Below are 278769 nucleotides of genomic sequence, written 5' to 3'. Positions count from 1 at the left end.
CAGTAGGGGAGGTGGTGCTGGAGTTTGCAGGGGAAGGGGGAAAATTAAAACACTGTTTTCTCTCCACCCAACTGAATTCCAACCAGTGCAGTTGTGGAATTCATTGCGTTAGAGGGGATGGTGCCCAGCAGTTTAGTCATTTACAAAGGGACTGTCACACCAGATGCCAGCATCTAGCTAAATGTGGCTGATCCCCCAAAGCTAAGCAGGCTAGGACCTGATTAGTACTTAGATAGGAGACTGTCAGGAAAACCCAAGGTAGCATGAGAAAAACATATCTTTGGGTGAATCTTTGGGTAAAAGAATCAAGTTTTTAGAGGCCTCAGATGAATGGGATCGCCTTAATAAAATTGAAACATAAAGGAATTGCAGCATCCTTGAAACTGGTATGAACTAGGCTGATTGTAAACCCCTTATCCCAAACATCCCCATAGCAACATAAGAGAGGATGTCTTCTTCTTGGCAGTTGGCACCTTGAACAATTTGTTTCTTTCCCTCTGACACTATTGCTTTCCTTATAGATAGCAGTTGTTCCATCCTTGTACACAGCAGCCAAGAACAGGGACAGAAAGTAACTTGAGAAGTATTGCTCATTTAGGCAGGCCTGCATCATCATATGAATATGTCTATGTACTGTATGTGTTCTTTTCCCTTCCCCTTCCTCTAGAAGTGTATAAATATCAGGGCATCCATTTTGCCTGCAGGGGAGGGTCTCCCATTAACCCTTGGTGGGGCCCCCCTCCAGTACGTACTGCCTAATAAACACTGCAGTGAAGCCTTGATTATTTTGCCTTTGTGTCCTGCGTTTTGATTTCACAGTAGTCAAAACAAAACAAAACAAAACAAAAAAACAAATCTTGGAAGAATACAATGACAAAGTCCATATTTCAAACAAGGAAACAACGTAGCAATGTCCAATAATTGAGTTGAATTGATGAAGCCTTTACCTTTATCTTATAAAGCGACTGGACATACATTCATCAAGGAGGCTTTATCAATGGCTACTACACTTGATGGCTATTTATTATCTTTAGAAGGCAGGAAACAGCTAGAATATACTAACTATCAGGGAGCTACAGCTATCCGTTTTTGCCTAACCTCATGAGCTTCCTGGCTGCATCCGATTGCCCACCATATGCCACAGGATGCTGGACTAGATGGGCCGTTTGTGGTCTCCAGCATGGTCCTTCTTACTCTGAATGGTACACCACTCAGGAAATGCAGCCACTGGTGGAAAAGAAGCAAGGCCCTGAACTTTTCACATTTTTCTCATTGTGGAGATGAGTCCTTGAAAGCTTCTGCTAAAATATATGCCTTAGTTTTTAATTTGCTTTCAGACTCTTGTTGGTTGTTTTTGCTAACCCACATTGAAAAACAATGTTTTTCAGATCAGCGTTGGCCCGATATAACAACTGTCACATCTGTTAAAAATTCCATAGGAATTAACATATTTCGTAACACAACACACAAGTCTTCTTTAAATCTGGACAATTAATGGAGAACGACACATTGAGGCTTTTCTAAGGAATCCTTCTGTGACTGGCTGTTTCATTCCAGAATGTCTCTGGGCAAACTGAACACCTTGCATTTGTTACTGTGCCAGGGTCTCCTGTGCTTTCCTTATCTGGTATTGTCTAATTGGAAAGTAGATCTCTTTGGGAAGAAATATTTTTATGGTTCGATTTTTGGGTTTAAGGAATGTTGGCCCTTCCTGCCAGGTCTTTAGTTATTTAATTTTGGGCTAGAGTGGAGGACTCTTGATTCTTTCTGTTACGTCTTAACTTTTTTAGGTGAGCCCATTCTTACTATAATTTAGCCATATGCTTTGATGGCTGTTTAAGATAGACAATGGTAGGGTGAGACAAATGGGAAGCTTTGACTTCCTGCTGACATGGTGGGGGGAGAAGAATTTGATTTCCTTCTCACAATCCCTCCTTTTTATTTTTGTGCAAAATAGATTATTTTATGCACAATCAGGGAATTTTGTAGTTACACATCATTATGTGACTCAAATTCGTATTTTTGGTCAAATCAAAGAAGCCCTGACTGTAGCCAATGTTGTAAATCAAAGTTTTAAAATCCTGTTATATTTCCTTCTGTTAACCTGGAATTAGCAACCAAATTAAAACAGAACGTGCCTTCAGGAGGGAGAAAGAAAATGGCTTAGGTGGTTGAATACAGGGCAATCCACCCTGCAAGCTATCTCTTATAGTCTTCTGCAGGATGCCCTGAGTTTCACTTGAGGGGTTTCACCTGCCCATTGTATGTACTGTAGACATATGGCATATCAACAATAAAAATACATTTAGAGTTTTAGTTGATTACAAAGTCAAAATAGTCACAAATTTTAGAGTCATTCAGTGGCTTTGTGTAGACAGGGAATCTTCCTTGCCAGTGATGAGGCATAGACGTGTAGACCCAATACAGTGGTACCTCGGGATACGAATGCCTCTACTAACAAACTTTTTGGGTTACGACCAGCTCCGGCCGCAAAAATTTACCTCGATGTGCGAACTCCGCCTCGGGGTACGGTCATTTTTCCACCCTGACACGTGGTCCGCGGCCATTTTTCCGCCCCTGACACGTGGTCCGCGGCCATTTTTGCGCCCCTGACATGTGGTCCGTGGCCATTTTTCCGCCGCGCCGCGTGGCACCCAGCCGTTTTCCTGCCGCGCCGCGCCGCGCCGCGCCCGGCCGTTTTCCCGCCCCTGACGTGTGGTCCGCGGACGCCAGAACAGATTAACGGTAATTACATTGAACCTTATGGGAAAATTTGCTTCGGGGTGCGACCAAATTCAGGCGGAGGGTGGAACGGATTAACCGGATTTACATTGAACCTTATGGGGAAATTTGCCTCGGGGTGTGACCAAATTCAGAGGGCGGAACGGATTAACCGGATTTACATTGAACCCTATGGGGAAATTTCCATCGGGTTACGACCAACTCGGGATATGCCCAGAGTCACGGAACGGATTAAGTTCGTATCCCGAGGTACCACTGTATTTATACTGCTGTTCAGTGATGGCAATCTGGTAGTTGAAATGTCAGTATATGCAGCGGTCGGTGAGAGGAAGAGGCAAGCATTTTCAGCCCACGTAGGCATCCTTGCTTTAAACAGATTCATGCCTCAACTCAAGAGCTTGGAAGACTCCTCCTGAGGTGACTGTTGAAGTCTACTGAACAAAAGGACAATCATTGGCCACTCTTGTAGGGGAGTTTTCTATGTGGAGATGTGAAGCGTTTTTTGTTCCCCACCAGGGCAGAATACTTTACTTGCTTTCAACCACTCAGTGCCTCCCTTCACCCACACTTTTGCTCCTGTGGCCTCAAATTGTCTTTCCCCCTTTCCTTCACTCTGCAGAGGGTTTCCCTTTGTCACATGAGGGAAGGTGATTTTGTGCAGGATCAGTTGCACCACTCTCCCCCCTTCTCTGAGCTATTGCTTCTCTGAGGTTGCTTAGGTCTTCTTGAGAGAAGTTACCACTTTTTCCTAACAGTAGCAGCTGGAAGAAAATAAATTTGCAAAAGAAAACGTTTGAAATGCAGATCTTTATTCTAAAAGAAACACTTAAAGTCCAGCCCATTTACTGCAATCACCTTTTTTACATTAGAGGGGGAAGCAAGCCCCCACATAGACTGGAAAGAAAAGATTGCTTCAGGACTTTTGTTTTCAGGGAACTAATGCTCCAAAACCATAAGAAGGATAAGAAACTTTTCATAACATTTTCCTGAAAAAACATCAGGTTTTTCCTGAAAAATATCAGGTTCCTCCCCTGATGTTTCTCAAATAAAACATGTGCCATGGAACTGGAGTTATTTTGTAACAGCATGTATAAACTACAAAATACTGGAGCATGTTGCAAAGATGTTTGCCATTACAGTAGTATCTGAGCCTTCAAACTTTTACCCTCACTTCTGGCCAGATGTTTTCCTGCACTAGGAAAAAGAAAAGAAAACAGATGAACATGCACTCCTTCACTTCTTCCTGGGCCAATTCTTGGTAGCGTTTCTGGTGGGCCGTTCAAATAGCTTGTAGCTGCTCTTCGCAACTCTGCATTTAGATCAACTGCCTTCCGACCTTGAGATAAGGCCCTCAAACCGAATTGCCAGTAAACAGACATCCATCTTTATCTTCCCCATTCCCAACGCACTAACCCCTCACAAACCCTCTTACAACAGAGGGTTTTTCAGAGTGCTTTTCTTTGCTTCCATCCACGCGCATCTTCTGATGCCTTTCAAAAGACCACCTTGTCCCTTGGCGCTCCATCTTCTGCAACCATGCCCAGCCCTTCCACCTTCACTGAGACCCACTCCCAGCAGTTCAAAGCAGATCAAAAGACTTTGGTCTTCTACTCAGGATTGCCACTTCCTGACCACTGGAGCTCTCCCGTGCCTTTACATGGAGAGGAGACTTCCTCTCCTCTGACCCAGAGCTCTATTAAAAGGTCCCAGAATCCCAGATCTGTTGGAGGGTGGGAACACAGCTATGTTTTCTACCCCCACACAACTCCAATAGCTCAAGTATGTAATGGCTTTGTTTCACCTGGTAACGTTCTGAATTGGCTTTAAGTATAGATAACAAACAATATACCAGCACACGTGCCTCAAGAAGAGAAATGAAAAGGAGGAAAGGTCAGTTCCAAAAAAGAAACACACAGAAATCAAAGTACAGGAGGAGGTCTCTACAAAAGTAATTTAAAAAAATTAAATATGTGGCATGTCAAAAATGCACACCACCAAGTATAGAATTCCAGTCATTATTCAGATTTTATTGCCCATTGCTATACTTACTGGTGCCCTTTCCTTTCATTTTTCCTAGCTTAGTTTCCTTAGCTTAGCGTAGGAATTTGTGGAGCAACAAGAGGCAGAGAGGAAGACATAAATCAGAAGGGCAAGGTTAAGAAAAAAGGAGTGGCCTTACATTCCTGAGAGCTGAGGAAAAGGGGAACGCACACACACGTGTGCAGAGACACACAAAGTTGGGAGTAGAAATGAGCAGGAGGCACACACAAGAACTTATCTAATTAGCCTCAAGAAATTCATGGTTCAGAAAGGCAAACAGACCAAACCCACGTGCACGCACACATACGCTTGATTAAAACACAAAACACAACAAGACCTAACTACTGGTAACTCTTGGTTCTCACAAGCCTGGGCTGTAGATATTTGTCCCAGATATTGTAGTCCTAGATGGGGCTGTTTGCTGGCCAGGCAAAACAGGCTGGGGCTACTCACAGCAGTTTTTTCAAAAGTTTTTTTGAAAAAAAAATTGTCTCTGGTAAGGAGGATATTCAACAGCTGCATCTTGTCTCCCCAAGATGGGTTATGGCTTTCAATAAAGTCCTAATGACCATCTGCAGGTCCTTTTGAAAGGGAGGAGCGTCTTTCTTCCAAATTACCAGATCAGATGGGTAGAAAGGCATGGGGGTAAAAACAAAATCTAAATGACCTTGTGCTTGGCCAGGTATAGGATCCTTTTGTAAAGGCGCCATTCAATTTCCTTCCAATGTTCTCGTCCAAGACGTCCACCTCAGGATGGGCTGGGAGGGCACTGGGCATGGCTGAATTAAAAGTTACGCTCCTGGCACTAGAAAGTCCTGCCCAACAGTACCAACAAGGCAGATGAGAAGGCTTTAGTTGTGGTCTTAAAGACTTTTTTTTAAAATACAGCATAGTCAAAAGTACCCATTTCAGGCCAGACAGTTCTCCCAGTTATGTCAGTAACCTTAGCCCATTCCAGTCATAAACCGCGTGCATGATTCCTTTTCATCCCCGCCTGTACGGGTAATAACCCCCGTCCCAGGTGATGAGAATTTGATCTCCTTCTCACACTTTTTCCCAGCCTTGTGTCACCAGCCTGTCCCAGCATCCCAGTGCCTATGCTGGAGGGATCCCAAGACTGAGATCTGTTGGGCAATATAATGAAAATGAAATCCTATGCTATTTCCTTGAGAATAGTCAGGTAGGAATTCAATGACATATAGAGTCACAGATTTGGAAGGGACCTCAGAAGTTATCTTACCCAACCCCCTGCTCAGTGTAAGATCTACTATGGCAGTGTTGCTCAACCTTGGGAACTTTATGATGGGTGGACCTCAACTCCCAGAATTCTGGGAGTTGCAGTCCACTCATCGTGACGTTCCCAAGGTTGAGCAACACTGTACTATGGGCTATCCAGCTGCTGTTTGAAGACCTCCACTGAAGGGGCAGCCTATCCCACTGGTTGATAGCTCCTACCATCAAGAAATTCCTTCTAACAGTTTGAGTCCACTGATTCCACTCTTGCCTTTTGAGGCAACAGAGACTTAAGTCCATTCTGTCTGAAGAATATTAGCATCTCTCCCCTCAGTCTTCTCTTCTATTGGCTAAACCTATCCAGTTCCTTTCATTATGTCTCAAATGATGTGGTTTCCAGTCCCTTCATCAACTTGGTAGCTCTTGTCTGAAGTCTCTGTGTCCTTTTTCAGACTATAGGATCCAGAACTGGCCCAGTACTTCAAGCAGGGCCTGACCAACGCAGGGTAGAATGGGACCTCCCATGATCTGAACCCTATGCTCATGTTAATATATCCCAAAGTAGCATTTAGTTTTTTAGCAGCTGCATCACACATTGGCTCATGTTCAGCTTGTGATCTACTAGAACACCCAGATACCTGAGATTCTTCTACATCTTAGGATGTTATCCATTTTATTTTAAAACTCTCTTTGGCCTTTTCTCTTCAGGTTTTCAGTGTCTCCAGGTGACCACACAATTCATTCTCTGCAATCCTATTCCGACATGGATTTGCCAGAACGTTTGACTCAGGGACTGTGTTACAGACATTGGAACCACTTCAGCTATCCAGATGGGTCAGAACAAGACATTTAAAGTCATGTTTAAAAACCTATTCTAAAATATTGTGGAGCATCTAATTTAAATCAGTAGGTCTGTCTGGTCCACTGTCTAGTTCTGGAGTTTGATGAAGAGAAGGGTTGCTCTTGTATTTAACCCGGGCACAACTTTCCTTGTCAACCTCTTTTTCTTGCTCCACCTGCATGATGTGGCCTTCCCCATGTCAAGCCCCATGTCCAGAGGAACACCCTGAAGTCATCCATAGCTGTATTAGTGCTGACACAGCCTTTTCCCTGTACCCTGACGCACACCTCAAGGTGTAAAACAGTGTCAAGCTTTCTCACCCATTTCCTTGGAAAAGAGTCAGAGATTGCAATCGCTTTAAAGAGAAGGAATGCATCAGGAGAGAGATTGGCAATAAGGACAGTGAGTTCATGCTTCTCTCCCCGTTCAAGGGTGTGTAGAAATCACTTCAATTCTGGCAAAGACCAACAGCACCACAAGGATTTACGTACAGCAGCGTTTCCTAAACTTTTCTCTCTCAGGCCCCCTTCCCACTTTTAAAAACTATGGAGGACCCCAAAAGAGCTTTTGTTGGTATAGGTTATGTTTATCAATATTGACTGTCTTAAAAATTAAAATGGACACATTCACAGAATATTTATTTATGGAATCATGTAAAAATAACAGGAGGAAACCCCTTTGATATTGACATAAATAAAATGTTAAACCTTGTGTTTCTGTAACAAATAAAAAATAATAATGAGAAGAATGACATTGTTTTAAGTTTTTGCAAATTATCTTCCGTATCTGGCAAATCCTTTTGATTTCACGGACCCCTGGGAGGGTCTTGGGGTCCTCGGACCGCACTTTAAGAAACGCTGATGCAGCGGGTCCACGCACGCAGCCGCTCTTGGCCGAAAACCCCCATTTCGCTTGAGGAATACGGGGTGGCAGGGCAGCCTCTGCGCGGTTTTTGTTATTTTTTAACCGGGAAGGAGGAGGGCGGGTTAGCCAGGTCACCACATTTCTCCCCCTTTTGCTCAGCAGGAAAGAACTCGGGTTTGGTTTGTGCAACATACACAGGACGTTGCTTTTTTTCCCGTAATCCCCAAAAGGTGACGCCTTGTAAAACGAAAGGAGGACGCCTCCAAATGACATGATGATTCGGAGCACGTACGCACATGAATTAGCACGGGAACAATTAGGAAGCCGCTTTAGAAAAGACGTCGCCCGAGAAGTCAGGATGGCCGAGTGGTCTAAGGCGCCAGACTCAAGGCTCGCTCCTTCCCTCCGATGGGTGTTCTGGTCTCCGAATGGAGGCGTGGGTTCAAATCCCACTTCTGACATGCTCCTTTTTGCAAACCTCCCCCTTAGGGTTCGCTATAAACTTCTGCTAGAAACGATCCGAGCCATTTCCCCCCTTCCGAGCGGGGATTTTTAAGACTAAAACCTCAACTCCCTCGCAAACGCCACTGCCTAGGGGTGGGGCGGGGCAGCCTTTGCGTTTCCCCAAAAATTGACTTTTTTATTTCCCGATCCTACCTGCCCAGCTGTGGCTCTCGTTCACTTAGCAAAAAGCTCGGACGGAAAAACCACCCTCGACTTAAGCCCGCAGACGCCGGGGCTGAACCGCCCGTTCCGACCAGGGTGGATTTATCCAGCTTGCAAATTGGCTCCCGTCCCAAATTGATCCCTGCAGCGCTTTCCGGGGGGGAAGTGACCCGAGGCAACTCTCTCGGGGTTTATGAGCTTTTGGAAACAAGTAATATAACTGACTCACTGCGCGATGTAAGAATTCAAGGATCGCCACAGTGTTTCTCAACCTTAGCAACTTTAAGACGCGTGGACTTCAACTCCCAGAATCCCCCAGCCATCATGGCTGGCTGGGGAATTCTGGGAGTTGAAGTCCACGTGTCTTAAAGTCGCCAAGGTTGAGAAACACTGCTCTAGCCTGTTCTGACTGCTAGAAAGTTGGGGCTTTTTCCCTAGGACTCCCTGAATCTGCCTCCTTGCGTTTCAAATCCATTCTTCCGCCATCCCAAAACTCTGGGACAAGAAAGTAACAGTCCATCTGCAGTGCCCCATCCTTGCAGAGAATGGAGACATGTAAATTTGCAGCTCCATCCATTCGTCTTGCCAGGATTTAGTTTCTGCTGGTTGGGGATGCTTCGGCTGGGAAGGGAAACGGCGCTCCGGATTCGAAGGGAGAGTTCGCACAGCCCTTCTCTGCTCTCCTGAAAGCAGCTGCCGATCTTCCCAGGACATATTTTACCCTTTATCGTAAGGAGTTCCCAACCTCCCCTTCCAAAGAACCATTTTCTTTTTTTTTTAATCCCACACCTAGTAGGGGGGTCCGCAAGGTGTGGTCAAAAACATCAAGCTTCCATAGCATCGCTATAGCCACCATCTTGACCTTTTTGACCTCACCTTGCAGGCACCCCGGAGCTCTACTTTCTAAGCCCCTGATAGTCCTTGTGGCTGTTTTTGGCATCTGTTCCCATTGTCTGAATCCTTCTTAAAGAAAGATGCCACAAACTGGACATAGGGCTTGAGGTGGGGTTTGACTAAAGAGAAGGAAGTTATTTTCCGAGGGGAGAAGCAGAAGAGAGGGAGGGGTAGCCAGTCAAACATAACCGATGCCTGTTGCTTCAGCCGTGAAGTTTCCAGGAACAACCTGGCCCACTAAGATTTGGAAAACAGTCACGGAAAGGCCTCTTGCTAAAGGACTGATGATGTTATCTAGTTGGGTAATGAAATGTCTGCAAGTCAACCACCAACTCAGAGAGCACCAAGCACTCCAAGGCCAAGTAGCTTATCAAGGGACAATAGTAATCATTTATTAAACGCTTGACTCCCAGTGACTCAGCTGTTCCTTGGGAAGTACAGTAAGGACACACAAAGGACTAGAGACATCATAGGAAATGAGTGGCACAACACAACACTTCTTTTGCAAATGATCATCTTGTTACACACCGATAGATGTATGCCTTAGATAAAGTTCATTGAGTTGATCTTGGCTTTTCTTCAAACAGCTAAGCATGTTACATCTGATGAGTATTGGATGGGAGGTTCCAAGACAGTCCCGGGGGGCAGCATCCTTAACCGTACTATGGTGATAATTAAATATCCCTAGGGCAAAGTATAGAATTTTGTAGAATGTAGAATGATTCTGACCTGATGCATCAGGATTCTGTAAGTGTTATACAGGTAGTCCTCAGTTTAAGAAAAAGTTCTGTTCCCAAGCTCTGTCCTTAAGTCGAATTTGTATGTAAGCCGGAACAGTATCATTGTATAATACTATATAAATAGTATTGTGTAATGAACTGGCCTCTTAAGTGCTATAAATCAAATGATATATTTAGCGTGGGTTTTTTGTTCCAATATTGTTGGAGTTTCATAATGATGCTCTTTTGTTTTCTAGTTTCCTTTATGATGCTTATATCTTTTTGGGGGGGGGGGTGACTTTGAGTCAGTTTCTGACTCCTGGAGATTGCCTGGACTAGTCCCTGCAGTTTTCTTGGCAAGGTTTTTCAGAAGTGGTTTGCGCTTGCCTGCCTCTTCTTCCTAGGGCAGAGAGAGGGGGACTGGCCCAAGGTCCCCCTGTTGGCTTCGGGCCTCAGGTGGGACTAGAACTCATAGCCTTCCGGTCTCTAGCCTGGTGCCTTCACCGCTACACCAAAGTGGCTCTCCTTTACGTGCATTACATAACTGTGATTTCAAAAGGCGATACTGTAGCGTTTCAGTGGCCTGATTTCTGGTTTCCCTCTAAAAGTGAACGCCAATGTTTGGGCAAGGCTTTCTTTTTTTCCCATCCTGTGAAGCCTATTTTCAAAAAGCATAACAAGCCTTGGTTAATAATAGAATATGAATTGATATTTTAGATCCCCGTTCAGAAAAAAAAATGGGTTTATCAGTGGTGGTCTTGTTGGATATAGTGAAATTTTCTGGAGCGAGTTTTAACCAAATATGGGGATCTTTCTTTTTTTGTTAATTGGATTAAAATATGTTACTCTAATCCTTCAACCAGGGTAATTTCCTCACCGATTAAGATGCCTCATGGAACTTTTCAACAGAACCCTTAATCTCCTCTTATGTTTAATTCAGTATTGCAACCACCAGTTTTGTCTGATCAGGCCATCAAAACATAAACGTGGCTGATCTGATCACAGATTGTTAATCTATGCCAATAATACATTAGGTATTACCAATAGAAGCGAATATATCTAGCTCAGGGTTGAACTGTGGAGTCCTTGGGGCTCTCTGAGCTTGGTTCTTTTCTTGCAAACGTTTCATTACCCGGCTAGGGAACATCTTCAGTGCTAGAATGGAGTGGGGTTCGCTCTCCGTTTATATACTGTGGCATGCCCTGCCAGTGTTGGTGAGGGTGTGGGTTTTGTTTTGTTTTATTTTTTCCCCTGGTAGTTCCTTGTTCTGGTCTTTTCTTTTCCTTTCTATTGTCTCTTGAATAGTGTGTAGATGCTGTTTATCTCTATGTGCCTGTTGATGGCTGCCTTGTCTGAATACCAAGCTTCCAGGAATTCCCTCGCATTTTTGGATTTAGCTTGGTCTAAGATGCTGACAGTTTCCCAGTTGAAAATATGGTTCAGTCTGTCCATATCCACAGTTTGTCCAGAACTTCTCCACACCAGCAATCATCACCTAGGTAAGCAGAGATTAACATCAAGATTATTGCCAGACACATAATCAAGCAGTAAACAATACCCTAATCAAGGAACTACCAGAGGAACAAAACCAACCCCCTCCCCAACACTGGCAGGGCACACCACAGTATATAAACGGAGAGCAAACCCCACTCCCTTCTAGCACTGAAGATGTTACCTAGCCAGGTAATGAAACATTTGTAAGAAAACAGCCAATCTCAAAGAACCCCAAGGACTCCACATTAAGTATTACATTAAGTATGCCAATAATACAATAACTATTATAAATGCTCTATACCAAAATAAATTGATATAGAACAAACAGCTTGGTATATTATTAGATTACTCAGATAATTAAATTTCCTCTAGTCTCTAACCTATCTATGCAAATCTAAAAATTGGGGCTTTAGTTGGTGTTTTAATTCTTGGAAACAATAGCTCAAGAAAATTGCCTTTATTTCAAATTGTTTGTCTCATATTAATATAAATATATCAATCAAATCTATATTACGGTCAAAGAGCAGCATAAGGAGGGTGGGCTACAGTCAATTAAAAAGCATTAAAAATATATCAAAGTCTCTCTCTCTCTCTCTCTCTCTCACTCTGTGTGTGTGTGTGTATATATAATTATAAAAAGCTAAAAATATAAAACAGGAAATATATCTAAAATGAATTTCAAAAGAAGGAGGGGTAGGAGAATTAGATGGATTTTAAGGGAGCATAAAGGTTAGTATGTGGCACAGTCTATCAACTTACAAATCACTCTAATATTGCAAACTAGATACTCATTAAGACTAGTTTACGGCACAGGTCATCATCTGATGAATTTTAATTGCTGCTGCACAGAACCTGGCAACATTATATGCTGTAGCAGGTTTGGTATCTGAAAGCAGCAGGGAGGTGTAGAATTGTCCTGTGCGCCCTGGGTATTTACGCAGTCATGGTGAGATGAGGCTGGTATGGATGCCTCCGTAACACAGGCCCTGGGGAGGCATCTGCTCTGTTGTTTCTGTGTCCAGAGTCACAGGGCATCCTCCCTCTGGGCAAGGGACCTTCCTGTACCGGCCTTCAAGGACAACTGAGAGGAGGGCATGGCATGGTGCCAGAGTAAAGCCCCTCCGGTGTTTAGGTCCCTTGAGTTAACTATGCCGTAGGGGAGGCAGAGTACCTGTTGGATTCACTGGCAGTAAAGTTTGGGGACCTGGCTAGATCCAGTTGGCGCTCTGTGTCTGCTGCACGCTGTTGGATGAGTGCTTTGGGCTGATCATATCCCATGCTGGGCAGAAGACCTGGATGAGATTTTAGTTGCCACAGCCTGTTTCCATGTGGACTGAAAATCATCCCTCAGAGTTAATGGGGCAGGGCCAAGGAGAAAAAAGGAGAGTCTGAGCCAGTAGTTGAGCATGGTCACCCACCCTCTAGCCTCCGCTTGCATGAGGCCTGTCTCTAGTCTCAGGGTGGCATTAGAAACACTTTGGGGATTTGAAGGGCCAATCTTAGAAATCTGGATTGTACAAATTCTAAAGGTAGCAAAAATGGAGAAGAAGCCTAAATAAATGGTTAAAAATCCTAGTGAGATTGTGGGAAAAGTTAAGTAGTAAAAATGAATATTCAAGATATATAGATATATAGATTTGGAGATTGATTGATTATGTGCCACCAACATAAAGGAAGGACAAACCATCAAATTTTCTTAATTATAGCAAGAACACAATGATAGGGTTTTTATCATTCCCAGCTTTCACTTTTATGACTGGGCATATATTTGATTTCTATTTCTCTAATGAATCCAAGCAATTAAGTCCAGAAACCACTGTGGACACAACTAGAAATGTATTGTGTGACCTCTCTGGAATCACGGCAGAATATAATCAAAATTCTTCTGTATTTCCAGTATTAAAGTTTGCAGAGCATACTTGGAAGATGTCAGTACAGATGTATAATTTTGACCCATATCAACATGTTAAATGTACACTTTCAGAGAATCCCAATCTGAAAATTGAGGGGGAAGTTTGGGGGAAATTCATGGGATATTAATTATTTAGACCAGCCTTTCTCAACTGGGATTCTACAGAAACTAGGGATTCCACAAGAGATCGTGCCCTGACTTAGCTGCTGCCCTGTGGCTAGACTGCTGTTGTAAATGTAGTAAAACATGTATTATCTAGATTAGAAATTATTGTGAAGTTTTTTGTTTTTGTTTTTTTGGGTGATTTTTATGCGGGGGTTCCCTGAGACCTGAAAATTATTATAAGGGTTCCTCTGGGAAAAAAAGGTTGAGAAAGGTTGCTTAATTGCTCAGTCGAGTTTTAAAACTATTTAGGTTATTATCGAGTTTTAAAGCTATTTAGGTTATTGCAAGAGGATGTGAAATGATGTGAAATATTTGGATGTGAAATGACAGGATAGTCAACTAGAGCATCTTCTGATTTTACAATTAGGTTCAGATGCATAAGCTGTATCTAAAATTCTTGAAAAACTCTCAGAACTGATATGTTCCTTTCATGTGGGTTCATCGTGGGTGTACATTCAAGGAAGTTGACTTCCTTGTTCCTTGTTTTATGTATAATTAGAATGGGAGGAGAAGATAAAAGTGTAGGCAAGAAGGTTAGGGTATAAAAGCGTTCTCAAATGCCATCCTCTCTGCATGTGAATTAACAAGTTTTGAGCACTTTGTATCGCATCAGTAGAATTTCTTCCAAGCATTGCCATCCACACTCTTAAAGCCAACAAGATGAACGTCTTCTGTAAGTATCTTTCTGCCTAAGAAGCACTAACTAAATTATGGCTTGAATGGGATTTTTTATTATTATTATTATTATTATTATTATTATTATTATTATTATTATTATTATTCCAAGATTAGATTTTAAGATTTCAAAAAGTTGATCATTTTAAATTTAGGGAATTGTTGATATTTAGGGAATTGTTATCATCACCATCATCAATCAATCAATCATCATCATTGTTTTAACTTGAACAGCTTCTTGGGCTTGTAAACTTTTGGAAGGCATGGCTAGAACCAATGGACCACAATTTGTGGTGAGGAAGGGAGGGAGAGAAACTACAAAGTCCAATGTAATTAAATTGTTACACTGACTTAATTACATTAAAAAGCCAATTTTAGCCAAGTGGTCAAATTCAAATGAATGAGATGGGTGATAGTCAATTGGCCTTGTTACATTTCTAAAATCTATAGTAATTGGGAAGAAAATACTAAAAATTAGTAGTTTGGGTTTGTCACGTAGCCTTTAGTGTTCATAAAAGGTACATACTAAACAGTTAAAAGGCCAATGGCTGACTAACCAAGCATTCTTTGATGGGCATCAATTGAACAAGGAGGCCTCTGAAAAGTAAAATGACCTAGCAACCTGTCCACAAATTACATTTCAGACAATTAATCAAATTTTTATGAGTAATGCATCAAGCTGAGTACCATTGTGCATTGTCACCCCTGAAGTAACATAGGAGACTCCCCCACTTCTTCAACCTACCACTCCCATTTTTTCAAAGGGGCTTATGCAAGAAAACTTTGTGGATGATTCCATCCATTTATTACGACATTCCCACAATGGGTATCTAAGACGGATGGTTACTCCTAATCCACTTTAGCCTATGCATCAATGTAAGGGCAACAGCAGGGCCATTGGTCCATTCAACATACAGGGTAAACGTGCAGGATCTTGCACCATGCAATACCTTCTGTTTTCAGATTCTGCTTCCCACACTTCCAGTTTTATGCTGAATAATCAAACCAGTCTTGCAGGAAGTTTTTTAATGCTCCCATAGCGTTACAATACTGCTTTATAGGGTAAGCAGGGCTTAAAGGATTTTATTTTTATTCATTCGTTGCCATTTGAAGTCAGTCATAGCAGTTGGCATATCCGTCCTCCAGTTTAACTATACATCTATTCTGTAAAGTAGATTATTTGGTGAAGGACAGCATGGCCTAAAAGCCATCCACTAAGCTTCATGATTGAGTGGCCTTTAACTCTAAGGAACAGTCACGGAAGTGTTAATTCTGCCTTTTCCTTTTCCTTTTCTCTTTCCTTTTCTTCTTTCCTCCTCCTCCTCCTCCTCCTCCTTTTGCCTGTGTTCTTGTACCCAAAATCTGGAACCAAGGTACCCCTGCAGGTCCTTTTCAAACACTGGATAGAAGTAGGGTCTTGTTTTTAAATGGGAATTTTTTTTAAAGGTTATATTTTTTTATAACACCATGTGCCTTCCTGTGAGTCAAATTCCGAATTCCATAATTAATTAATTTTTATTTATGGATGTAGAAACTGCTTCAGTCAGGGCAATTCTAAGCATTATACAAAAGCCACCCCTGCAGCCAACATAATAATAACAGCAATATGCAATAATTGGATATAATAAAATAAATATATATAATTACAGTTTAAACATTACAATTCATCTAATCCCTGAAGCTGGACAGCCTTCAAGTCCCAAAGATCTTCTGGAACAATAAAGTTTAGGCAAGCTTCTGGAAGGTCAAGCATGTGGAAGTTCTCTTGCTTCAGGAAATAAAGTATTGCAGAGGAGGAGAGCCCCCACAGACAATGCCCACTTTCGGGGGCCCTCCCATCACACCTCTCCATAGCTTCAGCAGGCCTTCTTGTGCCCTGGATTGGGTGGAGAGGATCCGTACGGGGCAGGTCATCTCAGAGGTACCCAGGCCCTGAGCCATATGATTAACTTGGCAACATCACCCATTTAGATAAGACCCAGCCCTGAGAAGGCTCACAGTGGCATTAAGGTGTCTTTATTGTAAATAGCTGTGAGATTCCAGTAGGTCATGTTCCAAAATTTAAAATAAAACAAAGTTAAAATGTGGTTGGTTTGCCTTTGTCTTCAGGTTTTTTTTAATTGTTTATGGGTTTTTTTATTTTTCTTGTGAGCCGCCCAGAGTCACCCGCTGGGGGAGATGGGTGGTATACAAATTTAATAATAAATAAATAAACAGACCCAGCCACTGCACCTTGAAAAACATGATTCATGATTTAGGGTAATACGTGAACCCAAACAGTTGTAGCTTACTCAACAAACCATTATTAAACCATAGCTTAGCATGATGTGTGTACCCAGTTTCTTCTTTTAATCACGTTCCAGGAAAGTTTCTGTGCTTTGTTGGGGGCAGTTAAAATGACACTTTATCCAGACTCAAGGTGCTTCTCACCGTGTCAGTGGATTTAGGACGTTGATCTCATGTGAGCTAATTTGATGATTAGTCAAAGATCAGGAAAGGAATTTAGGTAGCAGAACATGAGGAAACAGGGTGGGGAATGCACTTTAGAATTACAGGTTATAATGATTCTAGCCTGAAGAAAACAGAAGTCATAACCATCCTTTAAAGAAACATCTTCTTCAGGGCTTTTGATGTAACTTCTCCAGGTTTAACCAAGGTAACCCTGATGAAATTCTTTTAAGAAAGCAATTGGGTTCATCTGCATCAGCAGCAAGAAGCAACAGTCATCATTCCAAGTCATGCTGAGGTCACAAATTGGAACGTGCAGCAGGTTTCTGGGCAGAGTCCAAGACTTTCTAGCGTGGCCAAATGCCATGTAGTTTTGCATATAAAGGGGAGGTTTTTAGAAATGCAGAAGGGATCAGCAGTAGAGGAGAGGAGATGGGGTAATTCCCAGGACTGGAACAAGCATGGAGGAAGAATATAGTTATTTTCAGACTTGGAAGGCTTTGACGGAATTGACACAAACATAGAAGGAAATATTTCCGAGGAAACAATGCATTCGGCATTGGGCTGCTTTTGAAGAGTATTTGGAGCCAACAGCAAGTTCAGAATGCTGCAACTCTATTGGTTATCCCAAGATGCATATAGAATACCTTTAAGAGCGACATTAAAGAGGTGCTGCTTTAATGATGCAATTTATTAAAGCAGAGCTATCTTTTTTACACTCATGCAATAGGTTGAGAAAGTAATGTGTGCAGTTAAGTAACAGCAGAGAATGTTTGAAGTCCAGAGCTAGCAGACCCCTTTTATATGCATATATATATATATGTATGAAATGGATAATCTCAATAACTCCACTTCCCAAACAACTAGATAAGTGTCAGCTTTCCAACCATGGCATGTTGAGCAAGAGGCACCAAAGGTCCTCCTGTCCAGTGCACGGTACCCTGGGCACCTCTCTGGTTAGAGAATGAGCCCTGTCCTCCATTTCTTTACATTGCATCATGAGTGGTACTCAGTTAGGAACTCTGTGGGCCTCATTGTGGCTACATCCCAGCACCCCAAATCAATGCCTCATTCAGCAACATTTGGAAGGCCATTGGTGCTATCCTTCTATTTTAGATAGTACAGGTAGTCCTTGTTTAGCGACCACAATTGGGACCGGCAACTCAGTCATTAAGTCACTAAGTGAAGCAGTCACTAAATGAAACCGTGACTGTGTTTAAGATCTTAATTCAGGTTTCCTTTGCTTTACAGACCTGCGAAGGTCGTAAATGCAAGGATTGGTCACAAAGTTATTTTTTCATCACCATCATAACTGTGAATGGTCACTAAATGAGGCAGTCTCTAAATGATGACTACCTGTATATCAGCAGATTCTAATGGCACTCTCATTTCATTGCATCACCTTTCCATGATATCCTACACCTAGCAGTACATTTCTCCCCGTGTCTGTGTATCATGTTATAGCAAGATCATGCAGAATAAGGATATCGCCGGTTACTCATCATAATGGATAGATATTATCAGCCTCTGTGAGGCTTCAAAGGAAGGATCTGATTTGAAGGAAATTCAGTTGACTCACCCCTTGGAATGGAAGCTACAGATGGCCACAACCCTACGGGCTTTCAGAAAGGCAGCCAAAACCTGGCTCTTCTCCCAGGCCTTTGGGTCAGGATAAGCAGAATTTCCAACTGGAGAAGCTATACTGTAGTATGTTTTGATTGGTTTTTGATGGTGTGTGTTGTTGTTGTTTTTTGAGTTTGCCACTTGATGCTTTTTGTACATCTCCCAGAGTCTGTCTGAGTTGGACAGTCATCCATATCAATGCTTTAAACAAATAAATAAATAGCAGAGGCAATCTGAGGGATCACACCAAATCAGGTGCCTTTGAATGTTTCCTGAGAAATGTCAAGAAGTGTTCAGTGTAAGGAAGGGCTTTAAGCCAAACATTCCCCACTTTATTTGACCAGAAAAAGGAACTTGGGATCAGGATGAACAGCTCAATGGAAACATCAGCCCAGATAAATTCCATACACGGAAGGGAATTGAAAATACAACTGCCAATATAATAATGCCTTTATACAGATCTATGAAGAAACCACACTTGGCATGTTGTGTACAGTTCTGACTATGACTTTGTCTTCAAAAGGGTATCCTAGAGCTAGAAAATTGTTGTGTACAAAATCAATTAATGTCAATGCATGGGCAGTTTGAAAGACAATGCTGGAGGAGTGTCAGTGCAGCTGGATATCCACTTGGGAAAAAATACTTGAGTAGAATGATATTTTGAAATCATTGCAGAGATCTGGGAATCAGGACTCTCCCATCAATCAACATTCAAGCATTATACACTAGAAAGAAATAGATGGCACAGCACCATGAGACCTAGCCACTCAGAAACTCTCCAGATATGTTGGACTTCAGCTCCTTCTAACATCTCTGGAGGCACAAAGTTTGGGAAAGCTGGCACAGAAGTTTCTGCAGGCAGTTTCTTCATCCATACTGTGCTTTCCTCTACAAACAGCAACCCAGTAGCTTTATTCTACTCTTTCCTACAGCTAAAGAACCATTCATACCCCAATATATTGTAAGAGATCATTGGAGATCTATGACTTTCTTTTCCTTGGGAATGATATGACAGTATCAGTGGTGGTTCTTTGTTTTATATTAGCCTTCCTTCTCCAACTTGATGATCTCAAGATGGATTTAACTACAACTCCCATCATCCACTGTGGCTGACTGGGAGTTCTAGGAGATTCTGTCCCACACATCCTGAGGGCACTAGGTGATAGAAACTTGATTTAGATCAACAACATATTTGAAGTTTGTGCTTTTTCTCTGCATTATTCCTTAACATGGCTGAGGGAGCTGTTTACTGTAGTGTCCACACCAACCTTCTCCAACCTGGTTCCTTCCTCCATAAGGAAGATAGTAGCCTATCAGAGGCAAATGTCTGGTCCTACAGTGTCTGGACTGGATTTTGTTTCTGTGACCCAAAGATTAACAAAATATTGTGTCTTAAGATGGAGGGAAAGACCTTGGAAGCACATTTTTTTCTCAGTGCCTCTGTCATCTGCTACTAAAAGCCAGGAGAGATGAGAGAGGAGTTGTCCACATATGGAAGCATGTCCTGTGAAGGACTAATATCTAGCTACTCTACTTGAGCACCCTTTTTAGGTCAGATTAATTTCTTATTAGGTGTTTCACCAGCCACCTAGGGTGATCTCAAAAAACTAAGCAGGGTGAGAATTTAGATGAGAGTCCACCAAGAAAATCCTTGGGTGGTGGACTCAATTGGGAAGGCAAAAACCCTTCCAAGTAGCAAACCACTTTCATACTGCTGCCAAGAAAACAATATGGACATTGAAATCAAAAGGAGTTGAGGTTGAGTTGAAAAGGGCTTTACTTATTTCTTATGAGATCTTTTGTGTGACCAGAGAAGTAGAAGGAATGACTTTGTTCCCATTCTTGCTTGTTTTATTGCAGTTTAAATGTAGTGTAAGTGACTTCAGGAACTTTAGTTAGAAGGTGGGTCAGTGGCCCACATAAAGGAATGGAGCAAATGGAGAGAGCCAGAAGCAAGAAATCAAGACATGAAAAACCAGGAAAAGGCCATACTGATACTTATTCCTTTTTTGTATGTGTTTTATCCAGTTGTTTTCTCAGTGCTATTCTTTGCTGCCTTGGGAAGTTGTGATGATGATACAAGCCCCCTAGAAAAGTGCTTCCGGGACGCTGATTATGAAGAATATCTGGAGATAGCCAGGAATGGTCTGAAAAAGACATCACGCTCGAAACACATTGTGGTTGTCGGTGCGGGGATGGCTGGGCTTAGTGCAGCCTACACTCTTTCACAGGCTGGACACCAGGTAAGCTACTGACCTTTGTCTATCGCCACTTGACTTGGAGAAAATAACAGCACAATCCGGGGGAGTGAAAAAGTCAAGATGGCATCTATGATCGTGCAGTTGAAGCCACCTCCTTTTTATGTCCATCGTGATGCACAGTCATGGATGTCATCTTGACATTTTTGGCCCCCAGTACCACCAATGGACACCTCAGTGGAGAGGATATGTAGATAACATTTTATGGGGTCAGCAAACGTGGCATCTGCTCCCTCCATTCTATTCTTGGCAGCTAGTAGAATTCTCTAACCCTCACTCTTACCTGCTCTAACAGATCCTTCCTTGGTATACAATTTCCTAGGAATTTGACAGCATTCACACATAAGAGAAAATATATCCTGGGCCTTGGCAGAGATTCTAATGTAGTTTGAAAAACAGATCCTTGATTGTGGTGTAGAATATATTAGATGGACAGGCCAGCAGTTGTGATAGGGGACATACATATAGACGAATATATGTATAGACTTCTTCAGAATTTCAAAATGCAGAAAAGTAGTATGAAATAGTAAACCAAGAAAATCAAGACATAAGAAAGGAAAAAGAAATTTAGGTAAATCCAGTTTATTCCAACATTGTTCACTACACCTCTCCCTATGTTCCTGTCCTTACAAACTGTCCTTATTTTCATCCTGTCCATAGGCTGCTTCATACAGTGCCTTTTGTTATTTAAACTTCTCAAGTTCTCCTTTTGAGGACCTTTCCAATTCCACCTAGCCATAATTTTCTCAGTCTCCCCTTCCCTCTCAACCCATTCACTCTTTGCTCAAATATTGGTTTTGAAAGTCAGTCCTCATTTATTTTCTCTGTGTGATCAAACCATCTCAAAACACTTCTTCCATTCCAGTTATTCCCTTTTGAATACAATCCATATGCACTCATCAGTTATTCATCTTGACCCAATCCACCCACATTTTCTCTCTCATTCCTGCTTCATTTCAACTTTTGTGTCTCTCCTGTCATAGCCAACTCTCATTTCCATGTAACACAGTGGGCAGAACCACACTTCTGTACAGAGCCATGTTTCTTTCTTTTGAAAATGTTCATTCATTGCAATAGACGACTTGCTACAGACGATCTGTCTGCCAGCATTTGTGTATATACTGAAATTTCACAATCTGCCAAGGGCCACAAATTCATGCACTTATATTGTTTTTGTGATTTATGCATAATTTAAAATCATTCACTCCATTTTCCCTGTCAAACCCAAGTACCTGCATCTTTGATATGTTCGTTTTCAAATTCATTGTCCCTGTTGCATCATACAATCTAACAATTGGTTCTTAGCCAAGAGCACAGCATCATCTGCATACAAAAGAATACACATATTCACATCCCCAAACAACATACTTCAAACATTATCACACATGTTTTCCCAACATTCTGCACACGGCTGCAGCTTCCGAGCTGTCCTCAAAGGCAGGCCTATATAAAGTACATTGTGGAGCCCTTGGGATTCTCTGAGCTTGGTTGTTTTCTTGCAAACATTTCGTTACCAGGCAGGCAGAAAGCTAGCAGAGCGCATCCATGAACACCAACTAGCAGTCAGAAGACACGATGAAAACTCCTTAATCTCACAACACATGGACAGACTTAACCATAGTTTCAACTGGGAAACTGTCAGCATCTTAGACCAAGCTCAATCCAAAAATGTGAGGGAATTCCTGGAAGCTTGGTATTCAGACAAGGCAGCCATCAACAGGCACATAGAGATAAACAACATCTACACACTATTCAAGAGACAATAGAAAAGAAAACAAAAGACCAGAACATTTCCTCACCAGCAGTCATCACCCAGATAAGCAGAGATTAACACCAAGATTATCACCAGACATACAATCAAGCAGTAAACAATGCCCTAATCAAGGAACTACCAGAGGGAAAAAAATAAAACAAAACAAAACCCACACCCTCACCAACACTGGCAGGGCATGCCACAGTATATAAACGGAGAGCGAACCCCATTCCATTCTAGCAGCGAAGATGTTACCTAGCCAGGTAATGAAACGTTTGCAAGAAAACAACCAAGCTCAGAGAACCCCAAGGACTCCACAGTTCAACCCTGAGCTACACATATTCACTTCTATTGGTAAAGTACATTGTGGGTATATGTGCCTTCAAGTTATTGTTGATTTCTGGTGACTGCCTGGACTAGTCCCTGCAGTTTTCTTGGCAAGACTTGAGAAGTGGTTTGCCGTTGCCTGCTTCCTAGGGTGGAGAGAGAGTGACTGGCCCAAGGTCACCCAGCTGGCTTTGTGCCTAAAGCAGGACTAGAACTCACAGTATCCCAGTTTCTAGCCTGGTGCCTTCACCACTACACCAAACTGGCTCTTGAAAAAGCACATTGCAGTAGTCCAAACATGGTGATCACGGCATGAGTCCCTGTTGCAAGGGCTTTCTGGTCCAGTAAAACTATAACTGCTGTAGTAGCTGAAGCTGGGCAAAGGTTCTACTTGCTGTTATGGCAGGAACCACAAATCCAGGAGGAGCCCCAGATCATGGTTCACCTCTTTTGGGGAAACACAACCCCATCAGGTGAATCAACCATGATTAATATTCCTAGATGCGTATTAATGAACACCTATTCTGTCTTGATAAGGTTTAATTTGTCCTTGTTTCTCCCCATCCAGTCCCATCCAGTCTCCAAACTGGATTTCCACAGCATCTGAGAGGTCTAATAGGACTATGACAGCTACAATCTCCCTTCCAGATGCACTCTCCCCTTCCAACTCCCAAAGGTCATACTTTAGAGCAACCAAGTCTGTTTCTGCCCCTTGTCTGGGCCTGGACCCTGGTTGAAAGGGATCTAGATAATCCATTTCCTCTAGGATCCCATGTAACTGATCCCTCCCTCCTTTTCGACAACCTTCTGCACAATGGGAAGGTTGTAGACAGTGCAAAAGTCATCATATATAGTCAGATCAAAAGAGAACTGCTTCAGGAGAGAGCAAACCACCATCTCTTTCAAAGGCAATGGCATAACTGCAGGGACTAGTCCATGCAATCACCAGGAGTCAGAAATTGACTCAAAGGCAAGGAAGCATTGACTACCCCCTATATCCAGCCACTGAGGCCTACCTGGCTGCTCACAAGAGCCAGGAGGGACATGGATCTAGCTGAGAGATGGCAGAACTCATGCTACAGAGAACCCAATTCATTTCCTTGGGTTCCACAAGCTCAAAGGTATCCCAGATCGTAACACAAAATGCTGCCCTCCCTTGACCTTGTCCAGATGGCACCCAAGCCAGGACAAAAACAAGCAATTTTATCTGCAAGAAAACCTCCAAACTCATGTGTGCCATCTGCAGGTGCCCTGTTAAAACTGTCTTTTTCTATAAAGGACTAGGTCACCCTGAATGGGCTATCAGTCATAAAACTGCAGATACACTAAGCACGAAGAAGTATTAATGAGTTGCTGCTCTTACTGCCATTTAGTAAACTCAAGCGTGGGTTCATAAGCACTCTGTCATCTCCATGTTTAGTTTGATGCTCTTTATGTTCTAGGTGTCTTCAGTTGCTTCATCCCTGCAGGAACCTAGAAAACCAAGGAGCTGCTTGGACTCAGCAACTGGAGAGAGACTAGGGAAGGGCAATCTCATCATCCTGCCTAGCAGAAGTCCAGAAGTCTAAAATAATCCCCATTTTAACCAGAAAGTGATCTGACCACTGTACTTAGGACTGAATTTGGGGTCCTTGCATAGAACCTAGTTTTTGTGGTTGCAGTGGTCCAACCTGATATGGGCTATGAACTTCTCAAGAGGAGGCATCTCAGTTTCTATTGAGCAATGACTGCAAGCTGCTATCATGCTCTTTAGAATACTTTTGAATAAATAAAGAACAGGTTACTAAATCAAGTTGAAATAGATTAAAGCAATGAAGACAGGAAAAAAAAGACTGAGTCCTGCTGATTGCAAAAAATAGGTGAGATAACAAGCCACTCCTTAGACTCTGTGACATATACAGGTGAGACATCTGAAGATCAAGTGCTGTTTCACACAAAATATTCCCTGCACAAAAAAGGGTGGGAAGCAAATCCATGGGATAGAACTCCCAATAATTGTCAGGCATAACACATTTCAGTGTTGTAGTTCTGCTATTTCTACTGCTGGGACCCTATTGGGGGAAGGTGCCTCAAGGATCACTAGTGAGAAAGGGCTCAGAGCGTCAGAAGAAGGAGATGACAAATGTGGAGAAGAGCAGGTGCCACAGGAAAATGTCAACTTGTTGTAAGGAGCCTTAAGGAAGGAAAGAGGTGCCCACAGCCAAGCAATACTGATATCTAGATACCAAATAAATCATGTTACGAAGAAAAGTCTTCTCCCCAAAAATGATAGGCAACAAAGCAGCTGAGCAGAAAAGTTTGAATAAAAAACTATTGTCAGAATGATGCAACAGCTTTCCTGTTTGCCTTCAGGTGACAGTTCTTGAAGCCAGTGAACGTGTGGGAGGACGAGTGAACACTTATCGCAATGAGGCAGAAGGCTGGTATGCCAATCTGGGGCCCATGCGTTTGCCTGGGAGACACAGGTGAGATGTGAGATAATGTCAGTGTCTGCTTCCCTTTTCTCCTTGCATACAAAAAAGACTGGAGGGTTATGGAGGTATGTCCTGTAACAACACTGCTTGGTGTGCCAGGATGGCACAAGAGTAGATATTTTGGACTCTGGGAAGGCCAGCCAACACTAAATTCCACATATTTGTAAGTGTGGATTGGTAGCCATTTAAAACTTGGCAACAGAGCCTGCCACAATTTATGTTGAGTGAACAGGACGAACATGACAAGGAATGGAATGGAGTATGGAGCATTCATTGGGCTGGTTAAGCTAATTTCCTTTAGAATTAAGAGGACAAGTTAGGTGGAAACATCTAGCTGGCTTTGAAAAAGCCAAGCAGGCCCAGCCTGGTCCTGCTTAGTTCTTGGATGGGAAACTGCTAGGAAATCCCAAGACTATAGGCTCCAGTGGGAAGTTGAAAAACATCCTAGAAGCCAGGACAAATCACTGGGAAAGAAATAAAGCAAGTTTAATTTGGATAGAAATAATTCCGTTTTATCCTATCTTTCTTCCAGTGATCTCTCCCTTTTGTCCCACAACAGCCCTGTGAGAAAAATAAGCCTGAATGATTTTAATGAGACAATGGCTGAGAAGGGTTTATCAAGCAATTTTGCAAGAGTTGTTGCTGATTTTGCTCGTTTTTCCCCTATTCTCAATTGCTAGCCCTCCCTTTTCTTACAGAGGGAAAAACCTGTGTTTTTCCTTCTGTATGCAAAGCAAGATGAGAGAGAGAGAGTGATACTGCAGAAATGATTACAGAATAATTACAGTATTTCACCTTCACATTTGCACCGTAATTCTCTTGATAATCAGATACAATTTTTCAGGGCTGTCTTTTGCTCAGGACTTTGCATCACTCTAATTTTTCTTCTTTCATTATTTTCTCCTTTCCCTTCCCCAGGATTATCCGAGAATATGTCCGAAAGTTTGGTCTGACGCTAAACCAATTCCTTGTAGAACAGGATAATACCTGGTATTTTATGAAAAACATCAGGAAGAGAGTCTGGGAGGTCAAGAAAAACCCCGGCCTCTTGAAATATCCTGTGAAGCCCTCAGAAGAAGGCAAAACTGCTGCACAGCTATATAAAGAGGCTCTCGGAAAGGTTTGGATAAGTCCTAAAATTATTTTTAATCAGTTATGCTATGGCTTGTTTCAAACAGTGAATCACATAGGTGGAAGACCCCAAAAGCCCATTGAACCCCAGCATTCTCCAAAACTAGTTTCTCTATCATCCAGGGCTGTCCGCAGAGTATGGTCAAAAAAGTTAAAATGGAGGCCTCAGTGGGGTGATTGAAGTTCTGCCTTTTTTTTTAACGTGCTGGGAGGGCGTAGGAGGAGAACCCATCTTGAGAAAATGATAGCTGTTGGGTTCTTGGCTATTTTCCTGCAGGTGTTTTGTTACCAGCTTGGGTAGCCTGATCACCACACCGGAGAGTGGAGTTTGCTGACTGGTGAGAGACGGTAGTTTGTCCTGCCAGTCTTGGTTGGGGTGTGGTTTCTTCCTTGTTAGTTCCTTGATTAGGTTATTGTTTCTTCTTTAATACAAGTTTATCTGGTGCTGTTTCTACTTCTCTGGGCGTTAATTGTGGGAAGGGAGTGTTCTGGGCTGTTTGTTTCCCAGAACAAAAGATCAAAAGAGATAAGCAAAAGTCAAGGAAGGAACAACTCAACTGCATGACTTTGGGCCAGTCCCTCTCTCTCAGCCCAACCCACCTCACAGGGTTGTTGTGGGGAAAATAGGAGGGAGTGTTAGGTACACTGCCTTGAGTTGTACAAAATAAAGGTACAATATAAATATAACAATAAACAAAAACTAATAATAATTATTATTATAATAGATTGGCTCCAATTCAAAAATAGTTCACTTGCTAGAATGCTGGTATCAGTACTACTTCCTTTTTAATAAATCTTGCTCTGGATTGCTCTGAGAGATCCATGCTTAGGAATAAACAGTTTTATTTCAGAGCAATCCTGCAGACAGCTTTCGAATGTGGGACTAATCAAAATGGCATTCAGCAGCTAAGCCCTCAGCACTCTGGATTTCTGACATTATCCCTGGTGCCTCTCCTTACAGACGTTGTGGGAAGAGAGCCATGTTAGTCTATGGTAGCCCAAATCCAGGTAGCATCTTTTCAGACTAACCAACTTTATTAAAGGGCATAAGCTTTCATGAGGTACAGCTCACGTCATGAGATGCATGGAGTGTCTCACGTTTCACTTGCTTCTGCATAACCATCCAGTCTTCACCTCCCTTTCCTCCCATCCCAGTTTAAATCCTACCTCAGTCTCACCACTCCATGCATCTGATGAAGTGAGCTGTACCTCAAAAAAGCTTATGCCTTTTAATAAAATTTGTTAGTCTGAAAAGGTGGTATCAAACTCCTCCTGATTGTTAACATTATCCCTGGGTGTCTCTTGAAAACACAACCCCACCTACCAGTTGAAGGATTTTAGCATCCTAAATACACCCTGAGCGATGTTTAATTGCCCTTGTGAGCAATTAAAAGGCAACTCCTAGACTCACCTCCCTGTCCTGATCAGAATATTCCTGCAACTGCTGACCATGCCAACCTCCAAGACTCACAGATGGGGGTTGACAACAGCACCAGTCAATGCCCATACAATCTGCTATTTGTACCCTCAGCAGACTAAAAGATGATCTAATGTGGATAGGAGTTGTTGAATCACACATCGATGGGTTTTGCATAACATGCTCAACCCACTTGCTGAATTAACCCATTTTCTGAATGTGTTTGATACATTGAAAACCAATGTATCTTAATGTTCCATGCATTAACATTATCTTAATGTTTTCCATGTACATTTACACAAACATGGAAAAAACAAACCATGGTTTGAGAAGTATGCAGTGGCTTACCCACTGCCAGTGTATGTGAACAACACTTCCTTTAATGAATGGCCATTGTCAAAATAGACTTGTGTCACTGTGCTTCTCATTTCTCTTTGATTTCTTAAAGAGAGAGTAGGAAAGATTCCCTTGCTATTATAGCCCCTTTCAGGCATGATTCAGACCAGAATGCCTACCTTGTGAACATCCTAGTTAAACTCCAATTTCTGTGGTCAGTCAAATTGCTTAGGAAGGGCAGGGCGTAACCCAAATGGCAATACTATGAGAGCTGTGGTTTTCATAATAGCAGAGCAAGGATAATGCGCATGTAGGTGGACACTCATATACACATACACATGGCCCTAGAGCTCTAAGACTATAGTCATGATTAATTCAGTAGTCTTTAAGATGTATCTGTGATTATTGGCTGAAAGGACACCGCAGATGATTCAGTGAGTCTCCCTCACTTTCTGCTTCAGTGCGTGAAACTTGCCAACCAAATGTCTCATTTGGAAGAAGAGATTACACACGTAGCCTAAAGGGAAAGGGAGAGAACCAGCTTGTTGTAGTGGTTAAGATGTGAATTTGAAGCTGGGAGACTGTGAGTTCTAGTCCACCCTGAGGCAGAGAAGCTGCTGGTCACTTTGGGCAGACCCTGTCTGCGACGATACTTTTAACACCATCAAACAACATCTGCCTATCTCAGGTCCTTGGGAAGGACTCAATAGGTGGATAAAAATGCCAAATCCAGTCTAAACATCTGTCTGACTGTGCAATCAACCATAATAATAATACAGGTAGTCCTCACTTAACAACCGCAATTGGGACTGGCAACTCTGTTGCTAAGCAACACGGTCATTAAGTGAAATATGTGTCGGCGTTGACAAGTTCCGCTGCAGTTGTTAAGCCTCTGTCTGAAGGAGAGCTCAACTTTTTCATGTTCATTTCAAGCCTGTTCCACTGGCTAACAGGTTGTCTATTTGAAGACTCCTATTGTTTCTCCTATTGATTATTTTTACTGTAGGCTAAACATACTCAGATCTTTTAAGTCTGGTCTTCCTGAGGCTGGGTTCCAGATCCTTCAGCCCGATAGCCCTTCTCTGAATTTGTCACTGCCCCTTTTGAACTATGGTTCCCAGAGCTAGACACAGTAATCCAAATGGAGTCTGACCAACCATTTCCCATCACTGGGGCTCTCTGCTTCTGTTGATGCACCGCAAGATAGCTTTTGCCTTTATCACTGCTGCATCGTACCATTTGCTCATGTTTAATTTGTGTTTGAGAAGGATATCTAGGTCCTTTTCACATGGTCTCCCTTTCCCTCAATTATACCTTACATTTTTCATAGTTTCTCCCAGCTAAATTCCATCCTATTAATTTGAGCCCACTGCTCAAGTCGCTTTAGATGTTTTTGAATCTTCTCTTTCATCTAAAGTATGAGCCACCAGTTTTGTGCCATCTACAGATGTTATAAGTTTTCCCTCAACTCTCTCATCCAAGTCATTGATAAAAATGTTGAACGGAACAGGGCCCGGGACAGAGCGGTATAGCACTCCATTTGATGCTTCACTTCAAGCTGATGTGGAGCCATTAATAAGCTCTCTTTGGGTGCATTCACTCAGCCAACTGTGAGTCCATCTAACAATAATATCATCTATACCATATGATATGATTTAGTCAAGGAAAATATCACATTAAACTTTGTCAAATATTTCTTAAGCTTCTCTTTTGAGCTATGAACATCTGGTCTGAACATCATATTGTTTCTTAACACCATATTTTTCACAAACATGCGGAACAGGCACTCTTGATTCTGATTTTTCAACCAAGACTAACTTTTGCTGGATGTTCAGATTAACTCTTTTATCATCACCCTGTTGAAGCCATAATGCTTACAAAATATTTTTTTTTATTTATTTATTTATTTATTTATTTATTTATTTATTTATTTATTAAATTTATATGCCGCCCATCTCCCCCAGAGGGTGACTTTGTGACTATTTACAAATGCCACAAAGAATCTCTCTTCTAAGACCCCACAGGCAGATTAAATGTTCTGGTCTCCTGAATATGAAAGGGGCTGTTTCTGTTTGATTTACAGGGACTTATATTGTCTTACAACCTCAGCCAGCCCTTACTGTGGCAACTGATTGAGAATAAGGACTAGGTTTGTATCACCACAGGAATGGTTGCTTTGTGCTATAAAACACTGGTGTGGAAATGGCCTGGGCTGCTGTGTTGGCACTCCCGTGTCCTCAGAAATCTGCTTATGTAAAGATGAAAAAAATGGGACGATCAGTCACCTTGTCCTTTTCCCTGGAATTCACGGCCGATACATTGCCCCACTTCTGACATCTTAGTCAAATACGAATTTCATTGGCAGGAACAAAATTCCTCTTGGTGATAAAGAAAAATACCACCACCAAAAAACAGCAGTCATATAACAATGTGATTTTATTGTTCTAGGGTTCTTGCTGCGGTTTTTAATAGCTCGTGCTTCCCATCGCAATCCTACCTCACTGTAAGGTAGATGAGGCTGAGAGAGAGCAACTGGTCCAAAGTTACACTGTGAATTTTGTGGCTGAGTAGAGATGTGAACATGCCTCCCCGCCATCCTAGCTAACATCTGGACCAGGAGAATCTGCGGTCCAAAGGGCCAAGGTGGCAGCCAGAGCGGTGCCCTCAAAGTTGCGTCACACATAAAAAACAGGCGGAGCTTTGATCGCACCATTGTGGCTGCCACCTTGACTTTTTTGACCATATCCTGCAGATGCCCTACCTTGTTGAACCATTACACCATACTGGCTCTCATAATATTCCCATCTGTCATAAATCTAGTTCTCATCCATACACCATAATAATCAATCAATACTGATTACATATTTGTCTTATTTTGTGTGTGTGTCTTTCTTCTCTTGTTTGATGTAATGCGTTTTTAACTAAATGTTTCCTCTTCTTTCTCCTGTGTCTCTTCTCTTTTCTAATTTCTCAGGTTGTAGAAGAATTGAAAAGGACTAACTGCAGTTATATACTAAATAAATATGACACCTATTCAACCAAGGTATTTGGATTATGCCCTGAAACAATGTCTCCAAACTGTGCAAAGTAGTTTTTCGTTAAATCTTTAAAGTGCATTATCATGTTCTTGTTACAGTATTGTTAGACCATGAGACAAGTTTCATCCTTGATAGAACTTACCGATCCATCTGGGAGTTTCAAATACCGAAGTGGGGGGCAGTCCAAAAACAAGATGGCAGCCACAATGGTGTGGTTGAAGTGAAGCTCCACCTGTTTTTTAGGTGGTTTTTATGTGCACACGCAACACACCTGCACCGAAACATAGGTTGGATGGGGTCTCCTTGTCCTGCAGGGTGCAGGGCCATTGACTCCCCCGCAATGGCCTTCTTAAAATGTGGCATCCAAAACTGGCTCAGATATAGTCAGAGATATGGGAGGTTTGGCCTATCTTAACTTCCTTCTTGAAGTGATCAGTGAGAAGTTCACACTCCCTAAATCGGTCTGAATGCTAATGGAATCTGATGCTACTTGAGCCCAAACAGCTTGCCGTACAGCATGACTGTTGTTGAAAAATGCAATACAGTGCAGCAAAGAATGTCAGGCAGGGCATCACCTAAGTACCAGATTCTCTTCTTAGGACATACGGTAATTGCACTATGTGCTTAAATTGCTCCTTTTCAGTGTCCATGCTGGCTTGACTCTAAACTTTGGGGAGATAGATGGCATACAAATTTAACAAGCATTCTGTCTGGACTGAGACACTTTGACTACAGTTTGTAAAGTGTTTAGTCTATGCAGTGTTTCTCAACCTTGGGAACTTTAAGATGTGTGGACTTGAACTCCCAGAATTCCCCAGCCAGCCTTGCTGGCTGGGGAATTCTGGGAGTTGAAGTCCACACATCTTAAAGTTCCCAAGGTTGAGAAACACTGGTCTAATGGAATGGGTGGCCATAATACATTTAATGAATGGAATGAATGGAATTAGTCCAGACAGCAAGCTACCACATTCTCTTACTGAGCAATTCCCCTGCTGCTTTGCCCTTCCATCTTTCTGGCCCAGAAAAGCAACTGCCAATCACATTCTTTCTTTCCTTCCTATGGGCAGATCTTAATGGACACATACACTTTTATATGGGTATCATTAAATTGAATGTATACATGCAAAGTGAAAGCATCAAAATGCAGGCACAGACATGCAGGAACAACCACCAACTTTAAAACACAGAATCCCTTCCTATTCTCACCCTGCCTGAGATTTCCCCAGGCACTGCTCATATCATCTCAAGCTTTATCCCCAGACTCAACCTCTGATCATCTTAGAGTTAGAAGAAATTTGTCTTGTCTGCAGCCCATCGGTTTCAATCTAAAATCAAGCTCCTTGCTCTGTATAAAAGATCCTGAAAAATGGGAAGCTCAGGATGTTAGGTTGTGTACTACACTGCCAATGTGGGGCCTGCTTGCCAATATCATGTTCACGCTCCTACCACGCTGCTTTGGCCCCTACCATGCTGGAGGATGTTCTTGGACAATGTATTGGAGATGACGTTGAGAATTCTTCTCCCCAAACAGGAGTACCTAATTAAAGAAGGAAACTTGAGTCGTGGAGCTGTAGATATGATTGGAGACTTGCTGAATGAAGATTCTGGCTATTACCTGTCTTTTATTGAGAGCATGAGAGGTGATGATGTCTTCTCTTATGAAAAACGGTAAGGAAACCTATGTCACTTGCTCTCCTTTGGATTAGATGACTTCTTCACCATGGTCCAATTTTAAGGGTGAAATCCCTTGGTTTTCCATTGAAGGATCCATTGGAATCTGCAAGGGATGGGGGATAAAACTCTGCAAGAGGGTGGGCACAGAGTCACCCTGCCCCTTTGGTGTAGGAATGCAGAGCAACTCTTAACTCTTTGCTGCCAACTAAGGTCCTTTGGATTTTTGCAGCTGAGATCTGGCGCTGCTAGGCTGGCTATCTGTTAATGCAAACCACAGGCTGGCAACCGAAACCAAAGCTAACGTAATATCACCTGGCAATGGCAAGAAATGGCAGAGTTGCTGGGTTCTTTTTTAAACTGTACCCAATTAGATTGACCGAGAATCAAAAGATCGGCAAAAGCACTGCACCCTGGACAGGTGTCTGTTTGTATCTCCCTATAAGGGTTGGGGAGATGTTTTATTCTGAAAAAAAGAGAGATACAAAAGTGAAACATACAAATCTATATGTGAGTATTTCCTGTTGTCTCTATCTTATCCTGTACTCTATTTATTTTTATCGCTATTGCTACTATACAGTTGCAATTTTCTCTACCCTATATTCTACTACTATTACTTCTATACTATTAAGTCTTATTTCTATACTATTCCTATTAGGAGCAATGTTTCCCTCTTACAGAGCCTTTTCTGTCTTTCATTCCTCTCTCTGAGATTTCTTCTCCTTTTTTCTTCTCTGCTAATAGCCAGCACGTTGATCACTTGCACCTTCCCACGTTGTGCTTTTGCTTTGCTTTGCTTCGCTTCACTTTGCTTTGCCGTGCCTCTTCTTTTTCCTCTGGACCATCCACTCCCTTTGAAGGAAAAAAATGCCTCTTTCATTTGGCTGCTTTCCTGGGTTTGCTGCTGGACGCAGCGCTCCCAAACCACACACGTCTCCTCCCACACCTGTTTCAAGGCTGCAGCTTTATTGGCAACTCTGCCGTGGTGACGCTGGCGAGAAATTCAGATGGGAGGGGAAGAAGGCAGCCCAGGGGCCTGCAGTTTTTCTAAGCAGCCTGCTTTTCCACAATCATCAGTAATGGAATCATATTATCGGTACATTTTAATTTTTATACCAGCTCGAAATGGCATAGGAAGAAGATTCCCATTTGGGTGGACTCGCTCTGTATGCAACATCCCCTCTGCTTTAGTCATTAGGTTAACAGTTGCCAGATATTCTTTTTGAAGGGACTTTTTTTTTTTTGAAGGGACTAGTCTTTTGGGACTGTAAAGAGAGTGTTTCACGTTCAATCCTTCTATGAGGCACAAAGTGTATTACTTTCATTTTACTAAAACACAATTCCATTACGGGCTAAAATAGACCAAAAAGAAGTATCAGAATTTTGCAAACTTTGCTTAGCATTGCAAATATTCACAAAGACAATTAATATATCAAGGCTTGTATAGTGCTTCTCCTTCATGGATCACTGCCTTGTCGTGGCGAAGGGGCTTGCGTAACTCAGTGAAGCCATGAGCTATACCGTGCAGGGCCACCCAAGACGGACAGGTCATGACAGAGAGTTCTGACAAAATGTGGTCCACTGGAGAAGGAAATGGCAACCCACTCCAGTATCCTTGCCAAGAAAACCCCATGGACAATGTTAAAAGGCTAAAAGATATGGCACCGGAAGATGAGCCCTCAGGTCGGAAGGTGTCCAATATGCTACTGGGGAAGAGCGGAGGGCATTTCCAAGTAGCTCCAGAAAGAGTGAAGCGGCTGGGCCAAAGCCGAAAGGACGTTCAGCTGTGGATGTATCTGGAAGCGAAAAGAAGGTCCGATGCTGTAAAGAACAATATTGTATAGGTACCTGGAATGTAAGATCTATGAACCAAGGCAAGCTGGATGTGGTCAAACATGAGATGACAAGATTGAACATCGACATCTTGGGAATCAGCGAACTGAAATGGACGGGAATGGGTGAATTTAATTCAGGTGACCATTATATCTACTACTGTGGCCAATAAACCCTTAGAAGAAATGGAGTTGCACTCATAGTCAATAAGAGAGTGGGAAAGGCAGTAATGGGGTACAACCTCAAAAACAACAGAATGATCTCAGTGCGTATCCAAGGCAAACCATTCAATATCACAGTCATCCAAGTCTATGCCCCAACCACTGATGCTGAAGAAGCTGAAGTTGACCGCTTCTATGAAGACCTACAACGCCTTCTAGAACTAGCACCAAAAAAAGATGTCCTTTTCATCATAGGGGATTGGAATGCTAAAGTAGGAAGTCAAGGAGTAATCGGAATAACAGGCAAGTTTGGCCTTGGAGTACAAAATGAAGCAGGGCAAAGGCTAATAGAGTTCTGTCAAGAGAACAAGCTAGTCATAGCAAACACTCTTCTCCAACAACACAAGAGATGACTCTACACATGGACATCACCAGATGGTCAATACCGAAACCAGATTGATTATATACTTTGCAGCCAAAGATGGAGAAGCTCTATACAGACAGCAAAAACAAGACCAGGAGCTGACTGTGGCTCAGATCATGAGCTTCTTACTGCAAAATTTAGGCTTAAATTGAAGAATATAGGGAAAACCACTAGACCACTCAGGTATGACTTAGATCATATTCCTTGTGAGTACACAGTGAAGGTGATGAATAGATTTAGAGGATTAGATTTGGTAGACAGAGTGCCTGAAGAACTATGGACGGAGGTCCGTAACATTGTACAGGAGGCAGCAACTAAAACCATCCCAAAGAAAAAGAAATGCAAGAAAGCAAAATGGCTGTCTGATGAGGCTTTACAAATAGCTGTGGAAAGAAGGAATGCGAAAAGCAAGGGTGAAAGGGAAAGATATAAGCAACTGAATGCAGATTTCCAGAGAATAGCAAGGAGAGATAAGAAGGCCTTCTTAAATGAACAATGCAAAGAAATCGAGGAAAACAATAGAATGGGGAAGACTAGAGATCTCTACAAGAAAATTGGAGATATGAAAGGAACGTTTAGTGCAAAGATGGGCATGATAAAGGACAAAAAGGCAGGGACCTAACAGAAGCAGAAGAGATTAAGAAGAGGTGGCAAGAATACACAGAAGAACTATACAAGAAAGATCTTAATGTCCCTGATGTCCACGCTGGTCTGATCACTGACCTTGAGCCAGACATCCTAGAGAGTGAAGTCAAGTGGGCCTTAGGAAGCATTGCTAACAACAAAGCTAGTGGAGATGACAGTATTCCAGCTGAGTTATTTAAAATACTAAAAGATGATGGTGTTAAAGTGCTGCACTCAATATGCCAGCAAGTTTGGAAAACGCAACAGTGGCCACGGGATTGGAAAAGGTCAGTTTACGTTCCAATTCCAAAGAAGGGCAATGCCAAAGAATGCTCAAACTATCGCACAATTGCACTCATTTCACATGCTAGCAAGGTTATGCTCAAAATCCTACAAGCTAGGCTTCAGCCATACATGAACCGAGAACTACCGAACGTACAAGCTGGGTTTCGAAGAGGCAGAGGAACTAGAGATCAAATTGCCAACATTCGCTGGATCATGGAGAAAGCACGAGAGTTCCAGAAAAATATCTACTTCTGCTTCATTGACTATGCAAAAGCCTTTGATTGTGTGGATCACAACAAACTGTGGCAAATTCTTAAAGAGATGGGGGTACCAGACCACCTTACCTGTCTCCTGAGAAATCTGTATGCGGGCCAAGAAGCAACAGTTAGAACAGGTCATGGAACAACCGATTGGTTCAAAATAGGGAGAGGTGTACGACAAGGCTGTATACTGTCACCCTGCTTATTTAACCTATATGCAGAGTACATCATGAGAAATGCCAGGCTGGAAGAATCACAAGCCGGAATTAAGATTGCAGGGAGAATCATCAACAACCTCAGATATGCAGACGATACCACCCTAATGGCAGAAAGTGAAGAAGAACTAAAAAGCCTCTTGATGAGGGTGAAAGAGGAGAGTGCAAAAGCTGGCTTGAAACTCAACATTAAAAAAACTAAGATCATGGCATCTGGACCCATCAATTCCTGGCAAATAGAAGGGGTAGAAATGGAAGCAGTAACAGACTTCATTTATTTGGGCTCCAAGATCACCGCAGACGGAGACTGCAGCCATGAAATTAAAAGACGCTTGCTCCTTGGGAGGAAAGCTATGGCAAGCCTAGATAGCATATTAAAAAGCAGAGACATCACCTTGCCGACAAAGATCCGCATAGTCAAAGCTATGGTTTTTCCAGTAGTAATGTATGGCTGTGAGAGCTGGACCATAAAAAAGGCTGAGCACCGAAGAATTGATGCCTTTGAACTGTGGTGCTGGAGAAGACTCTTGAGAGTCCCCTGGACTGCTAGGAGGTCAAACCAGTCAATCTTAAAGGAAATCAACCCTGATTGCTCATTGGAAGGATCGATAATGAAGCTCAAGCTCAGATACTTTGGTCACCTAATGTGAAGAGAGATCTCTTTGGAGAAGACCCTGATGCTGGGAAAGATCGAAGTCAAAAGGAGAAGAGGACGGCAGAGGATGAGATGGTTAGATAGCATCACTGAAGCAATGAGCATGAAACTGAGCAAACTCAGGGAGGCAGTGAAGGACAGGAAGGCCTGGCGCAATATGGGGTCACGAAGAGTCGGACACGACTTAACGACTAAACAGCAACAACAATAGTGCTTGCTTATCTGAACTGTACACAGCCAGATAGGAACTAAGTTGTTCATTTCAACTGAGGCATAAATGTCCTTTTTTATATTCTTCCTAATCTCATATTTATTTAATCGTATTTGACAGATATTTATTAGTAAACAGCAACAACTTTATGGGATAATGTCATCTTCTCTCCCAAATGTAAAATCTTCTTTTACATAAAATAATATATGTAAAAAATGTAGAATGCCATTAACAATGTATATTTTCCTGGGATAAATTTACATAAATAAATATTGCCAATAACTGTGAAAGGTCTTCCTTAATCGCTCTTCTGTCATATGGCAGAGATCTGCTTATCTATTGAACAAAAAAATTATAATGGTAATTTCTTTTGTTTAATGGCCCTTCCTGGTGAGATCCTCTGATATGGTATCACTAGACAGTGAAATCAAAGTAAGAATAAAATATGTTGTTTGCTTTCTATCGAATCTGCTGCCAACTTCTTTCCAGAACTGTTTTTGTTTCAGTAGAATAGAGGACATGTAGCTCAGGATTGAAATGTAGAGTCCTTGGGGTTCTCTGAGCTTGGTTGTTTGATTGCAGATGTTTTGTTACCCAACTAGGTCACCTCTTCAGTGTTTTCATTTTATTGGCCTGTAACTAAATGTTTTTTTCTTGGACAATTTTCTATGTTTTATTCACTAATATCCTTATCCAATTTTAACAGAGCAGGTTTTTATTTCCTCTGTCCCATTTGGTCTTGCAGATTTGATGAAATTGTTGGTGGATTTGATCAACTGCCTAACGCCATATATCAGGACATTTCAAAAATGGTGCATGTCAATGCCCGCGTAACCAAGATACAGCAGAATGCTGAGAAAGTTACAGTGATATATCAAACACAAGCAAAGACCTCGTCATATGTGACAGCTGATTATGTCATTGTGGCCTCCACATCAAGGGCCACCCGTCGCATCAATTTTGAACCACCCCTTCCGCCTAAGAAAGCACATTCTTTGCGGTCTATCCACTTCAGAAGTGGCACCAAGATCTTCTTCACATGCTTTAAGAAGTTCTGGGAAGCTGAGGGCATTAGTGGTGGGAAGTCCACAACTGATCTTCCATCCCGATTCATCTACTACCCCAACCATAACTTTACTAGTGGCGTTGGGGTTATTCTGGCCTATGTCATTGCTGATGATGCCAATTTCTTTCAAGCCCTTGATCAAAAGGACATTGCTGATATTGTCATTAATGACCTCTCATCCATCCATCAGCTGCCCAAAAAAGAGATCCAGGCCTACTGTCACCCCTCTATTGTACAAAAATGGAGCCTGGATGAGTATGCTATGGGTAGTATAACTTCCTTCACTCCCTACCAGTTTCAAGATTATAGTGAACCTCTCACTACACCAGCAGGCAGAATTTACTTTGCAGGGGAGCACACTGTTAAACTTCATGGTTGGTTGGACAGCACAGTTATGTCAGGGCTGAGGGCAGCAAGAAATGTGAACCGTGCTTCTGAGAAGCCATAGGAATCCACCTGAGCAACGACAACAATTGAGAATTAAACAGAGATCTACAGCCACCTTCCCCATTCTGGCAACTTCCAGATGTTTCAGACTAAAATTCCCAGAACACCAGCTGGGAATTCTAGAAGCTGTAGTCCCAGAAGGTTGGAGCCAGGGTGGGGCAAGCTGATCTGGCCTGGCTAAGTTATCAAAAGTTATCTACATCAGCCAAAACACGTCAACCTATATAACAGCATTTTAGAGGAAACAAAAATAAACCACAGAATGAAATGGACTCCAGGCATTGCATGCCATCCCATTTCTGCAAGGAAGACCTCTCAGGACAATGTTGCAATAAAGATATTGCCTTCTGCTGCCCTTTCCAAAGAAGAAAAGAAAAGAAACAGGAAATTGTTGTTAAGTGGCTTTGTGAGTTTCAGGCACTACTTCATTTTGAAGGGACTCATATGCATTCGGTATGCCAAGCATCTACAGGCCCCTAACTATGATTCTGTATTCCCTGTGACCATCAAGAATGGCCAGTGCTGCAGTATCGGGAAGAAAACGCATATGGCATCAAGCAGGCCTGTAGGCAACCTGTGACTCATAATTCCCCAGTTTGCAGCCCTCCTCTGACTAAGGTTCCTGAAAACTGAGGGTACAGAAAATTATAATTTCTCCTGCCTCTTTTCCTTCAGTTCTTTTTGTTCCTGCTTTAACTCTGGTCTGGAGATGGAGAAATCCCTGGATCTCTCTAAACGGGCAATGTCCACTTTAACTAAAATGTTCAAATGCTTTGTATCTAGAACTGCTGGGGAACATAAAAGATTTTATGAGTGGGAAGAAATATTAAATGAATGAAGACTACACCCTCAGAGAGACACAACGATTTGGCTAGTAATGCATGTTGTCAACTTTCACAATCCAATTACGCGGACCAACTTTCAGAATTCCTAGGAGTACACAGCAACGAACAGCCAAAATAGGGGAAGCTACTGCCTTCTTGAAGTTTCTCCCCAGAACCATGTTTCTTCATGTTAACTGTCAACCATGTTAGCTTGTCTGATGAACAACTTTGAAACAAGCTGACGTGCTATTGTATTGGTGAGTCTTGCTAATAAAATTGTTGCCCAATTAGGATTTTTATATGGCCAGGGTGGCTACCTTTGCTCTATTAATAGATAGCTTGTATGACCTTCTTATATGAAGAATGGCAAGCAGCTATTCATAAAGCAATTCTTTTGTTTTGGAAGAACTCTCTTCTCAGTTGTTCATGTACTAAGCTTTGCGTGCCAATAAAGACAGTTGTTCCAATCATCATGATGATTCCGTGGTCCTTATCTGTGGCTCCCCTTGTCCACAGGGATGCAAATGTGATCCTATATTAGCAGTTTTTGATTCTTCATGTAACAATAAAGTCAAAGTTCCCTCAATTTAATCTCAACTCCTGATGACTACATGGACAAGTCCATGTAGTTTTCTTGGCAGCTTTATGAAAAGGTTTACCCCCTTTTTTTTCTGGGATTTTCAATAGTCTCCCAATCCAAACACTCATCAGGTCCAACCCTTCTTAGCCTGAGATTAGCCAAGATTGGCTAGGGGCTGCCATGTGCTATTTGACAAAGCAATCTTGATACATAATTTGCTGCCTGGACACTGGCTACTCCATTTAAAAAACCTCCCCCATGTTCTACTGTCTGTGAGTGGCTTGAGATCATCACATGTTAAAAAAGAAGTGGATGAACTTGGGACGCTAATAGCTTTCATTCTTTCATTCTTTCATTCATTGACTGCCAGTGCAAGGGGAAGCGATTTCTGTGGAATCAAAACCCAGGACTCAAATGCAAAATAATCGAGTCTCCACTGCAGTGTTTATTAGACAGTGGGCACTGGAGGGGGACCACCAAGGGTTAGTGGGAGACTGTCCCCTGCAGGCAAAAGAGATGCTCTGATATTTATACATTTCAAAAAAGGGGAAGAGAAAAGGATGCATATGCACACATATTCATATGATGATGCAGGCATCCATAAGTAAGCCATAGATCTCAAGTTACTTTCTGTCCCTCTGCTTATCTGCTATCTACAAGAAAAACAATAGTGTCACAGAGAAGAAGAAACAAATCAGTTCAGGGTGCCAAATGCCAGGAAGAACACATCCTCCTTCAAGACAGATGTCTTGGTTGCTATGGGGATGTTTGGGGTAAGGTTTTTACAACCGGGCTGGTTCATACTAGCTTCAAGGGTGCTGCACATTCTTGCCATGACTCAACCTCTAGAAATTCCACCTGGATGACTGAGAATCTTCATAAACATATTGCCATGTGCTTTGGGGAAGAAACCCTGACGTTGGTGCGGATGGGGTCCCCCTAACCAATTTTTTTAGACTGAAGAAGCTGCTTGGACAAGTAGCGAAATGTCACTAACCAAAAAGAAAAGAAATCCAGTTGCCATGACTCAACCTCCAGACAATTCCACCTGGATGACTGAGAATCTTCATAAACATAAGGTGCTCCCATTCATCTGAAGCCTCTAAAAACTTATTTTCCTCACAGTCTTCTAAAAACTAATTTTCCTCACACTTCAGTGTGCCCATGTAACACCTCTGCTTCGTGGTTGCCAATTTGCTTCCAGGTGCAATCCAAGGTGCTGATCACCTCCTATAAATCCCTACACGGCATGGGCCTCGTTCCTTGAAGGACTGCCTGTCTCCCATAGTATCTGCTCGGCCAGTCCAATCTGTTAGGGTTGGCACGCTCTGAGTTCCTTCAATTAAACAATGCCATCTCTCAGGACTGTAGCTATGCCTGCCCTCTGGAATTCCCCCGAGATCTGGACGGCCCCCAGCCTGCTGGTGTTTCAAAGGGCCCGGAAGACCTGGCTCTTCTCCCAGGCCTTTGGCGAGCATGATTGAAGCCCCCGTTTCTTCTTTTTCTTTGTCCCCATCTGAGTTTGTTATCTCTGCCATCTTTGTTCTTTTTCCTTGTTTTGTGTTATTTTCTTGTTTTAAGTGTTTTTAACAGTTTGTAAACTGCCCAGAGTCGCTGGGAGACAGGCAGCATATAAATTTAATATATCATTATCATTATCATTATCATTATCATTATCATTATCATTATCATTACTCATGTTTTGGGTGGCCAAGAGCTGGATAAACAAATGGCATGAAGATGACCAGCATATAGACCAGGCGAAGTCCTCGGGGGTCTCTGAGCTTGGCTGTTTGCTTGCAGACGTTTCGTTACCCGACTAGGTAACATCTTCAGTGCTAGAAGGGAGTGGGGTTTGCTCTCTGTTTATATACAGTAGCTTGCCCTGTCAGTGTCGTGGGGGAGCTGTTTTTTCCTTGGCAGTTCCTAGATTAGGCTGTTGTTTACTGCCTGATTGTTTGTCTGGTGTTAATCCCTGCTTATCTGGGTGTTGATTGTGAGGAGGGGTTCTGGCTTTTTTGTTTAGCTTTTTATTAGCTTTTTAATATAGACCAAGTATTTTAGAGGGTTTGAATTTACTTAAAACCTACTGCTACTCTCCTTGCTAGATAACAAGGTTGAGATGCCGCTAATGATATATAAAAGAAGAACTGAAGGATGATTCTCAAAAATCTGATGCTCTTACAAAATTGTGAAATGTTTATAGGTAAAAAGTAGAGATTTTAGCAATTTAATCCTTTTTTTTCATGCATATAGTAACGCAGAAAGGCTGGGACTACTGAACAAGGGGAGTTAGACTCTTGCAAGATCACCTGCTACAGGAAAAATACTGTGCAAGGCATGCAAACTTGGCCATTGGCCATTCTTTTAGCTGTCCTTCCTTTTTAGATATTGTTGATATTAAGTACCATTAAGTAGATATTGAGTACTATTGTTTTAAGTGTTTGATTCTTTACCTTGATGCCTCGTTTTGGGTGTGAGCTCTGGCAGGAAGGAGTGATAGAAATTTATTTAAAAAAAAAAATTCTGATGACTAAGAAAAAGTCAATCCACTAAGTAACCCAGCCCCAAAATAATGCTGAAACATTTTCACGCTGCGCAAAATGTACACATTTAACAAATTAACTCTTTAGAATGCTGTTGAAGTTCTTATTCTTTATTTGAACTGAAAATGAAAAGGCAATGCTTGCGTTTCTGTGAGCAGAATGAATATGCTGTGGATCCTGAGGGATTACCCCTATTTCATAAAACGTATAAAATTTCACGAAACTCCGGCTTTCCAAAACATGTTCCCTGACCGGGAATCGAACCCGGGCCGCGGCGGTGAGAGCGCCGAATCCTAACCACTAGACCACCAGGGAAGTTGTGAAATTGTTTTCTTAAAGCTCTTATTAGTCAATGCTGCAGTTTTTACCTGCCTTTTAGTAAATTGTTCCTCCCCTTCCTTTAGCAACATTCCCCTAAAATTCGCTACCCTCTAATTCAGTTCTTTTGTAGTACGAGAACCTAACGAGAGAAATCCCTAAACAAGGCATTGCCAGTTTAACAAACTCACCAAATTATCTATTAACTCTATGTCATTCGTTCGGGAAATGTTACCTTAATCTGCAAATGAATTTAAGGGAAAGAGGCGCCGTTTTCATCCATTCCCGCATGGATCGACTGATTTTTTTAAAAAATGCATCGGGCAAGGCGTGGAACGGGCTACCAGCCTTTTTAGGGAGGGCGATTAACATATCCAAATGTTACTCTATGAAGAGTAACATTTGGATATATTGGATGGAACCTGTCGAACGCCAGGTTCCAGACACGTTTCAAAAATAAATGTTTCTTAGTGCGAGGAAAATATACCTTTGGGTGAAAGAAGCAAGCTTTTAGAGGCCTCAGATGACTGGGGTCGCCTTAATAAAATTGAAACACAAAGGAATTGCAGCACCCTTGAAGCTGGTGGGAACCAGGCTGGTTGTAAACCCCTTATCACAAACATCCCCATAGCAACTTAAGGGAGGATGTCTTCTTCTTGGCAGTTGGCACCTTGAACTAATTTGTTTCTTCTCTGTGACACTGCTGTTTTCCTTGTAGACAGCAGATAACAGAGGGGCAGAAAGTAAGTTAAGAATTATTGCTCATTTGGGTATGTCTGCATCATGATATGAATATGTATGAGTATGCATTCCTTTTCCCTTCCCCTTTTTTGAAATGTATAAATATCATAGCATCTCTTTTGCCTGCAGGGGAGGGTCTCCCACTAATCTTTGGTGGGGTCCCCCCTCCAGTACATACCGCCTAATAAACACGGCAGTGAAGCCTCAATTATTTTGCACTTGCGTCCTGCATTTTGATTCCACATTAAAACACCCTTTTCTCACTATTATATGTTGAAAGGGTTTTGTGTCTTGTGTTTGTAATTCCCACTTCATGCCTCTTCTATATTTCCTATACTAATTTCCTTCTCCCCTTTTTTAAATTGCACTGTTTAGGCCTCAATAGGAGAAGGCAGAGGTCACCAAGAAGACTACCTGGACAGGTCCAATGCCGTCGAGGACCCCTTGAAGCAGACTTTTATTTTAATTAGAGTTAAAATTTTAGTCCTCTTGCTCCTCTTTATTATCAATCGGTGTCCGTCTTTGTCTTTCAGCATGAAGTATGGATTTCTAGTCATTAAGGGGAAAAAAAACACAAATACAATTAAGTAAAGCTGCTAAAAGCCTGATTTATTGGGAAGACATGAATAAAGCCACTAAAATCCTGTTGACCAGAAAAACATTTCTTTTCTGTTGGAAGCCCCCTCCCAAACATCTTTCACATCTGTTTGCCCACAGCTGTGCTATCTCAGCTCAGCTGCAGCTGATTCCATTCAACAATGGGGAGAATTGGCTGGCGGGTTGCCAAGGCATCACCTAAAGGTGGCGTTTGGTGGTCTATGAAGATGGTTGAAGATGGGCACCTTAGACAGTGATAGGTTACAGGATTCCATGGATTTCCTAAGGCAGCAAAATATGTTAAAGTCTCTTGGATATTTTTTAAGGTCTTTGATCTTCTCCCTTCGGGTCCCTGCGGGAGAAGGGAGGGAGGCTTCTCTAAACACATTCAGTGCTGGTGGGTTCGGCTGAGTGCTTGGCCAGCTCCTTCGTCATGGCTTCCTTCAAGGCAGCCTGCACATCCGTGCCGCTGATGTCGGACAGCTCGTTCTTCTGGCTCAAGGTCTCCACCTCCGTCGCCACGTGGTTGTAGACATCGGTCAGCAAGGTCTTCATCAGGCTCCTGGCCTTAGCCTCCATCCGCACCTTGGGCATCTGCCGAAGGACCTTGGAGGCAAAGAGCCGTGGGGAGCAGATCCTCTCTGGACCGCTGTTCTTCCACTTGGTGGCAGCAGACTGCTTGCCCCGGTGCTTAGGACGAACCTGGTGCTTCTTCTGTTTCCTGGGCTGCAGCTTCTTCTGCTTCCGCTTAGCCAGTTGGTACTTCTTCTGGATTTTCTTCCTCTTTGCATCTCTGGCTTTCTTTTTGCCTTGCTGTTTGGCAGCCATTGTTCTTTTCTCCTGAAGCCCCTGCCTGAAATGTCACCAGATTTTTGCCAGACAAAGTCACTTATAGACAATAACATGCAAATGAGAGATCTGCATGGAGTGTGCTGATTGGGTAACCTTACCTTCATTGTAGCCATGGAACCATTGTTACACGGGACATGATTATGACCTAATTTTTGTAATGTTCGAGAAATGAAGTTTAACTCTGCCACTGCTTCCTGTTTTTAAGGATTTCCTGGTCATATTTAAATTTTGCAATGAAAACTCATTTTTAGCATCCTCGCCCAATACCCTAGCCCCCAGATCTTTATCTTCAACTCCAAATCTTGCTATTATTCCCAAATCCTACCTGATCATTTATTTTTAAGCACAAAACAGTGTCTTGAGTTTATGGGCATCTTTACAACTTGTTAACCATATTCTTAGCTTGCTGCAGGTGATAATCTGCAGTAGCCTGATATTTGGAGTGAACGCCATTTTACCAAGTGCCTCTGCTACATTTAGCAATCAGTGAGCTGTTCCATAGACAAAGCATAGACAAAGAGATAAAATCTACAGAAAACCATTTTTCACACAGGGAAATTCCAAGAAAGGTATTTGTTCCTCCTTCATGGGGAACTGAAAACAAGGGATAGGAGCTGCTCTAATTATTCCAATACTTTTAAGATAACCATAAAAGGCATTAATAATTCCAAGATGGTACTGTATATATGCTAGCCTTTGAATAATTGCTGCCCTTATATGTTTGAGAACAGGTTTGAACCGCCTCCTGTTCTTCTTTCCAATTGTTAATTACTATGAACAGAAAGTTTCCCATACTTTATTTTTCCCCACTCAGCATTTGAGTTAACTAATTTGTAGATGGACAACAGCTGCAATGAGGCTGCAAATAACTACATCAAAGATCTGATCAAGCATTCCAGTCTCTACAGAAATTCCAAAATCACCAGGCAACGTACATGCAAAGTGCAGTTACAATGTTCATTATACCACCTACAAGGGCCAGATTTGTCACTACCTACTTGTTAGCTTCTTGGAGAATTTTGGAGATTTTTCTGACTCTGTCATTTTGAAATGTTGTACACCAAATGTGTACACCTAGCAAACCTACTCTGATGCCAGGATAGTAATGACCCCCAGTGCTTATCCCAGTTAGTATTGCTTGGGTGTGAATGTCCCTTTCCATTTTATGACAAAAGCAAAGGCAAATATGTGTAGCTCAGGGTTGAACTGTGGAGTCCTTGGGGTTCTCTGAGCTTGGTTCTTTTCTTGCAAACGTTTCATTACCCGGCTAGGTAACATCTCACTGAAGATGTTACCTAGCCGGGTAATGAAATGTTTGCAAGAAAAGAACCAAGTTCAGAGAACCCCAAGGACTCCACAAAAGCAAAGGAACTTCACCAAGCTTTCACATATCTTTAAAGCACCCCATTTTTCAGGTTATATACTTTGCTCTTCAGATAGCTGTACCTTCAGTGTGTGATATAAGTTTGTAACCACCATCTGCCTGCCCAAAATCCCTTAGATTCTATTGTTTTCATTTACTACTGTAATTGAATCTATGGCAATCACTTCAAGATTTCTAAACTGGAAATGGTGTACAAGACGTTAAATAAATACAATATGCACATGAGAGTGAATAAAGCTGCTAAAATCCTGATTTATTGGAAAAACAAGATACATGATATATGATGTTCCTTTTCCTTTCAGAAACCACTTCACAAATAATTGAAATCACGTTGGTTGTTCTGATTCTTCTTTATGGTATGGGATATCTCTAGTACAGACAGTGCACACAGTCCAACATTGGTTTCATAGTTTGGCTGATTGAGGATGCACGATGTTGTTTAGCACATCCCAGAAAGTGCATTTTTAAGCCACTGTTGGAAGTGAAGCTGGAAGTTTAGTAAATGGAAGATCACAGGGTTTCTTGGATATAATAAGGCAGCAAAATATTTTAATGTTTCTTGGGTATTTCTCAGCATGATCCTCTTTCTTCGTGTCCCTGCTGGGGCCCCTTCAAAGAAGAGGAGAGGGCTGTCGCTTCTAAGCACACTCACTGATGGGCTCAGCCGTATGGCTGGCCAGCTCCTTCGTCATGGCTTCCTTCAAGGCAGCCTGCACATCCGTGCAGCTGATGGTGGAGGGCTGGGTTTTCTGGCTCAGGCCCTCTACTTCCGTGGTCACGTGGTTGTAGACATCTGTTAGTAAGGTTTTGACCAGGGCCCTAGCTTTGGCTTCGATGTAGGCCTTGAGCACCTGTCGTACCATCTTGGAGGCAAATAGCTTAGGGGATCCGAATCTCACCACCTTGCTGCTGACAGTATTCATGGCGTACGCACGCTTGATCCCATGTTCTAGGTGAGAGTGGAGTTTCTTCTGTTTTCGAGTTCTTTGATTTTGCCGGGCATGCTGATATTTCTTCCGAAGCTGGTTTCTCTTCACAGTTCGGGCCTTTCTTTTCCCTTGGAGTTTAGCAGCCATTGTTCTCTTTTTGTCCTACTCTCATCAAGCCCCTGCCTTCAAATGTCACCAAGTTACAGCGGGTCGGGCCATTTATAGGCAACAGCATGCAAATAAAGGAATTATACCGAAAGAGCTGATTGGGTAGCCCTTGCCTTCTCTGTAACAAAGAAGGCATTATCACCCCAGGTGTGGTAATCATCTGGGCAGTTATGAGGTCTGATGATGTCACAGCAATAAATATTACAGTTCCAACCCTACTTAAAATTACCACCATAATCCTCAGCCTACTTGGAGGAGATAAGCATGCCCAGAGTCCTGGGAGTCAGGCAGCATATACATTTTATTATGGTTAGTCCACAATCAGCCAGATGTTTAGACTGGATTTGGCATTTTTGTCCATGCCAGATGTGATTTTGTCCATCCCAATGGGGTTCAAGTGATGCTCCAGATGTTTTGGAATTGCACCCAGGAGCACCACTTGAACTAATAATTATATTATTATTATTATTATTATTATTATTATTATTATTAATTATTATTCCTTTTCATCAGACTTAAACTTGACAATCATGCTCCATGTATGATTTTCATCCCCTCACTGAACAGTCCCCAAAAATCCCAGACTGATCTCTGTTGGCAGGATTATTCTGAATGAAATGGGGTTTGGGATGCATTTTCAGTCTGTTTCCACTTCTGAGTTTCATCAGCTTCGTGATGTGTAGCAGTTTGCAGGTGACTGTAGCCTGGGTGATACAGAGAAGCACGGTTCTTAAGGGGTGCAGAAAATTACGCTCCGACACTTTTAAATACTAATAAATTCTGTGCTTTCCCTGCTTGTAGCTGAATTCTAGTCAGATGACGTGTCCAAGGAGTAGATATACAGGTAAGGATATATTTCTTATGAAGACAAAATAAAATCATCCAGAAAGAATACTCTGGAAGAAGTTCATTAGCTTCTGCCAAACTGTACCAAGTCTATTCACCATTTTTAAAAAGCTGTAAACCAGCAGAATGCTGACTGGGGGCACATCCACGCAGAGTCTGGCCCCCATTCCATTCCAGGATCAGCTCACACCTGGAAGGCCTCGTGCCGGTGTCTCTTCAGCAGCTAAACTGATTGATCATTGATGAATTTGAAGCTATGGTAAAACTAATGTTTTTTAAAAAAAAAAAAAAATCTGCAGTCCTGTGTAGTCTGTTTCTGCATTTCCAGGGACTCTTGTCCTGCTTTATCTCTTCAGCTTGAATGGCCATATTAATTAATGTATTAATGTATTAATGTATTAATGTATTAATATTAATATGTATTTATTTGTGTGTCTGTCTGGTAGAAGTATAAGTAAATAGAGAAAACATGAACATAAGCAACAGAACTAATACACTGAAATAAATGGTTAAATCTCTTGAAATCATTTTTTAAATTTTATCTTAACCTACATCACACTGTTGTACAGTTTCCTTGTAATTTTTTACAGAAGCACTTACACGCATTTGCATACATTTTATATAAAACTCTTTCCCTATCTGAATAAAAGAAAATACACAATAATGTGGTAGTGAACTTATTCAATGTCAAGGGCTTGACACACGTTTTTCATTTTCCCAACTGGACATTTGACATAATTGAGAAGGAATTTGAAAGCACACCCAAATTTCGTTGGGCAGCAATATCTCAGAGTTTTTAATGTTACTTTAAATATTATATTAAATCTCTATATTAAATAGTTTATAGAGTTTTTACTTTTTTAATGATATTTAAAGGAGGATTTTCTTACTGAAACATCTATTTGCATCTATTTCCATCCTATACATCCTACGCAGAAATACACATACACATTCATTTCATATTAATGTTAATACTTTGTTTCATTTTAAAATATATATTTATTCCTGAGGTTTGAAATGTAAACACAGTTTTAAATACAAATTTTAAAATGAGGAATTTTCAAGCATTACTGTTATTCACTCCTGCTGGATGATGAAAAAAACCATTCCCTGACCGGGAATCGAACCCGGGCCGCGGCGGTGAGAGCGCCGAATCCTAACCACTAGACCACCAGGGAACTTAGAAACAACGTCCTCCTTAGCGTTGACAAAGTCAAAGTCGAAAATATTTTCCGGTGATTGCAGGGTTGTGGGGGAAATAGGAGGAGGAAGTAGTATGACGTATGCTTGCCGCCTTCAGTTATTTATAAAAATAATAAAGGCGAGATTAAAAAAATCTAAAAAAAGAGTTGGTGGTTTTCATTTCTAAAATTCAGCGAACAGAATCTTAAAGGGGAGAGGAAAGGGGAACGAGGCTCTTTCCTTTGCATCCAAGCCTTAAATTCTTTACCCCGCAAAAATACCTCTTCAGTAGCAAAGGGAAGTTGAAAGTGAAATAAAACGCGAATGCGTCCATAAAATAACCAGGAGGAAAAATGCTTAAAATACATCTTTCACTTGTTGATGCATTTTTATGGGACCGATACAGAGGGGAAAAAGGAGATGTGTCAGAAGTGGGATTTGAACCCACGCCTCCATTCGGAGACCAGAACACCCATCGGAGGGAAGGAGCGAGCCTTGAGTCTGGCGCCTTAGACCACTCGGCCATCCTGACACCCGCGGAAAGCAGGGCTGGGGGAAGGCCCTTTATGCTTCCCTTTCGTCCCACAAGCACCTGCCTACGACTTCATCTTGCAGCGTAAACTCCTTCCCGCAGCCCCAGGAAATTAATGCGCCGCGCTAAATATCTAAATGCTGAACTACCGTATCGGCAGTCACAAAGCATCACTGCATCGCAAACGGAAAGCTAAATCAAGCCGCCAGACGTTTGCACGAAGTTTATATTTCCTGGGGCCAACCAGTTTCAGCTGAATTCTTTTTTGCAAAACGAACTGACTCCTTTTTTAATAATCCTCAGTGCTGCCGCTTCCTAATTCACTGATATTTATTATTATTATTATTATTATTATTATTATTATTATTAATCATTACTACTACTACTACTACTATTTATCAGCCGCCCAACTCCAGTATATTTATTAAATGTCCAAGTTTATACATCAAAAATTTAATTTAAAATTGAAATTAAATGTCTTACGTCGTATTGTATTATCTATAATGGTGCAATAAAAATGGGGAAAAAAAAAAAAGAATGGCTTGATCAGAGTTATAGGATTTTTAATACCTTGTATTTTTCTTTCCATGAACTTCACCTTTGCTTCTTGTCTGCAGCCAAAATACACCCCACTTACCAAAACAAAACTTTTTTTGTTTTAAAAAAAATCCAATTTTCAAGAGGGTACTACCATGCTTGGTATACGACTGGCTACTTCTGCTCTTACGGCACATTTCTTGCCAATCTCATATGCTTTTCCTGGCTATAATCAAATAATTGGTGTTGGCCTCTCCAGAACACACAGTATGGTATTTTTTTTTATCAAAACTTATTAAGATATATAAAAAGTACAATTAAAATACAAATCAGAAAGTATAGAAGAGAGAGAAGATAGAACTAGAAGAAAAAGACAAAAACTAAAAAAGTGAGATCAAGTAGAAAGATGAAACAGAAAGTGACTTCCGACTATCTCCAATACAAATATAAATTTAAAAAATTAATCTCTTACCACTATTTTATCCTAATTCACATTATTTCTATCAACACAAACCATCTAATCATTAAATCCCACAATCAAAGCTTCATTTTTTCCCAACCCAAGCACGTAATCTAGGAAGGGTTGCCACGAGGAGACAAATTTAGAAACAGTATTATCTCTTATTAAGGCTGTTAGCTTTGCCATTTGAGCCAAGTCCATTAGTTTAATAATCCGCTCTTCCACTGTAGGTATTTGTAAGTCTTTCCATCTTCGTGCATATAACAGTCTTGCAGCTGTGATCATATATAAAAGCAAAGATCCATATTGTTTCTCCAATCCTTTCTCCATCAAACCCAGTAGAAACAATTCTGGGGTTTTTTGAATATTCACTTTAAGAATTTTTTGAATAGTAATGCATATCTGGTCCCAAAATTTTTTAGCTTTTTCACAAGTCCACCAAAGATGATAAAAGGTTCCTTCACCCTGTGAACATTTCCAACAAACATTTGTTATACCAGTATACATTTCTGATAACTTATCAGGAGTTAAATACCAGCGGTACATCATTTTATAAAAATTCTCTTTTAAGTTATAATTCAATGTAAATTTCAGACCTTTGTTCCACATATTTTCCCATTGTTCCAACGTGATATTGTATCCAAAGTTTTTAGCCCATTTAATCATACAATCCTTGATTTGTTCCTCTTCCAAGTTCATCTGTAACAACATCTTATACATTTTAGCAATAACATGCTCATCATTTATACAGAGTTGAGTCTCAAAATAAGTTATTTCATTAACAAATCTATAATTCTTTTTATCCAACTTAAAACGTTCAAACAATTGCATATGAGTAAACCAGTGACATGTAAAACCTTCTAATTCTAACTGTTCTCTTGTTTTAAAACTTGGTTCACCCTCCTCAAAATTTAATATATCTTTAAATTTTAACCACTTCATTTCTCCCACATTTTCTCTTCTAGCAAATGCTTCCTGAGGTGACAACCACAAAGGTACATTAGGAGACAGTCTTACCTTATATTTATTCCAGATCTGCAGTAAGGCATTCCTAATATAATGGTTCTTAAAATCCTTATTAACTTTAACTTTATCATACCAAAATAGGCATGCCACCCGAATCTTAATTCATGACCTTCAAGTAGTAATAATTCTTTATTCTCCAAGGTTATCCATGCCTTCATCCAAAGCAAACAAGAAGCATCAAAATGCAGTTTTAAATTAGGCAGACCCAAACCTCCTCGTTCCTTGGCATCTTGTAACAATTTATATTTAATTCTCGGTTTTTTGCCTTGCCAAATGAACTTAAATATATCTCTCTGCCACTGTTTAAATGGTAAATCTGTAGTCAAAATTGGTATAGTCTGAAAAAGAAGCAACATCCTACGCAAAACATTCATTTTAATCACTGAAATTCTCCCCATGAGAGACAACTGTAATTTTTCCCATCTTACCAAATCTTTTTTCACTTCATTCCAAATTTTGCCATAGTTATTCTGGAACAACACCCTATTTTTAGTAGATAGAATCATGCCCAAATATCTCACCTTTTTTTCAGTCCTGAAACCTGTCTTGCTAATCAGTGAATCTTGATCAGCCAGGGTTTCTTGAAATATTACAGTGCAAGAAATATTTATTGCAAAATGATTCTGCAGCCCTGGATTTGCAAATAGATGATCAATAAATTGTGTTTCTGACTAGTTTTCACCTTTGCCCATACAGTACTCTGGGCAAGTTCTCAATTCCTGAAAGATGCCATTAATCTCTCAAACTGTGTATTATATTAAATAACAAAGCAGAAATATGAAATGTTAAAAAGGGGAAAAAATGGCCTATGCCTCTTTCTATTGCTCTGAAACAGGGAGCAAGAGTCAACATCACAATAATCTTTGGAGGAAAGAATATTCTGAAACGTGGGGCTTTTCAGACAATATCCTCCACGCTGAAGTTATGTGATTGCAAAGTGTCAAAATGATGAATTTGGAACCTTTCTCTTCCATGCAATGTGGCATGTAAGTTGCATTCATTAAAAAAAACAGATATGCCCACTTATCTGAACTGAAATACTTTTTAATCAGTTGTTCCTCCCCTCCCCTCCCCTCCCCTCCCCCCCCCACAACCTGCAGATTTATGGATTTTAAAATATTTACAGAACAGCTAAGCAACAAAGAGTTAAAGCATTTTTCTGTTTTGTTAATCCACATATCCAACCTTTTCCCACTGGTTATAAATATTCAACTTGGGTTAATTATTCAACGTTTTTACCAGCTGGTACAGTGATAGCAGAGCACCAGTTTTCAGAATGGTTCAAGACAGGAACAATTTACATTTATCAGTTGATTAGATTACTTCTTTTTAACCTCCTAAAACAGCCTATCGGAAATCTTTTATATATTTATTTGGGCTGAGTTCTGCTGCAAACCTGCTGATTGCCAGGTTACGCCAAAGGACTGGCCTTTGCTGCCACCTGAAGGCCCTTGGAGTTTAACCCAGGTCTGCTAGCTCTACAGATGACATCAAGGCTGAGCAATCCTTGGTTGAGGCCTGCCCTGTCTCTTTTTCGACAGCTGGAGGGCTGCAACAAGGCCTTACGGTGACATTAGGCCTGGCAGGACTGAACCATTCCTACCCGTTTTCAATCTTTCAAGGGTGGGGAGAGGCTTTTAAGGCTGGAAATGGGTCACTTTTATCCTTAAAGAGATTTCAGGCACTCACTATAATCTTTATTTAAGCATTTTAAGATAAGCAGTAGGATGCAGAAGATTGATCGTTGTGCCACTACAGTTGGAGAGCATAATCTCAGAATGTGGGATGGGGGGGAGAGAGACATATCCTATAGGCCAGTGCTTCCCAAACATTTTCCTTCATTACCCAAAACTCAAGGGGGAAGGAGGGTGCAGTGCGTGTGAGCAAGCGAAGAAAGGCCAGGGTGGGTGGGGGAGACTCACCCAAGCGACTTGTGACCTCCCCTGCCGGCTTCCCCATTGACTTTGCTTGGGGGAAGCCAGCAGGGAAGGGCACAAATGGTGATCACGTGACCGCAGGATACTGCAACCAGTCATAAGTGCAAACTGGTTGCCAAGTGCCCAAATTTTGTTCACGTGACTGCAGGGGCACTGCAATGGCCAGAACTTCAAGGACCAGACATAAGTCCCTTCCTTCAGCACTGTCATAACTTTGAACGGTTGCTGAATGAATGGTCATAACTCAAGGACTACCTGTATTATAAAAACAATATCACTGAATGATCTTTATGTCACTTCAACAAATTACCGTTGGTAATTTCATTGATTTTCTTCTTAATAGAAATACTTTGAGAGATTTTCAAATATATTTTAGTATACGTGGCAATCTTTAAGTCAATTTAAATGTCCCTATTGTGAACGAGTTTGTGTGTTGTTACCCAAAGAAAAACCACTTTTACCCAGTTTTGGGTAATTGACCCAGGTTTGGGAAGCACCGCTATAGGCCATAGTTGACCTATTCCAACCTCGATGGCTATTTCTTGCCGTCTGAAGAATAAATCCAAGGACATTATCATCTTGATATGTGTAATGCACTGGCTTTGTAGGCATAGAAACTGGAGCAAATACAAGTAATTTCATCTACAGTGTTGATCAGCCAAGCAGTCACAACCTGCACTTGATACATCTTCCAGACCAAGGCATTCATAGATGTTTGGCTAATTTCTTGCTTTGTGACCTGAGTCCACAGATTGAGTTTCCATAAGCCCATGCAAGATGGCTGGTTCCTACTCATAAGCAGCATTGGCTGGCTCTCAACATTCCAGTGTGCTAATAAAAAGCGGGCAGATTTTGCTGCCAGATTTCATTCTCCCTGACCATGGACTTCAGAGCTTGCTTCAGTGCTTGCACAAATCTTTCTGCCAAAGCTTAGTGGCTGGGTGATATGGCACAGATGGAATGTACCAAGCTTCTAAAATTGTTCCAGAACAACTGCAGACCAATGTAAGAATCCATAGCAGGGTTGTGGCCACCGTGTTTTACTGGGTGGGTTTATTATCTTGTTATGCTTTGAATAACGGTTTTGCAATTTCCTGGTTTCACCCTGATTGTTTTACTTATGGATGCCCTCCAGAGTCTTCAGAAGGGGGCTCCAATATGATATACAAATCCTGTAAAATAAATTAGTAAATTATCATTCACAATTTGCTTAGGTACTCCTGTGCTAGCAAACCAGTTTCAATGAACCTCTATTCCCTGGAAGATGCTTGTGGATTTCATACAAAAAATCCTGGCCACCTTGAAAGGGCCTCAACAAGTATCAAGAACATCCATTCTCCAAATGGCCTTACAAAATCAGTGGGCACTTGTTGCCAAGGGGTAGATGGCCAGCCCCAGGAGTACAGGGGGCTGCTTAAAATTGATGTTATATGAGTTCGTACTCTGCATAGCCAATGCCTGCTTATTCTATTTGCTGATCTTCTTGGCTACCATGCAGAACTACTGACCAGCCCCTTATTTTTATTAATCTGAGGTGTCCTGAATGGACTCTTGGCAAGATTTGCACATTTCAGGGACATGGTGTGTATGTGTGTGTAAGATAACTTTGTGTGTGTGTGCGTGTGTGTGTGTGAGAGAGAGAGAGAGAGAGTTGTTGGACTGAATCTGCAGTTACCTTTCCCTTGTTAGCAGATTGTGATGAATCTACTAAATTATGTTATATACCTATTTTACTTGGTGCATAAGTTTGCAAATACAATAAAAAGCTCTGAGTCAAGAGCCAACTTGATGCAGCCCTCTTCTGAAATACTTCTGTTGTTTAGTTTGAAAGTCTTGTAAGTTCCTTAACTTATGGAGAAGAGTTTGACTTTATAGAATTCTACTTCCAGATTAGTTTCTTTACTCCTCTCACCTTCACATTGCCAGTCCTTGATTCCCAATAATACCCAAATCCAGGAAGCATTTTTTATTGTTATGTTCCACATCAACTTTTATCACCCCTATGGTCATTTTCTTTCCTCCCATCAACAAGAAAGGAGTCACGCATAGTTCGATATCTGAACATTTGTCTCTTGTCTAACTCCATCTTGAGCATTTTTCAAAATTTGCATTGCAATGTTGCAGCACAACCTCTCTGCCCCTTCTCTACTTGCATGTGATGGTGCAACGTAAGTATGAAAGGCCAACACTTATGTTGTGGCATCATGATGCATGTTTCATCATTTTGCCATCATTGTGGGTAGGAACAGGCACCTATGCTCCAGCAAGTGTGTTCTCCTGTTGTTGTCAAGTCCCAGTCTCATATCTGAAGCAGCCTTCACCCAGTCTACCCACCTGTCAAAACTCACTTCCTTCATAGCCCCAGCCCAGCCCCATCTCTCATTAAGGAGAGGGATTGGTGGCTATTTCTTGCTGGCTAGTGGCATTTGGTAGGAAGGGAAAGAAAACCACAGGACTCCACCATCCCCTTTCCTTAGCATGCTCCACCCCAAGTACTGTACTGTAAATAAGGACACCATCATTTGGCAGCAGTGCTGAAGAGGCAGGATAGCAATTGGCAGTGAAAGGAGGCAGCCATTGCTGGGCTGCGATATTTTATGCCAGTGCAAGGATGAGCGGAGACTGGCCATGAGAAAAAGCCAACAGACAAGATCATTAATGCAAAGAGATCTCTATCAAAGAGCAAAACAGTTAAACAGTTTTCCAGCATGAATGTACAGTACGGCTGGACAGAGAAAGAGAGAGAGAGAGAGAGAGAGAGAAAGAGAATACAGGTAGGTCGAGTTCAAATCCTGTAGTGCGAAATTCAATTTAATGTGATTTATAGATAGCAGGTCGCATTTAATGTGAGCCAAAATTCAATTAGTGTGTGATTAAGGCTAGCACATGCACAGTTGCCGTTGGGATTTTAGACACTAATTGTCATGTGTGCAAAATGGAGGAAAAAAAGGTTCCATTCGAAGAAAACTCAAAAAAGAAAAGGCTCATTTTGAAGAACTGCAGCAGAATATAGGAGGTGGCAGGTACACTTTGGATATGGCTTTATCCTCTTTTACTGTTATTTCATTACTAACCATCTAAAAAATTATGTTTAAAAAATTTAATTGCCTATTTCGGTTGAGCGGAAACCGATTACCCTATTTCCCATAGAAATATCACTTCGGATAATGGAAATTTGAATAATGCGGCCATTTCGTGGGATTCATTAACCGCACTAATCGAGACCTACCTGTGGATGCCTTTAAATTACAGAACTAGACAGTATTTGTAGACTACAAGAAAAGCCAGTTCTGGATCAAATAGATAGGCCTCTCTCTTGAGCATCAATGATCAGCAAGCAGCAACTCACATACTTTGGGCATGTGATGTGAACAGACACTGGTCTAGAAAAAATGACTATGCTTGGTCAGGCTGAGGGAAATAGAAGGGGAGACTATGGATAACATGGATGGATAGGGTAAAGGAGATCCCCACAGTGTCCTTAAAAGAGCTGCAGATTATTAACAGGCGTTTGTCTATACAATCACCAGGCTTCAGATGTGACTCAATGGCGCCTAAATAATTCAGGCCTGATCCACACAACCAGGTTGCTCCAGCATGAGTACTGGCCACTGTCTGTTTTCAAGGGCAAAGATGAAAAACATAGCCCTCTCCTTGCCCCCAGCTCACCAGTCAGGCAAGCCCTACCCACCTTGCATCAAAAGTAGAGTGTTACAGCTTGGACCACCCCATTTGGGCTATTGTACACCCAGGGCAGGAATATTCGCACCTTCTGGTCACTGGTCACTGCCCTCCAAGGCCATTTCATCCTGGGCTGCTGGACTTGTGAAATGCTGAATGGATCCATCCATCCATCCATCCATCCATCCATCCATCCATCCATCCATCCATCTATCTATCTATCTATCTATCTATCTATCTATCTATCTATCTATCTATCTATCTATCTATCATGTTGTTAGTACATTTATTTACAACCATAAGATTTAGATTTATTAGAGCCTCCCCATTCCAAAAGACCCTGGGTAGCTTACAACAAAATACAATGAAAAACAGCGAAAGCATAACAAGAAAGCAAATGAAGGAGAGCAGCACTGGGGAAAAACAATCACAGCAATCAAAAATATGATTAACCTCAAGCCTGGGAACAGAGCCAGGTCTTAAGGCAGGGTTCCTCAACCTTGGCAACTTTAACTGGCTGGGGAATTCTGGGAGTTGAAGTCCACCCGTCTTAAAGTTGCCAAGGTTGAGGAACCCTGTCTTAAGGGCCTTCTGGGACCCCAGAAGAGTGGGCGCCATCTGTATCTCGTGGGGGATGCTGTTCCAGAGGGCGGGGGCAGCGACAGAGAAGGCACGCTTCCTAAGCCCCACAAAATGACAGCATTTGCTTCTTGTTTCTTTTTTTTCTATATACGCATGTTTACCAGTCGTAAAAGGCTGAACACCAGGCCAAAGCAGAGGAAGAGGTTGAGATGCAGAAAGAGTTTGATTAACCCAACTTCATTTCTAGCCAGTTTAGGTGCAGGAGTTAAGCAGCTTAAGGCTGTAGTGCAGAAACGCACCAAAAGTGCTCCCAGTGAAAACTTAACGAAGTTCCCTAGAGTCTTGATCATTTCCACAACTCCAAACATAAATCATATACAGTATTCTCAGATTCTGGCCATTTTTACTTTTCACAAAATCCCAAATGCTAACTACCTGATAGAGAGCCAGTCTGCTATAGTGGTGAAGGCGCCAGGCTAGAAACAGCATCCCCCATGAGATACAGATGGCCCCCACTCTTCTGGGGTCCCAGAAGACCCTTAAGACAGGGTTCCTCAACCTTGGCAACTTTAAGACGGGTGGACTTCAACTCCCAGAATTCCCCAGCCAGTTAAAGTTGCCAAGGTTGAGGAACCCTGCCTTAAGACCTGGCTCTGTTCCCAGGCTTGAGGTTAATCATATTTTTCCAGTCCTGCCTGAGAAAAAGCCATTTTTCTCTAGTCCTGCCTGAGAAACAAAGCCCGCTGGGTGACCTCGGGCCAGTCCCTCTCGCTCAGCCCTAGGAAGGAGGCAATGGCAAACCACTTCTGAAAATCTTGCCAAGAAAACTGTAGGAACTGGTCCAGGCACCTGCCTAGAGACACACATATGCACAAAATTGCTTACTGTCCAGAGAAGAAATTCTGTACCTCTTCTGAGTCATCATCTATGAAGTTAAATTTGCAAAATCCAACTGCAATAGAGGTGCATCATTTATTTCAACTTTGGTAGAGAAGACACTTCTCCATGTTTTAATTTAATGAAATATTACACTCTTTCCTTTTTTGTTATCAGCACTGCAAGCCTTGGAGATAGGTATATTATGGATTTTTTTTAAATGGGCTTCAAGACATGGTCAAAAGGCACATGACCCAGAGATCTTGCTTATACTAAGTTTAGGTCTGCTCAGTTCTGCTGGCATTGAATCAGGCTGGGAATTCTTATATGCTGGCTTGAAGTCCATCATGGAACAAAATTATAGAAACAATTTAGGTTAATAGGTATTTTAACTGTCAGGTAGCAGATGCTTCAGCTCACCTGTCACTGTTCTAAATTTAGCATCTTAAGTAAAACACAGTAAGTTGGATCCAGACTGTCAGAGAAGATTTACTGAAGGCCATAGAATCTTAGCCATGATTAACAAGTCCTATCAATCTTATGTTATCTTCTTAAGACTTGGCTTACATATTATGCCAAGTCATAGTCTACTTCAACAAGGTTCACTGAATAGAATTGGCCAGGTTTGCACATCATGCTAAGCCATCAACCATGCTTTACAAACCCCAATTGCTTAGCATGACGTGTAAAGTTAGCCTAAGGATGAATAAGCCCGAACCCAAATCCTATATACAGTACTTTCGAGAGTTCACAGGCATTCAGCTCTGTCCTGTAGCTCTTCCCTTTGTGAGCTGTGTGCAGTTCAATGCTCGGGGCTGGCACTAACCTGGAGTTGTTTCCTAGGAAAGAGGACACTGGCATTTCTGAGACACACTGATCATTTTCATTCGCATACAGGCTGTGTTTGAAGGGTTCATAGCATTAATCACCTAGTAATCCTGTTCCTGTTTCTAAATAAACCCAGATATCCAGGTTATGTTGCAAGGATGAAATCTTCCATTTGGGTAACCGCCCCCATAAACTCACTCGGGACTACTTTAGAAATCATTCAGACTAAACCTCCAAATCTTATATCAGGTATGCTATTATTAGCCCCTGGAAATAAGCTACATGTCCTACATCCACCTTTCTCTCCCTGTCCTCTTATGTTCAGTGTAACAAGAGGGTTTGGTTTCAATTCACACTATAACAACCCCAACAGCTGACATAATTTAAAAAGAAAGAAAACCATATGAGAATTCAATGACCTGGTAAAACCCCATTTTATTATACTCCCAAGAATAAGATGTTTCTTTCCCAAAGTTTCTTTCCAGCGATGTGAAGAGTTTTCTGCAGGTCAGATTCCATGTTAGGCTCTTAAGGATGGAAGGTTGTTGGTTCCTGTGCTTACATGAGATGTTCCTTAAAACAGAAGAGATTCTCAGTATTTTAGGGTATCGCAGGACTTTTCATCAGGTGGAAGCTAGATTGGGGGGGTTGTTTCGAAGGCTGGCTCACTCTCCCCTTCTCTTACTTTTTGCAGATGTCACAAGTGCCAACCAAAGGAAATAGGGAGGAGCAGGTCTAATGGCGTCGTGGCACTTTCCGTACACTTTGGACCAAATCCATGGCTTGCTTCTTGCGCATCACTCTCTTTAGCGCATTTTGTAATTCCTTGGAGCCAATGGTGCAGCTCTGTCTGACTTTCTTGCTGGACTTGGCCTTCTCAGACACATTGTTGTAGAACCTCCTTATGAAGGAGATCATCTTTCCCTTTGCTTTGGTCGATATAGGTATTCTGTCCCGATGCAGCCGACGCAAGACTTTAGAAACAAACTCATCGTAAGGCCGCTTTGTATTTGGGTTTTGGGGCCCATTTTGCTTTCTCACCACCTTGGGTCCCTGCTTCCCTTTCTTTCTACGTTGCTTTCTGCACTTTGGCAACAGCTTCCGGTGGGCTCTTTTCCTACCTCTTGTCTGCTTCTTTCTCCTTGGAAACCGAGTCCTACGCCTTGATCTGCGAGCAGCAGCCATTGCCCAATCGTCTCCAAGTTATTTCAGCTTTTTCCACCTGAGAAAGCCACTGTGGCTTTGAGCTTTGCTTTTATTCAGTGTTCGGTGCTCCAGTGCTCTTCATCTCACTGATGGTCTGCTGGTACACTAAGTGATGCAAGTTCTGATGTAGGAAGCATATCCAATCAGATTCTAGTACCTCATAATGTACTCTCTGAGCCTTCTCGCTGCCATGTGCCAACAGATGAGACTGTGACACCTTCCTTGCTCATTGGCCACAGGGCAGGGTCCGGATAAAACTCAGGCAGGACTGTGGCAAACCATAATCACTGTTTACAACTGTGTGTCAACTTTCACACATTATTATCATAAAGACATGTTAACTGTTAATTTCCAGAGCTCTCCCCATCGCATTAGAGAAATCCAGGGACAAATAACCAAATTACTGTGGCACAATTTTGCACTTAAAAAAAAAAAGACATCCAAGTAGTAAAATGTAAGTGTTACATTTTTAAGAGGCTTATATTTTCTCCTTGAACTGAGAATGGTTTGCAAGCAGAACATGCATTTGATCACTGAACTATGTCTTTACACTACAGCCTTCTTTCAGAGTTCCTGCTGGAAAAACTTCACTCTACTTCAGAACTGGACTACAAATCCAAATCGCAGAATAATACTTGAAAATAGAAAAATAGAATAAAACATTCTTTGATTATTTTACTGAGAAACAATAATGCTTAATGCTGGTTCCCAGATTCTAAGACTTCCTGAACATATTTAATGAAAAAAAAGTGGAATACCTATAAATACCTCTAAAGTATGCACTTCTAAAAATGCAGCTCTAGAAAGAATGAGTAGAAAGAAGTTTCTGTGAAAGCAATGATAACATCCTTGCACACTATGTGAAGTTTTTACTTGAGCTAAAGTTTGTGTGAGCCCTCTAGAATGAGGCTCCCCACCCCCGAGATATGGATGTCCCCCCACCCCACCCCCGCTGCTGTTGTTTAGAAGAGCTGTGAAGACCTGGCTTTTCACCCAGGCTTTTGGCAAGGAGAGTGGGATCCCTCACTTCATCATGCTTGCCATCTCTTATCTTTATTTTTTATTGATTTTATTGTACAGTAATCTATTTTATTGTTGTGAACCACCCAGAATTATTGAGTTGGGCAGCATACATGTTTAATATATTGTTGTTGTTGTCACAGGAATGTATCCACACTTCCAAAAATTACAATGAGCACCAGAAATCATCATCTTTCCACATCTTGCTCATCGTCCAACTGAAATTATGGAACTTGAAAGGACATGGTTCTATGGCCAGAGAACAGATATCAAAACCATGAGAAACACCAGTCAATTGATACTAACAAGACCTCAACTTATACAACTAAAAAGAAACACAAGGCAGAAGAACTGATCAGAAGAAAGTTTTGGATTGCAGGAAAAGATATCTGGACATCCAGCACTGCATCCATTTCAAGTAACAAAGCCAGAATTCTTGAAACTGAGAACACCATCGGAAAAAAGTAACAAAAATCTCCTCAACATCAAACTGTGTAGGAAAAAAAAATCCTTTCCATCTAAAACAGTACTTTCACCACGCAGTGAGAGGCATCTAGGTAAGCTGAATATTTGTACACACCAACTCCATATGACTGAACCTCTCCAGTTTCTAAGACTAGATAGGATAATCATTTTGCTACAAATAACACTGTGCAGGATGATAAGAGCATACCCAAAGGATCCACTTGGTTAAGTGGTTGCTTCACTGATGAGTTTCTAGCTTCCAGTGAAATCTTGGGGAAATAACTCTGTCATGATGAAAAGGTTTTTCCCCTAAATTGCCACTTTTCACACCCGCCATCATGTATGAAAGGCTGTCTATACAGTGAACTACCCTTTGAAATGTGGGGTTCTGATCCAATTATTTAAACAAATAAAAGCAGAGATCAGTGGATATTGATAGTTACAATTTTTAAAAATAAGACCATCTTATATCTTGATTTCAAACATGGATTCAATGACTTTGTACTCCAAGACCATCAATGTTAGAATGATGGTTAGGCTTGTACACTGCCCAAAGTTGCCTGTGGTGAGATGGGAGGCTATATAAATGGATTTAATAAAATAAATAAATAAAAATACAACCATATTATTTGAAGTTTTTTTGTTTGTTTTGCACCAAGCAACGTACCAAACTAAGAAAGTCCTAATGATTGTGGCCTTTTCATATCTGATTGTATCTGGCAAGACATTACACTTCACCCAAAATGACATGGTCCTTGTCAGAGCATGGACTGCAGAAGAAAGAATGAAATACTGGGAGAAAATGTTTTTGAAAAGGAAGACAGAATCAGGCAATGTTTCTTCTATGAAGTGAACTAAGTTGCAAGATATCACTGTTTCCACTCTAGGTCCAGAAGTCTCAGAGAACATCTTTAGCTACTACTTTGATATTTTGCCTTCCTTGTTGGAGGGCCAGTGGTTCTTAGTGATTGAATGTGCTTTTCTGCTACTTCATTCATGAGACACTAAGGGGCATACAATCCTTGTATTCTTTCTTTAAGATTATCTTTTGAATGGCAGAGTTCCCATAAGGAAGCTTCAGGGCCACTGGAGCAGTAATATCTGCCCCTGCAGAAGAAGAATCTGCTTTGTATTTATAACCCATGGCTGATGGTGAAATCCACATTAACCAGCTAATTGTGTTATATCTCACTTGGAAACAGATCCAACTTCTCTCTCGCCTTCTGCTTGAAGAAATGAAAAATGAACTACTACCCCTCCCTCCCTTCTGCCCCACAATTACAAGCCTCTAAGGCCTCCAAGCTCCTGCCCCTCTTCCCTCTTTAGAGGGGAGCAATCCAAAGCACAGAGGATGGGCCAACTCACTACAGTCCCAAGAGTAGCTGGGTAGCGCTTTTATTACCCATATTTCTCTAGTAGACCAGAGCCATTAGCAACCACTTCTGTGATTATTGATGGTTACAAATGGGATCTGAATTTCACGGAGGCTTCGTACGGCCCCAGTGTACAAATCATGTGATCCCTATTTTTGTTCCATGGCTGATGGTTAGATCCCTGCTGGATCCACATAAACGTCCAATGAAATCAGGAAAATCTGCGTTTGGTTGCAAGGCTCCGACTTTTAGCCCCTTCCTCCTTTCTAAACCGTAACTTCGGGCGCGTGGCCGTCACTTTAGCTGCAGCACTCAAAGAATCCGAACTTAGTCCAGGATGCGGAAGTTCCCACTCCGGTCGGGCTCGCGGTTGAACGCTGCCATCAGACCCTCCAGTGGAAATGTACTTCGGAGACTGAGCTTCTCCGGGGGAATAAATCAACCCATAATTAAACACACGCACCCGCAAGTCAAGTTTCGGCGGGCCACCTTCTTCCTCTTGCCCCTTCTCCCCCCGCTCCACCCCGGATCTGCTCGTCCGATTCGCCCGCCGATGGAAGCCACGCACAGCCCCGACCGAGAGCTGATCCAGCCCCTTCCTGTGCCGTTGCCGTTTCCAAGCCGGGCGGCAACTATCTCCGCTTCGGCGGTGCAGCCGCTTCTCGAGTCTATCCGGGGTTTGCAACCTGATCCTTGAGGAGCTGGACGAACATCCTCGAGGATGCCGTAAGCGCGAACCTCGGATCGGTCCTGGGACGCTCGTCTCGCGCAGCGGCAAATGAGCCACGCGCCCGCCCGCCGGGCATTTTGAAACTCTCCCGGGCAGGGGAGCGACCGCACTGGCAAGCCCTGGAGAGTCTCTTCGCTAGTCGGCGCGTCGCCAAATCCCCCTGTGGGACAGCGTAGGATTGCCGCGTGTAAATTCATGGAAACGTGTGGAACGAGGTGGAAAGCGGAAGATCCTCGCTCGTCTCCGGCTTTGCCTTTGTAAAAACTGCCGCCTTTTCTCTCTCTTCCACCCCCCCCCCCCATCAGTTCTGCGCGCGCTCCAGATTCCCCTTGGAAGGCGAGAGGAGAGGACCCGAATGACCGACGTTTGATACGAACAAGCGCAGAGTGGATACTCATTTCTCCTGTTAGTAGCTCTTGATGCAAGTTAAAAATCTCTTCTCCTGATTAGGATCGCAGGTTTAACTACGCTGATCTAATTCCCGAGTTAAATATACCCCTGACGGTGCAAACCTAAAAGAATCACTGGGTTCAGTGGAACGTGGTCCTCGATAAATGAAAAACTCACGTCTCTAGTTATGTTAATATCATGCCTGCTTTATCTTAAGGCTATTAGAAACTGTAGACTCTGAGGCTTTTCCACTATGCCCTGGAGCATTCCTTTCATCCTCATCTTCTTGCCTCTTGTTCTGGAGACTCGCAGTCATGCCAGAGGCTGCTGATGATGATTATTAGGCATTTCTTGAAGATGCGTCTGCCTTGCAAAAAAAGGGGCAGATAAGTTTATGGAGGTGATACTGGTGACTTTGGACAAATATTCACTCTTGCTGCCCTGTCTGTCTAGCACCTGGACCCCAAAGGTTTCCATTTTGCTTGGAAAGGTCCAAATGAATTTTATAAATATATGTGCACCCAAGTAGGAACATGTTTTATAAAGTGATAGTATAAATAGTTCTCTTCCAGGAGCATGGGGTGCTCTTAAATCAGTTTACAAGAACTGTTACAGTGATAAAATCCTGTTTGGGTCTACAATATGGAACAGACATCTTGGTGTTTATGTGTGGCCAGGAACATGGGGTAACATCTTGTCCTCTTCCTCCGCTTAGCGCTGCCCATTGGTCCCCTCCTTCTAGGCAGTGGTGCCATCTACAGTCCTCTGATGCTGGAGAATGGAGGTTAGCTGGGATATCTACAACCCCTGAAGCAGAAGGCAGAGCCGTCCACGCTGGCCAGAGCCACCGGATCTTTCGACAATGGCTGGAGACAAATCTCACTTCGTTGGCATGTAATGTACTTATGATCCAGTTGCTGTTCTGTGCAGATTTCTAATCTGCCAGTCTGTCCGGTTCAGTGCGATGATGGAGCATGGGCGCCAGGGTCGCCAGCGGGCCTCCGAGATTATCCGCAAGCAGAAACGCAAAGAGTTGGATGCCCGACGCAGCAAGTGCCGTATCCGCATTGGAAGCCACCTGGAGCAGTGGTGTCAGCTCAAAGAGCAGCTGGGTTTTTCCCTGCATTCCCAGCTGGCCAAGTATCTGCTTGACAGGTGAGACTTTGTGCATGAAGACCATTTCTACCTCTGTTGTTTTTGTCCAAATATTAACTGAGCATCCAACGTTAAACTGCTATGAATTTAAGCTAATGGTTACATGACATGTCTCATGCCAATTTAATGAGAGGTCGAACTGGTTGGTTTTGGGCAAATGTTCTTGAGAGATGCAACTTTGCTGCTATTTTTGAGAAAGAGAGTATCAAGCTGAGATTTCACTGTGTAGAAAACGAAATGGCGTATTAATAAGCAGGCTGGCTTCCTTCTCACAGAGAATGTGTCACTCCCATCAGCCATGACATGGGATATTCTGACACCCTTCTCCCTGTTCTGATTCCGGCCTAATCTAGTCTCCTTTAATTGGCTGGGAGAAGCTTAAAAAAGAAGCTAGCAGAAAGAGTAGGAGAGGTTTGGTGTAATAGTGCAGTGTTTCTCGAACCGTCAGAGGGCAACTGTCAGATGTGTGGACTTCAACTCCCAGAATTCCACAGGTCATATAGCTACTGCTCAGAATTCTGACAACGGAAGTCCATACCCATGGAAGTTCCAAACTTGAGAAGCTCTGTTTGAAAGGTCTGGTGCTGCTTCTTTTTATTATTAAAATTACCTTGTACAGTATGCTGGATGTAGTTTAGATATTATTATTATTCATGTGTGGGCACATATGTTCCATCTGCTCACTCTACTACCTCTTCTCTTTCTTTTGCAGGTACAGTTCACATGCCTCAGTATTGAAAACAGGTAAACACCCTTATGGATTCTCCGTAGTCCATGAGAAGCCTTTTATTCATAGTTCCTGGGGACAGAATTTCAATTCCTACCTTTAAGATCAAAAATAAGGCTCAGAACTTGGAGTGAGGGATTTCACACGGAAGTTTTGCTTCCCCATTAAAGCTGGGCCTCTTTTCTTCTCTCCCTCTTTCTTCAGGATCAGACAGCTCCAGTGCTGGCCCTCTTCCTTCCGAGGCATTGCAGCGTCTGGTTGTCCTTTCTCACAATCACAGCCAGGAATGTGGCTTCATCCCTAATGTGAAGCCCGCGTTGCTGGAGCAGGAGAGAGTCTCCAACCAGCTGGTGTGGGAGTGTCTGGCTGGCCATACCTTCACCTGGAGTCCCCCTGCCCCAAAGATCGGCCTGCCATCCTTCTGCCAAGCAGCCTCTGGGGCCAGGCAAGAGCAGGAGGAGGAAGCAGTCAGTTCCAGACCCAGCCCTCCACCCTCCCCAGTCACCAGACGCCGGCGCTCCCTTCGCAGGGCAGCAGCGGCCCACGCCATTTCATTAGCACTTGCTGCCAGCTCGCCCTGTCCTGTGGACGAGGCAGAGCCCTCTTCCCAAGAGGACGAGGAGGGCGGTGAGGACAGAGAGAAGACCGCATGCATGTCTCCTGCTAGTGGCGCAGGTTTGGAGAAGGAGGCAGAATTGCTGAGCGGCGCAAACTCGGATGAGACAGGTGAGGGAAGGGGCTGAGGGAGGCCAGAGGTCCCACTTCGACAGAGCTGGGAGGCAGCAAGGCTAGACTTGTGTTGGGAAGGGGGCAGATTGGCAGGGTACCCAAAGCGGGAGGGGGGCTACGGGGCAGAAGTGGGCAAGGGTGGGGTTTTCCTTATGGGATATCTGGGCTGTGTGTAGAAGCTTACTTGAAGGTTTTGAGCCTAGATCAACATGTCAATAACACTTTTACTTCATGTCCAGCCCAAAACTACTAAGAAAGAGAAAACCCTGCAAAATACCAGTGAGGAAGGTGGATCTTTCTCCCCCTCCCTAAAATTAAGACACCAGTGTTCACAACAATGAAGGCAAGAAACATGCGTTTTGAAAAAGAAAGGCATCCTAAAGTTGGAAGTGTGGGATATATTGAGAGCGGAAGGGATGTCATTGCTCTTGAATAAAGAACCTAACAAATGCATTTATAGGGAATACTAATCTGTCAAAGCTCATTAGCCTTCACCCACCAAAACGTATATTCTGGAGGAATAAGAAAGAAAGGAAGTCATGTGCAGTTTTCAAAAGCATCTCTGCCTGATCCCCTAGAGGTGATTCTTACTCACCAGTGCTAACCAGGCAAGAGAGTATTGAAAACAAACCCAGTAGGTGCCTGTACTTTTTAGGAAGGGAGGGAGGGAGGGAAGGAAACAGGGAAATGGTCATGGGAGTGATTTTATGCCCACTGCTGAGCTTCAGCAGCCAAGTTCCTCTTAACTGACTGCTTTATAAAGACTGCAGTTTTGCTGATCCTGTTCTCTCAGTCTGACACTGCGGTGTTTTCTCTTCCAGCAGCTGCACCAGATGAGATTCCAGGTAGCACTGAACCTCCAGGGCCCGAAAGGTATATTTCTTCTCTCATACCATCACAGCAGGGTTCAAATGGACCTTGCTTGCTATATACCAAGGGCGAACAGCTTTCAGGTTTACAACATTGACATTGTCTTTTATAACACTGACATTTGCCAAAGAAACCTGGTGCAAAAGAGTATTGGAAAGACGTATTCAGGAAGAATAATGATCCCAGGAATTTGTTCTGAGCCTCAGTACTGAAGGGAGATCACCATCCTATACAAAAATCCATTCCTGGTTTTCCTCTGTGTGTGTGTGTGTGTGTGTGTGTGTGTGTGTAATTTAGCAGAATACCTGAAATTTTCTTACTGATGTCCTTAAATGATTGGGATCTGAGCATCTTTAATGATTGATTGATTGATTGATTGATTGATTGATTGATTGACTGATGATGTGCTATCTAGTTGGTGTCAACTTTTAGCAACCACATAAATACACCTTTCCAGGATGATCAGTCCTCAGTCTGGTCCTTCAGAAATTCCAATGGTGCATCATCACTACAGTAATTGGTCCATCCCCTTGCTGCTGGTCGTCCTCTTCTTCTCTTTCCTTCCACCCTCCCCAGCATTACAGCCTTTTCCAGAGAGCTGGGTCTTCACACAATGTGTCCAAAATATTAAAGAATATTGACTTCTTTTTCGTATTCTTTGGCTTTCTCAATTATCCAGCATGCATCACCAATAATGCCTCATGTTCCTCGGCCTTTTCTAAAGACAGGTTAAACATCTGGCCTTTCCCCTTTCCATGTAGGGCTCTAATCTGCATTGGATGTTCCTCAGCGTTATTTTGCTAGCGTTTGAAATTAAGGACACTGTACAATAGTTTGCACACTCTGTTAAGTCTCCTTTCTTTGGTATTGGTATGAAGACTGACCCCCTCCAATCTGTTGCCACTGTGTTGTTCTTCAGATTTGCTGGCATAGTTTGGAACTGATTCTTTTCTTGCATTCTATATTTCTATAGATACTCCATCACTTCCTGTAGCCTTCTAACTTGATAATGACTTGAGTGCTGATCTTTTATAATAAGGTATCTTGGATGTTCACATCTCTGCTGTACAAAATTTCAGTATACTTCTTCCATCTTAATTTGGTCTTTGAATCAGTTACTAATTGTCCATAGGTGTCCTTTAGTGTACCAGTTCAAGATTGGAACCTCCTCAGTTTGGAGATCTTTTGAAAGACTTTCCTTGTTTTCTGTGTCTGTTTCCATTTTCAACGTCTTACAGATTTGGAACCTCCTCAGTTTGGAGATATTTTGAAAGACTTCCCTTGTTTTTTTGTGTCTCTTTCCATTTTCAACGTCTTACAGATGTCATTGTAATATGGCTTCATGCCTCTTCTAACAGCAATCTAAAATTCTTTGTTAAATTCCTTCCTGAGATCTTTGTCTTTCCTGGTTTTGGCTTCTCTTCTCTTCTTGGCAATTTCCACCATTTGTTCTGACATTCAGTGATATTATTTGATCATTGACTGCACTGCACCCAAGTACTGTTCTTGCTATATCCTTCCTGACTCGGAAAGCCATATCAGGCCTTCTTTGTTTTTCACGTTCTGAGTGGTAAGCAGTGTAATCTTCTGACTGAAAGTGTCCAATTTCAGTTCATTTCAAATTGCTGATGTCAATGTGTAGTCAGTTTCTTTCATTGTTCACTTTATTGAGCTTTTCCATGTTCATGCTTCTTATGTTCCATGTTCTCACTGTAACTCTCTCTTTGCAACTTCAGATTTTCTTTTTCTGTATGGCAACATCAACAACTAGATGTCCTGAAGGCTTTAATGTAGCCGCATCATAAACACCATTAGTACTCAGAAAGATCGTCAGCTCTTTCTCAGTAATATATTGAGTGCCATCTGACCTGAGAGACCCACCATCAGTGACTTTATCTTGCTACCCATGTGATTTTTTTGGTAGAAGACAGGAGTAGTTCACCATTGCCTTCTCCCATGCAGTATGAAATTACGCCTTTGCCATTGTCACTAACGTGATCATCTGCCTTCAGCATCTTACCATATCGTTGCTGCCTAATATAAATGCCCGCTTGCTTTAGCAGGAAGCTAGCATGACCTTCATGTCACGGGTATCTATTGAGTATATATACTCTTGGCATATAGTTTCAGTGTTCTTGCTCATCCTTCCCAGGAACACACACAGACACACCACCCCTTGCCACAATGAGACAGTATAGCAGGACTTGAGTTCTACCAGACTCTCTGTCCCATTTACCACCCATGGGGGAAGGTAGGAGTGCAACTATCCTAATGATTGTTCTAATTGCCTCAAAAGCTAGTGCAAGAAATGAAAAACTAGTCCTCCAGGTATTGCTGAACTACAGCTCCCAGCATCTCTGACCAGCTGCACAGAAGGATTCCAGGTTTAGTCTTTAGCTCAGCCTTCCCCAACTTTGTGTTCTCCAGATGTGTGATTTCCCAGAATGTTCAGCAGTAGCCACATGCTGGCAGGGAAATTCTGAGAATTGAAGTCCACACATCTGGAGGATGACCACTAGGGGAAAGCTGCTTCAGATCTCTAGTTAAAACAGTGTGAGGAACTACACTGATTTACAACTCCTAGCATTTTTCACCACTAGCCACATCAGCTGAAAAGGAGGGAATGTACTAAACTAAACAAGCCGAGATTCATCCAGGATGAAGGATCTTTGTGACCTGAATCTCAGCCTTTCATTTTTTGTACTTTCTTCAGGACTTTAACTCCACCAGAGGAGACACCTGAATCAGTGTCTGACCCACCAGAGGAGGAGGAAGGAGAAGATTTCACAGAAGATAATATGATGTACATGGATGACCTGCAAGATGAAAATTATCAGCCTTCCTTGGATAGGTAAGGAATTTAGAAGATTTTAAATGCAGCAGAGTCCAGTTCAATGTGGATACATGAGAGTCCAACAACAAAGTCATTTCTTTATTTAATCATTTGTATACCACTTCATATGCAACTCCCACCAGGTAACTTATGGAATAGAACATCTCAAATGAACACTCAAGCTACGTGATTTTAAAAATACAGGCCAGTTAAAATTAAACAAATCAAGGCAGGAAGTGGTTTAGCACTCCGTATTCCTAGGATATTTCACAAACTTCCCATTCTATTAATAGTCCTGGAGTCTCTTGATAGTCTCCCATCCAAACACTAACAAGGTCTGACCTTGCTTAGCTTTTTCAAGAACAGACAAGTTCAACTAGGTGCTGTCATCCTATAGGGAAACCTTTGACTCCTATGTGGGATATAACAGGGTCACGATAAGACGCTGCATTATAAAAGGAAAATGTCATTCTCCTCATTTGGTTATCTGAAATGCCCCAGATCTGTGTCTTGTTAGTTATTAGGTACTAAAGATGTCATATAACCAGTCATTTTTATTTTATACTGCCCCTTTTTTTCAGACTGAGGACTCTGTGGCCCTTTGAAGCTTAACCACTACCCCAGACTGACTCTCAAAAATATAATTGCACTGAATTAATTCAACACAGTTAATATTATTACCTTTCACTTAGTTAATAATTTTCCCCATTATCATCTTAAGAATTAGAGTGTGGTATCAAGGAAGAGTCTGGACTATACCAAGGTATTCAGAGCCACATTCAACCCTGGGTTTCCAGGTTTTGCACCTCTGCCTTAAAGAATAGAGCACCATCAAAGCAGACGTGCAGGCTAGTCTACAGCATGAAGTTGGTTTGAACTATCCAAGGTCCTAGACAGGTTTACTCTGGTCCTTCATTTCTCTACCAGTTTTCCAGATAGTTGCTTTCCCGATATTTGTCAGCCCAAAGCTCTTGTGCAGAAATGTTTGTGCTTATTCTTGACTGATTTGAGTCATTGATTGATTCTATGTTTTTTATTGCCATTTTTAGCCCAGTTTTCACGAAAAGCAATCCCAATCTCTCTTTCTAGCTGTAAGAAGCAGGCACAGCCAGGAGATGAAGACATGTCCCAAATTGGTCCTAAGAGAATCAGGTAAGTTCAGGTTCATGGTTCTTCATGATATCCTCAGCCAACTTGGGCCAAAAGTAGAAAATCTAAGGAAGTTTAGATAGGTTGGTTAAAGCTGCAAGACTGGTTAAGATTGTTGGTCTGTCTGTCTGTCTATTCTACTTACAAACTACAGTTTATATGCTGTTCAGTCCAACAAGGCTCAAAGCAGCTTACAACAGCAACAAAAAGAATGCAACATTAAATAAAAAACATCATTGCCAACAAGACCAAGTAGCTGCACCCCAAGGAACAGTACAACATCCAAAGAAGGAGAACAGCAGATAAGAAGGCCCACCACAGCCTTTCAGGATTACTAGCAAAGCCAGAAGTTATTAAAGATTCATACACATGAAACCTTACCTAATAATATAAAAGTTATTAAAAACCTAATGGATTATTGTAATTGCCTTCTTTCGGTTGGAGTCATGGGGATTTCGGGGAGTTGCAGACTGAAAACATCTAGCGAAGTATTTTGGGAAAAGCTGGTTCCTAAAAACTGTTAATTAACCTGTTTTACCATCAAATCTATTTGATTAAGATTACATTGGTTGCTGTTAAGTAAAATGTAATATTTAGCTGTCTTTGTTCAAATTATTTTTGACCCATCTAAACAATCTAAACAATCCAGGCTTGTTTACTTTGGAGTGGGAGAGAGGTCTATAAAATACTTCTGTGCATTGGGCTAGAGCACACAAAAGTTGTATTAGATAGTTCTGCAGTTCTGTTGTGGATCTTCAGCCTGGAGATTTGACGTATTTCCTCTTCCTTTTTGGCTTCTCTCTCTCCCATCTTTGCCTTTCTTCATAGGAAGGCAGCCAAGCGAGAGATTCTCCTCTGCGACTACGATGGTTGTGGGAAAATTTTCTCCAATCGCCAATACTTGAATGTAAGTAATGGAGGAACAGCAGGAGTCGCTGATCTCTTTTTGTGGGGAGATGGAGTGGAGGTAGACGTGTTGTGACATCCAGCACTGAAAAGTGGGTGGGCTTTGATAATCTCCTAGAGGTCCCAAGGGCATCAATTCAGATCCCCAATTCAGGGTGCCATCTCATAATGATAATGGAGGTCATCCATCAGTTTGGCATGAACTATCACCAATATGCTGATAGCAGCCAATTATTGCCTGTTTTTGCCCAAATGCAGCTGGCGCACCAGTTGCAACCCTACCTGGACTAGGATGCCCCGGTGATGGTAGCTTATGCCTTGATCATCACATGTTGGACTCCTGCAGCACACTCTAAGGGGTAGGCAATAGAAATGACTCAGAAGCTGCACTTGGTCCAGAATGCAGTTGTCAAAGTGCTGATGGAACACTCCACCATTGCGCAATAACACTGATTCTGCAGTTGCGGCACCATTTACCAGTAAGCTTCTGCACCCAATTCAAAGTGCTGGCTATTACCTCCAAAGCTTATACATGTAGCACCAGGTTACATTAGCCATAATCTTTCCAAAATAAATTCTGTCCATCTGGTCCAAACATCACAAGGCTTGCTGAGAGTGCCCACCCCCATGGGACGCACATGGGACTTGTGCTAGATGGCACACCAAAATGCTTCTCCCAAAGGTATGTGCACATCCTTCCTCCTTGCATCCTGCAAAGAGATTAAAACTTTTTCATTTTACCATGCTTTTGCCCTAATTAATTGATTGTAGGTGTTTATCTTGGCGTGTACATATTGCTTTGTTTTAATCTGGTGTTCTTGTCATTTCAACTTTGTTGTACAGCATCTAGAGTCTCATGATGAAGCAGTGTATAATATTCTGCAAATATTATAGAAATAAATCCATAGCTAGTTAGTGACAACGTGTTTGAAGGGATCCTGTGAAATTCTGAACTGGACTGCTAGGATTACCAACAGAAGTAAAAACAGATGCAGCTGTTGGATAAAGGCAACATTAATGAGAGAAGACCAAACAGTTTAGCTGAAGAATGGTGTCTTCATATGGCTACCTATGAATGCATCTTCTAGTTTTCAACTGAACATTTCCATGAACATCTACTTACACATGCACATTCCCACTCAGTGGCTACACACCCATGAGAAACATAGAAGTTTGTTCTTGTGATTTGATGTGGGGTGCATACAAGTGACCAACAGAACTTCTATGTTTCATTTAAATTTCTGTGTCAGTATTTTAGAGTCAAGTGACACTTTCTATAATGCCCTGTTTGTTGGCATCTGGCTGGACCAGAAGGGCCGAAGTTAATAGAAAACCACAAATCTTAGCATTTGTACCAGGAGAAGGTTCCACCTTTACTTTAGAAGAATCATTCAGAGAAATAGGAGGTACACACGGTCCAGTTAGTCATCATTGTGTAGGCAATATACTACTAAAAAAAAACCCTCTTTGGATTATGTAAACTAAGGAGTGATGCAGATTTTAGAGCTTTATATTCTCTCTGCACTGTTTTTTTTCTTCCAGCACCATAAGAAATACCAGCATGTTCACCAAAAGACCTTTACCTGCTCTGATCCCAGCTGTGGCAAGTCCTTCAACTTCAAGAAACATCTCAAGGAGCACGAGAAACTGCACAGTGGTGAGCAGTCCAACAATGACTCTTTCATCCACCTGGTGCCCGCTAGATGTTTTGAACTACAGTTCTCATTGTTCTTGCAGCCTGTCTAACCAATGATCAGGGTATTCTGGGAGTTGTGCTCCAGAGCATCTGGAGGCCACCAGGTTGTCCATTCTCCAAGGGTAATTGTTGGACTTGGATAGGTTCTAATTCTTCCCCAGCCACAAAAGTTGTTTGGCGGCTTTTGACAGGTTGTTGTACCTTATAAAACAGTTTGATGGTACAAAAGGACAGTAGGTGGTAAAAAGGAATTACCCTGAGGATGTTCAGGAGACACAGTGGTTAAAGCAGGCCATAATTATGAGTCATCTGTCCTTCAGCATGTGGTGAGAAGCCAGGGGTTGTAGGAAGAAGACCATCATCAATCCCTTGTATAGCTGATTTTGGATGGTATAGCATATCATGTGGCCACAGTAATTGTGCTTTATTATCCTGATCCATGATTTAGCAAACTCTGCCAAAAAAAAATATCCAGCAATTCTATCTAGAGTCTCATGATGAAGCAGTGTATAATACACTTTCAAAATTAACATGGTATATTAATTTGGAGAGAATCCCCCTTTTATAGTCCAGATTTTAATTTTTTTTACTGTGGAAAGCTACAGGTACCTTTTCAAGGGCTGATCAGAGAAACACCCACAAAGGACATGGTGCCACATCAAAACAAGCAGTTAGATACATCAAATCACACCAACAAAGGCAAAACCCACACTATGAGCAGAGGCAGAACATCCCCTCTGGACCCACCTCACCCCACTGCCACTATTTCCTACGACTCCTTCCTTCTCTTTTCCTCTTTTCTGACTTGAACCCAACTTATTCTTCCATGGACAAAATCAACTTTGTCTGAGGGTTGGGGGGGTTGTTGGTGTGTTTTTGCATTGTTTTTTGCTTGCAAATTGTTAATTATTTGTTAATTAAGTTGCTTGTGAACTGTTTAGAAATAGATTTCATTAGGGCACTGCCCTATCACCAGCACAGAAATCAGATTCAGCAACCTGTCTAGTCACTTTTGAGCCTGGAATGGAGAAGGAGGAGCAAGGAGAAGGATCTTATTATTTGCTCTCAAGCATCAACATGTCTTGGACCAGCCCTGATTGTGGTATTGGGGGAAAGGATTTATAGGTTGCCTGTATCTATAATGGAGTTTATGCTTTTAGGATCAAGCTGGCCAATGACCTGCTTTGCCCTTACTTGCAGATAAAAGGGATTACATATGTGAGTTTTGTGCCCGCTCCTTCCGAACGAGCAGTAATTTGATAATCCACAGGCGGATCCACACTGGGGAAAAACCCCTACAGTGAGTATGCCCCACAATGCTTTCCTATGGCAGAGATGTCCTATGGAGTCCTGGGGGTTCTCTGAGCTTAGTTGTTTTCTTGCAAATGTTTTGTTACCCAGCTAAATAACATCTTCAGTGCTAGAATGGGATGAGGTTTGCTCTCCATTTATATACAGTGGCATGCCCTGCCAGTGTTGGTGTTTTTTGTTTTTCCTGGTAATTCCTTGATTAGGGTATTTTTTACTGCTTGATTATATGTCTGATGATTATCTTGGTGTTAATCTGGGTGATGATTGCTGGTGAGGAGATGTTCTGGTCTTTTCCTTTCTATTGTCTCTTGAATAGTGTGTAGATGCTGTTTATCTCTATGTGCCTGTTGATGGCTGCCTTGTCTGAATACCAAGCTTCCAGGAATTCCCTCACATTTTTGGATTGAGCTTGGTCTAAGATGCTGACATTTTCCCAGTTGAAGCTATGGTTAAGTCTGTCCATGTGTTGTGAGATTAAGGAGTTTTCATCATGTCTCCTGACTGCTAGTTGGTGTTCATGGATGCGCTCTGCCAGCCTTCTGCCTGTCTGTCCTACATAGTGGCATCAAGTCCAACCTCCTGCTTCTCACCGTCGCCAACCAAGAAGCCTTCCCAGTAAAGCATTAAGCAGACGGCTTTCCCAATCCCACTTTATAGGGTTCTCTTATGAATAGAAAGCAAACCCTCTTCCATGCTGACTGAAGTTCCAGACAGGGAATCGACATCTTTACTTCCCCAGTAAAACTTGCCTTGCAGCACATCTGCAAAGGCAGGTTAACCAAAGCCCCTCCATGGTCCCTCCAAAGCCCCTCACCAAAGAGAGACAAAATTTCTTTTTTTTTTTAAACCAAGCTTCAGGAGATGGAAGGGAAGGAGAAGCTTGCTTGGGCAAGCCACAAAGGACATTCTCCTGGCCCCTTCTTTGCTGGTTAGCATCAAGGAAATGGTAAAGGCAGGAAGATTGTGGGGAGTTTTGAGAATAGGCTGCAGGGAGTTCACCTGGAAAAGAGGACCAGAGCATTTCTTTGGAGAAGTGGAGGCAGCCTTGGAATGGGGGTTAGTAGAAAGTCCAGAGAATGTTCTCCCCTCTGGAAACAGTGAGTTGCACTCCAGGTTTATGGAGAGGAAAGGGCTCATTTTAAGGAGCAAGCTGGGAGGACTGCACCAAGGCGAAGGGAAATGGAGTGAAGGTAGAATTGCTTCAGTGTCTGATATAAGATTGCAGTATCCAAGAGGCAGGGAACGCCCACGTAATACAACCAGGACATTGTTTGCAGGAGCTAAGAAACTGCAGCGAGGTCTAGATTTACCTTAAGGTGTGTGCTATGTCTGTTGGATTGTCTCTGGTTAATTGTCTCTGATATTTTTTATCTCAGTTTCTTGGTACACAACTCAGTTCTTACATTTTGTTTCATCTTGGGCTGCTGGAGCCACAGAACACCTCTGAATGCCTAATTTCAGTCAGCCATAACTGGCTTTCCATTTGCTTACCTAAGGTTAAAAAGGAAGTTTTATATCTTCCTTATTATTATTATTATTATTTTTAATAAAGTTCACTTTTAAATAATACGTTATACTTTTGTTGCAACTGCTCCAGAGGAAAGGGGGTTAATTTCCCTAGTCAAATGCCTCCAGATTACAAGGGCCCAGAGATGGCATTATAGAGTTAGTTGTGTTGTTGGTGGTATTGTTTTCAACAGTCAGACACCAAAGCTGTGAGATCCCCTACTTGCCTCACATGGTGGTGCTAAGGGGGAGGATGCCGGATGAGGCCTCCCCCAAGAAGCGAGGTGGGGGTGGCAGAATGCCAAACAGCTATGCCAGAGAAGTGTCAGGATACCTCTCAGAAAAAGACAATTGATCAACCATCTTTGTTAAACCAGGCACAAGGCACAGTGAACAGAAGCCATCAGCTGGGATTTTCCTTTTTTTCCTTCTGAGTCTTTTTTTTTTTTTTTGGAGAATCTCTTTATCAATTTGTTTGTGTTTTAAATATTTTAAAGGGAGCCAGTTTGGTGTAGTGGTTAAGGCACTAGGCTAGAAACTGGAAGACTGTGAGTTTTAGTTCCACCTTAGGCCCGAAGCCAGTTGGGTGATCTTGGGCCAGTCCCTCTCTCCCTGCCCTAGGAAGAAGGAGGAGGCCAGGGCAAACCACAGCTGAAAATCTTGCCAAGAAAATTGCAGGGACCAGTCCAGGCAGTCACCAGGAGTCAGTATTGACTTGAAGGCACAAGTAAATAAAACTAAATATTTTAAGCCTGTGTAGGCTACAGTTTCTTTGTACTTAAGTCTCAAAATTAGGCTACCAGTTGTTAGCAGTTGTACCAACAACATTTATGGTGTGGGGTCAGAGAATGCTCTGAAGTTCCTAGAAAGAGTTCAGGTTGCCCACCTTGAATTGAATTGGCTGTTCCCAAGTTCTAGTACAGTATGCAAAGGGGGGAACCATAAAGGATAATAGAAAACTTTGAAAAGAGTGCAGAAAGATATTTCTTCCCAGGCACTGCTAATCCAAGACAAATAAGGTCCCTGCATAGCGGCTTTATAGCATTTGCATGACAGGTTTGTTGGGTCAAGAGTAGAGTTGCATGTTATGTAAATTCAGAAACCCAGTCAATCCTGGAGCAGCACAGAGTCAGCTTTAAAGAAACAGCCCTGGAATGTTGCATGAATGTGTTGTCTGAGAGAGCTAATATGAAATTGGTCCTGGTTTCAACCGCTGGACATAGAGATGAGAGCCTAGAACAGCCCAGCAAAAACAGGTTTTGTTTAGAGCAGTGTTTTTCAACCTTGGCAACTTTAAGATGTGTGGACTCCAACTCCCAGAATTCCCCAGCCAGCCATGCTGGCTGGGGAATTCTGGGAGTTGAAGTCCACACAACTTAAAGTTGCCAAGGTTGAGAAACACTGATATAGGCTATGCTGAGTTGGAGTTTCATCCCCAGCCAGCATGAAGTTGAAGTCCACACATCTTAAAATTGCCAAGGTTGAAAAACACTGCTTTAGAGAGACTTTCTGCACTTTTCTTTTCATCCCCTCTCCATGTAGGCACACAGAGGGATGAAACACTGCAGAGAGGGCATGGGGGAATTAAGTCCCACCCCAATGTATATATTTATGGTGGCTCAAGCTCTGATTTTCTCTTAACGGTTTTTAAAGACAGCCAACAATCTTCCACAGAAGGAGCAGAGATATTGGAACTGATGCAACCCAGGCAATCTTACGTTGTGTTGATTGTCTACTGTGCTTCACCAACTTAGTCCTTTAGCCAGAGTCAGCAAAAGAATTGCTCAACCCTGTCGTACAAAGACAACCCCTCTCTCTTGGGGGGAGGGTGATGGGGAGAGCCAAAGCTGACTTTATCACCTGTTTCTGGCAGCCCTCTTGGTGATCCCCTTTCCTTTTTGCCTAGGTGTGAGATCTGCGGTTTCACCTGCCGCCAAAAAGCGTCCTTGAACTGGCACATGAAAAAGCACGATGCTGACTCCTTCTACCAGTTCTCCTGTGACCTCTGTGGCAAGAAGTTTGAGAAGAAGGACAATGTCACTGCGCACAAGAGTAAGAGCCATCCTGAGGGAGCCCCTGGGCCTCCCCCACCAGCACAGGAGCCTCCCCCTCTGAGCTCCCCACTTGCAACAGAGCAGATGGCCAACCCAGTTCAGAGTCAGCCATGTGACATGGGGAAAAGGGTGGAGCCCCCAGCCCTTGCCATTACCGTCATCATTGAGTAACGGACTGAGCAGAACGAGAACAACAGCAGCAGAGAGAATTCCTGGCATTTCCTGCAGGCCAGCTGCATTACGTCAGCAAGGTTGCCATATCAGCAAAGACAGATGGGCCCTACCTCTAAAGCAAGGTCCCACCACTCACATTCTTTCAGCTCAGCTCCTCTGGGCTCACTTCTGGAATAAAAGGACAATCTTGGGTTCTGCCTTGCCTGGCTCCAGAACGTCTAGAGGCGGGGCACGTCCTGACAGCCAGTTTGATGTGTTTTCCTTCTGTCTATGGGGGGACAAAAGTACTCTGGCGTAATTTGCTCTGCCTACATAGCCGGTCTCTCCTATTTCGCGAATGAGGCCGGTGAGTGGTGTTGGGTGACCATTACAAGGCAGCTTACTTCATACTCTCAGGATTATATAAACATTGAAAAACAAAACATTTTGTGATAAGGACTTCAAGCTTATCCCCTGATCCAGATTCTCCTTTTTCAGGAGGCACAAAAGACACGTATACCTGGCTTAGGAAAGCTCATATGTCTAATATATTTCTCTTGACTCATTCCTAGGATGTTGAGAGAAATAAATGTATTGAAAGGCTGTTATTGCAGGGCTCTGAGCATTCCCTTGTAACGGTGCCATCTCTGCCACACGTACATCTCCTGCCATTAAAGGAATTCCTCCGCTACTGCTCTGTATGAGGTCCTGCTCTGAGTGCGCCTCATGTGGACTCTGAGCGAATGATTCCTCTCAGCCTCATTTTTTAAAAAAGTCTCAGCTTTCATAAGTTTGGGAAACATGCTCCAGTGTATCTAGTATATAAGTACATTATCTTTGCTTTCATTTCACAAGTTTTTGGAGAGTTATTCCCAGTTTTATGCCAAGCCTATACATGCCAAACCCATATATGCTGGAGTCCTAGAAATGTACAGGCATACCTCGGAGATATGGCGGGTTTGGTTCCAGACCGCTGCAATAAAGCAAATACCACAATAGAGCAAATCACACAAATTTTTTGGTTTCCCAGTACATATAAAAGTTATGTTTATGCTATCCTGTGGTCTATTAAGTGTCCAATAGCATTATGTCTAAAAAAAATGTACATACCTTAATTTAAAAACTCTTTATCGCTAAAAAATGCTAATCATCATCTGATTGACTTGCTCAATGCAGGGTTACCACAAACCTTCAATTTGTAAAAAAAAAAAAAAAAACCTGCCATATCTGCAAAGCGCAATAAAACGAGGTATGCCTGTCTAGATCTAAGACCAAGGAGGTTTTTACCAGACAGCAGTAGTGAGACTTCACACCAAGAGTTCTCAGCCCATACACCTGTGTTCATGTTTCTGGAAACAAATAAATGTTGATCAAAGGGTTAAAACCAAGTTGTGATGTCAAAAAAACAAATTTACTGAATCTATTTTATTTTGACAAGCACTTTGCCGTTTCGCCGAATTTATTTTACTTCTACTAATTCATGGAAGAGAAGGGGGAGGAGCTATGCAAAATAAGAGCTCCTACCTTTTGTAGCAGCTTCCCTTGAGATGGAGATGTCAGACATTGCGTAGGCACTATGCCTTGTAATCCTAGTGAAGATTAAAAAGTTGCGTTATCTTTGATAAGGAAGCTGAGGTTCTTAGGAAATTCAGTTTGCTACAAATACTAAAATTCTGAATTCCTAAATTTTGCAGTGCCAAAAGGTGATTGTTGCTGCTGCTTTTAATTTATTTTGGAGATGGGTGTGAAATCTTTAAATCTCTAAATTAGGTGGAAAGTTGGAAACAAATAAAAGGATCTTCCCCTATAAGAATCAAAACAGAGGGAGATATTTGCAAATAAACTAACGTTTGGGTCCATATTTAGTTACCGGCTTGTTTTAAGTGTCTAGTATTAAATCACTATATATTTATTTATGTTAAGAAGTTTTATAGAAGTACAAGAAAAAAATGAAAAAGAGGAAGATGAAAAATAAAACAACCAGTCACATGTCACGTGATAACCACATTTTAAGATCCAACTATTTTTTCATTGGCAGGAAAACTCTTCTGAGATATGACGGAATGCTCTTAAAAAGGGGCTCCTTTGCTGACTACAAGCCACCGTGACTGCATTATGCAGTGCTTAAGCTGGGTTCATACATTGTGCTAAGCCAAAATTTGGCTTGTTTGCTTCTGACATTTTCCTCCTTGAACCCAACCCTTTGGTTTATAAACCCACAGCTTGTTTTACTGTCTTTAAAGCCAGCCCCACGTAGAGCATGAGGTCCTCTAGAGTAGTCAGGTCCTCTTGTCCCAAATAAGGTGATAAGCTGGAGCTGGACAAAGGCATCTCTGGCCGTGACCTCCATCTGCTGACCCCACAGGACCCATAAGTACAGGAAGACCCTAAAGTCGCACACTTGCTTCGTCATGGGCAGTGCAATTCCATCCACAGGCAAAATAGGAGGTGTAGGGAAACTCCAGCGTATAAACAGTAGTTCCATCTTGCTGGAGTTGAGTTTAAGTCAGCTCTGCCATCCAGACCCCCACAACCTCCTGGCACCAGGACAGGACATTACCAGCGTCTTCAGCCCACCCTGGGTATCACAACGTATAGTTGGTTATCATCAGCATATTGATGATACTAGACCCCAAACTGTTGAATGACCTCCCCCAGCAGCTTCATGTAGAAGATGTACAAGGGGGAAAGAACCAGCCCCATAAGGGAGCAACCATGGTGCCAATCTCCCCCCACCACTACCACCACTGACTGGAACTGATGGCTGTGGAAGGAGCAGAACCATCATAAAACAGGGCCTCCGGTCCCCACAGCCAGTCCATAAAGATAACATGGTGCACTACCCTTGCCCAGGTACAGGTCATCGATCAAAGTGACCAATACCATCTCTGTCCCATGCCCAGGTCCAGCACCTGACATGGGTCCAAATTTTAATTGCATTTAATTGATTTAACTTAATTTTAATTCTTAATTAGGTTCCCCAAATAGGCAGAGCAAGGACAAAAACTAAACATTATTGAGTCTAACATACTTCACCTTCTATAATTCATCACTTCTGTATTTATAAAGAAACCAGCAAAAGTGACTCGGTTTCTACAAGACATTAGACTAGGCAAAAATGGGCTTGTGGCTCAGACCATCAGATTAAGATACAGTTATGCTTGGTTTGGACAGAGAATGGTTTGGACATTCATGGCCGCCCGCTCCAAAAGACACTGGGTGGCTTACAACAACAAAATTAAAACAGTTAAAAACATGACAACAAAACATAACAGCATGGACTAAAGGCAACCATCACACATACACACTAACGTGAGGCCTAGGAACATTTATTATTTTAAAAATATTATCCAGTTCCATTGGAAACTTCCTGCAGAAGATTGCGCAACATTCATTGTATAATTAATAAAAGAACATTTAACAAATATTTACTAGCCAATATCAAAGTTGCTCAAAGTAAGGTATACAATTCAACATCTTCCTATATCCCCTCACAACAACCCTGTGAAGTAAGTTAGGCTGGCAGAACAGTCAGTCCGAGAGTTTCATGCAGATCTTGTCTTCAGTTCATCTGAAATTATGTTGTTTTAGCTCCAGTTAATAAATGTCTGTGCCATTCCTTTAAATGATCGGACTTTTGTACAGTTGCAAGTTATATCTTCAGGGCAACTTCCTGGACAGAGGTGGGCCTCAGATCACTGTTTATCTCCAGGCACTGGTCTGCTTGACCCATTTTTCCACCTGTCCAGCTCTACTCTTGCCTTTGTGTTAGTGGACTCCAAAAAGTAGCAGCTGGCAGAACTACAGATCAATTGATTGATTATGTGCTATCAAGTTGGTAATCACATAGACCTTCTCCAGGATGATCTATCTCCTTCCTTTCTTTCCTTCCATCTATTAACTTCTTAGAAAAGCTAAGCCTTCATATAATGTGGTCATTTAAGCTTTGAGTGAGTACTCTAGATTGATTTGATTTCCATTTATTTTCTTGGGTCTCCCTGGTATTCCCAGGAGTCTTCCCCAACACTACTACAGTTCAAGGAAACGGATTTAAAAAACTGAGCATCTCAGGCATTCCCCCCTCTAAAACTCAGGATTCTGTAAAGATACAAAGGAAAGGTGCTAGAAAGTTATTTACACATTGCATTAGGCCCTATTGGTTTAATCAAGATTTATTTAATAAACCACAATCAGCTGATTTTGCACAACAATATAAGTCAAAAATTGTGGTTTACTAACCACAGTTGCTAAACCAAAACAAGCAAATCATCTTTTGGGTTTGGGTAATGTGTGATCCAAGTCATTTTGAAGCATTTGCTCTGCAAACTCTTTTCTGCCAGCAGCACATCTGATATTTGCCTGTAGCACACAATGCTGTGTATTACAGTGATGTTTTAATGCAGTGAATAGTATTACTGCACTTTTTGCAACGTGGGGATTGATTGGCTGAGATTCTACAAGAGTCAGCCTTTGTAGTTAACATTTTGATCCTTGGGTTTCAGTGGAATTTAGCCAGTATCAGTTAACTGGTTTGAGGCCAGGAAATGTATACTGTACTCTCAAGAGGTAGCAGATAGAAATCCAATAGATGGAATATCTATCACTGTATCTCCATGCTAACACAGCAATTTAATGTACACTTGTGAGGGTCATAGCCATTGGTGCCACATGATTCTTGCACCATGTACCCATTAATACAGATTTCTAAGACTTGTGCTACTTGTGATGCAATTTATATCAGTTACCAGATGCCTCAGAACCTCCCTAGGGTGGTAAAAGGAAAAAAAAGCTGTGTTAAAATTTCCTGCCAAGCTGCTGTACCAAGCATATAAGCTGTGTTTGGCTTGAAATATTAATTGCACAGGCTTGTTATGTGATGTGAGCCAACATACACAAGGGATTAATTTTGGAAATCATATATATGCAAGATACCATGTTCCTGATAAACAAAGTGTGTGTTACATAGTTGTGCATTATAAATGCAAATATTTTATTGAAACCCCATGTTCTCACATGGCATTGAAAAATATTTAAGATTGCAAAATGTCAATACATATATGCTCCCAAAATTGTGGAGACCACAAATAAGATAGGTTATATTTTACCTGGCAAATATGATAGCTGTGCAATAAATTCCATTATTAAGGGCAAATTTAGTCAGTTGTTTGCAAAGAATTCAAATCATATGGTATTAGTCAAAGGAGGCTTATGGCACAAGCCAATTTTAGCCTTCCCAAAATTGAAGACTTGGAGTTCAAAGGATCTACTCAAGAGCAGTGTTTCTCAACCTTGGCAACTTTAAGATATGTGGACTTCAACTCCCAGGATTCCCCAGCCAGCCATGCTGGTTCATGCTGGCTAGGGAATCCTGGGAGTTGAAGTCCACATATCTTAAAGTTGCCAAGGTTGAGAAACACTGACTCAGAGGTAAATGTGTACCGTGCAATTATAGGCTTTCCCCACTAGGGGGCTCTTTTAACTAAATATCCTGGCAAATTTTCCTTCGCAGAGGATTACTTCCAGTCGCGGATATACAGTACTCACGGCTGGATAGGCAACACCCTTTCTGATGGGACTTCCGCCTTTATTGCTTTAAAGTGGAAGGAGGCGTGGCTAAATAGGGCAGCTGCAGTTATTCAGCTAATTAAACTAAATTTCTTGCTGTCACTATCCTTATCGGACCGGAGTGAAAACTGTAGGAGCACCGCTAGCCGGTTCTAGGCTCTTCTTTTCCAAATAGCAATTAAAAGCGCTAGACTCATCAGATGAAGCAACGTCAGGGAGAAAAAGAACTGACACGTAACGAGGAAAACTGACACGTAACGTAGCTGCGTCGGAAGGTTGTGGCAACTTCTTTTGTGCTCTGGAAGAAGCAGGAGTCAATTAACAGGTCTGGTTCGGATCTCAATCTTAGGACCTGGGGAAAATGGGAGCAGCATGATTCACGTTGGCCTCTGAGACGGAAACCGGAAAAGCCAGAGCGGACCAGAAGGAAACCTTTTACTCTTCGGTAACTATTAAACAAATCTTTCCTGTCCTTTGAATTTTCCTCTCCGAAAAAGCCATTTGTGCACATCATTATAGCAAGAGCCTTCTTTCATTGCAAGCCTCGTTTCCTCTGTTTTACCTTTTACCTTGTAAAGCCATTGTCTCTGCTCCTCTACACATACACAGTGTAACTGTGAAGATGTCCCTGCAATATATCAAGGATCAAAAAGGTAAGGATCAGCTGCTTTATAAAGGATATCTGTATAAGAAAGTGCGTGCCAGCGGGAACAAAACGTTTTGGAAGTGTGCTGAATACCACAAGTACTGTTGTACCGGGAGGGCTCATACAAGCCATGACCAAGTTATAAAGTGTTTGCCACATCTTCACCCGCCCACGAGGACACCCATAGAAGCTGACCAAGTGCCATATGGCATGAAAGAAATTACCACTGGCCCAGAATCAATACCTAAAGTGACCACAGCAAGTTGTGATGCATTGTCAAAAGTTGGTACCAAGAAATGGTGTACAGACCACCCAAGTCAGACAATTCAGCGCTTGAGAGCATGTTTGAAGGCCACCCGCCAACCTTCACCTGATTTACAGGCATCAGTCACTGTGGTTGAAACAACTATTAAAGAGCCAAGTGTGTCATCCGCTCTAAAATCTCCTGGCTTTCATAAGTTCACAGACAGCTCCACAGACAGAACTTCCATGCCAAATCCTGCTCTTTGTAAAAAGAAACATGCTTTGGATTCAGCTTCAGCCCAGGCTAATCGGGAAGCCGGTCGGCAGAGATTCCGCCTGTCCACCATCCTGCCTGGAGAAACCCTCCAGGAGATTCTATCCGGGTTGAGCACAGCAGCTCTGCAGTGGCTCTGTCCTCAGGAGCACAGCAAGGACCAGATTGTGGACATGGTTATCCTGGAACAGTTCCTCAGTGTGCTCCCAGTGGACATGCAGACATGGCTGAAGGCCCAGGAGCCAGGCAGCAGCAAGGAGGCAGTTCAGCTCGCCATGGCCTATCATGAACAGGAACCTAACAAGCCTATTCAGGTGCCGGGGATGGGATATACTAAGGATGTATTTAATGCACTATCTTTAGAATGGAAAGCTGTCAGTGTAGCAGATGTTTAGAAGTGCTGGAGGTTCTGCTGGTGCCCTTGATGCTCCTGAATTCACAGGGAGCAGTGCAGGCAGTCATGACTGGGGACAAATGAGTTTGGCCTCTCTGGCCAGAGAGCTACTTCTGCCACAATCTTTTACTTACAGCTAGAACATCCATAAGGAAGTATTTTGTAAAGCAGGGGAGGGGTATGGTGAGTACAAGGGGTTTATTTAAGGTCTGCAGCTTGAGGGAGGAAAAAGCTTTATCTAGATAGAGTAAGGCATTTAGAAAAGCAAGGGATGACTCATCTCCTATCCCCTAAAGCAGGCAGCTTTATTTTGCTGGCAGATGCTGTGTGCTTTCCTCATTTAGAAGTCTGGGAGGGTGAAAGCTGTTCTAGTGTGCATATATTATAGGGGAAGATTTTTCTCCTGCTTCTCTTGCTGCTCTCAAAGGCCCACGTATTTTGGCAAAAGTAAATACTTCCTGCCCTTGTGTTGATACAGGCTAACTGGTACTTCATGGATTCATGCACAGATTGCCCATGCCTACTCATAATCTGGTTGCATAAATCAACCTGGATGCTATTGATTTGGCATCTTTACTGATACACAAAAGGTGGAGTCTTTTATCAAACAGACATGCAGTAAGAGTTTGCCCTTATTCCTCAGCCTTTCAGTAAATGTGTAGTTCCACAGTAACTGTCACCAAGCATTCAGTATCTTTGCAAAGAAATATGGATGTTGCTGCATGATGCTAAAATTTGGAATAGTGGAGAAACTAATGAAAGGCCTGGAGCTAAAATAAAATTAGAGCTCAGCAAAATAAGTATGGAAATAAATGGTATATTACTAGGCTGCTATAGGAAAGCTTTGGGACAGGGACAGAAAAAGAACTTCTAGTGTATTCTTAACAAATTATGAACGTGATAAAGTCAATAATCCTTGTGCAGAATTCTAAAGTCAGCCCTGCTGATTCTGGTCATTAGTGCATCTGATCCAGTACTTCCTTTGCCAAGTAGCACTGAGTCTCCAAGAACTTGGAGAAGTGGGATTTTCCTGCTTTGCTGCCTGGGATCCTTCAAGTGGAGATGCTTGTGGGGAGTGGGGAAGTGGGGAGCCTTCTCCATGCAAGCCACGTGCTCCACCTCAAAAGCAGTGTACTGACCTACCTGATTGTTCAAACAAATGAGATATTCAAAGCCACAGTGCCTCTAAAATTTAGAGGATCCATTTAGCTGTTATGGTCAATATCTGTTGCTAGAGTTGTAATCCATGAATGGTTAAATCCTTTCTTCAAGCCATCCAAACCAGTGGCTGATTGTGGCAAACTGTTCTGAAAAGAAACAGTGGCTGGAGAACAGTACTTATATATCAGCTATACCAATGAAGTGCATGATTGTCTAGATGGCTGTAGAATTAATTTGGGGGATATGAAAAGTTCACTTATTTTTTATAAATGGTCATTGCTTTATTATTTTCAGTTTGTATTCATATCTAGCCATCCAGTAATCATGAGTGGTGCATTGCTTATTCCCCTCTTACAAATTGGGAATAAGACTAGACTTGACCCAGGCAATGAAAAGAATTTTTATGTTTGTTTGTTTATCATATTTATATAGCCACCCATCTCACACAAAGTGACTCTGGGTGGCATACAACAATTTGGATAGCACTGATATTTGATCAGTAATCCCATCTCCAAGTCTTTGCAAAATACCATGTAATTAATAGACTATCCCCTCTGATTGTTTTAGGATCTGATAACCTTTGAAGATGTATCTGTTCATTTCACTGAGGAAGAATGGGCTCTACTGGGCCATAAAGAAAAAAACCTTTACTGGAATGTCATGCATCAGAATTATGATAATGTGTCCTGGCTGGGTAAGAATTCTGGGAAAATCCTGGTATAGAGGTCTTTCTGTAGCTTAGAAAACTAAGGCAACTTGGTAACTTTTAGATGTTTTGGTCTACTATTCCCATAGCCCCACCCATTAGCCTTGAAGGGTCGGAGTAATTGGAGCTGAAGACCAAAAGATCTGAAAGGCTCAGGTTAGCTCACCTTGGAACTAGGATATACTCTGAATGATATAAAAAGATATTGTCTGAGTTTATCCAAAATGTTTTGATTAGCAGATGGCTTCACACGGGGGTGGGGGATCATAGCTATGGTGGTCTGTACATCATTATGCTTTAATGCAGTACATATACGCAATCCACTGTGGCTCAACTAAGCAAACCATAGTGCAATTTGGGAACCAGGTCATTTATTGCCATCTTTCAAGTTCTGTGTCTACTGTTAATATGCCATTTCAAGAAGAAAGATGCTGCAGTTGTTGTTACTAGGTACGTCAGTGTCTTAGGTTGTACTGGAAAGAGTTCTGGGCTTTGGCTGAAGATGCAAATGTAAATGCCTGATTTGTTGTGCAATTCCCCAAGGGATATTAAGATACTGCAAATCTTTGCATACTGTCCTAAGCTCCTTGGATTAATGGCAGACTGTACAGCAAAATATTTAAAAAGTGAGCTGAAATATCAGTTGGGTTGCACACAAAGAGCAAGAATAACCACCCAGAACTACTGAGAGTCCGGTGGAATACAAATTTAATTTAATAAAATAAAAATAAAATAAAGTCTACCAATAGGTAGAATTATTTTTAATTCAGTTAGGATACAGAGCTTTATAAAGTTAAGATTATCATATTTAACATTGCGATTAATTTATTCAAACAGAGTTTTCACTGCAAACAAATCCTGATGGGTTTAAGGAGCGATTTGGTTGTTTCTTTCCTTCAGCAGGTGATCAGATCAAAGGCAAAAGCCAAGAAGAAGATCCTTTGCAGGAAGTCTTTGATCCAGTGGTGGAGTGGCTGGAAGAATCCAAGACGACAATTTTACAACATCCTGAACAAGACTTGAATAAGAACTGTCCAAAGAACCAGCAAAAGGGAAGCTCAGAGAGAGAAGAAATATTCATTCATTCTAAAAGAAGGGGACCAAGCAGGGACATTATTCTTCTAGGCACTGAAGTAGGGCTGCAGAGTCAATGCATTGATTATGAAGAATGTGGTACATTTGCAATACCTATCAGTGGTCAGAAAAGCCTGAATGAGGAAGGTCTTCCAGGCTCACATGAAATATTCAATAAGACAAATCCCCAGAAACTTAAGCAAAATTTAATCAGAGAGGATCAGAATGATGTAGAGAGGCAACAGTCAGAAGATAAGTCCGTTCTTTTTAGAAGCCATTGGAGGAATCCCATCCATCATGAAACTAGAACAAGTCAGGATGCCATGTGCGCAATTGTTGACGATACAGAACAAGCTGAGCCCTTAATACTTGACAATAATCCAAAAATCAGCAACGGGGGAGATTTCAAATATGTGGATAAGTCACTGGAAATGTTTGTGGAAAGAGTTTCTCAAAGTCCTGATCCTGATCCAATGCTCATTTGCTCAAAAATATGTTCTACTGAGTTGAATGTGACTGCAGATTTGACCAGTGAAAACCAGAACATTCTGGAAAGTTGCCATCCTAATAGCTCAGGAAATGAAGGAGGGCTGGAGAAACTCAGTTCTTTTGGAAGTGTTTTACAGGAACCAGGAACACACATTCTTCATTCAGACGCTCAGCAAGACTCAGGGGCCCAGTATAGATATACCAATCATGGTAATGAAGATGACGTCTCCAAAATCAGCCTTGGGGGTCAGTTGATTACATGTTCTAAGTGTAAACATTCAGATCCTTTCAAACAGTATGTCTGCTCTGATCCTGGGGAAAGCATCAGTAGCCTTTCAGCATTAATAAAACACAGAAGAGTTGACAGGAAATATTTCAGCGGGAGAAATTTGAAACTCAAATCTGGAGCACATCGTAGAAATCACACAAGAAATAATCTCCAGAAACGCTTGAATAGGGACAACTGGTGGTATTATAAACAAAACAAAAGCTGGCTTTTTGAATCAGGAATTGGTCTAAAGCAATCCCCAAAGATTGACCCCTTAACACTCAACACCCAAACCGGTGAAGTGTTGTACCTGGCTATGGAAATCATAAGGAGGTTTTCTACAACTGGATTTTTCTCTTCAAGTTCCCCCCAAATAGAACAACAGGAAAGATCTTTTTCTCTTCCCTTTCTAGACAAAATGGCTACTGAGCCCACCTTAAGCCAGTTAATGACTATGCTTCAGCAGGTGGCTGCTAATATTGCAGAAATCAAGGCAGCCGTCTCCAGCCTGCATTCCACTGTAACTGGCCTCCAGAATGACCTCAGGAATTTCTCTGGATGTACAGATGAAGCTGAAGGTGAGATTTCTGATTTGGAAGACCCCTTCCAAAACACCGAAGCTCAGCGTGTGCAGCCTTGTAATGATATTAAAGCCACTGAAGTCAAACAGGTGGGAAAGGCCATCCAGACCAATATTAGAGCTGGACTGTGGTCATCACTGAAAGTTGAAAAAGGTGCAAACTCTCCAGATCTGTCCCCCAACTCATGAGTCAGGAGGTTTTGTTTTGGCTTGGAGACAAGGTTAAATTCCAAAACTGGCAGAATATAGATCTATAGAGTTGGAAGGAGCCATTTCTGGAAGTAGCACTCATTTATAGTAACATTCATAGAAAACTTTTGAAAACTACAGAATGAAGCAGTGGTGATCATAGTAAAAATAAAATGTTTCTATAGGGATGATTATGAGATTGAGGGTGGAAAAAGAGGTTTAAACAGTTTGCTATAATCCCCATATCCAGAAACAAATAAGGTGGTGGTCTACTAGTCTTCTATCACCAAAAGTATAATATGGTGAGAAATAGCTCTCAGAAAGATAGCCATCTCCCTTTTCCTCTGGGAAAAGATTATGCAAGTAGAGAGAAGCAAAATAGTGGTTAAAAAGGTGGACCCTTTTTAGAAGGGAAGGAAGGGAAAGGAAGCTCTTTAAATATGAATTATGTATTGCGAGGGAGTTGTCTACCTTCTTAGCTTACCCAATGTAAGTTTCTTTTAAGCATAATGTTCTTGCAGCTTATGTGTTAACCAAAATACTTTTGAAAATAGGATACTGTCTCTGCATGTACATACAATCAGATACATCATTTTGAGTGGCAACTCTATGCACTCTTACTTGTGAATAAGCATTAGGTTTACTGGCACGTATTTTCTTGTAAACGTGCGTTATTATTCAATTTTTAAATTCCAACAGGAAATTTAAAAAAAGAGGCTCAGTGATTTGTGGAGGGCAGGAGGGGGAAATGCTTCTCATTTTCTCCATTGTGTATCTAATCCCTCAGCTTCTCCATCTCAGAGGTTTTACCATATATTATGAAGATTCCCCTGAGCTGAGCACAATTCCTGATTATAGGAATGTGCTTTTCTTGGGAATTGTACACAGTGGTTTGCTCCTGCCTTCTTCTGGGATATTTGTTCAACTTCCCCACCTAGAATATAGCCCTGGGGTTTGGGGTAGCCTTCCACCCAAGCACCATCAGCCAAGGTCAGCTCAAGGCTGCCATCTAGCTAAAAGGAAACTGTATGGACTAATTTGGTGTGTAGCCCAATTCTAGCAGTGGCCAGGCAAGTCCACCTGTTTACGGGCATCTTACAAGCAGGCCATGGCTTGAAGGAAAGAGTCCTCTCTCAGAATCTGTCTCCATGACTTTATAGACAGAAACTGCCTTTGACCACAATGGTTCCATTTAGGAAACAGGTTTTTATAGCTTTATCTTCATGAATGGGTCAAAACCCCTTTGAATTCCAGCTAAACAGCCTGGAAGCCAGCACCTCTGACAGCAGTTCTGCAACGTCTTCCTGAGCCTGGCTCTCGGATCAACATTTTTCATTTCATAATCTGAGCCCTTAGAGAAATTAAGAGGGACATTTTAGAGAGCGCCTTCCCACCCATGTGCCCACAGTGGCATGCTGCCTCCCAGAAATATGCCTGGCCCTGATTCTTTTCAGTGTCAGCCAGAGAAGGCTATATTACCCCAGGCATTTTGAACAATTAATGTGTTAATTTTAAACGTATTTGCTGCTCAGAAACTTTATTATTTGGGCTGCTGCTTTTATTGTATTACTATTTTATATCATTTTACTGTTATGCATTTTAGTTATTCCCTTTTTAATGTATATTTTGATGGCTCAGAGTTTAATTTGGTGATTTTAAGGTAAACAGTAAACAGTAAGGTATCCAAATTGACAGAACATGGCTGGCCAAATCTGAGTTTAAAAACTAAGCAGAATCTGCCCGGGTAGTACTTGGATGTGAGATCTCTAGGAAACAACAGGCTTGAATGGAAAGTCAAAAACTTCCCAGAAAAAAGCAGCAATGTTTTTGCTGCCAAAAAAAACCCCTGTATGAACATGTCCATGAACTCAAATGCCACCCTGGGAAAACTTGGTTTTCAACAGTGGGATATACATTTCAAATATGAAATTAAAAAAGAGAAGGGATTGTATCAATGTACTGACAGTCATTTTTCCCCCTGCCCCTCCAGTATTTGACACAACTTCTCTCCCATTCCATAAAAATCAGTCTAGGACAAGATGATACTGGTAGTCCTCGTTTAGTGACTGCCTCATTTAGCAATTGCTCGCAGTTATGATGGTGATGAAAAAGTAACTTTACGACCAATCCTCGCCTTTACAACCTTTGCAGGTCTGTAAAGCAAAGGAAAGCTGAAGTAAGATCGTAAGCACATGCATGGTTTCACTTAGCGACCGCTTTGGTTAACAGCCGAGTTGCCAGTCCCAATTGTGGTCGCTAAACGAGAACTACCTGTACTTAGCACTTTATTAAGAGTTGCTGCCTAGCAAATCCCAGGACTAACAGGTCAGATCTCTTCACTGAGATTCTTAGGAGTATCTGGGATGAATGCTGAGCCAAGTAGTGCTGCAGCAGCGCTGAATCTTATGTAGCTGTCATGGCGTCATTTAGATAGTAATTACTCTTACTTGGAAAAGCTGGATGCTCAGGAAACCATTTTTTATTTCCAACAAAATTACTCTGCATTTTTTTCTGCCTCTTTTAATCTTAATGATTTCTTACTTTCTTTGATTACTTTCTTTGCAACTACATTATCTTTTTCTCTCTTACACATTAAAAATATATTTCTCTCAACCTGATGGTCTGTCCCACACTCTCCTCACCTTTCAATAATTATCTGTCTTTCATCATAAACCATCAGATCAATCATGATTTTAGACTTATATTTATTCCTTTGCTACATGAATGCATGCATTGACTTATCTGAAATAAACAGACCTTTTTCTAAGAAATTCACCAATCATCATTCTCATTAATTTGGGGGTCTCTGAACAGCCCAATTGCTTTTTCTGTACTCTCATTTCATTCCCATCCATCCATTCATGTCACTTAACAAAATACTATTCCCAAACTCATTCTTGTTTTCATGCACATCCCCAACAACCATGATTGATTATGTGCCATCAGATCTCTGTCAGCTCTTAGTGACCACATAGATAGATGTTCTCCAGGAAGATCTGTCCCAACGTGAGCCTTCAGGTCCACCAATTCGTACCCCTCACATATATTTTAGCCTTTTCATCCATTCTTTCAAATCTATTTCATCCTTCCATGGGTAAACAACATAGCTATTTATCTTCCTTTCTTTCATTTGTTTAATTTCATTTGTTAATTGAGCCTCCTTATCCCTTTCTCCTCTTACATTCCAGGTCACAATCTTCCATATGCCGTGGTTGTCATTGGATCATATTGATCTCTACAACCCAGCATGGCTTTAGTCAATCAAGGCTTTCACATGATGTTTTTCTGAAGAGAGAAAAGTTGCAGACTAGGTTAGCAGCCTTAATCCCACCCCATTCCATATGCAGCATTCCCTGATGATGATAAGGACCATATCAGCCAGTTTAGACACACTGTGGCCAGACGACCACAAAGGCAACCAAAGCCCAGTTTTGTCCCACATGTGCTCATGCTACCCTAGGCCAGAAAGAATCTAGAGTGTTCTATGAAATATTAGGTTAAGGGTACCAATAATTTTATCCATGCCATTTTCATTTGTTTCATTATTTACAAGACTATGTTAAGTCATACATCAAAAGCAAAGTGTTTCCTCTATGAACTATGGAATAAAGAATGGTGGATACCATTTTATTGTGTCAGTTTGAAATTATTTCACGGCAAATTGGGATTCTTTGGGAAAAAGTGGAGGGGTACAAATGCTTTTGGCCGCATCCGTACCAGTATACCCTATGCCCAGGCTTTCCCTCCAGTTTAGGACAGACCTTCGACAGCCAGAATCCAGCAAGAAGCAGGAAGCGAATGTTCATCTGCAGATTTTGGGGAGTAAAGAAACAGAAAGTAACTTGTCAGGTAAGAGGTGGCAAGCTAATGTGGAGCACCAACTAATAAGGAATGGCAGCCTCTTTTTTCTTTTTTCTTTTGTAATAGAAGACTTCAAAGAAAATATATAAACAAGTATAAAAAAGAATATGATACAAATCAATAAACCAGGGATTTAAAATGTCATGGAGGTTATAACTTTCTAATATACCATTAATTGGTTGCAAATAGTTAAGTATATTGGATATATTATGTTAAAGGACTAAGAATCAAAAATAAATGGAAACTGAAAACAAACATCAAGAATCATGATTAACACAATATAAAATCACTGAATGAAACAGAACACCAGCCTTCAATCTGGTGTATTCCACTCAAATCTCACTGAATACTTTGGACCGCAACATCTCCAAAATTAGGGAGAGTGATTTACATAGGATAAGTTCCAACACACACACACACACACACACCTCCTTTTACTATCTGTTGTAAATTGGAGCAATTGGAGGAAAGGAAACTTGTCACCTAGCTTTCATGACACTGGTAGGCAGAAATTCAGCCGGGGAAGTTCTTCGTCCTCAACCCATCACAATGCTGTAAAAGAAATGCCTGCAATTGCCTCACTTCTGCTTGCCATGCCAAAGGGAAAATCTTTAAAAAATAATAGTAAGGCATAAGGTAAATATCAGTTTATCATAGCCTTGCTATAGATCCAAGACAAATGACAAAAGTTGCAAACTACTCTGTGGAAAGTGTTACTCTCAGCTTTACCCCTCCCGTTTCTTGTTGGCCGCTCCACCGAACTACGTCTACTTCATGGTATCTTTCTTACAACCAGATACTACTGTAGTTGATGAGAGAGATATAAGGAGGAGGACTGCTTTAAAGAGAAATCTGTATCCTTTGCCACATATTAGGTGGACTTTGAGGGATTCTCAACAACAACAACAAAACCCTTCACTGGGGAATCATGGAAGAAAATTATGAGAATAGATCCTCATATTCTTGATTACATTATTAGATACCTGCCATGAACATATTGCCATACCTATGGAGGAAAGACTATCCATTGCAGTCTTTGTTTCATGCCCTTTATACGCTTAAGTTGCCCCAAAACTTGGGCACCCAAGTTGGCGTGGAGCTGGAAAGAACCTAGTTCCTGAATTTGAGAGAGAAACACCCAATATCTTTGCAAAGTGGCTTTTTTGCTCCCCAACAATACAAATCACAAGTGTTTCAGGCAAAGCAAAAAAGCTTTATTAAGTGGGGGTCAAGCCTTTATATAAGGTACAGTCTATACATTCGATATATGATAGGCGTATCAGAAAGCGACAAATCAAACAATAAAAGTCATTGATGTGCAATAAAGGCTTTTTGTTAGACATGAGATCTTTAGATAAAATATGTTACATCTCCTCTTTTCCCATCCAGGTTTGTTTCTTTCATAACATGTATAGTTTTTGATCAAGGACTTCAGAATACAGTCCTATTGCTTGATTGCTCTCATCACTGTCCCTGAAAAGGCTACTTTTTGCACATCAAAGGAAATGGTTTTGGCTCAAAGGAAAAACATGGTTTTTCAAAAGGAGGCCTAGACACCATGCTAAAATGCTAGTAACACCTTTATTTAGCTGCTAGTAATAAACCCTAAAATCCTACGTAGCAAATACAACAACTTCATCATAGTTACTAGTGAACCTGATAATGAGGCAAGCATAGATTCTCCCATCACCATTCAGTCAAGAGATTTCTTGCTTCACTATTTTCCTTAATTGCTGAACAGAGAACTAGGTTATTTTTATTTATTTGATTTGAATTTATTAGCTGCCCAACTCCAAAGGATTTCTGACAGGCATTATCTAAAAGCGTCATTACTTACCTACTTACCTGAATTAAACAACCACCAGAGGGCTCTGCTACTACTAAAGCAGGGGACCGCCTGTTCCCTATCGGCTCAACCTCTGTTCTTTCCAACCAGGATATCAGGGGGCTGAGCTTCCTAGATCAGCCTGGCTCTTTGCCACCATGGGGTACTCGCGGCAACCTGGGAACAATGGCTACTTCCGCTGCGAAACTCTGCACCCGAAAGAGAGTATTTATTTATTTATTTATTCATTCATTCTCTAAGGACCCGACCGGAGTGAGAACTCTGACCTCACCTCCTGCCGCAAATACTACAGCTATGAACCCTTCAACAACCAGCAATCAATCAACCAACCAGAGCCACTGGGTAATTGGAAACGGTCTGAGCTCAACCGCTGGAAGCAAGCGGAGCTTTCGAAAGGCTCGGTTTTAGTCTGGATGCTAGAGCCCGCTCAGAGATGCTGATTTTAGAAGGACAGAGAGGCTTTCACTCCCGCACTCAAGGGACCCGGCTAGACTGAAGAGCAGACACATCGCGCACACACACACATATGTATTTATCTGCATTTTGTGAAGAGAGAAACCAATTAGCAAACATTCATTTCTTATACGATTTGCCCTCATAAACTATATTTCAAAATGGATTTGTTTTATTTGTGGCTTCCAAATACCAACCCCAGAGATGCAGGTGGAGGTGAGGGGACTAGTCATATGTGTCAGTGTTAACTGTACCAACTACACTATAAAGGGCTGCAGATCAACTGGAGAGGGAGAATCCAAAGTCCCTTTAGATCTGACAATTGCATTTCAGATGAGAACATTACACCCTTTTCCCCGACTGAGAGTTTGAAGGCTACCTGATAGGATTGCTGTCTTTATAGCAGGCAAACATTCAGTGGATCTCCCTCTTTAAGACCTGTCTCTTTCCAAGGAATGGAGGGCTGGGGGCAGAAATTCTAAATGACTTTCTGGATACCGTGTGGTTCTTAAATACATTAAGAGTTCGGGCAAGGAGGAGCCAGAAGAATGAGGACATTTTTAGCAGGTACAGCTTGGGGGGCGGGGGCTTTAACTGAAAAAAAAAGGAAGAGAAGGGATATTGACACCTGTGTCAGAAAGTAGAGTGGGAAAATGCACACGCAAGCTCCTTCACCTTTAAAGTTTATCACGTAACTCTGAGCTTGGCTGTTTTCTTGCAAACGCTTCGTTACCCGGCTAGGTGACATCTTCAGTGCTAGTATGGAATGGGGTTTGTTCTCCATTTATATACAGTGGCCTGCCCTGCCAGTGTTGGGGGGTTTATTTTATTTTTTCCCTCTGGTAGTTCCTTGATTAGGGTATTGTTTACTGCTTGATTGTATGTCTGGCGATAATCTTGGTGTTAATCTCTGCTTATCTGGGTGATGATTGCTGGTGAGATGTTCTGGTCTTTTGTTGTCCTTTTTACTGTCTCTTTTGAATAGTGTGTAGATGTTGTTTCTCTCTATGTGCCTGAGCTACACATATTCGCTGCTATTATCATGCAAGCCACATAGGCTGAAGGTGCAAGGACTCTGCCCCTTGTCGCTGGACACTGCTCAGGCCTTCCTTGCCTTGGAATTCACCCAATATGACCAGTGCTTGTTGATCCAGAAACTGTGACCTACAGCAGGGTTCCTCAACCTCAGCAACTTTAAGATGGGTGGACTTCAACTCCCAGAATTCCACAGCCAGCGTGGCTGGCTGTGGAATTCTGGGAGTTGAAGTCCACCCATCTTAAAGTTGCTGAGGTTGAGGAACCCTGACCTACAGAACAGTGGCTGCTGGTTCTGATGGAGTTATTCACTACAGAGTATCTTGCATATCGAGGAAAAGCTTCTAATTCAGAGTGCTGTTTCCAGAAGAAGAAAACCTCTTCTTCATATAAATTACTCACGGGGGATGAGAGACTACAAAAAAGATAAACATAGTTTGTCAAGCGAGAAATCCAATCCTACCTATCATAATAATATCCCATCACACATGTTTAATTTCTAAGAAAAAGCCATGGAACTATCATGAAGAACTATCATGGCTCAGGGGTAGGGACATATATTGAAAATAAAGTTTAAAAACAGAATACCTCTAGGGCACATGGTCCACTCAAGACTCTTTTTTTAGTATTTTTGATTTGATAGACCAGTTGAGGGAAGGGGCGACCATCATTGCAATTATTGATGCAGCTGGAGAGTATGTCATCTCTAGAGATGTCATTACAGTATGCAAGTGATGAAGATTACAACTTTTGTGACTTTGATGTCATTTGCACAGTGATACCATTACAATTTTTTCATATGTCATTTCTGTCATGTTATGTTTGCATAATAACCCCACGATGTAAAATGTCAAAAATACAACAGGAATTTTGTCTCTTGTATCCAAAGCTCATTGCATTGAGGTCCACCAAACTGAGATTTCACTGCACTAGAACTGAACTTCTATAAAAATAATTTTTCAGTTTTCTTTTAACCATCAGCAAGCAGAAAAAGGGTTTCTGTTAAACATTTGAACCTACACTGGTGTGTTAAGAGTTTTATTGTTTGTTTATTTATTCAGCAAATTTATTTGGTTGTCCATCTTAACCAAATAAATCTGGTTCTCCAAAAACTACTAACAGATATATAGGTGTAGACTGTTGCAGTTTTGATAATTTTTAATTTGTTTTTCATTTAGGTATATAAACTAAGTTGTTTTTCCATCCACCCTCTGTCTGAGAATGTTCATTATCCAGGCCTGATTTGTGATCTAGAGCAGCATAAGAACATGAAGCAGCTAGCTTTGACCTACAGGGCCAGGAGACATCTCTCCAGGTGGTTGATGGAGGTAGGTCTCAAATATTCAACTGAAGATCTCCAGTAAGGTAGTGCACACCTCAAAAATAATTTGGAGGAAGTGTAAAGATCTCCCACAAGTGAACAAAGAAACTCTTAATTAAAAAAAAATGGGGCTGCATTAAAAGTTACATTAATTTTAATGAGTAGATGAGTAGAGCAGATGAGTAGATAATGAAAAAAGTGCCTTTTTTCAGACTCAAGTTGAAGTCCAAAGAAAGTTTGAATGCTTCAGGGAAGAGCAAAGAGATGCCCCGGTAGTTATTTACTTCAGTGGAATGTAACTGAGGAGTTGCTTTGGGCATTTCCATCTAAGGAAGCTGGGGCAGAAACTTCCTCATTCTTGCTGGTTTTGTGCTATTCTCACCTCTAAATTTTTAGGTGCTTTCACCTGTGAGATATCAATTGGACTCTCTGTAACAGCCTACTGTTCACTTCTAGAGTGTTGTGTTGGAATCTCTGGTCAAAAGTAACTCAGGCGCAGGTCTGTATTTGTATCTTCATTCATCTCAGTGAATGACTCACAAGATACAGTAGCTAATAGATTCTGCTTTCTGAGAAAACATCTTTCACCTGGATCTAATTGATGGACCATGTAATTTGAGCTAAATAAAAAGCAAAGCAGATTTTGCAGTTTTGCAATCTGACCACCCATGCTTTATAGAACCATTTTTCAGTTTGTTAACTGGGAAGAAGGAAATTGCTTAAGAATGGGAATGTCACCAATTCAGCTGCATGTTTTCTGCTTGTGTAATTGCTTGTAGCTAATGCATCTTCCTGTCTCTGCAGTAATACATGAGAATATGGAGGAAGAGAACTCAGCAGGGAGATTCCAGAGTGACAGAACCTGCAACTGGAGCTTCCCAAAGTCCTGAAGGTGTAAATTATATTGGTGAGGTCCCATCTGGGAGCTCCCTGTTCCACACTCCTATATCACCACCACTTCCAGCAACCAACCCCAACATTTGTGACAATACATTCAGCCGTAGGTATGCCTTGGTGAAATACCAAAAGATCTAGAGGAAAGCCCTATGAGCATGACTAGTGTGGGAAGAGCTTCTTTCAGCAGTCAGACCTGGCCATCCACTAGAGGACTCAAACCATAGAGTGGTCATACTAGTGTCCTGACTATGGCAAGAGTTTCAGTGTCAGCTCCACTCTCTTGATTCACCAGTGAATCCATGACCCAGGACATGAAAAGCTCAGCCATTGAGTTTGAATGTGGGAAGTGCTTTAATGATCCGGCAGCCCTGGAGCAACATCGCAAAAGTCAACCAACTGCAGAGACAGGAAGATGCATTAGCCACAAGAAATTACACAAGCAGAAGACAACCATGATTGTGTGGGGAAAGTTTTGCTTGGAGATCTCACCTGGAGACAAACCATATATAGCTTCCAAGTGTGCCAGTTGTGGCAAGTGGGTATATCTGTAACACACATAACACCTTCCCACCATCTCAAGCATCAGGGGACTCAAATGCCTTTGGAGAATGAAGATGAGGAGGTGAGTGAAGAGAAGATAGAAAAGGTTGCCTATTAAAAGAAAACTCAAACAACTACTACCTTAAAGAATGGAAACCACTGATGGACTATTTGCAAAATGCAGGTGGGGTGAAGCTTACACGGGGATTTGAAGATTAGATTATAAATGTAATGGGATACATTTAGACAAAGAATTATTCCTATTTAATGTATTAAAAACTAGCACATGATTTCTTATGATTTCTTATGATTTCTTATTATTAGCCTTATTATTTCTAAGACCAGAGATAGTTTGGAAGTTATCTATTTTTCATATCTTTTCTTCTTTTACTTTACTTCACTTTTTCTTTTCTTTTTCTTTATATTTTGTATTTCAAATTTTCCTTTTCATTTCTAACTTTTAAATATGTATCTTTAAAATCTCAATAAAATATTACAAACTGAGAAGATAGAAAAGGAACAGCCTCTCCACCACTGCAGGCTGTCTGGGAAGGATTCAGCCAGAGCACTAACCTACTCAGACACCAGTGTGTCCACCCTGGAGTGGAACACTATCAAAACTTGGAATGTGGGAGGTGGTTTAGTGTGGCTTCACCCTCTCCAAGCACCAGCACACCCATAGCAAGGACAGGACTTATTCTCGCCCAGTCTCTGCCTGAGGCTTTGGGACTCAGCCTTTCCTGCAAAAGGTCAGCTCAATCCCACTGGCAGGAAGCAATATCTGTGCCCTGATTGTGACCAAAGCTTTGGCTGGAGTTCCCACTTAGAAAGACATCACTGAATCCATGCAGGCAAGAAACCCTTTGAGTATGGAAACTATGGCCAGAGCTTCACTGCAGGCACCTACTTGGAAAAGGCCCAGAAGATCCATATGGGAGCTCATCCTCATGGTTGCAAGGAGGGTGGGAAGATCTTTGTCTTGAGTACTTCATTGGCTGCCCACCACTATCTCCATAGTTCCAAGGCCAATCCTCATAAGTGTCTTGGAAAGGAAAAGGGCTTAGCACTGCAACTGTGCTGGAGCACCCCCAGTGGCTGCATTGCGGCAGGAAGCCCCATCAGGGTGAAGTTTGTGGGAGGGAATTTGCCAGGAGCTCTCACTTTGACCACCGTCAATCTCATACATTGCAGAGAAGCTTTTCCCTTGTGCCTACTGTAGTAAAAAGTTTGGTCACAGCTCCCACCACAACCAACACAAATGAGCTCATGTTGAGGGCCAAAAACAGCCCCAGAACACCCCAGAGGAGGGTGATAATAACTGTACACAACTGCGGGGAGGTAAATGGAAGAGAGTGGAGGCCTCCACAGGAGCAGCAGGCCAGATAGTCCAGATCCAGCCACCCTTTTCCACAGGCAGCCAAATTGCCTGGCGATGCTTGGAGGACTGAGGGGGAACAGCCTGGGACAGGAGGCCAAAAGTGTGACATACCCTGCCAAAAACTGGACCCAGTCCCCTCCTCAACTTTCCTCTATGATTTTCCCTTGATTGGCAAGGTGTAGATCTCATTCCCTTCCCGAAATGCCTAATCCAAAGCACAAGGACAAAAAAATGACAGAACATGGATCAGGATGTCACAGTACAAATCCTGCCGTTTTCTACTTGCATTCTGACATCATGTGGTTGTTTTAGTCATTTGCCACCCCTGCTGACTCCCACACCCACCCACCTCTGTTCTCTAGTTGTCCTGTCCCCTTTTTGGAAATGTCTGGTTTCCTCTCTTCTTTGCTCGTAGCTGGAAACTGTACCTTGAGAGAGGGATAACATCTCCTACAGAAGTCTCATGATCTCTGAAATGGTTTTGCTACTGCAGCTACAAAATGAGAGCTGTTCCCTGGCATCAGAACACTTTCCTTCTAGAACAGAACTCCAGGGCTTGAAGTTGCTTGAGGAGAGAGAGTTGCGCTCCAACACCAGAATGCATGCTTAGGAGTACTGCAAGAGCTACATGTGGGCAGGGAAGGAAGCAAATCATCTGGGGGCTGAAACAGCTGATGGAAGAAGGGGGTGGACAGATGGGAGCCACAAGGTTGGAGAGCTGAAAATTGGCTGGTTAACCACACTTAACCAGAATGTGGTTTGTTTGGTGGAGGTAGTTTAGCACCTTGTGTGACTCCAACCAGCGTGGTTTGTAAATCGTTTGTAAAATACAGCTTAATGCAGAGGTTTTTAACCTTCTTGTTCCCTGGATCCCTTTGAGAGTCTGATGAAACCTACAGACCCCTTCTCAGAAAAATGTATCTAAATTCATAAATAGGTATATAGATTGTATTACAAAGAAAGCCAATTATGTCAAATAGTAATATATGTGAAAATAACGTTGCAGTTTTTTTTCATGGACCTCCTGAAATCTATCCACAGACCCCCAAAGTTAAGAACCCTTGGATTAATGTGATGTATGAATTAACTGGGGTTAATTCAGTAAATTATAGCCTGTTATGTGACTATAATCACAGTTTCATATGGGAAATATTGTGATGGGGGCCACATCAGACTTAATGCTGTTATAGAATACCAAATTTGAAAGAAACTACAAATTAATTCAGCCATTGTGGTCTGCAAATCATGGATTATGTCTGTACTGTAGTTTATAAACTATGGTTTATAGATTGTATTGCAGCTTAGTATATGTGAGCCCAGCCACTCACAAAAAGCCTTGAAGATGTATGAGAGCAGAAAGGAAAAAGAGAACTAGAACCATGGGGTTAGAAGGCTCAGCTCAATCCTAGTTTACAGCCAGCCCAATTCCCCTCTCCTTTGCTACTTACAGTTCCCACTAGAAAAAAGATAACTGAAGATCCTGCATTGAGGCAGGCAAAAGTGATCAATCCAGTGAATGCTGAGATCTCCTCGGTTGCTCCACCACACAGAGCAGTAAGGTCAGCTGATATTATGGCCACCATACAGAACTGAGGCTGAGTGAACTCCACCCAACAAGCTGTATCCTCCAGAGCCTACATCCTGGTCCTTGGAACAAGAATCCACAAATCAAAGGAAGAGGATTCTCCTTCAAAGGACATTATGAGGTGAAATCACAGGGAGGCATTCCAGAAGAGGCATCTTGCAGCTTCTGTAGAGTGTTCCACGCAATACTGATCAATCATGAACTAAACCTTTATAACAAATGGAACATCCCCAGAATGAACGTGGACTGGTTTTATTGTTTTCCTGAGATAGCCAGACACGGAATGACTCCTGCATACAGATATATGTGTAATCATTCTGTATCCGTAAGTAATAACCAAAAACCAGACGAAGCAGCACGTTTGTCCTGCAGGGCTATTGGAGCGGTCTGGCGCAAAATGAGGCATCACAAAAAGCTCTGCTTCTAATTCAGGAGCAAATTTCTATTCTTCCTGATGTCAGTAAATTCTTCAGGGAAAGTGAACTAGAGTATTCTGGATATTGTAATCACGGGAAGAAAATCAGCATCATGGCCTTGAATCACTCTTGATTACCAGAGCTGCGTGTTTTCTGCTAAAGTGCCATTTGTTTTGTTCGACTGTAGAATGCTGAATCCTGGGCAACCTTTTATTTTAAAGCAGCTAAAAATCTAGTCCATACAATGGGATTGGCATGAAATCTTAGAAAAGTCAGAAGATTTCTCTACAAGTGGCAGAAGAAACATTACATGGAAGCCAAAACAGCATCAAGTTGAAGACACCATTACTCAGTTATAACAAAATTAATTTTTTCCTTTAAATAAATCTGCATAAACTGATTTACATATGAGAATAGTCTTAAAGGCACACTTTTCTTTTTTAGGGAATTCTTTAGATTGCATCAGGTATCCTTTTAGAAGAGTTATTCCTCTTCTGCAGCATGATGCTTGGCACAATTTTGTTCTAAAATTTTAGTTTTGATCTACTGACTGATTTGCCAGAACACTTTTTGAGTAGAGGCGTGCAACATTCATTCAGTCCCCAAATGATCTGAGTTCAAAATAGGCTGTCCAGACTGCAGAGGAAGTGTTCTGAAACATTTCAAATTCAACATTTTGCGCACCTCTAATTTTGATATAAATAAATTCCAATTTAAAATGGAGGCTGCAGGTCTATGGTGCCTAGAAGGGTGTTCTAGCATTCGCCCAGATTCCTCTGAGATTGGAGGAAGGGCACTCACCTCTACAATGGAAACCCAACTTCAAAAAGGGCTCCCTCCCAGGGCCCTGCTGACATCCAAGGACTGGTGTTTCCCAGGTGGGCCACCTGTCATCAGAAAAGTGAACAGAGGCTCCAGTTGTAATAGCTTGCAAAAAAGCTAAGGAGGACGTTGTAGCAGTCATTTCAGTCCTGCTGGTGGGACTTGGATATTGCAAACAGACACACACACACACCCCAGTCACCTCTCAAATTCTCTGCCCCTCCCCTAGCAGCAAATTGTGATCAGCTGAAAGTTGCACCCCTTAACAGGCCAACTTGCACCATTTACAAAGCTCCAATCTTTTCAGGATGAATGTGGGTGATGGAGACATAGACTCATTTTTAAAGTATAATCTTCTGTTTTTTTTAAAGATAGAGCATACACACTTCCTACCAGGTGCCTTTTTTTTTAAACTTTTCTGTCTCCTTCCTTGGTTCCTATCTTTTTTTAGTTCTCTGTTCCTGGTATTAAAAGCCTGAATCAGGGAAGCAGAATAGATTTAAATGCACACAGTGTGCTTGAGCTATAGGACTAGTTTTGATTGCAAACTCTCTGGCTGTCTAGAATGGAAATTTTCAAATTATTTCCTCCTTTTAGGATTCAGTACACATCACTCCACTATGACCTGTCACTTCTCATTCGAGTTTTTAAATGGCAAGTTTCCAAGTCTATTAACAAAGGATTAGCAACTGGTATCAGTTTTTCACACAAATGCTTCCTTGCTTGTATGTGTCTAAGAATAATTCCTCCTTGGCATCCATCAGCTCATGAGAGAAAGAAAACACATACAATATATGACCCAGGAAACTATAGCATTAAAGGAAAGGGAGGAATACAATTTATTGACTTCTGCATTTTTATGTATTTACCAACTCAGAATCATGTGGGAAGTGCTTCATACAGGGCAGCATTTTTGTGAGAACCTAACAAAAGTCCTGTTTTTTCTGTTGGCTTTTGGCCCAAGCAAAACACACCATATTTAGCTTCATGGGCAGATTTAGGACTGAATAAATAACCATACGATCTTCTCTGAACATCCATTTTGCAATGCTAGGTATTGGAAACTGATTGTGCATTCTCTCTCAAGTATCCTGCTTCCAGTTCACCTGCCTTATTTGCTGTAACTAAGTATTTCTGATATTCTGCCGGTTTTCTCTTTAGCCCTACTTATTTTATAAGCATACTTTCAATACTATTCCCCTTGAAAAATGCAAGAAGAATTTTCACAATGCTGTTTTATCTGGAACCTCAAATCAGGGGATTTTCCCACCTTTCTGCTCATGATCTTTCAGAAAGTACTTCCTTGAAGTCCTATTTCAAATTCTTGTGACCTGCAAAGTAACTGTCTTATTTGAACTTTTTCTAGGATTGTTCTTTTATTTCCAAAGGTTTGGTCACTCAGGCGTAGCATCTTGACACACACACACAAACACACACAGATCATCCATGGAATAGTTTAAAACAGCAGCCCAAATAAAGGTCAGAGTGCAACCTCCAATAGTGTATCACTTTTTCCTACACATGGATGCAGGTGACTTTCCTGAAGGAGCCAGCATTTCAGTGGGGACAGCCCCAAGCAACATCACTATTCTTTCCAGGAGCTGAGACAGCCGTATCCCAACAAATTGGGAGGGCTGGGGAAGGCTGCTTGATTGTGGCCCCAGCTCAAGCTTCTTTCACAACTTGATCTGATCCTCTCTGTTAGTACATGTGTTGATTTTTAATATGGCTCTTACAGACATCGGTCGTTCAAGATGTTTGTATATTTCTACTTTGTTTGGAAGATTGTAACCATCCCAGTTATCGAATGGAAAGGCAGGGCACAGAGATTATGTTTTGTAAGGAAAAAGTATTCAGGAACTTGACCATCCTTGGCATCTAAGTCACCATTTTTCTTTCCTTGAAAAGAAAATCAACCAATAAACAGGCTGTAACTGCTGTAATCCAGAATTTTAGCGTCTAACTTGCTGTGGTTCCTAACCTACCAATCAATAGGGTAAGGTAGTCTTCCTCAACCTGGTGGAGACTTCTAGGATAGCAGTCCCAGCCTACCTGGAGAGTGCCAGGCTGGGGAAGTGGCAGAAGGATAGATGAAGACTCATTTGGTTATGAAGCTTTCAGAGGATGCTCCAGTCAACCCCCTCAGCATAATTCAGAGTTCCCTTAAGAAATTGGTTCCTTTACGAAATGTATAGGGAGAGCTGGATTTTAAAATTTAATACTCTTTCCGCCATCCAGAGAGATTTAAGCAACACCACCTTTTTTAACACACACTAACCACAGAAGGTGTAGCTTAACCATAACAGACACCAAAGAGCTCTGAAGTTGAAGGAAGCAGGTTAGCTTTGAAAACCTCTAGTATCTCCCTTAAAATCCTAAAAACTGCCTGGGAACAGAATGTGGGTTAGCAAATAAGCTCAGCAGGGTCTGGACTTTGTAAATTAAATTCACTTTCCACCCTGTTGTCCTTTTTAGGGTTTGGGGTTTTTTTTAGTGCTTGCAATCTGATCCTGCAAACTTGGGAAGAAATTACTGTCTGGATGAGGAGCTGTCTACCCAAGCTTATTGTTTTAAGATTTTTTTCTGAGATCCTCCTCCCATGCAGTCTCAAAGGACTGACCCAGCCAAGCTCAATTCCCAGCACTGCTAAGAGCCCCAGGCTTACTTTTTTTTCCTCCAGGTATTTTTTCCAACCAGATTTTCTCACCAGGTTCAAAGGCTGAAGGGATGGCTGCCAATTTGGCTGGAAATGCACTTAAATCTCCCAACCCACCATGTGATTGAGCACAAGATCCCTGCTGGATCAGACCATCATTTTAGCTAGACCAATTCCCCATTCCCACAATGGATGTGCAGATGTTTCTGGGAAACCCTGACATGAGGTGCAAAGCAACACTACTCCATCGCCTGATTCCCTCCATAACTTTGGGATTCAGCAAGATAAATGCTACACCAAATGCCAAACACTAGACACCATCACACTGTATGGCAGCTGGTCTTGATTTTGCTGGTCTTGAATCTACAATCCACTGGTTTCACTGTGTAATGGCCGTATTGGCTGAATACCACAAGACTTGGTTTGGCGGGGCCAAAAGTCTGGGGAAGGGCACTTTCTCCCCACCCTGTCTGATCTTATAAATCTCTTTCCATCCCCCCAATTAATTGCTTTCCTTTTCAACTAAAAAGCCACAAATCTTTTAGCCCAGCTATTTGGGCCTGGTGCCTTCCGTAAATGTCAGGACAACTGCTCCACGAATAAGCCGGGCAACACATTCACTGGAATTTCTGGAAGTCATAATTCCAGAAAAAAAGTCCGATTTAGCCCAAGTGAGCATTCTGGAGCTGGCTAGAGAGGATAGTCAGGTAATACTATTCCTGTCCTGAATTTCCTCTGAAAACATCCAGCACAGCCTACTAAAATGATAGAAGTAAACCCCAGAGTATAGCACATAGTGGAAAAACCAGACTTACATAAGCTACAATTTTTTTTTTACTTGATTACTCCTAACCATCAACAAAGAAAATCAGATATTAGAAACTCTTTTATCTCTATTAGTCATTTGGGAAAAGAAGTCCTAAAACAGAAAGATGCTTGCTTTAGACAAAAACAAATAAGGTTTTGGGGAAGGGGACAAGAACAAAATCAGGAGAAGCATATGATGTCAAACAGGTACCCCAAAAGCAATAAAGCAAATAAACCTCTGAAGGAAACGTGATAGCATAACAAAGGAAATTGTTTGGGAAGCATAGACAGAAACAGACTGGGTTACAGAGACCTTATACTAAAACACCAGGGCTCATCCATCTACATTAATCCTCTGATTTGGTGTTTCAAAGAGTGTTGTGGAAGTGAGTGCCCCAACGTGCAGAATCGCAGCATGTTTACAGTAAACTGAACTCTCCCCAGGGTCAGGCTTCCATCCCACTTTGGGCATCTCTTCTGTCAGCATGCCACGGAGGGTGCAGGGCAAGATGGATTCTTCCAGCCTGTCATCTAGAACACGAATCTGAGGTAGGATCTGAGGAAAGTACAGCAGCTGGGTAAATAACAATTCACAACTTCAGCAACTGGGAAGACAACCCTCTCTCCATTTTCATCGTAGCCTTACAGACTTAGGGTAGCCTTCGCCAGCCATCAGAACTCAAGGGTGGATTTGGTTGAGAACCCTCCAATCCATCCTCCATGCCTATAGTCCTCCCTGATGCACAGAGTTCCACTTTCCATAGCCTCAGTGAGCAGTAAGCCCTCACCTATCTTCCCAAGCAAGTTCTCTCAAACTCCAAGCTACTTCATGTTTCAGCAAGGCCTTTTTCCATCTCTCCTCCCCAACCGCAGTGACATCATGCTTCAGTGGTAAATCCTAGAGCTTAACCCTGCACAGCTCTTCCCTCCCTCCCATTGAGTTTTGTGCCGCTTTCACTACACTTCTAGCCTGCTTTTCTCCAGATTAAACTCATCTTCTGCTTTCTTTTCCTCTTACACTTGCACAATCCAAGATTTCTGGGAATCCTTTTTCCTTTCCTTTTTATAGCACAAGGTGGTGTTTGTCAAGGTCTCCTGGATATGCCCTTCATAAATGTCACTCATAATTCTGAAACAAAAATTACACAGCTGACACAGGATCAGTGCCTGAAACCAGCTTCTAACCTTCTTGAAAAACAAAAGACTGGCACCTCTGAACTTCTTCCACCATCCGTAGACTATCCACAAATGTGTTCCTCATTCCCATATCTGGATCTTTTTGGAACCTATCTATTTCCTTCCTTCCATACGCTGCACCCTTTGGCATTCTCATCCCCAACTGTGCTGACTTCCCCCATGGTTCCCTTGGTTAACCCATCCCACTTCCCTGCATGTGAACCCCTGTGACCAATCTGTCAAGAACTCCCAAGGTTAAAGCACCAAAACCAAATGTATCCAGGTGGACTGGGGCTCATTAAGCCAACACTCCCAACTGCTAAAGAAGGGTCAAGTGTTTCCATTCTCTAGTTAATGTTGGAAAAGAAATCCAGGTATTTCTGGGTGTGGATGACATCTTCTCTCCAAACTAGTTAAGCAGAAACTAAACAGCTAGGATTCCAAGAACCAAGAAAAAATAAAATAGGGAGGGATTTGCCCATGTAGCCCCCCACAGTGTATCAAGAATGCAACAGTTTGATATTAAGTCTCTGGATATTCAGGTACTACAGTACCATCTAATCTTTATGATATTCACTAAAATACAACTGGCCAGCACAGGGCCTCAGATGTCTAGGTTCTTTAAGATAAGTCAATAAAGCTTTTTCTCCACATTCAAGAGGCTTAAAAATGTTCATTTTCAGCCCCCCATGCAGACTTCCACAGCATTTATTAAAGTCTCAGTCAGGCATATTAAGGTCTGGAGGTCAGTCTTCAGCATTTGTTAAAGCTTCATTATCCAGAGTTTCAAAATAAAAAGGATTGTGGGGGTAGAGAATTGGTCTATCCAAGGCAAGGCTTCCAATGTATAAGGTAAAGATGAACAGTAAATAAAGCTCTTTCCCCAAATTTGGGGCATATTTATATGTACAGTATCAACTAAATGTGAAATAAAGTCATCCACATGGACTCTACATCAGGATCCTCATTACCAATGGACATGGTTATTATTGTCACCTTGACAGATCTTCTTTCATGTGCTGGTGTCTGCCATACTTCTCCACCAAGACTTTTCTGTGAGCTTCCAACTGTCCTGGGTGATTCCTAAAACATTCCTCTCTCCTCCATGTTCATAGCACCTGGTCCTGTTGCAATTGCTGAGCAAGTACTGGAGTTTCCACCACCTCAGAACATTGCAACAGCCTTCTCTTGCATGGATTCTCGATTGTTAAATACCGGAGAACCTATCCCTTCACATTTCGGTTCAATTAAATGTTCCTTAGGGGACTCCTTAACATGACTCCTTTGATGCTTGAGCAGGTTGGCTCGACGGGTGAACCCCTTCCCACAGCTGGAGCACCGGAAGGGCTTGGCCCCAAAGTGGGTCCGCTGATGGATGATGACTTCCAGGGTGGTGCTGAAGCTGCGCCCACATTCACTGCACTTGTACGGCCTCTTGCCTAGGTGACTGCGCTGATGCTTGAAGAGCTGGGAAGTCTGGCTAAAGTGCTCAGGGCAATCGGGGCATTTGTAGGGTTTCTCTCCTGTGTGGATACGCTGATGCCTTTCCAAGTGGGAGCTCCAGGCAAAGCTTTTGGAGCAATACTGGCACTTGTGGTTCTTCTCCATGGCATGACCCCGCTGATGAGCTAGGAAAGCAGAACTGTCCCCAAAGCATTTGTCACAGTCCCCACATTTATATGGCCGGGCATGAGAGTGAGTCTTGTTGTGATGAAGGAGATGGACCTTCTGGGCAAACTTCTCCCCGCAGATGGGGCAGGGGAATGGGCGTTCCCCAGTGTGCACCCGACGGTGGCGCTCAAGGTGGGAGGCCCACACAAACCCTTTCCCACATTCTTCACAAAGATGGGTGCGTTCACGGTGGTGTCCCCGCTGGTGTCGCATCAGGGTCTGCCGACTCCGGTAGACCTTGCCACAGTCCTCACAGCCCAGATGGGTCTTCTTGTGTTCCTCCAGCTCAGAGATCTGAGCAAAGCTTCTCCAGCAGGCAGGGCAGTTGTAAGGGCGCTCGCCCATATGGTTACGCCGATGCTTGGCCAAATGTGCACTCTGGCTATACGACTCTCCGCACTCAGGGCACTTGAAAGGCCTCTCTCCGGTATGGACCCGCCGGTGCCGCTCGAGATGGGAAGCCCAGATGAAGCATTTCCCACAGTCAGAGCACTTGTGGGGCTTCTCTGCTGTATGGCCCTTCTGATGATTCTCCAGGGCTGAGCTCTGGGCAAAGCGTTTCCCACACTCAGGACACTTGAAGGGCTTTTCAATCAGCTGGGCACAGCTGTGCTGCAAGAGGTGAAAATTCTGGCTATAGGCTTCCCCGCAGTTGAGGCATTTGAAGGGCTTTTCCCCGGTGTGCATCCGCCTGTGGCGCTCCAGGTGGGAGCTCCATATGAAGCATTTCCCACAATCGGTGCACTGGAATGGCTTCTCCCGAGCAGCGTTCGCTTCACTCCGCTGGCGGCCTCTGCCACTGGAATGGAGGGTCCTCGTACAATCTGAGCAACGTCTCTCAAGACTCTTTTTCAGTGCGTGACCACGCTGGGTGGCTTTATCCTTCTTCACCACTGGAATGATCTTTGGCTGCTTGGGAGTTACCCGTCTCGTCAAGGGCTTGACCCTTCTGGGTGCGCTTTGAGACGTACCTGGCCGCAACTCTTCCGGGCCTTCAGACTCCTCTTCCTCCTCCTCCTCCTCCTCATCATCATGGTTATTGTTGTTCAGCAATTGATTAGCTGCTAAGACAAAGGCAAAATAAATTAAAATTCTGGCCAACATTTCATCCAGCCCATGTTATTCCATCTCTTCTAATTTGTTGTTTAATCATTCAGATATCCAAATTTCTGGCAAACGTAGTGTTGCTTTATTTTTTTAAAAGCTGTTTGTATTATCTTATTTGTTCCAGTGTCTTTATAAGCAGCTTCACTATTTCTGCAAGCAATGTATAAATCTAAAAATTAACAGGTCACAATATTTAAAATAAGACTATAGAAAAAGGTCCCTCCTTTGACTCCCCACCCACCCAGCAACCAACTGGAATTTACAAAGAGCAAAATGGTTTTATTTTCACTTTTGCTTATCATGTTTTGACTTAAAATATTTTAGGAGCAACATCAAAAAGGAAGACAGGCACATTTAGTAAATGCATACACTAATCTTCCCCAACCTGGTACCCTCCAGATGTGCTGGACTACAATTTCTATCACATACTTCACAGGTCTCCCAAACTGACTAGCAAATTATTGCCCAACACTACTAGAGGACATTAAACTGGAGATTACCATAAGAATGGAGCAACATACCAAATGCCACACTGGGCCAACTAGTCTAATCCCTAATTACAATGGCTACCATTATATTCCCCCCTCCCATACTTACACACTCACCAAACAGCCACTCTAGGCCAAACCTTCCCTTTTACCCTTCGTTTAACAAAAGAGAGCAGTATTGAATCTATATGGAGTAACTTTACTGGACCCACTGAGTAAAGTAAAATTCTACCACCTCCAAACCATTCCCACCAAGCAGCAGATACACCAACCAGACTAAAAGTCCAGAGCCAAGTTCTTGGGATACTCCAAAGGCCAAAGGAATTCAAAGGCTTGAAACAAGGTGATTGAAATGGGATTTGCAAGGAGAAAGAGGATCTGGAGTAATGGATTGAGAAGGAAATAGGGATGGGCAAACTCCAAGAATGAACTCCTAACATGGAGGGTAAAGGGGGGGGGAGCCAACCCAAAAGGCCCACTTAGGATGGTGGCAGAAAAAGAAAAGGGGTGCCTGGAGGAAGAAAAGGAAAAAATACAAGGGAGGATGATGGAAGGGGCAGGGCACAGGGAAGGTAATTTCAGGTTGCCCAAATGAGAGCCTCCTTCTTGGGGCAGATGTGTACCTAACATCACAGAGCTGGAGCAGCAAGCAGCTACTGGGGTGGAAGGAGTTAAGTTACAGGCAGAAAACCAAGGAGCAGCCTTTCCAAGGGAGGGGGGAACACCTCTAGTATAAGCTCTCCCACCTGTCCTACTTCTCATCCTCTTTTCTTTCTTTCTTTGACTGAAGGGATACTAACCAGGATCAGCGAGCAGCCGGAAAAGAGCTTCCTGGGCAGCTATTCTTGCTCTCCTGCTCTCTGCCATCAGATGAGGCTTCAGTCCCCGCTTCCCTGCAGGAAGGCAGCCACAAAAGACCGAAGGGCCTTTAGGACTGGAAATGGCTATTTGTCTAGTGGGCGGAGCCCCCCAAGACAGCCCCCTCCCTCGGAGGAAATGGGTGGAGTCCAAAACTCAGAGGTGGAGGGAGGATGCAGGGGTGGAATGGAAGAGCTTTCAAAGTTCCCTGTCCCACCCTACCACCACCCTCACCCCCTGCACATTTTCCAAAACCTCTGTGGTTTTTTTCAGAGTGCTTGAGAGGATCCCAAGAATTTAAAACTCTTCTGTTTTTCGGACCTCCAGAAAAAATCAGGACCTTTGCGCTGCACTGTCAAAAGGAAAACAAGTCCAATTTTCCAGAAATTAGCTCAGCCTTCAACGTGCTTTCATGCCATCATGAAAAGCTAATTGGCTCCAGGTGCAACAAGGTCCAACAAGACTTTCCCGTAAAGGGTTAAATGGCTTATCTTTTTTCCCCCAAGGAGCAGCTCTACCTCTCTGTGTAAAGGTAAGTAAAGAATGCCTAGTTTAGTGTATAGTTTACTCAAAAAGAAATTCTCTAAGCAATAAAACTCTTCCCAGCAGCTTGCATATGTAATCGGGATAAAAATCAACATTAAAGTGAGCGTGAAGGCTGGCATACTACAGAAGTTCAAATCTACCCCACTTCCAAATGAAGTTCTGGGCAAGACACAAAGACTCTTTAAATGGAAACTCTGGCTAGCTCACAACTAGCCAACCAGATTTCTGCCTAATGTGTTGTCAGAACTCAGCTTGTGGTTCAATGTTAATGGAGTAAATCATGGTTCATTTCACCATGAATGAATCTGCCATAAGGTCACAGTCACCAAGCGGGTCTAAGACTTTCTTAAAACTTGATCATGATGGGGCCTGCAAAGTCCTAGGGAAGGTGGCATGGTGACCATGACAGTAAAGCCCTTCTCTCTCTTGATTGTGGCAATTTAGCACCCTCAAAGGCAGGCAACAAAAAAGTACCTCTTTTCTAGATCTTAATAGGAAGGAGAATCTTTTTAAAGAAAACAAGCTCATGGCAACAGTTTTAGATAGTGGGCGTGTGTTGCCTTGATCTAAAAGCAAGTTCCTAAACCTATAACCATCTTTCATCCTCATTTCCCAACCTGCAGCCTCTCATCAGCCATGTTGGCTGGGGATGATGAAAGTTGTAATACAGATTATCTGGAGGGTGCCATGTTGAGAAAAGATTAGCCTCTAGGCCAGTGTTTCTCACCCTTGGCAACTTTTAAGATGTGTGGACTTCAACTCAACTCCCAGAATTCTGGGAGTTGAAGTCCACACATCTTAAAGTTGCTAAGGTTGAGAAACACTACTCTAGGCAGTATAAGTTTCCTAAGCCTAGCTTTTGCTCCCCTCATGTCAGGCTCACATTTTCCCCCTTCTAAAAAGGAGTTCTACCCTTTATTGTAAGATGTGCCTATAAAATGCTAAAGAAATTAGGCTTGAGAAAGTCTGGGTTAAAAATTAATGTAATTTTAATTTATGTTTTCTAAGATTTGTATTCAGTTTCTTAGCCCTCTTAGATGCTTGCCTGAGTAGAAAGGTGGGGTGTAAATCAAAAGATTAAATATAAAAATCAGCGGTATAGGAATTCAGTTCCATCTTTGTTTTGACCAAACATCAATTACAGCTGCTAGCCCATAAGTTGTTTGTCTGGAACTTACTTCCAAGTCAAGAAAGTGGCACCTGAACTGTAAAGGCAGGAGGAAACTTCACTTGCTTAGTTGCATGAGTTGTCTGAATCTATTTGATCCATAGGCTCCTTTTCTATGGAGCACCAACTTTCTGTATGGGGGCTAAATGTACAGACTGCCTGATAGATGGCCCTGCTTTCAGGAAAGTCCAACCTGGCCTCCTTTTCCACCCTATTTACTCAAGCAAGTAGAGAAATTAGTGTGGAGCAGAAACAGAGACCCTGGATACATTATAGCACCCAATTTGCATTTATGTAGATTTTGCAACAACTTTTTGTCCAGTCTGAAATTGCAATTAAGGGTTCCAGTATTTGCAAATGTGAATCCTGCACAGAACAGGATTAGAAGTTTAGGCGCCGAGAAACTGACAATCCAAGGCTAAACGGAAGGAGCTGATGTGACTGCGATCCAAAAACACAGCCTTGGTCTCGTAAAGGGGGATGGAGCAGAATGAAGGAAGCCAAGCTCCGTTTGGCTGTCTGCAAGAGCTCTGTCCCATCTCGGCTCTGGAACTAACCAGGCAAGGAATGGGCTGAAGTTCAGACAGTTAAGTTCCCCAACCTTCTTCCTCAGGAAGAACCTGGCCGTTGGAACTATAGGAGCTAGAACCTTGCACTGGGATGGAGGAACGCAACCACACGTAGCCAACATTACCTCCACAGGGAGAACACTTTGTATTTTACTGACCACAGATTATGCAGGGGAGACAGGATTATGAGGCAGGACTAGGAGCTGCTGATAAGATTCAGGGAAATTACTAAACTGTGCAGCTTAAAAAGAAAAATTAAAGTAGCATGTTCTGAGCCAATGAAATGGTCCACTTTTTCCCTACTTCACAATCATCTTTTCTATCCTGTCCTTGCCACCTTCTCATTGATATGAGCAAAGAGAAGTCAATATGGAGTTCCATATATAGACACACTCTGCTATCTCCAGTGCCACAGTCTCACACCACCTGCCTGCTACTGCTGAGGTCATTTGGCACATGGAGGTATTGGGTATCTCTTCCAACAAGGCATCTAAGAATGCTGGTACTCATAGGCACCTGATACAAACTAAAGCGACAAAACAGGCGTTGTGACATCATGATGCAAATTCTAACCTTTCCTACTTGCATCCTGATGTTCTACATAAGTACTGAAGTCCATGGCAGGTATCACAGCAAACATTTCATCAGTTGCCCACCCCATCCTCTGGAACCTATGTTGGTTTGCTGAAATGCCCTTAGATTTCAGGCTCTGCCACAATGTAAGTACAAAATCTGTCAAGTTTGGGGAAATCATCAGTGGGACAAGAAGCTCTGGGAAGCTGGCAAGAGGGTCCTTCTGAACATCTGGATCTGCTAGCAGGTGATGTCATCACTCCAGGTCTGAAAAGTACTCAAGGCCACTCCATTGGCTCCAGAGTCTTCTGCACAACTTTCTCTTATCCTGTGGAAATCAGCCCTTAAAATGCTTGTGACCTTTTGGATCTCTTTGCATGCATATGCAGATTTACCCTGTATTAGACCGGTTGCCTCATAATTTCAAACAAGCCCTCCAGAAATAGATCTATAACACGTCATGCTCAAAATATTCCAGTGCTGATGGTGGGAAAGTCTAAAACCTCTAGTTTGGACAGCAGAGGAATTTGGAGTCCTTGGTGCTCTCTGAGCTTGGTGGTTTGCTTGCAGACATTTCGTTACCCAACTAGGTAACGTCAGTGCCACTGATGATGTTACCTAGTTGGGTAATGAAACGTCTGCAGGCAAACCACCAAGCTCAGAGAGCACCAAGGACTCCACAGCTCAACACTGAGCTACAGATCTTCTCTTCTATTAGAGCAGAGGAATCTTGCAGCCAACTGCATTTACATTTTGAATGATGGAGGACATCTGAAAGGTTGGTAAATATTACACTGACTAACTCAGATTAAAGGTTAGTACAGTACATGAATCTCACTCAACCCATACCCATTTCATTAAAAGGTGCCTCTGCCTAATGCAGCTCAGCATCTTACCTTCCACCAGGAACCACTCATATCCTTAGGAAATGTCTGAAGGCCAATTTCTTTTCTTTGCAATGGACAATCTCTCCTCTCTGCTAGGGTTACCAGATCTAGGCTCAGAAATCCAGATAACCAGAGACGGCAGCAAAGAAGCACACAAAACCTAATGCTGCTATCTAATACCAACCTGGATTTCTGCAGCTCAGATCTAATAGCCCTACTTTCTGCTACTTATGTAGAAAAACCTTGAGTCCTCCAGATGTCTTAGAATTACAACACTTGGAATTCCTCAGCCAGCATGATCACATGGGAAGACCAACACATTGAGGAAGATGATCTAAGTAGGGGAAGGAAGCTGTTAGGGGTTTTCTTAATATGGTATATAGAAGATAATATGGTACTTAATATGGTATTAATAGAAGAGAAGGCAGACTATATTCACACAACACTATTTTATCGTACAAAATATGAACTATCTTATTCTATTATCTATGTTCTATTTCTATTTAATTATACATTTTCTATCTTTATATCCTATTTCTATGTTATTATTTCTGTGTGTATAATCCTATGTTTTCTTATCTTAACTATTTCTTAGCTCTTAGTTTCCTAAATCTTCCCCTTTTCCCCAGGTCTTCAGCTCTTGTAGCCAATCTCAGTCCACCTGAATGTGAAAACCCTTTTCACTTCTTTATAGACTTGCAAATGGGCTTTTTCTCTCCCCCGCAGCACTCACAGTCCTCTGTTCCTGGGGCAGGTTTGTGGAGCTCTGCACCTGGGCTGCTCCACAGAGTGGGCTTGGTTCAGCAGTGGGTTTTCAGACTCCAGTCAGGCTCTCTTCCTCCCCTGTCTCTCAGCTCTGCCTCTTAGCTCCAAGGGTCAACGTTTTTTCTCTTGCTGTCTGACAACTACTGCTAAGGTGCAGGCCTATGGGTTGGAGTCTCCTCTTTCCCAAATCTCTGCTGTCTTCCTGGTATAACTCCTTTCTTGACACACCCGTGCACGTGCTTGCTTCAGTTCTTTTTTATAGAACAGACTCTCCAATTAAGGAGAGGGTGGGGCTATTTGAACCCCCCTTCACAGGTAGCACCAAAACTCTGGATCCCAGGAGGGAAAAATATCCTTGCTCATTCCAGGTGGCAAGTTCACTCTTCCACAGAAGGACTACTAGAGCGGACGAACTCCAGTCTGAGTCATGAAAGGTATAAATTCTTTACCCTTCTCATGCTACCCCCAAGTAAACCAAACACACTGTGCAGAGGCAATGCATACATTTTGGGATCTAGGTTTCACTCAACAAATCTGAGAACTGCAGCCTGTTCAGCACGTGCATACTGAGATGCAATGGTGTACACAATGCTTTATGCGTGCAAAAGAAGTACCCTGGATTCTGGCCAGAGCCTCAAATAAGACTGGAAAAATTCTGGCCAAAAGCCACTCCAGGATGTAGATATTTGGTATTGCATTTGTCCAATGAAACTTTAGCTGTGCTGATGCTCAAGAAGTCTGACATTGATTCTTTTGGAAAGCATGCACGCTTGTTTCCTTTCAACCAGGCTCTCAACTGTTCAGGGACCTGGGAATGTACACGTTCCAACCAATGACTATACATAAGATTATGAGTATAAATGGTCATCCAGGACATAAATGGTTTACCTCTCTCCTCCTCATAAGTCCACTAAGTGGCCAGAGCACAACCCCCATCACCCAGCTCATTCCCATCTAGGATGTGGAGTTGAATAAAATAGTTCTACTTCTTAAACATCTCCAAGAAAGCTCATGAAGAACTTCAGTACAGAAATTTAATGCATGACTATGATGTCGGCTGTGTTTATCCATGGGATCAGCCACCACTTTTTTCAACTGCAAAAGAAATGGGGAAGAAGAGACTTCTTATGTCACACTCTCAATGCAGAAGCAGTATAAGAAGCTACACTTCCTTTTGCAGAATCCTGACACAAAGTAAAACAACATTCAGCCTGAAGCATTCTGAGATGCACAGAAGACTTGGAGAAATATCCATGGACCATTTGCTTGTTGGAAGCTATGCAGTCCTTCAATACAATATTAGGGCCTCTACCAAATCCCCCAAGTTTTCTGCCCATGCCTTTTATTCCTGTAACGTCCTTAAGAGGCTAAATTGAGAGATATGCAATATTACCCAGCTTGCTTTATACTGAGTAGAGATCTGAACCTGATTCTGTCCAGTCTAACAGAATTGGGGGGGGAGGGGGGTTGGGGGGAAGGTGAGAGAGATTGTTTCTTTAAATATTTTCCTTGGGAGATCGATACCACTTTTTGTCTTTTCTCAAGTACAGTGAAAAGACTCAGTCCTTTCCCTGCATGTCTTATCAGTTAAATGCTACTGATGGCAGATGAGAAAAGACTGCCTTTATTAGACCTAAGAAATCAAATACAAAAATGAGCAAACAGAACATTGACTCTGAAATAGAAGAAAAAGGAAGGCGTATTCTTACCAAGAGACATTAGGGTCTCATAGCTTTCTTGCATAACATCTCGATACAGAGCTTTCTGACGCTGGTCTAGATATACCCATGGCTCCATGATAGAGTGTCTTTTTGGAGGCTCACCAGCACCTGTCAACAACAAATTAAATGCATTTGATTTCACTGAAGTAGACTTCCCTTACCTGGAGCCCTCCCAGCATACTACAGAATCTCCAGTTAGCTGGATATAACTTATATGCCATGCTAAGTCTAAAGCAGCAACAGTACATTAAGGTCTACTGCTAGACTTCTAGATTATTTGCAGTAGATCAACAAAGATTTTTAATCCCAATTTTTTAATAGTAGCAGCAACCAACAAGTTCCCTTTCCTGACCCTCATAAAGGGCTTGGCTGCAGAAACAATAAAAAAAAATAATATAGAATTCATGTGAGAAACAACTACAAAGCCCCATTATAGTTCAATAAACCACTTTGAGATTTTTAAAATAGGAAGCAGTATGCAACTATTTGAAATAAGTCAGTAAAATAAATTTCTGAATGAGCATACAGTCAGAGGCATCCTTGTTCCATGTTTCCAAAGCTAAACTCAGAAACACATTACTGGGGACTTCCAAATAAATATCCCTAGGACTCTACTACAAAGATTCCATAGACAAGAAGCAGACTTGGGACAGGTAATAAAAGGAAGAGCAGATCCTGTTAACCCAAGCTGCTCTCAGTACAGGGCATGACTGGCTGGGAAATTCAGGGAGTTGAAGTCCACATATCTTAAAGTTCCCACGGTTGAGAAACACTGCTGTAGCCTGTATTAGAAGAACTGCACAGCTCATTAACAAAAATACAGTACTGTATATATCTTTCCAGCCTTCATCATCAGACTGGATTTAAGATGATATCATTCCCAGGCTAAACAAGATTTCCTACTATATGGGAAGATTCCTGTGTTTCCCCAAAATCAACATTTCTACATTGAGAGAAGCAGTTCATCAACTTTTTAATGTTATTAGATAATATACCCAATTTGTTTTGAACCCATTGATATTCGTATCTGGATGCCTCAGCAACTATAAGGAAACAAGGTCTCCTCTAACTGAAATCAGGAAATTATTAGCCAACAGTCATTTAATGGACAACTGAGAAACTTTGACACCATTCAACAGTACACTTTTTAACAGGATTTTCAGGGCCACAAACAAGGACAAACCATTCATTCCATCAGCGGTTTAGTTCTGCTGATAAAGGGACAGCAGGCTTGTCTTTTCAAATTGCACTTATCCATAGTCTAGTACAGTGTTTCTCAACCTTGACAACTTTAAGATGTGTGGACTTCAATTCCCAGAATTCCCAGCCAGCAAAGCTGGCTGGGGAATCCTGGGAATTGAAGTCCATACATCTTAAAGTTGCCAAGGTTAAGAAACACTGGTCTAGTAAATAAGCCTGAATTGGCTGAAAGCACACAACAGGCTAAACCAAATCAAACAAACTGCATTATAGCTTAGTGCAGTGTCTGAACCCAGCCATTCCCACAATCAAAGGCTTTACCATTGGATTTCTTATATAGGTTTGCAACTTCTGTGAATATGCTACAGTTTAATATGTTCCCTTCCTTCCTGAATTGTGGTCCATCTTGCCATGGTGGACATAGCTGCAAACAGCACAGCGTGTTCCAAGCAACTCATCAAAGAACCAAAACCACTAGGAATCTCCACAGTACGATAAAAATTGGCAAAATTGTTGCCAAGGTCTCTCTAATTTATGCATTTCTCAAAACTAAAATTTAAATATACATTAATTTTTCCAGTATTCCAGCACAGAAGCAAGCCAAATCGGAGATGTACATGAATTATAAGACCCAAACCTATGCAATATTTCTTCATTAAAAATTAACTTAATTTGGTGCTTTAGCGCTTTTAAATACATCATTATTGCTCAATACACAACACTGGGTTATTTGGCATAATTGCATTATTTTGTATATTCATTAAATTTACTCAGAAACATTTCTTCTGTCAAATGTATACCCAGGGAAGAATGAATCCATAAAAATATAACTGTCTTTATTTTATAAAGTGAATATACCCAATCTCAGACAGAGGAAGTGGTACATTGTAGTATATGTATGCTTATTAGATTTGAATTTTTTTACAACAATACACAGGTAATATGCCCTCTACCATTTTATTTTATTTTCGGTACATTTCACCTCATGCAAACAGAATACGATTTTGCATCCCAAATGCATTTTTTCACATCCTTGAACCAGCCTCTCATACTTGTAGTAATCATGGCATCTGATCTGATCAATTTTAACAGAATATTCACGAGCATGAAGAACATTTCATCTTAGGGTGTGAAAGCCTCCAGCTTCGCTGATTAAAAAAGCCAAAGGTGCAGTGGAGGAGTCACCTAGGACAGCGACAGCCGCCCTACCACAGAGGGATTTTAGGGCAGGACAGACGGAATAATTGCCTCTCCGTGCCGATAAAACTCATAACCATAAATACAGAGCGCTCCCCCTTACAACCAGTGCAGCATTTCCCTACAAAGGCCCCAGGGCCAAAGCCCATCTGAAGTGCTTTTTAAGCCCCAGCCTCTCGCAGGCATCTGGGGACCAAGCGGCGGCTCTCCGTTTCCATGGCTGCCAGTTTCAATACAGAAAAGGTTTCGCAGGCCTTTAAGGATGTTGACACTATGGGTTTACATTGATTCGATAACTGTGTCTCCTCTCTCAACAAGAGACCCTTGGAAGGATGTTGTCCTTCCAAGGGCATGCGGGGGGCGGGGGAGAGAAACTCCCAAGAACCCTCAGGATTTTTGCAAAAGCAGGATCTGCCAGACTTCTGCAAGAGGAGGGAAGCTGCGCCGATCCTCTCAATTTGCCCAGGCAGTTTAGTGTAGTGGTTAAGGCTTCAGGCTAGGAACCAGGAGACCGTGAGTTCTAGTTCCACCTCGGACACAAAACCAGCGGGGGGACCTTGGGCCAGTCCCTCTCTCTCCGCCCTAGGAGGAAGGCAAGGGCAACCCACTTCCAAAAAACCTTACCAAGAAAACTGCAGGGACTGGTCCAGGGGTCAAAAACTGACTCAAAGGCACAGAACCAACAGTCTGAAGCCAACTCATTTCACTAGGACTACTGCTGGTAATTTCTGCAGATTTTTTTTTTTAAAACATTCATCAACAGCTTTCCTTTTCCAGCTTGGCTTATTTCATCTCTCACCCCTCAGAGGCAGCTTAAGGAAATATTTTTAAAAATCTACCCAACCGTCCAGTAGCAGCAGAATCTGCACCTCCCTCCCCAAAGAAAAGGAGCCCTGCTAGCCATCTATGTGAACCTGACGGCTGCTGCGACCCGCCCTTCGTCCTTGCAGATTCATGCAGACCCCTGCAGCAGAGAAGCTGGCTTTGCGAGGCTTTTTCAGCAAACTGCCCGACCCGCTCGTGGGCTGCTGTCAGCAGGTTCTCCTGAGCAGCACCGTGCTCCGAACCTGAATTCTCCCATATCAAAGTTCATTCCCAGCACCGCAGCAAGTCATGAACTAATGCCAAATAATGGGTAAACTCAGCTTGCCCAGTCTGACACGCTCTGGATCAGGTTGGAAAGAGACAAAATTGCCAGCACTGTTCTGACTTTCAAATTGTACGTCTGGGCTTTTATAATCCTCTTGATACTGAACAGGTCTGTCTCTGTATCATAAGCCATTGTGAGAAAACTGTAGCTTGGCAAGGGGACTAAGAAATACATTTAAAAAGAAAGAAATTCATCCAGCCCTGGAAGGAAGCCTTATCTTTTTAAGCCATTCTGTATAATCTTATGCAGGTCTATTCAGAGATTAGTCCTGTTGAATACAGGGGTACTTAAGCTCCAGATCAATACACACAGAAACACAGCCTCTTTGCAAGGCTTGTTACATTATTTAAACACAATTTTTTTTTAATGACCACACCTTACTGTGGTCATCTGTCCCAATCAAAGCCTTTTACTAACATAAACAAAGCTTCAACACAGCAGGGTGACACTGTCATTTTTATAGGAGATCTGTAGTAATGGTACCATTTTGTCAACAACTGAAATGTACACAACAGTATTTGTAATCATTCCAGGTCAGTTTATTGATTTCATAAGCCACCCAGGAGACCTAAGTGGCAAGATGAAATATCTAAATACATGAGATGGGCATCTCCAGAAGCAGCAGAAGGGAGATAATGAGAGCGAAAATAAATGCAATATCTTTGCTCTTCTGAATGCTATTAGTTCAGAAACAGGCCAATTCTGTTCTTTTTTTAAATTTCACATTAAATAGCCCAAGATAAGAAGCTATGCTCTTGAATATACACCGAAATATATCCCCTTCTTCTTAATCAACAGGCGACTAGGATACCGACGCCTCGAAGATTAATTAGGGGGGCATGCGGCTGCAAGATATGACCCCATCCGGAAGCAGCAAATCGTGCCCCAAATCTGATCGGCCTATGCATACAGTAAAGGCTCTGAATCCGGCCCTTTAACTGGGGGGACAATTCGATGCCGCGATCGTCCCTTTTAAAAAAGAAAAGAAGAGAAATATCCCGTCTCCGTGCAGCTCTCCCTCCGCCCCCCGCCTCAAGGGCCATGGCACCCCCGCCCTCGTCCCCATCCCACCGCCCCCTGCAGCCCAAGGGCGCCCCACCGAGGCTCTCTTCCCTCCAACCACCCCGCCCCCGCCCGGCGTTGGTTGCATTTCGATCAATGGCTCCCCTCCTCCCCCCTCCCATTCAACAAAAAACGAGGCGGGGGGCATCAGGGCCAATTCATGCAAAAAACCCTCCAGGCCCGGATGCCGACGGCCCCTCCCTCTCCTCCAGGATTTGGCTTTAATCACCTACGATCAGCCCGCGGCGCGGCTCCAGCAACTTTGCAGCTGGGGGGCGGCGGGGAGTCCCTCCCTCGCGGGGATCGGCGGCGGCTACAGCAGCAGCCACTTAAGATTAATCCGGATGTTCAGCGGCGACTGACTCGGGAAACTCCGCCTCTGCACTCGGGGCTGCAGAGCGGCGGCCACGGCGGAGAAAGGAGCAGCTTCCCCTTCCAAACAGGAAGAGGAGCCCTCTGGCGGGCACAGCCCACATCGGGGCCCCCCGAAGGACGAGTCCCCCTCGGGGGTCCGGAAGGGGCGAAAGCCCGGGCCGGGTTGTGGGTTGGGATCAGGACCACGGCCAGATGCCCCGGACCCGCAGACCCACCATTCTGGATGCACCCTCCGCTGGCCACCCTAGTTAGGTTTTGCAGCGGGTTCCAGCCTCAGGTGGGGCTGCTTTGAGCTTTGAGCACGTCCGTTAAGGATGTGAACCTGCATCCCTTCTTGGCAGTAAATGAAACTGATGTCAGCCGAATTGCTTTTTAGGCGTACTGTACATGGAGAGGATCAGAAGATGCAACTATATATACATTTCACCCCTGAATGCATAAAAGCTAAGGGTGCACAGGGGTATCAGCCTCACACCCCTGTGTGCATCATGCCCACCCAAAGGATAGGGTCTACAAGGGTGTCCCTTTGGATTTACTTCAGCACAAGGAGTAGGGGAACTCCACGGGGAGGGAGCGGTGAACAAGATGGCCACAACAGTGCAGTTGAGGCCCTGCCCCTTTTTAAAATGTGTTGCCATCTTGCCTTTTTTGACCCTGAGACTCCTTTGCACAAGGTCTCTGTGGGACAAGGATCCTTATAAAGCAGAGTCCCTGATCATATAGAGTGGTGGTTCTTAAACTGGGAGCATCCAGTTGTGACTGCCACTGCCAAGGCATTGGTGTATAACAACAGAGTCTCGACTTTTTTGTGGGGGTAATGACATTATTCAAGATTGGAAAAAGAGGCAATTGGGACAGTTTAAGAACCACCGAAAAGAGAGAGAGAAGGCATTTCTATTCCCCACTTCCAGGTTTATACTTTGCTTATTTAGGGGTTGTGGATACTCTCTCTGGTTTAAGTATGTTGGAAGTTAACTATTTTCTTACCAGCAAATGTTTTGGCACTTGCAAGCTATTAAAAAAGATACATCCAATTCGTTAACTGCTTAAACATGGTGGCCCCTCTGAACAAGGAATGAATTTGATAATACAAGGGAGAGAAATTTCAGTCATAAAAAATATAGAGTCATCAATTTACAGACTTCTTTTGCTGCTTAATGGTGGACTCATTTCTTCATCTATCCGGAATCAGCCAGTGTAATAAAACTGGTTTAGGTGTTGCATTAGTTATATTAAACCCAAATTCAGTTGCTCACTTCACCATGGAAGTCACTGGGGACTCTCTCAGTCCAACCTACTTCACAGGGTTGTTGTGAGGACAAAAAGGGAAGAATCCCCCTCCTACGTGTAGTGCTGTCTTGAGCACCCAGAGGAAAGACATGATACTGTATGTAGCAAATTCTGGATACAAATGACTTTCTGTTAATAATGGTCTCTTTGTTTATGTTATTGACTGCATGTTTAAAAAAATTAAAACCTAATCTTAGTCCCGTAAGCCTTTATTTTCATGGCTCCTTCACCTTCTCATAACTTTTCTTTTATCGAGTTGGGGGTGGTCACATTATATCATTTTTCAGCCTTAAGTACTTTTTAGGAGATCTTTATCACTAATGAGGTGGTAGAAAAACATTCCTGGCAAATAGAAGGGGTAGAAATGGAAGCAGTAACAGACTTCATTTATTTGGGCTCCAAGATCACCGCAGACGGAGACTGCAGCCATGAAATTAAAAGACGCTTGCTCCTTGGGAGGAAAGCTATGGCAAACCTAGATAGCATATTAAAAAGCAGAGACGTCACCTTGCCAACAAAGATCCGCATAGTCAAAGCTATGGTTTTTCCGGTGGTAATGTATGGCTGTGAGAGCTGGACCATAAAGAAGGCTGAGCGCCGAAGAATTGATGCCTTTGAACTGTGGTGCTGGAGAAGACTCTTAAGAGTCCCCTGGACTGCTAGGAGGTCAAACCAGTCAATCTTAAAGGAAATCAACCCTGATTGCTCATTGGAAGGCTTGATAATGAAGCTCAAGCTCAGATACTTTGGTCACCTAATGCGAAGAGAGGACTCTTTGGAAAAGACCCTGATGCTGGGAAAGATGGAAGGCAAAAGGAGAAGAGGACGGCAGAGGATGAGATGGTTAGATAGCATCACTGAAGCAATGAGCATGAAACTGAGCAAACTCAGGGAGGCAGTGAAGGACAGGAAGGCCTGGCATGATAGGGTTCATGGGGTCACGAAGAGTCGGACACAACTTAACGACTGAACAACAACAAAGAAAAACATTATTACATACTGTAGTACGTATACAGAGAATACAAAATGCTTTTTCTGTCATTATGTTTTCCTTTCTGAAAACAGCCTTCTACTACCCTTCAGATTGGAAGGACAAGCCTTGGCTTCCAGTAGAATATTTCTACTCAGTCTGGAACATTTTATTTCAAAAAGTGAATTTCATCCTCCTGAAAACTACATCATTCCTTCAAACATCTAACTGATCTAACTGTCCTTGCAGTCTGCATTTGTAATGCAACTGAATAGAGGAAAAAGTGGAGACAATTTAGTCCAACATGCTTTTTTACACAAGTTTTATTGTTTAAAAAAACATGCTTTTTAAAACATACTTTGAGACTGAAGTCATCTTAAAACAGGATTACATTACTGTACAGTCAATTTCCTGATGAAAGTGTTTAAGAATAAGAACAGATAGGAGGAAACTTCCACTAACTTGCAAATGGCAGTTTCAGGTCATAAAGAAACTTGGTTGCTCTAACTCATGCTGGAATTCAGTGCCCAGTGTCCACATGAAATTTGGCAAAATGTAGGGGGGGAAAAACCAGCATTATTCCACCACTTTTAATCTCTATTTGGCAGCTGTTCTAGTTTTCTCAGAACTCTCACAAAAAATTCCAGCTTTTTTTTTATAACCTACTGAATTTTATTGCAGATCTATAAGGTGTACAAAGCAGGGTCAGAAGGATATGTGGTACTTTTTTATATTGATTAGCAACATGGGCTTCTTCATGCATACTGTACAGGCTTGCTTGAATGTGCAAAAAGTTAACAGCTTCCCCCCCTTCTTTGCAATTATTAACAGTTCAAACATGGTGGGGGTACTGCTGCTCCTTGCTATTCACCCCAGCCCCCACTGTGATTTTTTGCAACTTCAGTGGTGGTTGCAGCTCGGTGCACTTTTCTGCTAGTACATGATGGGCCAGGAGTAGTAGCCAAGAGAATGATCAAAGGCTTGGAACATTGGTGAAAAGAGGAAGGGAGGAAAGACGTCCATTGAGAGCAGTCAGATCGGAAATGGGGCTCCGTACATTTGACTTGCTGTCAGGAAAAGTCCCTTTGCAAAGACAGACCCTGAACCAGACACCTAAGCCGATGGTACTTCTGCCTCTCCAGCACAATCAGTAGTACAGAAGAAAAAAAAATCGAATGTCTCTGCCGACCCCACCCCTTTCTGGACTGAAGTAAAGACTTTGAAACCAAATCCTTGGGGTCATTTTTCTCTTACCTACCAAGGTAGCACAGCAAGATTTCAGTGATTAACCCCTCAGTCATCAGATGTTTCTAGGATAAGATTGGGTAGAAAATACATTTGTACAAATTCCCTTTTTCCCAAATGCTTTCCCTTCTCATCCATTTGTTGGGGGATCAGCTGACAAAATTCTCCTTTGCTTTTAATTGAACCACACCTATACAAAAGTTGTTTCCCACGCCCCTTCCAGAAAGGTATATACAGTATTAGGGTTGTTACCTAATTTTATTTTCGTAACAACTCTGTGATGTAGGTGAGGTAGATAGTGCATCACCAGCAAGATTTTAAAGGGGCTTCCAGGATAGACTTTTATTGTGCAATGATCCTGCTTCGTTTGTGGAATTTTACAAGGGTTCCACAGTGACATCTTTCATTTGTACTACTGTCCCATCACAACTTTTGCCTTTTTTCATAATATATAAGAGTCTTTTTCACCATGTTCTGTCCAGTGTATGGCTTCCTGACTTGTATACGGGTTTCACATGAGGACAATGAGATGTTCTGGGATTCCCATTTTCTTAAGGACATTCCACAGCTTGGCATGGTCAACACCATGTCAAAGGCCTTTCTGTAATCAAGGAAGCACACACTGACTTGTCTTTCCCAATTTTTCAGCATGCATAAGCAATAATGTCTTTTGTTGTCTAAAGCCAGCTTGAACATCTGGCATCTAATTTGTGTTGGATGTTCTTAAGCATTATGAGATAGGCTCTTTCAAAGAAGACACATCTGCAAATAGACCAAGTTTCTCCTCACTTCCAATCTTTATATGCAATAATGTGTTTTAATTTAGAGGTTAACATGTAATATACTACAGGAGCTGGCTTTACACAGCATGCAAAACCCTGACCCCAGTTGACAAAACTGAACTGCTGCATTCACATGATATGCTGTCCTCAATTAAACCATATTGTGTTTTAATGGGATGGTCCAGTTTGCACAATATTCCAGAACAATGTCAGAGTTCCTACAGCACACCAAACCACAAACAGCCCAACTCTGTTTTAATCTACTCAGCTTCTATATGCTGATTAAATGTTAATTCCTGTGCAACACTGCATAATAAATAATGCCCAAATGTGCAGACTTGTAAAACTTCAATCACATCTAAGGAGTGCCTACATGTGTGTGAAGGACCCCTTCCTTGAAGATGAAAGAAATAAGTTGGAGGAGGAATATTAGTCAGGATGGGAAATGAATGGCAAAAATGAAAAAAAAAATCCCCAGATTTACCTATATTACATTAGTTTTCTTACAGTTTAGTTTGTTTTCTACCTGAATAGTTTTCCTTCATTCAGTAAATGGTAACTGCCATGCTGATTCCAAGAGACATAAAATATAAAACAGATAGAATAATAGTTTTTTAAAAAAAATTAGAACTAGGTTGGTATGGAAGGATCCAGTATGCTTCTCTTCCCAATGAAGTGGCCTGTGAAATTCAAAGGGACGGTAAAAGGATCTTCAGTTTAAAAACACCAACATTACATTGTTTCCTTATGATTGGAGCAATAAACAGTGACAAGGAAATCATCTGCTTGGGATATTCTTGGAAAAGCCTCTTGATTCTGAGATTTCTAGCCAGCGGTCTCGAGGCTTTCACTCGAACTGCAATGCATTAGTAAAATGTTCATATATCCTCTCAGAAGATCTGACTGATCCTTTAAACTACAGGTAGTCCTTGCTTAGTCACTGCCTCATTTAGCAACCATTCGCAGATACAACAGTAATGAAAAAGTAACTTTATGACCAATCCTCACATTTACAACCTTCACAGGTCTGTAAAGTAAAGGAAAGCTGAAGTAAGATCATAAGCATATTTGCCATTTCACTTAGTGACCACTTCACTTAACAACAGAGTTGCTGGTCCCAATTGTGATCATTAAGTGAGGACCACCTGTAGAGATGAAGCTTCTGCCTGCAAAACATATAATATGCACCAGTGTTTCTTAAATTTTTTGCTTTCAGGACTCCTTCCCACTTTTAAAAAGTTATGCAGGACCCCAAAACAACTTTTTTTTTTTGGTATGGGTTATATTTATCAATATTTACTGTATTAAAAATTAAAATTGATGCATTTGTAGAATATGTATTGAATCATATAAAATGGCAATATTAAACCCATTAGATAATTACATACATAAAATATTTTTCATGAAAAAAACTATTTTTCTAACAAATAAAAAATAATAATAAGAGTGACATTGTTTTAAATTTTTGCAAATACCTTCAATATTTTGCAAATAACTTTGATTTCACAGACCTCTGAGAGGATCTTTGGGGACCCCCAAGGGTCCTCAAGCCACACTTTAAGAAACACTGATATACACCATCACTGTCAAATGGTCCGTGGGGAAGGGGATGAATATAGAACGCACTGCTTATTAGGAAAGAGAGTGACATGAATGGGCTGCATCTCTATTGAAATAACTTTACATCTTGTTTCTCTCAAGGTAACAGGTTGCCAAGAATCTACCACCAGATTTTGCCTCAACCACCCGTTCAAAGAGAGCGAAATATTACAGCCAAATCATGTCAAGTAGGTAGTAGACCTGAAATACAATATCTATACTGACATTAAGACAAATTAATCATTTGTGTTGTGCAATAGAAATAAGGTTTATTTAGAGAATGTAATATTTATAAAAAGTGCATTGACTGATGAAGGCCAATATTGCTTAAACGTTTAGTAAGATCTACATACATACTTAATATGCTATTCCCTTTGGGAAGAAGCAGTGTTATTAAAGCACAGGAAGGAAATAATATCCAGATATATCCAATTTATAAAGAGTTCCTGCAAAACCTTGGGACAGCCAACAGCAATACAGTCCATGATTGCATCAGTCTCGCCCAAATTTACTCCCTCCAGATGTTTGGGAAGACAATTCCCATCCTCCACCCCAGTCCTGTATTGTGCGCATCTATTAGGAATCATTACAATCCCGCACATCCGGAGGGCACATGCCGGGAGAGGCGGCGATTTAGCACCAGAACCAAATCCTTAAGGACAGCGTCCTCCTCTCTTCCGCAAGCAGAAATTAGTCGTGCTCCTAGAGAACTTCCCCAGGTAGAGCGGGCACGGCCGTCCCCCTTGCGGCTGTCTCCAAAAATTACTTGCGGGCGAAATCAACGGCGCTTGGATTCCTAGAAGAGTCCGGAAACTGGGAAGGAGATAGGCTGTCTTCCTGTCCTGCCCTTTTTTCGTTCCACAGCTCTCGATTTCACTGAGACATTAGTTCCGGGAGACTCAGCGGCCTTGCAAAGGGAGGGGGGCGGAGGGGCCTGAGGCGAAAATGGACGCTGGTTCCCAAGGCTCGTCTGCTTGTGCAAGAAGGAACATCTGGCTGAGTTGCAGGACTTCTGGAGGGGAGAGGCCGCCCTCCACAGCCTCGCTCTGCTCGGGAGCCAGGACGGGCTCGGCTTGTTCATACAACGCCCGGTCCCGGCTGCGGTTCAGAGAGGGGCGCAGGAAGAGAAGAACCCCCATCCTACAAGCCATCACGAGGTGCTTTATAAACTCAAGTTTAGCGCTTCTTGCAAAGGCATAGCTGTGTTACAGTATTACACAAACAGACTTGTGTAGCCCCGTCTGGTCCACTCGAATGAGGAGCGAGGCACCTCACCGTCCGCTGTTTGAACAGAAGCCGCCGGGGAGAAAGCTCCGGATTTACTGTATGCAGAACAGATAAGCAAACGAGGGGCCAACGTTGCAAGCTGGCTGTTGACCCGCTGAGCTGCTTTCAGATATCAAGAGGTGTGGTGTGCTGAGTCAACCCGTTGTTTCACCGGTCCCACTGTGGTGTGTTCAGATGCTGTGCTCAGGAGTGCACCCCCCAGCTTTCTTCAACCTGGTGGCTTCCCTGTGAGTCGGAACTAGAACACCCCGAATCCCCTGCCAGCATGGCCATGGCAGGGCTTTTTAAAGACCCTTAGAGCCCCAGGACAGAATGATCATTTGAGTGGCCTCCCCTTTCTTCATTTTGTACCCTCTGTCAGCCTAAATATCTACTTTGGGTTTTGTCCATTGAAGTCAGTGGCCCAGTAAATGAGAATGTGGGGATGGACATCAAAATACTGGGGGGGGGAAATGCTTGGAATTATATTTTAATATGCTCACTTGAAGCATTTGGGCGGGTTTCATTCTGCGTGAGCAGCCAGTGGTGACTGCCCTATCATCCCCTCCCATGTCCATTTTGACTGGGAATTCTGGAAGGCTGTTTCCCCATTAGTGACTTCACAACATCATCAATTGTGAGGTAATAGAAAACCTTGTTAATGTTATTTTGGCATCATGTTGGATGACTCCAAAAGATGCTATAATTTCCTGGTGAGGAATTATTATTGTTATTGTTACCCTTTGACTAAAACACATTACATAACAAAAAGACAATTATAAATGAATCCAGTAAAAAGTAACAGCAACCCAGGAAACAAATTTTAACCCTAAAGCAGCCACAAAACTATCAGGAGTTCTAGTTCCAGCATATCTGGAGGACACCAAGTTGGAGCACAGAGTCCTAAGTGTTCAGAAGCAGGACCGTCCTCTTTTTTTCCTGCATTGATGGGTTAGTCTTGATAGTATAAAGCAGGATAACCCACAGGATGAAAGGGGTTATTCAGCCTTAGTCCGATGCCTCCTTTTGACTCTACTTCCAAGTACAAGGAGCTCAGCCTCAGGCACAAGTTCTACCTCAACATTCTCATACAACCCAACTGACCTGATCTCACCACATTGAACAGAGGAGTCATATACTTCTGTGTATATTTGATAGTGAGATGCTTTGCACAGCTGAAAACTCTGAGAAAGCAAAATGATGCAGTGTTAAGAGCAAAGTAAGGATGTCAGGCATATAATCAGTCATGGAAATCTGGATTTAAGATGGAATTTTCCAGTGATGAGCCACCAAAAGGGAGGCATTTAATTACTGGAGTCACAGAACATACTAAGCTAAAACCAAACAAAGTGTGGCAATCCTTTATTGCAGTCGTATGTTTTAGCTAAACAAAGATACATAAATCATGAAAGAAGGGGTAAAAAGGGAGACTCAACCCTTTACCAGGCTCAGAAATAATTGTTCAGGTTGCCCAGTGAGCTTCATGTCTGAATACGGATATAAATCAAAACCATTCATTTATGCTCTTTTTGAGAGGATGAAAATTGTCAGTAGTAGTTAGGCATGAATGCTGCTGATTTAGAAACAACGTGGTTATTTGTACATCTTTCCCAGAACTCTGTGTGCCATTGTGGTCACAGCTATAGAGATATTTTGAAGAGAGAGTTCACATTTCTACCCAAAATCATGGCTATGTTTGTATGGTATATGCTTTTTTGTGCTAATTAAAAACTGGATTTTGCTGCCAGCTGCAGGAGAACAGATGGGAATAAAAATGCAAGAGCCAACAGAGCTCATCACAAATGGATGATATGGAAAAGGGTGAAAGGGACCATCCTGTTGTTCCAGCTGAGATAACTCAAGAGGCTAAGCAGAGCCTAGAACAGACCATTCCACAAAAGATTCGGCAGAGCCCTGGTGTCACTGTCCGAAAGAGACCAGGCAGAGAGATCACGAAGAGTTACAACAGCAGGGTTTTCATAAAGCAGCAAAGTCTTGGGAGATTTCCACTGCTTTCCTTCATGCTGGGAAAGAGAGTAGAGTGAAAACAGTTTTTTAGCCAGTACCCCCCACAGTAAAGCTGCCCTCGCCATGCATAAAGTGCCCCCTGCCTTGCCATGGGTAGCCAGTGAAGGGGAAGAAGAGTAGCACTGGACAGTAGCTCCTTTAGGGCCAATTTTCCAGTTCCATGGAGTGATCACAGCAGACCTGTTTCCCCTTTTCTTCCCTCCTATAAAACTGCCACCAGGATTAGACGCTGGGCATGTGTCAAAAAGTACACCCATCCAGCCCTGTAAGGCTGAGTGGACAGCTTTACTCTTGGTGGCAGCTGGAGAGCTGCTTTCTCCATCACACTTCCTTTCCCCAACAGTCCTCCAATCCCATGGAACACCTCAGTGAGACAGAATAACCCTGGGATAGGAGAATGGGTGCTTTCCCACACACACACACACACACACATTGATCTTGCCAAACTTCCAAGTTGGGATTAATTGATAGATGTGGTGAGATTGGCAAGAGAAGTGGGAGAGCAGCCTCAAATAGGTGACCCCTAACTTTCTTGCACCAAATGTGAATGACCCTGAAAAACTGGCCTGGGAACAGAGGGGGTGTACCCACAGCTGGCTTAGGGAGCCAATAGAAGCAGGGCAGGACTCTACCCTTAAATTTACCTTGCTAATAGAAACGGTGAACCATTCCAAACTGCAAGGCTTGTGTTGACTGAAGGTGGAAAACACCACTTGAAAACTGGATCAGGAAAAGAAGAATGCTTGTTGCCTTCACAGTGGGTCAGAGGTGAATTGAAGATAACATCACTTAATGGTATCTTCCTGGAACAGTTAACAAGGCATTTTCTTTCTATTGTTAGGCTTCATATAGGAATCTCAAATTGTCAAACTCTGGAGCTTTCACATCACTTGCATTCTGTATATTTTTGCATTAAACTGGCAAGCCTGCTTGGAAATGACTTGCAAAGAAAGCAGTGTTCGGTAACCCTCCATTCAGTCTCACGACACCCCACCCCCGCCCCTGAGTTTGCAGCCCCCATTTAAGAAACACTCTTAATGCAATAAAAAGAGTTGAGAAATAAATCAAGCTCAGTATAAGAGCAGATTAAATCTATATACTACTAAAACTCTTGTGTCTGTAACCTTCAGCTGGACAAAACAGTGCATCGTAGGGCAACAATTTTTGAACCAGGGTGCCTCAAATGGGCTAACCTACAGAATGTGTCCAAAATCCAGGACCCATTACTCCCATGGGATTGAAATTTGGCAAAGTTGTGGCTGCTTCAGTGCCGCTGCATTGCTGCAGTCAGACACAGTCATGTGATCGTCATTTCCAATGCTCTCTGATAACTTCCCACAAGCAAAGTCAGTGGGGAAGCCGGCAGGAAGTTGCAAGTCCAAGGCCAGCAGGCAGGTAAGTGGCTGCTGCTGGGTGGGGAGGGAGTGAGGAGGTGCATGAGAGGTGTGGCGAGGGTCGGGGAGGGTGCATGAGAAGCATAATGCGGGTCAGAGAAGGTGCAAGGGAGTGCGAGTGGGGGCCTGAGAGGTGCAATGAGGGTCAGGGAGGGTGCAGCGCAGGTCAGGGAGGGTGTACAAGGGTGCAGGTTGGGGAGGGTGCACGAGGGGGGGGTGAGGGCATGGTGCAGGTTGGGGAGGGAGGGAAGGAAGGAAGGAAGGAAGGAAGGCGCTCCCTGCCAGCTTCCTACAAGGAAACTCAATGGGGAAGCCAGCAGGAAGTCAGAAGTTGCTCCTGCTCCCACTGCTTTTTTGCCCATCCGTGGTTATTCTATTTTTTCTGTTTAGGTAAGGAGATCTATCTGAAACATGAACCCAACGGGTCACAGGTTGTCTAGTACTTTAAATGCTTCTACAATGTAACCGGCCAAGCTACTTGAAATATTTCAAAGTTATACTGTTGCGAACACCTCTTTCCTAAGGGGCCCGAATGTGAAACTTTTCTGCATAAAGCTTTGCAGAGATAACATATATGAAAGTATATTCAAGAAGCTAAAGTAGCAAATGTCATCAAAGACATTTATGGAGGAAAATATAGCTATATCTGTAAATGCTAGAAGCCAACAGGTAAAGTTCTTGATGCCAAATGTGAAAACTGGTGGAATAGAGAGATCAATGGCAAACTCTTATCCCTAATATAAATGCAAGACAGCACAAGGAACAGCACAGTTGTTAAGAAGTTGCCCTAGGACCAAGGAGACCCAGATTTAAGTCCACCCTCAACTGCAGAAGCTGCCTGGGTGACTTTGGGGCCAGTGACTTTCACCCAATCCCACTGGGTGATTATTATGAAGAATTACTGAAGAAGGGAATGCTGTGAATGTCACCTGGAGGCCCTAGGCTGCCTGAAGGTCACCTGCTGGGACACTAGTTGGCTTCCTTGTGCAGTTGTTTGGCCACTGTGAGAACAGACTAGCAGGACCCTACTTATGTTCTTAGAGAAAATGCAGGATATAACCCTAATAAATAAATAGTGGGTGTAATGCAACTATGGTACATAAGACAAATGAAACCATTCTGTTGCAATCCTTTAATACAGCTGGACGTGATTCTGACTAAATTCAGTGAAACTTACTTCTGAGTAGATATGCACAGGACTGTGCTGTAACAAGCTACTCCAAAGATTTGTGACATAAAAGTGCCAGAAATAATGAAAGCCACTGCAAACCTGCTCCTAGAAACCTTAAGCCTGCAATATTGTTTAAATAAAAATTATTCCCTAAAATGAAATTGGATTCTCCCATACATACATGCAAAGCAGAGGCAGGACAGTGTGTTGCCTCTTGTTCCTCTGCCCCTTCCCTAACAGGAAGGGACCCAAGAACTTCAATGGCACTGAGACCTTAGAGCAGGAGCAGGCATCATTTTCATAACAAAGGACACATTTAGACCGATCTAAGCTTTCCCCACTAGGTCTGCCCTATCCAACCAGATTGCCTGGGGGGGATGCAGTAATGATAGCCTTCAACTGGGATTTGTTGGCACCACCTTCTTTTCATCTCCTCAGTGTGAATTACAGGAGCGAGACTTACTTGCTGCTTTCCAGAGATGGTAGTCCTAATCTGAATATCTGAGGAAGAGAGTAATGGCTCAAGAGATGGCATCATGTAATCAGACTCTCTTGATAGTGCCAGGATTTTCTTACATTCATCAAGTTTGGGGGCATCACCAGCTGGAATGGGAGACAGAGATGGAAAAGAGGAATGGAGAAGATTCTTTTCTTGTTTTCCTGACTGATAAATTGAGGGATCTATTGCTTTTAAGTCATTCGTTAACTCATTTTATTTATTTATTTTTGGTTGAACAAGAAACTTATTAACATAAATCCATAATACATAAAAAGAGGGGAAAAGTCCTGTTAAAAATTAGAAGTATAGGAAAACAGATAATAAACATCTTCATATTTGCTATATATCAAGAATAGCACTGATAATAGATCTGTTATAGTTAGGATAATGCCCAGATTTGATAGAATTCTAAAAGTGATTCATTAAGTGATCTGGAAATCATTTTGCACAGATTATTAAAAGCACAAAAGAAAATATTGGAAATTACTGGAAGCTGCTTCATTACACAGAAGCCCTTCCAAATATTCATTCTCCAGGGGGGTCAATTTGCCCAAGATTCTTGGGAAATTAATAATTAGCTTCTTCAGGTAACCCATTCCAAATCTTAAAATTATGGAGTATCTCTTTCTACTGATTTTCCCTACAGCATGCAAAACTTTAAAAGCCTTTATAATTTCTATGCACCTCTAGAACTAAACACGGAAAGAACCATCACATTTCTACTCTGCTTTTGAACTTTCCAGAACGATCCTGAATGATGCTATTAGAAATGTTTGCATAGATAAAATTTAATTTGACTTGAGTCCAGTAATGTTTGCAAGAACAGGATTCCCTAATTTTTTTGGAATACTGGAAATTCTGAGAGTCTGCTCTAAGTATTTTCACATAATGATGAGTTAAGTTCTTCTCCCATCCAGGAAGTGGTGACGGGGGACCTGCAAGATGACAAGAAGAGTCCTCAACAGCAAATTCGAAATCGTATTATCCATGAAGAGAGAGAACTTGGCAATCCTTACAACGGAAGATAACTTGCCTCCTTTTTTTTTTACCTGATTCCACTACTGTACGCGTTTTAATGGCTGGGTTCATACATTGCGCTAAGGCTAAACATGGTTTGTCTTCGGCTCCATGTAGTATGTGAAGCCAGTCTTTGCTTAACAAACCATGATTTTAAAATGCATGTGAACCTTGCCTACTGTTGACACACATATGTCCGATGAAAGAATCTGCTGACACGTGAAGCGGAGATCTGTTTACGGCAACTCCAGGGCGCCCGTCCAGCTCCTTAAAATCAGCTGCTTTTCTCTCCCGGGAGACTCGAGGCGCAGTTTAGCTGCCAAAACGGAGACGGTTGCAGTCCGGCTCAGAAACGATAACGGCACAGGAAGGGGTTGGCTCAAGATCTCGGGGCTGTGCGTGGCCAGCAACGGCGGACGAATCCCGAGGAATAGATCCGGGGTGGGGAAGAGAGAGAACAAAAGGAGAGAGGCGGCCCGCTGTTCCCGGATCCACTCGTGCATTCATTTATGTATGCTCTAATTTATTCCCCTGAGTAACTTTAAGATCGAAAGTGCATCGCGAAGCACTTGCAGAATCGCGCCCCTTGAGATTTAGGCTGCCCAGCCCCGGATGGTCTGAGCGGGGGGCAAGCACTGATCGCAGCTTTCACCGGGAGCGCGACCGGAGTGAGGACTGCCGCAGCTTGGAATCGGTTGTCTTTCCCAGGGCGCTGCAGCCATTAACTCTTGAGCACCCGCAGGTAACGATTTGGAAATGATGTCGGGGAAGATTCAGTATTATGACGGTGGTTTTGTTGTATTAGAGGAGCAGAGAGGAAGGGATGGGAGTGCATTGTTCTTAACGAAGACTGCATCAACCCGCCAGGCCGCTTAGCCTAGATTTCGTCTGAGGCTGCAGTCCTGAAACGTTGTCTAAGGACAGTTCCCATTGAACGCAGGGAGACTTAGTTCCAATAAGCAGAACGAAGTGGCGGATGTGTTACCTTGGATGTCAGGGCTCAACCCTTGAATAGGAGCGAAAGAAAAAAAAATAGCCTAGGGAGAGAGAGAGAGCATCTTTCCTTCACCCTTGTGTAGTCAACAAATGAGTTGCATGAAATGCTTTCAATCTTCATAGACATTTGCTTGGAATCAAAGCCCTTTTGAAATAAGTAGAATGTCTATGCAAGTGAATCTAAATAGGACCCAAGGTGCAGAATGAGCTCATCATAAAAGTGGATGAATGAAAGTGCTCCTGACACCCTAAACCAGCCACCTCTGGTCCTCCAGGAGTTGTGGAACTGCAGTTCCCAGAATTCCCATCCAGAAGAGTCTGGCCATGTTAGGTGGGAACTGCAATAACATTTCTGAAGGGCACCAGATTGAAAAAGGTTATCCCATATTTGTATTTTAGAGGGAAAAAAATCCTCTGACGATGGTTCCATTTTAAGGAATGTTTTGAATCGCTCCTAAATAGTACAGTAATTGGAAAGTTCAAATAGGTTGGGATATATAATTTCCCTTTGATATGACGCACTTCTAGGAAATTTTGAAAGAAGCACTTCCATGAGATTTCTTTTAGATTCCTTTCAAGGTCAAAGGACTGAACCACATGACTTTCCTGCAAACGACCCTGTCACAAAATGAACAGCTAGATGTCTGATAGCAATATTTCCAAAGCATGTACTTTCAAAGCCAGAATAGGCAGCTTTGGAGATTGGGGGCCCAGACTCATTAGCCCAACCAGCTAAGGGGTCAAGGTGGCCTTTGACATCATTGGAAGGAATGGGGTGAACATTTTGGGACCATTTTTTCATCATGTTTGGCCTTTTGAGGGTTTTAGGAATGAGAATAGGAGTCTTTACCTTTCATAGGATGTGCCCTTCTATTTCCACCCCTATATTTGCATTTATTTTTAAGCCAAATGTCATGTCATGGAAATCAGATAATTTTGTTGCCAGATTTCAGCAGCACAATCTCAGTATGCTCTGAGTTGGGCGGTCAGGGCAGGTCCCTGGAGCAGCAGGGTTGATTACCCCAGCTGTAAGTTATAATTATAAATATACACTTATGATCATTATTGATCACTCTAACCTTAGAATAATCCTATAAATTTGTCAGGTATTTCCATACTCACCAGCATGTTATTTGGAACAGGAGGGTCTTGAGCATACCTAAGGTCAAATGTAATACAACCCTGAACATGCTTACTCAGAAGTAAGTCCTACTATATTTATGAAGCTTACAATCACATTTAAGTGTTTACAAGACTATGAGTTTATGGCTTGTTTAAATTTGACTCGGGAATTTCCCAGCTCATTCTGAAATGAGATTGCCTTAGTTAAATTTATTTTGATCAACCACTTGTCAGCCTGTAATACCACAAACACACTCTCAAGCTCGACAGAGTACAGCCAGCTTTTCTAATCAGATTGTGATCTTAGGCAAAATATTACCTGTCATTTGCAACAAAAGGCCCATCTTACAGGCCCATCTTACAGTTGCAACAAAAGGCCCATCTGAGATAATAGTTGTTCTCAAGGGCTATATAATGCTACTGAATCATGGGATTGAGTCATGGGATTTTGCTCATTCTTAGGAAGAACAAAATAGACCTGAACAGTGCCAAATCCTGCTTTAGATAGCATGTGTTTGGTTGAATAAAGCCTCACAGGAGTGTGATTTCCTTGATATAGGAAATCTGGTTCCTTTTGTTTAGTTTGATCTTTTGTTCGCCAGTTGTTTAATTTCCTTCCCACTTGTGCTCCTGATTTCCTAATGTCTACTTGCTGATGCACTGACTTGTATATTTCAGAAATCCTTTTGTTCGAGCAGGTTAAAGATGATGGGAGAAGAGGAGAACCTGGTGAAAGAGGAGGAAATTCTGTCAGAGGAGGAGGAAAACTTGGTAAAAGAGGAGGAAATATTCCCAGTTAAAGAGGATGAGAAAAACCTGGTGAAAGAAGAGAAAATATTTCAGGAAGTGAAGGAAGAGGAGATGGTGAAAATAGAGGTGATTCTCCCAGAGGAAGAAGAGAACCTAGTAAAAGAGGAGGAACTTCTTCCAGAAGAAAGTTCCCTTCTGGAAGAATATGAAATCAATGTTTTTCAGATTCAAGGGGATGAAGAGCCCTGTGACAGTGAACTTGGACCTGAGATCCCAGGTTATATCCCAAAAAAGAGACATTGTAAAACCGTGCCACGGGGGGGAACTGTTGTGGAACCCAACCAAACCACAGCCCGGAAGGGAGGAAGAATCTATAAGTGCCCTGACTGTGGAAAAATCTTTAAGCGGTGTTCACCTCTTATTAGACACCGAAGAACCCATACTGGAGAGAAACCTTACGTTTGCCGTGAGTGCTTGAAACGTTTCAGTGACAGCTCAGCCCTTGTGAAGCACCAAAGAATCCATGCAGGAGAGAAACCTTACACGTGTCCTGAGTGCGGTAAGAGCTTTTCTCAAAGCTCCACCCTGATCGCACATCAGAGAATACACACTGGAGAGAAACCATATAAGTGCCCTGATTGTGGGAAGAGTTTTAGTGTGAGCTCTAATCTTGTTGCTCATCAAAGAATTCACACAGGAGAAAAGCCTTTTGGGTGTCCTGTCTGTTTAAAAGGTTTTCTGGTCAGCTCCCATCTTATCAGACACTTGAGAATACATACTGCAGAGAAACCTTATATTTGCAGAGAATGTGGAGAATGCTTTACTCAAAGCTCTCACCTTGTTGTTCATAAGAGAATCCACACAGGAGAAAAACCCTATCTGTGTTCTGAGTGTGGGAAAAATTACCGTGGGATCTCCGATTTGATCCAGCATCAAAGGATTCACACAGGAGAGAAGCCCTACAAATGCTCAGAGTGTGGCAAATGCTTTAGCCAAAGTTCATGTCTCAAGAAGCATCAGCGAATCCACACAGGCGAGAAACCTTATATGTGCCTCAGGTGCGGGAAGAGATTTAACCGGAATTCACATCTGACTAGGCATCAGAAAACCCACATGGGGTAATTTCTAAAGAATACTTGTCTGGAAGTTCCTCTCTATTACAGCCACTGAAGAAGTAAAGATGGATGTCTCAAACATTGATCCATTCCCCATCTCCTGAAGGATCATTTTTCCAATCCTTTGAACTCAAATTGCAAGAGTATAAAAAGATTTTGGATATGTTACCAGGTTGCCTTTACAATGTTTTTTTCTGTGGCTCTGGTTAAGATCCCCTTTCCAAATTCCCTCCTCTCCATCCAAGATTCTAATAGGATCTTAGAATCTTCCCTGGATAATCCATACTTTTCCTTGTTATGATTTTGAAAATGACATCCCATTTCAAATACCTTCAGGCATGTCAGCCCTTTTTCCTGGATTTTGAGAATCTCCTAACGTTCAAGTACACCTCAGGTTTCCACAGTGAAAGAATTGGAAGCTGTGAAAGGTGGTGTTGTTGGCAGAGGTGGGGGGAAACAAACACCATAACCAGTCAGCACTGACGTCAGACTCTGTGATGACTCCAGCCTCTTCCCTTTTATTTTTAATGCGGTAGCACATGAAAATAGCATATATCACCACATGAAATTTATACACATCATCCAGTGGACTGCTTTATGGTTCCATGCTGCCACTGTCTAAAACCAATGGAAAACTGCATGTGAGAAAAATCTGCTTCACTTTGTCCATTATGGGGTTTGTCATAAGGCAGAGAAGGGGGCAGGATTTAGTGTACTTCCTTGCCTCTGTCCTTCCCCCTTTCTTTTTCTAATAGTAGACTATAGAAACTTCACTGCTTGGAATCTGAGTTATAAGCTTGATCACTCAGTGCTATGGTGACTCTTCACTGTAGATGTTCCCAAAGCTGATAGGTTGGGGGGGGGGGCTGTCATAAAATATTGGTTGAGAGCACATTCTTGTATGCAGCAGGTCCTGGATTTAATCCCTTGCTTTTCCAGCTTGAAACATCTTGAGTAACATGAGTGAGAAAGATTGTTGCTATAGAGCAGTACTGCTAATCAGAATAAATGTACTGGGTGAAGTAGCTAAATGATCTGGTATAAGCTCCAGTTCTTGGCATCTCTTTCCGCGGATGTCACATTATACCCTAAGAAGCAAGGAAAACAGATGGTCCTTCTTGGTATTAATGAAGGGCAATCTGGGATCTTACACGGCCTGGTTGCTGCCCCATGTAGTGACAATATCAGAGGTTTAAATTATCAATGCAAATATTTTCCTAATCCTTTTTTTTTTTTCACTTTTAGTGGAGTTTATTGAAAATTTTGGAGTAGATTTCTCTATTTCTCAAGTGACAATAGGATAGTGGCTAAAGGACCGAACTATGCATCGGAAAGACTTTGGTTTCAGTCTCACAACTGATATTCTTGCTTGGTGGCCTTCAGCAAGTATTTTCTTGGCATAAGTCTGCCCTGTGAAATTTGCGATAGGGGGATAATAGCCCTGACTTAACTTACAGAGCTGTTGTAAGGGTTATACAGCTTGGACAGTCTAAATGTGCTCCGTAGGTGCACTGGTATTGTGTTTCTCCTTGGGTTTGGGATAATCTACAGACCCCTTGATGGGAAAATGCAAGTGCATTCTACTAATATTCCTGTGCGTGTATTGCCCTATTTAGAAACGTCTTTCCACACATAAAGATGCCCCTAGATGATTAGAACCACATAAGGAAGGCAGCCTTCCACATATTAGAGGGATAACTTTGGCAGCAGAGAATCTTCTGTTTTCCATTCTTTTCCTGAAAGAAGCCTATTGGAATAAGAGAGGGCTTCCCACTATGGTAATCTTCCCTTGGTGCTTACAGAAGTATGGTAATAGGGGAGTGAGGAGTCAGGAAAGGGGATGGAGCTAATAGGCTTGTCCCCAATCTGTGTGAGGAAAATCACAGGGAAGGAGGAAAAAGCTTCAGAATAGTATCTGAATCTCTGCTGAACATGAGCAAAAGAAGTTCTTGCCTTCCCTTAAGGCAACTGTGAATGCTTTGAGATGGAGAAAAGAGCAGAACGAGTGGAATTCTTGGTCAAGGAAAACTGGAGAGGACTGGAAGTAGAGAAGCTGACCCTAGTTTCAGTTGAAGAGCAGATGGAAGGTTGTGAGATGCCTTCAAGCTCATTTTCTGAGGAACAAGGAGAACAAAGACTGATGCCTCAGTTTGGAGGGGTGCAGAATGCCTAACGTAGTATTTGAATGTGTCTCTCCTTTGTCCTTTAAAGCCCTGCTCCATTTTATGTCAGAATGATCTTCATCCCATTATGGTTAAGTATATCTTAAAGATCTGACTTTCCTGCTCGTTCTTTGCAAAAGAGTACCTGATAATTTTCTACTTCTGGTATAGAGAAGCGTGTTGTGGCTTTTGTTTTCTTTGGTTCTTGAACATCAAAATAAGATGATGTCTTACACTCCTAAAATATACACATGCCATATGCTTACTGGTGATTTGTACTGTGCAGTGCGTGCCCATTCATGCTTTCTCAGAAGTAAATTCAGCGTATTTGCAGAGGCTTTCTCCAAGGTATGTGTATACGGGAAGGCAGGCTACAATATTTCAAACCTAACAGATAGAATGGTTTTAGATTAAAAAAATAGTCAAAGCTTCCCAATCCTATATTTGTACTTCTGATGTATTGCAGAAAATGTTCCACAGTATAAAGAGTTAAAGTTTTCTTTTTTTAATTGAAAGGGAGAAATCATCTTAGTCCTGTTTGCCCTGCATTAATTAGGTCGATGTTGACAAAGGAAAGGAAAAATGGAGAGTGCATCATATAATAGTAACATAAAATAATGTGTATTTAATCGCTTGAGTAAATTGTACCAGGAATGGCCAAGGGACATGGTGAACTGTATGAAATATGTTGTATGGGTCAGGGTTCAAGCTATCTTCCTGTTGTCTTGTATTTCCTGCAACACAATCTTGAGTCTCGTTTCTTGAACACTCCAGTTCCCAACTTTCTCCAAAACGAAGTATGCTTTTAATGACAAATTCAAGCACTGGTTAGAAGAATACTGTAAAAGCATCATAAGGTGGATTTTATACTTAATGATCATTCAAGCACTTGAAATAACTAGTCAAGCACAGTGTTGGAAAGATTCACTTCAGATACTGTATTATAATCTATTTTTGCATTGTATGCCACCTCTACAGAATAACTAAAGGGTTCAAAAGGTATGTAAATTTAAATGGAGGCCTATGTGGTAAATGTACATAGTAAATTTCATTATCATGTCTGTACTATATAAGGAAAGTTATCACACTGTGCTGTACTTTATCTACCCTGGCTTAAAGCTGAGCACAGAAATCAAGCTAAGGTTTGAAATTTACACATACGCAACAATGCTTTAATTCTGATATTAGTTTTGACCACAAGTATCAAAGGACAGGATATCTTATTTTTCCTTCATTCTCTTTTGAAAATAGATGGAGGATGGAATACCCATTTAGTGTTAAAACTGGTCATACAGTGTAGTAAACTGAACGGCTGGGTCCATACAACGTTCTAGACTGTGCTACAATAGTTGAGGGGAATTTATGATTCAGCATCTTGCAGAAATCCAGACATAGTCTTAACTTCCTATGAACCATGCCACCACTTTAAACAATGTCTTTTTTTTTTTTTTTAAAGAAACTTGTTGGGCATAGTTTGTTATGTGAATGCAGCAACTGTATTTTTTAACCCAGGTTTAAAGTATTGCATCAAGCCATTGTATATACCAGATTTCATTCTGATAGCTCACTGGTCAAGATAATTCATCTACCCAAAACTGCTTAATCGAAGTGTTATAAAATGTTTAAATAAATAAAAAATTGATACAAACTAGCAGAATGCCAAATTAACTGTCCCCGAAGGCCCCTTCTTTCAACTAGCTTTCCGTAATGTTGTTTTTATCCTTTCAAGCACTATTTCTGTTCTGAATAGCAGACTGTAGGAAAGCCTTGCCAGAGGAGGTAGCATCTGCCAATTTCTAAATGAAATAGACTATTACTTCACTCCCCTAGAAGCAAATTCAAACAGTGAAGTCCAGAGAAGGAGGTGGGCTGTGGATACTGAGTGAAAAGATAAATTTGGGAACATTCAGTGCTCAGAAGTTGAGCCTTAGTATGGAAAACATTCAAAGTTTTAACAAAACATGCCTTAGAATAAACCTTGGTGGGTTCTGTAGGTATTTATCTTTCATTATTATCTCAAAAAATAGCTCAGGGCAGAATGCATAGCCCACCTCCTATTTTCTCTTCACAACTATCTTATAGTAGATTGAGAAATGGTAACTATCTCAGCATCCTCTAGTAAGCTTTGTAATGAAGAAGTAATTTGAATTTCTTGTTCACAAAACCTACTAAATCACTCAGACTGGTAACCAGGAAAATTCATACTACTATATCCCCTCATGCTTGTCTTGTCTCATGCAAGTCCTTAATTATGGTCAGTGGTTTCCGCAAAGCTATACGTGTTTTCTCAACCCAGAGCAGCTGACATTTCCAGTTAATACACACCTGAATTTGGAACTGACAGCTGACCTTGATTTCAGATGATGTGAACCAAAATTGGCAGCTGCCTTTTATTCTGATGTTACAGGTATGGGGAAACTACCAACCATGGTGAAGGGGCTGTGCAGGATGGAGATAGAGGGTAGCACATCCATTCCCATTAACCAAGCTAAGTGGCTTTGCATTTCATGTGAAGAACCATTACATCTCCTTAGTTCAAGCCTAATTGTCATAATTAATGCATCATATTGTCTGTCAGTTTAGCATGTATTCTGGTCTATATCTCTTGGCGAAGACTTGGCCCCAATGCTGCTCTGAGATGAAAACACTGACATGTAACACAGGGGTGGATAAATGTTGAGGGCTCTGGAGTGGAACAGCCTTCTGAGCTGCAGGAGACCATCCAGAGATATTGTCCAGAAGAGATGGTAGCATTTTGGAGGGAGAAATTTAGAGTGGAAATTGGAGCAGGAAGCTTCTAAGAGGCGCACCATTCCCATTCTCTGTTGAAGCTTCTGGAAAGCAGCCCCCAATCCCTGTATTTGCAGGCTAATTTAGGGGGATGAGGGGGTGGGATTAGGGATGGGAATGACTTGTCTTCCGGAGATGACCTGCAGTGCCCCACCCACCCACCCACCCACCCTTGTAATTTTGAAAAAAAATAGCAAAACAGCAATTCTAGGATGTTGTCATTTTGCTACCAAATTTGGCAGCAGAATCTCAGCACAAGAAATTGCCTCTAGCTTTTGGCTGTGGGTAGTCTATCCCTGAACTAGCTCCTCCTGACCACCCTTACCAGCCATAGCACTACTCGGTGTTTCTGCTGACAGTGGATGTGAGCAAGATAAAGATACCGCTGTATCCCAGTTCCTACCACATTGTTGCAAACTAGGGAAGAACAAGAGATCCCTTTCTATTCACTTTTTCCAGAAAAAAAGTCCCTTCCATTTTAAAACCTAGTATTTTCTGACCACAGGAAGAAAACAAACATTGACACCTTTTCCCCTGGGTATAGTATAGTAGTGAACATGATAGTATGGATGGCATAGTAACAAGCAGAAGTCAAAGAATTCAGAAAGATTGCTGCATTTGTACATGCTAAATTAATCTATTTTATTGATTCACACATCACATGGAACCATAAACTAATCAGAGAGGGTTTGCACAACTTACAAATCCTCTGTCCCCCAAATACATCATAAAAATAACTAATAAAGTGCAGTTGCTATCTCTTCGATTGACCCGGCTAAGTGCGTTGGGCAAATGAGAGCCAGTTTGATGTAGTGGCTAAGGTGCTGGACTAGAAACCAGGAGACTGAATTCTAGTCCACCCTTAGCCATGGAAGCCAGCTGAGGGACTTCAGGCCAGTTGCTCTCTCTCAGCCCAACCCATCTTTACAGGGTGGTTGTTGTGAGGAAAATAGAAGGTAGGGACATCAAGTATGTTTGCTGTTTTGAGCTGATCAAAAATAAAGATTGGATTAAAAAGTATAGTAAATAGGTAACACAACACAGCCAAAAGGTCACTTTTAACCTAATATTTCCTCTTGTTTACATTCGGATTGAAGATTGGATTCCCATGGACCTCTTGGCAAAGCAGATTTCTTCTTCACCCCAAATCTTCCCCTGTATACTGTAGACTATCAAAGTTACTCAAGACTCCAGTCCAGCATGGCATAGTAGGAATCATGCATCCGAAACCAGGCTGCTTCTCGGGCTCTCTGACCCTGACTGTAACAGTGACCTCTCTTGATCTTCTGCTTCAATGCTCTGTTCTTTCTTCCAAGTATTTTCTTGATCTTTCCCTGGTGCTTTACCAACACTGAATGCTGAATTCAATTTTCTCTCCAAATCAGCTGTCAGTCGGTCAGTAGTACAGTTCAATAGTAACATAGCTATTTAGTGGGCCCTTAGTACAGCAATTCATTAGTGCTTAAGTCCACTAAGAACCCAACACTCAAGTATTTGTAGTTTTCTGGGACATTTCCCCACTGACTGAAAATGACAGGTTCAGACCTCATTCATTCATTCATTCATTCATTCATTCATTCATTCATTCATTCATTCATTCCAATTTCTATATAATACACTGTATAAGATAATATATAATCTAAATATATATTCCATTATAATATATAACACATATAATTAATATAACTACCTTCCTGGCATGGGCTATGAAAGTCACAGAGTCAGAGTACTATTGCCAAAGAGAACAAGCACCGAGAGTGAAGATAGTAACAAGTTGCGGTCAATAGCAGCCTTGCTTGCTTTTATTAGATTTATATCCTGGCCTACTACCTGATGATGTTCAGGGTGGCTTCCACCAATAAAATCACAAAACAACAATAGAATGTTAAACATTAATAGTCCTTATATTTCAGGCCAAATTTAATTCAAGTTTAAGGGAATGCCAAGGTAAACAAGTAAGTCTTTAGCCTTTCTCTTAAAATCCAAGGTGAGGGGCCATCTGTCAGAGGTTCTTTCCAAAGGTCTAATGCTGCTGTTGAGAAGGCCCATTGATGGCCATATGCCTTACAGCCTCTTGCAGGATCGGACCATCAGCAAGCCGTCCATACCACAGTTCGGGTTGCCTCACCCAGTACTGACCACATGGCAATCTCCCAGATATTGATGTCCAGAACCAGTTAGGGCTGTATAGGTAGGTAACCAGCATTATAAGTTGGGCCTGTTATAGTAGTGACAATCTGTCCATATTCAGGATTTGGTTTCAGTCTATTAGCTACTTAATTTGCTGAGTTGCTTTTCTATAGCTACTGTAATATGCCAGCAGCTTCATATAGATATTAAACAGGATGGGTGACCAGATTAGACCCTGTGGAACTCCACTTTGATACTATGGCGATAGTATTGCCCAGCACCACTTTTGGGGAATGGCCCCACAGGTAGGAATGGAACCAATGCAACACAGTTCCACCTATTTCTAACTCATCAACTTGATAAAATACCATGGTCTATTGTATCAAAAGCTACTGAGAAGTCTGAAAACACTTATGTGTCTTCATCCCAATTACAATATTCTGAAACCCTTACAGGCTTTCAGGATATTTTCAAGCAGATGGAAAATGAAATACAGTGGTTGCCTTTCAAAATAAATAGTAGAATATGGAGCCCACAAAATAATGATTAGTTTTCCCAAATCAGACCAAAGTACTATAGTTGGTGAACTAATGGGAAAGCAAAGGCTGCTATAAAGAAATTTGTTGCTTAACTGATCACAGTATCTGATGCTTGAAGCAGCTGAAATATATATTCAGAAATGTTTCACAATCTGCAAAGGCCAAAGACCCGTATGTTCAATGCAGCAATAAAAATCCCAGTGGAACAAGAAGATCAGAGAACTTTAATGCTCAGTCTCTTGGTGATGTAAGCTGATGCAGAAAATGGAGGCAGATGGAAGGACACTGTATTAAAATAGCAGAGCAGAGGAAGATCAAGACTTTATAAAATCTCACACTCTTTTAGTATATCTTACAAAGTAGACAACCCACAAAAACAATTCTCTGAAATGCCACTTCCTTTTTTTGAAGCAATTAAAATATGTAAATGTTGAAGAAATCTAGAAAGGCCAACATTTAACAAAACAGAAATTGCATACATTCTAGTCTTTGCTATTTTTCCCTCTTGGTAGTTTAAACAGGAATACATGCTCCAATTGACCAACTGCAAGCAAATGGACAAGAAGCGGTTGAAATATTCAACTTTTGCAGACAATTTATCTTACAGTATTTCCACCCTTCAGTATCCTCATGTTCAGTCCTAAAACTGAAGCAGCATTATCTTCTAAGCAAGGACTGGCAGGATTTTAAAAACGCTTGAATTGCCTTTTGACATTTTTAAACTAATTCATGAGTAACTAATTGGTGACAAGCAGAATGAACAAATAATCAGTTCTGGTGTCATACTTTCAACTATCTAGCAGATTACCAGTATATGTTCTTAATTCACCACCTGCTTTTTAAGTTTGTTTTCCAGTTTGCCCAAGACTTCAGATGCTGTTGCACAACAACCATGAGCAGTTTCACCGAATAGCTTGCCAAATTAATGAAATCTTCCTTTACTGTGTGTGGTGACAGCTGAGCATATGACCAACCTGAGGAATCTCCGAAACCGTCATAACTATGTCCTATTACTTATACCACCCATTACATTTCCTTCTGCAACCCAAAAACCAGCATGAAGCGTCCAAGTGGCTGTTTGGTGTGCTTTTCCTGCGTATGTGAAGTGATGCAATGATTGCTTTTTATGGTAGCCTTCCCTCAGTAAGTCTTGCACAACTTAACTACCTCTCTGAAATTACGATACATTCTGTCCCCACGAGCGGTTCTTGGTTTTACAAAAGTTCCGCTGGGCTGACGGGAAATTCCGCTTTCCAGAAACAGCGCCAAGTCGCTGTCGAATTTTCCAGCCATACTTTGCGCAGGAGCGTAACTTCCAAATTCTCCTTTTAGCCCTTCTTCACGTGCTTTCCGAGTCCGGGCTAAGAGGATCTGCGCACGGTAGCCTCCCCTTTCCTCCCCCGAAGGGCTGCCGCGTGCGCGCTCCCCGCTCCTCCCTTACGCTCCCTCCCAGCCGCACGGGCCACCGATCTAGGGCGAATCCCACGGGCGCCTCCTCCCCCGCCCGGGTCACACCTGGGAGGGTGGAGCGAGGAGCGCCGCTGCCCGTCATTGGCTTGTTTCCGGTGGGGTGAGGGGGGCGGGCCTTGCCGCCAGGCTACGCGGGGAGGTGGGGAGCATCGCTGCTTTGCAGGACGGGAAATGGCAGGCAAGACGGTCTTCTTTGGACCGTCGGGTTACTACGCTTCCCTGCATGCCTCTGGGCCGCAGAACGCTGGGGGAAGGGGGTGGAATCGCTCGGTGGACTCTGGGAGTTGTAGGAGCGGCGGACGGGGCGGTGCTCGCTTCCCGTCGGCCCTTGCGCGGATCCCGTGCCTGCTGCCTGGGGCGGAGGCGGAGGAGGAGGCGGCGGCGCAGGGAGGAGGCGTTGCGGCATCCAGCGGCAGACCGTCGGCCGGGGTGACTCGGAGCCGCGGGTCTACTCAGCCGGAGGGTCTTCCCGCCGCCGTCGATGTGAGCCGGCGGCCCTGAGGGGAGGATAGAGCCGGCGGGTGGGCGGGCGGGGCCGTGTGTGGGTGGGGCCGGCTCGGTGGGGACCCTGCCTTCTTCCCCCTCGGCTCCAGAGGGACCCCGGAGCGAGGAGGCTGTGCCAACGGTACCCTGGCCTCTACCCAGCCTGGCCCGGCCTAGGCTGCCGCCGCCGCCGCCGCCTCCTCCTCCTCCTCCTCCTCCTCCCCCCTCCGGTCCCAGCGCCTCCCTTTGAGCGGTTGCTGTCAGGCCGGCGCGCGCGCGCCACCTCGGTCGCCTGCCGGCACGCGCCGAAACCGCAGGCGGCGAAGCCTCCCCGCCCGCCTGCCCGCCCGCCCCTTTAGTCTGAGCCTCAGCCTGAGCAGGCTCTTCGTCTCCTCTCCTCCTCCTGAGTAACATCGGAACACGAAAGCTTGTGCCCGAGCGAAGTTGCCCTCGCGAACGCAACTGCGGAGACATGAAGATCAAAGATGCCAAGAAGCCATGTAAGATCGCTTCTCTCGTTTGGGGAAGTTGCGCCTTGTATATTGCCTGTAAAAAGAAATCGGTGTCTGTGGTAAATACTGGGTGTTTCGATGTCAGTTCTGTTTAGGGCTTTCGCTTCTGTTGTCTTCTCTTAGAAATAACTGGGATTGTGAAAGTGCAAACGTATTTTTAAAAAACAATGCAAGTGACGTTATGGGCACCTCTAGTGGCTTCGTAGGCTTCTGAGGGGGTTTTAATGACATACAAGATTGTCATTGACCGTACTGTGGAAATTAGCATTAAGCTGTAACTCAGCAAGTAGCGTATTTACCTTTTCTCATCTAGTGATAGCAGCACAGACATTTACTAGTACTGAAGCAAAAGTGCATCCAGCTCATACATGCATTTCTGAAAGTAAGTCCCAGTGATTCCAGTGTGACTTAATAATGAAAAAAAGCTTTTTCATAGCCAAAGCGGAAGTAAGCAGTGCCCTCCAGTTATAATAGTGCATTTCCAGAAAAATCAGTATTGTATTCTTTTGACTGGTTGCATGGACATAAAAAACTAAATTCTGGATAGAGAGGAATGGATATCAGGCATCTTATAGGAGTTTATAATGCCAAAATAGCAAAGATGATCAAGGGGAAATACAATTTCCAAAATAAAAGTTTGCTTTGCAGAACATCTGTAAAGTGACATGTCTCTTGCTCTATGTCTTGGCAGGAAAATATTTATACAAGTCTGAAATCTAAGCTGAACTAAAACACCTTAAATTATTGTATTAAGTAACTTAATAAGAACATGCTGTATCTCTAAACAATTCCTTTTTTATATATATTGTTGCTGGCTAACCCAATATACATTAATTTGAAAACATACTGCTTGTACTTTTTCATTTCTATAGCTGGAATGTAGTATAATAACTGAAGTGCCAAAAAGAGAGAAGTGGTTAATTTACAGTAACCTTTTCAGTTGCTTCTTTTGAGAATTATTCCATTACCAAGCTGCTGCCCACATGTTAATATGAAAGTTTATGCTTGAAGTCATGCTTCAAGTTTATGCTTGAAGTCATGCTTCAAGTTTATGCTTGAAGTCATTTAATATAAAAAGACTTCACTATATAGAAAATATTTATAAATATTTAACATTTATAGAACATGTTATATTTGAAATTGTATTCCTCAGTTTTGGATGCAGTGCAGTATATTCCTGTGGTCATATTTCCATGGACAAAATACTGTCTGATTCAGTGGAACAATATGTACAAAATCACTGAAAAATTTGCTGTACGTGCATAATCTGCTAGTAAAAAGAAATGTTTTTAACAAGATAGCTTTTGTATTAAAATACATCTCACCATATTGTGGAATATTACTGCTTGGTTACCGTGTGCCTGCTCTATCTGAGATCTGGGAACAAAACACTGATGGCCAGCTTCAGGGTTACTGCTTTCCCTTCTTAACGATTAAAATAAAATTAACACAGGACCCCTTCACATCCAGGACTGTGAAAGAAAGAAATAATGCTTCCCTGAAATTGTATTAATGAAAATTCTACTTCATAAAAGCAAAAAGATACTGTGGAAAATTTGGGACCTTCAATTGAAAATGTACCTAATTTTTTTTTTCTAAAACTAGGACAGCTTACTTGCTTCTGTTAACCATATTTAGAGTCATTCAGACTTATGTTCCCCCAACAGGTCCATAAAAATCTAACTTCAAATAAGTGGCTGTTCATCTTTTAAGGCTGAATATTATTACTGTTCTGTTGGCAGAAAGAACGTTCAAAGTTTTCTTAGTTCACTTAACTTTGTTGCATGGTAATAAAGAGTTATAAACAAGTGACTTATGTTCCAGTATTTGCTTCAAGTATGGATTTTAACATAATAATTGCAACTTGTGGAGCAAGCTAGATAAAAAACTTAAAGCAGGGGTTCCTAAGCTTTTTGCCATCATACCTCCTCTTAGTAATGTACACACCTCCTCTAAAAATCCATACACCAAACTGAACACACATGAACTTGGGAAAAGGTGAATTTATTGTAACAATGTATGACTAAAAGGTTCTTCGCACCTCCCCTGGACTCTGTCTCCATCTCCCCAAGAGAGGTACACCTCACAGTTTAGGAAACCCTGTTCTACAACCTCTTCAAATGAAAAATATACATTGTCCTATTGCAAATATTTTAAAAACAATATCAAACCTATGCCCTAATGTTTTCATCTAATGTTTTCAAATGCTTAAACTATTCTGGAAGTATTATGGCTAGCCACAACTCACATTTCCTGTGTAATATTAATAATTGCTTTTGAAAAAAACAATGAAACACCCATAGGTGCTCTTGCTGTTAGAATTGTGCATATACACATACATATTTACACATGCATAATTGAACAAGCCATTGGAGATAACTCTGTTATTTAAACGAAGCTGTGACATGCTATACTATGTAACAAAATCCTTATGATACATGGTAACAAATGCAAATACATAGGAGTGAACTTGTCCTCTGCTCTTATGAAAGCCTTTAATAACACCAAACAATTTTCCTTAATCGTTTAATAAGAATAAAGAAGCCTGGCAAATAAAATAATATGTGGTATATCTTTCTAACAGTAAGGCTTTTTTCTCTCTCTCTCTCTCCACAGCTTTTCCGTGGTTTGGAATGGATATTGGTGGAACTCTAGTGAAACTTGCATATTTTGAACCTATAGATATTACTGCAGAAGAAGAGCAGGAAGAAGTTGAAAGTTTGAAGAGTATTCGCAAATATTTAACATCAAATGTGGCCTATGGGTCCACTGGTATTCGGGATGTTCACCTTGAACTTAAGGACTTGATACTCTTTGGGCGAAAGGGAAATTTGCACTTTATCAGATTCCCAACCCATGACTTGCCTACTTTTATTCAAATGGGAAGAAATAAAAACTTTTCCACGCTACATACGGTGCTTTGTGCCACCGGTGGTGGTGCTTATAAATTTGAAGAAGACTTTCGCACAGTAGGTAGTTTAGTTACATGTTCTTCCACTCTTATGATCTGTCAAAGTATGCTATTGTCTGGGGTGATAAAGTAATAAATCTGTGTGGTTATTGCCTCTTTTTCATAAGGCAAAGGTCTGATAAGGGCAAAGAGATCTCTGGATTTGTACTTTGGAATCCAACTCTGAAGAATCATTGTCCTCATGGCACTAATTGTATGTAGGGAGCAATATCTTTGCCTAAATAACACCTTGTTTTCTTTGCAATCCTGCACAAAAGCAAGGACTGGCAAGATTTCGCCTGATTGTTCTGTTAAGTCTTACAGCAAAAAATTGTGATTATGGTGACATAGATGGAATTTGTAACGTATGGGTGTATTGGACCTTGCCCTGTTTAGGCACCTTCCTTTTGTCTTTTCCTGTGTTTAGCAGCCAACCATTCCCAGTATTACATGCAGAGATGGAAGGCAGTCAAGCCAATTTCAGATACTTGCTGGGCATGTGGACTGAGTAGCACATGCTTATCTAACATATCTTACTGATTGCCATGAGTTGCATGTTACGGCTACAGCAACCCTCTTCTCCAGTCAGTTGCAATATAATAATTTCATCAGCTTCAGCAATCTGAGTCTTTTTTTTCTTTTAAAGAAATGGTAATAGCATCATTTTTATAAAAGGATTCAGTGTGGTCAAGATAGTGTTAGTGAAGCAGTGGAAATGAAACTTGACATCCATACTTCGATAGTGACTATATCATGAGGCTCTCCAGTATATCAATATATATCAATCAGGCTGTCCAGATATTGAACTACAGCTTCCAGTATTACTCACCTTTACCAGTGCTATGGTTGAAGCTACAAGGAATTGTAGTTCAACTTCTGGAAGATCACAAGAGCTCCTCATTTGGTGTAGATGGAGCCTTATAGCCGATGTAAAGTTTACAAAGTTACTAGAAGATAGTCTGGAATGAAAGATCAGATGTGTGTAGCCTGCTAAGTTTTGTTTAGGAATAAGTTATGCTAATAAATATCTCTCTTCTTTTTGGAGATTGGAGACCTCCAGCTGCACAAATTGGATGAACTTGATTGTCTCGTCAAAGGCTTGTTATATATAGATTCCGTCAGTTTTAATGGCCAGGCAGAATGCTACTATTTTGAAAATGCATCAGAACCTGAAAGATGCCAAAAGATGCCTTTTAACCTAGATGATCCCTACCCATTGCTGGTTGTAAACATCGGTTCAGGAGTCAGTATTTTAGCAGTTCATTCCAAAGACAACTACAAAAGAGTGACTGGAACAAGGTATAGATATGAATGCATGCCAAGTTTAGTAATGTGAGTCAATAATATTGTGCTTTCTCAACAGTCTTTCAAAGAGTATGTCAGTGCAGAACTTTGACTTTTTAAAATATCTTTTGGTTTCATAATATGAGTTTTTATGTTTATGAAATACATTGAATGGGCATCCTCAAGTTTATTTTTAAAAACATTATGGCCTGGTAGTTATTAGAAAAAGGATTTTTAAATCATAGGGCTTCTGGTTAAAATATGAGTAGTTATCAAAGGAAAATCTGGAAGTCCCAATTGCTGATGATCAGTCCTCTGGTAATAGCTTCAGTAATTTAACTGTGCTCTGAGTTGACAAGTTATTTGACTATCTTTAACCACTTCTCAGGCACAGAGAAGCATCTTAAGGGCTTGCAGTGAATTGGTTTCCAAACAGAAGTCTTAAGATGGGCCTGCTTGCAGTTGTGCCTGTACATTCAGAATAACGTCCATCAAATACTTTGTGAACTGGCGGACTGTAACGAACTAAAGCGTATATTATATCTTGGTTCATTAAATGTACTTCCTGCTTTATAACTTTACAAACATTTTTCTCAGCTCTCAGTTGATCTTATTAGATCTCTTATTTTAAATAGGCAAGAGATGATTATCGTTGCATTAGTTTAGAGGTATAATTTTACAAGTAGGTCACCTTTGTATTTCACATTCAGTCTAGGTGGTGGGACCTTTCTTGGTTTGTGCAGTTTACTGACCGGATGTGAAAGTTTTGAAGAAGCTCTAGAAATGGCATCCAAAGGCGACAGCACACAAGCGGACAAGCTAGTCCGGGATATTTATGGGGGAGACTATGAACGTTTTGGCTTGCCAGGATGGGCAGTGGCATCTAGGTAGGTGTTGCGGAGTAACACAGATCGTGAATTCCTGACGTGATGTATTTATATTATATTATATTATATTATATTATATTATATTATATTATATTATATTATATAAATATCTGAGAAGAAATATAGAACAGTAATAAGTTTTTGAAATGGAAAGACTAGCTTTAATAATATTCTCCACCCATTAGATTACATATAAACTTTTAGTATTTTCCTTTAATAAAAGATTTGTAGAGCAAAATTGAATAACGTTTCAGGTGAATTTTCTTCCTCATGCCCCCAGTTTCTGGGAAAGGCTTTAATGCTGGGAAAGGTGGAAGGAAAGAGAAGAAGAGGATGACCAGCAGAAAGGTGGATGGACTCAGTTACAGTGGGGGATGAGGGCACCATTGGCAGTCCTGAAAGACCAGGTTAGAGATGGATTGTCATGAAGAAAATCCATTTGTGGTCACAGGAGGAGTCAAAAATGACTTGATGGCACATAATCAAATCAAATCATGCCTCACAGAGTAATCTCATTATAATTCTGATTAACTGCCTAGAACCAATAGTTGCAATTAAACTCTTGTAAACAACTGTCTTCTACCACCAAGCCTGCAAATAGACCTTGCCCACTGAAATTTACTGTTTAGATATCTACTTCAGCTGAAGAGTCCTCAGAACAATGTCCATTAAACAATAAAATCTGTCTTGGTATCTTGAAATACCTTTGCAATCATGACCATTAAAATATGATTGGAGAGGTTTTTAGCTGTGTCTGCTTAGAAAACAGCAAGATTGATTTGTAGTTTTGGTGCTTAAGAGACTGAGGCGTCATTGCTCAGAAAAACTTCTTGTTCTTTTCCGTTGACAATTATGGTTAGCTTCCATTCCTAATCTCTAGTTTGTAAATCTACTTTTTCCTTGACAAAAATATTATAGAATTAACTCATTTATACTGTATTAGGTTTTACTTTAGACAACGATAACAGGCGACTGCTTGGCAGTAAATAGAAGAATCATACAGTTGAAAGGGACCTTTGAGCCTAACCCTTAGCTCGGTACAGGAATCCGAATTAAACCATTCTAAACAATTGGATTTCAGGCCTCTGCCTGAATGCATGCAAGTGAAGGGGATCTCACCACCTCTCTGTACTGGTCTTATTAGGACATTTTTTCTAACATTCAGTGAATCTGCATTTCAGTATCTAAAATCCAGGATTCTGTGTCTTGCATTTTGAAACAAGAGAGAACATCTACTCTCTAACATTCTTTCAGGTGCATGAAGAATGCTATCATATCTGCCCTCAGATATATTTTCTCAAGGTTAAACATACCAAATTCCTTCAGTCTCTCTTCACTAGTCTTAGTTTCTAGTCTGCAGATCATCTTAGCCTTTCTCCAAACCTATTCCAGTTTCTTTGAGTTTTTCTTAAAGCGTGATGCCCAAATTTGAGCTAAGTACTTAAGGAGAAGTCTGAGCAGAGCAGAATAAAGTAGAAGGATTACTACTTGTAAACTGGACATTATGCTTCTATTGAGACAGCCTAAAATTGCATTTTTTTTATTTGCAGCCACATCACACTGGCGGCTCATAGTTTTTAATTAACTACTATCCAAAAAATTTTCACAGATATCCAGTTGTTTATTCTCAATCTTAAACCTGTTTCAAGAGTGAAGAACATTTTGTCTCTGTTAAATATCATTCTGTTACTTGCATTTTTGATTATCTTGGAATCTATTACTGCCTTGCAGGGCATTAGATCTCCCACCATATTGTAGAGAATGTATTTGATAAGCATTCTCTTCATCTGTTCATCCAATTAAAATATTGAAGAGGAATAATTGTTGTGGGAACCCAGTCATTACTGGTCTCTAATTATTTGCTAAGAATCCTGAGCATAACATTACGTCCCCATAATTGTCATGCCATCCAGTACATACTTAACTAGATTGCTAACCTGCCTCTGATTGAATACTTTGCCAAATGCTTTGCTGAAGTCAGAGTACATTATGCCTACAAGATTCCCACAATTTATATTAAGGAAGTTACCTAAATAAAAGATTGGACTGACAAAACTTGTTCCTGACAAATCCATGCTGACTTCAGAGAATTACTGTATAGTTTTCATAGTTCATTCAGGTTGATCTCTATGTAATTTCCTTAGACTCTTCATATGTCGATTGATTAGTCTATAGGATTTTCCCCCTTTTTGAAGATAAGGATAAAATTTGCTTTCCTCCAGTCTTCTGATACTTTTACCAGTTTTCCAGGATTTCTCAGATATAGTTATAGGCATTTGGCCAGACCGTCATTTAATTGTTTCAGTGTCCCAGGATGCAATTAATCTGGCCCTGAAGAATTAAACTCAATTAAATTAAAGAACTATTTTCTGATCATGTTTCTACTACTCAAACTTCAGTATTGCATGATCAACCTGCCTTTCACAGTTTCCAAAACACAGGAGTTTTTGGTTTCAGAAGTCTCAAAATAGTAGCTCTTTCTTTATTTGATACATGGTGAAGAACATCTTTGTTCTTCACAGAGTAGTTAACAAAGTCTATATATTTGACTGCACTCAGTTGTTCTTTCCCTTAAGAATGTCAGTATACATTCACTGCCTCCCAATTTCCTGCTGCTTCCAGAAGGGAAAAGCAAAATTAGGTAGAAAATTAAATTGATTAATCAATGAGTGATTTGGACGCCTGGGCACAAGATCTGCTATCTTTACTTAAATATTATCAAACATTTACTGACCTTGGGAGGTTTCCAACCTTTCTCATCTTCAGATAGGCTAGATTTAGATCTTATCATTTTGACATAGCCATTGAATGTTCTTGATCTCCCAAAGGGTAAACCATTTCTACAACAGGTACATAGTTGTAACTAGAAGAATATAAATCAGCAGCAGTTCTCTCTAATTGAGGAATTTTGCAAGTTTCTTTGTTAAGTACATAAGAGCTTTCTCTGCCCTGTTGTATAATTGATTGATTGATCATGTGCTGACTCTTAGCGACCACATAGGTAGATTTACTCCATGACAATCTGTCCCTAACCTGGTCTTTCAGGTCTGCACAAAAACTTCCATCCGTTAAAAGAGATAATGATCTCTCCCAGTGCACCATCTAGCTTAACTGGATTGAGCCTCAAATTCCAAGGCTTGTTGAGCAATTGTTGCTTACTTATAGCTTGACAAGAGTCCTTACAAGCTTTGTAAGCAGCTTTTATAAGAGAGAGAACTATGTCTTATCACAGGTGGGAGATATTATATACTTTTTGATTAGTATTAACACTGTAAACTTTTTCTAGCTTTGGGAATATGATCTACAAAGAAAAACGGGAATCTGTCAGCAAAGAAGACCTGGCTAGAGCAACCTTGGTTACTATCACCAATAACATTGGATCTATAGCACGAATGTGTGCTGTAAATGAGGTAAGCATTGTTAGGGGAGGGATGTAGAATCATTGTGTTGCCTTAAATGCAGATTGTGACAATTCCTTTATTAAGAATAAGCAAGTTACTGCTTTCTCACTGGAATTTGGTGTTCAAGATTCGCCCTTTTTCTCTCTCTGAATTTAAAAACTCGAGAGCCATCCTGAAGTTGGGTCGCACCTAAATCAAATACGTTTTTTAATTTGTTTGTTTGTTTGTTTATAATGCAATTTAGAGGCTGCCCAACTCCCAATGACTCTGGGTGGCTTAACCAAAAAAAAAAAAAAATCCTAAAAAAATCACCAGTGTCAAGAAGGCAAACTCTCTGTAACAAAAATGTCCTACCACAACCCTGCTTCCTGGGAAAAACCCAAATTTTCAGTGACTTCCTGAATGTCATCAGAATGGAAGCCATACAGATAAGAGTAGGTGCTATGACAGAGAAGGTGTGCTTCCTAGTCCTGATAGATTACACTGTTTTATTGAAGGACCAGGAATGCCTCCACCCTGCCTTATCTCACCAGTGGGAAGAAACAACTGAGATAAGTGTTCGCTCAAACAGCCAGTCCCTATGCCATTAAGGGCTTTTAGGTGATAATCTAGACCTTGCTTCCAGAAGCTGACTGATAGCCAGTTCCAGTTCAGCGTGTGGAGCAGTGGTGCCACCATCGCCTGTGCCACCTCAATCTGGACTGCTGTAGCTTCCAGGTGGTTTTCAAGGGCAGCCCCATGTACAGCACATTGCCTTAGTCCATTCAGCTACATTAGCCAACTTATATCGATGTTTGGTCTGGCGCCTGGTGGGAAGGGTACCTTTGCTTTTAACTATATTTTATGGATTGCTGTGAGCTTCGTACAGTCATTGTATGAGATAGGCGGCCATGTAAGTCCTATAAACAAAGAAACAAATAAATAAACTTGATCCAGTATACCTTTGTTCCTCAGGAAGTTTATGTAGAGAACACATTTCTATCTTTGCTGCTTTCTGAAGCGCTGCATCTGTTTTTTATGCATGGAAAACTTAACCAGTTTTCTCCAATAGGAGAAAGAATTAGCTGCTCATCTGGAATATTTCTTGCTGTCTTCGGCTTCTTTACAGTGCTGCCTTGTTGCATATGGATCAAGCAGCATTGTACAGGGCTATGAGGACACCGAGTACTGCTTCCCTGTAAACAGGTTGGACTGTATTACACTAAATACATAAGAATTTGAGGAATGTCTCCAATAGCATTTCTGTGTATGCAAGATTAAGACTATAGTGAGATATAAAAATCATCTGTTTGCGGTCAGTGCTGTTTACCATTTGCCACTTCCTACTTGCAATGTCACTCCCTGAAGCTTACTTTGATTTCCCATGGTCGGTATAGTTACACTTAACAAAATGCAACCAAAATTTATAAAGCAATTTCAAATTAAAAACACCTAGATGAGTTAGTCAGAGACCTGAGCAAATTAAAATGTCTTTTCATTATGTGAGAAAGACATAAAATCTGGGCACTAGGTAAACTTGCCTGGGAATACTGTTCCACACAACCAGACCTTTTTTCTGGACAAATTCCAGAAGGATTTAAGTAGGAAGCAGAACGTTTTGCTGTAGTCATAATGATTCAGATTGGATCCAAACTGTGTTTTTACTAGGGGAAGCATCCCCTGAGCAGAGTTCTATTCAGAGAATACTTAAAGTGCCAAAAGTTTTGGATGGTTCAGCTTCCCTGCAGCCCATTATACCAACTACAGATCTATTGTAGAGATTTGGGAGAACCTCTCAAAGAGTGTAGGATGTGGTCTGGGAGTAGAGGGAGACGGAGAATTGGCAGAAATCTTCCTTTCTCTCCACTGGATCAGAAGACTTCTGAGAAGGAAATTATTGTTTTTATTCAAATAAGAGAATGTCTGGGTCCAATTCATTGACAGGTCTATATAAGTGCTTTAAATGCATGGTTATATGTATAAACTGATAAATGAGTATAGTTAAATAAAATGTAGGCTGTCCTGGAACAACACCTGGCAAAGCGCAGTTCATAATTATTTTAAGTAAAATAATACTACAGAACAGAACTTACTTAACTTACATAAACGTTGGGACCGTGATCCTATGCACATGTATCTAGGAATAAGTCCAGAGGGAATGACTTCTAAGAATTGTAGTTTTAATAGTTTTCTTCCATTTCAGAGAGGAAATCTGAATCGCTTTTGGTTATATCCAAATGTAGAAATATCTATTGCTTTTTTTTCCCTTTAGAAAATAAACCGAGTTGTCTTTGTTGGTAACTTTTTACGTGTGAATACTTTATCAATGAAGCTTTTGGCATATGCGCTGGATTACTGGTCCAAAGGCCAGTTGAAAGCTTTGTTCCTTGAACACGAGGTATGTATCAATCATATGTTTTTACAGACGTATCAGCGTTTAGCATCTTATGGTTATTTTCACTCCTGATTTGATACAAATATCTGTATAAAGGATGTGCTAGTACTTGAATTATCAGAGATAAATCTAAATGCTGGATTTTATGCATTACTATTATTAGGGGGGAAAAAGACACTTCTGAAGAGAACAGTAGGCTCCATTCCAGGGTTTTAGTAAACTTCCTACTAGCATTATGTTTGGGAACATATATTTATTTATTTGATAGATTTATATCCCACCTTTCCTTCAGGAGCTCAGGGCAGTGTACACAGCACTTTTTCTATTTTTCCCCCACGACTGCCATATTACATAGGTCGGGCCAAATGACTGGTCCAAAGATACCCAGTGAGCCTAGGATCTGGATCTCCCCAGTGCCAGTCTAACACCTTCACCACTGTACCACATTGGCTTTCTAGGACTGTGCCCTTCAAAATCCTGTTGGGTACAACCCAGTCACCATTGACCCCTTTTAAGTATCTCTTCTATCCATTTTAGGTGGAAGCCCAAATACAGTGATCTTAATGGTATTAAAAGTGACTGATTTCAATTGGCTTATATTCATCATGTTTCAGCTGCTTGGAAAAATACATGTTGAATTGTATCTTTTAACATACAGTGGGGCAAAAAAGTATTTAGTCAGCCACCAATTGTGCAAGTTCTCCCACTTAAAAAGATGAGAGAGGCCTGTAATTTTCATCATAGGTATACCTCAACTATGAGAGACAAAATGGGGGAAAAAATCCAGAAAATCACATTGTCTGATTTTTAAAGAATTTATTTGCAAATCATGGTGGAAAATAAGTATTTGGTCAATATCAAAAGTTCATCTCAATACTTTGTTATATATCCTTTGTTGGCAATGACAGAGGTCAAACGTTTTCTGTAAGTCTTCACAAGGTTTTCACACACTGTTGCTGGTATTTTGGCCCATTCCTCCATGCAGATCTCCTCTAGAGCAGTGATGTTTTGGGGCTGTCGCTGGGCAACACGGACTTTCAACTCCCTCCAAAGATTTTCCATGGGGTTGAGATCTGGAGACTGGCTAGGCCACTCCAGGACCTTGAAATGCTTCTTATGAAGCCACTCCTTCGTTGCCCGGGCGGTGTGTTTGGGATCATTGTCATGCTGAAAGACCCAGCCACGTTTCATCTTCAATGCCCTTGCTGATGGAAGGAGGTGTTCACTCAAAATCTCACGATACATGGCCCCATTCATTCTTTCCTTTACACGGATCAGTCGTCCTGGTCCCTTTGCAGAAAAACAGCCCCAAAGCATGATGTTTCCACCCTCATGCTTCACAGTAGGTATGGTGTTCTTTGGATGCAACTCAGCATTCTCTCTCCTCCAAACACGACAAGTTGAGTTTAGACTAAAACGTTCTACTTTGGTTTCATCTGACCATATGACATTCTCCCAATCCTCTTCTGGATCATCCAAATGCTCTCTAGCAAACTTCAGACGGGCCCGGACATGTACTGGCTTAAGCAGGGGGACACGTCTGGCACTGCAGGATTTGAGTCCCTGGCGGCATAGTGTGTTACTGATGGTAGCCTTTGTTACTTTGGCCCCAGCTCTCTGCAGGTCATTCACTAGGTCCCCCTGTGTGGTTCTGGGATTTTTGCTCACCGTCCTTGTGATCATTTTGACCCCACAGGGTGAGATCTTGCATGGAGCCCCAGATCAAGGGAGATTATCAGTGGTCTTGTATGTCTTCCACTTTCTAATTATTGCTCCCACAGTTGATTTCTTCACACCAAGCTGCTTGCCTATTGCAGATTCAGTCTTCCCAGCCTGGTGCAGGTCTACAATTTTGTTTCTGGTGTCCTTCGACAGCTCTTTGGTCTTGGGCATAGTGGAGTTGGGAGTGTGACTGTTTGAGGTTGTGGACAGGTGTCTTTTATACTGATAACAAGGTCAAACAGGTACCATTACCACAGGTAACGAGTGGAGGACAGAGGAGCCTCTTAAAGAAGTAGTTACAGGTCTGTGAGAGCCAGACATCTTGCTTGTTTGTAGGTGACCAAATACTTATTTTCCACCATGATTTGCAAATAAATTCTTTAAAAATCAGACAGTGTGATTTTCTGGATTTTTTTTCTCATTTTGTCTCTCATAGTTGAGGTATACCTATGATGAAAATTACAGGCCTCTCTCATCTTTTTAAGTGGGAAAACTTGTACAATTGGTGGCTGACTAAATACTTTTTTGCCCCATTGTAAGTAGCGTATAGTAAACAGAATGGCATTGCTGTAACTCTAAGTATCCGCATTACTGTTTTGGAAAAATTATAGATGAAGTAGCTGTTTCATTTGCTAAATGGCAAAGGAGAATGATATGAGAACCCATAGAACTCAAGTTTGTCCTTTCTGCGTAGAAACACCTGAAATCACTAGCACTTGAGAATTAGCAGTTGTCTGGAGAAGGAAACATCCCTTTGCCACAATAATTGTTGACAGGTTTACAGTGTCTATAGCATTACCCTTTTTGAGGCAGAAAAGGTTACAGGACTCAAGCATTGTCCTTCGGTGGTGACTTCTTTCGAAACTAGAGCAGAGAGTGGATGCAGCCTTATAAGCCTCCTCTAGCCCAACACAGCACAGGGAGATAGTGCACACGGATTTGGTTTCCATATAACCTTATGTGCAGCTTCTTAAGTTGATAGAGAAACTAACAGTATACTGGGCTCAGTCTCCATCATGATAGCCTGTGAGTTATATCCTAGCAGGCTGGAAAGGGCTTCAGAATGAACAGCATGGAGGTTTCCAGACAGAATCCCTTGCATGGCCCATCAGAGAAGTCCTGGGCAATTCTTTTGTATTTCTTTCCTTAACAGATTATCTCTGGTAGGAAAAAAGATAAGTAGCGGCCATGGAAATATACAAGAGAGTTCTTAATGGAAGATAATGTCCTTTGGAGCTCTCATACAGTTCTGAGAATCAGGCAGGTTGATTACAAATATTGGGTCTTAGAAGCATCTTAATCATGACAGAAAAGGCTGTGTGCAGAGGATAGAGAAGTCACAGCTGTCCCAAAATATTTGTACAAGGGGAAAGAAAAAGAGATTTTGTCACATACTTCTGTGTGTTTTTTCAAAACTGCCAAATGTAATATGTTACCAAAAACTGAATTGTGCAAAATCTTCTTTTAAATGCAGGGGTACTTTGGAGCAGTTGGTGCCCTCCTTGGATTGCCAAATTTCAGCTGAAGCTCAAAGCATCACAATACTGAATTATTCTCTATCTTTCTGGCATTATTACATATTGTTTTTATATCAACTGGAATCAAAGGGCGAAAGGGCTGCAATCTTTCTATAAATGTCTTTAATTGAAGGGTAAAACTATCTCATTGGGACTCTGTTGACGTCCAGGTGCTCCTATTAGAAGCACTTAGTAGGGGGGTTGGTATAGCATTCTCTAATCTGTTCAACCGATATTCCCCAACTTGGTGCCTCTCCTAATTTCTCAGCTGGTATAGCTGTTAGATATGCTGGTTGGATACAATGCCATACACAAACAAAGGGGACCAGGGTGGGGAATGCCGTAATAAACATTTAGTACTCAGCATATGTCTCAAACTCAGACATCATCTTAGCTGTCCAAACCCTTTAATACTAATCCTGTTTTGCTTCAAAACTATTCTTAAGCAACTGGATTGCTTCTAGTTGCACAAGGTTTGTTGTGGCCTTGTGCTCTCTGTTAATTTAGATTTCCAGTCCAGAACTGATTGTAGCCATGAATGAAAAAAGGATCTTTGATGCAAGGTATTGTCTTTCAGTGCAAGTGCAAGGAAGTTACAGCATGTTGAAATACTTATTCAGGCATCAGTGTTAAGCTTCCAAACATTAAACATAAAAACATCAGTAACGGTTTTGTACAATTGATTTAATGAATTAAGCAATCAAGTACACATGTATAACTACCAACAGTATCAGCCAGACATTACTTTCAACAGTTTCAGAAGACTGACAGTTTAAAAAAAAACTATCTCAGAATTACTCACTGCTATAAACAGTGCCAGAAAATATGACTGAGATCAAAGCAGCAGTGGTGTGGCAAAGGCTGGAAAGACAGGTCTAATAAGATGCCTGTAGTGTGACTTCCCAACTCTAGGAAAGTGAGTTGATCTCATGGAACCTCTACTGACTAAGAATATTAAGTTGGGATGAGGTTGGGTCCTTAGACCATTATGGCAGCTATAGAGGTTGAACTGCAGAGTCAACAGTTCCAGTGTTCATTGTGCCCTGATAAACTGTTCCAGATTGCAACAGTGTGGCCTTGAGATAAACTCCTATATTTTTACTGTCTGCCACTTCAGATATGACTGTAAAAGTTTACAATAGTGGCATATTTAATAGACTGCTGCAACAAAGTTTACCATAAGACCTCAGAAAAAAAGAATGATCTCAGAAAAGAAACTTTCTATGCACAGGGATGTAATCATTGTATCCTGAAGGAATATGCAGTTACCCAATCCATGAATTAAATTTTCTAGAAGGGAATCTACCACTGACTAGAATTCATTGAGTGTTAGGTACTGCCTCTTTTACTTGATCAAGGTGATACACTATTTTGGCACATTAATATTTCATACAGCAATATCTATATGAAAAATAACTCCAGCAATCTTGGAGGTTTGGTTAGTTTAGTTTCTTTTTTTAATTCAATTCTCCATAATTATATTTCAGTGCTTAGTAGTAGTAACTGGTTTGTAGCATGTAGCGATCACCTAAAAGTGTTTCCTGTTTTTAGAACTTGGAAATGAATTATCTCTTTATAGCACAGGGCAACATCCAGAGGTTTGTATGTACCTCACTGGTTTGAGGAAGTCAAAAAATACAACTTCAGTAAAAAGTCTCATCACAGAAACATTATACATGATTATTTTAACCCCAGCCCATTTTACAAAGTATAATGATTAATTTCTAACTCATGCCATGAAAGTAGCCTCTAAAAAATTATTGCTTCTCATCTTGAGTTTTGAAACAGCAAAAAGCGAACAGTTATTGTCTGCCTTTCCTTTCAGGAAGACACTTTTTTGGCATTACTAAAGCAAAGTGATTTATCATACAATGTATTTTACTTCAACAGGTTTACACGGTAACACCATAGGTTTGGAATAAACCCCATAAATGAGTGCATTGGCAATGTTTATGTTGGACAATGTCTATTTTTATTTTTGCATTATGTAATTGCATTTGTAAGAATAGTGCTTTTACAAAAATGCCATTGCAATGTTACAAAATTCTGCCACTGGTCATGTAAATTCACTCTGCTAGCAACTTCATTTAGCACTAAAAGCTCTCTTGGTTTGGGTGCAGCAGAGGTTTCTCCTGAAAAGATACAGAAATTGAGGAACACTCAGCTTTCCGGGGAGGGGAAAAAATGTCTGGTAAGCCGAAAGGAGGGACAGTTCTTTCTCCTTTCCTTGAGAAGTTCTGAATGTAGTGGCTCTTCAGTCCAACAGTCACATGAGTGCCTTAAAGTTCCTTTTGAAGTTTCAACTACATATTGGGCTAAGACTTTTCCTGGCTTTGGATATTGGCAGCTTTCATACAAAATTCACCCATGGGGTAGCTAGAAGATTTTTCTTTTTTTTCCCCATTTTATTGTCAGTTCTAACATAGTCCCAGTGTCCTTTCTGGTGGTTATAATGTTCTACCTGTAGCCTTAGGGGATGGATGGATAAGTTGATAAACAATTTCTCAAAATAAGAGACTGCTGACTTTTAAGGAGACAGTTTTATTTCTTAAGCCAGATCATGTTTGTAATGTGCTGTTGGAGTTAATAAAAATATTCAAGAACCATTCCATTAAGGTATGGTTGGAGAAGACTTCTCATATGACCATCCCTTCTTAACTACTGAATTAGGGCATTAAGGAACTAGATTTTTTCCCCCTACATTCCTTGAATTATTGCTCATTTTTATATTGCCTTTTATATTTTTAACCATCATTCCAGGAAAAAAGCAAGATTGTATAAAGACCAGATCATTCTTTTTAGCCATTTCAAAATATAACGCCAGTGGTCCTATCAATATGTTATAAGGCTGCAGTGTAAGTTGACTGCACAGTCTTGAATCTCACTGAGCAAGTGGATTAAGACTAGTGTGTTGGTCCTTTTCATTGTATTGCTCCTTATATCTTCAATAGCAAGATTGTATGGTGACTGTCTGCAAATTCTGTTTATTGTTTGGCCAACCTCAAACATTATAAAACCTTATACATTGACAAAATGCATATAAAACCCACCTGCGCATTTGATCAATGTTCCTTATGTATTTTGGAGTTGGTTTGTAGACTGCAACAGAAATGTTTCAGGTTTAGCATGATGAAATTTGAAGTGGGTGCTCACCACCTCCAAAACATGTACTGTTTCTTAGTATCAGCTGTGGCTTTTTTGCAATATGCTTTCATGGGTTAGATAGATTGGAAGGGAAAGTATCATGCCTATTTTAAGACTGAACCAGCGACATGCTAAAGTTTAATGTGTGTGCACTTCTGTTACACTGTGTGGTCTTTAAAGTTAAGTCTTTGGATTTTTTAAAAATGCTTTTAACTTAGAGCCAGTTGAATTATCAGTCTCCTAAATACTAATGACTTGTTTTGTAAATAGTATATTTATAATTAAAACCTGAATTCAGTATATGTTTTATTAGGTAGATTACATAATTTAGAATTTTGAGCCTTCTAAAAATTCAGCCTTCTTTGAGGACCCAGTATTTTTGTTCTTAAATGGAAATTAAATAATGCTGTATGGGTGGTAGAGATTTAAAAAATAGAGGATTCAGGGATAAGGAATACAAAGCAATGTGCCATTAAAAAAAGTACTGTAACACCTTTCACTACTATTCTGATGAGCTACAATAAATCTTGCTTTACTCTAAATATAGAATTTTGATATAACAGAATGAAGGTTGATACTTCGATCAATATCTCCCCTTCTCCCTCCTCCACTCCTGTCCTTGAAGTCCACATATTAAACAATAGCATCAACTTATTTATGCCTGTTGTAAATTAAAAGTAAAGCTTGTGCATTGCTAGACTTCTGTTTTCAGGAAACAAAGACGGTTCCTTAATTCAGAAGTGTCCTCCATTTAAGTGTTTTCAATAGTATGTTCTAGAATGCATTGCAATACAATATAAGTGTTCTTATTCCAAACACTATTCTTTATATTCTAAACTGTTATGGGAAATTGGTAGGAAGCCTGCAAGCAAGCATTCTTCTAGGTCAACACCTTAGTATTTTGTTCCTTAAAAATTAAAATTTTGGGACATGTTTGTGAGATGCAGAAAGTATGTCTCTTGGTCTATTAGTCACAAGACTCTGACCTGCGTTAGTTGATCTATTTGTAAAGGTTTTTCCAAATACATGTTGGACACAAGCCTTACTTCTACAAAAAGGTGACAATTCACATCTCTTACTAGCTCTACTGTATATTTTAGAGGACAAATAGGAACCTAGACAGCTGCCTTTTATTAATTCAGAATGTTCTCCATCTTGTTCAGTATTACCAACACTGACTGGCAGCTGTCCTTAGCAATGTTCCTGGAGACTCCAGGGAGTGAACCTGGGATGTTGGTGTATTGTATACAGCAGCTCCTCTGGGTTATTTGAAAATAAGCTATAAAGGGAGTGCCTCAATTACTTAACTGCACTAGAACATCTCATGAAACATAAGACTTAAGAACATCATAGCTTTGTGCTCCCATGCCATGGGAAGGCTAGATCAGTTTAGCCTTACAGTATTTTTATCCTCTGTATGATGGAGGCCAATTTGATACAGGACTGAACTAGCCTTAGCTGAATAGGAAAGCAGCAGCCTAGAACCCCGCTCTCGGCCACATCATTTGAAGTGTATTGGAGTGCTTTATGAAAAAGCAGAATTCAGCTTTGGATTGTGCACCATTTGCCTGAGCAGCTGCTTATAACACTGGGAGCTTGTTTTAATAGGAGTTTGGGAGAGAGATAAAGCTGTGGGAAGGAATTCTGGTTAGTTTAAAGCAGCATTTCACCTTCCACATGTGTTAGACTGCAACTTCCCTTAACTCCAAGGTTTGAACTCTGGGTTATAAACAGAGTATTAAAGGTACTCTACTATGCCCTGATTCAGACAATCTAGTCAGAGGAAGGATGTGTGCATGTGTGTGGTGTGTATGTGTAGGCACATGGGTCCTATTTCTTGTTTGCTTAGTGCTAAATCAGATTCAACTATTAAATGGAAAACTTGCAACAGTACTGGAATTGTTCCTTAGACCTGCTGAACAGTTAAGGATCCTTCACAATGAAATAACTATTATTTTGAAGTATTAGCCAATGACCCAGGGAGCAAAGGCACTGTAATTGGCAATCTCACCTCTTCCCTCTCTCCCCCTCACCTTTTCTGCTCCCTTTCCACTTTGTCAGCCTAGAAAGGGGAGGGAAGTGTGTATGCAAGATACGGCAGCAGAGCAGGAAGGATTAGGCCCAGGAGGCTTCCTGGAAGAAGTGCAAAAAACCACATCCATGTCTGCTCATGGCCTTGCCATCTCCCTTTGGTCAGGAGAAGATTCCTTGCAGAAGGGCAGTTCCCTCCTTGGCTGACCCAAATTCTCCCTTGCACTGCTTTCTGCACAGTGACCCAAAATCATCTGAGGGAAGCAGGTAAATGTGAGGAGGTAGCTACACTTAGGCAGACGCTGCTGCTGCTGCTCCTTCTTAATAGCTCACCTGCTGATACTTCCCAGGCTTTTGGCCATGCAGCAAGCCAGCCTTTGAGGGAATGGGGGAGGGAAAGGAGGAGAGTGGCCTGCTTATCCAGTCCGCCCCTCCCCAGTTGGGAGAAAGACTGACCTACTTGGGCCTGGTGACCATTGCCACTGCCAGGCCACTGAGTGAATGAGGAGATGATGTGGCTAATCCTCTGATGGTGAAATTTTTTTGCATATTCTGCACACACTCGGTCATCTTTGTTATCTGTGTCCTGAAGAGAGGTAGAAGTAAACTAAAAATGACATAAGCATGCTTTTTCAAATGCTTGTTTAAAGTCAGATGTAGGTAACACCCTTAGTGGCACTGGGTGAGGGGGAGTGGAGAGAAACTTTAAAACAATCATTAGTTTTAATATAAAACTAATTATTCCTCATGGTCTTACTTCAAGCTGTGTATCTTGTACTTAAGAGTTCGTCATAAAACACTGTAATTAGTACACACATAGTAAATACAGAATTTTATTTCAAAGTTTTCAAAAAGAGTTGTTCCTGAGTTCATCAATCATTGTAGCGGTGTGTTGGTGTAAAGGCCATGATTTAATCAATGTATCCTATGTTAATTGCATACGTTGCTATGTTCGCTATTATTTTTATTGTGAAAACAATTTTTAAAATTTCTGATGTATTTTGGTTAAATCACCATTTCGTAAGATTTACTAAAAATTGTAGACAGTTTTTCTGGAATCAGAATGAAATTTAACATTTCATTTCAGTAGTGGAAAGAAATGCATTTTAAGCAATAGTTAACATGCTGCAGCTTGTTAATGATAATTACTAAGTGATTTTTTTTAAAAAATAAGGTTTTATAGATGGCCAGGTTTCAATATTCAGGACACTTTAATATCCGTGTTATTAGCAAATAGAGAAGATAGCATTCATACTTTCCCAGCAAAGTTGGCATTTTAACTTTTTTTAAAAAAAGAAAAAAAACCCTAAATAACTCAAATTGTACCTAGAAACTCCGTGACAAGCTCTTATTTCCAAAATGTGTATATACTATACTGTGAGAACCATTTCTTACATATTGCCTTATTCTGTTGCAGTGAACTTACGGTCTTGGCTATTTACCATTCTGACAAAGGTGTAAAAATGTATGTTTTGCAAATTTAAATCATAGTTACTAAATTATTTAACATATCTTTTGTAAATTGTTTAATTTATTTTTAATGTCAATGCTTTTCTGTATTGTTTTCATGCAACCAAATGATGGAAACCGATGCTGCATTCATTCCCATCAGAATTGTATAAAAATTCCTGATAGCTTGCATGAGTAAATGTGAAATCTAATTTTGTTGTTTTGTGATGGGCTTTTGTGTGTGTTTTCCTAGCTTTAGTGTTCTGTAGACAGAATTTTGATTTATTTTCCCTAAATAAAGTCCAATGAATGGTTCCCTCTCCCATACTTGATTTAATTCTTTAAATATATCATAATAAAAGGGTGAGAAACTTAGCTTATGTTTACGAACAAAATAAACTGACTTTGATACATAAACTCAGCAACAAAGAAGAATCCCTGCTGAATGAAAGAATAATTAAGCAATCACTAACAAAGGATTGTTTGGGTCTGTAACATTTGCAGCATTTTTTTCTTACTTTGGTCATCCTTGAGTGGCTCTTGGAAAGAGTGAGTAGAAGCAGGTGATGAAAGCTGATGGAGGGATTACAACATTGGTTTGGTTTTGCTCCTTCAGATTTTGGAATATGACTTTTCGTTCCTTGCATTTGCAAGTTCCTGCAAACCCAACACTCTCTTGGCCCTTTCTGGTTCCAAAACTAAAAATTGGGTATGGTAACTAGGCTTTGCTATGCTTTTTTTTTTTTTTTTTTTTTAGCGTGTAGAAACACATCATGGCCAACCAGTGACCCTTACATTCCTGCAAGCAGGAAATCAGGTCAGTAATGGATAGTCATGGTCATTAACCTGCCTGCACCCTTAAATGTAACTAAGAATGTGCTCAAGGGCTGATCATGAAATTCAGTGAGGAAACTAGTAAGTATAGGCAGTCCTTGAGTTGAACATCAACTTTTATCTGCATTTTTACTTACCACAGGCTCTAACGCTGACCTCTCACAAGAAGCAGATCTGATTTTCTCATAGAATCAAAAGCATTTTTAAGAATAAAGTGGTCTGCTTCCTTCTGGCTGACTTAATTGGTGTCTTCTTTTGCGGGAATCTCTCCTGCTTCTGACTTTGTACTGGACGGGGGAAAAACCCTGTTGCTTTGGGAACATGGGGAACTAAGGTAATGCCCTTCCGTGGTGTGTAATCTGCTTAAGAGGACTTGGCCACCAGCATCTCTATTGTCAGTAGGCTTCAAGGATGCCCCTTTGAAGGGTCATCCTCAATCCCTGACTTCTCCATATAAGGCTGGAAAATTTTCTTACCTGAAATTGTGTTGAGCCACTGCCAGTGTTGGCAGTGTTGTGCTAAAAGGTCACACGTAGCCTAAATCTTCCTTTGCAAACATGGGTTGCAAACATGGGCGTTTGGGGATTAAGCAGGAACCAGCAAGATGAATTTCAACAGGGACAAATGCAAAGTCCAACATTTGGATAGGAAAAAGCAAAGCCAAGTGTAAAGGATGTGCATGGTGGGGTTGGGGTGGGGTGGGAAGGCATGCTGGTTCAACAGTACACACAAAAAGGATCTGGATATCTGGGTGGATCACAAACTAGACATGACATGAGCAAACAGTGGGATGCAGCAGCAAGAAAAGGGAAATGTGCAGTCGTGTGAAAAAGAAAGTACATTCTCTTTGAGTTCTATGGTTTTACGTATCAGGACATAATAAAAATTATCTGGTCCTTAGCAGTTCTCAAAAGTAGGTAAATACAACCTCAGATGAACAACATGTGACATATTACACCATGTCATTTATTTTACAAAAAGAAAGCCAAAATGGAGAAGCCATGTGTACACCCTTACTGCTTCCATAGGTATGAAGAGGCTAAGTAGCAGTCAGGTGCTGCTAATCAAATGCCCTTGATCAATTGATCATCAGCAAGTGTGACTACCTCTATAACAGCCAAAGTTTTAGGAGTTTGCTGGTCTTGAACAGTGAGGTGTGTGTTAACACAATGCCAAAGAGTAAAGACATCAGCAGTGATCTTAGAGAAGCAATTGTTACTGCTCATCAGTCTGGGAAGGGTTATAAGGCAATTTCCAAACAATTTAAAGTCCATCATTCTACAGTGAGGAAGATTATTCACAAGTGGAAAACATTCAAGACAGTTGCCAATCTTCCCAGGAGTGGACGTCCCAGCAAATTCACCCCAAGGTCAGACTGTGCAATGCTCAGAGAAATGGCAAAAAATCCAAGAGTCACATCTCAGACTCTACAGGCCTCAGTTAATATGTTAAATGTTAAAGTTCAGATAGTACAATTAGAAAAAGACTGATCAAGTATGGTTTGTTTGGAAGGGTTGCTAGGAGAAAGCCTCTTCTCTCTAAAAAGAACATGGCAGCACTGCTTAGGTTTGCAAAGTTGCTTCTGAACAAATCACAAGACTTCTGGAACATTGTCCTTTGGACAGAGGAGACCAAAGTGGAGAAGTTTGGCCATAATGCACAGTGCCACATTTGGTGAAAACCAAACACAACATATCAGCACAAACATCTCATACCAACCGTCAAGCACGGTGGTGGAGGGGTGATGATTTGGGCTTGTTTTGCAGCCACAGGACCTGGGCACCTTGCAGTCATTGAGTCGACCATGAACTCCTCTGTATACCAAAGTATTCTAGAGTCAAATGTGAGGCCATCTGTCCTACAGCTAAAGCTTGGCTGACATTGGATCATGCAACAGGACAATGATCCCAAGCACACCAGCAAATCTACAACAGAATGGCTGAAAAAGAAAAGAATCAAGGTATTGCAATGGCCCAGTCAAAGTCCAGACCTCAACCCGATTGAAATGCTGTGGTGGGACCTCAAGAGAGCTGTGCATAAACAAATGCCCACAAACCTCAATGAACTGAAGTAATGTTGTAAAGAAGAGTGGGCCAAAATTCCTCCACAACGATGTGAGGGACTGATAAAGTCATACAGAAAACGATTACTTCAAGTTATTGCTGCTAAGGATGGTTCTACAAGCTATTGAATCATAAGGTATACTTAGTTTTTCACACATGGCTTCTCCATTTTGGCTTTCTTTTTGTAAAATAAATGATGACATGGTGTAATATGTGTCGTTGTTCATGTGAGGTTGTATTTACCTACTTTTGAGAACTGCTAAGGACCAGATGGTTTTTATTATGTCCTGATACATAAAAGCATAGAACTCAAACGGGGTGTACTTATGCTCCCATATGTTAATATTTTTTCTACCAGCAGCACCTTGGAAGATATTATTATTTATGTACGTATTTGGTTTTTATTGTATTTTATACTATTTTATTGTATTTTAATTAATATTTGTTGTTTTTATTGTAAACCGCCCAGAGTCCCTTCCTCGTGAGATGAGCGGTGTCCAAATTTGAAATGTAAATAAATAAATAAATGCTTGGGGCACATGGGCATTGCAGGCCTCCTGTTTGTAATCACAGCTCTTAACATCTTTAGTACAAAGCATCACTGCAGTATAAAATCAGCTTTGAATCATTTGTTAACGTTTTCACTAAAAACTGTTCCTTAGAATTTGCATTTTCATTATTAAAATGTAAAATTTGAGAAGTATGTCTTAATGCTGACGAGAAACATGGTGATATTTTTCGCAACCATTTTTAAAGTTCATGTCAGGCTGTCTTTTCATTTCACTGCTTCATTTCATCTGTAACAGGGGAACACTTAAAACAATTTAAAAAGTGGACAGCAGTTCAATTTGATGTTGCCTGAGATACCTTGCATATAAAAAAATAAAAATGACTCCTCAGGACACTTGCATGACAAGTTGATTTACTACTTATTTCCTTGCATCATGAGTAATGCGACAGGCCCAGCGTAGAGCCAGATGAGTAAGGGAGGTAACTTTTATTGATGGGTCATGTCAGACAAAGGCATTATGTGCGGGCTCTTTCAGCTGTTCCTGTAGAGATCAGAGCCAATCTCGGTGTATGGCTTCTTAGCGGGGATGCTGCAAGATTCAGTTGAAGAGTCTTTTATGTCTAAAACAACAAGTATTTCATAAAACAATTAGCATGCAGATTTACGTCAAATTTATTCAGAATGCAGAGAAGCAAGCATTTTCTTCCTTTTGTAGTTCCAGGCAGAATGCTGGCTCTGTTGAAAAGCTTTGACCTTCTTTCAAACATTTCATGTTTAAAAAGTATTGTTGTGTCCACTTGTTTACAAAGTCAAAGCTTTTTACTCCTGTGACACTTGACTGTTGCAATATGTACGTGCATGCTTCTGTGTATGTGCATGTGTGCATGCATGCATGTGCTATGGAAAGTGATGGAGATGTAGAGGATTACATGGGACAAAGTGGGGAGAAAGGTCCTTCTACCTTTCTCATCACACCAGAAACTGCAGCACCCAGGGAAACATAAGAGGAAGATTCAGGAGAAAAGAAAGCACTTAACATAGAGCACATAGTTAAACTATGGTGCTCACTGCCACCTGAAGTAGTGATGGCCTACCAGTCCTTGGGGGAGATGTTGGCCTTAACTGGGAAATAGGAGGTGCTCTTATGCTGTACATATTCCATAGAAATAAGAAATGATTTAATTGTCTAAGTTCCATGGAAGAGGTGCAGAATAAATCAACTTCCAGCAGGCATATTTCTATAGTGGTGGTGGGTGCTATTTTTCAAAGGAACAGATGTTTCTGTAAACCCATGGATAAGATCTATTTGATTATTCCCAGGAGCCACTGCTTGCTTGCTTGCTTGCTTGCTTTTTCTTTCTTTCTTTCTTTCTTTCTTTCTTTTTCTTTCTTTCTTTCTTTCTTTCTTTCTTTCTTTCTTTCTTTCTTTCTTTCTTTCTTTCTTTCTTTCTTTCTTTCTCTTTCTTTCTTTCTTTCTTTCTTTCTTTCTTTCTTTCTTTCTTTCTTTCTTTCTTCGGCTTGTATGCCGCCCATCTCCCCCACGGGTGACTCTGGGCGGCTCACAATAAAAAAGAAGAAATACAATTCTCTCCAAGATGGCTAAAAACTATAAATAATTTAAAAACATATTAAAAATACCCTAAAAAATACCCTCCTCTAATTTTGGCCCTATAAAAACCTGTAAGATGCTGGGGGGGGGGCAACCCACCATCCCACCAGCCATCTCCACAGGTGCGGGCCCCCCTCTGGCCCCCAGGCCTTCTGGCAAAGCCAGGATTTAACCCCTTTCCTGAAGGCCATGAGGGAGGGGGCACACCAGACCTCAGGAGGCAGGATGTTCCATAGGGCGGGCGCTGCAGCAGAAAAGGCTCTCTGCCTAGACCCCACCAATCGAAATTCCCTGACCGGTGGGGTCTGCAACCTGCCCCTTCTGCTGGACCGAGTGGGACGGGCTGAAGAGACCAGGGCGAGGCGGTTCCTCAGATAACCTTTAAGACAGAATTAAATCTTAATTGACCAAATGGAGAAGACACACAGATCAAATTAGGTGACGACTGGAGGTTTCCCCATTACATGGGTTGAGGCACAGAAATTAAGGGGATGATCCAAAGGCTTTATGAAAAAGTCAAGTTTTAAAGAGAGATGGAAGGGCAACAGCATTCATGAGAGCTTTCTGGAAAGCAGTTCCAGCATGAAACCTGCTGAGGGACTCATCTTTGTCAGGCTTAACCATGATAAGATCTGGGCCTGCCACTGAAGACTGTTCAGAAACTTAAGCTAGCATAGAATGTAGCAGCAAGAATTTAACTACAACAGGGCAAAACATAAGCATTACTTGTCTTCACTTGTTTCAATCCATTTTTAGTCCTAGTTCAACATGCTTTCTTTACCTATAAATTCCTATGTGATCTGAAAAATAGCAGAAAACCTTCTCCTTTCTGTGCCTTAGGTTGGCTTATCCAAAAGCCATTCTTTCTGTATCTGTACCCATCTCTGCCATGCAAAAAGCAGTGGGTAGGTATGATTTAGAGGAAATCATCTTGACTAAAGCTGTGGTTGAGATATGTTGATCAATGCCCAGCACTCACAATCATCTTCTTTTAGAACCAGTCTAGGGTTTTTTAAAATTTTCCTGGTCCTTTTGAGGTCCATTTGCTGGACTGTCAGTATGCACACACACAGAAACATACAATCATTTGAAGACAATAAGCTCTCTGTTCACCAATGACAATATACTTACAATATAAGTAACCCCTACTGAGTTTATGGGGACTTGGATCCTAATAAGTATTTATAGAATTAGAGCCAAAAAATTAGTATCAAACTCTTTCTTGAAAACAAATATCTCCAGAGATAGAACCCCATTTTTTAAAATGTGACTGTAATTATTGCACGTGTCTGAAAAAGTGAGGAAGATGGGAAAAATTAACAATATTTTAATTTAATCCATAAATAAAATTAAACACAATCACATTTTAGTACATATTACAGTGACTGAAATCAATACAAATGTAAACGCAGTAAAAAATTATTTCATATAACAACTCTAGATACGTTAGACAACGTAAAAAATACATCTCAGTGTTTAAGTATTTTAAACAGTAGAGGAAAGTGCTTTTTAAAGATAATATTGCCATTTAATATTAACCCAGATCATTAAGTTTATTTAAATGAAAATCATTCCTAGCAAATTTGACTTCTTTCTATAACAACGTGCCTCCGGTTGAGAATTAGTATTAACTGAGTTCAAGTTGCTGTATTACATCATTTCTCAAGCAGTGCAAGATGTTTATTCTAACCACTGAAATATATTGACATTCTGTGACTGTGTTGTAAGCTAGCACTGTAACTGTGAGCCTGCACCTGGGTCCTTTGTGACCAAAGGATACCCTTCAGTTGCACATGTATGTTCATCATGATTTCTAGCTTCTAAAAACAGCGTTTTCTGCAAAACAGCTAATTTAGTGTAATGACACCTATAATAAAATGAATGCACTGGGATGTATTTGATTTTGTATTTCAGGAATAGCCCAATCTTTTCAGGCTAGTGGGTTTATTTGCAATTTCAAAAGCCTTGTGGGTGATTTCACAGAATGACTGCCCTGGGTACCAACTTCTTAGTCCCAAAATGCTTTCATGGTGGTGTGGCCAGTCACGGGACACATATCTGCTTCCCGCTACACACTCCAGCTTCAGGATGCTCCCTACCATCCCAGTAAATTTATGGCAAGTTGTTTTTTGAGTTTTTTGTAATGGGCAGGTGGGGACTTTTCTCATGGCACACTGGCATACTTAACTAAGTACCTAACTACCATAATTTTCATTTTCAAAGAATACCTATGTATGTAGCTTATCTGGAGCTTGGAATATGCTAGAATCTGCAGCATGCCAGCTTTCTACTGTATTTCAGTTTCGACGACGACGACGACGATGATGTACAGAATCTGGAGATTCCAAAGCTACTAGGAATTGACATCCTCTGGTACTCCACTGCCTTCCCTAGAATTTTTTTTCATTAATCTTACAGCATTAGTTTGTGTCCCACAGGAGAAGCCTTTAGTTCTGTAGGACCCACAGACATACCTACAAATCAATCCCTGTTGTTGCTCATTTATTTTCTGGCCATTAATCAATTGTCTCCAATAATAAAAGCTTCTGAGACTAGAAGCAAGTTTTCCCTTCTTAGGAACCACCTTTCAAAAAATATTCTTGAATAATACGCATTGCACCATTTAAAGAAAGCACTGAATGTTTACATAATAGAATTGCTTTCTGCAATTTAAAAAGAAACTATTGTATGTCCTATCCTTCTCAAAAAATCTGCACGCTTTCCAGAAACGTGAGTAAAAACCAAAAATTTTAAATTCTTACTTTACATGTATAGTTTTTTCCATGCTTCAGAATTCATATTATATATTGGTACCATTATAAAGAAATACAAATTACTGTCAGTGAGATCTATAATCAAGGATAGATGTTACTACATTCAACTTTGATTTTTTAAAAAAGAGTGTGCCTCAATCATGCAATTTTGATAGGCACCAGTTTAGAAGAAGTGTTAGGTATTGTTTTATTTTACCTTTTTGCTGTTAAAACTGGAGCAAATTACTTAGATGTTACTTCAGGATCTCCATAGGTTTCACTAGAATTTATGTTCTACTTAGCATTGCACTTTAGTTCGGTGATAAATTCTAACCCTTACATGTAATATTTTAGTGCATATAATCCTAAATTTTCAGTGGAAAATAGTAGGCAGACAGATAGCAGTATTCTGTTCTATAGTTCTGGGAAGAATGGGGAAAAACAAATAGATATGAATCTAGCAGGTGCCACAATATCCTTGCCTGTAGCTCTGAAATATAATCACATTTCAAATGAACAAAAAGAGACTCATATTAGTTTCCCTTTCTGATAAAGGAAAAATTAAAATCTTGCCATTTTCCCACTAGAATTCTATTTAGAAATAATTGGAAGACGTTACGACGCCACACACACGTATATATACACACTCAATTTTCTTAGCATTATGTTCATGTTTGCATTCTCTTGGCTGTCCTCCAGAAAATGATTCTGCTCTAGCTTTCAGAATGTTCCTTCAACCACTTGCAGAAAGGCTTGCCTCCCTTAAACAACACAAATCCTATTTGAAGAGCCAGATCATGTGAGGTAAGAAGATGTACTGCTCATTTCTTCACTGAGACCACAGCGAGTCTAACCCACTCTAGATGTTAGGCCAGTGTTAAATTCATAAAACAGCATTTAAAAGAACTGGAAGAAGTTGTGAGGACAACCCTCACAGGACTGTCACTGGAAAGCAAATAAGATACTAGTAAGTATCTGTCTCTATTAGTGTATATTAATTCTATGAGAACTTGGGATATTGCTCATCTCATGGTTTAAATATTAAACAATTATAATTGCCTATTATGCAGTGATCCCAAACTCTCCTCCTTTACTGGCATGTCAGCTGATCTTGCTTACGTTCCCTGCTCATTAGTTCTACCTTCGTGCTTCCAGCTTCCCGGGCTGCAAGCTCGTGGTCAATCAGCCCAAGACGGTGCAAATTGAGAAGAGAATCAGCAATAATCCGCGCAGTCCTCTTCTGATAGCCCCCAGACGTCACCATCAGGATAGGGATCCTGTGTTTTCGAGCAACTCGGAACACAATTTCGTCTCTTTCAATAATGCCCTGAGAATTTGCAACAGCAACAGTTGAAATAGCAAATGCTGGAGTTCCTAATACTTTATGAACTACACAGGTCATCATTTTACAATACTGTATGTATTTTACACCAAACTCTTTGAGAGTTATATATTATAGTAGTAGCTGTGACCACTGGTGATCCATTTACCATCAAAAAAAACTGGGTGCTGATCAACAGCCAACCAAGGAAATAGCTGAGAGTGAATTCTTGAACTGCTGCATTCGGTGCCCCAAAATAAGTCTTTCCAGCATCTACATGCAATGCTTTATTACCACAGTAAGGATGGATCACATCAGATGCCAGATCCAAACATTGAGCGTCATTTTTTTTTTAATTTTCTCTGTATCAAACAGACAGGATCTCATGTCCTTTTCAAAGACCCATGGAAGAAATGTTCTCTTCCCTTACAAATTTTTGTCTGAAGAAGGGTTTTCTTTCTCTTTTCAGATTACATACAAGAGAGCTAAACTGTACTTTATAGGTACTGCATTAAAAAAAATAAATGTACTAAATTAATGTTTTAATGTATTAAATTTAGATGTAAATCATTATTTACATCCAAGAGCTAGGAAAAAGAGCAGAATCAGGAATCAGGGGAAAGGGATGAAATCTGCCCTCGTCTCTGTTCTGACAAACGGCAACCCTCCTTTAAGGCCAGACCATGGCTTCCAGAACACAAGCAGCCCCAGTTTTGTTCTCTAAGGTCCCATCACTGTAATTCAGCCACAGAATGTCAATTTTAAGTGGCAAAATCTGGGGTCTTTAGTCTGTAGAAGGAAGACTCGGCTCAATGCATCCCTTTTCCAATAATCTTCCCAGTAGCCCAACTTTTTTTTTTTTTAGATGTTTTATCTCGTTTGTCTTGTTTTTTATAAATAACTCAAGGCAGCAAACATATCTAATACTCCTTCCTCCTCCTATTCTCCCAACAACAACCCTGTGAGGTGAGTTGGGCTGAGAGAGAGGGACTGGCCCAAAGTCTCCCAGCCGGCTTTCATGCCCAAGGCGGGACTAGAACTCACCATCTCCTGCTTTCTAGCCTGGAGCCTTCACCACTAGACCAAACTGGCTTTTCAGCCAAACTGGCTTTTCGGCACCCCTGTATCATGCTATACTCCCAACAACCCTCAAAAGCCAAAAGAAACACAAAACAATAGACCTGACCAGCAATCAGTCATCTGTACTCTTTTTTTCTATTTATACCAACAAAAGGAAGAGAAGTTCTCTATGCATCTGATATAACTGCTTTCCAGTTTGCAATGGTGTTTCCAGGCAAGGTTTTTATTGTGAATTGTCCTGTCCTACTTACAGGATCTTATGAGGGATCCAGACAACAACCTCCTAGTTTTCTACTGCTAGTTTTCTACTGCTGCTACTGTTTGCTTTTTTCTTCCTTCCATAAAATATCCATTAAAGGAAAAAGCTGTAATAGCTGCACAAAATATTGATTGATAATAAGTGCTAGCCAGGGGCAGTATGGTGAACTGAAGGCAGCTCTGCGAAAGGGGAGCCGACTGTGGCAAAGACCAAGGAACTGGTGAGTAGACCGGTCCCTCAGAAGCTCTTCAGCTAAGGAGATGATGGGAAATCATTCACAAGCACTCCAGATGGCTGCTCCTTGCAAGGAGACGGCAGGACAGCAGGTTTGAGTGCAGGAGATGATCGAATATATAAAGTTAGTTTACTTGATCAAAGTTAAAATAAGACATTTTGTTGCAATGTTCTGGCAACCTTTTATGGACCTTTTGCTGACACCAGGATTAAAAGTTGATGTTTTAAGGATTTGCTTATAGACAAGGGGTGGGATATGGGATGAAGAAATACCTGTTTAACCTTATAGGGGGTGAAGAGTTAAATTAAATCTGTTTATACTTGTTGTAATGAAGGTTGGAAATCACTTCTTCATATATTTTTTCTTTTTCTTTTTCTTGCACTTTTTATTCTTTCTTCCATTCTCTTCTCTTTCTCTAAGTTATTGTATTGTAATTATTATTGTATATAAAATTCTATATATTTGACAGATAATAAACACTAGCAGTGAGCCTCTTTTTTCCAGAACCAATGGAAAAGCAGCAGAAAATCACCTGAATTCTGAGAACTACATTCAAATTAAAACATGCAGGAACACAAACCTAGCCCCTGTCTGTAACCCCTTAAACCAATTGTACTTTTCCCCCAGATCATGCAGTAAGCACAAAGGACAGGTGTGGATCCTGGGGAAAGACACAGCTGCTTTAAAGAGTTGCAGAAAATGTACCTTCTCATTTCCACATGCTCTAAATAATATTTTTGGAATAAAAGCTGAGCACTACACAGCCCCAGAAAATAACTGAGGGGCCACATAGTACATACTCCAAGACAAAAACATACAGCAGTTGAGAGTACAAACAAAGAAAAGGAACTATAAAAAAATGAGATTAACTCAGAAGATAAAATAGGGCTGTGCAAGGATATCAGAATAAATAATGAGCTGGTCGCCATAGCTGGGATACTGACATCCTACAGTATCCTACTGTATTTTAGGAAAATAAATCTTTGTGCTCTACAAACCTCAGGTGAAATAGCTAAGCCTCCCAAAGGATCACCATCCAAAATATCAGTTCCAGCATTATAAATAATTATGTCTGATCTCATTTCATTCAGTGCACCTTCCACATGAGTTTTTACTTTCTGAAGGTATTCAGTGTCTTCTGTGCCCCAATCCAATTCAACTTTCCGCTTTATGGCTCCTAATAATACATACAAAGATTATATACAATTAAAAGTGATGGGAAGGGTGGGGAATAAGGATAGAAAAATCAGCTTTTGATATTTAGGATACACTTCTATTCAGATTTAGGAATAGGAGGAAACTGTTTTAAAATGATGTAAAGAACCCTCTTTCAACCTTAGAAGTAAATATTAATGGTTTATTTTTTGCATAGGATTTTGTTTTATTTGGCTTTATTCAAGTATATTCTGGTATAGGTTTCTGAACATTTACAGCACAATCCTTCAGAATTTACTTAGAAGTAAGCCCCACAGATTGCAATAAACTTCACTACCATATAGGCTTACAGTCTTAAATTATAATTTATTTTTATTTTTATTTATTTATTTGACTTGTCCCCACGCATCTCCCCACAACGGGGGACTCTGGGCGGCTTACAACAAACTAAAATCAGAAATACAATTAAAAGTTATAAAAACCAGACATTACAAAAATAAAAAAGCTAAAAAAATGCTGCCTTTCATTCCTCAGGGAACAATACTAAATTCTGAGTGTAATAATTCCATGATTACAAATTAGACTGTACTAATTAGATCAAATTAATTTCAAAAATACTCTCCACTTACGTTTAGCAAACCCATCTCCTGGATAAATATACCTGTTGTAAACATCCATAATATATACTCTTCTATCTTCCAAGAAGTCTCTTTCATGTCCATTTCCCTACAAGTTAAAATAATACAAACCAATTAATCAGGCCAAATCGTTTCTTCTTTGGTTCTTTTTTAATACAACTTTAATACAACTTGCAGGGCAGTTTATTGTGATATAACAGAATGTGATTGTGTGGGAATGTTACTGGTATCAAGATTAACTACAGTAAGGAGCTGCCACAGGATTCCTCTGAACTCCAGAATTCTTAACTCTAATAATTTTGAATTATTAGGCAATACTAGTTCAGCTCCTATGTACAGGCATATAGGCACATATAGGTCTGTTCCCAACTATGAATCTGGCAGGCATAGGAAAATACTGCTTCTCCATCTTGGATTTCTTCTTCCCATTCCTTAAGACACCCCTGTAAGACCATTCTTACTCAGTGTCTAAGCAAATTTTAAACTCCCTGGAAATGACAATTAATTACAGGTGGTCCTCATTTAACAACCATTCATTCAGCAACCATTCAAACTTGTGACATTGGAATTCTGGCCATTGCAGCATCCCGCGGTCACCATAGTCACCATTTGCAATCTTCTTTGCCGCCTTCCAACAAGCTAAGTTAATAGGGAAGCTGGCAGGAGGTTGCAAATGGTAATCACATGATGTCCTTGCTTAACGACCTGCAGTGATTTGCTTAATGACAGCAACTGGGAGTGTTGGAATTGCCATTGCTAAGGGGCTCAGTCACGTGATATCGCACTTTAGGACTGTGTTGCTTAGCAGCAGTAATTCTGGTCCCAATTGCCATAGTTAACTGGGGACTATCTGTATTGTATTAAAAGTCGCTTGTTAAGTTTTGCTTTTTAAAAATATACTGGAAAAAACTCCCAGTTGAGGAATTAATTTTCTTTATGGTAGTATGTCTCAGAACATTTTAATTTCATCACTCACCTGATGTGCATCCAAATCTATAATGGTTGCCTTAGAAACTCCTTCTACTCTTTCAAATAAAAACTGGAAAATAGAGCAAAAGAAATAAAAAAGAAATTGGAGAAAAGATAAGAAGTTTCAAAATTAAAACATCTGTTTTGCCCAGGCTATGCATCTTCAAAGAATTATGGCATATAAGGCATCTATAACGGGCTATTTATTTTAACATCATAATATAGAATATCCATTTGAAAACACTTTCCATAATTTAGTTTATGCTGAAATGTACTTCTTTTCATCCATGAAACCCACACCCAGGAAGAAAACAACATCCTAGTCATCCAATCAAGAGTCTAGTTCACACATCCTGCTAAGCCCTAATATGACTTGTTGATTAGCTGAGCTTGATGTGTTAACCTTTGAATTATGGTTTGTCAATCACAGTTCCTTTCTTTGCACATACTAAGTCCCAAACACTCCAAATACATGAAGAATGTTTTGTGTAAACTCTATAAATATATGTGTTTCTTCTCATCTCTTTATCCAATTCCCAATTCTTTATAAGAAGCTAAAGAGGCATGAGGTTTAGTCAATGAGGTTTACTCAATCATCCCAGCTGAGCTATTTTGGCTTCTGTGTTTACAGTACAAATTTGTTGGATTCTGTACTGGATTTGGAGGGCAGAATAATAAAATCATTCAGTCTTAATCATAACCACAAAGACTTAACTCACATTGCACCAACCAAAATTGGTTTCAACCCCATCTGTTGATTAAGTTATAGTGGCCTAGTGCATACATAATGCTAAACCAGAAAGCGGTTGCAGACTATAATTATTGGGTTCACGGTTATGCTAACCCAAAACAAGCCATGATCTGTGAACACAGTCAGATAATCATCTGATAATTGTATCAGATGATGTTGCAAGTAGAAATGAAGTATATAAAAGCTAATTTAATCCTTGGGGGAAAGGCACATCCTAAGAAGAGGATCATCTTATTTCCTGCTTCCTCTGGGAAGAAGAAACCAATTCCATACTCCATTTCCATTATCTGAACTACTAAGAACAAAATCAGTTATTGGTTTCTCAGATGTAAGATAAATATAATTTTGCAGTTTCTATAAAGAATCAAGTTGTTTGTTTACCTTTATAGCCAATGAAATATCAGCATATGCGCAAAAGCCTCCACCCTTATCACCTGAACAGTGATGGAAGCCACCACCTGGAAAAACAAGTAGCAGATTTGAAGAATATATAGAACTAAAATGCTAGGTGTTGCAGAAAAAGGGCTTCTAAGCTGTGCTCCATTAGCAAAATCGCACTTTGGGAGTAAGATACAGGAACTAAAGTGTTGTACCAGGCTCTTCCCAGAAAAGGTGGGTTTTGTGGAGATATTTGAAGGAAAATATCCAGAGGCAATGGAGCTGTGAGAGCAGAAATGACAAAAATAACGCTGGCTTCTTTCCACACACGAGTTGTGCCCCTGCACCCTCACGGACTATGTGGCTAATGTAGGGCTTCAGAAGCTCCTCAGTTCTGCTCCAAAAGATAGTTTAACACCAGTGTTTTTCAAACTTGGCAACTTTAAGATGTGTGGACTTCAGCTCCCAGAATTCCCCAGCTGGGAAGTCCACACATCTTAAAGTTGCCAAGTTTGAAAAACACTGTTTTGCACCATTTCTCCTAAACCTGCAGAACAGATAGCTTCCTATTCATGGAATTCCTGGCTCATCCCACCTTTCAGCTCCTGGGACATCCACCTCCCTCTGGTAGCCATGGTGCAATCTGCCTTGCCACCATCCCCTCCCCATCCTGCTGGCCTTTCTTCTTTCTTCCCCAATTCCTCTAAAAAAGGACAAGCGCAGCGGCTGCCTGGCTGCTCCTTGACAGGCTCTCCTGTTGGCCGGCTGGAGGGAGCGCTGGCTGGTTCCGTGGCAGGAGGAGCACAGCAGTGGCAGTGCTAAACTGCTAAAGAGGACATCAGGGCAGGGGTGGCAATGCCATGGAAATGCTCTTCAAGTACCAGAAAGACCAAAGGGAGGTGAGGCTCTGAAGACAAGGTCAAGAAGCAAATAGGAAGCTTCTGAAGAGGCTGAAGGAAGATCACCACGCGGGAAGAGTGAGGAGGGATTTTGGCAGCGGGATACCAATGGACTAGGAGTAGCAGCAAACCAGAGATTCTGGATGGCTGTAAGCAGGCAAGAGGCAATGAGGTTGTGGTGTAGAATTGGTTGTGATAAAGGAAGTAAATCTATTCCTACTTACCAACATTAACTGCCCACCCTCGCTCAATGGCCAGTTTCCCTGCCTTAAGACAAAGAGAGAAAAAAGGGATTGACTTGTGCAAAGTAGCTCACCAGGGATTCCACAAATGTCTCAGTTTAAGCACTGTTGTGAAATTAAACCCTTGCTACTTACTCAACTGGAGCACAAGGGGTTTTGAACTTTAAAGTGAAACTTCCATTAGCCTACTGTTTTGGGAGAAGCTGAGAGATTTTTAAGTGATTCAATGGGCACCTTAAGCTTTTACAAGATTTAAGGTGCCATTTCATTCCTTAAAACCGTCCCAAACTTCCCCACATACTAAAAAGGGGACTATTTTTGGCCCACCCCCTCTGGGGGAAGCTCTGAGGGCCATAAAAGGTGTTCTTTTCACACTTCTTTGATACCTTAATATTAAGTCTAATCCTGTACGTGCATGCCTTCAAGTCAGTATTGACTTCTGGCAACTGCCTAGAACGTCCCTGCAGTGTCTTGGCAAGATTTCAGAAGCGGTTTGCCCTTGCCGCCTTTTTCTTCCTAGGGCGGAGACAGAGGGACTGGCCCAAGGTTCCCCAGCTGGCTTTGTGCTTAAGGAGGACTAGAACTCAATATTTCCCGGTTTCTAGCCTGGTGCTTCACCACTACACCAAACTAGTTCTCTAATCCAAGTCCGATCCTATGATAGTCTCCTTGAGCTGAACTAAACTCTTCATGATTTATGGCTATGTCCATGCTGTTATCTTGGCAAGGTTACCAAAATGGCGTTTCTATCTTATTTAGAACTAGACAGCAATTTGGACTCTCACAATGTCAAAACTGCAGAAACTATTACAGAAACACCACTAGATAAAGTGACAAATTTAACAGCATGCTTCCACTAGGCTCTGGCGTCTGCTGTAAAACAAAAAAGATAAGGTATGATAAAATTTGGAGAACCACTAGCAATCAGAATTTAAAAATGGCTGCATTTACATGGCACAGTGAATCAAAAACAAATCTTATCAAACTCAGCTGTTGATGACTTCTGGTTCAATGGGTCTCCAAGCTCAGGAAAGCTGGATTCGTTGAGAAGGTGGTGACAGAGTTAGTGATGGGTCACTCTGTCATGTGAATGCAGTATTACCTGGGGTGGAGGTGAGGGTTGAGTTCTACAAAAGAGTTTCTTTCATCATCAAGTAGATCACTTTTTTCCTACTGCTTAGAGAAGATTTGTTCAGCTTTAGAAACAAAGCAAGAGGGAAAGAAAATACTGAACGTGCTTGTCTTACCATTATGGTTCCTCCTGTTTGTGTTCTCAGAGGCCTGAGCACCTTCCTCTGAACAAGGAAATTTGGCATAAAAAGGACTGGCGGGATTTCTGTGATCGTAGCCACTACAAAGGACCACTAGAAGAAAAGGGAGGGAAAATGTATAGCCAAATTTGACTGAAGATTAATTTTTGTGAACACACTTTACACATGTCTACCCAAGTCCCATTTATTTGATTCAATGGGATTTATCCCCAATCAGCATCTGTAGGATGGTGGCCTACAAACACAATCCCTTTAGAACATAGTCTAAATATATTGACTCAGAAGAAAGTCCAACCAAGTCAAACTGGTCTTACTCAGTAAGTGTGGCTAGTAATTCAAATGTAACATTTGCTATTATGGCAACTCAAAAGGTGAAACCAATATACTGTATGAGATAGATGCATTACATGCAAAGCGAGATATGTCAAGCCTTACTTTGGTATAATTGTGATGATTATGGCGTACAGCTTATGAAAACCACAAATTCACAATCTCAGAAAATTAGAATAGTGTGAAAAGGTTCAATATTCTAGGCTCAAAGTGTCCCACTCTAATCAGCTAATGAATCCATAACATCTGCAAAGGGTTCCTGAGCCTTTAAATGGTCTCTCAGGCTGGTTCAGTAGGAATCACAAGCATGGGAAAGACTGCTGACCTGACAGTTGTGCAGAAAACCATCACTGACACCCTCCATAAGGAGGGAAAGCCCCAAAAGGTAATTGCAAAAGAAGTTGGATGTTCCCAAAGTGCTGTATCAAAGCACATCAATAGAAGGTTATGTGGAAGGGAAAAGTGTGGTAGAAAAAAGTGCACAAGCAGCAGGGATGACCGCAGCCTGGAGAGGATTGTCAGGAAAAGGCCATTCAAAAGTGTTGGGGACTTTCACAAGGAGTGGACTGAGGCTGGAGTTAGTGCAGCAAGAGCCACCACACACAGACGGATCCTGGACATGGGCTTCAAATGTGGTATTCCTCTTGTCAAGCCGCTCCTGAACAACAAACAACGTCAGAAGCGTCTTACTTGGGCTGCAGAAAAAAAGAACTGGTCTGTTGCCCAGTGGTCCAAAGTCCTCTTTTCTGATGAGAGCAACTTTTGCATCTCATTTGGGAACCAAGGACCCAGAGTCTGGAGGAAGAATGGAGAGGCACACAATGCACAATGCTTGAAGTCCAGTGTGAAGTTTCCACAGTCTGTGTTGATTTGGGGAGCCATGTCATCTGCTGGTGTTGGTCCACCGTGCTTCATTAAGTCCAGGGTCAACGCAGCCGTCTACCAGGAGATTTTGGAGCACTTCATGCTTCCTTCCGCAGACGAGCTTTATGGGGATGCTGACTTCATTTTCCAGCAGGACTTGGCACCTGCCCACACTGCCAAAAGTACCAAAACCTGGTTCAATGACCATGGGATTACTGTGCTTGATTGGCCAGCAAATTCACCTGACCTGAACCCCATAGAGAATCTATGGGGCATTGCCAAGAGAAAGATGAGGGACATGAGACCGAACAATGCAGTTGAGCTGAAGGCCGCTATTGAAACATCCTGGTCGTCCATAACACCTCAGCAGTGCCACAGGCTGATAGCATCCATGCCACGCCGCATTGTGGCAGTCATTGATGCAAAAGGGGCCCAAACCAAGTACTGAGTACATATGCATGCTTATAGTTTGCAGAGGTCCAATATTGTTCTATTTCCAATCCTTGTGTTATTGATGTCATGTAATATTCTAATTTTCTGAGATTGTGAATTTGGGGTTTTCATCAGCTGTACGCCATAATCATCACAATTATACCAAAGTAAGGCTTGACATATCTCGCTTTGCATGTAATGCGTCTATCTCATACAGTATATTGGTTTCACCTTTTGAGTTGCCATACTGACGTAAATGAACATTTGCACGATATTCTAATTTTTCGAGTTTCACCTGTATATGCAAAGGAAAAGCATTTATTTATTTCAACAAAGTGACATCCTGATAAAATGACGATGAATGAACAAGAGGAGCAGATTAAAAGGGCTGGATCCCAGAGCTGCCTGAGAAGATAACTTATGCTCCTGATTATTTTCATCCATCCTTCCTCTTATAGTAGTTTCTGTCTTAAAATCCTTGTCTAATTTGAGATAATTCTTCCATTTTCCTGCATCCTTCCTTGTTCTAGAAGGTCCCCATATAAGCTACAGACACTACGAGCAGGTAAGCATCCAAGAAGCCACACGAGAAGTGAAAAGGAAGAGAAAAAAACAACCGGATCAGCTGCCTCCTGCTGATACAACCATCTGACATAGCCCAGGATTATATTATGTATTTTTTTCATTTAGGCCATTGAGCTTGGGATGAAAGCAATGTTTGTTACACTACCCTTTAATATTCACTGTGTCCTTATGCCCAACTGCAATCAGATAATTTAAGCACCATGTTTAATAATGTTTTCAAAAAAAAATGAAGAAAAACACTAACATCGAAAACATTCTGCAAAGGCAAAAGTACTGAGCAGCAACAAATAATGCAACGATTTCAGTGCTGAATGGAGCTAATGTAGTAAAACGACCCAACTGAAAGGACAAGGCAACAAATAACCAAGCTGCATTTTAAATGTATGACACTTTCCACTGTACGGCGAAAACACACCGTGATCTAGAATACCTCTTCAAAACTTTCCAATATATACTTCTGTAAGCAATACAAAAAAAGTTAACCACTCTTCAAACATCTTGCACAACTTACAGCAAAAACACACCACGGGCTGCAGTGTGATTTGAAGCACTTCATGGGATTCTTGCCAACGCTGCTCTGCAAAAATGTTTTGAAACTGCACGCTAATCTACAATTGATCAAGAGTTTTTAGAGGGGTGGTACCTGCGTGTTGCCCACTGCATTTCTATTAAGTTATATCTTGTGGAAATGTAAATTGCATTACATTTACATAAACTGCGATAGAAATATTATGACATTTTCTACCTGTTCCTTATGTCCAATAATTTCTATCAAAAAGAAAGAATTTAACAACCAACCTATTGTTCCTTCCCAGAGAAAGAAAACCAAGAATGTAAACTGAAAAAATCAAGGGCAGAATTGGGGGAAACGTGTGCTTTGGCTTGCTAAAATAGTTCATAACCTGATTTAGGAGTGGGTTTTCCAATCAGTGCAATTGGAGGAAATTCACGAGCTGAATCTAAGGCTAGCCAGCTTCTATTCCTGCCAGTCTTCTTTTACCCATCAGTAGGAAGAGAAGACAACTTTTTATTTTGAGTATTAAGGAATGTGGAGGATGAACACAAAAATGACATACTGCGCAACACAGCTCACTGGAAATTCCAGGAAGGAAGGAAAACTTGCTGTTGCATTAAAAATTAATAAATTTGACCTTCCAAAATGGCCAGATACAGCAGAGGTCAGGATTCCTTCACATTTCAAAAGCAAACAGAAGAGAGAATTTCAGCAAATATATCTTACACAAGAAGTGACTGTTATTCAATGGGAGAAGCCCTAGACTCCTTACATCTGTAGGACTCAGGTTCATGCTGGGCAACACTATCATATGGTTACAGATAAGTCCTCTTTAGCAACCACAATTGGGACCAGCAACTCAGTCATTAAGTGAAGCAGTCACTAAGTGAAACCATGACTGTGCTTATGATCTTACTTCAGGTTTCATTTGATTTACAGACCTGCAAAGGTCGTAAATGCAAGGATTGGATGTAAAGTTTTTTTCATCACCATAGTAACTGCAAATGATCACTAAATGAGGCAGTTACTAAATGAGGACTACCTGTATTCAGTTTTGGCTTAAACTATTGAATGAACAATACAATAGTTTGTACGAACATTCACCAACTGTGGTGAATGACTCTGCTATACATGGACCTCAGCATTCTATCTGTACTACCACATCAGTAATTGCCCCTAAGAAGATCAGAATCTTAAAGCTGGAAGGAAATTATTTTTGTTGTAGATATCTATATTTCCTTTAAGTCAATTAAAAATTGCTATGGGTTTTTTACAGATGTGTGTGTGTAAGCGTGGGTATATGTGAGAGAGAAAGTGTGTGTGTGTGTGTGTGTGTATACAAGAGAGAGACAGATGCAATATATGTGGGGGAGGAGAGATTAAAAAAAGGTTTATTTAAAAAAGTAGAAGATACCATACCTTCAATCGATTCAAGTAATGTCTTGTGTGAACAACTAAAAGGTCTTCCTCGGTTGCCTCTCGAGCCTGTACAATCAAGTCATCTGTAATTAGCTTTGCTTCTGAATTTAAAAAAATGGGGGAGAGGGTAATAAATGATACACAAATAAGATTCACTTTTCAACATTATAAAAGCCAAGCCATAATATTTTTAATTTAGGTAAGAAAACTTGTGTTGGATCAGATGAACAGCCTGTCTAAACCTGGATGCCATTTTCAATTAGATAATTTGGAGAGACCAGTTTCTCTTTGCTTGTGTTCCACAGCAACGGATTATTTGGAAGATGTTGCTTCTGGCACAGAAGAGAAAGCTATGATAGCTACCCCTATCCTGCTATCCTATGATTTAATTATGGGTTATGTGAAAATGTATTTCCCTTCATCTACCCAGAAACTGCCATTGGTACAAAATACAGCTGTTGGGGGCTGCCAGAGCTACGTGACAGTGGTTCTGCAGATGTTGCTTTGGCTACTGATAGGTTTCCAAGTGCAATTCAAAAAGCTGATTTTATTCTATAAAGCTCTTTATGGCTTGATTCCCAGGGACCTTCAGGACCGTTTCTCCCACATGGAATCTGCTTGTCATGCATTCTTTTTACGAAGGGTGTGCCTCAGAACCTCCCCATCAGAATTGGGGGAGGGGCCACAGGCAGGCATTCTCATTGGTTGCCTCCGTCCTCTAGAACACTCTCCTCGCAGAGATCCAGGTGGCTCCTACCTGCAGTTACTCAGGAAGGCTGATCTTAGGGTCTCATATGACTTGCGTGCTATCCTTGGAGGGGGGTGATATTTGGATTTATTTAATTATCTAATATCTTTTTAATTCATGATGATTTTATGACGCTATGTTTTTATACTTTCATGGCTATGAATCATCAAGAGTCATTTTGAAGTCGGCAGTATAAATCAATAGATCAATCTACAAATTAAGTGCTTATGGGGATGTGTTTTTCCCTACAGCCTTTCCCCACTGAGTCTACTGGAGAGAAATGAGGTCATCTACTGGCATGGGTTGACCTTCATTCCAAGGAAACGGAAGATCCTGCAACTTCAGTGACTCCAAGGGTCCTGCCAGCTCCTTTTTGCCTACTCTAATGTTGGAAGTCTTCTGGCAGCACATTTTTCTGCAGCCTCCCAGAGAATGTTTATGAGGTTGGAGTTCCTTCTCCAAGGGCAGCTCTGACACTCTGCCAACAGAAGAAGATCTCTAACAAATCGCATGGTTCCTAAGTACCATAATTCAAATGCATACCACAGATGTCCCCAGACAGATATCGCAATGTAGGTTGAAACACTTTTATCCTAGCCAATAATGCCAACAGTTGACTAGGGAAGAAGGAAGTGGCGGTTTAACATACTTGGAGGTCATGAAATAACAGAAGTTGATTTGGAGAGTGTAAAGTTCACTTTTATGATTAACTAGAATGATTTCAATCTCCTCCCTTCATTCAATTTCTGTTTACTGCCATGTTTGGCAACTAAGTTGACTGACAACCTAGTCTAGGGACGTTTCCTCCTCTTAATTATATATTATGTTCACACACCACACAGAACTCATATTAGAAAATACAATTGCTGCATTCACATGATAGGCTAATCCCAAATAAATAAACCATATTATGGTTTAATGTGAATGGGTTAATTAAGGTAATGTCTGGGTTCTCATAACACACTAAACCACAATCTCCCAATTCTAGCCTAGTATGTTGTGCATACCTAGCCAGATTCTTGGTAGTGAGTGAATATCAAAGTTCGAGGATCCATCCTTTTGACCAGTCCAGCAGTTACAAACTGGACTGGCTGAAAAGCAACTCGCTATACATCATGGCTATAAGGAATATACCATTCCTTCCAGTAAATCAGATGAAAGCCATTCACACAGCCTCAGAAAGTTTCTATTGTCCTTCCTGCTCTACTTTCCCTTATGAATGCCACGGAAGCAAACAGAAATATGTGCCCAGCATGCAAATATATATTTCCTACTTTTTTTGGTGCTACATTCTGAGCTCATAATTATACAACTATTGTACAACTGCAGTGGCCTAAAATTCTAATTAATAAATAAATGCAAACCTAACTGTTTTTACAGTATTTAAACAGAAGCTGGATGGCCATCTGTTGGGGATGTTGTAGGAGTTGATTCCTGTACTGGGGACAGGATGAGACTGAAAGGTCCCTCCCAGCTCTTATGTTCTATGATTCTATGTCTATATCATTTAACCTAGATATGAAGATATCATATTTTCTTATTTGAAAGTATCTGGTATAAAAAATTAATACTTTTTGTTTGTTTTGCAAGCTGACTTCTTTAAGACAGGACTATTTCCAACAGTATTTATATCTCTATTTTGTTTTTATTACCTTTCAAGAAATTTATTACTTTCCCCCATTTTCCAGCATCAAATGGATGTAGTTTCTCCAGGCCCAGAAATGTAATGTTGTAATCTGGTGAATACACAATGGGCCAGCATGTTGATGGAGTATCTTGATATAGCTCTGTCCTATGAGGCCTTGAAGAAATAAATATAACATTAGACAACCAAAATACTGATAGGTGAAAATACATTGTTTTCAAACAATGCCAACAGCTTATTTGGATGGAGGATATAAAGGATTACCAACAACACATCATTTATGCATTTGTAATAACTCACAGGTGGAAGGTCTGATCCATTACTTATTACATCGCAAATTATATCAGGAACTTAGAGTTAAATACATCATGCTTTTGTTAATCCAACTGAATTAGACTAGTTTAGAAGAAAAAAACTATTTTCTGTTGACTGACGTAGATGAACATCTAACAAAATAAGTTGCATTGTTTGCACTGTCCGCAAGGAAAATACAAAAGCCGATGTTGAAAGATAGTGCTGTTAATATGAGAGGGGATGTAGTGAACTGATACAGATTGTTGTAATTTCATATGAATTTTGATCAAATCGATGGTTGCAAATAAATGTAAACGTATGATAGATTAAAATAAAGTACATTCCACACATATACTTCAGAATTACATAATAGTTTTGCCACATTTTTTAAGAATACCATTTATATTCATCACCCTGGTCCCTTTAGAGGTCAGCAGTGTTATACAAACAGCAGGAAAGAAATAATGAACCAAAATAATTAAATGCATGAAGTTAATTTAATTTTATTATTATGGTCAGGGACCCAAAGGATATTATTTTAAGAAAATCTGAATTTAAAAATCTAAAATATACAGAATTGTTTTACAGCATTACTCAAATGATTAAATTACCAGTTTACCAGTTACTAAAACCAATCCTGTACAATAAATTGCTTAATTTTAATTCAGTAGTAACTAAAATTTAGGATACTTAAGTGACAGCTCTAAGAAGAGAGACATAAATAAATGCATACAGCTTTTTTAACTACTGCTGATTCTTTCTTACTACTGTAAAATCAGAAATTAATTTTAAACATTCTGCCCTGAAGGGCTATAAGCTTCTAAACAGGGAAAACTAAATTATTGGACAACTAATGGTGATTGATCAGCATTTAGCTACTCTTCTGTGGGACCTTAGGATGGGAAAAATAATTAATGTGTGTTTTGTTGTGTTTGCTTCATATTTTAGAAGGCATGAAATAAGAAAGGCAACATAGCTAAAACCATTACCTCAACACCATTCACTACATTTCCACCACACCTTTCTATTCTTGTAGATATCCTTATTTCCACCATATCCACACATTGTCTTTTCTTCTTTAAATTTTTCACCTCCCTTTTTTTTTTTTTTTGAGGATGTCGCTAACTCTTCTCAATCATTCACTTTTCCTTTATACAGGTAGTCCTCGCTTACCATCCGCTCGTTCAGTGACTGAAGTTACAACGATGCTAAAAAAGGAGATTTACAGCCAGTCCTCAAAATTGCAGCTGTCGCAGCATCCCACTGCAGTTTGGGCACTTGGCAACCAGCATGCATTTACGATGGTCGCAGTATCCCATGAATGCCATTTGCAACCTTCACAGCCAGCTTCCGATAAGCAAAGTCAATGAGGAAGCTGGCAGGAAGCTGCAAGTCATGATCACGTGACATTGTGCTTAACAATGTGCGGTGATTTGCTTAACAACCGCAGCTGGAACTGGCAAACTGACATCATAAGTCGGGCATGGTCATGTGACATTTCACTTACCAACCGTATTGCTTAGTGATGGAGTTGCTGGTCCCAACTGCGGTCGGTAAGTGAGGATTACCTGTATATTGATTCTGCAATTCAATCCTCATTTATTCTCTGCATATGACCAAACCACCTAAACATATTTTTATGTTTCTCTGACATGCCCAATTCTCACTTACATATAACAAAGTGGACAAAAGCAAGCTGTTATACAGTCATTTTTGCTTCTTACCACATTCATTTATCACAGCAGACTATATCCTATTCACTACTTTTGCATGAGAATTTACACATCTTAAAATTTCTCCATTTTCCCAATACTAGTAAACTCTGCTAACATATACAAATTCACCACCTTGGTCTAGTTTTTCACCCTTTATGCATACCTTTCAATTGTTTACACCAGCTAAATTTACCAAGATATATATATAGAAAACTATGTTTAATTTGATACTTCCACATAAAGATTTTATTGTTCAATCATCTAACTTCATTCATAAGGTGGGGGGGGAGGAAGATAGGAATCTAGACAGGATCATCCACTTTGCAGCCATTCTGTTTTCAGACTTCTATAATTAGAAAAAAAGATGGAAAAAAACAAAGCAGGGAATACCAGAGTGTCTGCACAATACTACTCCCTATCTGGAAGTATTCTAATTATTTGCTATAGCTTTTGTTTCTTTTGTTCTCTGGCATTCCAGCACATTAAACACTGGAAATGAGAGAAGAGCTAAAGGAACAGTATGTAAAAAAAGAGTAACACGGGGGCATGTCATGGTACTTCCTCTTCCCAAGTGGTAGGATTTTTGCCAAAAAAACCAAAATAGTTCTCAGCACTTTCTGTACAGCTCTGTTTTATTAGGACTGTGCAACACATTCAAAACACAAGAAACGTTAGAGCTGCTTTGTCCTTGGAAAGACTTGCAGGGCGGCTTCAAAGTGTGTCCATTCTGCCTCTCTCTATTAGTACATAAGAACCCATGTTCCATCCATTCATATTTTTATCTACACAGCTCTGTGTTGTTTGTTCAGGCTGGCAGGGCACTCTGAGGCTCAGACAGGGTACCTACCAGAAAGCTAACAGTGTTTCAGAGACCTTCTACATTCAAAACTTGTTCTAGCTACTCCTCAATTTGTACCATGATTTTTCAGCTAAAGGCAATTTAAGCTCTATACCAGTGTTTCTCAACCTTGGCGACTTTAAGATGAGTGGACTTCAACTCCCAGAATTCCCCAGCCAGCCATGCTGGCTGGGGAATTCTGGGAGTTGAAGTCCACGCATCTTAAAGTCGCCAAGGTTGAGAAACACTGCTTTATACTTACATACTTTGCCTACATTTTCTTTCCTTTAGTGATTACTTTTCCTTTCCACCCTTGAAACATTACTTATAGAACCGGTTTAAAACTGCAAACCTCACCTGCACGAGACAAGCAATGCTATTTGCAGACAATCTAAGCATGAGGCGGCAATCAGACTACGGCTAACAGTCTTACCTGAGGGGTGGGCAAGGCCAAGATGCACGCTCCAATATTGCAAAACACCTTGTCCATTCCACAAGTTATTTTAAATGCACAGCAAACTTCAACCTAGAAGCAACTCGTGCTTCTTTTAAATAGAACGCGAGGTTAATGTAAGAAAATGGTTTGCATCACGTAGTATCTTTTATTTCAGTTGTTGTGGAGAAGACATTTCAACCATTACGTTCGTCTGAACGGTTCACCTCTCTCCTTTTCCACATAGCACGGGTGTGGGTGTGCGCACGCAGGCAGGCACACAGGTGCACACCACGGGCGAAGAGGACTCCAGCCCACACAAGTTGTGCGAGAATACATCTGTCCCCATCTACAAACACTCCTGACCGAGACATCCCAGCAGCTACCTCCAGGGTGCCTCTATTCTCACGACTAGCGTGTTGTGTGAATTCCAGCCCGGCCGTCGATCCAACTCGGGACTCCAGAGGCAGCCCGCCCCCGGGGGAACGCGTCGCCCGAGCCCGGCCATTGTGAGGGCTCACAACCCGCCCCAGCAACCGCCCCGAGGAGCGGCGCGGCGGGGACGGGGGGCTCCGCCGCTCGGGGCCGCTCGCCTCCTCCCGCCGCCCGAAACTGCCGCAGCCCGCAGGCGTCCGTCCCTGCGCTCCTCCCTCCGCCTGGCCGCGATCGGCGCCCCCGGGAGAAGCAGCGCCTGCCCTGGCCGCGGAAGCCCCGCGCCACCCGCTCGCTCGCGACTCACATGCCGCCCTGAGCGCTGACGCTCCGTCCGAGCCCCCGACTTGCCAGAAAGTCCTGCTCAGCAGCCACGCTACTGAGCATGCCCGGCCGTTTTCGAGCACGCTCAGACTGTCCCGGTGAGGCCGCCTGCCCTTATCTGACGCTCGCTTGCCCTGCCCTCGGCGCCCTTAAGCTCGGGCCGGGCGTGACGGTCCGTTGTTGCGTAGGCTGGCGGGCTGTGTGAACCCGGCCAGCGAGGGTTTAGGGATCAGCCAAATTCGGCTTGGTGGGGTAGCTGAACCGTCTCTTTATTTGTGTAGTGACACTTGGATTGATTATGTGCCATCAGGTCGTTTTCAGCTCCTAAGGACCGCGTAGAATTTCTCCATGAATTACACTCTAGGTATAAAAAAACAATCCAAAATTCCAAGTATCCTCGAGGGCAACTTAGCTCTGCCCTTTCCCCTCGTTTTAGTACAACGTGGAATCCCTGAATTGTAACAGGATTAAATTAGTGTTAGGTTTTGTTTTTTTTTAATTGACCAAATTCATCATGGTACAATTAGTTATATACACAGATGAGGACTAAAACTAGAATTGCGCATATCATACTAACCAATGGTGAGCCTAAACTTGAATAACGGTGTACATTTCTAAACCCTGCCTGTTATGAAGAATATTAGATGGGTACAGAAGGTGCAAAAAAGGGAACCAAATTATTAATGGGCTGGAGCAGTATCCATATAAACAAAGATTTATATAAACAGCAACTGACTCTCTAGCTTGGAACAAAGGAATGTAAGATGAGACATGATAACAATATTTGAAATAATGCAAGGCATAGAGAACATGACTTTTTTTCTGTGTCTTGCACAATATTAGAACTTGGCAAAGTCATCCACCAAATCTAAAGGAACCTCCTCATCCCCCACTCCCAAAAAAAATTATTTCCACAATATGTAGTTAAATTGTGGAATTCGCTGCTGGCAATTGTGATAATGGCAATCAGTCTGGATGAAACTGGCCAGTTTCATGGACCAGTGGCTCCCAGTATTGATGGCTATTGATATTTTGACTGATATATTGATAGCTCCCAGTACTGATAGCTATTTACTATTTACAGATTATGCACCTTTCACAAATTTGTATATAATCCAATACAACCATATTTTAAAACAAATATGTCACACAGTCCCTGGGTTCCCCAGTGACTACTTTGGTGTAAGACTCCTAGAATCTCCCTAGTGACATGTTTGTTTAACATTTGTTTTCCATCAGGGAGCTTCCACTTCCCATCGCTAGTTTGGGTGGCCCCAATTTTTACTAGTTGTTCTTTTTCTTTTTCCATAAACTGAGGTATTTCTTTAACAGAATCTAACGTGGGTATTAAAGGAAGCACTGTTACCCATTCTTCACTCAAAGCTGCTTCCTTAGCTTCTAAGTCTGCTAATCCATTTCCTTTTCCCTCATACGTGTTAGGTTTTTGATGTCCTTCCACATGGACTATTGCAACAACCGATGGTAACATGACATTTTCTAGAGTCTCCATAATCAAAGTTCCATGCACTAAATCCTTTCCCTTTGTATTCATTAAACCTCTTTCTGCCCAATTTTTTTCAAAAGTGTGTATTACTCCAAATGCATTCTTGGAATCAGTATATATGGTTCCCTCTTTATTCTTTATCAACTTTAGGGCCTGGCTCAATGCATACAACTCACAAGTCTGAGCCGACCAAGACAGGGGCAGTCTTCCTGCTCCTAGCAAAGTCAGTTCATCTCCATCAACTATAGCATATCCATTGTGTCTTTTTCCTTCTATTACCCAGGATGACCCATCTATAAACAGGTTGCACCCCTGTCCTAGAGGGAAATCTTTCAGATCATCTCTGACTTTGGTTTGGAGGTCTATAACTTCTGTACATGAGTGTGTTTCTTCCTCCATCATCTCCCCAATTCCTCTCAAAAACTGGGCTGGATTTAGAGCCGTATCGGTGGTTAATATTCAGTCTTTTTCTTCTGTTAAGATAGCTTCAGCTCTTTGATTTAAAATGCTTCTAACCTGGTGTGGTGTGCTTACCACCAAAGCACCTCCAAAAGTAAGTTTCCTACTTTCCTTTACCAGCAAAGCAGTAGCAGCAATGGATTGGATACAGTTGGGCCATCCCCTACTTACCGGATCTAATATTTTGGAGAGGTATGCCACAGGTTGTCTTTTTCCTCCCCATTTTTGAGTCCAAACTCCTAAAGCGGTTCCCTGGTCTACATTCACAAATAAATGAAAGGGCTTTTCCAAAGAGGGTAAAGCTAACACTGGTGCAGAGACTAATTTCTGCTTAATCACTTCTATTATCCCTCTTTCTTCTTTTGTCCATTCTGTGTCATCAGGGCTCATCTTCTATCAGTTTACCACACAGTGGTTTCGTCAGTGTTGCGTAAGAGTCAACCCACAATCTACAATATCCCACTATTTCCAAGAATTTTCTTAATTCTTTTTTTTGTTTCTGGTAGTGGTTGTTTAATCACTCCCCGGATTCTTTCTGAATTTATTTTTCGCTTTCCTTCACTTATTAGATGACCTAGATATTTAACTTCCCTTTCTACATACTGCAATTTAGATTTGGAAACTCTCAAGCCTTGGCTTCCCAGAAAGTTAAGAAGCCTATTTGTAGTTTCCTTTACTCCGTTCCTCTTTCTTCCCGAGATCAAAAGGTCATCCACATATTGCAATAATTTAGTTCCTTTTACAACTTGAAACTTTTCCAAAACCCTCTCAAGGACTTGTCCAAATAAATTAGGTGACTCAGTGAATCCTTGTGGTAGTACCGTCCACCTAAATTGTTGTTTTCTATTGGTGAAGGGATTCTCCCATTCAGATGCAAACATGTCCCTGGATCCTTCATCCAGAGGACAACTCCAGAAGGGATCTGTAAGGTCTGTAACACTAAACCAAGCATGATTATGTGGAATACCGCCTAATAGCGTATAAGGATTGGGTACCACAGGATGCCTCACTTCCACTATTTCATTTAGTTTTCTGAAGTCTAACACCAATCTATAACTGCCATCAGGTTTACGAACCGGTAAGACGGGGGTGTTCAAAGGAGACAGACATGGTTCTAAGAGTCCATCTTTCAACAGACCATCTATAACCGGCTGCAGACCCTTTCTTCCTTCTAATGAGATATTATATTGTCTTTGCCTAATGGTTTCTCCTGGATTTTTCATTTTTATTTTCAATGGGGTTATTTCTAAACCTCCCCTATTTCCCTCTTTTACCCAGACTATAGGATCAATTTGTTTCTCATCTTCAGGAGTCAGTTTGGCTATTACTACAGAATTTAGGTTTTCCGGATAGGAATTCAATTTCAAGTGATCTGTTGTTATTTCTAATTCTAATGCAGTTATGGCATCTCTTCCCAATAAAGATGTACCAGCCTTGGGGACATATAGGAGGTTTAAGCCCGATATTATTCTGTTGCCTAATTGCAAATTTGCTTTCTTGAATTCCAGTACAGGAAAACTCTCTCCTTTTACACCTGACACCTTGATGCAATTTTTGGATAATTTCAGCCTGTGGGGAATATAGCTTAAAGATGTTCGAGCTGCCCCTGTGTCTACTAGGAAGGTTACTTCTTCATGTTCAGGTCCCACATAAATGTTTATCAACGGCTCTTGGTGAGACCTCAACCACAATAGCCCCTATTGTTCTTCAAATTGTATCAATGAATATACTTTCTCTTCCTTTTTGGTGAGAGGACAATCTCATTTAAAGTGTCCTTCTTTCCCACAACCGAAACACTTCGGTGGAGGGCGACTGGGTCGCTATCGTCCTCCATCAAGTGGCAACAGGGATTTCTGCATTTTATGGTTAACTGCACGACCTCTGTTTGGGAAGTTTCGTTGCTTTTGGTTCCAATCATTTTGATGGTCTTTTATTTTACGGTCAACCACCTGATTAATTGTACTGACCATCATATTAGCCTTCTGTTTGTGTTTTTCTCCCTCTCTTTTAACATACACTTTCTGGGCTTCCCTTAATAACTCATCTAAAGGTTTCTCACTCCAACCCTCCAATTTTTGGAGCTTCTTTTGTATGTCTGGCCCTGGCTTTGTCACAAAACTGACTTTCAACAAGCCTTGTGCCAATAGATCATCAGGGTTCATCCCTGAGAATTTACGCATTTGATCTTTTAATCTCTGCAAAAACACACTAGGGGTTTCATCTTTTTCTTGCTCATCTTTTTCAAAAGCCTTTTTAAAATTTTGTAATTTAGGTACAGATTCTTTTATTCCTTGTATTACCCTATTTCTCAGATCCATCATATTATTTCGATGTCCAGCATCGTTATTATTCCATCCTGGGTCAACTGGGAAATTTTTGATCACCGGATGGATGTCCCTGCCCTAGGGGATGGCGTTTCTCCCAGTCCGCCATAGCAGCTCTTCGAATTAAACCTCTCTCTTCTCCCCCAAAGAGAATACTCATTACTGACATCAATTCGGCCCAAGTACATATACTGGGAACCAGGAATTGATCAAATTGTTCAACCATCCCAATGGGATCTTCTATTAAACTTTTTAATTCTTTCTTGAAATCTCTTACTTCATTGGTAGTAAGAGGGGAATTTATAATAATATTTTATAATAATTATAATTTATAATAAGAGGTCTGTTGCCACCCATTGGCACTTCCCTTAATGGGTACATGCCGCAATTTTATTTTCGCCCAGCTCATTAGTTGGGGCACTGGGATATAGTTTTTCTGGTTGATGGTAGGGTGGAGGTAAATTATCAGATTTTTCACAATTTGATCTTTCACTCTCTTTCTCATCCTGAACTGTCATAAGAATTTTGGAAGCAGTTCCAGGAATCCAACAAAAAGCATATTCTGATTCTTTCTTGTCCACTTTTTTTTTTCCATTTACAAAAATATTTAATGCCTGGCATACCCAATCTTCAAAGGATCCATATTTGGGCCACCAGACCGAATCTCCTTTTATGGGTGTCTGGGGCCAGATAAAACAACAGTACTGTATCATTTTCTTTTTATCCTTCCTTCGTGTTTTGTGGAAATATTGCCAATTTCCCAACATCCCCCCCCCCCAATGGACTGTCTGGGGGAATGTTCCCGGGGGCCTTATCCTCCGGCTTCTCTCTCTTACTAGTTCTGTTTCCCATGATAGAGACCACAATCAAACTTTTAATGTTTAACCAAACCACCTGCTTTGTCCATCTCTGGCTGTTTCCCTCGCAGGAGGACAGAACCGCAGATCAGGACTCCACACTCGCTTCGTAGTCCAACTACGTCTCACACATCCCAGCCTGTAAATACCTGCAGTTTGTGGTTATGCGAGCTGCATCCTGTTGCAGCCGTTTACCTTCTTTCCTTTTTCTGTTTTTCCCAATTTTTCTTGAACGTAAGGTTAGGTTTCTTTGTTTCTGCTTGGCCAAAGCTGTAACTATTATGCCATAAACAATTCTCCATATTCATTTATCTCTTAAGTTTCTGTAAAAACAACAACCCTACTTATATCCTGTTTCTTACACTACCTTGTGAATCACAGCTGCCTTCAATACCAGTTGCTGGGAAAGAAACTATTACTCTCCAGCCTAGGTTTGTAAGCTTGAAAACACATCTAGCAGATCACAGGGTTAGATTGCTGGACAGAATGGTGTGATGGGCTGATCTAACAGAGTATGTGTGTTCTCTAAAAACACAAAATTAAACAATATGAATTGTGGAATCAAAACACAGGACTCAAATGCAAAATAATCAAGGCTTCACTGAAGTGTTTATTAGACAGTGGTGGGAGACCCTCCCCTGCAGGCAAAAGAGATGCTCTGATATTTATACATTTCGAAAAAGGGGAAGGGAAAAGGATGCACACACACATCTTAATATGATGATGCAGGCATACATGAGTAAAGAATAGATCTCAAGTTACTTTCTGTCCCTTTTCTTATCTACAAAGAAAACAATAGCCTTACTAAGAAGAAACAAATTAATTCAAGGTGACAAATGCCAGGAAGAACACATCCTTCAATATAGATGCCTTGTTTGCTATTGTTTGTGATAAGGCTTTTCACAACCAGCCCAGTTCACACCAGCTGGATAAAGTCTTTACAACCAGCATAATTCCCACCAGCTTCAAGGGTGCCACACATTCCTTTATATTTCAGTTTTATTATGGTGCTCCCATTCTTGTGACACCTTTAAAAACTTATTTTCCTCACAGTCTAAAGACAATAAAGATTATGAAAATACATTCAATGTATCAGTATGTCCCAGTCACATCTTCCTCAAGCAATACCCTCTAGACTAGTGTCTCTCAACCTTTAAGATGTGTGGCTGGGGAATTCTGTGAGTTTTAAGTGCATTGGCTGGGGAATCCTGGGGGTTGAAGTCCACACATCTTAAAGTTGCTGAGGTGGAGAAGCACTGCTCTATGTTGGGTAATAAGATTAAGAGAAGACAAGAAATATAAATATCAACCTTTATATCTATTTCAAAATATACAAAAGAGAAAAATTAGGCATAAAATATATCTTCAACAATACATAAAAGCAACAACAAACAAATAAATAATATAATACAAATATACCAAGACAGCAGGGAATTAAGCAGTGAGCCTAAAAGGAAAAATAAGAAAAGGCAAAAAAAAAATAAGAATACTTCTCTTATACAGAGTTCGCCACCTGATTCAATTACGTTCACAGCCAAAAAGCAATCTCTAATTAACTCAATAGTTAATTCTATTAAAGCTGTAGATCTTGCAAATATCCAACACTCTAGACCACTGGAGTGGTGGTCTTCCTCAGGAATGCTGGGAATTATAATCCTAATACAGTGTTGTCCAAACCTGGCCACTTTAAGATGAGTGGACTTCAACTCCCAGAATTCCCCAGCCAGCATGGCTGGCTGGGGAATTCTGGGAGTTGAAGTCCACTCATCTTAAAGTGGCCAGGTTTGGACAACACTGTCCTACTACCTCTGAAAAACACTAGGCTGGGGAAACAGTCTATCAGGAGCCAAACTCACAGAACAAGGGCATCTTGGCCTTCCAGAATCAAAGTGGTGTGTTCAGGGACCAGCTTAGCTGTCCTCGCAATGTGGTGACACTACCCCAGACTCCACAGGGGTCTCAAACACGTAGGCCGCACGCAGCCCACTGGATTCTTTTGTATGGCTCAAAAACTTAAACCACTGCCACCTTGCTTTACTGCCTTGTCTGGTGTGTGGGTGCTGTGCCAGCAGATGATGGCCATGCAGGTGTCCAGAGGAGACATTGCCAGTGACGTCACCATTTGTCCCTGCTACCTGGTACCGGAGGGTGTGCAAAATAGTTGTGATGTACAGGACAAAAGATCAGAGACTGCAGCCACAGAGATTTTATATTTTATTCTTTACAGTATACAACACATTTTAGCTTTTACTTGCCATCAATGTCATTTAATTAATTTTTAATTATTTTATTAATTATAAAAATATTTTTTATTAGTAGTTAATGTATTTTTGGTGCATTTTTGCCTGGATATGAGTGTGGCCCACCGATTAGCAACTTTATGTTATGTGCCCCCCCCATATTCATTTGAGTTTCAGACCCTGATCTATACAGAGGAAACAAAGATTGCATGGAGGGAAAGACAGGTGTGCATGTAATAATTACACACAATAATGAGAGAACCACACATTTTTCTTCATAAGAACTCCAGTTTATATTCCAAGTTATTTTTTTTAGGCTACTACTCAGCATAGGATCCTTGGGCAATTCAGAAAAAAATAAAATACAACATGCCTTGTCCACATGGTCATGCCCCTTCCTACAAGGAGGACTGCTATATCTGGATGATCGAAGTATTTTCTATATCCTTTTGCTGCTACCCAATGGCCATCTGGATTTTTGAAGCCTAGATATGGCAGCCTTTGTGTATTGGGACAGTACGGTGTAACAGAAAATCTCAAGCAATTCAGATTTAGTCTCAAGCTATGATGGATGGCAGAAATAAACCTCTGTGCTTATTGTTCAAAGAATGGCTCTTCCTCCAGCTAGGTAGGATCCATGGCTATTAGCCTTGCCGGCAGTGCGACTGCCTCTGAAGGCCATCTGCTAGTAAACTAGAGAACAAGACTGCTGAAGCAGATGGCCACGGCCTTCTTCTGAGAACCAGTTGGTATAGTGGTGAAGGTGCTGGCCTAGAAACCAGGAGACTGACTTCTAGTCCTGCCTTAGGCATGGAAGCCGGCTGGGTGACTTTAGGCCAAGTGCTCTCCCTCTGCCCAACCCACTTCACAAGGTCCTTGTTGTGGGGAAAATAAGAGGAGGCAGGAGTATTAGGTATGTTTGCTGCCTTGAGTTATATATTAAAAAGTCAGGATAAAAATATAGTAATATAGGGGTAGTTTTCCATTTTGTTTTGCTTTTTTAACTTTTTGGTCTAGCCTAAAGCCATGGGATTATTCAGTAGTCTCCCAACCAAATATTAAGCAAGCCTAACCCTGCTTAGCATTTCAGAATCAACAGTTCTTATAGAAACGTTGCATTTAAAGCTTTATGCAGATGGTGACATGCTCTTCTTTGTTAGACATATCTGTCCATTTCTGAGTGGACAAGTTTGATAAAGTTTGCAGGAAAACAGAAGTTATTCCCAAAAAGGGTGTGTTTTGGAAGCTCCATCAGAAATAATTGTAGTTTATTAGTTGGCATCTAATCCCTCTCAAATGGCCCTTTTAATCTCTCTCTTTTTTTAGAGAACATAATGCCTTTACCCCAAGGAGCTGGCTACAGTTGCAGTATCAACAACCAAAATTATTGTAGTCACAGAAAAGTCTGAAAGAGTTGAACACTGACAGAATTAAGGTCATGCAAACACCTGCTACACTGTTCATATATACACATTTTAGAGTTTGTGGGAGTTGACCCTCCCAGAGTTTACAATCTAAAACTCAACACAAAGCAAACAACAAACTGAAGGTAAGAATAAAGAAGACTTTTCATGCTTAGGCGTACTATGTAATCCTGTGCATGTTATTTCAATATTAAATCCCATTGTTTCCCAGACAGATTTAGTGTGATTGACTGCATAGGCTGAGGGATTGATTATAAATTAATGCTTCTTAGCCATAGCAGATGCTTGAGAAGGGAGGCTAGCTTTCTTCCTACTCTTTCAACTGTGGCTATTCAGTAAACCTTTTAAGAAAATCCCAAAGGCACGGGTTCTTTCAAAGCAATTTTCCTCAATCTGATGTTTGCCAGATGTTTTGGAAAGCAATGGCCATCATTCCCAGCCAACAGACGGGCACGTGGTACTCAAAACTCTTTGAAAAGCAGTTCATCTCACCCCCCACGATTTTCCACGGGCACCTTCCTCCCATATAGAAATCCACTCCCCCTCCCAAGTTCACACGCATTTATGTCCTTCCATGCAGTTCTAAAGCATCATCTCCCTTCTCCATTCTTTCTACATATAGACGTATTTTTTTCCTGAATCCCTCCAAGCCTGGAAACAAAAATGCAGCCTCTCTTTCACCATGCGCCGCGATTTTAAAGCTCTCAGCAGTCCTGCTGTTATCTAAATATAGATCATTTCCAGAAGCAAAGCCAGGATCCCACGCACGAACTTCCCAAGAGTTTTCGAAGCTCAACGCTCGATAGTAATTCCTAGTCACCATCCTCTTCCTTTCCACGCCGGAGAAAGGCCAGCAGAGATCCAGGGAAGTGTAGAAGCAAAGATGGGAGTGGCGGGAGACAAACTCTCCAGGAAGCCCCACCGCGCGCTACAGAAAGACAGATCCTATTCACCTCGCAGGTCTCACCATTTTCCCCTCGCGCGGACGGCCGGGACCTGCCTGGGGAGCCCCGGCCGCGACGCTTTCCTCTTCCTGTTTGCAGAAGGAGCGCCCGCCACCTCCCCACCTCGCTTATTGGCTCGCGGCGTGGCGGCTTCCACCCTTCTTCAAAAGGAGCCCTTCAGTGGTCGGTGGCTCTGACGTAGCAAGCGGGGGTTGGTTCTTCCAAGTGTCTAAAAGAGACCTTTCCAAGTCCGGATCGAAGCTCCGCCCACGACGTTACTACTGACTAACAACTGTTCATGTGAACACTCGTTCATGCAAAAGGTTCCATCTTGCCTTTCTTTCGGGGTCCTGCCCTTCTATGCCACCTTTGTGTTATTACCTCCCCAAAAGCAGCTTCTAGGTCTTCTGGGGAAAATCTGGCATTCTGGGGGCAATTATAGAGCTTGGGCACTGTGGAGTTTGCTGCTGATTTGCATCCACCAGGCTCAAGCAGAAATGCCACATACCCCTCGCCAACGGTTGCAGCCTCGAGCTCCGGTTTGGTCAGAGACAGAAACTCGGGATTTCCTTGCCCTCTGGGGTGAACTGCTGATTTTGAGGTGGATTGAAAACCGGCCACCAAACAGTGACATCTACGAGGATCTCTCAGCCCAAATGATAGCCAGGGGTCACGAGCGCAACGCTTCACAGTGTAGGAACCGGGCCCGGGATCTGAAGCGAAGTTATCGGAGAGCCAAAGATGCACAGATCTGTGCTGGAGCCGAGCCCGTGTCTTGCCGTTACTTCCGAGAGTTGGATCAGATGTTTGGAGGTGAAATGGATAGGGCCACCAACCGGAGCTTGGCCGGCATGGATGGATCCATGCGGGTCGTGGTGAAAAGCGAGGATGCAAAAGACATGGAGGCCCAGGTCTCCGAGGAAGAGGGCAATCAAATGACGCCCCCAAACACTCTCTCAAGCATGGACGCAGACACAGATACGGAAACAGAGCCGAACATGGGGATCTCACGAGAGTTAGTGACAGTGGTAGATCCCAGCGTGATTGAAACCACAATAGTTGAGGAAGGTACTGAAGACAAGGCGGTGCCTTTGTGTGGCCAACGGGTTCCTGGCTGCAGTGAAGATGGGCACCCCGCTGCTATTGGTGAGCAAGCGCCGTATTTCTGCAATGGCATTTTTTTCAATGGGTGCTCTCAGCTCTTCAGCCATCTCATATCCTTGGGTTTAAATTAGCCATAAGAACTTGTCTGAGATACCACAAAGTTAGAGATTGGCTCTTGGTTTGTAGAAAGTAAGAGAAATGACCTGAATTTTCTCCTGCTTAGAAGCCCAAATTAGATGCAGCTGGGAGACAAATGCAGTCTTTGAAATTAATTTCAAAGAAGGAGCCAGGCTAAAAGTGGGTGTTATGGATTCCCATCTCAGTTTGCCAAGAGAGTCACATGGACCTGTGGTTTCTCTGATGTGCTGATTTTACTTTAAAAAGTGGAAGAAAGGAGGAGAAGAGCCGAGATCAAAAAAGGTAAGAGGTGTTTGGTAGAGGTAACTTAGATTTTCATTCTAGCAACCAATCAGCCGTTGTTCCCAGCAGTCTCACTTCCACTTTGTCAAAATGATTTTTTCCTTTCTGTTTAAAGGCAGAAAGGAAAAAAGAAGAGAAAAACAGGAAGGACAGAGAAAATGGAGACGTTGGAAAAGTGCCAGTTTGGAAGAAGAAGTCTGCTTGTGGACAAAAGGGAGAAGGAAGTTGAGGGCTGAAAATAAAAATACCAGATTGTACATGGAGCAAACATTAAATATGATCTAGCTCCTTGTGAAGATGTAAAAGTTGCTAAATCTTGGTCACAGTATTAATATTTTGGGGTACTTTTGCAATACGTACTCTTTCAGAATAACAGAGACAATAATAGAATGTTATTTTCCATATCACTGAAGCTATACTGTACTGAGTTTGGGCTGGTGGAAACATTTGGGGAATATTTTACAAGCACACTTCACAAAATGGCTGCCAATGTACATAACCAATTACCCTTTTGCCAGATTGGGACAGTACTTGCCACTACCTTTAGACCCTTCCCACAAAATTCTCCCTATTACCCCTCCAACCTTTATTCCTTTTTTGAACACGTGAGCACACTTCTGAAGCACTGGGCTGAAATCACATCATTTTTATTTTCTATGCCAATTTATAGAACTCACTTTGCCCTCAGATGGATTTTTGGAAATAAAAATGAAGCTGGAGTCTGGTACAAACTGTCCAGTGTTTTAATTCAACTGATTTTTCTAATATGTAAAAAGACACTGGTGCAGAGAAATTTGAGGGTACTAAAATAGAAGTATACAAGCACGTTAGTACTGAAGAACTCAGCATTTCTGTGCAAAAAATGGCTGTTATGCTTAATCATGCAAATTTTTTCAAACAGAATGAACTTGGGTAATATGCAGTGAAATGTATATCCAAATCTCACATATATCTCACCTTTTCCTTGTTTGCTTTGGTGGTAGTTGGTCATTCTTTCACAGAAGCTATTGTTTTTCAACTCTTTCAGTATAGGATGAAAAATAGTGACTACCCTTAAATCATTCATCCTATTTGTAACTGAATGAGGACCGAGCTTGGGCCTCTGGCACTCCAGCCGAGAAAGTGGGAAGTGGGTCATTCCAGGTATTGTGAACTACAAGTTCCAGCAGACACTGGATCAGTGGCAATGGGGAAAAGATGCTGAAGGTTATAGGTTCTCCATCCTTATTTTAACTGCCAAATCATACCAGCTTAATTAAATTATATCCAATTGCAGACTGCCCTAGATTCCTGTTCCTGGAACATAAAAGAATCCATCTATCTCAGGCTACCTCAGCTTTGCTGCCCTGCTGCTAGGGCAGCTAATTGGACTGATTAATTGAACAGTAGATAATATTGTCAAGGTGCCTAACCCATTTCCCCCTTGCAGGCAGAGGCAGACGAGATAATCCTCTTGGGCGTCCCCTGACGACAGCAGAAAGGATGGCGTCTATGCGGGAAAGGAAGAGGCGGTCACATGAGGAAATGATGCACGAGATCATGACCGACTACAGGAGGACCTGGGAGACCATGGAGGCCCTTCATGAGAGGAGTGAAATCAGTGCCGGGGAGTTCCGTGAAGCAATGCTGAGGGAAATGCTTCTGGACAGGGAGGCCCGGACACGGGAGGCCCAACTAGACCGCGAATCCCGGGCAAGGGAGGCCCAGCTGGATAGAGAGGCCAGGGCTAGGGACAGCCATCTGGAGAGGGAGATTAGGATTAAGGAGCTCAGTATGATTGAGGCTGAGCTCCAGCGCACCAGGGACATCCTCCATCCGATGGTTGATGCCGTGGCATCTGTGGCAGAGGCCTTGCGCACGGCTGGCAGGATATTGCCACAGTCTCAGCCTACACAGCAAGCGAGGGGTGGACCCTTTTTGGAATCAAAGGAAAGCAAGTGACCTCTTCTCTTTCAGCTATGGAACTGTTATCCTGAATGGGGAAGAAGGGTAGCAAGGAAGTGAGCGGGGAAAATAGTGCTTTCTAGAGGGCTAAAGCCAGTTTCTTCTGATAGTAATTTTATCTTGTCCAGCGAGAAGCTCTCCCAGTTTGCCCATCCTGTGGAACAGAGAGATAACATACATCTAGATGGTTTGGTTTGGAAAAAGAAAAGAAAAACTCTAGAAAAGACATTACAGTAGCCTATTGGTAGGAACCTTCCTTTTTCTTACAGCTAAATCCAGTGCCAGGCAGGGGCTGACTGCTTGGTTACTTGGGCCTCATTCTGGACAGACTTTATCCACAGGCAGGTACTGGAGAACAAAATGCATGCATATCTTCACAATGGAGTATTGTGTGTATGTGTTTGTGTGTATATGCTAAGTGTGCATCATTCACAGCTTTTCCTTTCCAAATCCTCATGAGTAGGCTTTGTTTCTCTACCAGTTAGTGGAGACAAGCAGTAGAGAAGATTTGCTGCCTTCACATGTACTGGTGACCTTCCCAGAAGCAACTCACTGGCTCCTTTTGCAGACAAAGTGCCGGACTGGATGGAACCTTGGTCTGATCTAGCTTCTCCTTCCAAGTCTCTCTCATACGTGTAAGCAATGAACATGGCTTTCTTAAAGTCCTCATGGGCTGGGTTCACAGTGAATCCAAAGCCAGGTTAAAAAAAAAAAGAAAATACAATTGCTGCATTCAGATAACTTGCCCCAGTGATCCATATGATGTTTTAATGTGATGGCCTGTTTCACAGAATTTGCTAAGGCAGTGGCTGGGTTTCCACACCATGCTGGACCACACATATTCAACCTCATTTTTAGGTCTGGTGTGTCATGCAAACCCAGTTAATCTGTTGGGGAGCATGTGTACACAGGAAAAATTAGGTTATGATTTCTGAAGCCCCATTGAGCTATTCTGAAAACTGGAGTACTCACATGATTAAGCTGCCTCACCCCAGCCAGCATCACTCAGATTACATCTGCAGGAAAAAGCCTTTGTGCTTCTGATTATACACACAGCTACTTCCACATAAGCCATGTGGTAAGCCATGTGAACTCCAGTGGCGCATGGAAAAAATGCCCTGAAAATAATAACTTATGCAGCCAAAGTGCCAATGGACATTGAATGTAGACCTTCAGACAATCTGAAATGTGCAAAAACCTAAAAGTGGGTAGAGAACCTCCAGCCTCTGGACATTGGCTGGAAGGTTTTGGGGGACCTATATTTGCATTGGCTTGAAAGTGTGTGTAGCTTTCCATGTGCTGTGGGACCATTATGTGGATATAACTTGAAACCTAGTACTCAGCATCCAAGCAAATTCAAGAATGGATCTCTTTCAGAATTCTGGCCTCCATGTGGAGGTCATGGAGAGAAAGGGATGGAACTAGCATCTGTACCTTTTTTTTTTTTTTACCTAGTTTAAAGTCTTTCCATTTTTAGTTGTTGTTCAGCTTTGTTCAGATGAACAATTGAAGAGGGCTTTGAGAAGCTTTGAATTTGGTGTTCTCCAGATCATGACTCCTTCATTTTTCAAGATCAGAATTCAGCTAAAGCAACAGTCTTTAGGTCCAATTGATCATAGCTGAGGCAGCTCCTAGCCCACATTGGCTTGATACAATAAGCAGGATTGCACTTTGGATGGGAGACCCCAAGGAAATTCCACGTTTGTAGGTTAGACAGGAAATAAAAATCGCAGACCTCAGTGACAAACCACTTCTATACTATTGCCAAGAAATCTACAGTACATGGATGTGTGCATGATATCATTAGGAGTTGGGGTCAATTCAAAAGAAACTTTATATCTATCTATCTATCTATCTATCTATCTATCTATCTATCTATCTATCTATCTATCTATCAATCAAAATTGCAGCAAGTTACATTCATATATCACTAAAGTTCTTGGGTTTGGGGAACTATAAACCAAGGCTTCATTGTGCCCTAGATTCTGTTCCAGTCTTACCCACTCTTGTGTCTTCCTCAAGATGTATTAGAGGAGCTTACATGGCCAATCTTAGGCTGGGGGTTGGACTAGAAGACCTCCAAGGCATTTTCCAACCCTAGGATTCTATGATTCAGTGAGATTTTTCATATCTTGTGGCTGTCATAAGTAATTTCAGCTTAAGGGTAAACTATCATTGGAATAGCAAACTCAAAATTGGCTTGCTGATAGACTGGGGACAAGAGGAATGAAAGGTCACCTGTATAGTAGAAAGAAGATGTGGCCAAGGCATGTTTGCACTGTTCAGTCCTAATGGGGAAAGGCGATCTACCTTCTTGAATAATCTCTGCAGCAGGAGATATTTTTCCCTTTTTAAAAAATGCAGATTAAACAATAAAACTAGCCCACTGTAGCTTTAGCCTGGAGTCAATACAGAGTATCTTTTCAATAAACTTAAGTTGTGCAGTCGTAGGCAGGTAAACGCTTTAACATTCAATAGGTTCAGCCTTTTCCAGCATAGCGATGAAAATGGAGAATATTTCAGCTGCTGGATTTTGGAGGCTTTTCTGAAGGAATCATCTCTATGAGATATTGCTTGCTTCAACCTCTTGCTGTTTGCATCTGTGGGAGAAAAATCTGCAAGAAGGATCTGCTCCATCCCACTTGCAACTTCCAAGTTTTCTCTCCCTTCTCAAGATGAGGTTCATTTTGTCTCCTCAAGCAGGACACAAGAGTTCTTCAGTCTCCCAACACTTTATGATGAGTTTGCAAAGCCAGTTCAAACACGCATGGACTCTCCATGGGCAAGACCCTGAAACACAGGAAACAGTGTATTTATAATGAAGCAACAAGGAAATGCATAATTATAAATGTGATTGGTTACAAATTTATTATAAAAAGACAGTTTTAAAATAGACCCGTGGTGCTATGCTGCACCCACTAAATGTATCTGCTAAATGTTAAACCACAGCTTCAGCTAGGCCTAGCTGTCCTGACCAACTTCTTGAAGCCTAACTATAAATACAACATAGAAGCTATTCTTATATATCTACTTGCTGCTACTACTTGCTAAATATTTGCTGCTACATGCTAAAACGTTTATTAATATTCAAATGGATTAAATTCTTCCACACATCCCTTCAAGATTTAATGACTGTAGACATGTAGCTACTGCTTGAGCATTGGTGTTCATTTTTCTTTGATCGGACACACTGAGAAAAGGATTCATGTTTGGTTCCCACTGTGGAACCAAATATGTGGAAAATACCAGCATGGCTGAACAGTATGCAACAACAATTCAGCCAGGAACCTGAATCAAAAAGCCAGAGTTGGAGAGAACAACCCAGCCAACCATCTGTGCCTCCTCCTTAGATTTCTAGAGCCCTCTAATGGCCACAGCCCTGCAAAACAAAGTTTAATTTCTAAATCAGAGTCTGAATTCACATGCTATGTTAAGGAACAGCAAAGCTCATTTAGTTTTGACTTTGTGGTTTATTTAATGAAACCTAGCTTATTGTGTGGCATGAGTTCAGTCAGTGTGCGCCAGTGCCTAACTTGGCTTTTAGTCTGTCACTGGTCAGATTGAGTACAAGGATAAAACCATTTAGTTCTACTGGGTATTGTTCTTGACTGTTTGCACGGCACATGGTATCACAGTCTAGCCAACCAGATATTAGCCTTGGGTATCATGCAAATTCATGTACTCAGTTTACAGCTCAGTGTGTCATGTGAATCCAGGAAAGTGAGTTAAGTAAAACAATTAAACATAGTTAAGTGTCATGCAAACCCAGCCAACAACACACATAATTTCTGGCTGTTGGCTGTGCTAGCCAGGATGGTAAGAACTGCAGTTAGAAACTTAGAGGAGGCACAATACTTTTCTACCCTGATTTCCGTTGACCCACAACTCCTAACATACTACAATATAGCAAATTGCTTCCTACCTAATCAAATATAGTAGTTTCTATTAACTAAATTCTGACACTGCAAAGACATTGGCAGGTTATACCATTTATTCTTTATTAACATTATGAATAATTTTTATTAAAATAGGATTTTACAAAGATTTTAAAAGAAAACATAGAAGAGGAAAAGAAATTATAAAAGGGTAAAATAAAAGGTAAAGAATAACAAAAAAGCAAGAAAAGGATATCTAAAGAAGCAACTTCTGATCTTGCAGCAGTTACAAACATAGCAATTACCATCTCCACCCTCCCCTATTGCATATTATAGTTCCCTTCTTCCCATAAACAAACCTTTTTAATCAGTAAATCCTGAAATCAGCAGTTCATTTTTATCGATTTTCAGCAAAAAGTCTATAAACAGTTTCCAGTCTTTTATAAAAGTAGTTGTGGTTCCCTCCTTAATCAAACAAGTCAATTTAGCCATTTCTGCAAATGTTCATCTTCACAATCCATTCCTCCATTATTGGGGTTTCTGTAGTCTTCCATCTTTGTGCACTAATAGCCTCGCTGCAGTTGCTATATATTAAACCAATCATCCATGAGCCTTTTCTAATTGTCCATAAATCCTAATAAGAAAAATTCCAGTTTCATCTGAATGTTAATGTTTAAAACTCTCTGCATCACCATATGTATTTGTGTCCAGTATTTTTTCATTTTTTTCACATGTCCACCATGCATGATAAAATGTCCTTTCATGTTTTTCACATTTCCACCAGTGATTAGAAGTACCTTTATACATACAATTTCTCTGGTATCATATACCAACGGTACGTCATTTTAAAAAAGTTTTCTTTTAAATTGTAAGACAATGTGAATTTCAGACCTTTTAACCACATTTTCTCCCATTGATCCATATGAATATTATAAGCAAAATTCTTGGCCCATTTTATCATATATTCTTTAACTTGCTCTTCCTCCATTTCAAATCTCAACAAAAGTTTATACATTTTAGCACTCACATGTTCATCATTTGTACATAATTCATTTTCAAATTCTGTTTTATCACATTCTATTCTTGGTACTTTTTTTAATCTATATTAAATCTTTCTCTTAACTGTGCATAGGAGAACCACTCAAAACTAAATCCCTCTGCAGTCAATTGTTCTCTTAACTTCTTCTTAAGCTCCCCATTTTCTTGTACTAGCAAGTCTTTATATGTTAACCATTTGTCTTTGCCTGCTGTTTCTTTTTTATAAAACACTTCTTGAGTTGAGGCCAACAAAGGTATTTTCAGGCATAGCCTGAGTTTGAATCTATTCCATATTTGTAGTATGGCATTCCTAATATAATTTTTTTTTAAATCTACATTTACTTTAACTTTATCGTACCATAAGTAACCATGCCACCCAAACCTCAGACCATGATCTTCTAAATCTAAAAGTCTGTTATTTCTTAACAACAGCCATTCCTGCATCCAAACCAATCAGCAGGTAGCAAAACACAATTTAAAATCAGGTAATCCCAGTCTTCCTCTTTCCTTTGCATCTTGGAGAATCTTATATTGAACACTTTTTTTTTCCCCCGCCACATAAATCTGGATATGTCTTTTTACCACTGTTTAAATGGTGTATCGGTTCTCAAAACAGGTATTGTCTGAAATAAGAACAACATTCTAGGTAATACATTCATTTTTACCATAGAAATTCTTCCCAATAATGACAATTGTAATTTTTCCCATCTTCATAAAACCTTCTTAATTTCATTCTGTACTTTAACATAGTTGTTTTGAAATAGCATACAATTCATGTTAGTTATGGAATACCCAAATATTTCACTTTTTGCTCAATCTGAAAACCAGTGTTCACAGAAAATTCTTTTTGGTCTTCCATCTCCATATTCTTTGTCAGCATCTTTGTTTTTTCCTTATTAATTGTAAATCCAGCCAATGCACCAAATTCTCTTAGTTTTTCCATTAATACATCTATCCCTCCTAAGGTGTTCTTCAAAATTAAAACCAAATCATTGGGGAATGTCCTTGTTGGCCACAAAAGAGTAGCAGGTTCGTCTACCCAGCACACGAGGTCCAATCAACACACCGAGTCGGGGAATCCTTTTATTCTTTCTATTGAAGTGCTTCAGCAAAAAGGGTCCCGTCTCTCTAAAGAGAGGAGCCTTGAGCAAAGGGTTACATCAATCTTTATACTTTTCAGAAATAGGGAAGTAGGCATATAAAAAACATGATTGGTTACATAGTTGTACGTACAGATGCACTTGATTCCATGTTACATACTAACATCCCATCATAAGCTTAGCATGTTCTATGTTTTCTAAAAATTTCCACCTTAGGGGTGTGCATTTTACTGTGTTAATTAGATTTTGGTTACACTAGGGTCATAAGTGGTCTCATAACTGGGTCATTCAATGGTCTCTGAATACCTCAAAACCATTCCTCTTCCCCTTTTCAAGGTAGGACTTTTGTACCTACTGTCAAATATTTGCTGCACAAACCACATCCTCTTGAAACTCAACCACAAGTGCTTTATAGTGTGTTCTAGTAAATATTCTAACAATATTCTACCATGTGGCCCTCACCCATAGTTTATGAACTTCTTTTTTTAACTTTGACTCCAGCAATTCTCTCATTTTGTCTTATGTCTCTGTTCAAAACTTCTAGAGCCAGAATGAATAGCAACAGCGAAAGGGGGTGTCCCTGCCTTGTTCCTTTCTGTATTTCACAGGGCTTGGTCAATTCCCCATTCACAATTATTTATGCCTTTTGTGAAGTATGTATCGGTTTCACCCATGTAATAAAGTTCTCTCCAAAATCCTTATCTTCCGAAATTTTAAACAGAAATGTCCGGTTTAAATTGTCGAAAGCTTTCTCTGCATCAAGAAATATTAAGACAGCTTGTTTTTCATTATGTTGCTCGAAGTACTCTAATACATTAAGAACATTTATAATATTGGCTCTTAGGTTAAAAAAAAATAAATCTTCATGGATAAAATCTTGTAAAACATTTTTCAGCCTTTCAGCTAAAATTGTTGTGAATATCTTATAATCATTACTGTATTCAGTAGTGATATTGGCCTATAATTTTTTGGCAAAGTCAAGTCCTGTCCTTTAGGAATCAGTGCTATATATGTCCCTGTCCAATTATCCAGTATCTTTCCATTATCTAAAATGGAGTTCATCATTTTTTGCAAAGGTAATAAAAGCTCATCTTCAAAATCTTTATAATAAGAAGGCAATAAGCTATCTGGGCCAGGGGGATGCCATTTATCCCATGGTCTAAAATTTACTTTTTATATTTCATCTCCCAATTTCAGTACATTAAGCAGGTTCAAAGGCAAAAGTATAAGCCAGCCAGGCTGTTTTTGGTTATTTGGTAATTTTCTCCTGTGGATTTTTCTATGTTATTAAATTACAGTCCTTCCATTAAATTATTATTAAATTAAATTAAATTAAATTAAGGATAATAATGAACTCATCCAACCTGTTACAGAAGGGCAAAGATTGCTAGAGTACTCTTTCATTCTGACACTAAGGAGGAGAGCCATGTTAGTCTATGGAAGCATAAAGGAGCCTGGAAACATCTTTTCTGACTAAACACATTTTATTAAAAAAAAAATTCAGATCTGATTAAATGAGCTGCAGCTCATGAAAACTTACACATCTTAATAAAATGTGTTAGTCAAAAAAGGTGCTCCCAAACTATTCCTGATTTCCTACCAATAGTCCTTCAACTAGCCAAGGGGCTTTTGTATGGGAAAACCTTTCAGTCAGGATTAAAATAGCCTGTTTGTTGTAGTGGTTGACAGATTGAGTTAGAAACCAGGGAAGTTCTAGTTTCACCATAAACTTTCTTCTAGACCTCAGATTGTGGACATTGCAGGAGGAGAGCCGGGTTAGTCTATGATGGCAAAAAATCAGGAGTCTGGTAGCCCCTTTTCTGACTAACACATTTTATTAAGAAGCATAAGCTTTCAGGAGCTGCAGCTTCCTTCATCAGATGCAGCTCACAAAGGCTTATACCTTTTACTAAAATTTGTTAAGAGGAAAAGGGACTACCAGACCCCGGATTTTTTACTAGGCATCCCATCTACAAGAGAGGGATATTATGTGTTATTCAAGGATTTTTGTAATGTTTAAATAATACATCTAAAGTGCTTTGAACTCACGAAAAGCATTATGTTATAAAAGTATTATTAAGCAGGTGATGCTTTCTTCGCAAGGAGATGAATTTCTGGTGGCCACCATTCAAACAGCTCTAAAAGAGAGCTCCAGAATGGCTGGCAACTTCCTGCCATTCTCTTTTCCACATCTCATGGCCTCTGGAAGAAGAATAGTCCTCAGAGGTCATTTTGCACCTTGCTCTACATGAAAAATGGTTGTGGACCACTTCTTGTCAACCATTTTGATATTCAAACTATGCGGCACATCCTAACGGTTGTGGGTGTCCTTTGTGTGTGGGGGGGGGGTTCTTCATAATTGACACAGAGTCCCAGTCATCCCAGTCTCTCTCTTAAGGGTCCGATTGGGTTTGCTGACACTGTCAAACGCTTTCTTGATTTGGAAATTCATTTTTCTTCTCCATATGTGGCTTGGTAGAATGTGGAAAAAGAATAGAATAGCACAGGAACTTTTTTAAAAATAACATTTGAACAAAGAATCAACCCACTTTTATTATGTAACTCAAAAAGAGTTTTATAAGAAATTACATCTCAGCAGCAAACAGTTTATGGCTAAAACAGTTGCCCAGCAACTGTTATATGGGATACAACTTGGCCCATATACAAACTTAAGGGCTTCTGAAGCAGTTCAATCTAATTTTCTTAGGACTCTGTTTGGTACCCCAAAATGCACCCTTAACGCAGTCTTGAGGCTTGAGGCTAATGTGCCAAGCATTAAGGCCCAGGCCTGGACCAGGATTTTAATCTCAGGTCTCAGAACCATGTTGGACCCTTCTGGCCTGATGCCTCTGCTGTTGTCAGACAGCTACCAATCTCATTGGCACCATACTTGTACAGAAGAACTTTGCAGCCTTGGCCTCTCTCCAAAATATTTAACACCAAAATGGTATCACCAGTGCTCCTGAATTCTACCGCCAATTGTTACATAGCCGCAAGCCCCCTACTGCGGGCTATCTATACAATCTAACCCTAAGCAAAGATAGATGGGCCTTTTCCAGAGCCCACTTTGAGGCCCTCCCTTCAGCACTGCTGGCAGGAAGATTTCATGGGACTCCTTATTTAGAGACTTTGCCTTTGTGGATCCAGGGAGGTAGAAACTCTTGCTCACATCCTTTTACGGTGTCCTTTTTATGATGTCCCAAGACGTGCTCTAACCTCTCCATCTCCAAATTTGAGGGCTGTACTGATAAATTTTATGCTATTACTTTTTAATGGATGCTGACTCAACACTCACATACCAGGTGGCCAAATATCCTTATTATGTTATACAGTTGCACAAAACTTTTAATTAGTTATGTTGCTTTACTATTTTATTGTTTTCCTTCTTCCCTGATAATAAATTTTTGTGTTGTTTATTTTTACAAAGGCTGGTCAAAGACCATAATAAATGAATGAATGAATATGAATATGAATTTGAACTTGAATTTGAATTTGAATTTTAAGGTCCCTTCAAGAATGTACATTTGGTTAGCTTCTTAGGGACTTCTTTTTACTCTCATAGCAAGATGACTCCCAGTAATATATATTGTGTAGGCTACTAATATAGCCAATAAATGGCATTTTGGGGGTGGGGGGAGTGGGTTTGTTTCAAATGGATTTTAATTTTATTGTGTATTTTATTCTTGTTCCCTACCCAGAGTACCTTCTGGTAGATGGACAGCCATAGAAGTTTGCTTAATAAATAAAACAAACAAAAATCTTTTCCAAAACTTGTTCCTGTGACAGAGGAATGGGGTTAGGGGGTTAAGACTCTGAGCTTCCCTCAGACTCATCTTTCTACCCACAGATCCCAGTCCTTCCCTTCAGTCCCCTTTTCTTCTTGAATTTAACCTGGGAGGAGGTGCCCTACATGTCATTCTTTGAGTGACAGTTCTAATACTCAATCATCACAGAAAGGTGGAATCTACCTTGAAGTCTGCTGCGGATGTCTTCAGCCCACTTCCTCCTTGAAAGTACACCCGAGCAGCAAGACAGCTGAAATCTAGGACTCACATTTTGGCATTTGATTTTGGCAGAGTAGCAGTCCACAAATGCCTTTCCTAATCTATTTTTCACTCTTTATTATTTAAAAAGTCCCTTACAAATCAAATCCTGTCTCCTTGATACAGTATTTAACCCACTGAAAAGTTTTTGAAATACACAGGATTTTACGTCTGTAATCTAAAAACAGTACAGGGCATTCAATCGTCTGCGCTAGATTGTATCCCCACTTTCAGCTACATCCATGGTATAAGCACATTTAGGCAAACTAATTAAGCGGGTGGCCCATTTAGAGCTCACGGGCACATTCGCAAAATGGCTGCCTTAGGAGATTGACCTGTTCACGAAATGTTGTGATAGTAGCTGGTACTTTATTTTTCAGCATCTATGCTTCCATTTATTTATAATAAAAATCATCTTTTTAAAAAGACGGAAAGGGCTATGGAAAATTATAGCTGAAGAGTAAATGAAGAGATCTTGCACACCGAACTTTTTAAATGATGCATTAGAAATAAAATTCAGGAATGCCAAAGAGATTCAACAGCAGAAAATGTTTGAAACAGTCCAATATAACCAGGGTTATGACTATGGTACCAATCTGGAGCATCTGCAGAAAGGGTCAACAATAAAATGGCAGGCTCAAGCAAGCAAAGCCCACTGATTTTTAAAGTAAGTTGCACACACACACCACACAAATGTAAAAAGAGAAAGGCCTTCAGTCACCCAGTCACGCCCACCATTTTGATGTTGTTGATCCTCCTCCTACAGACTCCCTTAGTAGCAATAGTAGCTTGAAGCCACATTTTTAGTAAGCTCAGAAAGAAATGGCAGATACAGTGTCTATAGGCATAATCTGGCAGCCCTTTTTGCTAGCAAAGTTTCTGACCTGCATCATTAATAGAACCACGATAGACATATGTTCCTCAGGTTCAGCCTTTCTCAGAAGAGGAAAAAAAAATGTTGATTTGCAACCTCTCTATGTGATTGAGGAAGGTTTTCAGAGGCTATAGGGCCGGGCAGACTGGCAAATGGGATATCAAAGGTTTAAATTGTTCCAAGCTCAGTAAAAGTGCTAGAGGATTAAGATTCTAATATTTTGCTATAGGTACAGTATTAATGGTTTTTATAAATGGCCATGGGTACTATGAAATTACCTTCCAGTTGCTGGATTTAGAGGTCTAATTCTGCCATGTTTCGGATAGAAATGTATTTGGTAAGTCATTCTTTTCAACCTCAAATTACAGATTAGGAACGTTAATTGTGTACCTCTTGCTCTACAGAGAAAGTAAAGGAAGTATTTTTAAATGTGTTTCAAAGTGCTGTAGAAATCAGTACAGTATGTTGAGTTTCATTAACTTCCAAGAAAACCATTCTTTGTTCAAGACCAAGTTCTTTACTTGGAGCACAACTAGGCATGACCTAATAGAGACAAGAGCCAAAGAAATCAAACAGAAAAAGAAATTATATTTTTATTGAGCAAGATATCCAAGGCATTGCATTTGACAAGACACAATGAAAAGATCCATTTAAATTAGTGTTAATTTTTCCAAGGATTTACACTTTATGGTCAGAGTACTATAGTCACTAATATTTTAGTTTCTTTCTAAGGTGAATGGTTTTAAGTAATATTGTTGTCAAAACGTTTTGGATTCTTGCCCTCATCCCTACACATGGTTGACTTCTAAAACTGATAAGCATGCGCTTAAGAATTAAAAAAAAAAAACACTAAAAAGAGAAACCACATTTTCTCCCCAGATGTTTATTTCTATTGGCATTCCTTTAATTTTTTATAGGACAATAAGTATGGCCCCTAAAATCTTATGCCATTAAATATTTACTAGGCTGCTTCCTCCCATCTGGTATTCTCCAGATGTGCTTGATTATATTCCCCCAGCCATTTGAATGACACTGAGTAAAGAAAGGCTGGGATAGATTAGCACTCAGTAGGCAACAATACACTTCTTGTTTCTCAGCTACACACACACGCACACACAAATAGATTGAGAACAGATTTCAACAACAATGACTTATTACTAATATCTTTACATGAAACTACTGGGGAAACTCATCCAGAGTTTTGGAATTAGATATCATTAGCATGTTGAGGAAACCCTGCTCTACTGCACCCAATTTTCAAGGAAGGAATCAATACCCCTAGATGTTACTTAACCTCGATAATAGGCTGGATGAAAGAAAACAAGTTGAAATTAAATCTAGACAAGTCAGAGCTGCTGTTGGTATGGAAAAAGCTGGCCTCTGGGATTGGAGTGAAACTTGCTCTGCACAGGGTTGCAGTCCCCAGAAGCAGCAGATTGGAAGTGCCCTTTGATCCCCAACTGTCATTGGACTTGCAGGTAGCAGCCTTGGCAAGGAGAATGTTTGCACAATTACAAGGTTGAACATCAACTGCTGCTCTTCCTGAGCCAGCTGGACTGTGGAGAAGTTACAATCTGTCTTGACTACTGGAATGTGCTGCATGTGAGGCTACCCTTGAAAAAGTCTAGAAATTGCAAATACTACAAAATAGGGCAGCTAGGCTGCTGACCAGTTTAACATATAGAAATCATATGATTCCTGTAATGAGAGATCAACAGTTGCTGATGACTTCTGGGAATAATTCAAGGGGTGGCACAGACTCAAAAAAGCCCTGCACAGCTTAGGGCTTGACAATCTGTGGGACTGCCGCTCTTGCTATGAACCAGACTGACTACTCAGATGAGCAGGAAAAGCTGTTCTGAAGATACCCTGTTGTCAAAAGTTCGACCATCTGGAACATGAAAAGTGCCTTCTCCCGCATGGCTCCAGAGTTTTATGCACTGCTTCCCTTGTGTTGTTGAAAAGTTAATTCAAGCAAGTAAATTCTCTTAGTGTTGTAATTACATTTGATTATAAGGAGGGGAGAGAAAATGATAAAAAGCAAAAATCCAAGCAAACAACCAGTATCAGAATATCTTTTTTAAAAAATGCGTGTACACTCTCCACTTATTGCAAAGAAACAGTTTCAAGACTTGAAAAACGACCATATACACCATTCTGATTAGCAACATTATGTACAGTAGAGTTGCTGCAATTAAGCTGTAATGATCAATACTTAAAAATGTGATAAATACTGATTGACTTAATATTTACACCCTGCTTTTCAGCCCCTTGGTCTCAGGGCAGCGCACAGCATCCATACTACAGTAATCCAGGACTGGATAATAACCAAAGGCTTTCCAGGTGTTGTTAGGCTGCAATTCCCACCATCTCTCACCGCTGGCCATAATGCCAAGTGCTGCTGAACACTAGAGCTCAACAACAATGAAGTAGGTTATATGCTGTCATGCTTACACAGGTGCATTCAAATCAATGGGACAGGTTAGTCATGATTACCTTAAACCTCTCTGATTTCAGTGGGTCTTTTTTTAAGCGTGACTAAGTCTGGTTCCAATGTAGTAGTAGTAGTAGTAGTAGTAGTAGTAGTAATAATAATAATAACAGCCGCCTAAAAACAAGCTGGAATCTAGATCAAATATTCAAAAACTAAAAAAAAAATCACGGAAGGCGTGGTGAGAGAGGTAGAACAAAATGCTTCCTTTAAAGTACCAATTTGAAGCACTACTAAAGAAGGGGTCAGACAGACCACTTGGAGCAGGGAATTCCATAACCAGGCGTCACAAGTGAGAAGTGGTGTTCCCCATCTGCACCACACAGGGGCACAATGCAGAGTTCCTGAGGAGGACTGCAAGGGACAGTCTCACGTGGCAATCATTTGAAGTTTACAGCCAATAAGCAAAACTTTGGATGGTGCTCAGAAGCAAGTTGCTAACCAGTGTCAATTGAACAAAATTGGAGCTATATACTAATTTAAACCAAGCATACTTCAAGTTGAATTTGTAATCTTGATGCGTTCTGTATCCACTAAATTTTGCAAACCATTTTCAGAGGCAACCTTATATAGAAAGTATTAGAGAAATCTAACCTAGAGATCGTACATAACAAGGATGATTTTCTCGATTTACTACATTTTGAAATTCCAAAGTTGTCTCCATGCATAGTCTAGAATTTGTGGAGGAATACGAACTGCCTTGTGGCCCCAACCTCTATGTCACATCTTTATTCCAGCATCCCATGTGATATAGATATACCCCTTTCGTTTGTAGAAATGTAGGATTTCCTTTTCAAATCTAAGCACAGCAAACTCCCAAGCCAAAAGGGAACAAAGCATTAAGGATGTGGTCAGCAGTGGGGTCCAACTTCCCACCTTCTCCTTATGCACTGATGAGACTTTGGAAAGAGCGCTATATATTTTGCCCAAGCTAAGAATCTATATCAACACATTAATGAGAATTTTTAAAGCATTTTCCTGTAGTTAGTGACCAATAAATCTTTTACATTTAAAACTACAATATTATTTTCTCATAAAATTGAAAAATTGATATTAAAGTACATTAAGTATAGGCTTTCTGGCATTTTTATATTGTAGCCTTGATCCCTGACCTCGATCCTCCTGTTCCATCCACTGCTCTTGGTAGTCACCCTTCTTTTTGCTACACATCTTATTTCAAAATTCTAAAATAAGTCCATCTAGACACATGGATGATGACGCAGATTGTCCTCCAAAAGCTACAGTTTAGAGAGCAAAGATGATGCTAATATTAATAGCCTCTACAGAATTGTCTTTAGAAATTAAATTTTCTGCCCCATATGGATTCTCTGGTGTGAAATAAGGTGCGATTTCTGATTGAAATTTTTCCCACAGTTGGGACATTTATAAGGTTTCTCTCCAGTATGAAGCCGTTGATGTATAACAAGCCCAGAATTGAAGCTAAAGCTCTTCCCACAATCCTGGCACGTATATGGCTTCTGCCCTGTGTGAATGCCTTGATGCGAAATAAGATGCGATCTCTGATTGAAGCTCTTTCCACAGTCAGAACATTTATATGGTTTCTCCCCAGTGTGGATTCGTTGATGTATTACGAGACCAGAGTTGTAACTGAAGCTTTTCCCACAGTCAGGGCATTTAAAGGATTTCTCTCCCATATGGGTCCTCTGATGTGAAAGGAGATGAGATTTTTGACTGAAGCTTTTCTCACAGTTGGAGCATTTATATGGTTTCTCCCCAGTGTGAATTCGCTGGTGTATTATGAGCCCGGAGTTATAACTGAAGCTCTTCCCACAGTCAAAGCATTTAAATGGCTTCTCGCCTGTGTGGGTCCCATGGTGAGAGGTCAGATGTGATCGCTGGTTGAAGCTCTTCTCACAATCAGGGCATTTATACGGCTTCTCTCCTGTGTGGATTCTCTGATGGACCAGAAGACCTGAGTGATTGCGGAAAGTTTTTTCACAAATGATGCAGAGATACGGTTTCTCTGCTAAATGGACAATCTGAGGTCTATTAATGTCTACACTCTGGCAGAAGCTATTTTCCTGCTTGCTAGGTGTGATTTTACTTTCTCCAATGTGGATCAGTTGCTGGATTACTATTTGGTCAAGACTTTTTAAACTCTCCTCCTTGCACTGGCCAGCTTTGACTTGCGTTTTATCAGAAGCAACTTTCTCTCTCCTCTCTGGCAGCAAATGGTAGTGACTTCCAGTCCCCCTTTCCTGCTTACATCTTTGAGGGGTGCTCTCCTTAGATCCTCCTCTAAAGATCACCTGCCTTTCTACACGCTCTGGCTCTTCTTTTATGGACATCTGCTTCTCAGTCTTGGTTGCCATCCCATCACCTGTCGAAGTAAACCATATTTTAAACAAAAAAGAGGGTTTTCATTCTTTTCCACCCATAAAGTTAAACAACAAGGGGCAAAAAGAAGAAGTATGAATAAATAAAGGGGAAAGAAGGAGGAAAGGAGGGTGAACAGAATAAATAGTTCCGGAGGAAGTAATGGCGGACTGAAGATGGCTCTTCGAACTTCTCTGGACAAAGTGCTCCAGACAGTTGCTCCTTGCAAGGAGACTGCAAAGTCTCCGGTGGGTTTTGAGCACTGGGAGGTGAGGGAATAGCCATCTTGCTTAAATCGCAATCAGCGCCTTTAAAATGACACTAAGTTTGCATACTTCCTTTTCTAATCACATTCAGAAATTGCTTATTAACTATTTTTCACCTTGGAAAACTTTGGATCAACAAGTCCAAAAACACCAGGTGAGTCTGCCTTCAATCCTTAATGAAAGAAAATTTTAACTACAAGTTTAAGAACTTAACAATTTTGAATAAATAGCAAAAAGCTAATTAAGACTTTAATTTTTAGAAAGTTATAAACAGATTAAGGGTCCAGATAAATTTGAAATAAGATTTTGGAATTAATTATAAAGAATCCTTCCTGTGGGAAAGTATTTTTCTAAGACATAAAAAATTAAACAATTTTCAAAATTGGACACTAGAGGGAACTAAGGATTTTAATTAAAGGAGAAGAACATATAAACCTGATTAACAGCTGCAGAATGATGCAGAACATTATAACATTGAACATACTAATGGATACTTTTGAAAAATGGAATCAGAAGTTAACATCAACAATGTCAATAGCGATGTTTGCTGCTATGGACAGACTGTGTCCAAAAGATGTTTTGGAAGAAATGGCAGAAGAGGAACAAGGTTTATCTGACAAGAGAGACAGAGTTGACACTGAAAGTGGATCTACAAATGACAGGCTACAAGAATGACATGAAAGAGAGAGAGAGAGAGAGAGAGAGAGAGAGAATCCATTAAAGGTTTCAAATGACATTACCAAGAATCTTGGTAATGGATCTAACCAAGAATAACCTCCAAAATTATATTACAGCAAAAATAATATCAGTTAGTAGAAATTTCAAATGCATAATTATAAGTTGAGGAAAATAAATCTGAGGTATGGAAAGACAACATTATCCTTCCATTTTACTCCATTGATCTGTGCTGAAGAATGATTAGACAAAGAGTTTGTATTTATTTTTTTTAAAAATAAACAAAATAATAAATACTCTGTTAGAAAATGTTTTGCTTATGTAAGATTTCAGATTCAGAAACTGGCACTTCTGGTTAAGCAGCATCTTATAAACACACTACACATACTTTCATACCCCAGGTATCAAATTTAAAATAATCCATGGGGAGTGGAAGTAAATTTTACTGGGGTTGCAATGCTGTGGTGTTGTGACTGTAGGTAATTTCCCATTTAGTTGGTACTCAGCACACTCCCACACCCCTACATCCACATCCAAGCAAGCATGCACGCCACTCAGTACGGCTAGAAAAAATGTTAACTTGACATTATTAAACACCAGCAAGTATCACACACAGTTAACTGGTAAAACCAGGACAAAAGACAGGCAAATGCAGGGAGAGAGACACTAACAAGGATTTACGTTATCTAGATGTTTCTAGCTATATATCAAAAGGACACAGTCACTGGAAACTATACTGTGGGTAATTAGCACAGACAGTCCCCAAGGGACTGGCCTTTGCTTATTCCAGCTTTAACTCTTTTAAGTACATAATAGGAACTGACTAGAAATGGAAGGTAGGACACCAGGTGATCCAGCCTCAATTCTGCACCACAAAAGAAACAATTTGATGATGCATCTAACATGTGGAAGGACAGCTGAAATTCTCTCCCCATCCACACTATTTTCCTCTGAACAATCATTCTTTGAGGCCCAGTATGAAAATTGCCTCTGAAAAGCCCATAAGCAACGCTTCAAAGCAGCAGCTGTTTCCTGCCACGGTGCTCTACAAATTAATATTCAGTGGTACAATGTCACTGAACAAAAGTAACAGCCTTCTTGGCAAAATCAGGCATCACTACACTGGAGCTTAATTCACATTTATTTGTGATAAAAACATAACACAAGGAATCATATAAATCTCCCAGCCCTTTAGCAACGGCTCAGCAGCAGTTTGCAACTGAGTGTCTCTAGCACGTATCTGCTATACCTTTGGAGATAAACTGATTCACACGCACCTAATAGTAGAATAACACCCAGAAAGATAGTATCATTGGTTAGGTTTATTGCCAAGGAGGTAAGAGGTTAATATGCCACCTTGGAAACTGAGTGAGCCAAACTCTAGCACTCATTTATTAATGAATTCTTTAGGGTGGGAGAATCCAAGAACTGTTTGAACCTCTTGTTCCTTGAATGTCCAAGAAATTGACATTATGGTATAACTCAAATTTGAAAATAAGAGGGAAGATGTTGTGGTGGAATGCTTGGGTTAAACAAAGGATTAATACTTTAAATCAGTTGATTTCTAGTGGTTGTTTTAACTATTTTGAGAAATTGCCTTTTGAGATTGACCTACCTGCCTACCTGCAATACGGTATATAGAATTGAAACCTATGTTAACCAAACAGTTTGGCCCAAATTCTTTAGCAACCTTTAGAGGTACCAGTAATTTTAACTTCCTTATGAAATGCAGTGTTTGGACCCAAAAAGTGAAATGAAAGTCAGTATTAATTATATTTTTGAAGCCTGGAATGAAAAATTGAAATATCCAGTTTTGGAGAATCAATCGGTTCAGGTATTAACAAATGCAAAATATACATCTTATGATTTATAAATAAAACATATTCACAGGAAAATATTATTTTGGGTTTACTGGACCCCTCAAAGAATGTTTAAAAACGGACAGGGCAAACGAGTAGGGCAAAGAGGATAATTTTATGAAATTGGATAGAAACCTACATTCCTGATTTTAAGGAAGAGATTCAGAATATGAGTTATCTGTTTTTGAAAAGTCTCTGTGTTCTAAGAATAAGATGACCATATGTTGTGAAATGGTCTATATTTAGTGATATGCTTAACAGCTGGATTAATTTTCTATGGTTATTTATAACTATTATATGGATTTTTTTCTGTTAGTTTTTTCTTCTTTTTTGCACATTTAGTTTATTTTAATCACTATAATAAATTTATCTTTTTTTTTCACTGCATAAACACTAAAGCTTTGGGGGGGGGGTGTTATGTAGACTTTTTAAACATGTCACCATTTCAAACCAATTTTAAAAAAGCTGATCCTGGAATATCCATCTCGTTTCTTTCCCAGCCTGAGATCTCACATCTCTTGCAGACCTGACGATAAAGAAGAAATGATTGTTTCATATTGCTTTGTCTCAAATTGTTTAAATACTGTATACTTCCCAGAGTCATAAATGAAGTTCAGCAGACTATAAATTAATTAAACACATAAATAAATGGTGATCCACGTGGGACTAGAGCCCACTACCTGAGCAATTCCATATATACTGAAAGTGCATTCATTCCAAATAGCTGATAGCGTAATCAAAATAATTCTGGATTATGTATTCAGAGATTATTTTCTCTATGAGAAAATTTACATAATCTAGAGCTTCTTTTCCTTGGAAAAGAAGGCAAGAGGAAATGTGATATATCTAACACCATGCCCAGGTAGATAAGTTTTAGACCATTTTGTACAATACTGGAATTCAAGATTATTCCATGAAGCTAACCAGTGGAAGAAATATTTTGCATACTTAAAGCATGTTACTCTCTGGAACAGAACCATTGTGCCCACCAACTGGCACTGCTAAAAAGACATTTTGCAAATTCAGGGAGGAGATCAACACAACCAGCACTGGAAGGGGGCAGGAGAGAGACTGCAAAAAGCCCGTGGACTTAACCCCACTTCTGCACTTCACCCCTGCAAATTTACACTGACCCAGAGAAAGCAAGATCTGTCAAATCGAGCTCAACTCCTGGCCGAGTTTTCTTACTAACCACAGGGAGGCATTTTGCTGGGCCTTTCCTAGGATGCTTTTCCATTTCCCCGTCTAGCCAACAGCCTTCGTATTTTCTGGAAGCATTACCCACGCCCGATCCAGACAAGGTCGGCCAAGGGCTGCCTGATGATGGGCCGAGTGAGGCACCCCTGATTGCCCGTCCATTGATAGCGAGCATCAGCCACGGGGAAGCTCCAGCAGTCAGGAGCCGCTCGGAGGCTTCTCTCAGTCCACCGGCTGGCCATTGTCTGGGCTGGAACGCCGGCCTGAACAGATTTTGCCCTCAGGGCTCTTTCACAACAAAATATTCCCGAGCAAACCCCCCCAACCTGACAAACCAAAAGAATGGCTCATCCTTCAGTTCGTACATTAAATAGGAACTCCGTACTTCAGTTTAATTCATTAATATTAATATCAATACATCTTAATTTTATAGAGCGCAGGTTCCAATCGCAGCTCGGCCCGAGCAGAGTGGCAACCTGAATAATATCGGATGCAAGTCCACCGTATAAAAGTGGTGTATAAAAGGTTTTCTGGGTGGACTGCGATAAGTATTTCTTTTCTATATTCCGCCCTAGAGTCTTTCTTTTACCTGACCCACTCTCAGTTTATTCGGAGTTATCGCTAAATTGATGATAGTCTTCACTCAGGTCGAGTGATGAAGTGCTGCTTCAATGTCCGCCGGGCCACCTATCCTGCTCCTATCTATCTCGCGGCGTTCACGATGGCGGCAAGTCTGTTTACTACAGGAAGTTCATCCTCCTGGCTCAGCTGAGCGAAATGGAAAAGGCCAGATACTTCCTAGGAAACAGTAAGCGGAGCCCTCTCCTGGCAAGATGGAAGAGGAGCTTCTTCTACGCCGAAAAACACTTATTTTAGGTGCCGCCCACGATAAGGTTTTTAACTTACCAACGCCTTTTTCTTCAAGGCTAGGTTTGCATGGAACTAATTTCATTATTTTTCTGAATGCAAAAATCATCTTGTTTCGCCAGCTCCAGGTTACAGTGATTGCTTTTTTATCTGCAGGGAGCTTTATTGCTACGTATTTACTGGCAGGATACTATTCAAAACATTATTCCCCCCATCACTACTCTAAAATTATGCTGAACATTCAGACATATGCATTATGTCACATTTGAATATAAGTACTATCTAGGATGCTAAATAATATAAAAATACAATATATTTAAAAATTGTAATTATATTATAATAAATATGTTATTATACTAATTAATATATTAAAATAAAAATATAATTATACATAATGTATAATTTATCTAATGTATATTATATATAAGTATTATCTAGGATGCTAAAATGTGGAAGTAGAATTATGAGGAAGTTTCCATGTACTGTGGTCAGAAGGAGCTATTTTTGGATGCTCCCTGGCGCTAAAACAAAAATCTCAGCATATCAGAGAAAGGCATCTTTAATTATGGATTTGTTTCTCACTTGCAGGTCAATCATAAAGATTCTTGATGATTGGTGCCTTGCGCTTATCATCCCTATATTATTGTGGGTCACAGTCAGCCAGATGTTTAGACTGGATTTGGCATTTTTATCCACCCATCGAGTCCTTCCCAAGGACCTGGGATGGACAGATGTTGTTGTTTGGTGGTGTTAGAGGTATCGTCACAGGATTTAAGCTGTTTCAAGTAAAGCTGCCTTTTGCAATTATTATTATTATTATTATTATTATTATTATTATATTTTTATCTTTTTAATATATAACTCAAGACAGCAAACATAACTAATACTCCTGCCTCCTATTTCCTCGCAACAACAACCCTCTGAGGTGGGTTGGGCTGAGAGAGTGACTGGCCCAAAGTCACCCAGCCAGCTTTCATGCCTAAGAGAGGCCTAGAACTCAGAGTCTCCCGATTTCGAGGCCAGCACCTTAATCACATAAAAAATATTAAAAAGGAGGCAAGGTAACATTCAAATTACCAGCCAATCAGATACATTAATGGAATCTGCAAACTTCATGCAGGCTACTCCTGTTGGAAGTTCTGAGATTGGCTGCCTAATCAAAACATTTTTGTGAACAGGGATGTTAATTTGTGGGTGACCCAATTTATAGTTGATCAATGTTTAATTTTGTACCATTTGGCTGAGTAATATAATGCTTCATATCAAGGAACATTTTTTTGCTGCTTTTGTTGATTTCAAAACAGCTTTTGACTCTACAGTATTCCAAGGGGGAAATTATGGAGGACATTGGAAGTTTCCACAATAGATCATCTTTTTTTACTCATTTGTGCCCTGTATGAAAATATCTGTCTGAGGATTTGTTGAACATCTTCAACTTTTCAAAAGGAGAGAGAGGGGGAGGGAAGGAGGGAGGGAGAGAGAGATGAATCAGGGCTACCTTTCCAGTTTAATTTTTATATTAATTTGTTGGTTCAAGCAGTCTCTGATCCTGTCTTCTATGCTCCAACAGTGGGTAGTAGACAGATTCCTATGTGTGTTGTGCTGTTGAAGAAGTGTTCAGTATTAATTATGCTAAGACCAAAGTCATGTTTTTTTCTAAGCGCTTAATGAAATGTAGCTGGCATGGACTTGAGAGAGAGCAGGTTAAAACGTACAGGTACCTGAGCAGTGTCTGCTAGTCTCAGGTTCCTGGGTGGCTGGGATCATGCATATTATACAGTTGCTGAGAGATGTGTAGCTGTGATTTTTAGGGTTTTTTGACCAATAGCTATGCTTGCTGGAACTGCTTGGGAGCTCAAGTTCACCAATATCCGGAGAGCCACAGATTCCCTATCCTTGTATCAAACCTCTGCAGTATTTTTCAACACAATGGGTTGCCAATCACAAACGGAAAGTCTGATTAGTTTTACTTAAAACCAATTCAAGACCCACCTTTGTTGAAGACTTAACAGTTAGGTCTTAGGTACAGTGCAATGAACTAGTATGCTAACTGACATTTGGATTTAGCAATCAGAAAAGATCAAATTCAGGACCTGGCAAACAAGTTGCAAAATCAGACAACTGCACACAGAACATCTCAGTGTGAATGGCAAGATATGTACTGTAGATAAAACCCTTCCCCAGTCAGGCGCAGTCTAAATATCTTAGATCACAACTTCCATTATTCCTCAGCCAGTGTCCTTACTGATGATTATTGAAGACCTAATCCAAACCATCTATAAAGTGCCAAGCTGGAGAAGGCTGAAGGCTAAGATCCCATATTCAGAATAATAATGAAAAATTGGGACGGACCTCCTGTCTTTTCTGATTGGTGATAACTCTTCTGCACGGGAAGAGAGAGAAATCCATGGCTGCCGCAATCCTTTGCTTTTCTTATCTGATGGACCGGCGCGTTGCCAGAAGTACTACTGCAGTCTGGATGAAAAACTGCAGAGGGGGTGGCACCCAAGATTCTTATTTTGATTATTACATTTTAGGCTCAGAAAAGAGAGCAAATGCATGTAAAAATACAAAACCAAAAAGATTAAGAAAATCAGGACAGATAGATCTCCTAACTGCATCCTGGGCCATTCTGAACGAATTGCTGGACTTAGGAGAGGTATCGTTGATATTAAATCAACAAAGATAGGCTAGCTAATATGCTTTCAAAGACTAGAATCTGCCTCATCAAATATATGCAGTGCTATTCTCCATTGCAGATGTATGTATATATACTTATAAATACACAGACATAAACACCTAGACAGGAGGTAGAATTCTAATCAGTAAGGCAAGAGGGATGTAAAAAGCAGGGAAATAAGATAGGGACAATTCAGTTAATATATGCTGAATAAGTACAGAATGTATGAAAGCAAGTGCAATCCTGGATAACACCATCCTCATATCAATAATGAGTTAATTAATCTCAGTAGTGACATAAAAAAATTCTATAGTTTCTCCTCAGACAAAAATAAAATAAAACTGAATTTCCTAGAAAACTGTACTCCAGCAGTTTCAAAAGATTTCCTTGATTTTTTTTTTTTAGTCTTTAACGTGTTAATAAAACTCTTCCCTATTTCTGCTGCAGCAAAGTAAGAGTTAAAAAACAAGTGAAAATGCATGAAGTGGTGTATGGATACAGTGGAAGCAAGGTTGGCTTACAAAGATAGGAAGGTATGAAGAGGTATAATGAACATTGCTGATATAAATTAGGTTTAGTTAGCTTTTCTTTTCTCTCCCGCTTCTAATTTCTTTTGCTTACTATTTCTTACTCTTTATTTATATTTTGTCCTCAAACAGAAAAGCGCAGATAAGGAAATTGCATGATGAATATGTATCTCTGTATACAGTAAGCTATCAATCACCCTAGGAATTGTTGATAAATTGCCTAGTGCATGCAACCCATTAGAACCAGCGTGCCCATCGGAAATTATGAAAATATATTGTGGGCACTCCCAGGATGATTGCCTGAGAAGGTCACCAAGCAATTGTCATGGTAGATATGGCCCTTCATGGAATACCCATTTTCCAGAAGGACCACATTTCAACCCCCAACACATTTTATGGGACACCACAATTTAGCATTTTTGTCAAGAGGGGAGGGGGAGGGATTGAGCTCATTTCCAAACAAAACACGGGGTTGCAACCTCTCACCATATTTATTTTCTAAGGAAGCTCACACAGCCTGTATAAGATCCACAGGCATTCCGTCAAATAAGAATGTTACTAGAGGCTGGTGCTTTGCAACACATAAACTTTCCATTAGTTTCTTTTTAATTAAAATAATATTTGTTAAAAAAGTCAGGTGGGGCAGGGATCCTAAAAGTCCCAAGGGAAATGCAATTATGCTATCTTACTTTAAAAAAGAATGCTCTTGACACAGGTTGCTTACAATCTAAAATTAGATCAAACAATGTATGATGGCTTGGTTAGAGGAACAAAGAAGAATATAGCATCCAAAAATATACTGTATCTTAAGATTGGAACTCATAGACGATTTCCCAGTGTTCGGAATTTATATAGGTTTTTCTACAGTGTGGATCTTCTGATGCCTATTTAAATGTGATATCCACCTGAAGCTTTTCCCACACTCTGAGCATGAATAGTGTTTCTCTCCCGTATGTACCCTCTGGTGTGTAAGGAGACTCGCATTCACATGGAAGCTTTCCCCACAGTCAGGGCATTTATAAGGCTTCTCAGAGGTGTGTACTCTTTGGTGCCTGATAAGGACGGAGCTGTAACTAAAGTTTCTCCCACACTCAAGGCACTTATAAGGTTTCTCTTTTGTGTGTATTCGCTGATGGATAAGGAGGTTGGAGGTCCGATTGAAACATTTCCCACAGTCTGAACACCGGAAGGGTTTTTCACCTCCATGTTCAATCTGGTGCCTGATGAGATCAGAACTGTATCGGAAGTTTTTCCCACATTCTAAACACTTGTAATGTTTCTCCCCTGTATGAGTTCTCTGGTGGATAATCACGTGTGAAGAGTGATTGAAGCTTTTCCCACAAGTCAAACAAGTGTAGGGTCTTTCTCCTGTGTGGATTCTCTGGTGAGCAATGAGGTGTGAACTCTTGCTGAAGTTCTTCCCACACTCAGTGCACTTGTAGGGCTTCTCGCCTGTGTGGACTCTTTGATGGGCACTGAGAGCAGAGGTTCTGTTGAAGATCTTCCCACAGTCAGGACATGGATGCTGTTTCTTGGACATTCGCTTTCTTTGCCGAATTGACCATTCCTTGGAGCTTCCTTGAGACGCAATGGGCTTGATTCTTCTGGATCCAGAGTGTCTGGCTTTTTGTTTTCCTGTTCTCTTCTGGTTTTTAGAAGCTGCTTCTACCTGGGAATTATTCTTTTGGGGTATTCCTCCCATTCCCCTGTGTAGCTGTACCTGTTCTGGACTTTTTTCCTTGGAAGTGTCTTCCATTTTCTGTCCAGTGGCTGGAATAGAAGAGAAAATAAATAATTCTGAGAACATACCACAAACCTGGAAAAAGAGCAAATAATAAATGGCATTTAGGAAGTATCTTCCTGAACTTGGAGGACTATATGCTACATCCTAGCAGTGATTCTTTCAAGCTAACCTGTAAGGCGGGTCAATTTTATTGCCTCCACACCCTCCAGCTGAATCTGAAACACAGTACAAAATAAACTCATGAGCTAAATTCAATTCCTGATGACAACAGGGATGTTAGAAGTGATTTGCCATTGCCACTTTCTGCACAAAAAAAAAAGGGGGGGGTTGCCTGGGGTTTGCCCCAGGCTTGCCTATAGCCTTAGGATTCCCTGGAAGTCTCCCAGCCAAATACTAACAGGTCAGACTCGATTTAAGTATTACCCAGAGTCAGATACATGGCAACTTCCAAGTTTATAATTTAACTAAGAGATGAACTTATGATGAGTGATTTACAGCCTTCTGACTTTAAATACAGTACTGCATTTTATTAGATCAACCATAACCAAGACATTCTTGTAGGAAATGGAAAGAGTGAAATCAAAGTGATCAATGACAATAAAACAAGCCCAATTTTTACTGATAGCTTTCCTCTACCCAACTGATTAGAATAAAGTGATATAGGCAGGACCCTTTGGTAAAGAAACAGGTATCATGCAGGGGAATGGAATTGAAATAACAACTTTAGATCTGAAAAAAAGTGTCAATTTAAAGATAAAGAGCAAAAGGGTTTTGCTAAATTATAATCCTGTGCAACCCCAACCAGCTCAGCCAATAATGGGAGACTCTGCATGTTGTAACTTAACAAGATTCCCCACTCTGGATTAAATTTGCACGTCCCATCACTTGAATGTTCATCCTGAATGTATTGCAGCTGAACAGTCATTTATTGTTATCGCTATACAACAAAAGTCAGAAATCTTTACTAACTGACCACCTCCACCTCCTCCTATCCTAAAAAATCAATGAGGGGTTTTGTACCAGATGTGTTTCAAAAGGCTTGTACCCTAACAACTGTAAAATAAAATTGGCTACGTGTTACAGTCCAGGCAAAATATAGTCTAGGCCAGTGTTTCTCAACCTTGGCAACTTTAAGATGTGTGGACTTCAACTCCCAGAATTCCCTAGCCAGCCATGCTGGTCTAGGCAATATGTGAGGGTGGATTCAGTGCCATCAATTTTTTCCCTACTTAAGTCGGTTGAAGTGCTCCCTTCACAGTGACTCTTCTGCTGTTAGTTCCCTGTGTAGTGAGATTGTTTTTGGGCCACAGATGCTCTTTAAGCCTGGGTCATCTGCCCTGTCCATACAAGACCATGCTTTTCTAACCTTGTTCTCCACTGATTTGCTAAATTCATGGCTGGGAGTGCTGGGAATTCTACTCTTATAACACCTGGAAGCTGCTACATTGGGACAAACTGGAATACTCCATCATCCACAATTTTCAACCAGCTGGGATTTCCATGAAAATTGATACAGTTCCCCCAAAAGCTTGCTGTGGTAGGATATATAGAATCATCATACACAGAATGAGCTATAAGGGGCTGAAATGTGGCACTCAGCAAGAATAAAAGACAGTATCACAGGATGAACTGCACTACCTCCTACAGTTTGATCAACAGTAGACTAATAAGATGCATCTGACTGATCTCTCTCTTTCTCTCTCTCCCTCCCTCCCTCCCACCTTGGGCCAGTCTCCCTGTCTCAGCTGGAAGAAGGTGACTGCAAATCACTTCAGTATTACTGCCAAGAAAATAAGATGGTCATGTCCATGAACTCACCAAGAGTTCAGCCTGCATGCGACACAACATAGTAAGTAACATACAGAACCAGTTTGGTGTAGTGATTAAGGCACCCCAGGAGACCGTGAGTTCTAGTCCCGCTTTAGGAACGAAGCCAGGTGGGTGACCTTGGGCCAGTCCCTCTGTCTCAACCCTAGGAAGAAGAAGGAGGCAAGGGCAAACCACAGCTGAAAATCTTGCCAAGAAAACTTCAGGGACCAGTCCAGGCAGTCTGATCACTGACTCAAAGGCATTAAAAAAAAAAAAGTTACAGTACACTGGCAGGCAAAGTTTGTAACCAGAGACCCCTTTTAAATGGAAAGGTGAGAAATTACACTTGGAACCTTCTACTGTACATGCAAAAATCTTGTTCATGACTAATTATGATTCCAACTTCCCAATGCAAAATAATAATAATAAAATAAAATACCTGGATGGAATGACATCTGATGGACTATAGTCCACAAAACCATTTGTAATAAATTAGTCTTTAAGGTGTCACAAAGCTTGCTGTTATTTTGACAGAGTAACAATCCTCACATAATCCATCTAAGATAAGCTTTCATGCATAAAATCATGAGAATAAAAGGAAAGTGCTCTTCTATCAAGAAAATATGGCAACTGATTTATATCTCCTCCTCCCGATATAGATTAGTTGAATCATAATCGCTGCCCTCCCTCTCTCCACTCAGCTTCCAGTATCTCAGAGATTTTGAACAAGTGTCCCTCCATGTATACCTTTGCTGCAATGTCCTCCCTCCGAGACCCCCACAGATTTAGCAAAAAAATTGCATCAGATCTGATGATCTACTCGTCTCTGATCAGAACAGAATAAAATATCTATTCATCTACGGGCGCCCTCCACATGTAACTCGGTGAAAACAGCTCCCTATCCTCTTTTCTCGTCCCTTCACACACCTATCCGCGTTAATTCTCCAGTTTAATTATCCTCCAAAAGCATTTCCCTTTTTCTTCTTCCCCAAAGGCTGTCCCTAAGTCACGGAGAACCACCCAGCGTTCGGCCAAGCCGGGCTTGCGAAGGAGCTCAGTCCCCACTTCGGTCGGACAAAGAGGAAGCTCGAGTAAGCCCAGCGTCTGCCGAAGAGAAACAGACCACCGCGGCGGCGTCGACGCGCCTCGCTCTGTCGCCGAGTCAGGATGTTCCTCAGCAGAGAGGAAGAGGGAACGACTTCCTCTTGGTTTTCCTAGCCGAAATCGAGAGGCCTCTGGCGGCCACCGCAGTTTTCAACATCGGAGGGTTTTATTTATTTTTGTTCTCTCTGGGCGTGGGGAGGGCAAGATTATGTTGACGAGGAAAAAAGCAAACAGCCGAGAGCGTCTTGCCACGTTAAAGGCAGAGAGATTGTGGAAAGTCCCGCTGAAGTTCGTACAGCTGAGATCCGTCAGATCGAAACCCCTCTCCTGATAGATCGGTGAGGAAGACACCGGCAAGGGCGTGATGAAGAGCAAGAAATGGAAGCGTTTATTCACGCCGGTTGCAGTACTTTGGCAGAACAGAATATTTTATTATTTGCTTTGTTAAAAATAAAAACAAAAAACCAACTGCCAAACACAGGATGTTGGAAAGTATTTATTTATTCATGTATTTTTAAAATTTTTTCCAAATGTCTCCTCAAGGCATTAACCCTTGTGTAAGTTTTCCTGTGTTATAAATGAAAATAAAAGCAAAGACATGAAAACAAATGCCTGTGAACGAATTGACTGGTATGCCCTCTGGCTGAGGTGATTTATAGGGCAAAACACCCCCATAAATTGCAAGGGGCAAAATTCTTAGACATGTAAAGGTAAATGTTCAATTACTTTATTTAATCTGCCTGGAAGGCAGGGTAAGACTATTTAGTAGTAGAATCCACTTGATTTCTTTTTCTGTCTCATTATTGTCCCCATGAAGATACTCTATGAATCTTTGAATTAAACATGTCTCTCTAAGAATTTTGCCCCTTTAACTCATAGAGCTTCACTGTACTTGGAATTCCTCCATCCTTTTTTCTCCATGTACTAAACCCTGATGTGGTTGGCTTTGGTTTAGAGTGTTTGTGAATCTATTTATTGTGGTTTATCAAACTAACCATGACTTACCACAGTATTGAATCCAGCTTTCATCTCTTGATCTCAGACATACTTGAAGTTCAGTGGGAATTCAAGTACCCAAATTGCATGGTGAGCTCTGTGTGGACTGAGCAATACTAATGCAGGATAGAACACTTGGGGCCTTAAGGGTATGAAAAGCTAGTAGTACCAGTCAGAAGCCTTTGGGCAATTATTTCATCTTTGTGCATTATTCTGCCTCTTCCTACTTAACCAATTTGAATGATAAGGAAAAAATGAAAGAGTTGGTGAGAAAACACAGAGAATTACAAAAGTAAAACACCCAATTGGACTGCTAGAGGGGAGGAATAGTTAGATGGAACCTCTGTGGTCACAGCCAGTGTATTTCTAAGCAGGAAATTTGGAGAAAAATAATAGGAAAGGGTTGCCTTCACCAGTCTTTGTTGGACAACTAGAAGCTGAGCTAAATAGACCTTTAGTCTGACCTATCAAGATTGCTCATATATTGCAGTATTAAGTAAAAATGATCTGGCTATTGTAGAGAATCTGGCTAGATGTCTCCCACCAATCATGGACAATCTTTTTTTGCTGGCCAAGGTTGGCAGAGAGCATAGCAATTATTTGATGATATCACCAAGGGGCCAAAAACTGGAATCTTAAGATATTGGGAGAAGCGTTAACAACAGAAGCATTAAGCTGGATCTTAACACATTTCCTGGGTCAAATCCACAGCCCAGTCTTGCCCATCACTATTCCACATAGCAGCTTCTGTCCTGGAACTCCAATGCAATTTAAAGATATATAAATAGCTATACCCATAATTATTCCAGTTACAGAATCACATATATTTCTGTTTGTTTTAATACAGAATTCTACACAAGTTCCCCCAACTTACTTACTGTAACAATCTGCCACCTGCTGCTCCCAAGTCCAGTAACTTTCCTTGCAACCAATGTTGATTCAAAAGAAAGTTCATTTATTGAGAACAAGTGTACAGTTCCAAAGCATTGCTAAGACTAAGCCTGTGTGCGCCAAAAGTAGTTTTTTTTTTTACTTTTTCCCTCCTTCACCCCCCTTGCCTCCTTAGTCTCCTGATTCTCCCGCTGGTACGGCCTTGAGCATTCCAGCGCCTGTGATAAGGAGCCATCTGCCTCTAACGGTGTTCCATCCATCCCCCCCGTCCCCCGCCCACCTTTTACAATGGCAGAACTGCAGCATGTAAAAAGCAAATACCAAACTAGCCAACACTAAAATCTACTATTAAATCTTGTGAGGATTCTGACATGCCGCCCCTCCACAAATGAGGATGTCAGTCAGATGAATCATAGTCTTCACTCTGCAAGAAAAAAAAACAAAAAGAAAAACAAAACATGGTATAATAACCCACTTACTTACGGGATTCACTTTCTATAGAAAAAGTAAGGCAACTTCCTTGCAATAGAGTGTGTTGGGTCCAGCCAATCGACCCTAATTACCAGGTTCGGGACTTGGTGCGAGGTGAACAAAACACCAAGACGAAAATCAGACTTTTTATCCACTTTATTTCAGAGCTCTAAATAAGTTGGAGACTCCCAGCAAAAGGAGGGAGTCCCGATTACAGATTTTACATAGCTTATATACGTTTTCTTCACAGGATCTACGTGACAGTTTAAACAAAGAAACCGGTTAACTTCGTACAAACATCAGGTCACTGTGACTTCAACCAAAGATGGACATCCTTCCAGCTATACATTAATTATTACTCATTATCCCTCTTAAACTTATCTTAACCCCATCTTTCTTCCCCTTACCCTATCAGGATAATAATATTACAGGCATATAGATCTTGCATGTCCTGTCAGTTGGCCCAGCCCTGGCCCCTTATCAGACTGACCACAACTTGTCTCTCTCATCTCTGCTATAGGGTCAAGGAAATCACAAATCATACAACCATTCTTATCTTCAAGGATACAATGAAAGCATTAAAATAGTATAGTTATATTTAAAGCTAAAAGACTACAAAAACAAGCAATGGGGTTACGAGGAAGTGATAAGGCACATAACTATCTTTAGAAATTGTATGGGCATGTCATTGGGAAGAAATATGTCATTCTTGACAAGAATGTCATTGGGAAGAAATATGTCATTCTTGACAAGAACACTGAACACAGTTCCTATCACAGATGCACCCACTCTCATATGCAGGTATAACTTCCATATACTCAGGTCCACTATCAAATTCAGACCCCATCAGTGCTACTATTAATCCTTGCTTTCCTCAAAGTTATTCAGAGGCAGCCAATAGCACACTTAACTGCATTACAAGCAGAGTTAATGTGTTATGAAACCACCTAAAACTTGTCAGCTATAAAGTTGGGAGAGAACATTGTAATCCAAAACAACTCTAGATTTGTTTAGGGATTCTCTCCTAGTCAATCCTATTGAGGGAGCACAATGACCCGGTCAGAAATGAGGCAGATGCTCAGCAAACAGTTGCTGCTGTAGATCACCTAAAAAACCCAGCTTCCCATTACAGAATAAACAACCAGAATTCTGGCAACCTGACTGCAGGAATCAATCAAGCCCCTCCTCCATTCTATTCTGCTCCTGTCAAAGGGCTTGCAGGTACTCATCCTGCAAATATTGACCATCAGCAGTGACTCTAAACGTCAGCAAGGCCTCTTTTGCCTGAGCTGTGCTCCCAAGTATACACAAGCAGCATTCCAAACATTCTCACCCAGTTTTGTGTGCCTGCCATAGAAGATGGAGGGAGGGATCTGGTCTGGTGTCTGTGGCCCTATTTCTTGGATCTGCCTTTCCTGGCTGTGTGTTCTAGAAGCCATGGATATACCCTGAATTGCTTGCACGTGTTCTTCTGCCCTTCCCCCTTCTTTTCCCTTCCACCCTTTGGCGTTGGTTGCAGCTGGATGACTCCTTCTTGCTTCCCTCCCTTACAGAGGGCTTCTCCTTACAAGGAGGGTAATAGTGTTATTCTCCTGTGGACCATATTCCATAGCCAGGGTGCTAATAGAGCCACCAAGATGCTCTATTACGAATCCAGTTCTCCTGTGTGATCAGGAGGCAGTAAGTGACTGGTTTCACCCTTATTAGGAACTGTCAGACATAGCGTAGGCAGATCTTCCTCTATGGGGTTCAAGTCCTCTCCTGGGAACTGAACACACAAACCCTTGCAATTTAGATGACCATATACAATGCACACGATGTGTTAGCGTTAGCAGCTATTCAGGTCCTTGTGCTCTGCAGTGTTGCAAGAAGGAATACATAGAATCTATCTGAATAGCATATACCAGTGTTTCTCACCTTGGCAACTTTAAGATGTGTGGACTTCAACTCCCAGAATTCCCCAGCCAGCCATTTCTATAGAAAATGAATCCTGTAAGTACGTAAGTGAGTTATTATATCATGTTTTGTTTTTCTTTTTGTTTTGTATTAAGGGAAGGTGGATTGCATCCAGTGTTTCTCAACCTTGGCAACTTTAAGATGTGTGGACTTCAACTCCCAGAATTCCCCAGCCAGCTATGCTGGGAGTTGAAGTCCACACATCTTAAAGTTGCCAAGGTTGAGAAACACTGGATGCAGTCCACCTTCCCTTAAGTATTCAGAAAGAGAGAAATATAAAGTTTACATTATGTCATACCCCTGTGTACAAGGTTTTTCTGTGAGTCCTGCTCTCCTTATAAAAAACTTCATGCACAGAGACATGACATAACATTAAATCAGTGTTTCTCTCCTTCTGAGAACTTAGGGGAATGTAGACTGTATACATCATTCAGATAGATATTATGAATCCTGAAAATTCAAACTTTGATGGTATAAGCAACTGAGTCTTCCCTGAAGATTTTAAATCATGGGCATAGGATAAGATAGGGAGAGATGCCTCTTTAGGTAACCAGGCTTAAGGTATTTCATAGTCTCTTCTGAAAGAAAAGAGAGTCAGAAGAAATGTTCTGGAATGTGGGTCTCTCTTCAAGTTGCTTTGCAGCTGGAGCATATTGTTGTCTTCCCATTTGAGTTCCCAGTTTAAGATTATTTTTAAAGCGGGGGCAGGGGGAGAATAACAATATGCATGACTTTGTAGAAATGCTGTAATGAAACTTCAAAGTGTTGGAGTTGCATTTGCAAGATCTACACCTTTAACACTATTAACTATAGAATTAATAAGAGATTGTTTTTGGCTGTGAACTATTAGAATCAGGTGGCAAACTCTGTATAAGAGAAGTGTCTTTCCTCTTACTTGTTCTGCTGCTGTCCTGATTTTACCTTTTTAGGCTCACTGCTTATTCCCTGCTGTCTGGTATATTTGTAATATATTATTTATATTCTTTGTTATCACTTTTGTATTGTTGAGGATATATTTTATGTTTAAGTTTACCTTTTGTATATTTTAAATAGATACTGTATAAAGGTTGATAATTTATATACCTTGTCTTCTCTTAATCTCATTACCCAACAAACTGGTAGTAGAGGATGGTTGGGCTGGAGAAGCTGATAAACTTTTTTAAGAGAAGACAAGAAAGTTATTATTAAGTTTGGTGTTTTTCCTTTTGATCCAGACAGCAAAGAGCCTTTTTTTTTCTTTTTAATGGTAAGAAATTTTTAAAGAGATAAGGTGATTTATATAAGTGAATTATTGATAGTAAATATTTTAAATTAAAGGAGAATTTAGCAGAGGAGTTTGCATAGAGTAATTTTAAAATGTCTGTAACCTTAGGCACTTTAACAGATGGAGCTATTACATCTACTCAAGGTTTCCAACAGGGTGTAAGTAATAACAGTGTATTTTTAATTCCAAAGTTAAATAGGAAGAATTTTCAAATGTGGGATCCAAGGTTAAGAGTTTCCCTTCAAGTACAAGACTGTTTAGACATCATAGATAAAGATATGCCTGAAAGCCAATTAGAGCAAAAGGAGTATGAAATGAAAGAAGCAAAAGTCTTAATGATATTATATGCCTGTATAGAAGATCGTGAAAGTCCATTAGTAACTAAATATAGAACAGCTAAAGGTTTATATAATCCTCTTAAGGGAAAATATTTCATTAGATCAAATAAGAATGTAATATTTTTGAAAGAAAGATTGTATAGTATGAGGATGAAAGAAGGGACTAGTATTGGTAAGCACTTAGATGAAATGTTAAAGCTTGTTTCAGAGCTTCAGTCTGCAGTCTTTCACACCTGTATATTACTTAGTCTACCACAATCCTTTGCAAATCAATGCTTGAGTCTATTGCAAAAGTGGATTTAGATTATACAATTGCTTATTTGAGAGACTTTGGCCTTAAAAGGGTAATGGATAACATACCTGGAAAAATGTCAGTATTATGAACAAGACCTGATCTTAAGGAAAGGAGATGTTATGTGTGCTTGAAGATAGGGCATATTGCTAAATATTGTAAATTTAAAGGGGTAGAAGGTCAAAAGTGCAGAGGAGTAAATGTTCCTACAGAATGTCTTTTAGTAAACAAGGACATTTTAATAGCCACAGAGACTTTAAACCATTAAATGGTAGACCAAATAAGAGATATAATCAAAGGTTTAATAATGGTATAACTGCTTGCAATGATAATCAAATGTTTCAAATATCTGATTATCAAGGTGTAAATGATAGAAGGCATTTTCTCCTTGATAGTGGTAGTTTTATCCATATTTGCCGGTTTAGAGAAAGTTTCAGTGAACTTGATACAGAACATAGACCAGAGATATTGCAAGCAAATCACCAAAGGCTAAATGTTCTTGGAATTGGAACATTTACCTTTAAGAGTTTTTGCTTCTACAGGTGAGATAGTAAACCTTACATTAACAAATGTTGCTTTTGTTCCTGAAGCCTCAAATTTACTTGGTACTAAAAGGATTGTGAAGAATGGTTACACTGTAATACTTAAATCTAATACAGGAAAAATTATTAATGATAGAACTGGTCTGGTGCTTAAAGTTGATGAAAAAGATGGATTTCATTATATCACTGATGTTAATGATAATATAACAAATGAGGGGAGGCCTATATGTCAAACTAAGCAAGATATCTGTGATCATAAAACTTGTCTTTATTCATGGCATGTGAAGTTAGCTCATAGGAATATGCAAAGTATCGAAAAATTATTGACAAAGTGGAATTAATGCTGTTAAATGTGATAAAGCAAAAGAAAGGTGCGAAATCTGTATAAAAGCAAAGGGAATGGCTCCTGGTTATTCAGGACAATCCAATGTACAAGTTAAGGACTTTTTGAAAGAGGTTTGTTCAGACCTAGTGGGTCCTATGCCATTATCTGCAGGCAAGAACAGTTGTTTACTTACCTTCACTGAATTTAAGAGCAAATATAGTTATGTATATATACTTAAACAAGGATGAGACCCTTGAAAGGTTTAAGTGCTATGTAGCTGCAATTAAGAACTGATCTGGTAAGGCACCTTTAACATTATGTACTGATGGAGGTGGAGAATATTGTAATGCAGATTTTAGGAGGTTTATGGAACAGGAGGGCATTGAACATAAAGTAACCATATCTTACTCTCCACAACAGAATGGATGTTCTGAGAAGGTCATAGGTTACACAGTAAAACACACATTAAAAAGGTGGGTACCAGTGTCCAAAGGGTGGGCGCTGGTTGTTGCCAAGGGAAATATGAGCTAGTTGGTTTTTTATCTCTTGAGAGTGACGGCAGCTGTTCCTGCCCCTGGGATGATCCTGCGCTCCACTTTCGCTTTTCGCACTTCCCCAGTTTAACTGACAAACCTTGTCAATTTCAAAGGGAAAGAAGGTTAACAAGGTCCACTTTGATCTTAGCAACTAGTTAAGGTCAGTTCTGGGGCATGCATCATTTTGGATCTTTATTCCAAAATCCTCCATTCCATCAGTATATCAAGGATGACTCTGTTTCTTAGTATAATTAAGGGGGGGGGGGAAGACCATAGAAAGTTGTAATGTAGTTTACTGGGAACAGCAGGCATTGCAAAACAGCCAGACACTTTCAGTGTTTCTCAACCTTGGCAACTTTCAGATGCCAGCCAGGGAGTTGAAGTCCATACATTTGAAAGTTGCCAACTTTCTGTTCAGCTGTCTGTAGAAGAATTCTCATTTTTCTGCTGATAACCAAACATATTTTTCTGGTAGGGAAATGTAATGTCCTGGCAACACACAGAGCATGGAAGAGAGGCTCTCTGAAGTCCTGTGATATCCAAATAAGGACCATACATCGATAGAAGTGAATATGTGATGCTCAGGGTTGAACTGTGGAGTCCTGGGGGTTCTCTGAGCTTGGTTGCTGTCTTGCAAAGGTTTCGTTACCCGGCTAGGGAACATCTTCAGTGCTAGAATGGAATGGATATTCCAACAATACCCTAATCAAGGAACTACCAGAGGGGGAAAAATTAAACAAAGCAAAACCCCACCCCCGCCAACACTGGCAGGCCAGGGCACTGTATATAAACGGAGACCAAACCCCATCCCATTCTAGCACTGAAGATGTCACCTAGCCGGGTAACGAAGCGTTTGCAAGAAAACAGCCGAGCTCAGAGAACCCCCCAAGGACTCTAGAGGACCATATATGGCAGCGGCAGTCTTCCCAACAAGCAGCCACCCTGATCTTGTGTTTCGCGATCAGGAATAAAAAAAGCAGCAACGGGGCTGGCCGTTGCACTTCTTTTTGTCTTTTCCCTTGCTCAGCCCTTAAGTGTTCCCAGAAACAGCCCAAACAGTTATTCTTCCATTTAAGTCCGAAAACTGAGTTTGGACAGAGCGAAGTTTAACAGTGTTCACTCGGGTCCGGCACTAGGAAACCTCGTTCAAGGCCTTTCGCCCGCACTCCGCCGGAACAAGAGGGGCCGGAGCCGGGAGTGAGAAGGAAGGAGGTGCCTGCCGCCCTCCAGCGGCTTCGGCCCACGCGCGACTTCCAGAGCCCAAGGAGCGAGCCCGGATTGAAGATCCGCGCATTGTTCTCAGCCGTCACCTTGGACTTTTCTCCGTCTCGGGAGAAAAACAAAGCAGCCACATCGATTTTCACGTGGAATTACTGATTTGCTGTGTCTGCAGCTAGGCGACCTCGTGCACTCCTTGGGACCTTTACTGCACGGTCAGGGGACGTCGTTGCACTAAGAAAGTGAGGCGTGCGAAGTGATCGGCGTATAAAGAGAACTTTTCCACGCCTCCGCCTGGTTTCGTACACAAGGGCTGACAGCATCGGAGGGTGGGCCGTGAGAAGTAAGCGCTACGCCGGACAGCTCCCAGGACGAACGTGAAAATGCCGTCGGTGGCTTCTCCCCGGATTTGGCTGCTGCCGCTGGTGTGCTTTCTTTGCTCGCCCTGCGGCTGCGGAGCTCAAGCGGGTGAGTCACTTTTCTCCTTAATGGAAGCGTGCGCAGAATCTTTACTGGGACCAGAAAGAACGGCTCTGAATACTGTTTATCAGTGAAAATGTTCTATTCGGATGGACCCCTCGCTCCTGATCTTCGGAAAGGTTGTGAGGACTTAGCTATTTCATCAACTCTTGGGGAGAGATTAAGAGGTTTTAATGTATTTTTGGAATGGCTCACACTCACTTTGTATGACAGCTTTATTGGTTTCTTGGTTTTAATCATTATTATGTATTTACTTCAACCCTGATTCTAGATTTGGGGAGCTGTCTGCCACTCAGTGTCTGTGACTTGGAGCAACCTATAAATCCTGTAAATTAAGAAATAAAAACAATAAAAAAGCAGAGTATGAAGGGGAAGAAGAATCGTTCAGAGATTAAGCCAGTTATTTTAGCTATAATCATCTCATAAAAAATCAAAGTGGAGGTTAATGATTGACCCCTCCTCTCCCCTGAATCTTCCCCCCTCCCTTCTTATACAAACACCTTTAATTTCAAGTCTGACTTGTTATGGATGAAATGCAGACATTGCAGTACTTATCAGAAAGCAAATTTAGACAGAGTACTAGTTAGGCGTTTTCAAACTTTTTCAGGCTATAGAATCTGTTAGCTTAAAAAAAAAAAAAAAAAAGTCCAGAATCCTTGATTAAGAGGCAAAGCTCCAGTGACAGAAAATTGGCTGTATTTGAGTGAACTTTTTTTCCTAAAGTTTCTCCTGGAACTGCATCAAGTTCTCACAGACCACTGGGGTTCCAGTTTTCAATCCCACCATTTGAAAACCCTGCACTGTTTAAGGCCAGTCTAGCAAGCGGAGAAAAGGGAACCTTCCAAATCTAAAATCCAGAGTGTAGAACTGATTTTATTGACTTGATGGCTGGTGACAAATTTGATAGATAAATAAAAAATAAATAAATTTTACTGGCTTCATGATCCCCACTACAGAGAACTGTAAAATGGGGCTGCAGTTGGATATTACTTTGCTATGGGGGATGAATAAGGTGGTTGTCAAAAACATCAAGATGGCAGCTGTGAGCACATAATGGAAGCCCCATCTCTTTACTGTATGTGTGTAATGTGCATGTGACACCCATTAAAAGGGGTTGGGGCTTCTGTTATAGGCACTCCCAGGTTTGGCTTATGGTCACTCACTCGCACACTCACAGCCTGTTGAGGCACATGGATCTTGTCAGCCCCCCTTGCTTTCTATCTGGGTTTTCCAGATAGGTGTGGCTGGAACAGACAAGACACACGGCCCTGGGCAACAGGCAGGAAATAATTAAGGACACACACAAATCACTTTCAACTGAACACTGAGCACAACAGGTTCTTTGGAACACACGGAGACCCAGTGAATTTAAGTAATAGCAAAACTTTACTGGTTACAGTGTTCATTTGTTCTTTCTCACATGTGCACCCAACATTCATCCAGACCCATGTCCTTCTCAGCTAGGCTGCCAAGTACTAGCTAGAGCAGTGATGGTGAACCTTTTGGGTTTGGCACGTCAAAAATTCAGAAAATGCCTAACTTGACTCTGCTGGTGTGTCACCCCCACCCCCACCCATGAACAAAAGAGAAACAAGTCTTTACATATTTATTTAAAAAGAATACCGTCCAATCACGTGTGGTGCTATGTATTGTTTGTTTGTTTTATATTTCATATTTGTCATCTCCCTAGGAGCCACTCTGGGTGATTTACAGTAAAGAATATATATAAAGAAATGTCAAATAATTACAAAAATGAAACACAAATAAACTCAGTTTCTCTGGTAACTCAAACAGGGAGAATAGTTGTTGGGTGTTGGTGAATGCTGGAGTATCACCCAAAATGTTGTCACAGGTTTGCTATCACTGAGCTAGAGGGATGGAAGCTGCCAAGTGTAGATTCAAAGATGACTCCAGGTGTGGGTGGGCTTCAGGAACCCCTTTTATCCCCCAAAGTCCTTGCTTTGTTGATTCACAAGACTGGCAGCTCCTCTTGCCTTGTAAATTTACAAGTCTGGTAGCTGTTGATGGGATTGGGGGGAAGTTTCTTATCTACCTCCTCAAAAGTATATTTTAGACAAGATTCCTGGCTTTTTGTCCTCTCTGCTTATCTGCCTGCTTCATCTTTTATTTATGCATGCATGCATGCAATTTCTATAGCTGCCCAGCTCAATCCAAGTGACTAAGTGAAGGTCTCAAATGGTGATCATGTGACCCTGGGATGCTGCAACCATCATAAATATATGCTGGTTGCCAAGCACCTGAATTTTGATCACGTGACCATGTAGATGCTGTGACAGTTGTATGAGGAACAGTCGTAAGTCACTTTTTTCAGCACTGTTGTAACTTTAAACAGTCACTAAATGAATGGTCGTAAGTTGAGGATTACCTTACTTCAGCTTTCCTTTGCTTTACAGATCTGTGAAGGTTGTAAATGTAAGGATTGGTCATAAAGTTGTAACTGTGACAGGTCACTGTACTAGGCAGTCACCAAATGAGGACTACCTGTACCTTTTTTACGTAAAATAGGAATAACAAGTTTTTTCAGTCTGCTCTTTTAGATAACTATTTGCTCAAACCCACTTGGAATTTTGGAAAGTTCATATCCCATGCAAAGTAGTTATTTGCAGAACAGGAACCAGAAAAATGTAGGGAATAGGTGAGCATGTGAAAATAGGCTGGTCATTTGGTGAAGGGTTTTTTAATTTATTTATTAACATTGGCAAAATTCACAGATGTCTTTTTTAATGGGATGGGGAAAAAACTGGATTTTTTTTTTTTTTAATGAAAAGTGAAACTGGCAGATTTATTCATCCCAAATCCAACACATCAGAAAGGTATCTAGCTGAAAAATCCTAACCAGAGTTGAAGTTATATTTTGCTCCTCATCCAGGAGCACCTTAGCCCATTGAGGAGGCTCAGGATAATAAATCTGCTTAGTGACAGGCTGGGCAATTTTATTTCTGGGCAGGGGGCAAATGTCAAGCAAGGGGTCTTGGGGAAACTATCTTGCTTCTCAGAAAAATGACACAAAGAGAAGAAGCAGGAGGTTGATGCAGAAGTGCAAAATTAGCTCATATGAAGATGTTTTTCATCTGGGGTTCATGGAGTGATGAACATGGGCTGACTGAAAAAGCAGGTGACCAAAAATATCAAAGGATGAGATTTTATCATCGCATTTCTCTGAGTAAAAGGAGGGGCTTAGCTCTAATACCTCTTCAGTACAGCAGTGCTTCTTAAAGTGTGGTCTGCAATTCCCTGGGGGGTCCCCCACGACCTTCTCAGGGGTCTGCGAAATCAAAATTATTTGCCAGCCTGTGTTGAAAAGCTACAATATTAAAATCTCATTAAACAATCGTGAGAAGCGGCAGCAAATGTGTCAATTTTAATTTATAATACATTGGCTCTGCCATCTGGCCTGGGGCGGGGAGGGAGGATGTCATAAATGGGGTTGGCTGGCCCTTTAGCAGCCTGGTGTGGCCTCTATTGGCCTCTTGGATTTTTTAGCCTTTTTATCTCTAAGTGTGGTTTTTTATAACTTTTAATCATGTATTTCTGATTTTAGTTTGTTGTAAGCTGCCCAGAGTCCCCCATTGTGGGGAGATGGGTGTGGACAAGTCTATTAAATAAATAAATATCAATAAATATAACCCACATAAAGAAAAGCTGTTTTGGGGTCCTATATAATTTTTAAAAGCAGGAAGGGGTTCTGCGAGAAAAAAGTGTAAGAGACATTGACCTCTGGTTTTAAAAAATTGTAAACAATTTTTTTCGTTTTGCTTAGTTCTCTCCTGATATTGCTCTAACTTTGCAATGCAGAGTTTTTGTTTTTTTAAATACTGAAAATGGGAAGTGAGATTACAATACAGTTGCAGCATTTGCTTTCCTGTGGAATCGGACATTATGCTACTGGAGACTCGGAGTTTCTATTGGAATTTCGATATATTTTTGGATGCACAAAAGGAGAACCAGGTTCCAGTTGTTTTAATAGCTGAACAGAGGAAAGAGCACCTGGGGAAGGGGCTTGTCATGTGTGAGAAACTGCCCTCTGGCCTACAATTCCTATGGTGCACATGGGCACTCTGTTTTATTGTTTTGGTCTGGTTGAGGCTAAAAGCAGAGCAGCAAAGACTTTACAGTTTCACATCTCCTTTATCTCCCACAGCCTCCCCCTTTCCTCTCCCAGAAGCACTTTACACTTTCCGTCTGCTTCAGACTGCAGTGTTTCCCAATAATAAATCAGCTGACATCCAGGGCCTCGCCATGCTGGGAGATGTGGAGACACATTCGCTGGACTCGCACACAGGGAAGATCAAGTTCCTCCAGCCTTGGTCCCAAAGTGTCTTCCCGGCCTTCTTCTGGGCCATTATGGAGTCTGTCTTCAGAACCTACTTTGCGGGTTTTCAACAAACAGTCATCAACATCACTCATACTTTAAACGGGAGCTGTGAGTACAGGCACTCCCTTTGGTATCTGGTGAGGAAAGGCTATGGGAATAGATCATGCTAAGACATGTATTAGTGTTCATCTACTCTAGATTGTTCCCTGAGCAACTTGCAATGTACAATATAATGGTAGAAGCAAGTGAATGAAAATCAGTTCAAGAATTAGCCCTTAGAGTGCTAAAAATGCATCTCAACTAGCATAAATGATTTAACTTTTCTTTCAGTACTTCAGTGAAGTCCGTAGAATTATTTTTAAAAAACTTCCTCCCTAAAAATTTTCGAAGCAAGTTTATAGCTTGCTTATGTTTTGTTGCCATGCTCACCCAACTTACTGCCTTCCAGTGTGGGAGGGATGGAGGGAGGGAGGGAGGGATAGAAAGAAAGAGAGAGAAAGAAGAAAGAAAGAAAGAGAGAAAGAGAGAAAGAAAGAAAGAAAGAAAAGAGAAAGAAAGAAAGAAAAAGAAAGAAAGAAAGAAAGAGAAAGAAAGAGAAAAGAAAGAAAGAGAAAGAAAGAAAGAGAAAGAAAGAAAGAGAAAGAAAAAGAAAGAAAGGTAGGTAGGTAGGTAGGTATGATGGGACATCAACTCCAAGATTCATTCATTCATTCATTCATTCATTCATTCATTCATTCATTCATTCATAGATAGATAGATAGATAGATAGATAGATAGATAGATAGATAGATATCAACTCCTAGATAGGCAGATAAATACAGTAGGGATGTCAACTCCTAGATAGATAATAGGGATGTCAACTCCTAGGTAAGTAGGTAGGTAGACAGATGATAGACAGGTAGATGATAGATATGGTGGAATGTCAGTTCCCAAAAGGCCATTCTGGATGTAGATTGAGACTAGTGGTGCTGTCCTGTAAGAAAGGCTAGAAACTTGTAGGGAAAGCCTCATAACTCTGCTTCCTTCCATATTTCAACCTCCAGATCCTATCGTTGTCCAGTCCTTGCTTTTCTGCGAAACTGATTCCATTGGGTTGACAAGGGCTTTCTATGATGCTGCCCTAAATGGAGAAGCTGTGGTTACCTACCAAGCCGATAAGAGCATGTGGTTCGCCCTAAAGAAAGATAAGACAGGTCTTTATATTCAGGATTTCCTCAACCAAGACAATGGCACAACCACTACACTTCATAACCTGCTGACGACGAAGTGCATTGAGGCTCTCCACAACTTTCTTCAGGCAGGCAAGGCAACAGTGGACAGACAAGGTGAAGCCTGGATTTTGTATTTTTTATAGGCACACCCACAGTGGTGGGGGCATCCGCAGGGTGTCAGCCCCTCTTTGGTAGATCAGACCAGACCAAACCAAACCAGACAATGAACTCCCCAGGAAGACTAGAATGATACTTTATTAAGATAAGCTATAATAACAGAATCTTACAAGCCTGATTGTACTTTATCTCCCTTTCCTCTTATATCCCAGTGGGTCAGGGAGGAGCCTACCTGAGCTGCTTCAGAATATGATCTTGCTTCCCAGGACTTAAAGGAGGTTCCAGCTCTCTTTGCTTATGAAATAGTTTTTGAATATTTCCATCAAGATCACCTCCTTTACTCTCTATTCAGGGGGAATCAAAATAAATAGGATGGCAGGTGCAGTATCCCAGTTGAAGCCCTGCATTTTTGTACATGTGTGTGATACAAAAGAGCAGGGCTTGGATCCCAATGCTGTTCCCACCAACTTTCAGATGTTGATCCTCCCTCCTAGATGCCCTTCCTAGTGGGAGATCTTTTGTTTTTGGACTGGAGGATGGTGGGCTGGCGAATCAGGTGGCAAGATACAGCTTGACACTTCTTGATCTGCAACTTTCCGAGGGGTGGGGAAGAATAGGGATGCTGGCAGAATGCATGGAGCCCCCAGGCTACATATTTTGCCCCCTGCCCCATGGGGTTTCCTTCCGGTGTTAGGGTGATCATAAACAGAGGGAAATAACCCAGTGCATCACTTAGCCTCTTTCCAGCATCTGTTTCCTCCTTGCTGCAACATTAGCTGAAAATATTTTTTTTGTTGTTGTTCAGTCATTAAGTCGTGTCCAACTCTTCATGACCCCATGAACCATATCGTGCCAGGCCTTCCTGTCCTTCACTGCCTCCCTGAGTTTGCTCAGTTTCATGCTCATTGTTTCAGTGATGCTATCTAACCATCTCATCCTCTGCCGTCCTCTTCTCCTTTTGCCTTCAATCTTTCCCAGCATCAGGGTCTTTGCCAAAGACTCCTCTCTTCGCATTAGTTGACCAAAGTATCTGAGCTTGAGCTTCATTATCAGTCCTTCCAATGAGCAATCAGGGTTGATTTCCTTTAAGATGGACTGGTTTGACCTCCTAGCAGTCCAGGGGACTCTCAAGAGTCTTCTCCAGCATCACAGTTCAAAGGCATCAATTCTTCGGTGCTCAGCCTTCTTTATGGTCCAGCTCTCACAGCCATACATTACTACTGGAGAAAATATTTTTACCTGGAGTCAAAGGGTGTCTCTTTTATGCCTCCTTTATTTGATGCTCCTATCACTGCAGGAGTTCTTGCTTCCCTACTTGCTAGATGGATGCCAGTGTGTATGGCCAAGTATCAAGGTCGATTTCTAAAGCTAAATTAATGCCTTGAACAGACTTTGGAGTTCTAGATCCAAATTCCTCCTTTTGCTGCAGGCCATTTTGGAATTGGAGTCAGGTGGTACCAAAATTGAACCAAGTCAAACAAACGATAATAAACTACTTGTGCCTGGATCTGCTCCAAATCCCACCAACTGCTGCCAACATATGCCAGCAGGTAGGAAAGGAACAGGAATTTCTCTCTCTCTCTCTCTCTCTCTCTCTCTCTCTCACCCACCCACCCACCCCTTGTCTCCAAACTAAGGTGCTGTTCATTGTTACAAGGCAATTAAGTAAACAATTTGTGTGGATTTCTAATATTCAGCGTCCTTAGCTTAAACAAATATTACATACAGAGGTTCGTTCAGTTTCTTCAATCACTTTCTCCCTTACCTTATACCAGCATTTCTCAAACTTGGCAGCTTGAAGATGGGTGGACTTCAACTCCCAGAATTCCCCAGAATTCCTCCCAATTCTGGGAGTTGAAGTCCACCCATCTTTAAGCTGCCAAGGTTGAGAAACATTGCCTTATACAGACAATTCCTAAACTTAATCCCTGCTTTGTTATGTTCATTTCTTTAGGCAACTGTCCATACTGTACTTTCACCCTGGGCTTCTTGTTCTGAGCCTTTTCCACACTGGGGAGGGCCAGGATGAGATGAGAAAGTCACTGTTGTCTGACCCCCTTGGAAAGCCAGCACCTTGGTCACGTTTTCCCATACTAACACCGGATCTGTCTGCACCTTGGAAAAGTGCAGCTTCCACCCTCTCCCCAGCCAGTCCACTAGGAAGATCTCCTTGCTGATTCCCCAGTCTCACACTCCTCCTTCCTCTGGGGAACCCCTCTCCAATTCTCTTTCTTCCAACAACTCCAGCCCTTGCTCCTGGGTTCACATACAGCCCCTCCAGTTCATCCAACACAAACCCAACACCAACAGTCTCCTCTCTTGCTATGCCAACCTGCCCCTTATCAATCTTCCCAAGTGGCAGGTATCCCTGCTCATAGGTACACTCCTTACCTGGACAGATTTCATTAATTAGACAGAAATCCTTCTCACTCTCTACACCACTCTTTTCATGCAAACCCTAACCTAACTGAGATCAACTACTGTACTCCCCACATCTCAATCAGAGCAACTCACCCTGCCAGATTTTATCAGATGTAGAGTGACCAGAGTTCCACCAGAGCAGCTCTTCTTCCTGTTGCATCTCCAAGCTGGCAAATCTTCACCAGAAAATGGGCTGAATATTCCATACCCATTTCAGGCTCCAGAATAAAAGGTGGCAGTCTTATCTGCCTGACTTTCATTTCTTAAAGGAGAAAGGATAACAAACTTCTTCTATACCAAAAATATTTTATTTTTAGAAAAACTGCAAACTGATGAACTTACAAAAGTATGTTGTTGAGAAAAAAATTAAAGTTTAAAAATACACTATCCTCCCCCACCTCCCCATACCTCCCCCCAGCCCAAAAAAACCAACTCATGGTGAAATGAGAATTCGATAGTTTTGGAATTTATGTAGATTTCAGTTTCATCATGTCTAAACAGATGTTTCTGAAAGTCTACTGAAGGAGTAACAGATGAATTCTGGCAACTGATATGCTACTTCTGGTCTTGGGGGTAGCATGTGACAATGTGATTAATAGCAATTTATATCCTTATCAATTTGCATAGTAATACCAACATTTATCCAAGTTGATTACCTACATCCTGTAGATAGTTTAACTCTGCACTGTCTGAAGAAATGTTCTTTTCGTGGTCCTGAATCTCCCTGTTCAGCTTAATTGCATTACCTAAATGAGTGGGGGAGAAAACTTCCAGAAGCCCCAGTCTGTTTGGAAAATGTAAGGAAACAATGCCCAGGCCTAGGTTGTCTCCCTACTCCCCTGCAGAATTATGTTCTTCCATCAAGGAAATAGATGCCAAATTTTCCCTTTTTGCTCCATTTATTTATATTCTTAATTAGTGGCAAAGATGTATATGACTTAATCCTACTGGTTCTGGGTGGCTTCCAAAAATATAATCAGCTAATCTAGTGATAAAATCCATAAAAGATGTAAAGTCTAAAAGGCTCAAATGAAAAGGTATCATTTGAAATCGCCCCTAAATTGTAATAAGGCATGGGCCCATCTCAGCTACAATGGCAGTTGGTTTCACATTACATGGGCCCCACCATGGAAAATGCAGTGTTGACTGTTGATGTTAAATGTGTCTGTAGTGAGACCTGCAGTAGGCAAGGTAGGAAGAAATGGACTAATGTAGCCTACAGCAGGTTGTGGAGGAGTCAGCCTTCCCAAGTAGACCAGACAGGAAAACGACCAGATTAGCTAATTCCACTTCATTGTAAGGCTACATTAACAGAATCTTGCAGGTCTGAAAGTATAAATTTCCTCCCATCTCCTTTACACCCTGAGAAACTAGAGAGAGTCTCTTCTAAGCCTCTTGCTTAGCCTCACCCACTATCTGGCCACTGCAGACTCTGCTATCTCTTATCTGACCACTCCCTCAGCAGCTTCTACCAGGCTCACTCCCACATATTATTACAGGCGGGGAGTGATGTGTGCAGTGTCTTCTGGATTATGAAACTTCAGGCTAACACAAAGTAGAGGAGGTGCTGATGGCCAATAAATGCAGGTTGTAGCCCACCTGAATGCTGAAATGAGGGAACTGTATAGGTTGGATTCTTTAAAAATGACACAGGATTCTTGGGGCCCATGGAGAGTTTCTGCAGCCATAGAGGAACTATGCTCTGGCCTTGAGAAGGAAGTGGGAGAGGTGAAATGGCTGCTCAGCCCTGGGAAAGTCAAAAGTGTGAGAAAGAGACTCAGAACAGCTCTACTTTGACATTGGCTTTAAAAAAGGGCAATGAAAATTTTGGAGGGCTTTCAGGATATGAATTGCAACTGAGATTCCTTCCTTCAGGAATGAAACTGGGTGTTCCATGCTTTTATTACTGAAATATAACCAACCATGAAAGAGTAATACATCCGTGATAATAGAGTAAGAAAGTGTCTGTGTGTGTGTGATGGTGATTAAAATAAACTGAACATAAAAGGGAAAAAAATAGAAAGGAAATGTAAGATCCCTATCATGGATTGAATGGTTATGTGATCCCTATCATGGATTGAATGGTTATGAGACATCTGCATTAAATTAATGCAGTAGTTACACTTACTAAATCTAGGCCATATACATTGCTCCATCTTCTTATTTTGAGACTATAGAGCATATTCAAAAGTTGAGAACAGATGCATATCTGGAATCTATTCCTTAGCATCAGACATACACATTATTTTAAGTAGAAGCCAAGATACAAACCTTGGACTTCAGTTCCCACCAACCCCAGGCAGCAAGAGATTGTGGGAGTTAATATTAAAAAAATCTGAAGGCAACAAATTGCCTACTTCTGTCAAACAGAGAAGACGGTCAGTCCCTATGCTATTCTCTGTCACCAAGATCTTTCAGTTGGTATGGGAATGCCAGCAAACGGGTGTAAGGTCAGCATTACAATGTGTAACTCTTAATTATTTCATAAAGCTTCAGCAACAATGCCACATGACTGCAGTGGTACTTAGAACACCTTGGGTCATCTCTGCCCTCTTAGTAAAGTCTTGTCCAACTTCCCTAGGATGTTTGTTCTGGATGTCCTCTATTAGTTTCCATGGCCTCCTGAGAGTGTTATCAGCTATTCCAGGGTAGTAATGCCCTGTCTCCTATTGATCTTCAGTAAGACCAGGAGGAAAGGGCTAATAATCACCCTCTTCCTGCTTGCTGCTTTTCCCTCACACCACCTTGAATAGTGATCTGCTTCACTGGGTGGAGCACGGGTTGCATTTGCACAGGGGGTCCTTGGATTCTCAGACCCCTCTAATTGGATTTTGTTGCCTTGCCTGCTCCGTCTGGTGTGGTCGTCTGCAGCCGGTACCCTCCAGATTTGTCAGTCTGGCTGGCTTCAATTCCTTAGAGTTGTATCTCCAACACACCTGGGGAGCATCAGGTTGGAGATGGCTGGATTTTATGGACAGCTGGACTTTTCGCAATATAGATTTGCAGTGTCACTGAAAAGGCATCACCCTCTACAGAACAAGGGCTGCTTATGACCTGCAAATGTGGACATGCCAGCTTCAGGGGGGCTTTTTGACTGTAGGGTGGGCCTAGAGGTCAATGTGGCACAATTTCCAGGTCTATAAAAATATGTTAATATAGTCCTGCGGAAAAAAGGTGCTGTAGTTAAAGATGCATTATACTCCTCAAATGTGGAATTTTGACATTTTATGGACGACTCTGCCAAGCCAGGGCCTCAGCAAAGACACATATTTTCCATAGATGGAAAGACAGCTGCACCCCTGATGTTGAAGAATGGATTCAGGAGATGTGTTTTTAAATGTCTTAAATCCAAATATGTTCCAAAAACGAGAGGATGGAGCAGTAAGTTTCTACAGTTATAGTTGAATGATCCCATTAATGTTGTACTAATATCACGTGGATCTTTTTTTTCTTTTTTTCTTCACACACACCCTTTAAGTTTAGTTTAGTTTAAAATCTGTACTATATCTTTTTTATGTGCCATCTCTGGTGTATTGGTTTTTATTTCACTGATCAAATGAAATTAAAAGAAGGGGTTGCAACTTAGTCTGCTGGACTCTCCTGTTCCTCAGTGCCGCCGGACGGTATGGTTTTTACTGAGAAGTCTTCAGTCCCTGACTCACAGTTGCTGGTCTGCCGAGTCACTGGCTTCCACCCACGGCAGATCAATGTATCCTGGCTGCAGGATGGGACAGAGGTTTCAGCCGAGTCTACTGGCATCTTACCTAACCATGATGTCACGTACCAGATCCGGCGTTCTCTGATTATTAAGTCAAGGGACACTCACAATTATGCTTGTAAAATACAACACAGCGCCCTGGGAAAGAGCGCTATTATCATCCCCTGGGGTAAGTACTTCGATGTGGTATCTGTTATGGAGGGGTATTAGGCATGCAAAGGTTTACCTGCAGGTGTAAAAAAGGAATATCAAGTCTTGAGTCTTTACTCATTAACATGATTTATCTTAAAAAAACAACAACCTGGTGCTTAGTTCCTTTCAATGCATGCACACAGATTAAACTGGGTGTCTTGGAGCCAATTTGGTGTAGTGGTTAAGGCACCAGGCTAGAAACTTGGAGACTATGAGTTCTAGACCCACCTTAGGCGCAAAATTACGTTGAGCCAATCCCTCCCTCTCAGGAGGAGGCAAGGGTAAACCACTTCTGAAAAACCTTGCCAAGAAAACTGCAGGGACTAGTTCATGTATTCATGAGGAGGCAAGACTGACTTGAAGGCACCAAAAAGAAAAAAGAAAAAAAATGTTGTAGCAAGTGAAGTTACACATAGAAATAAAAATCAGATACTCACTGTTAATACTACTGGGTGTTTGTGTCCTAAGCAATTAAACTGTTGCTGCAATATCTTTTACAGTCATTGGATTATTTCAGAAGGCAATGGCTTGCCAGCTGGAGTTTTTTGGCTGTTAAAGTCTGCAAGGACCAATACAAAGTTTGAGCTATACCTCTCCATACAGTTGCACCCCATGGTTGTATAAAAGGATGTGTGGATTTGTTCAGCACATCACAAAATCAGTTTGGGTGAGGTCTAAGCTATCAGACCTCACACTGTTTTTGTTTTAACTGTTGCTTTGATGGTTTTAACTGGTGGTTCATTGTACATCGCCCAGAGTCACATTTGTGAGATGGGCAGCTATATAAATCTGATAAATAAATAAATAAATAAATAAATAAATAAATCATGATGTCCTTGGCATTTGGAGTTGAAGCAAGTTAATACATATTGACCAGGTCATAAAGGTTCAACCTTTTGAGTGCAAAGTCCTATTTATTTATTTCAGTTCTATCCCAGTACAATAAATGACTCTTGGCAGTTATCCAAAAATTGTCCAGAATTCTGTTATCTAGAACAGAGTTTCTCAACTCAGCATGGCTGGCTGGGGAATTCTGGGAGGTGACGTCCACACATCTTCAAACTGCCAAGGTTGAGAAACACTGATCTAGAAACACAGCTGCTCTGCTTCTGTTGGACAAGGGCAGAAAGTCAAAACCATTTTTAGAGTGACACGAATAAGGACCAGCTTTGTACAAGAAAGAACGAGGTTTCCTCAGGTCCTGTTTCTCTTGTGATGGGTATAACACAGCCTTGTTCTCTGGGATTCCTGCACTACATGCAGATTCATCTTCAAAAAGAAAAAGAGGGTTGTGAAGAGCCAACCCCACTGTGTAACTTGTAGAATATGAATATAATCTAACATTTGGTCTAGTGAAGAACTAGAGAGGCTTCCGTGGGATGGTAGCACACAGCTGAGTTTTCTCTGTGAATTCACTTTAGAAGCCGTGAACCAGAGTTGTGCTTGGGTGGGAATGACCCTTTAATCTTTTCCCTGCTGTGAAATATTTAATCTTTTCCCTCCTTTTGAAATATTGAAATATCAAAATCCCAAAGCCAAGTGCAGGGTGGGATGATTTGGACCAGGAAAGGGGAAGAGCAGAAAATAAAAATGAAATACATTTCTCTCCTCCTAATTTCTCTCCTACATGCATGTCTCCCACCCCCCCACCCCCTTTTCAGCCTCCTTCATGCATTCTATGAACCTGGACTGTGCATAAGAATTGTTACATGCAAAGACAAGTCACAGGTCTTTTTGACTATTTGAGCACCCCCACTCCGCTCCCCATCATATAAAGGCCAGAGTGATGCACTGCAGGATCATTCATGGGGAGGTTGAAGAACCCCAGCATGAGACCAAGCCATCAGTTTAGTACCACTCAGTTCAGGGGTAGCCGTGGGGGGCTGGGAAGACTGAAAAAGTCAAGGCAGTTGTTGCAATTGAAGCCCATTTTTGCATGCATCAGTTGCAGCCATGTCTAGGCTCTGTCCCCCCCGCCCCCCATCAGCTGCCCCTGTCGATTTTATTAAATTACTCATGTTCCTTATTGATGTCATACAGCAGAGGACTTCCCTAGTAGCGTAGATTGCTTCAAAGCTCAGAGTTTTGGAGATGCACTGATGATCCCCAAAGCCTCTCCTGCCCTTGATCAACTCAGCTTTCCCTGAGGTTGATCCAGCTGCATGTACCATGGATCTTTTGCAATTTTCAACAGAATCTTTAGTTTACAGACAACCAAGCTGTTCCAGCCATCTCAGGGTCGCTGTTAGTACCTTGGCCAGCTGGTGTTTCTTCTGAGTCTTGATATTCAGCCTTCCAGCTCTTCTGTTGCACTGTAGAGTGTGTTCCTTTGCATCATTTGACCTCACTCTTATCCAATCACATCTCCATAAATTTCCCCACTTCTCCTTCATTCAAACTCTGAAACAATTTTGTGTGCTTATTATGCCTTTGAGTCAGTCTGACTCCTGGCAATTGCCTGGACAAGTCCCTGCAGTTTTCTTGGCAAGACTTTGGAAGTGGTTTGCCCTTGCTCTCTTCTTCCAGGGCTGAGAGAGAGGGGCTGGCCCAAAGCCACCCAGCCAGCTTTCATGCCTACGGTGGGACTACGACTGATAGTCTCCCAGTTTCTAGCCTGATGCCTTAACCGCTACACCAAACTGGCTCTTCTAAGACAATTACATTGCATTTAAGTTGTAATTAATTTAGGAACAATCAGATATTGTTTGTGACTGCAGGAACTACAATTTAAAAAAATAACTATCCAAACACCAGTAAGCACATGAGTGCCGAACCACCCCCGGTATCTCAGTAAATCTCCCAAGGAGCTGCTGAAAAAACAGAATTGGAGGGTAGTTTCTGTCTGATTATGTTGCTTTTACTTTTGCATCTGTGTTTTCCAAAGGCGAAAAAAGCTCAAACAAAGCTGTACCTGCAGTAATAGGGATCCTTGTTTGTGTGGCACTAATTATCATGGTTGTGTTAATTTTCCGATGGAAGAAACGTCGGTAAGTTCCTGCTTATTCTTTCAAGGATTTGGGATTTGTGGATGTTTAGCTGTGGATGACGGGGTTATTGTCCACCACATCTGGAGGATATCAAGTTGGGGAGAATTCTAGACTTAAATTTTCTGACCCTAATTCCAATTCAAGTGATAGTTTGGAGAGTGGAGGGAATCTTGGCCTGAATGTCATGGAACCAGGCATTGGTCAAAGGATGTTCTAAAAGTGGTATAGAAAACCAGGGAGCTGCTTTCAAGAATGTCCAAAAGGAAAGGCAGGATGTAAGCATCAACCTCTGCTTCAAATTAGCCAGTTCTTGGAGGCACATGATTAAGTTCACCATGGCATGGTTAGATTGCATAAACGGGGCTATCAAGGATTTCTGCACTATTGTTAGTAAGGTCAGTTGATGTAACTTAATTTCCAGGAATTTTTTTTTAAACATCCAAGCAGAACGTCGCCAAAACAACCAACCAACCAACCCACAACCCTCCCTATAATATTACTCTGCTCTTAGGCTAGTTTTCTTTTGCTGGCAGGCAAGGAGGAAGATGTGCCCACACCACAGCGTCACTGCAGGGCAGGGTTGCCACACTTTTAACAAAATAATTTCCAACCTGATGAAGTGGCTTTATCTGATATAGCAAACAGAAGTTGCTCCTATCCTACTTGAAGTTAGGCACCTGGAGAAGTTATCTTAATTATGACAGCCCCTCATCTAATACAGGGTTGGTCGGCCACCCTCATGTTTCTTCCTGCAGCCCAACTCATAATATATAGGCATGCCAGTCCTCCAATGTCTGTAAACCAGGTTTTTGCAACCTGGATCTGATCCAGATTTGACACCCTTTATGTTTTTAAGATGATGACTCTCCCCACTTTCACCTCAGGACAATCAGTACTTCAGACCACATTTCCAGGAACCCTGGGGCATTTCAATTAACACTCCCACTAATAAAAGGTGGTTATCCCAGTGCTTTTTTCCTTCTGTAACAGGCAGAAGTTCCCATGCATGCTTAGTTCACGTGGGATAACATGCCTGCTCTAAATACAATATTTCCTAAAGACAGCAGCTTTGGAGTTATGCAAACTGATGGTAGATATGGGACAAGTCCCAGCTAGTGCGCCAAGGGCAAAGTTGATGGCAGTATGTGGCTGAAATGATTCACATCTTTTTGGCAGGAGTCGTCAGCTCAGAGTAAGATGAATGCTTAACTGTGTGAACACGTTTAACTACTTTCTTTCATTCCAGAGAATATCAGGGCATAGCCGAAAGAGACCCACCATATTGACAAGCTGGAAGTAAACCCGCATAGCAACAGATTAAAGGCTGAAGGTGAACGCAATCTGAAGTATTTTGATTCTACTGCATACCTTTCCATAATTTTCCTGCAAAGTGAATTGTATTCCACAGAAGCTTACGCTAGTTTAGATCTGTTGCTCTTTAAGGGTAATTGCGTGCCCGTCCGTTCCTCTCTTTATGACTAACATGATTGCCACTTTAGAATCTGAGAAATTTTGCAGGAATTTATATACTTGGGACAATATTTTGATTCACCGTTGTTGAAAACTGTGATACTCTCATCAGTTATAAATAAATCTGTTTAAAATATGTTCCATCTCTGTGAATGCATTTCCAAAGACTTTGTAAAGGACCTGTACATAGATATGTACATATATACTCACACATACTTCATTGGAAAGACCTGCTTCCCTTTGACTTAGAAATGGGCTATGAACCCATTTAAATTTTCCCTGGCCTAATCTCTTCCAAATGAACTGTATTATGACTCCCATTCTCCACCCCCCCAACCTTGGGTGATGGGAGTTGTATGCTAAAACATCTAAAGGCACCAAGCTGGAAAGTCCTAGAGTAGGATCCAACACTTTCTCCTCCCACAGATTATATGGAGATATAAAGTATGGCAAGGACTTCTTGTTGGCCAATGGAAGAGAATTAGGAAAGGAGGAGACAAAAAGAAAGGAGACACGGAGAAGGAGAAAGGGATAGAAGATCTTGCTGGATAAATCATCCAGTAAAGGCACTGATTTATTTCCAACCAGAGGTAGACAGTCTTTTTTAAAAAATGTTTATTAGTATCAGAATCTACGTACAATGTATTGTTCCAAGTCCTACTTCCTATCCTAGTCATCATGGAGCTGTTATGGCATAATAGATTTGGATTTCTAACATCCCAAAGGCTCAGTCAAGACAACAGCAGCTGGATTGTAAATGGGCTTCTTATTTGGAAATAAAAAAGGATGCCATTTTTAGACAAGCAACACTTCTATATAGGACAAAAAGAATAGATTACAATTTTCCATTTCCCAAACTATTACTAATTACTACTCAACCATTTCTTAGCTTACAGTCCTGGAGTTCAATGGGAGAAGATTCCAGGGGCCCAATGATAATTCTGACAACCTCCAACAGTGGAAAAGCGTGTTGACCTTCAGAGAAGGAAATCGAACCTCAGGTAGTGCTTTCCACCCGCTGCAGAAACCTTTGGGGCCCCTGCAGCTCTGACATGTCTGGAGACAAAAGGGGACCCCATAGCCTTCCCATTCCTCAGATGCACAGGAGGGATTAGCTGGAGTCAGCATCAATCACTTGTCTCCTGTTGGTCCAGCAGGAGGTCATCATCAAAGGGAAAGAACTCAAAGTTAGGGAGGAACAAGAACCACAACTTCCTTTCTCTCCTTTCCCCCATGCCAGTTAGCGCCCAGCAGGATTCGGATGAGCAGTTCTGCTGCCTTTGATCCTTCTTACTCTTAAGGATTACTCTGGCCAGCACGCTACTGGGTTGTGGACAAAAGGTATAGCCATGGGCTACGTGCAGATCACACCAGCACTTCTGTGATTCCCCAGAGCTCCACCAGAGAGAATGGGGTCAATCCTTCTACCCTCCCCTGTTCTGAATGCTTTGGGGGCTCAGGAGATGAAGGGGCAAAGTAGAAATCTGAAGACCTACAGTGGGTTAAGATGCCAATTTCATCCCATAAAAATGGCCAACTCTCCCAGCCCTTCCACTTTTGTAGCGTGGCCACCCAAAGTCTGATCCAGTCCTTGACTCACCTGGAGCTGTGCAGCCCTCAGCTACCGGGTTTTCTGACGACTGTGAAGCTTCTGGTGAGCAATGAGAGGCGATTTTTGACTGAAACTCCTCCCACACTCAGAGCAAACGTATGGCTTCTCTCCCGTGTGGGTCCTAATATGTTGGGTCAGAATCGAGCTCACCCGAAAACTCCGCTCACATTTGGGACATTTATAAGGTTTCTCTCCTGTGTGGATTCTCTGGTGTTTACTAAGAGTGGAGAGAATGGTGAAGCCTTTCCCACAATCCGGACACTGAAAAGGCCTTTCCCCTGTGTGAATCCTCTGGTGCACGTTGAGATGGGAGCTGCGATTAAAACTTTTCCCACATTCCAGGCACAAGAAGGGCTTTTCAGCTGTGTGGACACGCTGATGCTCAATAAGACTCGAGCTCACGGTAAAACTTTTCCCACAGTCAGGACATTCATAAGGTTTCTCTCCCGTGTGGCTTCTCTGATGCGTAACAAAATTGGAGCTTTGACTGAAACTTTTCCCACACTCGCCACACACATAAGGTTTCTCCCCTGTATGAACACGGTGGTGCTTGATGAGATCTGCTTTGTAACTGAAACTCTTATCACAGTCTGGGCATTTATAAGGCTTTTCTTCCATGTGAATTTTCCGATGTCTACTCAGGGTTGAGCTGGCACCATACCTTTTACCACACTCAGGGCATTTGTAAGGCTTTTCGCCAGTGTGGATTCTTTGGTGAGTGCTGAAGTTCTTACTGTGAGTGAAACATTTCCCACATTCCAGGCATTTATATAGCTTATCTGTTGCGCAGACTTGCTGAGGTTCAGAGAGATCAGACTTGCCCAGAAGGTTTTCCCCAAGACTGGGGTATCTCAAGCGTTTTTCTCCCATTGGGGGGATCCCTTGTGAATTTCTTCACCGATTGTTAAATAATTCTAAGCACCAAAAAGGGGTAAAGACTCACTCTCCTGTATGTTGAATTTTTTTTTTAAATGTGGAATCAAAACTAAACGTGTGCAAGAAAGTTGCATGAAATAAAAAAAGAAGAAGATGGCTTTGTTTTCTAAAGAGTAATTAGATGGTGTTTTGGCTACTATAACCAGAGTATTTCTTCGTTTGCTTAACTTTCATCCTAGGTCATTAAATCTTCTCTCTCCCCTTTGGAAGTTGCCAGAAAAGAGGGGCAAGACAAAAGCACGTCTTCCTTTGTGTCCTCCTGCCAAGATAGAGAATTCAGATACAAGGCTTTATTGGCAAAGATTCAGAAAGTCAATTTAGTGTGAAATACATTACCACATCGCCTTGGTTCCCATACTTAAGGGGAGGCAATCAGGTCTAGTTTCATCCAGCAAGGCCAACAGCAACTGACTGGGGGAATTGCTCTCCAAAATATCTAGACTGTAATAGGCTATATTTATCTCTGCTCTATCCAATTGTGAGTAAGCTTGTGTATGGGTAAAGACAAAGTCTCCTTTGACATAGGTGTGACTCCTAATGACTATAAGGACTTTCTCCAGGGAATTTAGTCTCCAGACGCCAATTTACTTGTTCAACATCCAGGTCACATCATAACATTTCTCCCTCTTTAACCTTTCCAATTTTTTTTCCCTTTCCTCTCTAAACTTATTACTAGCACAGTTCTGCTATCTTCACCTCACTCAACTGCCTTAGAATTAAGAGCAGATTTAGTCAGCAGAAATGAAATCTTATAATATGCCTCCAGATTCAAAGCCGCTAAATGTAAGCAAAATTGAGTGGAAAGCAAACAGCCAGAAGGAGAACCCCTGACCTGCATCTCAACACTGTTTTGTGTGCCTACCGCTGCTCACCCTCCATGGGGCTAAATTCAATTGGTGACCATCCTACAGAAGCAAAGTCCCTCAGATGTGTCAGCTTGTACTTCCTAATGTTTATTTCTAGATCCTTTAGCTACGGTGCGAAATTATCTACCTCAACCCCAGATAGGAAACATATGCATCTCCCCAGCCCCACCACTTGCAGGGCACACAGCCATACAAAAATAGAGTTCTTGTTAATAGACTTGAAAGATGCATGGAGAGAAAGAAATCTGGCAAATAAACAATATACTTTTTATTCAAACAGACATGCATCTTGGTCTAGAATTGATATGGTATGGATGTCAGCGGACTTATTTGCTAACATTCGAGAAATTGAAATACAAACAAGTACTTGGGCCGACCACAACCCAATGGTAGTTATTTGGAAAGGACAACGGAAGAGATCTAGATGGACTTTAAATAATAGGATACTAAAAGAAAAAGATTTCAAACAGAAAATAGAGAAAGAACTTACCTTCTTTTTTAATGAAAATAAAAAAGAGGATACATCATTACAGAATCTTTGGGATACAATGAAGGCTTATACAAGAGGTTTAATAATAGATTATACAAGGAAAAGAAACATAATGCAGAAAAAGACTTTTAAATTATTGGAGGACGACCATAAAAAACCGGAAGAAGAGTTACAGAAATCCCCGCAAAAAAAAGACATTAAAGCTAAAATGGATTTAATTAAACATAAAATGGGATTAATGGAAAAGGAGGAACTAGCACAAAAAATCAGAAGTGCTAAACAGAACTACTTTGAAGACGCAAATAAACCAGGTGGATGGCTAGCTTATAAACTGAGAAAGGAGAGAGAATCAAAAAGGATTAATCAGTTGATAAATGAAGAAGGACAGATCTGCTTTGGTAATGAGGACAAGAAAAAAATTATACAAGATTACTATGGAAAATTGTATTACCAAGAGAATGTACAAGAAGAAGACAATATTTACAGAAAGCGAAATTACCTCAGATACCTAAAGACATTGAAATAATGTGAGAGGGGAATATAACTATGATGGAACTAACAGAAGCTCTAAAAAAGCAGAATGTAGGGAAAGCCCCGGGTCCAGATGGGCTGCCAGTGGAATTCTACAAAACCTTCCAGGACATATTGAGCCTCCAACGATTGGAAGTTATGAATGAAGTTATGACAAAGAAGAGGATACCCAAAACATGGACTGAAGCATATATTACACTTATACCGAAGGAGGACACTGACCCACAACAGGTTAAAAATTACAGACCTATATCTCTACTAAATTCAGATTATAAAATTTTTGCTTCAATATTGGCAGAAAGACTAAAAAGATACTTAAATAATTTTATCCATGCCGATCAAAACAGATTTCTGCCAAAGAGACAAATTAAAGACAATATATGAGTAATTCTGGACACTCTGGAATACTATGAGGCACATCCTGAAAAGCAAATGGCTTTGATATTTTTAGATGCACAAAAAGCCTTTGACAACGTGAATTGGCGATTTATGTTACTGCAATTGGTACAAATGGGCTTTGGCAAAAAATTTACCCAAGCCATTGAAACAATATATCATAAGCAGACTGCAAAAATCATGATAAACGGAGATTTAACAGAACAGATAGACATAACAAAAGGGACAAGACAAGGCTGTCCACTATCGCCCTTGTTGTTTGTCTTAACATTAGAAGTGTTGAATAGGAATATAAGAGAAGAAAAAGAAATAAAAGGAATGAAGATCAAAAAGGAAGAGTACAAACTGCAAGCCTTCGCAGATGACCTAGTATTTATACTAGAGGACCCATTGGAAACAGCATCTAAATTAATTGAAAAGATAGAAGAATATGGAAAAGTAGCAGGTTTAAAAATAAATAAAGATAAAACAAAGATATTAACAAAAAATATGCTAGCAAGCCGAAAGAAAGAATTGGAAGAAGTTTTAGAAATACAGGTCACAAACAGGGTTAAATACTTAGGGATATATATTACACCAAGATGCAGTACATTGAAGGAGGATAATTATGTTAAACTTAAACGACAGATTGCAACAGATTTGACAAAATGGGAGAATTTACAATTATCAATGATTGGGAGAATATCCACTATTAAGATGAATATATTGCCTAGGATATTATATCTATTCCAGACAATTCCAATTCGTCTAGGGAAAGAGTTCTTTGATGATTTAAATAAAATTGTATTGAAATACATCTGGCAAGGTAAAAAAGCAAGAATAAAGCTTAAACTATTACAAGATGCAAGAGTAAGAGGTGGGTTTGCCTTGCCTAACTGGGAATTATATTATCAGGCGACAAATTTGATGTGGGTAAAGGATTGGATAACTTTAAGAAACAATAGATTATTGACCTTAGAGAGACATGACCTGTTGTTGGGCTGGCATGCTTTCTTATGGTATAAGGGAACGAAAACACAGGGCTATTTTAGAAGGCACTATATTCGAGAGGCATTGTTTTTAAACTGGGAGAAGACAAGACGACAATATTATTTAAAAGTTCCACGATGGATATCCACTATCGAAGCCTTCTCTTATCCAATAACATATAAAAAGGAGCAGACAGTTAGATATACTGAGATATTGAATGAAAAGGGTGAACTTAAAACTATGCAAGCGTTGGAAGAACAAGGTATAAAAATGAATTGGTTTTCATATTTGCAAATACAATCTAGATTCAATAAAGATTTTAAAGCAGAAGGTATCTATGATGAGCTGACTGTTCTAGATAAAATTTTGATGGGTACTGATGAAAAGGTGATCAAAAAAACTTTATGGACATTTACTAGAATTTAAAATGGAGGAAGAACAGGTCAAAGAAACAATGATTGCATGGGGGAAAAATTTTGGACATGGAATTGATTTAGAGAAGTGGCAAAAACTATGGTCTCAAAACTATAAAATGACAATGTCAACTGCATATAAAGAAAATAAGATGTTGTATAAGATGTTTTACAGGTGGCATTTACCCCCAGCGAGGATTGCGAGAATGTATAAGAACAAGTCTGATAAATGTTGGAAGTGTCATCAGAAGCCCGGCTCATATTACCATATATGGTGGACATGCCCAGAAGCCAAAAGATATTGGATTAAAATCCACACATGGTTGGAAAAAATGACCAAACAACATATAGGCTTTAAACCAGAGACATTTCTACTGGGAATTATACCGGAAACATATAGTAAAGAACTGAAATATCTGATTGTAAATGTTTTGACAGCGGCTAGAATTGTATTTGCTAAGAATTGGAAGAATGAAAAAGTACCTATGCAGGAGGAAGTTATTAAGAAAATTATGGAATGTGCTGAGATGAGTAAATTGACATTTGAAATAAGAGAGCAAGAAGACAAACAATTTTATATGATATGGGATTTGTTTTATCAATGGTTGGACGAAAAGATATAGTAATGTAATAGATCAGGAAATTATATAATAGAAACTTGACAAATTGATATAAATTACTATATATATATATATATATAATCAATGGATAAAAATGATACAAATCTTATAATGAAAGCTGGTGTTATAGATAGACTAGTAACAAATGAATAATAATTGATAACTGATAAATATATAAATATGTGTTGGATAGATAATATGAGACTCTATATAAATGGTGAGTGAAGACTATGAAAGGATGGCACAAATGATTGGTAACTGGCTGACACACGGTTTAAAATGGAAGATGGTTTTTATGTTTTTTACGCTCTTGTTTGTTTGTGTTTGTTGTAAAAAATAAAAAATTTATAATTTACCAGATTATGGGACTCGAAGGCTCTTTTAACACCCGGAAAAGGTATCTGACGTTTACCAGATGGGACTCGAAGGCTCTTTTAACACCCGGAAAAGGTATCTGAGGTGAAGTGGAGAAAAGAAGGGGAATCACTGTCAGTTCTGATCTCCCCCATCCCTGGTATCTTGCAAAAAAGTAGCTCCTGAATACAAAATCACCCCATTTAGCAGGTGTTTCTCTCTGCAGAGTCATCTAGAATGACAATTTTCTAGGGAACTCTTTATGAGTGCTGGACATGGGGGCTTATCATGGCTCTAATAAAGAATATTGCTTTAACTAATGCATAGTTGTAAAGTACAGATAGTCCTCGTTTAGCAACTACAATTGGGACCAGCAACTCAGCCATTAAGCAAAGTGAAACCGCGACTCTGCTTACTTCGCCTTTCCTTTGTTTTACAGACCTGCAAAGGTCTTAAATGTGAGGATTAGTCATAAAGTTACTTTTTCATCACCGCTGTAACTGCATATGGTTGCTAAACAAGGCAGTTGCTAAATGAGGACTACTTGTAACAAGGCTCAACTCTTCCAACAGTTCCTCTTCATACATGATTACTCAGAAGTAAATCCCATGGGTTCTCCTAGGAGCTGGACAAAGGATTACTGATCAAACTTCTGTTCTATTATAAACCTATTAAAGGATCTTAAAGAAACCAGCATAATACTGGCAGTATCTCCAATAGTAAGCCTCCATACCATCCATCTAGGACTGGAATAACAATATTAACCTACCTTACATGGTGGCTGTGAAAAGTATGTAGGGCTGGTTAACACGTAGAACAGAATTCCGTGCTGGAATTCTGAAAGCAGAATAAATACTTCTATAGCAGGTGAATCACATTTCTGAAGACTCTTCGGAATAAGATCTCTCTCCTAGTACAAAGCAAGCACAGCAGAGAAATGCAGGACATTTTCCCCCTGAAATACCAGCAATTAAGCACAATTTGGTTTTTTTTATCATGGGTGAGCATTCCAACAAAGCATTTCACTCTCAGCCAGTTACTATCCATTCTACCATCCAAGAGTTATAGCCCCACTGACTTCAAAAGAGGGCTGCCTTGTGAGTAGAATTGTACAGAATTACTCATATCCCTAGGACACTGCTTCCCAGTTGGCCCTAACCCCATTCTGTCACACAATAATAATGGCACCAACAGTATGCATGGGACTTAGCAGCTATGTTGACGCACTCCTCTTAACTTGGTTACTGAATTAACTCGTTTTCTGGATTCCCAAAATACACTGAATATTACATTATTATTGGATTGGGACAAGTCTCCTTAAGTCAAGCTTGACCCCGGTGGCGTCTTCCAGGGATTCCCTCATGGTTCCCCATCCAAGTACTAACCAGGGGCGTCCCTGTTTAGCTTCTGATATCACCCATACTCAGCTAGGCGTTGCCACAAAAAAACCAGCCTTGGTGGGCACAAATCAAGTTTAACCAGTTGTGCAAATGCATTTGCTAAATCTTTTACTTGACCTTGTTACACACGCTGGGTCACCTCGTCCCTAAAAGAGTAACTGTATATTTGGTTTTTAAGCAGGGCGCGCTGGCCGGAGGGCCAAATCTCCAGATCGCTAAAGGTTTTTGCGAGGTCTAGGGCAGAACTCCCCAATTGGGGGATGAAGACAACGGAAATCCAACAGGTTGAGAAGGCACCAGCTTGGAGGAAGCTGTTCCTCGGGATGCAGGTGCTGGAAAGTTATTTCAAGCCACGAGCTGCAGGCTCCGCTCTGATTCTTCCAACCTCCCCATTTTTCCACCAACGGGCTCCATTGCACTGACCCGCACATTCCTCTGCGGCGCCCTTGTTCCTAGAAAGCCTCGCGCGCGAGCCCGCCGCTGCCCTCCGGCTGTCGCCTGGATCTCGCCAGCTTCCCGATTGCCAGCGGCGTGACGTCAGAAGCGGGCGGCGAGCCTCGCGCGAGAGTTCCCTTCCCCTTGGAAGGCGCACGAGGAAACGCCTCCTCCGAGCGCCTGGCGAAGAGCCAAGAGCTGCCCGGAAGCGGAAAAAGTTTCGCCCGTCTCTCGTCCTGCAAGCGCTAGGCCGTGCAGCCGCACACCGCCCTCTGTTGGCTACCAGGGGTCCTCTCCAATTGAAAAGTAAGGGACGAGAAGGGCCTGAAA

At 41.2% G+C, this 278769-nt stretch overlaps 13 protein-coding genes, 3 long non-coding RNA genes and 4 other non-coding genes across 43 annotated transcripts; 10 read left to right on the top strand and 10 right to left on the bottom strand.

Moving 5' to 3' along the window:
- Nucleotides 1-8072: 8072 nt before the first annotated feature.
- TRNAL-CAA (transfer RNA leucine (anticodon CAA)) lies at nt 8073-8181 on the top strand. The gene is made up of 2 exons: nt 8073-8110; nt 8136-8181. It is a non-coding gene; the product is annotated as a tRNA-Leu (tRNA).
- A 6049-nt stretch (nt 8182-14230) lies between these two features.
- On the top strand, nt 14231-38903 carry LOC103060575 (L-amino-acid oxidase-like). The gene is made up of 7 exons (XM_088134569.1): nt 14231-14243; nt 20345-20559; nt 25007-25119; nt 26047-26248; nt 30987-31055; nt 32582-32718; nt 38135-38903. Exons 1-7 carry the CDS (start codon nt 14231-14233, stop codon nt 38901-38903), a joined length of 1518 nt encoding a protein of 505 aa, XP_087990695.1.
- Nucleotides 38904-43095: 4192 nt separating this feature from the next.
- TRNAE-CUC (transfer RNA glutamic acid (anticodon CUC)) lies at nt 43096-43167 on the bottom strand. The gene has a single exon. It is a non-coding gene; the product is annotated as a tRNA-Glu (tRNA).
- Nucleotides 43168-44886: 1719 nt separating this feature from the next.
- On the bottom strand, nt 44887-45336 carry LOC148216776 (late histone H2B.L4-like). The gene has a single exon (XM_088134700.1). It carries the CDS (start codon nt 45334-45336, stop codon nt 44887-44889), a length of 450 nt encoding a protein of 149 aa, XP_087990826.1.
- A 4457-nt stretch (nt 45337-49793) lies between these two features.
- On the bottom strand, nt 49794-49865 carry TRNAE-CUC (transfer RNA glutamic acid (anticodon CUC)). The gene has a single exon. It is a non-coding gene; the product is annotated as a tRNA-Glu (tRNA).
- Nucleotides 49866-50292: 427 nt separating this feature from the next.
- TRNAL-CAA (transfer RNA leucine (anticodon CAA)) lies at nt 50293-50401 on the bottom strand. Its single transcript has 2 exons — nt 50364-50401; nt 50293-50338 (listed from the first exon to the last, which is right to left on the bottom strand). It is a non-coding gene; the product is annotated as a tRNA-Leu (tRNA).
- A 14580-nt stretch (nt 50402-64981) lies between these two features.
- Nucleotides 64982-82467, top strand: ZNF692 (zinc finger protein 692). Of its 3 annotated transcripts, none has more exons than XM_025174215.2 (11): nt 64982-65527; nt 66228-66667; nt 67380-67411; nt 67599-68120; nt 68948-68996; nt 71707-71844; nt 72916-72978; nt 73804-73882; nt 75424-75538; nt 76778-76877; nt 80301-82467. In XM_025174215.2, exons 2-11 carry the CDS (start codon nt 66477-66479, stop codon nt 80617-80619), a joined length of 1608 nt encoding a protein of 535 aa, XP_025029983.1. In that variant the 5' UTR covers nt 64982-65527; nt 66228-66476; the 3' UTR covers nt 80620-82467. The 3 variants fall into 3 exon arrangements, with proteins under 3 accessions (XP_025029983.1, XP_025029982.1, XP_025029981.1); XM_025174214.2 differs by having other exon boundaries at nt 64984-65527; nt 66255-66667; nt 68945-68996; XM_025174213.2 differs by having other exon boundaries at nt 64984-65527; nt 68945-68996.
- A 3683-nt stretch (nt 82468-86150) lies between these two features.
- LOC103058648 (uncharacterized) lies at nt 86151-95809 on the top strand. 2 transcript variants are annotated; one of them, XM_088134548.1, is made up of 3 exons: nt 86151-87643; nt 89452-89578; nt 90494-95809. In XM_088134548.1, exons 1-3 carry the CDS (start codon nt 86789-86791, stop codon nt 92188-92190), a joined length of 2679 nt encoding a protein of 892 aa, XP_087990674.1. In that variant the 5' UTR covers nt 86151-86788; the 3' UTR covers nt 92191-95809. The 2 variants fall into 2 exon arrangements, with proteins under 2 accessions (XP_087990674.1, XP_007439941.1); XM_007439879.4 differs by having other exon boundaries at nt 90491-95809.
- A 2157-nt stretch (nt 95810-97966) lies between these two features.
- On the top strand, nt 97967-102417 carry LOC148216775 (uncharacterized). The gene is made up of 3 exons (XR_015795032.1): nt 97967-98425; nt 100564-100713; nt 101511-102417. It is a non-coding gene; the product is annotated as an uncharacterized LOC148216775 (long non-coding RNA).
- Nucleotides 102418-109821: 7404 nt separating this feature from the next.
- On the bottom strand, nt 109822-126402 carry LOC103058891 (uncharacterized). Of its 3 annotated transcripts, none has more exons than XM_088134563.1 (3): nt 126179-126402; nt 121325-121444; nt 109822-113718 (listed from the first exon to the last, which is right to left on the bottom strand). In XM_088134563.1, the coding sequence occupies exons 2-3, from the start codon at nt 121410-121412 to the stop codon at nt 112148-112150; spliced, it is 1659 nt and encodes a 552-aa protein (XP_087990689.1). In that variant the 5' UTR covers nt 121413-121444; nt 126179-126402; the 3' UTR covers nt 109822-112147. The 3 variants fall into 3 exon arrangements, with proteins under 3 accessions (XP_087990689.1, XP_087990688.1, XP_087990690.1); XM_088134562.1 differs by having other exon boundaries at nt 126175-126400; XM_088134564.1 differs by having other exon boundaries at nt 109822-113715; nt 126175-126398.
- An 8416-nt stretch (nt 126403-134818) lies between these two features.
- On the bottom strand, nt 134819-139922 carry LOC112543124 (uncharacterized). Its single transcript, XR_003086544.2, has 4 exons — nt 139614-139922; nt 138529-138668; nt 136145-136303; nt 134819-135496 (listed from the first exon to the last, which is right to left on the bottom strand). It is a non-coding gene; the product is annotated as an uncharacterized LOC112543124 (long non-coding RNA).
- Nucleotides 139923-139982: 60 nt separating this feature from the next.
- LOC103056178 (uncharacterized) lies at nt 139983-144768 on the top strand. Of its 2 annotated transcripts, none has more exons than XM_088134586.1 (2): nt 139983-140323; nt 142398-144768. In XM_088134586.1, the coding sequence occupies exon 2, from the start codon at nt 142405-142407 to the stop codon at nt 143569-143571; it is 1167 nt and encodes a 388-aa protein (XP_087990712.1). In that variant the 5' UTR covers nt 139983-140323; nt 142398-142404; the 3' UTR covers nt 143572-144768. The 2 variants fall into 2 exon arrangements, with proteins under 2 accessions (XP_087990712.1, XP_087990711.1); XM_088134585.1 differs by having other exon boundaries at nt 139988-140323; nt 142378-144768.
- Nucleotides 144769-153030: 8262 nt separating this feature from the next.
- Nucleotides 153031-174723, top strand: LOC103055938 (pantothenate kinase 3). The gene is made up of 7 exons (XM_007436964.3): nt 153031-153638; nt 156267-156619; nt 157646-157899; nt 158595-158771; nt 162058-162181; nt 164424-164549; nt 167743-174723. Exons 1-7 carry the CDS (start codon nt 153611-153613, stop codon nt 167791-167793), a joined length of 1113 nt encoding a protein of 370 aa, XP_007437026.1. The 5' UTR covers nt 153031-153610; the 3' UTR covers nt 167794-174723.
- Nucleotides 174724-180711: 5988 nt separating this feature from the next.
- On the bottom strand, nt 180712-202047 carry HDAC11 (histone deacetylase 11). 4 transcript variants are annotated; one of them, XM_088134583.1, is made up of 11 exons: nt 201934-201954; nt 200161-200269; nt 197922-198070; nt 195522-195622; nt 191354-191470; nt 190089-190131; nt 188969-189045; nt 187844-187906; nt 186859-186955; nt 186073-186251; nt 180714-183506 (listed from the first exon to the last, which is right to left on the bottom strand). In XM_088134583.1, coding segments are annotated over exons 2-11 (1065 nt in total). In that variant the 5' UTR covers nt 200163-200269; nt 201934-201954; the 3' UTR covers nt 180714-183269. The 4 variants fall into 4 exon arrangements, with proteins under 4 accessions (XP_087990706.1, XP_007437025.2, XP_087990708.1 ...); XM_088134580.1 differs by lacking the exons at nt 200161-200269; nt 201934-201954 and adding an exon at nt 201581-201927 and having other exon boundaries at nt 180712-183506; XM_007436963.4 differs by lacking the exon at nt 200161-200269 and having other exon boundaries at nt 180713-183506; nt 201934-202047.
- A 10103-nt stretch (nt 202048-212150) lies between these two features.
- LOC112541701 (uncharacterized) lies at nt 212151-224761 on the top strand. Its single transcript, XM_025172354.2, has 2 exons — nt 212151-212848; nt 214656-224761. The coding sequence occupies exons 1-2, from the start codon at nt 212200-212202 to the stop codon at nt 215165-215167; spliced, it is 1161 nt and encodes a 386-aa protein (XP_025028122.2). The 5' UTR covers nt 212151-212199; the 3' UTR covers nt 215168-224761.
- A 3904-nt stretch (nt 224762-228665) lies between these two features.
- Nucleotides 228666-235658, bottom strand: LOC103055236 (uncharacterized). 3 transcript variants are annotated; one of them, XM_025172351.2, is made up of 3 exons: nt 235515-235651; nt 234170-234254; nt 228666-230932 (listed from the first exon to the last, which is right to left on the bottom strand). In XM_025172351.2, exon 3 carries the CDS (start codon nt 230922-230924, stop codon nt 229893-229895), a length of 1032 nt encoding a protein of 343 aa, XP_025028119.1. In that variant the 5' UTR covers nt 230925-230932; nt 234170-234254; nt 235515-235651; the 3' UTR covers nt 228666-229892. The 3 variants fall into 3 exon arrangements, with proteins under 3 accessions (XP_025028119.1, XP_007437023.1, XP_025028120.1); XM_007436961.4 differs by lacking the exon at nt 234170-234254 and having other exon boundaries at nt 235515-235658; XM_025172352.2 differs by having other exon boundaries at nt 234170-235640.
- Nucleotides 235659-235692: 34 nt separating this feature from the next.
- LOC148216774 (uncharacterized) lies at nt 235693-243683 on the top strand. 3 transcript variants are annotated; one of them, XR_015795029.1, is made up of 4 exons: nt 235760-235801; nt 238920-239005; nt 242475-242592; nt 243547-243683. It is a non-coding gene; the product is annotated as an uncharacterized LOC148216774 (long non-coding RNA). The 3 variants fall into 3 exon arrangements; XR_015795030.1 differs by lacking the exon at nt 238920-239005 and having other exon boundaries at nt 235693-235801; XR_015795031.1 differs by lacking the exon at nt 238920-239005 and having other exon boundaries at nt 235743-235855.
- LOC103055474 (uncharacterized) lies at nt 239049-243654 on the bottom strand. 9 transcript variants are annotated; one of them, XM_088134570.1, is made up of 4 exons: nt 243480-243654; nt 242562-242715; nt 240913-240958; nt 239050-240769 (listed from the first exon to the last, which is right to left on the bottom strand). In XM_088134570.1, exons 2-4 carry the CDS (start codon nt 242601-242603, stop codon nt 239847-239849), a joined length of 1011 nt encoding a protein of 336 aa, XP_087990696.1. In that variant the 5' UTR covers nt 242604-242715; nt 243480-243654; the 3' UTR covers nt 239050-239846. The 9 variants fall into 9 exon arrangements, with proteins under 9 accessions (XP_087990704.1, XP_087990696.1, XP_087990701.1 ...); XM_088134575.1 differs by lacking the exon at nt 242562-242715 and having other exon boundaries at nt 242992-243654; XM_088134577.1 differs by lacking the exon at nt 242562-242715.
- Nucleotides 243684-252290: 8607 nt separating the features above from the next.
- LOC103054990 (antigen-presenting glycoprotein CD1d-like) lies at nt 252291-271242 on the top strand. Its single transcript, XM_007436960.4, has 7 exons — nt 252291-252953; nt 257128-257409; nt 258345-258626; nt 264662-264937; nt 267845-267947; nt 269194-269277; nt 270307-271242. Exons 1-6 carry the CDS (start codon nt 252869-252871, stop codon nt 269231-269233), a joined length of 1068 nt encoding a protein of 355 aa, XP_007437022.1. The 5' UTR covers nt 252291-252868; the 3' UTR covers nt 269234-269277; nt 270307-271242.
- LOC112541414 (uncharacterized) lies at nt 270015-278551 on the bottom strand. 3 transcript variants are annotated; one of them, XM_088134596.1, is made up of 5 exons: nt 278428-278551; nt 277374-277514; nt 276607-276704; nt 271018-272224; nt 270015-270559 (listed from the first exon to the last, which is right to left on the bottom strand). In XM_088134596.1, the coding sequence occupies exon 4, from the start codon at nt 271897-271899 to the stop codon at nt 271039-271041; it is 861 nt and encodes a 286-aa protein (XP_087990722.1). In that variant the 5' UTR covers nt 271900-272224; nt 276607-276704; nt 277374-277514; nt 278428-278551; the 3' UTR covers nt 270015-270559; nt 271018-271038. The 3 variants fall into 3 exon arrangements, with proteins under 3 accessions (XP_087990722.1, XP_087990720.1, XP_087990721.1); XM_088134594.1 differs by having other exon boundaries at nt 270015-272224; nt 278428-278550; XM_088134595.1 differs by lacking the exon at nt 278428-278551 and having other exon boundaries at nt 270015-272224; nt 277374-278413.
- Between the last annotated feature and the right edge of the window lie 218 nt (nt 278552-278769).

The sequence above is a fragment of the Python bivittatus genome, unplaced genomic scaffold, assembly GCF_059951505.1.
Source record: "Python bivittatus isolate LINGU-HERP-01145 unplaced genomic scaffold, Pbiv_v1 ctg000080_np1212, whole genome shotgun sequence".
Classification (NCBI taxonomy): domain Eukaryota; kingdom Metazoa; phylum Chordata; class Lepidosauria; order Squamata; family Pythonidae; genus Python; species Python bivittatus.
This window is presented reverse-complemented; position numbering and strand designations above follow the sequence as displayed.

What these genes read in the sequence shown, in the direction of transcription:
- LOC103060575 (XM_088134569.1), top strand. An exon ending in ATGACACCTATTCAACCAAG is followed by an intron (nt 31,056 to 32,581) that starts GTATTTGGATTA and finishes CTCCCCAAACAG; the next exon opens with GAGTACCTAATTAAAGAAGG. An exon ending in GTCTTCTCTTATGAAAAACG is followed by an intron (nt 32,719 to 38,134) that starts GTAAGGAAACCT and finishes TTGGTCTTGCAG; the next exon opens with ATTTGATGAAATTGTTGGTG.
- LOC148216776 (XM_088134700.1), bottom strand. Translation starts at nt 45,336, where the DNA reads ATGGCTGCCAAACAGCAAGGCAAAAAGAAAGCCAGAGATGCAAAGAGG.
- ZNF692 (XM_025174214.2), top strand. Translation starts at nt 66,477, where the DNA reads ATGATGGAGCATGGGCGCCAGGGTCGCCAGCGGGCCTCCGAGATTATC. An exon ending in GCCAAGTATCTGCTTGACAG is followed by an intron (nt 66,668 to 67,379) that starts GTGAGACTTTGT and finishes TTTCTTTTGCAG; the next exon opens with GTACAGTTCACATGCCTCAG. An exon ending in CGCAAACTCGGATGAGACAG is followed by an intron (nt 68,121 to 68,944) that starts GTGAGGGAAGGG and finishes TTTCTCTTCCAG; the next exon opens with CAGCTGCACCAGATGAGATT.
- LOC103058648 (XM_007439879.4), top strand. Translation starts at nt 86,789, where the DNA reads ATGTCCCTGCAATATATCAAGGATCAAAAAGGTAAGGATCAGCTGCTT. An exon ending in AACCTAACAAGCCTATTCAG is followed by an intron (nt 87,644 to 89,451) that starts GTGCCGGGGATG and finishes TGATTGTTTTAG; the next exon opens with GATCTGATAACCTTTGAAGA. An exon ending in TGATAATGTGTCCTGGCTGG is followed by an intron (nt 89,579 to 90,490) that starts GTAAGAATTCTG and finishes TCTTTCCTTCAG; the next exon opens with CAGGTGATCAGATCAAAGGC.
- LOC103058891 (XM_088134563.1), bottom strand. Translation starts at nt 121,412, where the DNA reads ATGGAGCCATGGGTATATCTAGACCAGCGTCAGAAAGCTCTGTATCGA. An exon ending in TGAGACCCTAATGTCTCTTG is followed by an intron (nt 113,719 to 121,324) that starts GTAAGAATACGC and finishes CCTTTGTCTTAG; the next exon opens with CAGCTAATCAATTGCTGAAC.
- LOC103056178 (XM_088134586.1), top strand. Translation starts at nt 142,405, where the DNA reads ATGATGGGAGAAGAGGAGAACCTGGTGAAAGAGGAGGAAATTCTGTCA.
- LOC103055938 (XM_007436964.3), top strand. Translation starts at nt 153,611, where the DNA reads ATGAAGATCAAAGATGCCAAGAAGCCAT. An exon ending in AAAAGAGTGACTGGAACAAG is followed by an intron (nt 157,900 to 158,594) that starts GTATAGATATGA and finishes TTTCACATTCAG; the next exon opens with TCTAGGTGGTGGGACCTTTC. An exon ending in GGATGGGCAGTGGCATCTAG is followed by an intron (nt 158,772 to 162,057) that starts GTAGGTGTTGCG and finishes AACTTTTTCTAG; the next exon opens with CTTTGGGAATATGATCTACA.
- HDAC11 (XM_088134580.1), bottom strand. Translation starts at nt 201,702, where the DNA reads ATGGCCGGGCTCGGGCGACGCGTTCCCCCGGGGGCGGGCTGCCTCTGG. An exon ending in AGTAATAAATTTCTTGAAAG is followed by an intron (nt 195,623 to 197,921) that starts GTAATAAAAACA and finishes TTTTAAATTCAG; the next exon opens with AAGCAAAGCTAATTACAGAT. An exon ending in ATTACTTGAATCGATTGAAG is followed by an intron (nt 191,471 to 195,521) that starts GTATGGTATCTT and finishes CTTTTCTTCTAG; the next exon opens with TGGTCCTTTGTAGTGGCTAC.
- LOC112541701 (XM_025172354.2), top strand. Translation starts at nt 212,200, where the DNA reads ATGCCACATACCCCTCGCCAACGGTTGCAGCCTCGAGCTCCGGTTTGG. An exon ending in TGGGCACCCCGCTGCTATTG is followed by an intron (nt 212,849 to 214,655) that starts GTGAGCAAGCGC and finishes TCCCCCTTGCAG; the next exon opens with GCAGAGGCAGACGAGATAAT.
- LOC103055236 (XM_007436961.4), bottom strand. Translation starts at nt 230,924, where the DNA reads ATGGCAACCAAGACTGAGAAGCAGATGTCCATAAAAGAAGAGCCAGAG.
- LOC103055474 (XM_015889595.3), bottom strand. Translation starts at nt 242,936, where the DNA reads ATGAACAAGATTTTTGCATGTACAGTAGAAGGTTCCAAGTGTAATTTC. An exon ending in GCATGCAGGCTGAACTCTTG is followed by an intron (nt 240,959 to 242,561) that starts GTGAGTTCATGG and finishes ACTGTGTTTCAG; the next exon opens with ATTCAGCTGGAGGGTGTGGA. An exon ending in AAAATTGACCCGCCTTACAG is followed by an intron (nt 240,770 to 240,912) that starts GTTAGCTTGAAA and finishes CTTCTATTCCAG; the next exon opens with CCACTGGACAGAAAATGGAA.
- LOC103054990 (XM_007436960.4), top strand. Translation starts at nt 252,869, where the DNA reads ATGCCGTCGGTGGCTTCTCCCCGGATTTGGCTGCTGCCGCTGGTGTGC. An exon ending in CGCTATTATCATCCCCTGGG is followed by an intron (nt 264,938 to 267,844) that starts GTAAGTACTTCG and finishes TGTTTTCCAAAG; the next exon opens with GCGAAAAAAGCTCAAACAAA. An exon ending in TTCCGATGGAAGAAACGTCG is followed by an intron (nt 267,948 to 269,193) that starts GTAAGTTCCTGC and finishes CTTTCATTCCAG; the next exon opens with AGAATATCAGGGCATAGCCG.
- LOC112541414 (XM_088134596.1), bottom strand. Translation starts at nt 271,899, where the DNA reads ATGGGAGAAAAACGCTTGAGATACCCCAGTCTTGGGGAAAACCTTCTG.